This window comes from Barbus barbus (assembly GCF_936440315.1).
Source record: "Barbus barbus genome assembly, chromosome: 29".
NCBI lineage: Eukaryota > Metazoa > Chordata > Actinopteri > Cypriniformes > Cyprinidae > Barbus > Barbus barbus.
In genome coordinates, this window is record NC_136757.1 from 16,855,772 (window position 1) to 17,066,040 (window position 210,269).

Below are 210,269 nucleotides of genomic sequence, written 5' to 3' on the forward strand. Positions count from 1 at the left end.
TAGCTTGTGAATATTTTATAATATGATATTTTGGCCAAATAACGTAAAATGAAAACGTAAATGCGATGCACGTACTGCCTCTGATGTGGCGATATAATGACTGGAAAAACAAAACAAAACAAAAAAAATGCTGGTCAGAAACTTCGTATTTGAACTTGATTTTAATATAATGACACATGCACCGATGCAAATAAACGTAGCCTGTCTGTAGGCTTATACATTTATATGGTAACACATTGCAATAAGATTTCATTATATAACATGAGTGAACAATGGACAATTTATTACACTTATTTATTAATCTTTGTTAATGTTAGTTAAGGAAAACTCAATCCGAGCAGCTGAACCCGTCTTCAAGAAAACACATCTCTTCCATCTTTATTTGACCCTCTAACTCTAGCACTCTCTATTCTAATTCTATTTTATCTGTCTGTCTTCTTGAAAACCCCTCTATCAATTGTATATTTATTCTCTAACTGCTAGCTTTTCTTGTAAAACTAACACTAGCTTTCTTTTTTCTATATTCTATCTACTCGTTTTTCTTTAAAAAAAAAATTAAATCCTTTCTATGTGTACTGCGTTAGGCTAACCATGACTTGTTATAGCACTTGCATGTTGCTCTTTTTTTGGTTTTGATTCTTTTATTGTCCTCATTTGTAAGTCGCTTTGGATAAAAGTGTCTGCTAAATGACTAAAATGTAAATGTAAAATACAGTTGTTCATTGGTAGTTCACATTAGTTTACAGTGCATTAACTAATGTTAACAAACACAACTTTTGGTTTTAATAATGCATTAGTAAATGTTGAAATTAACATTAAGATAAATGCTGCAGAAGTATTGTTCATGTTAACTACACTAGTTAATTATTGAACCCTATAGTTAAGTGGTACCCTTTGTATAAATGTATCTATATAATGAAGCCACAATACCAAATACTAGGAGGTTTTTTGGCCTACAGCAAACATTTCTTTTGCTTATGTCACAATATAAGGTAAATCTGGCCCTGTACATGATACTGATTTTTGTTGACAAATTGGTTTGGAACAGTTGTTGAATAAACAATTAACCTGAAATATTATGCCTATATATCTGCTTGACTGACAGTTTTATTGATCACTGAGAGAGCATTGACTTGGTATGATGTTGGTTCAATGATTTTTTTTAAATAGCTTAGATGTAGTAAACTACTTTTGCCATGTTGCTGTAGCTTAGCTTGCTACATTTCCCAGGGCTGTAGCTTTAGTGTAGTGAAGCTTCATTTAATGAAGAGTAACTGGTAGCTTAGCTCACTACATTTTCCAAGTAGCCTGCCCAACACTATAATCACATCATATAATATCTATTATTAGGCTGATAATGAAAATATATATAGTTCTGACTACCCCAATAATTCAGCTTAATATGATAATTGTTTATTTTTGTAATTAGGATTTGCTTGAACTAATATTTGGGTAATAGTACCGGTAATTATTATTTATATTTAAACACGTAGGTGTGTATAAGGAAAGTCTCTTTAAGACTAATGCTGCGTCCCAATTCGCCTACTTATACCAAAGTCTCTTTATGACAAGTCCTCGAAACGCCTCTCGGGCATTCAAGTGCAGGTCCCATCTCTTTGAAAGGGGAAACATCAAATTCTCCAAAACTGTCCACTAAGCTTATGATTCAATTCCATAGTCTTTGCTTATACTACGCCCTACAAGTATGTACTCTTTTTGTGAAGAAAAAGTACATACTTTTGAGTATGTAGCAGAATAGTAGGCAAGCTTTGGGACATACTAAAGAGACTTTGATACTACTTTATCATAGCTGCTTCTTTAACGACGCTCTGTTGCTTAGTTACGTGCATCCTGTAACTGTTCAATCTGCCTTGTCATTCATCTTGTCATAGTTAACATCATCCACATTTCGTTTAATTTGATTTCCTACCGTATTGGAGAGAAATAAAGAAACACATCGCGGGTCTTTCATTCCGAGAACTCTGCTCATGTGTTTGCATAATGATGCATTTCAAAGTTAATTGACTAAACGCATGATTATTAAAGTTCACAGTGTTGCTGCAGATGAAACGTGGATAACATTAAATATTTTTCATCAGGTTAGACATTGATTATTTATCACTCAAATCCCTTTCTTTACCTATCCATCGGTCGCGCATATCCGCCATGTTTGTAGTTTTGTTTTACACTTTTTATGCGTGTTTGTAGTACTAATCGAATCCTCGTCCACAGCGCAATGTGTTGTGGGCAATATTAGCCATTAGAGCAGGAGTCACCAAACTTGTTCCTGGAAGGCCGGTGTCCTGCAGAGTTTAGCTCCAACCCTAATCAAACAGTTGTGTTGAGGCAAATTAGAGCTAAACTCTGCAGGACACCGGCCCTCCAGGACCGAGTGTGGTGACCCCTGCATTAGAGAGTGCATCGATCTGCATTGCAATTCTAACCGGAAGTAGTAGACCATCCGGGAATCTTTGGCATACTTTATTAAACATACAATGATTTGGGACATACTTATTCTATTTTCGAATACTATTTAGGACGGATAGTATGCGAATTGGGACACAGCATAAGGGTATTCTATAGTCTTTGGTGGATAATAATAACTGCCGTGCAAAACAACGCATGTACTGTGAAAAATAATAGGTGTTAATAGGCTATACCTTTATTTTATGTTAATTTTAATAAAAGGTTATTGCACTGCAGTAATAAAAATCTATTACTTTTGAGAATGGAAATTACAAGTAAAATCTGAAGTAAAACATCTGGACATATTACAGTAGATAGTTTATGGGAAAATGTGCCCTTTATGATATAATTTAAAAAATCTTAATGGTCCGTAAAATGTTTAATTTTCTTAAAATTTATTTTATTTTGATTTCAAACATAGGCTATTTTAAGTGTTAAATATTTTATTTATTTTCTTCTGAAAGCTTTTTTTTTCATTATATTAAACATTTCATATAGTGTTTTATTTTTTATTTTTTTATACAAACCAATTTTATGTTCTATGAATCAACAAATGAACACACATAGACACCTGTACAGTTATTATTTTATTATTTGAAGGTTTCCCATTAAGTTTGTTCAGATTTGAGCTATGATGAACACATGAGGGGACACAGATAATCAGTGTGGGCTGTTTCAAATATATACATGATCATATTAATGATGTGTGATACTTGTGATCTATAGCACAGACAAGAAGTGATCATATAAAACTGTTTCTTTATATTCAAAGCTGATTCAGTTTGTATTATATAGGACATTAACCTCATTCAGTCAAGTTCATTAACATTAGGGCCTGACTTTGTGTGTGTGTGTGTGTGAGTGCTGATGCAAATGAACAGCTGTTTTAGCGTCACTTGGCAGCAGATGTCCAGCCAGTGTGTGTGTGTGTGTGTGTGTGTGTGTGTGTGTGCGCCCGCGCGCGCGCGAGTGTGAGACTTCAGAGAACCGTCTGTGGACTTGATTGGCAGAGCAGAATCAGATATTCCAGACTCAATGGGCATCTGTGCCCAGACCGATGCCAGGACAGGTGTATGTGTGTCACATGATTGGCATATGAAGAGCTCTGTTGGCACCAAGTCTCCATGACGACACAGTCCCCCAGCCCTGCATGGCTTCCATCCCTATATGAGTCCTGAGCATGCTCAGATAGGAATAAAAAGCCATACGGGGCAAAGAGCAACAAGCGAGATCTCTTTCAAGCATTTACACACAATAACACAGCCTAATCTTTTTTGCCTGTTCACAGAAAACGCAATTCCTCAGTTTTATGATGTAGTGTGTCCTCTATTGGACGAGTACGGTATTACAAGTCTGCCGTGCTCTTCTATCGCACTGCAATAGCCGTCACCACTACCGTTGTGACCATTACAGGGCAATCTTTCCGATACAACATCGACAAAAATAACGTCACATCCCTAAACTTAAAAAAATAGCGCTAGATTTCCCTCGCGGGGCTAAAATGTCCCCGCCAAAGTGTGAGAAGTAACCGCAGTTTTTGTGAATGAAATATTTAACATTCCGCTATTATTGCCAAACCGATGCATTTTGAGGTTGAAGGAAACAGTCGATACATTGTTAATACGGATCTCCGGCACATGCACCTGTTGTCCAGCCATTGCGATGTCTGATGAGAGTAAAACGGGAAAACGGTGCGAGTCTTTTCTCTCCAACCTAAACGCGCAACAGGAGGAGTAACTACAAACCGACAAGCCACTCTACATAGAAAATAAATAAAAAAAACTTGTAAAATAGATCAAATACAAGGTACATGGTATAAAAGGGAAACTATAAATCGCGATGAAGGTCGAGCTGTGTTCTTCGGCTGCTGACGTGCAGCTCGGTGCGTAAAAACATACATGACATTAAAATGACCAACGCATGATGATGAAACGACTGGAAACGTCCGTGTGACATTCCTGCAACATTTCTGTTCACTACACACTGGCAGGATACTATGGCAAGCTGGATTAACATTTATATCATGATATCTGTCTAGTTACAATTGACTTTTACTATTACCTTTTTAATATTGCAAATATTAGACTACTAGGTTACTGAAATGACTTCATTCACTTTAAATGTAATACTAATCTTGCAATTAACATATTACTAGCAAGATTAAAAATGTACTAGTAGGCTACTGTCTCATAGGTGTTAGTATTTTAGCTTCTAGTCAAACTAGAATACATAGAGATAGCTACTATAACTAAAAAATACCTACTACATAATGAATACGTAAAACTAGTAAAAGTGGAATCGGTACAATCATCAATTGCAAGTTCATACTAGTTAAAAAAATCTGATATCTGAACCACAAATCTTCATAGGTTTCAATAACAAAAAGTGTGTAATTTGTTACCAATGACAATGGAATAGCCTACTACATGTTGCTCGGGACAGAGACTAATACTGAAAGAATTACTAGTGACTAATAGATTATAATCAGTTACAGCAGAACCTATGGAATGAATAGTATTATAGATCAAATATAGAATAAGGAATATTATAGAATAATAATTAAATGAATTCCAAGTAAATATGTATTAGCAATATAATAATACTAATTGCTACAAATTCTAATTTTGTTACATTTGTTTAATGTTAAAATTGCGTGCCATACTAGTACCTGCTTTTCTTTTTTAATAGTTTGACGTAGCCTCATTTTTCTTGAGTTTGCCCTGTAAGAGATAAGTGAGTCAGACAGAGATAGACAGAGGAGCCCTTGATCGATAATATCAGTGACCGGATGAGAGGAGCCATGGCGCAGCAGTCTGACAGGAGAGAGATGATGAACGGAGAGAGTGTCTGTCCGGCTGCTCCAGACCCGGAGGGGAGAAGTCTGCGATACAGAAGTGGCGGAGGAGAAAAGTTATCGGAACGGCATTCCTCATGCCAAAGCATGGCTCGGAACATGTTTCCAGCTCCAGTGCCTCAGTTCGGATGATCATGAATAGGTATCGGTAGTAGCGACTGTGAGCCAGCAGGTGGATGTCGCCTCACCCAATCAGAGTGCCGCTTTCACGGGGCACAGCAGCGTCAGTCAGTCAGCCAGCCGGTCGGAGTTCGAGCAGCGTTGTGCAGCTGTGCGCTCCTCCATTCACTCTCGCGCAGACAGAGGCGAGGGGGCCGCCGCGAGGAGGGGTGGGGAGCGGACAGGCCCCCTCCCCCGGAGCCGGGGCGACCAATGGCAGGCGAGCAGCGAGAACAGAAAGGACATCATACATGAGCACGAGATCAACCTCCGTGCGCGCGGGGGATCCCCCCCCCTCATCTGTTACAGAAGCGCGCGTGTTAATAAAGGGCTGCGGCCGCTGAATAGGGCCTTTTTTAACCCTCTTTTCAAATACCGCCAGAAAGCAGTTTCTTTCTGCTTCCAATAGTACAGGAGAGACATTGGGAGTGGGAGAGCCGTAAAATATGCGTGCGTGTTTGTGTGGCAACTCTTCCTTCATCATGCTCCTTCATTCTAATGAACACCTCACCAGGACATCCTGCACTTGCTCTGTCCCTCTCTCTCTCTTTCCTTTCTCCAATCTGTGTGTGTGTGTGGTTCCCCTTTTTGTACTTTGTCAGGCGTCCGTTCCTGTTGGTTGTCCTAACAACACACTGTAGACTCTGGCCCTTGAGACAAAAGACAGCTCCAAGTGTCTACTGAGAGAAGAAGAAGAAGGGGGGAAAAACCCTTCCACTGCCATTTGGAGGGTTCACTGCCCCCCTTCTCTTCTCCAGCACATTCCACAGCGTTTCCTCGCGCCCTCTCTCCCCTTGCCCCTCCACTGCTGTCTCCCCCGAGCCAAGCGGGGCACATCACTGTGGAGCGGAGAGGGAGGAAGAGATGGGGTCGAAGGCGTTTTTTTGGAGGCAGAGGGTTTCTTTTCTTCAGGCGATAGCTTAGCCATTTGAGGCAAATGTCAAATAATGTAACTCTTCTTCCATCCACTGTTGTTTTGCATTGTGCCTGCAGAAAAAAATAATTATGTTGGCACAGAGGCAGGAAGAGGCTGCCTTGTACTTCCACTGCCAATTGGGATAAACCTGATGCTTTTTTGAAGTGAGTGGTCCTGGGGTCTTAGAGGGCAAAGAAAGAAAGAAAAAGAAGAAGAAGAGAGAGAATTGTTGAGAAATGATTAAGTAAATCAAGGTAGCATGCATCTTCCTAACTTTAGGAATTTTATTAGCAATCCCAAAGAACTAATTTAGTTCAAATTCAAATTAATTTAAATAAATGATTGTTTAGCACCACATTTTTTAAGTATCAGCTTAATGTTTTATATATATGACATTTATAAGCCATTTGAGTAAACTCTGCAGTTTGTGCATCTGAAGAACACAAACGTGTACAAACATCTTTAGGGATAGATCACCAAAAAAATTCTGTTATTCTCACCTTTCATGTCATTCCAAACCTGTATGACTTACTTTCTTCTGCAGATCACAAAAAGAGAAATTTTGAAGAATCTTGGCAACCAGACAGTTTTTGTGACTATACTGACTTCTGCGGATGACAGTAGGACGAGTAAATTGTGATAATTTTCATTTTGGGGTGATCTATCTTTGAAAGTAAAACACAAGAAAACAAGACAATGCACACAAGAAAAACACTAAACAGTGGTTTCAAAAATAAAAACAGCATAAATAAAGCTTGCAAACAGAAAACAAAAAGTCCTATAACACTAACTGTATAATTTATTCATACTGCAATGCTTGCTGGGAGCTAGCAAACTAAACAAATCAGCAACATTCTCCAATAAGAAACTGTTTGTGCAGACAACTCTGTTAGGCCAGTTGGATCAACATTTGGGTGAATAATATTGGTCCAATGTGTGTTTTAACACAGATTCAAAGTCATTTATTATTATCTGCTAGAAGTCCTGTAATATGAAATTAATTACATTTTTTTGTAACAATCTGTTTGATATATGTAACAATATATAACAGTAATACAACAATACTGAAGTTACATCTTTTTTTACATAAGAAAATCTTAATACTTATGATTATTTTAATGACGTAGACGTCATGTATAATTTGTGCTAGTATTAGATATATAACTTTTAATAAACATTTAGGTAAACATTTGGTAAAGAAGCTAATTTCAGCCTAAAAAATTTAAACGGGTAATTACAAATATGACATTTGAAATAAGACACGTTGTGAGATATAAATTATAATTGTGTGATTTAAAAAAATTAATAAAATCACAATTAGGAGATACTATTACAATTATGAAGCATAAAATCACACTGAAATGTTTAGTCATACAGTGAGATTTTGGGTCCTTGCTACATGTACTTACTTTATAATAACAATTAATTATGCATAATTACATACAAGTAACCCTAATCTTAAACCTAACCATATAGTAAGTACATGTAGCCTAGTTAATTAATATTACACAGTTCTTAAATGTATAATTACATTATTTTAACAATGACACCTTAAAATAAAGTGTAACCATATATTGTTTAGGCATTTTAATATATATTTTTAAATAGTTTAAAAAGAAACACTTTATCTCTGTGACATATCTATGTAAAATATCACACACTGATCCACCCAAGGTACACTCTGCCATGAAGACTACAGGATAAAAGAGCCCAGACACAATTGTGCATCTCTTTGAGGATAATAGTGAGAATAGTTTAAGAGGCTTCATACTTGAATGCCTCCAAAATCATTCTACCCAAGAATGCAGGTGCTTGAAACATTTTTAAGTATTCAAACAAATCCGAAGAAATGCAAGTGGAAGCAATTGCTGGGAAGGACAAGCCTCTGTAATAGCCGTATTTACAGAGTGCTGATCAGTAATTTAGTATCTGTCGGTTTACCAGGCAGAGGAGCGTGGTTGTGGAAAACACTACCTGAGTTTCGCAGCTGAAAGTTGGGCACACCTGCATGTGCGATTAGACAGAGGGATTGTGCGAACAGCAGCGTCGGCCATTGGAACAAAAAGAGGGACAGGAAAATCATGAGAGTCATCTGGTCTGCAGCGAGGCTCCCCGTCAGAATTCCACGCTCAGCTCTCTGGACGCCACACCAGCACAACCACACAATGAACTGCATAATCAACTGGGATTTACCTAACAAAGAACAGCCGCTACACATGGGCACACATGCACGCACACACCAGGGAACAGACACGCATGCACCTGAAACACGCTCACTCAAACACAAGCACACAGGCACAGCTGAAATAAGCATCTACTCACAGTTTTAGAACCACCGAATCAGCAGCTAGACCAGTGCCAGTAGTAAATGAGATCACAACCGCACTCATCTATACAACACACTCACACGCTTTAATTAGTGACTGGGATGTAATTTATTTAGGTAATTGCAGGTGTAGAGCTCTGTGTATGTAATATGGATGGCTGGGTAAACTGAGCACAGTGTGTGTGTGTGTGTGTGTGTGTGTGTGTGTGAGTTGCGTGTATAAGTGAGCATGAGGTGTGAGTCTGATAGGGGGTCCGACAGCTCTTTGATCATGACAGCCTGCGGAAGAGAAGTTCTGACAGAGCTCTGCAACCCCTCCCACCCCCTGCACTTACATACATCTAAACACTATTTTCAGTACTTTCAATTTTATATCAGCCATTTTATGATTTAGTAATCACTCCCACCCCTACAGTACCATATGGATGAAAGTAACCATCAGTGTGCTTTTATTTAGAGCGAGAGGAGCATGATTGTTGGTAATGTCTGCTGTAGATTTCTGTCAGAGGTTTTCTGTCAGGGTTGAGTTCCTAATACCATCCCCTCATTCACTCAAGGGTGAAATCTCTGTTTCTCATCTTTTTATCCAGAAACATTGGGAAAGCTGTGTCTACTCGGACTCTGTAGAGGCAGCAGAGATTGCAATTCCTGTTCAAGGTGAGCTCAGTATGGTAGGATTTCGATCCAACTGCAAATGTACAAACCCCCCTACATAATGTTGAGAAAAAAACAAAACAAAACCAAGATCTCGAGGCCACTGTAACGGGGCGAAAGAGATGAGAGACGTGCAGATCCATTTGCAAGCTTTATTATATAGGGACGTGGTCAAAACACAGGCAGGGTCAAAACACCAGCAAACAGGTATGGGAAGAAACAAGAATAATCCAAACCAGGCGCGAGTCAGTCCACAGCGAATGTCATCCAGAGGGTTTGACAAGAGGGGCAATCCAGAAACACGAGCAATCCAGAAACACGAGCAATAGTCCAAGTGAAGCACAAACAGAGTCAAAATAGCGAGACAACGGTAGATCCAGGAAACACAGGCTAGAAAATCAGAAACAGGTTCCGTATCGCAGCTAAAACTATGAGAGTAATAAACGCAGAACAATACTGGAAATAAACAGAAACACAGAATGGCTCAGTAAGGCAGCTAACACTAGGAGAGTGCTATACGCAGAACAATACTCGGCAATCTGTGAAAGGAAGTCCATGGCTTATGTAGGGTGTGTTATTGTGTGATAGTTCTCAGGTGTAAGCGTGTGATTAGTAAAATGGCTGCTGGGAAATGTAGTCCGGTGTAAATGTGAAACAGTCTGTGCAATGTGAGAGTCAATGTGATGGAGGAGTGACCTCTGGTGGCGAGCGAATGGAAGTCCATGGACCTGATTCATGACAGCCATGAACTGGCCAACAACCCTGCACTATTACTGAAAACAAAAAATGTATGAAGAAGAAAAAAATAGATATTGTGGCCATCAATTAAGAATTCATACCGACGACTTAGCAGTTTATGACCACACTATATACTAATGTTCTGATTTTAGTTAAATCGTGACAGGCTGCATAATACTACTTTGTTCTTGTACAAATTCATTCTCTCATTTTAGTTAAACTGAAGCCTCATTATACTAGTTCATTCTCTGCTGTGGCTGAACTGTACCAGTTTGTTCTTTCATATTATTTCAGTCTTCACCAAACTGTACTAATTCGTTCTCTCGTTTTATTTAAATTGTGCGTAAATATGTAATCATGTATATGTGAAATTATACAACTTAATACAAAACCATATAAATAACCCACTGCATTTCAATCACTAAAACTGTCACGAATCCTGGCCATGAACTTCCATTCGCTCACCACCAGAGGTCACTCGCTCACTGCATGGACTCTTGCACTACACTACTGGCACTTCACCATTGGACTACAATTCCCATCATCCATTGCACTGACGACACACAGCTGATTGCACTGATCACACACCCTACATAAACCATGGACTTCCTCTTCTTCTCTGCCGAGTATTGTATTGGACTCTGTTTGTACCTCTCTTGGACTACTGCTCGTATACCTGGATTATCTCTCTGCCTTGCCCTGTTGGATATTGTTCGCCGGTCGTCGACTCTCGCTAGCCCTAGGATTGCTCTGTGTCTTGCCCGTACCATATCTGTTTGCCATTGTTTGACCCTGCCTGTTTAATGACTATGTTTATAAATAAAAGCTTGCACTTGGATCCGCACGTCTCACGTCTCGTTCGCCCGTTACAGAAACAGTGGCACATTCTAAAACATTTAATGTGGAAAACACTTAAAGTGCCTTAATTTGCTGAAACAGTGATATGAAATGATCAAATTCAGTCCACACCTGATGCATACATTATATATAAGATAGCAGATGAGCCTGGAATATGAACACAATGCACTAAATGGTTACGTCTTTTCTTTATAATGATTTTCTGAGAGGAAAATGTTTAATGTGAAACTTTGCACATTGAGTTTATGTTCTGGTTTCATCTTTTTGCCTGTACAACGTATGCATCACCAATAAAGTGTATACTAAATTTGGCCTTTTAATATGAGTGTCTCACTACAGGTCCTATGTATCTTTAAAGTTGGCGTGAAATTATAATTTCATTTAAAAATTCTTTTTTTAACTTCAAAATGTCATAACTCGATTTTCTAAGGAAAGGGCAGATTTCTCTCTGGTGATTTATGCTGGATTCGCATAAAACCCTGCACCTCCACAATCAACATTTTCAATAACCTGTTTCACTTGAACGTATACGACACAGTGTGCAGAAGCAGATCTGTTGCTACTTCTATTACCCTCCACATTTTGTTTTCTTCACAATGCATTGTGACTCCCCCCTCCCCCCCACTGAAAATGGCCAGGATGTGTCTCTGAGGAGACTCTTCGTTCTGGATTTACATTAGTAGTCTTTAACGATCCCCTCCAGTATAATTTTCTTATTTCTCTCACTCTCCTTCTGTCTCACTCCTCAATTAAAGGAAGCTTCATTGCCAATTCACCTACTGGATAAAGAGTTGCCAAATCTTTCCATAACAGCAGCAATCTGTTAAAATGTCCATAGAAACCGTTAATAACATTAATGGGTATAACGCAACAATCAGTATACTGTTAGTTATGATGACACCGTGATCATTATGCAGCTGTAAAAAGAACAGTTGGAACGGTGAGAGGTAATCAATACCATTTGAGGCCTTAGGCTACTGTCAACCATGTGCATCTCTCTTCAACTCTCTGTGTCCAGGTTATGGGGTAGCGGTGAGCATGTGAGTCAGTGCGTGCGTGTGTTTTTGCGTGAGACAGGCAGCTCTTCCCACTGAGCGGTTGTCATGGCTACGGCAGGGAGATGGAATGCGGTAAATATCTCAATTTCCCAATCAACCACACTCAAAAACACACACGAGCACACACACGTACTTGTTGGTCTTTTGGGAAAAAGGTCAGAACATGCCAGGAGACAGGAAAAGACAGAGAGGAGTAGGCAGTAAGTGTGGCAGTGGTCTACGTTAAACGTTTTAGTTTTTTTGTTTTCTTTTCGTTTATTCAAACACACTGAACCTACACAAGAACTTAAATGAAGCTTGAAATTTTAATATCAGAAAACTCGTTTTGGCTGAAAACATAATAAACCTCAGCACCTAACCTTCAACCAGCTCTGATGCTCTCTGGAGGAACTACCGGAACAAGTCTGCTTGTGCCTAAGGCACTTATTTAAAAAAACAAAAAAAAACAAATTATGAAGCCAAACTAAAAACAACACAAAATAGTGCACTGAGAAAAGCAAACATACTCAACAACATGAATTCCAACCATTTTTCTAATTCAAATTTTTTGAAATGAGCCATTAAATCTTACACGCTGCAGGTGAAGTATTCAAGTAGTCTAAGCTCGGGTGTCCAGGCACTAGACACTGATTGGTCGAAATGTATTGGTACTTCCTAACCATAGTGGGTGATGTTAGCAGGTCGTGTACAATTAAGCAGCTGTGTTTGCCAGTGTGTGCATGTTATTAGTCGCTAATGGCTGCTTGGGGGCTGAAATCTTCCACTAGTAGTATCATCAGAGAGCTTTATGATTAGGTTTATGAAATCCTGGAACGCAATTAAAGACACTCAATCAAACATTAGAGATTTTTATCTAATTCTATTCCAAGTAATGAACTGGAGACGATTCATATGCTGATCATTCAAGAATTGCTTATCGAATTTTCTATGCTTATAGTCATCCTACATCTGAATTTGTCGCCAGTAAAATCTGTCATGATACAACCATGATATGCACTACTGTTTAGAGTCTGTAAGACGACGACTTGCTTTTTTTGTTTTTTTGAAAGAATGTAATACTCCTGTTCAGCAAGGATTCATTAAAGGTGACATATCATGAAAATCTAATTTTAAGTGCTATAACCGGGTCCCCAACCCAGAAAATATGAAAAAGAACAACCCAGTCAATTTATTTGGTAAGTCTTTCGCTGCAAGTTTGTGAAAAAACGAGCGTGTCAAATTTCGCTCCCTCTGTGACATAGAAAGGGGATCTTATTATAATATTACCGCCCCTTAATCTGCAGGTTGTGTTTTCACAAGTGACAACGGTGTACCAGTTCGAACGCCATGCATGGCAAAAGTTTGAGCTAATCATACTAACTTTTCTTCTGAGCACAGAGCACTATTTAGAGTCCCAGCCTCAGAGGAGACAAGAGAGCAATGGATTTATTGATTTATTTACTGCCACTTAGATCTAATATAAATATGCAATTTCTTTCCCAGCTGTTTACCTTCATAGACATAACTGACTGTTTTCGTAGCTCCTGTGTTTTTAACATAAACTTGTGTGTAGACATGGATTTAGTGTAGAACTCACAAGCCGTGAGACAGCTGCTTTCTGTGCATGTGCTTCAGATGTGTGCGCTAAGAAAACTTGTATATCAGAAGTTTAAACTAATATGGTTTAAAATGCATGATTTCAATTTGAAAGACATGATAATCAAAACCAAACAGATGTTTTTTAGCTGAGTATCTGAGGCACACAGCCCTATTCTGGAAAAGGGGGTGGGGAGCAGCAGCACATTTGCATTTAAAGAGACACGAAAAAACAGCGTGTTTCTGCTTCCACTCAAAATAGGCATTTTCAAAATTATATCATATGAATGAATGAATGATGCATTTTTATATAGCGCTTTTATTGTGTATTACTGTACACCCAAAGCGCTTTACAATCATGTGGGGGTCTCTCCTCAACCACCACCAGTGTGCAGCATCCACCTGGATGATGCGACGGCAGCCACAGTACAACGGCGCCAGTGCGCTCACCACACACCAGCTACAGGTGGAGAGGAGAGAGTGTGATATCATATAATAATTGATCTGTGGGGTATTTTGAGCTGAAACGTCGGACACATCCTGGGGACACCTGAGACTTACATTACATATTGTAAATAAGTCATAATAGGTCTCCTTTAAATTGGTCAAAATGAACTATATAAAGACAGTTACAATGTTAGATTTTTGTTAGAATTTCAAATAAATGCTGTCCATTTCATCTTTCAAAATTTATCAAAAAATCCTGAAAAAATGTATCATGGTTTCCACAAAGAAATAAGCAGCTCAACTGTTAAACATTGATAATAATAATTCTTGATCAGCAAATCAGCCTATTAAAATGATTTCTGAAGAACCATGTGACACTGAAGACTGGAGTAATGATACTGAAAATTCAGCTTTCCCATATCACAGAAATCAATTACATTTTAAAATATATTAAAATATAAAAAAACATATGCTTTGAACAATATTACAGTTTTTACAGTATTATGATCAAATAAGCATAAGAGAATGTGTAATACAAATGCACCAGCTCTGAGAGTTTTAACACCGTTTGTTTATGGTTAATTTGCATATTTTGCTATTATTAATTCTTCTAATCGGAAAAACTGGCAAAAAGTAGTTATACCTGTAATCATGCCACCAAAATCTTGTAACTTTTAAATAAATTTGACAAGGCAAAAAGAGCAAGAGAGAAATATATGGAAGAAGGACAGAAAACGAACAAGTGGGAAGGATGAAGCAGATTTAAACAGGTGGGGGAAAAAACTGCGAAACAAAAAAAGTGAAGAAAAAATTAAAAGGAAAGCAAAAAAAGAAAGCGGGACTGGTCACCTGGAGATCCTTGGCCTGGGCTGAGCCATGGGAAGTGGTAGCAGTCATCATGGAGAGGGGCTCCGGTTGCCATGGTAACAGCTGGGCCGGGGGTCAGCGGCTAAGGGAATGTGTTTGCACACAGAAGTGCATGCTGGGAGGAGAATCCTGCTGGGTGTGTGTTTAAGTGAGTGAGTTTGAAAGAGAGAGAGAACATTCTTAGTGGTCCCTTCAGAGCTGAAAAACCCCCGTGTTGCCATAACAAAGAGGAGAAATTAGTTTGGGGCTGTGAGGTAATTGTTGAGGCATTTTGTGAAGTTCTTTTGAGGTGCTAGATGAAATAATTTGTTCGATGAAATGGGAGGCACAGTTGTATGGTTGTGTATGAGGCATCGGACTAAAGCAGCTCAAAATATCTGTTTAAATCCAAAACCTGTTACATATGACAGATATACACATGACCCCAGTAAACACAAGGACATCGTAAAATTGATCTTCCTGAATGAGACCAGAATCTCCAGACACTCCCACTCCACAGACGCAGATGCAGAGAACATATAGAGACCCTTAAATCGAAAGGCTATTTCTGTACCCAAACACACCTAAACTGAAGTTCAGGAGTCACAGAGAGATGTCAGCAAGCCAGCACACATGGATGAATTCACGGATGAAGGTTTCTTAAAATCTGTGGATGGAAGAATATGGTTCAGATGAACACATTTAGTACATTTAGAGTTCAATAGAGTGGAACAGAATGTGGTGTTCTAGTTCAGTCTCTTTGAACCTGGAACATCCCACAGCATTTATGTCATGATGTTGCTTACGACAAATATAAATTCAGACTCGTCCCTCTTTTTCTTTTAAAATAAAAAGCAAACATCAAGGTTTCTGTGAGGCACTTGAATGGGACCAATTTATAGAGGAAAAATTCACTACTGTTCAAAATTTTGGAGTCAACCATTCAAAAAAATAAATAAATAAATCAATACTTTAATTCAGAAAGGAATGCATTAAGTTGACCAAAAGTGACAGCAAAGATATTTTCAATGTTAATATATATATATATATATAGTAATGGCCAAAAATATCGGCACCCTTGCAATTCTGTCAGAAAATGCAACACTTCTCTCAGAAAATTGTTCCAATTGCAAATGTTTTGGTATTCACGTGCTTATTGTTTTTGTTTGCACTGCAACAACACAAAAAAACAGAGAAGAAAAGTCAAACTTGATAAAATTTCACACAGAACTCAAAAATGGACTGGACAAATTGATTGGCACCTTGTCAAAATTGTAAGAAATAATTGCTTTTCAAGCATGTGATGCTCCTCTAATTTGTATTTAGACACACCTGTGGCAAGTAACAGGTGTGGGCAATATAATAATTACACTTGCAAACAATTAAAAGGGAGAAACGTTGACTCAACCTTTGTGTTGTGTGTCACACTGAGAAGAAGTGTAAAGAGTTGTCTGTGAATTTGAGAGAAATCTTTTTATGGAAAAACATGGACAATCTCAAGGCTACAAGTCCATCTTAATGCTCCTGTATCCACTGTGCGCGCAATATCATCAAGAGGTTTACAGCCCATGGCACTGTAGCTAACCTCCCTGGATGTGGACGGAAGAGCAAAATTAATGAAAAATTACAACGAAAGATTGTTCGAATGGTGGATAAAGAACCCCGATTAACTTCCAAACAAATTCAAGCTGATCTGCAGACACAGGGTACAACAGTGTCAGCTCGCACTATCCGTTGCCATCTGAATGAAAAGGGATTCTATGGTAGAAGACCCAGGAGCAAACAAAAAAAAAAAGCAAGACTGGAGTTTGCCAAAACTTATGTGACAAAGCCACAATCTTTCTGGGAGAACGTACTGTGGACAGATGAGACAAAAGTAGAGCTTGGTAAAGGACATCATGGCACTGTTTACAGAAAAAGAAATGAGGCCTTCAAAGAAAAGAACACAGTCCCTACAGTCAAACATGGTGGAGGTTCAAAGATGTTTTGGGGTTGCATTGCAGCTTCTGGCACTGGAAGCCTTGACTGTGTGAACGGTATCATGAAATCTGTTGATTACCAAAGAATTTTGGGGTGCAACGTAGTGGCCAGTGTCAGAAAGCTGTGTATCCACCAGAGGTCATGGGTCTTCCAGCAGGATAATGACCCGAAACACACTTCAAAAAGCACTCAGAAATAGTTACAAACAAAGCGCTGGAGAGTTCTGAAATGGCCAGCAATGAGTCCAGATCTGAATCCCATAGAACACCTGTGGAGAGATCTCAAAACAGCAGTTGAGAGAAGGCATCCTTCAAACCTGAATGACCTGGAGCAGTTTGCAAAAGAAGAGTGGTCCAAAATTCCAGTAGAGAGGTATAAGAAGAGCCCCTAGCCATTGCAATACGGAATGATGTTGAAATTAAGGGTATACAGAGGGAAAATTACGAACATAAAGTCTCTCTTTATGCAGATGACACCCTTCTGCATATATTTGATCCATTAAAGAGTCTGCCTCAAATATTGACTTTACTAGATGCTTTTGGGAAAATATCAGGCTACAAAACAAATAAGCAGAAAAGTGAGCTTATGCCTATCAACTCTGCTGCTAGACAGATTATCTTTAGCTATTTACCATTTAAATTAACTAAAGATAAATTCAAATACCTAGGTATATGGATCACTATTAAGTACAAATATTTGTACAAAGCAAATTTCCCCCCACTGATGGATTCCATTAAAAAAGATTTTGAACGTTGGAGCCCATTTACCATTATCATTAGGAGGCAGAATAAATACTATAAAAATGAATATTCTACCCAGATTCCTATATATTTTCCAATGCATACCTATATTGTTGACAAAATCCTTTTTCTCACTTTTAGACAAATTAATATCATCATTCATCTGGAACAGGAAAAATGCACGCATCTGCAAAAGTATTTTTCAGTAACACCGAGAGTATGGAGTACTGTCTTTAACCAACATTCAGTATTCCTACTGGGCAGCTAATATCTGTGCAATGTTATATTGGGTTAATTCATCAAATAATAGTGGCTCCAATTGGTTGTCTTTAGAAAACATGTCATGTCGACCAGCCTCTCTTCACGCCCTACTCTGCTCAAAACTCCCACCACCCGAACCAATATTTAAGAAATCACGTTTACCCCTTCTATTATGGATGAAATCTTTAATATTTGGTCTGTGAAACGTCTTAGGACACTAAAAGATATGTTTATTTATGGAGACTTTGCATCATTCAGTCAAGTGAAAATGAAATTCCAAATTCCTGACTCCCACTTTTTTAGATATCTTCAGCTTCGTAGTTTTGTGTCTTCCTCAAAAATCTGATCGCTTTTACTATGCTTTTAGCTCGGAGGTTACTGCTCAAATGGAAAGAAAAATCCCCTCCAAACTTTAAGCAATGGCTTAAAAACCTGTTAACTGTCACCTGTCCCCTCAGCGGGACATCTAAATTTACTTCACTATTTTACAATTAAATCCTAATCTAATCAAACTATACAAACGATATATCATTGGAAAGGTCTAAGACTCCTAAATAGATATTTTTCCACCTTTTCTGTTAAAAAATTATGTAGGAAACTAATAGGTTAATTTATGACAAGAGTGCACCTGAAAAATCTACATCATAACAGGAGTTCTGACATTTTTCCTAGTTGCCTTTTTCCCTATAACGCTTTAGAAATCATAAGAAATTATATAAAATCTCAAAATTCATCCTTTGAAACCCATTTTAAAATCAGACATTGCATTACCATGGAAATGGTACATAAAAATCATGTTACAAAATGTTTTCGTTCATGAATTATAAACATTTAAGTTTGAATAGTGCTCTATAATCTCTATGTTCAAAACTGTGAGTGACAGTTAAGGGGTTTTAAGGACCTACTACATTATGGCCTTAGAAAAAATATGGCACACTATAAGAGGCTGTACCAACAGGTTTTATATTACTTGACCCCTCAGTTATCTCAGAGTAGTAGTAAAAAGTATTATTATTTTTTATTTTTATTTATTTATTTTTTGATATTAGAAAGCTTAAATGTATAATTGTGCAACAGGGGGAATTGTTGTGGGTAGGGATGTTATCTAAAAAAATGAAAAAGATGTCTAACTGTATTATGTGTCTATAATGTTTGACAAAATATTAAATAAAAATACATTGGGGGGGGGAGGTATAAGAAACTCATTCATGGTTACAGGAAGCGATTGATTTCAGTTATTTGTTGATTGATTATTTGTTGATTTCAGTTATTTCCAAAGGGGGTGCTACCAAATATTAAGTTAAGGGTGCCAATAATTTTGTCCAGTGCCTTTTTTGGGTTCTGTGTGGAATTGTATCAGATTTGACTTTTCTTCTCTGTCTTTTTGTGTTGTTCCAATGCAAACAAAAAAATATACATGTGAGTACCAAAACATTTGCAACAATTTTCTGAGAGAAAGGTTGCATTTTCTGACAGAATTGCAAGGGCGCCGATACTTTTGGCCATGACTGTATATATATCAAATAAATATTTTTGTCTTTCTATTCATTAAGGACTCCTGAAAAAAATGTACCATGGTTTTCAAAATTAATAAAATGTTTCAAAATTAGCATATTAGAATGATTTCTGAAGGATTATGAGTCACTATATTCAGCCAAAACAGGAATAAATTACATTCTAAAATATATTTAAAACAGAAAACGGTTATTTCAAATTGTAATATATGCACAGTTTAACTATTTGTAATGTATTTTGATCAAATAAATGCAGCCTTGAGCACACACTGTAAAAAATATATTTTTACTACATTTAAACCTTGCTACATAAAACAAAATGTTTAATTCAGTTACTTGACACTTTTTGCAATTATTTGTGAAATGGACTTGCAATTTCTGAGTAAAAATTCTTTCAAAGTAAATCCTGCACTATTTTTTTTTCAGTGTAAGAGACGTCTTTCAAAAACATAAAAAAAAATGTACCGAGCCCAAATTATTGAATTCTAGTGCATGTGATGCTTATTTTTTTTGTAAAAGCAGATTAATTCTTCTGTTATAATTATTTGAGCTATATAGTTGTTTAAATTTATACTCTCAGTTTGGGGGAATTTCACTGCGTTGACATGGTAATGAAGTTGCAAAATAACTTTACACAGAAAGGGTAAGTATTAATTTTTTCACAGTAACACATACTATTTACATATTGAAAAAATGAGTACTTAAATGAACGTTTGGCCCCATTCACTTCCATTGTAAGTGTCTCGGTGTGACCTAGAATAGGAAGGACAATAGGAGGGAAATTAAATGTGTGGTCATCAGCATGAAGCCACAACTTATGCTGATTAAGTTTAACTTATATTGAACTTAGAATATTGTAATGACAAAAAAGTGCTTTTAACTCACTGCTCAAATACTTTCCAAACTCCGCCCACACTTATCATATTCAAAGCCATCAGGTTCACTGAGTCAAACACATAGAAACACAAGAAGCACACACAAACGCTGTCTCACAGTCTTGAGGGATGTTGCTCCCAGAGTCAAACTGTCTGCAGGAGATGCAGTGAGATGGAAAACTTTAATCGCATTAAAAGAAAAACCTTCTCCTTTCATTTGGAAATTCCTCAGATTCCCCCTTTCTCTCCCACCCTCGTACTTCTCCCTCTATTTCCCAGTTCTCTCTCTTTCCAACCTTCCCCCTCCTCTTCCAGTACTTACAGCCACTTCTGTAGCTCCTGAATATACCCTTTCTCCCCCCCTATATGCTCCACCCGTGGAGGAATTACAATCTGCTCCCGTCTCTCTCCCTGTTTCGCTCCATCTCCCTCACTGTCTCTCTCTCTCGTTCTCTTTCTCTCTTTCTTTTCGTCCTGCTCCTGTGATTCTGTTCCTCCTCTTTCAGAAAGCAGACAGATCAAAGGCTCTGGGGGGGATTTTGGACCTTAGGGGTCCTGAGGAAAGTTCACCGTTAAGGCTCTTACACTCACAAAAACAACTTCAACAAAGTTTCATGAACTGAAATATGATTTTTTTAGTTTTAATCTGAAGTGATTCAGTAGTACTAGCGATAATCATATATCACATGACTAGTAAATAATAAGAATATAGCAAAACTCACAAAAATATATAACACACTGGATCGTTATCAAGCAATGCCATCAGAGACCCTGTCATTTCCTTACAACTCAAATAATCACAAGAGGGCAGTGCTGCACAATGTTAAAGTTTCATCAATTACTCACCCTAAAGTTGTATGAATTTTTCTTTCTGTGGAACACAAAAGAAGTAGTTATGAATCCATGCAATTATAAGAAACATGGAGAATCAATCTTAAAACTGACACATAAGCAATCGTAAAGCTGATATAAACTGATATTAATGATGAGTAGCTTTAAACTTTATTCTAGAACAATCCTTGCTCCTTAAACTTGCACTTTGTGGTTGAGGTTTAAATTAAGGCTGAGGTTTGTTTTGAGGCTGAGTTAAGTCATATTTGTCATTTGCACAGCTTACACCTGGTTCACTGGCCACTGAATGCTTGTGACAAGGCTCAGATGGCAGGACAATAACAATAAAGACAAACTAGACTGACACAAAACATTAAACGCGTGCTAATTCAAATAAAGTACACTGCCATTCCGATGTTTGGAGATAAGATTTTTTATGTTTTTGAAAGAAGCATCTTATGCTCACCAAGGCTGCATTTATTTGATCAAAACTACAGTAAAAACAGTAATATTCTGAAATATTGTTACAATGTAAAATAACTGTTTTTTTTTATTTAAATATGTTTTAAAATGTAATTTACTCCTGTGATGGCAAAGCTGAATTTTCAGGATTGTTACTCCAGTCTTCAGTGTCACATGATCCTTCAGAAATCATTCTAATATGCTGATTTGGTACTCAGAAAGTTATTATTAGGCTATTCTTATCATTTTCAATGCTGAAAACAGATCTTTTCAAACTAACAGCATTTATTTAAAAAAAAGAAATATTTTGTAACATTAGAAATGTCTTCACTATCAGTTTTGATTAATTTAATGCAACCTTGCAGAATAAAAGTATTATTTTTAAGTGTGTGCATATAGTGAATGTTGCAAGATTTCTACAGTGGTGAATTCCTCACCCACATACAATCACAAAAATTATTTTTTTCCACAGCCACTATTTTTCACTCAACTGCATTCACAGAAGCTCTATTGCTCACATCCTGGACACAAAATTCTAGTACCTAACCATATTTTAGCAAATACATCACACCGCTCACACATTTTCCTGGTATGACACAAACAACCACATGAAAAACATTTCATGGAAAGCAGAAGCAATATCAAAATACTGGTTAATACTGAGAAAGGTGATACAATGATCAGGCATTTTTCTATCTACACTCATTATAGATGCCCACTGACCACATAGCAAATTAATGCAAAATATAAGTAAAAATAGGTTTAAACTATCTTCAATGTAACTGCCCAGCAAGTAAACAGCAAAAACACATGAGCAGTGATTATGTGAAAAGCAGGACTAAGAGAATAAATTGGAGTTAGAAGTGTTTACAGTGGCTCAGTGGGGTGACCAAGGTCAATTCCAAGCCTACACACCTGTTTCCATCTGCATATACAGAAACAGAAAGAAATAAGTGAGCTACATGTTTGAAATATTATCTCACATTGTGACTTCTTGAGTACAATTTCATTGTCATAACATAAGATAAGTCTATGTTCTGATCATCTGTCTTCACTAAATAACTTTTCATATCATCAGTGTTCAGTCTAACCGCATATCAAGCATGATGACATAAAGGTCAATCTTACCAAAACCAACTCTACACACACACACACACACACACACACACACACACACACACAGATCAGTCAAACCTGCTTCAACAAACCTGGATGTCCATGTACAAACCATCAACACACACACACACACCCTTAACCCACATCCGCTGGCTGGGCCGGACTCTTCTGAGCCGTTGCCATGGTGACGGACCTGGAGCTCAGGCATCACCTTAGATACCTCAAACAGATAATCTCAACTAAACATATGAACACACAAACACACACAACCTTGACCAGGTAGGACATCCACACACACAGACATGACATGAACATACAAGTGATAACAAAATAGCATTCAGTACTGAATATAAGGACAAGTGAACCTGCAATTAGAGGTCAGTTTTAGATGTTTAAATAGAGAATAACGACCTTCAGGTGATAACGACATGAAAATTTTGAGAATAACGACTTTCAGGTGATAACGACCTGAAAATTTTGGTGAATCATTCCAGATCATATTTCAAAAGAATTTACATACAGAAAATTATGTTAATACATTTTGTTAATAAGGATAAATGAATAATGATGAATACAACTTTGTTGTATACAAATTATTGAAATGATAAAATATAACATGTAACATACATATATATATATATATACACACACACAGTCATGGGCAAAAATATCGGCACCCTTGGTAAATATGATCAAAGAAGGCTGTGAAAATTAATCTGCATTGTTTATCCTTTTGATCTTTTATTAAAAAAAACTTCACAAAAACCTTACCTTTCATTGGATATTAAGAATTTAAAAAGGGGGGAAATATCATTATGAAATAAATGTTTTTTCTCAAATATACGTTGGACACAATTATTGGCACCCCTAGAAATTCTTCTGAGTAAAATATCTCTGAAGTATATTCCCATTCATATTCACAATTTTGAGCACTCCAGGGTGATTATGAACATGAAATTATCCAGCCATGGCTTCCTGTTTCACAGAAATATAAATAGGAGGGAAAACAAAGCCCAAATTCCCTTAATCATCCATCACAATGAGAAAAAACAAAGAATATATTTCTGATGTGCAGCAAAAGATAATTGAGCTTCACAAATTAATGAAGTGGCTTTAAGAAAAGAGCTAGAGCAGTGAAAATTCCCATTTCCACCATCAGGGCAATAATTAAGAATTTCCAATCAACAGAAAATGTTATGAAACTGCCTGGAAGAGGAAGTGTGTCTATATCATCCTAATGCACGGTGAGAAGGAGAGTTTGAGTGGCTGGAGACTTGCAGAAAATAGTTGAGTCTCGGGGTCAGAAAACCTTTAAAAAAAATTGTCAAACAGCACCTACATCACCACATGTTGTTTGGGAGGGTTTCAAGAAAAAATTCTCCCAGCTCATCCAAAAACAATCTCCAGCATATCCAGTTATCAGACACGACTGGAACTTCAAATAGAACTGGCTTCTATGGTCAGATGAAACTACAAAATGAGCTTTTTAGCAGCAAACACTGAAGATGGTTTTGGTGAACACAGGGATAAAAAGTACCCCATGTGTACATGTGTTCAGCTGGAAGTCCTGGACACCTTTTTTAGACACATGGCATCATGGATTCTATCAAATACCAACAGATAAAAAAATCAATAAGTGACTGACTCTGTTAGAAATCTTATAATGGGCCATGTTTGGATCTTCCAACCGGACAATAATCCAAAAACAAACCTTAAAAACAACAAAAAAATGGGTCACTGAGCACAAAACCAAGCTTCTGCTATGGCCATTCCAGTCCTCTGACCTGAACCCTGTAGAAAATGAGTGAGGTGAACTGAAGAGAAGCAGCACCGTCATGGAGCTGGGAATCTAAAGGGTCTGGAGAGATTCTGGATGAAGGAATGGTCTCTGATCTCGTCAGGTGTTCTCTAACCTCATCAGGCATTATAGGAGACAATTTAGAGCTGTTAAACTGGCAAACGGAGGTTTCAAAAAGTATTGAATAAAAAGGTGCCGTTAATTGTGGCTAATGTGTATTAGAGAAAAGCATTTATTTCATAATGATATTTCCCCCCATTTTAAATTGTTATTATCCAATGAAAGGTTAGATTTTTGTAAATTTTTTTAATAAAAATCAAAAGGATTAACAATGCAGATTAATTTTCACAGCCTTCTTTGATCATATATACCAAGGGTGCCGATATTTTTGGCCATGACTGTATATACACTGCCGCTCAAAAGTTTGGGATCAGTAAGATTTTTAATTGTCTTTTTAAGGGAGTCTCATCAAGTCTGCTCATCAAAGCTGTATTTATTCAATCAAAAATACAGAAAAAACAATAATATTGTGAAATCTTATTGCAATTTCTTATAAAGGTTTCCTATTTTAATATACTTTAAAATATAATTTAATATAATATAAAAAAATTATGAAGCAGCACAACGGTTTCCAACATTGATTATAAATCAGCATATTAGAATGATTTCTGAAGAATCATGTGGCACTGAAGACTGGAGTAATGATGCTGAAAATTCAGCTTTGATCACAGGAATAAATTATATTTTAAAGTATATTAAAATAGAAAACTGTTATTTTAAATTGCAATAATATTTCACAAAATGACAGGGTTTTTTTCGGTATTTTTGATCAAATAGATCAAATAAAGAAGAAACTTCTTTAAAAAAACATTACAAATCTTACTGATCTCAAAATGCTTGTTATTATTATTATCCATGTTGAAAACAGTTGTGCTGCTTAATATTTTTGTGGAAACCGCACTCTTCTTTTATTTCGTAAAAAAAAAAACGCACAAAAAAATCCCTCTTTCAAGCCTGACAAGAAAAAGTTCCCTCTCATTAACTTTTTAAAAAAAGCTCATAAAAGATTCACATTTATGTCAATACATTTCAATATGGACATAAGAAAGAAAAACAACCAGGAATGACACCAGTCACAAAAACCAAATCCTTCTTTTATCTTATCTGTAATACCAACAGAGACTATAGAAAATAACAGGATTATACCAGATTATGTCTGGATGATATAATTGTGAATAATCTTGTGAATAATCCTTTTCAGGAAATGGGATTAGACTTCAGAAAATTGACAGAGAAAGAGAGGAATGGGAGAAAGGCAGAAACCAGAGAGCAAGGAAAAGAGAGATGTCAAGGAGAGATTTAAAAGTAAAAAAGGAATGAAAGGTATAGTTTGATATGAGGGTCATCCAATAAACCTAAATGTTCTGTTTCATGACAGGTATGGTTTTGAATAAAAAGAAAACGGGAAGAAAAAAAGTCAATTAATTTTATAGTAAGTATTTTCTTCTTTATTGCTTTTGGGTAAATTTGTGTCATGTGTGTGCTTGGATGGATGGATGGATATGTGCGCGTGTTTTTTAATTAGGTGTGTTTGCTAGGAAGGAGTGGTGGATTAAGGGATTATGGTGAGTCTGAGCATGTGATTGTCATGGTCCGTGGTGACCCTACTTACTAACAGATTACCTGGTGAAGGTGAGGTAGCCTCTTTTCTTTTCTATTTCCTCCTTCTGTCACTTCATCCATCCTTTTGTCAGGACAGCCTGTCATCTCATCCCTCATGGTTGGGCTGAAGTCTCTACCTTCTGTGGCTTCCTGTACCCGAACACACGAACCTGCACAGAAACGCTCATTTCTTATTATTCCCCATTCAGAGGAGTCCTCTTCATCTTGACCTTTCCTTCTGGATTCTTTGACCTGGAGATCCAGGCACACACACCTGACCTGCCAATGCAGAGGTGAGTAACAACATAATCCAGCACTCCGATCCCATCTCTTCAAGCACCTGAGGAGGGAAACCAAACTATCGGTTAAACAATTATGTTTTGCTCCAAACGTTAGATAAACGAGAAGGAAATTGGCATTATAAAAGCTAAATTGATTCCCAGCCGCTTCCTCGAAAGCAGGAACTGGCCTAAAACTATCACACCCAACAACAAAATCTTACTTTGACACAGCCAAGTTTAACCGGATGAGAAACAACACAACTTCTAAATGTGTGAGAATGATAACATAGCCTTTCAGGTCCTTCAGTTTCAATTTCAGATTATTCAGAGAAAGGCACTCATTTGACTCAGAAAGATGTCTTTACATTCAGGTCATTACACAGAGTACGGTATGTGTCACGGCTGTTATCCGGCATGGTTACACTTCAGCCTAAAAGTGCAGCTTATTGAAGTAGAAATAACTGTTCTAACTGTGGTATAAACTATAGTTAGCATAGTATCAATGTACGTTTTCCCTTTTCCATCCTGAAAAGGATGGTTTACATTTTAGACTAGTTTAGGATGGTTACAGCAGTGGACTGTATTTTCATGTAATATACGAACAGAACTTCTTTAACCATTAATAAACATCAATTACCGAACAACAAAGTGGAAATTAGTATGTTGATGCAGTACTTTTTCAAAGTAGGGTACATCGGAACAGACTAGCCTACATCGATAAATATGTTGCTTGGCCCTCAGGCGCCCTCTGTTGAAAAGCTTGTGAACTGCAGACTCGTATTAGTACACTTTAAAGAGTATTTAGCGCTGAATGTGGGCAGCACTAATTAATCCTGTTAGCGATTAATTATCCTAAAGCGTCTTCCTTTGTTTCCTCTGACGTAGCGTCGTAGCTTTTGAGTCGGTAAACAGGGACTTGTGATCACATTTTTCTTTCAGACTTCACTCTTTTTGTGTATCAGGCTATTATTATAATTACTACTGGCAATGTCTGTCACAAAAAGCTGTTGAAAATTGCGCCAGGAAAAACATAGAAATATATATAAATTATATTAAAAATAATATATAAAATATGTTTAGGAAATATATGTATACACATATGAACTGACCTTCTGTGACAACATGCTTGTCATGAGAATGCATTTCAGCGTCTTGGTTAAAATGTATACTGCTTTAACTATAATTAATGAACCTGGGCTCCCCTAACTTTAAGAGTGCGGAATGGAATATTTCTGTCTACAAGTTGTCCTAAATTTCAGTTGTTTAATCTGAAAGCTTTAAAATTAATAAAACAATGTGCAACTTAAGTCATTGTTATGGACATCCTCACAAAATAATAATTTCACTATAAAACAAGGAAATAAATACCTAACCAAAGATGTCTCTATTTCTTTTATCTCCAGACATTATCCCTCTCCAAGGAGGCTTTTGTGTGAGTTTTGGGGTGAGGGGCCCTGAAACCTCTTGCTCAGCTCCATGGCTGGAAGAAAACACACACTCGTCCTCCTCTCCCTTTCTCTTCTATTCCTCCTCTGTCTCTTCACTCGTCCATGTGTCTGCGGTCCTGCCCGGGCCCCTCTTCTTGCCGGCCAGCCTTTCCTGGTGTTATGGGGGGTTCCAGATAAAGACTGCTTGGGTCGGCCTGACCCAGCTGCATTTGGGATGGAGTGGGAAGGACGTGTGGCAATATTTTATGAGGACACACTAGGACTTTACCCATATTTCACTGCACAGGATCGTCCTGTCAACAGTGGCCTACCACAACACACCAGCCTTGACCTTCACCTTCAGAGGGTGGAGGGCGACCTGACGGCCTCATTACCCCAAGCAGGATCACCTGGTTTAGGGGTGCTGCGCTGGCAAGAGTGGGCGCCTCAGTGGAACAGGAACAGGGGAATTAAAACAAAGTATCTTGTGGAGTCGAGGGCACTTCTCCGGGGATTTTTCCCAGACTGGAGCACAGAGGAAGTGGAGAAATGGTCTCAGGTGATGACAATCAAAACATATGATATTTCAGAGACTATCATTCTGCATTATGTTGTATAAATCGATCATATGATTTCATTTCCTGTCAGGTTGACTTTGAAGTAGCAGCACAGTCCATTATGATGGAAACCCTGCGGGAGGTTAAGAGACTCCGCCCACAAAGATTATGGGGCATGGCCCCATTTCCTAACTGCTATAACTTTGACTCCACCCAGATAGCATTAGCCAACTACACGGGACTGTGTCCTGCGGCAGAAATGGCCCTTAATGATGAGCTGATGTGGTTGTGGAAGCGAAGCGGTGCCCTCTATCCAGCCCTCTCACTAGAGAAGCTGCCAGAGGGAACTAAAGGGACATGGCTTTACGCAACCAATCAGATCAGAGAGGCTTTACGAGTGGCGGCTCTTGCAGGGACTACCTTTTATCTTCCTGTGTTTCCACTAATCAAGATTGTGTACATCTCTTCTAACTCCTTTCTCTCAGAGGTAATGAATAGTAAGCTGTAATCTAGAGGTAATGAATAGTAAACTGTAATCTGTTGAGTGAGCCAATATAATAGAAGAAATTATATAATATAATAATACTTAGTGTACCTTATAAGGACTTTGTTGTCACTCAGTACAACCTCATAATTATGTCTGTATTGAATATGTATCAGATTGATCTGGTGAACACAATTGGAGAGAGTGCTGCTATGGGAGCATCTGGAGTCATAATATGGGAAAAATCCTTAGCAGTTAAAACACAGGTAATCATTCAATCCTTTGTCCACTAACGTTCAAACGTTTGAGGTCATTAATAATTTTAGAACACTTTTATTCAGCAAGGGTGCATTAAATTGGTCAAAGTTGACAATAAAGATATTTATAATGTTACAAAAGATTTCCATTTGAAATTTCTAAAAGTTCATCAGAGAATCATAAAAAAAAAAAATCAAGTTACCCACAAAAAATATTGAGCAGCACAACTGTTTTCAACAGTGATAATAATAATAAATGTTTCTTGAGCAATGTTTCAGCATATCATTTCTGAAATATCATGTGACTCTGAAGACTGGCGTAATGGCTGCTTAAAATTCAGCTTTTCCATCATAAGAATAAACTACATTTTAAAATACATTCAAATAGAAAACAAGCATTTTAAACAGTAACATTTCAAAACACTACTGTTTTTACTGTAGTTCTGATTTAAAAAATGCTCCCTTGCTGAGCGTAAGAGCCAGAAACAACTTGCTTATACGTGCATACCTCTCCACCTTCTAGTTTATTCATTGTAATAATTTCCATTAGTCATTTCAGATTCCTGTATGACTTATTATTTACACCTGCATGTGTGTCTGCTTCAGAAATCCTGCTCAGAGTTCGGCTCGTATGTTCGTCAGGTTCTTGGCCCATATGCAGTCAATGTGACGACTGCAGCACGTCTCTGTGGAGTCTCATTGTGTCAGGGCCGTGGACGCTGTGTGCGTAAGAAACCTGAGGACCCCACATACCTGCATCTTCCTTCAGCCCACTTTATGCTTCTCCCAAACGGGGCAGAAGGTGTCCGGGCCACGGGAGAGCTTCCCACTGCTTACATAGACCTCTGGAAGAAGGACTTCCGCTGCCAGTGGTTTGAAGCCTTGGAGGGTGCAGCAGCGGATCAAGAATCAGGCGTGGTGCTGGAAAACCGAGGGAAAATAAAATCACCAACAGTAAAAACAGTGGTTGGGATGAGCCAGAGTCAGAGTACAGCGGTTCCAGTAATTCCAGTCACAGTAGTGCCTACCAAGCAGCCAGTGGACGGCGGAAATGCTGCATTTAATACACCCATCATCCTTCTCTCCTCACTGGTTCTTCATTATGTTTGACGAGCAGACAGCTGGAATGTGTAGGAACTTTTGTGAACCTCTGTTGGCCTTGACATTGATTGCTAATTGCAAAAAGAATTTGAATATAAATACCCAAAGGGATAACTCTAAGAGAATAGCTTCTGTGACAATCTTAAAGATGGAATTAAATTCACAATCTGAACATGACTGAATAAACAGATGTTCTGAATCACACTTGAATATGAACTACAAAACTTGTTTTAGATAAAAGTTTTTTTTTTAAATGTATAGTGCCATCATTGACCCTCCACTTGTTCCAAACTTCTATGAGTTTGTTCTGTTGAACACAAAAAATATTTTGAAGAATGTTGGTGACTAAACAGTTGACGGTAGCCATTAACTTCCATAGTGTGAAAAAGAAAACTCTGGAAGTCAATGGCTACCATCAACATACAGGTTTGGAACAAGTGAAGGGTGCGTAAAAGTTGTGAACTATTCATTTAATCTACATACAAAATGACCCTGAACGGTTTTTAAACAAAATTAGCTACCTTCTATAATGTACTATACAATTACAATAAGTGTTATTTTGTTTCTGCAAGAATAATTGTGATTATATTATAACTTCTATTTCCATCATGAAAAAAAAGATTATTTTACAAATATGTCTGCATTAACCCTTCAGATCATACACTACCTTTCAAATACTTTGGAGTAAGATCTTTTTTATTTTTTAAAGAAATGTATACTTATATTCAGCAAAGATTATCAAACATTGATCATAATTTTACATTGTTACAATTTTTTGTTATTTCATATAAATGCTGTTCTTTTGAACCTTATATTCATTATGGTTTCCACAAAATTAAGCACCACAACTGCGTTCAAAATGGAAAATAATAGGAAATGTTTCTTGAACACCAAATCAGCATATAAGAATGATTTCTGTAGCATCATGTGACACTGAAGACAGAAGTAATGCCTGCTGAAAATTCAGCTTTAGGAATAAATTACATTTTAAAATATATTAAAATAGAAAACTATTTTAATTTGTTGTAATATTTCACAATACGACTGTTTTCACTTTTGAAATTAAATAAATGCAGCCTTGGTGAGCTTAAGAGACATCTTTCAAAAACATTGAAAATAAACATATGACTTTGTGTGTATGTGTATATGATACACAACGTCAAACCTGCGTAAGACTTGTGACAGGACAGCGATAGCACAATCATAAAATGTCCTGAAAGCAGCTGGGCTGGGGTGTAACTGGCCTCTATCGGTCTAAACTAAAATCTAATCAAATGTTTAGTCTCCAATTTATCTTTTACATTTAAGAAAAAAAAGAAAAGGAGTCAGCCAAGTTTACACTTTATCTGAACAGCCTGTCCCAAACAAAGCCATCCTCCATAATGAAAATGTAAAGCCCTTCCAAACATTCAGTGACAGATATAAATGACTACTAGGTAAATCTGCTGGTTTGTTAAATTAACAAATACAAACTAGGAGAAGGATAACAACTGCAATGCCCAAATTGAAAAAATAAATGTGTGCATCTATGCGTTTACATATCTGTGAATTCATCCGAGATTATAAGGGGTGACAGAGCAAAACCTTTTATCCGCCAGTATGAATGAATCCAGGGCCATATGAGGAGACACTCTCTCTCTCACTCACACAAACAATATGCTCTATCCCTGATCATTTCACCCTGATTAATAGTGCAGATCAGGATGCAACTGTAACTGAACTCAGCAAAATCAGAAGACTCTCAAAAGAAAACATGTCAAAAAGCAATGAACATTTTCACCTTAAAAATGTAGTGAGAAGACTCACAAGAATCAAGTCTCATTCTAGCAAATTTATTTTGATTTATATAATAATTTAAAATATACAATGATGACAGATTGTTGGACAAATCATATAGTTAGACAGTGATAAAGAGAGACGGTTCAAACAGGAACAGACAGAGAAAGGTAAAGATCATTTGCAAAAATAAACTTTCATCCATCCTGTATTTTTTTCATGCACCTCCAATCTCTCCTCACATTCCTCTGATTTGTGGGGGTTTTCTGTGATAAACACTTGCATACAACAAAACTGTTAAACAAATGACAGGACATTTGTCATTACTTTTAATACGGTAATCAAGAGTCCAATATTTGTAGGTGGGTGACTGGGAGTGTTAATAATAGTTCATTCAAAAAAAAATTAATTCTGCCATTATTTACTCACCCTCATGTTGTTCCAAACCTGTATGACTTTCTTTCCTCTAAAGAACACAAAAGAAGATATTTTGAAAAATGTCCTGGCCACTCTTTTCCATGCAATTAATGAATGGAGACTCTGCAGACTGAGGCCCCGTCCACACGAAGACGGGTTTCTCTGTATACGCATAATTTTTTTACCGTATAGGCGTTTCGTCCACACGAAAACGCCTTCGAAGAGTGAAACCGATCATTTTTGAAACCGGGTCCCAGGGTGGATAAATTTGAAAACGCCGTTTTCATGTTTTCGTGTGGATGGCGAATCCGTATATTTTCTGAAACGATGACGTCATCAGCCCACGTCTCGCCCCTAATCAGACACCGCTGCGTCACATAACAGCGACAACGACAACAACGTCAGACTACGTGCCTGTGTTCGTGCTGCAGAACCTACTGAGCTCAATAGTTTTATTAAAGCAAAATCTTCTGCTTTGTGTGTTTATATTCAGCGCGCAAGGTTTACGCACATGGTCCAAGTCTTCTTCTCTGTTTTTTTGTGTATCGCTGTGGCAGAATTACAGCGCCACATATTGGTCTGGCATGTGTACTACATCGTTTTCAGTCGGTTTCAGTGATTCCGTGTGGACGCAGATATTTCCTGAGACGACTCCGTGTTTACGGAATTTGAGGCAAAAAAAAAGATCGGATACGGAGAAACCCGTCTTCGTGTGGACGTAGCCTGAAGCTTTCAAGCCTCAAAAAGACGTAGGTGAATCATAAAAATAGCTCATATGATGTGTGCACAACTCTTCCGAAGTCGTACGATATCTTTGTGTGAGAAACAGATTGAAAAGTAACTTGTTACTCATGATTTATGGTGAGCAGTCTTCAAAAATTCTCCTTTGGCACTCCATGGAAGAAAAAGTTATACAGGTTTCAAACAACATGAAGGTGAGTAAATGACATCAGAATTTAGTTTCAGGTGAACTAACTGATCTGGGATGCATAGCATCCATCCTGCAGAAACACAGACGTCCGGGAGGAGCAAGTATACACAGAGCATGGCTTCCATACGGATGAATATTGGTGTTAAACTTCTACTCTATGTCTTAAATTTGAGACCATTACAGATGGTGCATTTAACACCAATGACGCAATCTGTCAATATACCCACCAATAGTTCCGTACACACACAATGCCTTCATAAACAGGGGCAACGGTAACACCAATCAGTTGCCCAGGAGCCAGAGAGTGCTTCCTGTGGATGTTGGACGGCATGAATCACAGGGAGGAGTCTATTTTACCGTGCGAACATTCAAGAGGGGAGGAGCCACGACAAAAGGAGGTGGATAAAGATGTGGTCTCCGAGGGGAAGGGTGAGAACCAAGCTGTCTCTAAGGGGACGAGCACTTGCAGAGCATTGCTATTAAACATTATAATTAGCAAAATGGTTCCATTGCACGGTGTGTAGCAGAATGACTGCAGAAGGCCGAGCCACTACTTTTCTCCAAGGGGTGGTGTCCCCACTCAGACAGGGGGTGTGGTTTGTTGCCATAGTTACTTGCAGATGGTTTCTAGGGCATCAAGGGTTCGTTTGATGTCTCTGATCTGAGCAGCTAGAGCATGTATAGGTTGCATGGAGCGATCTAGCTCTTCACAGCGCGCCATGAGCGTGTACATTCCCTGGAAACACATACACAAAACACACACAGATCAAAACACAAAATAAAAAAAAATTAAAACTCGCCTGACTTGATAAATATAAATATAAGTCACTCTCACCTTTATACTCATGTCCACTGACTCTCCCAAACTGTCCACAGAATCTCTATAGGTCTGGATATAACCCACACTTAAAGCAGTCATCTGGAGAGACACAAGATTTAAATTCATATTCAAAGCAATATGTGCATAAATGCATAGGTGAGTTAAAATGAGGCTTGCATAAAAAGTGAACCCAAAAATTATTTGGACACTGAAAAAGCTATCAAGTTTTAAAACCCTTAAAAATTATCTGTATTTTTCCACAAATTTAACCTACATTGTGATTTGATCTTCCTATAACAAAATAAAGATCACTTAATTTATATTAAATAATATCTACTACTGTTCAAAGGTTTTGGGTCAGACAGATTATTATTTTTATTTTTTGAAAGAATTTAATTCTTACAGCAAAGACACATGAAATGGGTGGAAAGTGACAGTAAAGACATTTATAATGGTTTAAAATATAATTTTTTTCAGATCAAAGCTGTTCAAACCTGAAAAAATATATCATGGTTTCCACAAACATTAAGTAGCATGACTGTTTTCAACATGGATACTAAAAAAAATTTCCAAATCAGCATATTACAACGATTTCCGAAGGATCCTCTGACACTGAAGACTGGAGTAATTACTGCTGAACATTCAGCTTTGCCGTCACAGGAACAATAAATGCCTCAGAACTGGCTTTTCTGTAGTAGAAGTCTGTGAAACTAACGGTATGCGAATTGGCCAGGAACCAGCACCAGAATAACATCAGTGGAAAAAGGTAAAGTGTGAAGTTGAGGGGAATTGACTTTATCTATTCAATAAAAATCACCATGTGGCTAAAAACTAGTTAAAAAATGGCTAAGAATTAGGACCAGCACAAAAAAAAGAAAAGACACTGGTTTTGGTATTTTGTCCAAATATTTTTTGAGTGGCTGTGTATGATCCAGGGTAATACTCACATTTTGTATAGTTCCATTGAGGCTTCGCAGCATCAGTTCTACACTCTGAGCCACATCCTGTGTGTGTTTGTGCAGGTCTACCAGCACTGATGGGTCAATGGGCGGAATATCAGCCGGCCGACGCAAAGAGCCACGACCACGTACCACAGGCCCAGAACAGTCCGCTGAAGTAGCCACACACAGATAAAATATTACTGGTACATTACATGACAAATTATAAACAATTTTTTGACACCCTTAGATACTCACAATCTGTGTCCAGACTCGGCCGCGAGCTCATTTTAATCTTCTGTTCAAGATTTTTGGTGATGAAGTGCGTGAGATCTCCATCTTGACTGACGGTTCCCTCCAATTCGAGGGCGCTGGATATGGTAGCTCTGCGTCCTTCCACCGGTCCACCTCTAGCCCCGCCTCCTCGTGCCCCACCCCCACACGCCCCACTGATCTCATCCAGGCTCTTACTGTCCTGCATGCCACGAATGACTCGATCTGGCACTGACCGCACACGCACCTCCGCCATCACGTGAGCCGGGCACGGAGAATCATTCAGGTCTGGCAGCAGAGGGGGTGTGGCCTGGTCGGGAGGAGGGGCTGGAACAAGAGGAGGGGCCTCATCAGGAGAAATGGAAGCATTTGGCTGGACTTCATCCGAAGAATCAGGATTGGCCCATTCATCAGGTTCAGAGCGAGTGGGAGGGTGTTCGGTTGAGAGCGTACCAACTGGCTGTAATTTGTACAGATCAGTTTATTTACTTAAAAAGTTCAAGACAGACAGCAACAGATATTTGAGTTACACAATTTGGACAAAGTTCACTATTATTATTTCACTATTAATTAATAAATGAACTGAATTAAAAGTATTAATTTATTGGAAAAATTGTTACAAATAAGATTTAGTATTTTATTACTTATTATTAACATGATGTTAATCTTTGTTATATTATATATAAATTAGTATTTAAAATGAGTACAAAAGCATACAGTTGATTGAACTCAAATGCCATTTATGGAAATTATTGTTCCAACTATTATTATGTAATTTGTAGAAATTATTTTATATTTTTTTATTATTATGTTAGTATTTATATTATTATATGTAATAATTTAATTGTTATATATACGTAATTAATTATTATAATTATTGAATGAGCACCAGCGCGCATCTTTGATCTAACCCCTTACCTGTACAGAAATAAGAGTCTCCATTTTTTGCTTGATCTCTCCCTTGTTGACATTGTTCACCTCTCCATCACTTGTCTTTCTCTCATCCTCCTCCTCCCTCCATTCTTCCAGTTCTTTTTTAGAGCGGCCCTGTATTAGCTCAGTCTCACAGGAGTGAGTGTTCTCATGTGAGCTGTCTTCAGTTGGAATATGTGCACACTGGTTGTGTTGAACCAGTGACTCTGAGGGATCTATGTGTGACTGGAGTGTGTGTTTGTCTCTACATGCGTCCATGTGATGAAGTGCGTGTTTGAGAGTCTCTGACAGGGCAGGCGACCCCTCGTGAGGCTCAAAATCACCCCCATCCCTGAACTTTAACCCCTGGGTGGCGAATTCATGAGGTCCTGACAAATCTGAGGCCTTGGGAGAGTCAGAGGTGTCCACGCCATTGCTTGCTTCTTGCGCATCCTGACCGGTCACAGAAGAGCAGCTCATCCCTCCACCCGCTGCAACAAATAATCATCACCATTAGTGATGTAAAGCTAAAGTTAAATGTGGTGCAAGACATAAATTCATATTAAAATCTGCCCAAATGGCAGTTTATTGACTCAATTTATATTTTATGCCTGAGTTTGCATAGTATTGTATGGTAAATGCACCAACATTGCATATTACAAAAAAATCAATTTATTCCCCCAGAGGGAAGAAAAAATAAAATAAGGCATTGCAAATTATTTGTAACCGAATCATGAAATGTTTCTTCTCAAACTACATAATGGGGAAAATAATATTAGACAACACTGCATATCAAGTATATACCAATTCATTTGAGACAACTTTTAGTATCATTAAGATAATATTACAGTTTTTAATAATATTTTAAATTAGTTTTTTGTTGTTTGTATTATTTTTTGTTGTTTGTAATTTCCCCCCCCCTATTTCTATATACTTGATTAATTATTAATAAGTATATATTTCTATATACTTTATTATTAATATAAATTTTTATTTAGTTTTAGTTATTTTAATACAACAAGTTAAACTAAATGAAAATGAGAAATATTTACCTTGCCAGCTGAAATAAGTGCGTGTTTTTATATATATATATATATATATATATATATATATATATATATATATATATGTTTTTCAATTAACAATTAAAGCATCAAAAATGTTTTATGGTTTCAGTTTTAGTATCAGTTAACTATAACAACCATGATTTCAAATCAGTTATTCTTTATTTATTAAGGCTGTGCTTGTGCTAATAAACGCATAATCTTGCAGGTTTCACGTCACATAATGTAAACACTGAGGCATTATGAACTGCCTCGATCAGTTTCCTGAGTTTACTCGTTGCTTATCAACTTATTGGGATATTTACTTACTGACATAAGCAATGAAACCTAAAAAGATTTGATCTAGTGATGAAGTGTATTTAATGACAGAGAAACTGAAATCACCAGCAACAATGATTTGCGTGTCTTAAAAATAATGGCGCACAAACATCGATATTCTCACAAACATTCAGCATCACAACCTGACAAACCAGACGCAGATCAACCAAACAATACATATGTTAACAAACGCTTCAAGGAAGAGAGAGTCACCTGACGTTAGCTTTAAGATAAGCTTTAGCTGTAATGCAGGCCTTTGAATTCGCAGTTATTCTGCGAGATATCAGCGAAAACCCGCAGCCTTGAGACTATTACTGCTTGAGTTTGGGTTGTTTTGTCATGTTTCAGATGCACGTAAGGCAATAGTGGATTTGTTAAGTTAAATATTTACCTGCAGCTCTACGCCCAGGAGGAAGGTTGCCAACTGAGTCCGCACTAAATATATGTCGTACTGAAACACAACGTTGACGTTATAGTTCCGCATAACATGCAGAGATCAATCTCATGACAAAAAACACTTGCGTAAAATTGCATGCAAACGCATTTTGTGTTTTATATACTCATACCTTAATGTATTTTAACAGTGGGCTGAGTTATATAATTAATAAATAATAAACATATGGTTAATTATTCATTTATCTGCACAAAGAGAGATGTCTAGACAGCTTGTCCAGACAGACGTGTAGTACACAGATTTCACCGCAAGGGGCGGTAGACGCCGCGGATTGATTCCGCTACTGAAGCTGCTCTCTCCCACGTCCTGTTCAGTGGACTGTGTGTATTTTTACCCTGCTCTCATTTTATAGGCTGGAATTAAAGGAATTGTCAACCACACCACCAAAACTTAGATCAGCTCTGCCCCTGTCACTAAACCCTGACTAAGACCAAAACCTCTAAAGTCCTGTTATTATCCAGAAAAACCTCCCCCTGTAATAAAGCCCTCTGAAGTAGAGCCAGTAATACAGTGAGTGAGCCTTACTTGACCTCTTTAGGGGACTGTAGTCTACATGAAACAGCATTCACAAGTCAGTTTACATTAGTAATTGGATCTATTTCTAAGTGAAACAATGTATTTCAACGTGAAAACTGTAGGGCAGGACTTGATTATTATTCATCAGGAATTAATTGGATTGTAAAAAGTGGTTGTTCCATACTGGAATAAAGCAATTGTGAAAGACTACTTTCTAGCAGATGGCAGTATTTGCTTTTGAGGAGGCTTTTTTTTTTTTTTACCAGGATGTGGAGTCTGGAGGTCAAGTTCACCTTACTATTATCCTGATGTAGTATCTCCATGTTAAATATGCTGTTATTTGCAATGACCTTTGATGTTTACATTAATTTACAGCATTAGCTATTGGCCTTTAGAAAGACTAAAACAGTAGACCAAAACATACCTAAATGATCATTTGAGGTGACATAAGCTGAAAAGGAAAGTCGTTTCAGAGGTGTTACTTCTGAATCAAATTATTATACTTTGATAACCTTTTTTTCTTTCTTTCTTCTTTATTTTACTGTGGTTTAATATATGCTGAATAATTGTGCTAAATAAGATCAAGAAAGTGTATTAAGACGGTAAATATCTTGATTTCTTGTAAATATTGAACAACATCAAGGCAGTATTCTTCCTTAACATAAAATAGTGCAATTTTTTTCACTTTCTTTGTGTTTCTCCTCCAGTCTCTCCCCCTCAGTTATTTGCATCACCGATCTCATTTACTCACATATATGCTCTCCAAGTCTATTTGGTATTCAGTTCTGTGAGTGTTTTAAGGGCAGCTGTATCCAAGGCAACCCGCCTAGTCAATTTCCCAGTGTCCTGTCATTTATAAGTAGGATGCAATATACACTGATGTGCTCATGGAATTCAAATGCTTGTCACACAGCAAGCAGTGGCCAGAGAAAATTCCCGCACATCTTTGTGCAAGTGAGAGTGTTTCTGTTTATATTATACAGACCAAAAACAAAACCAAAAAACGTTTGACTGTGATGATATCAGTGTTGGTTTTCTGTTTAGAGCAGGACTGTTTCTTGGAAATAACAGACTCGGATACAACACGTCAAATGTTGGGTTGTTGTGTAATACTAATGCAGTAATTTTCTCTGGTACTATATAAAGCAATGCATGTGGATGTTATTATTATTACAAAGTGGACAGTGTTGGGAAGGTTACTTTGGAAATGTAATAGGTTACAGATTACAAGTTACCCTACTTAAAATGTAATAAATTCAATTCATTAAAGTAATGTAACTGATTACATATTTCTAAACTTCTAATGTTTTCAACTGTTAATCATTTTCAAATGAATTAAGATGATAATATTTTAATTTTAAAGGAGACATTGGATGCAAAATATCTTTATTTGCATTTAAATGTGTCTAAGCACTGTGTGGACACAACCACCCTACAATGATAAAAATTCACTCCTTTTTTTAATCCCCCAAAAGCCTAAACTGTCTCAGTTATCAAGCCATTTTGATTTTGTGGTGAATAATCACTGCTCTCTTCCACCCTCGAGCAAGGCACCAAACCCCCAACTGTTCCCCAGGTGCCGCAGCAATATGGCTGCCCACTGCTCCGGGTGTGTGTTCACGGTGTGAGTGTTTGTTCACTACTCACGGCTGTGTGTGTACACTTGGATGGGTTAAATGGAGAGCACAAATTCCGAGTATGGGTCACCATATCTGGCCACACGTCACTTTCACTAAATTCGTTATGTCTGGCTGTGCAAATCATTTTACTCCAGACTGCTTTCTGAATGGGGACAATTCAAGGCAGGTTTTGTTAAAAAGTTAAAACTCAAGGATGGATCAATACCCATTGTTCATGAACCAGCTGCACCTCCAGAAGAAGCAAGTCTCACTCTTATGATTATTTGCAAATAGTGGGGTAAGCAGAGCTCATTAGCATGTAAATAGATATGCACAGAAACAAGTCGCTGTGTTGTTTTACACGACCAACCACTGAGACCATTTTTTTTTAAACTACAGAATCATACCAACTTGTGGAAAATGGTCATCCGATGTCCCCTTTGAAGCACAGCCACCACAAAATCAGACTTACTTTAAAATCATTCTGAGGTTACATACAGATTTAAAATAATAACAAGAAATAGTTAAATAGCCACGATACTGTTTTGAAAACAAATCTTTGCATAGCTATGATGGGAAACACTGGCGTCTAACAATGCCTTAGAAAAAACAAACATATAGGAAATAAGACTTATCGGATAAGCATGTTATAAACTTCTGAAACATTGGTGTTTCATATTTTAGAGCAGTCACTGTGATTTATGAAAGAAATCAGTTAAATCTGTATGTGGGAGTGTGTGTGAACAAATCAAATGATCAAGTGATCCTTAGCATTTTCAAAAGTAACTGTAATTTAATTACACATTTTTTCTTAGTAACTGTAACTAATTACAATTACTTTTATTTTGTAATTAAATTCCGTAATTCCATTACATGTAACTAGTTACTCCCCAACACTGAAAGTGGAATACTTTAAGTAGTGCAATGCTGAATTCTGTTCTTTTCCTCTCAATTTCAAGAGTCTTCCAAAACACTTTATTCAAGGTTCAAAGTCCATTAATGAAAACCAGATTTACAGTTAAAGGTAAGACAAAGTCACGTTTCACAAGGTTTAAACAACCGAGGGCAGGATTTACCTCTTCATATGTAAAACATGAACATGAAACATCTATTCTACATTTTCTTTGTTAGTTTTATGACTGTTAACAACATTTGAGTTTTGTTTAAGTCTCCTGGCGAACCGAGCTGCTCCAACATATACACTGCTTCTGTCTCTGTCATGTGGTTTGGGTCTGACCGCATTTGAATTTGCTCCTCTTCTCTCTCTGTTTGTACTGTACTTTAAAGCCTTTAAATCCTTTTTTCTTAATTTACTCTTCGGTTTTCCGTCCTTCTGAATGGAGGCCTTTCAGGGCGGGTGCCAAACTTCTTGGCAGTCCTGCATCTGTCCATGTGCACAAGAAAGTAGCTGCCGTTTCAGTCCTCCATTGATCCCCAGAGAAACACATCGTTCATCATCCTACAGGATCTGCTGCATTTTGGGACTTTTGCTTTTGTTAATTCGTTTAAATAAATGTCTCAAAACCTTGAGTCACGTCAGAGACGGAATTACACCCTATTTAATTACTAAAAAGAAAATAATACCATGTACAATTTTTACACTTAAAATGCAAGACAATATAAACACAAAGCACAGAAACACAAGGAAAATAAATACCATGAAAGATAAATAAGGCAATACATTTCAGTACAGATGAAAAAGTGCCATCAACACTGAAGTCTTTTTAAACAAAGAACATTTTAAGATGCTTCCTAACTTTGGAAGATTTGTCTTTTATTCAACAGAGGATGATTTGGGGACACTCCCTTGCCTTAAAAGATTGCCAAATATGTTTAACACAGTCCTCAAATAATCAATAGATTTTTAATATTAAAGTAAACACTTCCTGACCACACCTATACCAGATCATTCTTACTTTGCTTGGTAACAATCCTTCATATGATTCAGATACTAGCTTTGTTGCAAAACCTAGTGAGCTGCCTCATTGCCTACTGGCAGCATTCTATAGTCACTGAACTCATTAAGAGATCTGACACTACAGTTTTGGACAACACACAGATATTCTTGACATGCAATGACATTTTCAGGTAGCTTGTCATAGCACGCATGCAATATTTGGTAAAATAATATGTTTTTAATTACAATGCTGTTAATAAGTTTGGGGTTAAAGTCTAATGCTCACCAAGGCTGCATTTATTTGATAAAAAATACAGTAAAATAACTTTTCTTATTTTAATTTATAAATGTAATTTACTGCTGTGATGGCAAAGCTGAATTTTCAGCAATCTTCAGTGTCACATGATTCTTCAGAAATCACTCTAATTTGCTGATTTGGTGCTCAAGGAACATTTAATATTACTATCAATTATGAAAACAGCTGTGCTGATTAATTCTTTTGTGGAAACAGTGCTACAATTTTTCGATGAATAGAGTTCAAAAGAACAACATTAGTTTGAAATCTAAATCTTTTGTAATGTCTTTACTATCACTTTTGATCAATTTAATGCAAAAAATCTTGCTGCACCCAAACTTTTGATCATTCTATATTGATACACTTATTTGAATTAATTTAATAAGATACAAGTTTATCAACATTTTTCTTTCTTCATCCCCCATCTTGCATGTATTTTTTTAAACTTGCATGCAGGCAGCTCATTAGGTTTTGAAACAAAGCAAATGTCTGTTAATATGATGCTGTGTACAGTATATGTACTGTGTATATACTGTATATTGCATGTTTTGTTGTATTCTTTTGTTTTGAGCAGCTTTTTAAACACTTGTGATTCGGTCTATGCACTCCTCGGCACCCTCTGTGCTGAACTCTGCATTCGGCTCCGGTTCTTCCGCCCCCTTCCTTTCTCCTTCTCTCCCCCTCCTCTGTGCCTGTGCCGGTCTGCTCTCTTTCTGTCCTGTTTGTTATGCTTGTGGTTCCCTGATTCCTTGTTGTTGTGACGCTGACTGAGTTCTTTGCAGTGTCGCTCCAGTTTGCCGTGGTTGATCAATGCCATCACATCCTGGTACCATGGCTGGGCGGAGACAAGGGTGGAGTGCAGGGTGGGGCTCCACACAATTAAACGAACAGTGACGGCTGTCCAGCGGAATCCATGCTCTTCAAGCTGACAATGATAAATGCCACCATGATTGAGCTCAGCCCGGGGAATGAGGATGCCCCTGTCAATGACAACCAGCTGCTCCCCAGATGTGACCTGGAAGACAGTAGGTTCAAATGTAGAGACATCTTAATATTTGATGATGTTTTTAGTGTGCATGCATGAGTGTGCATGTACCTTATGTTGCTCCAAGCTGTTCTCGCCGATGTCTTTAAACCAGGTGACCGTGGCATGGTGAGATTTGGGTAGACACTCCAGATAGGTGCTATTACCCAAGGCAACAATTTGTGTCTTCTCCTCTGCGTCCACCTGAAGACCAGCTGAATAACAATTAATAGAATAAGTCAAATGAAATGAATACATAAATTGAATGAAAGAATTAGGGCTTTCAATTACATTTAAATTTTAAATGAACAATTTAATAATAATGACAACAACAACAATTATTATAATTATTATTGTTATAGTTTTAAATAATTGTTGGCCTATGTGCATATGTACATGGCATTTTTCACATATTATTATTTTATGATTATTATTATTATTTTTAAATAATTGTTGGCCTATGTGCATACAGTGGTGTGAAAAAAAGTGTTGGCCCCCTTCCTGATTTTTTATTTTTTTGCATGTTTGTCACACTTTAATGTTTCAGATCATCAAACAAATTTAAATATTAATCAAAGATAACACAAGTAAACACAACATGAAGTTTTTAAATTAAGGGTTTTTTTTATGAAGGGAAAACTAAATCCAAACCCACATGGCCCTGTGTGAAAAAAATGTTTGCCCCCCCTCCCCCTGTTAAAAAATAACTGTGGTTTATCACACCTGAGTTCAGTTTCTCTAGCCACACCCAGGCCTGATTACTGCCACACCTGTTCGCAATCAAGAAATCACTTAAATAGGACCTGCCTGACAAAGTGAAGTAGACCAAAAGATCCTCAAAAGCTACACATCATGTTGAGATCCAAAGAAATTCAGGAACAAATGAGAAAGAAAGTAATTGAGATCTATCAGTCTGGAAAAGGTTATAAAGCCGTTTCTAAAGCTTTGGGACTCCAGCGAACCACAGTGAGAGCCATTATCCACAAATGGCGAAAACATGGAACAGTGGTGAACCTTCCCAGGAGTGGCCAGCTGACCAAAATTACCCCAAGAGCGCAGCGACGACTCATCCAAGAGGTCACAAAAAACCCCACAACAACATCTAAAGAACTGCAGGCCTCACTTGCCTCAGTTAAGGTCAGTGTTCATGACTCCACCATAAGAAAGCGACTGGGCAAAAATGGCCTGCATGGCAGAGTTCCAAGATGAAAACCGCTGCTGAGCAAAAAAGAACATAAAGGCTTGTCTCAGTTTTGCCAGAAAACATCTTGTTGATCCCCAAGACTTTTGGGAAAATACTCTGTGGACTGACGAGACAAAAGTTTAACTTTTTGGACGGTGTGTGTCCCATTACATCTGGCGTAAAAAAAACACAGCATTTCAGAAAAAGAACATCATACCAACAGTCAAATATGGTGGTGGTAGTGTGATGGTCTGGGGCTGTTTTGCTGCTTCAGGACCTGGAAGACTTGCTGTGATAAATGGAACCATGAATGAAGCTGTCTACCAAAAAATCCTGAAGGACAATGTCCGGCCATCTGTTCGTGACCTCAAGCTGAAGAGAACTTGGGTTCTGCAGCAGGACAATGATCCAAAACACACCAGCAAATCCACCTCTGAATGGATGAAGAAAAACAAAATGAAGACTTTGGAGTGGCCTAGTCAAAGTCCTGACCTGAATCCTATTGCGATGCTGTGGCATGACCTTAAAAAGGCGGTTCATGCTCAAACCCTCCAATGTGGCTGAATTGCAACAATTCTGCCAAGATGAGAGGGCCAAAATTCCTCCACAGCACTGTAACAGACTCATTGCAAGTTATCGCAAACGCTTGATTGCAGTTGTTGCTGCTAAGGATGGCCCAACCAGTTATTAGGTTTAGGGGTTTGGATTTAGTTTACCCTTCATAAAAAAAACCCTTAATTTAAAAACTGCATGTTGTGTTTACTTGTGTTATCTTTGATTAATATTTAAATTTGTTTGATGATCTGAAACATTAAAGTGTGACATGAAAAAAAAAAAATCAGGAAGGGGGCCAACACTTTTTCACCACTGCATGTACATGGCATTTCTCACATAAAATTATTTTATCATTATTATTATTGTCATGTATTTTTTTATTTTTTTTATGAATTATGAATTGTTATTAATTATTATATGCCATACACGGCATTTCACATTATTTTTTATTATTAATTACAATTAAAATTACAAATAAAATTAATGATTTATATATATATATATATATATATATATATATATATATATATATATATATATATATATATATATATATATATACACACATTTATTATCATCATTATTTTGATTTTTAATTGCACTGCATTTTTAAGATTTAAGTACTTTACATTAATTGTAAGTGTTTTTCTAAAGGCCCAAATGGTGAACGTTTATTCAACCTTTCAGTTTCCACCCAGATTTAATGAGCAATGAATGAGATCATAAAAACATAAATAAAAACAAAATTGACAGTGCTGATTCAAAGCAGGATGTTTAGCAATAGTAATTGTCTGGTTGCCTGTGTCTCTTACCTCCCTGTCTGACACACTGGTTCAGCGGGTTGCCGTCATCGTTAACCTGACGAATGTTCCTTCTGCAGACAGGGAGGAATGTTTCAGATCAGATTTATTTCAGATATCCCAAATAGCAATGCTTTCCAGTTTCAGTGTACAGGAAACGTCTCAGGTTACGTATGTAACCATGGTTCCCTGAGAGTAGGGAACGAGACACTGCATCCTCTAGGGGTCACTATGGGGAACGCCTCGGCGTGACCGGTGTCTTGAAGCATATATCTAATCACGTCAATAACTTTGGCCGGCGACAGCCTATGACGTTACTACCTGCACTTCTATAAAGTATAAAGGGGTGCCGGGAAAATACGTCATTCATTTCTTCGTCTGAAGCTTGCGTCCGAAGCATGGCACCGAACATAGAGGACACAGTGTCTCGTTCCCTACTCTCAGGGAACCATGGTTACATACGTAACCCGAGACATTTCCTTTCGAGGGAACTTCGAACTGTGTCCTCTAGGGGTCGCCATGGGGAACGGAATACCCACGCCACCATGCTGAGGGGAGTGCAAGCCAAGCACAAAAGCCAAGCACTAAGTACCAACTCTACCCGGCTAAGGGAGTTGCCCCTGGGACGGTACGACGGCTGTCAGTGACATTATCCCCTTCGACCAAAGGCCTGAGCTGCATACCCCAGAACTTACCTGTTAGGGGCCAGACCTCCTGGACCTGGACCCAGGGTAGAGCTCAAAGGCTTGGAATCAGAAGAAGAGATTCCTTTAAGTGGATACGACCAAGCGCTTAGGATAGTAAATAAGTTTTGGCCTGTCATCCAGGGGCTACTGCTTGCTCTGCAAGAGCTCGCTGAAGGAACCGTCTCAACAGATCCTTGGTAGCAACACCCTGTTCAAGTAGTATCACTGGGGATACATAGGTAGAGTGGGGCCCAAGGTGAAACCAGGGCCTGACCGACTCAAAGAATGGGCACGAAGCCGCAGCGCGTAACCCATACCGTACAGGATTTTAGAAAGACCGCAAAACACTTGGTGTGTGATCTTACCACAACGTGGCTTTCAGAAAGTGCACTTACCATAACATGGATTTGTAAACACCATCTTTTCAAATGCTCTGGAGGGAGCAGCATGCTCATAGGTGACCCTCTATAGTGAGGGGAGCAATGCTAGCTCTACCAAGACAGAGCTCTGGAGAGCGGAGAACTTAACTATCAGCATGAGAGGGAACTCAGATGCTCAGAAGGGAGCGGCGTGCTCATAGGTGACCCTCTAAGTTGAGGGGAGCAATGCCAGCTCGACCAACAAGGAGAGCTCGGGAGGGAGCAGCATGCTCATAGGGGACCCTCTATAGTGAGGGGAGCAATGCTAGCTCTACCAAGGCAGAGCTCTGGAGAGCGGCGAACTTAACTATCAGCATGAGAGGGAACTCAGACGCTCAGAAGGGAGCGGCATGCTCATAGGTGACCCTCTATAGTGAGGAGAGCACTGCTAGCTCGTCCAACAGTGAATTACAGAGCTCTGTGGAGCGGAGAACCAGACTCTCAGAATGAGATGGAACTCAGACGCTTCAGAAGGGAGCGGCATGCTCATAGGTGACCCTCTATAGTGAGGGGAGCAATGCTAGCTCGACCAACAAGGAGAGCAACCTAACAGGGAGGCAAAGAGGGGCCTAACAACCTGAGGCCGCTGAATCACAGAGCTCCGGGGAGCGGAGAACCTAACTCTCAGTATGAGAGGGAACTCAGATGCTCAGAAGGGAGCGGCATGCTCATAGGTAACCCTCTATGGTGAGGGGAGCAATGCTAGCTCGACCAAAAAACAGCCTACCAGGGAGGCAGAAGGTGACCCAACAACCTGGTATGATTGCTAACCGGAGCTCTAGAGAGCGGAGGCCTAACTCTCAAAATAGGAGAGGGACTCAGACGCTCGGTTCTGGGAGCGGCGGGCTCATAGGTGGCCCACTAGGGTGAGGGGGGCACTGCTGAGCTCAACCAACAAGGACAGCAACCTGACAGGGAGGCAGAGAGGAGCCTAACAACCTGAAGTTGCTGCTCAATGGAGCTCCAGGGGGAACAGGACCCAGTGAGAGGAGTCCTCAGGCCCTCGACCGGGAGTGGCAAGCTCAAAAGTAACCTCTAGTTGAGGAGAGCATTGCCAGGTCTGACCAACAGGGTAACTGAACAGGGAGGCAGCAAGCGACCAACTTCCTGGTGTCACTGCCACAGATCTCATAAAGAACCTCCCGCAGTGAGGTTTTGGAGCACTGCCATGTTCAGAGCGGCGCTCTCAGCCTTCGGGCTGAGGCGGTCCTTACAACACAAACTGGGAACAGGAGGTGCATAGCTAGCTCTCGCAATGAGGGGAGCGCACCCTAGCTCGACCAGAAGGCAGTGCCAGAATAAAAGGACAGTCCAGCAGCACCCAAAGGGAGACTGTCATCTGTTAGTAGGTGAACGTAGTCCTACGCTCTCCATCTTGATAGAGAGCATAGACCAAAAACCATACATGTCTGAAGAGCTATCGCTCCTCAGAGCAAAAGCACTCAGGAAGGGTTTCCGCAGAAACACCTCTCACTCGTACCTCTGGGAAAGCAGTACTCAAGCCCACTCCACGAAGGGGCGATTCACTGGTTTGACCGTAAGGACAGTGTGACTCAAATCTCAGGAATCATCTCGATGCAAGTAGCGCATCCTCGAAGCAAACACCCAGCCAGGAGCTCAGGGAGCATATCACGAAGCAATAATCTCTGAAAAAGGCTCAGCCTGAATGGAGGACCCGCAAGTCCTGGGTTGCAGCGCTATACTGGGACCTAAAGGCCAAGGAGGTTCCCGCAGAAGCCTAGCGACTTGGCTGCATGATCCAGCAAGCATGAGGCCGAAGATGTAGGCCATCATCCAGGCTGGATCTAGTACTGACAGGTGAGACCATATCCACACGATCGAGAGGGCTCCCGGAATGCAGTATAATGTGGTTATAACATGTTATAAATCATCTGTCTAATAACTGCAGACAGATACCCACATCATAATTCCTTACTGATAGGGAAATTACTGATGGGGAAGATTTCCCATTAGGTCCTTTCCCTGTTCTGCCCATGAACCGCGAATCGCAGCCAATGGGCAGATAATTCTCACCGCACTCGCAACGCGCAGCATGTATTCAGTTCCCACGACCCCTAGAGGACGCAGTTCGAAGTTCCCTCGAAAGGGAACTGCTGATGTCATGGATTCGATCAAACAAGCTGCCCATACAAGTGTGAGATGTGTGTCACCTGCGTGCAATTTGCATGTAAGGGCTGCAAGAGTGGCCGTCCCAGGTGCAGTATGGGTCTCTAGCGAGACAGCATTCGGCGCAGACTTGGCCGTACAAATCGCAGTGGAACAGACCCAATTGAACCACACCCTCTGCTGATCCAGCAAACAGCCACTGCTGGAAGAAAAACACACACGCACACACACACATACACACACAGACACATTGATATGGGCTGTGCGATACTGTTTATCGCTTTTTTTCAGTAAGTAGGAAAACTGGGCCAGAAACGCAAACATCTAAACCACATTCTCATATACAGCTCCAGAATTACAGAGCTCTTTTCATCCCACATCTTCAGGTTTCAGCGAGTGTTTCATGGAACAAATGTGTGAAAACTCACAGTTTCATTTTAAATATCTTCCACCCTCTCACGTTGCCATGACGACAAGATGGGAAGGTTTATAAAAGTGTGTTGGTGTATCTTACATGCATATGTTTGTGTATGTGTGCTTCCAGTGATGAATATGGTACCTTTTTCTTGGACAGCGTCATGGCAGTGATTGGTGACTTGTTCTGTTGAGTGAAAGGAGATGAGCAGTTTAATGCTTCAAGCTCAAAAGTTCATCCATATGAATCTGGAATGTTAAAGCTGGAGAGATTTTACCTTAAAAACCTGCAGCTGTTCCAGGGTGATCTCCTGGTTCTGTCCATTGGCTTTAGGCAGGTGAATCGCTTTCAGAACCAGGCCAGAATCTGAATACACACATACAATACACACAATATTTACAAACTAAATGGACAGGTCTGTCAAAAATTCAGTAAACCTATAGTTTACTGTAGAATTCACCACAAACACACACCTGTACCAATGAACAGCACGTCATATTGTCCATCCACCGCCTCAACTCTGTCCACAAGGAGACGGGTCAGTTTATAAGGCACGCCCACCCTGATGAGCAAGGGATGACCTCCAAGAGGATGTACTACTTCCTGCATTAAAGGATGTTTGCGGCTAAAGAAGATGACCTCATCAGGATATTCCCTTGTTGATTTGAACCCTCCATATGTGCTGCTGGGACACTGAAGATTGACAGAAAACTCAGTATTATGGTCCAGAAATTGATTTTCACCTGATTGATTTTAGTTTTTTGTCCTTTCTTTTTTATTATAATCAAAGAAAATGATTAGTATTTTAATATAGTCCATAATCATAAAAATAAAAAAATCTTCTTATCGTATGGGAACACTCACTGTGCCAGGTCTAGGATAGGGAACTCTGCCTGTATATTCTGTCCACTTGTACTGCTGACCCTCCCTATGAAGGAAATTTCCTTTAAAAGCTCTAATAATGTCCTGCATGCGGTAAACACACACAGCAGATCCATTCAAGACATTGCTGTTGGGAGAGGAAACAAACACAGAAAAATAGAAACATGAATTATTAATTGATTGAGAGATTTACTGTAAGTAGACAGGATCAACTAGCAATCACAATGTATTAAAACAACAGAATTCATCTTATTCAGTTCACCTACATGCTTTTGACCAGACATAAATCCAATTAAAACCAAGCTCTGGTGGCACAAATGAAAGTGGCACTTCAGTTCAAGCGTGAAGCCAGTCGGCAGTAAGGCACCGACTCCTCGGTGAGGGTAAAATGTCACCTGATCTGAACTGAATTGAATCTGGGTCTGCCGTGAAAGCTACAGTCTTTACGAGTCTCTGAGAGATTTAACACACTCAGTGGAACATCTCAGCAGAGAGCAATAACACTGTCACTCTTTCTATACAGCTTTTTCTATATCCATACTTCATTGTGCACTCCACCCTGTGCAACCCTCTCCAAAACCTTAGGCAGACAAACACATTTTCACAAAGATAGATGAAGGCATATGCTATTTGAGATGGCTGATATAAAATTGGTTCAACTTCTAATGTGTTTTAAACATCATGGGTGCATCATTAATGTCATCTTAGGCCAACTGGAAAGTATGACTCAGTAATACTGCAATTTTATCCACACCCTTAACCACATACACACACAGGGCTGTCATGATGTGCACGTCGCTATTTTCCATACAAGTAAAGTGAAGAGTGACCAGGGGCTGTCAAGCTCCAAAAACGACAAAATAGCATCATAAAAGTACCACTACAGTAGTAACTTGACTTTTGAAGCCATACAATTACTCTGTGAGCAGAACAGACTGAAATGTAAGTTGTTCTGTTATTCACTGAAAATCAAAATCATAATTTTCACATTTAGTGACTCATGATTGGTAACAAGTCACATGTGTAAAACAGCCGTGTGTGTGTGTATATGTGTCTTCAATGTCACATAATCCTTTAGAAATCATTCTAATATGCTGATTAGTCATATGGACTAATTTGATGGTGATTTTTGTCATTTGGAGCTTGACAGTCCCTTGAGAGTCCCTAGCCACCATTATTTTTTAATGGAAAAAAGCAGCACCAACATTCTGCTAAACATCTCTTTCATCTCAAAGGATTCAAGGACAATCTCAAGGACAAACGCAAATGATTGTTTTTTAAAGAAAGTAAAATGATTAAATGATGACAGAAATTTACTCTTTAAATGTGATTTATTTTAATGTGATTCATTACAGTGAAATGTTTAAAATCTGAATCCAGGTCAGTTTGTAAGACTCACCTGGTAGTGGTGAAGAGCCCATAGACGAGGGGGTTCTTTTTGTCCTTTCCACGCTGAATGAAAATATCCTCTACAGAAAACAGGTTTAGAATATTAAACATGCTTTGCGCTTCAGTCAATGCAAATGAGAAAGAGTGTGTGTGGTCTCTAGTTTCCTCTCAAGGCTGTATAAATGTATGAAAAGAATATTTACCTGGTCACACTCTCAAACAAATCTGTGTAACGCAGCATTTTTGTGGTTTCATTTCTGTTCACAAACACACACACATACACACACACCTATATCTTCACAATAAACTTGTGCTGTTGGAGGTATTCTAGGTGGTTTCTGCATTCTCGCATTCCAGCCATGTCAGATACGATCAAACGCCTTATCAAATCAATCACACATACACACACTCAAGATGGTGGTACTCAACTGGTTTTGCTTCAGGACCCAAATTGGTAACACTTTAGAATACTGTTCCATCATTAATGAATAACTACACAAGAACACATGAGTAATGCAATATTAGCACTCTAGTAACTATTAGTAACTAACAAGAAACTCAGATTAGTAAGTAATAGTGCTTAGTCGAATGTGGTAGTTCACCATTAGCTAATCAGTAACTATGATTTTTTCATACCTCCCTAAGAACTATTAAGAACTACTGTATACAGGTTCATACTTAATATGAATAATACGTAATGTATAATTAATTCTAAAGTAAAGGTTATGGTTACCCACTAGTAATGACTCAAGTATTACTAAATTCTTCAGAAGGAATTACTAATTATTTGGATCAGTATTCTAAAGTGAAGATCATGATAACTCTCTAGTAATGACTGAAGTCATTGTAAACTTTTAAAGTTTTTGTACGGTTTTGGTTAGTAATTCATTTTGCTAGATTTGGTAACACTTAAATCATTACTAGTGGGTTACCGTGATCTTCACTTTAGAATACTGATCCAAATAATTAGTAGTTTCTTCAGAAGGATGTAGTAACACTTGAGTCATTACTATCCAAAACCTTACATATATCTCAAAAGCTCACAATGACGTCAGTCAATATTAGGGAGTTATGATGCTTTTCACTTTAGAATACTGATCCAAGTAGTTAGTAGTTCCTGAAAAAGAATTTGATAATTCTTGAGTCATTACTAGTGGGTTACCATGATCTTCATTTTAAAATTAATTATACATTATGCATAATTCACATTAATTATGAACCTGTATACAGTAGTTCTTAGTAGTTCTCCAGGAGGATATATAAAAAAATAGTAGTTATTGATTAGCTAATAGTGAACTGCCAGTTTCAACTGAGCGCTATTACTTACTAAATCAATAATCATAGTTTCTTGTTAGGTAATAGCAGTTACTACAATGTTAATAGTGCATTAGTGACTTGTTCCTGTGCAGTTATTCATTAACAAAGGATCAGTATTCTAAAGTGTTACCCCCAAATTTTACATTGGACAATAAGTGATGGTCCAAAACAATAAAAAATAGTTTTTTAAACTATAAAAGTAAACAAAACTGTAACATGTAAATGACCATGAACTTCATATAGGCCAAACTATATGCAAGAGTGGGGTCAGTATGACTGCTTTTTTTAAAGAAATTAATGTATGTATTTAGTAAGGACACATTAAATCGATCAAAAGAATTTTACATTGTTACAAAAAAATCCTATTTCAAATAAACACTGTTCTTTTTAACTTTCAATTTACAAAAGAATCCTAAATTTTTTTTACCGTTTTGACAAAAATATTAAACAGCACAACTAGTTTCAATATTGATAATAAGGAATGTTACTTTAGTACCACAACAGCATATTAGATTGATTTCTTAAAGATCTTGTACTCTAATTTTGTTCAAATAAATGCAGCTTTGGTGAGCATAGGATAATTTTTTAAAAAGCATTAAAATATCTTAGCGGGTTTGATGAAACACACAGCCCTTGACAACAATAAAAGATATGGGGCACAACCCACCAGTTGGAAACCACAGTGTTAAACATTCACGCTACCGCGGACACGCTTTTGAAACCTGAAATAGATTTACTGACTCTTGTAAACTGTTAAAAACTGAGAACATAAACTAGATCAGTAGCCTACTATAAAATGGTTGAAACCTTTATTACACACCACTCTGGGCTAAAACCGCATACATAAACACAACGCTCCGTTTTCCCCTCATATTTAACACACAAACCAAAAGAATCCCTTTAATTAAGCATTCACACTCTCTCTTTCCCTCTCAATCCCATTTCTATCCCTCATTTCTGTTCAACCTCTCCTCCCTCTCTTTCAGATTGTTTTCACTACCCCCCTTGTTCCCTGGCTCTTCTTCTCTTTCACTTTTGCAGGGACGCTATAGTTGTGTCAATTTCATCCAACAAAAGCTTTTGTTCTCCTTGAGGGTAGATAGTTTTGTCTGCCCTGCACTTGTTGACACTTCTCTATCCTGCCCCTATCCGTCCTTATCCCTCCTAACCTCCGACTCTCCTGCTCTCTGCTCTCCTCCCTCATCCTCATCCCGAGGTAGCCAGTAGATTATGTGGAAACAGGATGGGGGTGCCAACATAGACGTTAAAATGCACACACACAGATACTGGCGGCCTTCAAAACATTCAGCAGACCACCAAGAAAAATAGCAGATGCTCTTGTGCACTCATTTTAAGATACATTTATCATCATGTGGTTCAAAAATGTAAAATAATCAGGGTGAACTCAAGAAGATTAGGTCACTTTGTGACAAAACTTCTGTATATAACCATAAGGAATACATTCCTAAAGTACTCACTAGGTTTTAATTAGTGTTTTCTATTAATCTGTGTTGAAATATATAACATTAAACTGTTAAGAGCCAATATGTATGTAAATACCAATTGTCCCTCTCTCCATCAAAAGCATATTATAAAGATTTCTGATGGATCATGTGAGACTTGAAGACTGGCTGTTGAAAATTTGGCTTTCCCTTCACAGGAATAATTACATTTGAAACATATATACAAATAGAAAACAGTTACTTTAAATTGTGATAAAATTTCGGGATATTGCAGTTTTTACAGTTTTTCTTTTTTTAAATCAAAAATCTTACCGACCCCAAACTTTTGAATGGCACTGTACACACACACACACACACACACACACACATAAACACAAGGCTTTCAAAAATAATCCATCTGAATTTCAGCTAATAAACACACCAACTCAGTGAATCAACTGAACATTATTTAAAATCCAAAACATATCATACACTAATTCATTTCAGCTTAAAAATCACAGCCACAGAAACTGACAGCATCACCTCCACACACACAAACACAGACATTATCTAAACTTATTTACACCAGACCGTGACGCATTCTGGAGCACCTTCAATCTTGCATACCAAAACACACGCCAGTCAATTTTTTTTAAAGACCTAATCTTCATCTGTTCCATATTTCTCAAAAAGTACAATTCTAACTCTACTCGCAAGTACGATGTCAGACACTGTAATATGCTCGGGTCCACTCCCTGCTTGTGAGGAGATTCATAGCAGACTGTCGTAACTCAATGGCTGGATGTCTAAGTGGTGCCCGCAGAATAACATAGGTTTCATAGACAATTGGAAGAATTTTTGGGGCAGACCTGACCTTTTGAAAAGAGATGGTCTTCATCCCTCTTGGGGTGGTGCCGCTCTTCTCTCTAGAAATATGGCACATAGTCTTAGAGTTCGTACTTGACTAACTGGGGCCCAGGTCAGGAAGCAGACAGATTGGCTAAACCGACTGTCTGCTAGCCGCCTCACGTCACAGAAGTCAGTTAATTCTAAGCACATAGAGACTCTTTCACCTAGATATCACACTATAGAGACTGTGTCTGTTCCCCGAACTAGAAAATACAGAAAACGTGGCCGCATCAGATAGTGCACTATAGATCCCCTGACGAACAATTCCATTAATTTGCTTCTATTGGAAATGGAGAATTGTATAAACTTGTTAAATCATCTAAACCAACAACCTGTATTTTAGACCCTGTTCCATCTAAGCTCCTAAAAGAGGTGCTTCCAGAAGTAATAGATCTTCTTCTGAATATTATTAACTCATCATTGTCATTAGGATATGTCCCAAAAACCTTCAAACTGGCTGTTATTAAGCCTCTCATTTAAAAAATTCAACTTGACCCCAAATAATTAATTAATTACAGACCAATCTCAAATCTCCCTTTTCTGTCAAAGATATTAGAAAAGGTAGTATCATCACAACTATGTTCTTAGAGAAAAATTATATATGTGAGGATTTCCAATCAGGTTTTAGACCATATCATAGTACTGAGACTGCTCTCATTAGAGTTACAAACGACCTGCTTTTATCATCTGATCGTGGTTGTATCTCTCTATTAGTGCTATTGGATCTTAGCGCTGCGTTTGACACTATAGACCACAACATTCTTTTAAATAGACTAGAAAATTATGTTGGCATTAGAGGAAGTGCACTGGCATGGTTCAAATCATACTTATCTCACCGCCATCAATTTGTGGCAGTAAATGAAGAGGTATCATACCAATCACAAGTGCAGTATGGAGTACCTCAAGGCTCAGTGTTTGGCCCCTTACTTTTCATGCTTTACATGTTACCCTTGGGAGATATCATTAGGAAATATGGTGTTAGCTTTCACAGTTATGCTGATGATACCCAGCTCTATATTTCTTTGCGACCTGATGAAAGTTACCAATTTGCAAAACTAACGGAATATATACTTGATAACAAAAACTGGATGACTAGCAATTTCTTACTGCAAAATTCAGAAAAGATAGAGGTGTTAATTATTGGACCAAAAACTTTTGTATGTAATAAACTACATCACTGTCTAATACTTGATGGCTGCTCTGTAAATTCTTCATCATCAGTTAGGAACATAGGCGTACTTTTTGATAGCAATCTTTCCTTCCAAAAAACATGTTTCTAGCATTTGTAAAACTTCATTTTTCCATCTTAAAAATATATCTAAATTACGACCTATGCTCTCAATGTCAAATGCAGAAACATTAATTCATGCATTCATGACCTCGAGGTTAGATTATTGTTATTTTTTATTGGGTGGTTGCTCTGCACGTTTAATAAACTCCAGCTGGTTCAAAATGCAGCAGCTAGAGTTCTTACTAGAACCAGGAAGTATGACCACATTAGCCCGGTTCTATCATCATTGCACTGGCTCCCTATTAAACATTGTATACATTTTAAGATCTTGCTAATTACCTATAAAGCCCTGAATGGTTTGGCACGTCAGTATTTGAGTGAGCTCTTATCGCATTATAGTCCTTCACGTCTGCTGCGATCTCAAAACTCTGGCCATTTGATAATACCTAGAATATCAAAATCAATATTTAGTTTGGGCACTAAATCCTATTTAGTGCCCAAACTCTGGAACAAACTACCTAACACTGTTCGGGAAGCAGACACATTCTGTCAGTTTAAATCTAGATTAAAGACCCATCTCTTTAACCTGGCTTACATATAATACACTATCGCATTTCTATAATTCAAATCCGTTAAAGGATTGTTAGGCTGCATTAATTAGGTCAACCGGAACCGGGAACACTTCCCAAAACACCTGATGTACTAGTTACATTGTTAGAAGAATGGCATCTACGCTAATATTAGTCTGTTTCTTTCTTATTCCGAGGTCACCGTAGCTACCCAGATCCAGACTGTATCCAGATCAGATGGTGGATCAGCACCTAGAGATGACCTCTACAGCCAGGACACCTAGATGAGCCCCAGAGACTGATCCCCAGTGAAGACCCTGTCTCCAAGACGGCCATCGGGACAAGACCACAGGAACCACACGAGTCCTTTGCACAATCTGATTCTGCTTTAGCCTAGATTTAAACTGCTGATTTTGTCTGGCCAGAGGAGAATGACACTATTTCGACAAACTATTTCCCCGTCTAAATACTGTAAAGCTGATATAAAGCCACCCAGCTTTATATCAAGCCAATGTAAAGCTGCTTTGACACAATTTGCATTGTTAAAAGCGCTATACAAATAATATTGACTTGACTTGACTACTCTTCTAGCAGCCTGGTAGTTCTAAACTTGTATCTGACTCATCGTATCGTCAGTTTATGCACAATTCTTTATACAATCTACAAACTCGCTATTCCTGATTAACATTCACTGACTGCAGTGTGGTCTGGCCCATCATAACTATGGCAAGATGAGGGTCCCTGATACAGGGGGAGATTATGGGAGATGTAGTGCTTTAGAGGCCATGGAGCACAATGTAAACAAGACAGAGAAGAGAATTCTTATAGATTACCACCATAGGGCAGCTAAGATGAGAAGCATATTCACATTACAGCATGCTTACATTAATCATCAGAAAAAAAAAAATCAGTCACAAGTAAACATTAAAGTGTTCTAAATACTTTGGCAGGCCAAGAAATAAACACATTTCACAAGTCCCTAACACTTGAACATAACTGTGGACATGCACTGGGTTAAACAAATTACATAAACTCAGCTGTTTCAAGATTGCCATGGCGCTGGACAATGAATAGTTCCTTTCAGAGCCGCTTGCAGATTTGATAAAGTAGCAACCAGATATGGAACCCATTCTTGATTTCTGATTATTGCTTGTTTTATATCATATTTGGGTGGAATAGTTTAGGGGACGTGCTATCTTCAATGTAGTCGTCACTGATAACTAAGATGAACATTTCAATGTACTGTATGTGCATATCTTATATATGAGTGTGAGACTACAGTAAAACCTCAGTCAGAATGAGGATTCAAGAATTGTTTATTCTATGTGAGGTCTTTGTTTACACAGACTGATTGATAAGAAACTGGTTTCTGTCTGAGTCTGTGTGTCGTGTGTGTGTGTGTGTGTGTATGTGAGTCTACTGATAAACTTTGTTCCATAAATCAGGGAAGTTTGGGCATATGACACACACATACAGCATCAACAGCATAAATTATATCAGCATAAGGTTATCTCAAAGCCTTATTTAATTTGAGAGATTTGCTTAAACTTTGATTAGGTAATCAAGTGGGAGTGAAATGTTTTTTTGTGTGTGTGTGACATTTATCTGAAGGTGTGTGTATTATTACTCACGGAGTTTGTCAAAGTGTGTCTGTATGCCGTCGGGTCCTGGTACGGAGCAAACAATACGAGTTTTCTGAAAGGTGCTCCATTTATGAACCAAACTACGCTGACCACCAATATCATTCTGAAAAAGAGAGAAAGAGACATAAACACACCGATGTAGTACATACTACAGTAATATCATGTTTTTGAGATGTGCCATGCTTTTTAGGACTTGTCCCTGCTAATCCAGTTTTTTGGACATGTGCCCTGCTAATACCATGTTTTTGGATACGTACTAGGTTAATACTGTGTTTTTGGGCATGTTCTTTGATGTCGATGTAAATACCCTATTAAATGAATATTTGGTATTCATTATATTCAATGACATACACAAAAGGTATCATCATCTGATACCATCCCTTTACCATGGTACCACTACAGTATTTTTTGTAAATTTATTAATAATTTTTGACACAAAATCCACCAGACAGAAATTTCAATGAAATAATATTTAATTTTATTTCTTCTTTGGATCTTCTGTTTGTAACACCTTTTATTTCACAAAAAATTAAGTGTATTTTAATTACTTCAAGTAACTACTATATTGTTTTATTTCTGTTTAGATTTTTATGTAACATTTTTTATTGTAATAAAAATACTTTTATTGTAATAATAACTAATAACTATATAACTAATACATTTTACTAATATTTCATTTATTTTTAATTCTTTATGTAACGCTTTTTCATTTTAATAAAAACGTAAGTATATATATTATATAATTCTGTTACTATTTCATATGAAAATGACAGAAATCCACCAGAGGAACAGTCAGAGACATATCACGCAGCACATCCTATCAGATTCACAGAGGTGGTCATACAGGCACAGGAGCCACACAAGTGCGGTTAGGCACGTAGGAACACACTATTAAGATACCTTGCAGACGCGAGCCACTCTAGAATACAGGACCTTCCCAGCAGCCCCCTCTACTTCCAGGGCGCGCTCAGTAAAGAACACGTACACCTTATCATCTTCCTCATTATCACTTTCTGACATCGCTGCAACATGTACAAATTCAGCACCTGGAGAGAGCGAGAGAGACAAAAATACAGTTAACTAACACATACATCTCTTATTGTGTAAACAATATGATAGCATTTTCTTGTGTTTAACTGCTTAACACAGTGCATCCTTAATTGCTGTCAACAACCTGGTGGGTGTGTTTTTGTAAGTGTTAGTGCTAGCTCAGGTGTATGTGTGGTTGTACATGCACATATCACCTTGCAGCCACGTAGAGTCGTATTGTTCAGTGCGTATCGCATGTCGCTCCCCCAGACTCCGAATAAAAGCAGTATCATGACTTAGAAAGTCAGATGAGATGCCAGCGTACAGCTCTCCGTCTGAACAAACATGCATGAAGATTTCGATCAGAGTTATACTGGCATGCTCTCACACAAACAGATAAACTACACACAAACTATAAACATGCTGTCTTACCTATGATGGCGGTAGCTGTTCTCTGGTGAGGGTCGTAAGGACATTTTCCCTTCCCCGATTCAGTGTCTTCATACTGCAGCATTTGTTCCTCGGCCTGAAATTCCCATTCCATTATTTACAGTTCAAATTGTTTATTTTTGCTTATACAAATTAATCCTTTAAGGATGTCTCGGTCTGTATAAAACGTTTTTATGTTAATAATAACAAATATTTAATTATTATTTTTATTCATTATTTTAATTATCTCATTAAAATATTTTTTTTTTCTTTATGAAACTTTTTTATTTGAATTAAAAATCTAAGTATACTTTAATTATTTTAATAAATACAATTATGTTTTTCTGTTTGGATATGCAACACCTTTTAGTTTAATTTAAATAATTAAGAATATTTTAATTATTTTGATTTTGTTTTACTTTTATTTGTTTAGATATGTATGAAAAACACTTTTTATTTTATTAAAAATTGTTTCGTTTTTTTGTTTTTATTATTTTAATAAATAATATTTAATTACTTTTTATTTAAAAACTACAAGATGAATGCACAGCATACTACATTATGCAAAAGGAAGAGTTTATGTGAAAGAGATGCATGCATGGGAGATGTAGTCCTTTACCCCGAGGAAGAGGTTGGTGGGGATGAAGGCACAGCGTGGGTTGAATGCTCCAGTTCCACAGGCGTAAAGATGTGTTTGGTTATACGGCTCTAACACACGCAGGAAGTTAGCACAGTCAGTCTGTGACATAAAAAGAAAACTACCACAGTGAGGATTGAATTGATTTTGTTTGTAATTAAACAGTTCAAGAACAGCTGTCTAAATAAGTTGCATTTCATAAAATTATGTTTTACCTGCAGGTTTTTTCCAGCCATGATACAGTTCTGGATCCGATCTGGGCTTGCAGGCCAGTAAATCTGAAATACAGCACACATAGATACACACAGATGTGAAACTGATCTGGTGCACAAGTGTGCATAAAAGCTCCTCTTAGTCATATTAAATGTTGATGCATATGCTGACTTCATCATGTAGCATGTGAGGAATTACAGTTGAATGCCACCCTGGCATTACTCAGATGAAATCATTATGAATACACACTAAGTTATGCAGACAATCAGGGATGGGCTCACACACACACACACACACTTACTCACACAAACTTTCACAAATACACTCACAGCAAGCAACAAAAGTTTGTTTGAAAACCAATCATCACAAAACACAAATTGTGTTTTTCAATTTCAATGCGAATGGAAAATGTTTTTTAGCCTGGAACAAATTTCTGCAGAAAATAATCTGCTAGTAAAAGCTTTCTTGTTTGATACTACAGCATGTTTGGGTGAACTAAACTATCTCTCTAAAATTCTTGTTATTTACTACTCTCAATTTGCTTTTTTCCATATAATGAAAATGAATGTTGACCAGGGACTGTCTAGCTCCAAAAATACCATAAATATACCATAACATCAGTTCATTTGATTTATATATGATATATTCCAAGTCTTCTAATGCCATATCATAGTTTTGTGTAAAATAAAAGCTGTTTATGGTGGTTTTATTGTGATTTTTGATGTTCTGAGCTTGACAGCCCACACTTTCATTGTATGGAAAAGAGCAGCATTAACATTTTGTTAAACTTCTCCTTTTGTGTTACACATAAAAAAGAGAGAGCATAATGACAGAATTTCCCTTATTTAAGAATATGAGGAATGCATGCGAACCAGTGTGTTTGGGTGTGTACATACCTTGCGGGGGGTTTGAGTAATATCATCCAGGCTGGTGGACAGCAGATGGTCTTTCATGCCGATGTAAAGATGACGACCATCTTCATCTGGCAGCAGAGAGTTCAGATCCCCAGCAGGCACAGAGAGAGACATGAGCCTGCCGCTCCGCACCAGCTCTAAGACAGAGAGACAGAGAGAAAGTGAACAGATTATTTCATACATTTCTGTTATGAGTAGACCCTCGCGGCTGAATTCGGCAAATATGCTCCATTGCTGTTTTCCATCACAAATCCTTTGTTTCTGACAGGCCAATAAAGAAAATGCAATTCGGCTTTATTGTTTTTTATGGGAAAGGAAAAAACAGAGAAAGAGGGTTTCTTTCTGCCATGCAACTGAGGGTGAATTTCTGAAGAATATCCTGGTCAGTTTTTACAATGTAATTACAATGAATGAGGCTGTCAAGATCTAAAATTACCATATCATAAAATCTAAAATCTACAACCCATGTGCTATATCCCAAGTTTTTTGAAGTTGTATGACAGCTATATTTGAGGAATAGACTGAATTAAATTAGCCTTCAGTGGAAATAACTGAAAACTCAATGGCTCAATGACTCCGTTCTATTAATTAAGAAGTCCGCTGGAGGAGAAGAAAATCAGTGAATAATGACTTAAATTTTACCTCTTTTTCTTACACAAAGCTACCATACGACTTGGAATACAGAGCATCATTCAGATGTACTCTTTCACTTTTGCATCCTTTTTAAAACCTTAAAGCTCCAGACGCAACCAAAACATCTCCTTTGTGCTCCATGGAAGACATAAAGCCAAGCCACAGGTTTGAAACAACATGAGGATGAGTAAATGATGATTGTTTTTTTTTGTGGGTAAACTATTCCTTTAAATACATTTACAGCTGTCCACCAGAGTAAAATTGTATTCTATACTTTTCCTAAACACAGTGAACTCATATAAACTCATACGTTGACCAGACAGTCTCACCTTTGGGCAGAATAACCTGTTCAAAAATATGAACAGCCGATGAGACAGACAGAGATAAAATAACACATGAGATGAATAGAATAGACAGAAAGATTGAAAACATGCCTTGAGAAAACATGCCTGAAACAAAATTTCAACTGTCACGAGGGACATGCACACAATCTGTCACAGTGGCTCCATTGCCCCCTTTCTTGGGGCAGTTGCTGTGGTAACAAGGGTGTGTATGTTTGTGTGTGTGTGTGTGTGTGTGTGTGTGTGTGTGTGTGTGTGTGCTAAAATCAATCTGACGGATTATGGGCTGGTATTCCACCTGTCTCGAGTGTGTTTAACAGGAAGTGAGGGAGATTTCATGACTAGGTGGTCTAGAACCTGGTAGCCCCATACTGTAATCAGTTTGACTCATGACCTTTTCAGCCATAAACTAAATTAGACAAACAGTGAGAAATTCTGATGGTCTTACACAATTAGTACAGCTACAATAGTCATTTTTCAGTCTTACACAGACACACACACACAAACCCTTGAGTCACAAACCCTTCTGTCCATCATTCTATGACCAGCTGAGGGTATATTTAGCCACATACAGACCTAATGCTGTATATTTAACCACACTCAAGCTGTGAGCGTGTTTCTGAACATTAGATTACCTCAGTCATGAGAGAGACAGATATAAGAAACATTAGTTAACTTATACATAAACATGCACAAGAGAGCAAGAGCGCACTAGCAACAACATATGGGTTAACAATGGTACAAATTGTGTTTTACGATTAATCGCCAACTTAATTTTATGGATACCGATATCGATTAAAACCCCAAGATCGATCTTGTACTTTATGTCTATTTCAGTGTCTGTGTGATCCTGTCCTGTAGGTGTCAGCAAATGTTTTCTGAAAATAAATCAAATTTACTGTGAATGTAAGTTCTGTATTCAATGTGATTAAAAAAAAAAACTGACAACGAAATGGCAGACTGCACGCAGAAACAGACAAGACCCAACTGCTGCAGTCCGATTCGTGAACAAATTACTCTTTCGACTCGGTTCTTTTCAAGAATAATTACGACGTACTGTTTGAATCGGTCTGAAACACTATCTTGCACTGAAACACTTGTTGTTAGCTAAAACTAAAACTGTTACAAATTGTTTTCGTTATTTGAACTAAAGATAAATAAAAATAAAATGTAAATATTAGATGAAAAGCATTCAATTTTACATGTTGCTTTTATAACTAAAATACGTTTAAGTATTAAAATGAATCAAATTAAAAATGAAATCAATATGTTAAAGAAAATAGAAATATAAAAAAGACAACAAAATTGCTAAAAAACAAAACAAAATGAAAATATAAATATTAAAACTAATTCAAAATATTAATAAATACTATAGTATATAGATAATGCTATCATAACAAAGCATTCGCTGAAAGAGATTCTTTAAGTAACCAAATTGAACATTAAATTGAATTGAATCAAGAGCTTGTGAATTAATTGGAATTTAATCAAACTGAATTAAAATGGGCATCAAATGTAATTCTTCTTCTAATCTTCTAATTCTTCTTCAAATAATTCTCTTCTACCAAAAGTGTGGATTGAGTTATGTTAAGGTATATTTTATTGGGCATAACTTTTCCCATGGTGCTAGCCTACAGGCAGACAAGAACAAACAGTCCACACTTCCTGTGCAAATTGAGTTATCAGCTATTACTTCTCAATCCACCAGCTGGCTTGTTCATATGTGTGTGGTAGAAATGTTAACAGGTGCGACTATAAGTCTGTGATGGAAGAACACAAGGCTCATGCATAAACACACAGACAGCTAAAATAAACTGGGTGAACACACAATGCTCTGTTCTGGAATTTCTCAACTCTCCATCAGTCAGACCTAACCATGACCTATGACCTGGGCTGAATATGAGTATACATCATAATTATAGCACTCAAATGCACACAGACACACACACTTGGTAGAGGTTAGAGTGCATAATTGATTGATGCTCGTGTTAGTTATAATCACACCTACTGAAGGCCAATCAACTGCAAAGACACCAATCAAAACCGACCAGCTGGAAAATACATTTTATAGATCTGCTGGACATGTCACTAGATATCTAATTTCACTTGCATCCAGTGGCACTAAATGATCAGTATGTGTGTATGTGTGTGCTACACAAGAGCTGTCATTTATCATCTCATCAGGGAAATCAAGCCAAAATGAGCTGGATAATAATCAACCACCAGCCGTTCCCTTACACAAACACTTATGCTCTACCCTTTGGGAGTCTGCGTGAATGAAAGGCTAATTGGGTAATTAAGAGATCCAAGTAAACACAACACACACATTCATACAGATGTACACAGATTAATTAAGATATGCACCCCTAAAACTTTCTAAACACAAACATTTCACACACATATGCAGAATGGTGTGACGGACCAAACGAATGTATCTGTGCAGGGTTTTCTAGGTCATGGAGAAACACACAACCAGTTTCAGTCTACACAATGTCACACATGATATACCCCTGTTGAATCACGGCTGATTACAACTGGGTTAAAAAGAGAGAAAAGAGTTTGTGCATGGAGCAAAGAAAGACTGAATGTTTGTGTGATTGTGGTCCACAAGGATAGTAAAACCTGAAATCATCCACAATGTGGGAAGAAAATTGTTTAATAAACATACTAAATAATTGATTCTGGGTGGAAAGAATAAATGCAGAAAGGTTTAATAGAAAGAGCTCAATAGAAAAGCAATAGAAGTCAATGGAAAGTCAGTAGTTTCACCTGAGTGTTGTCCTATAAACTATGCAGACCAACAGAACATGAATTTAATTAATTATGGTAACATAATTGAATCAAGTCAGAATGACTCAAGTCTTATTAATTATTTAACATTATATTATTTTAAAATAATATTAATAATAATAACAATACAACCTGAAATCATTTACACTGTAGGAGGAAAATGTCTAATAAACATACCAAATAATGTCTGAATTGAACTGTTAAATGCAGAAAGGTTTGTGTGAGGGTTAGGTGATTGAAAACACCTATATATCAACAGAAAAGTCAATGGAAAGTCAGTTGCCTCACCTGAGTGTTGGAAGTGCAGTCGTGGTTGTGATGATCTCCATGCGTCCGTTAGAGGTGCCGCCAGTGAAATTAAGCAGAAGAGAGCCAGCATCCTCCTCATGGCTGTCTGACACACACACTATGCGACTCTAGCACGGAGTAAACACGCACACACTCACTCACTCTCTCTCTCTCTCTCTGCGTGCTCTGCTCAGAAATATCACACACACAAATGGTGTCTACCTGATGTCAGCATCACACACTTCTGCGTAAGTGTGTGTTTGTGTGTGCAGTGCAGTGTAATATAATCCTGCTCAGGTCAGTGTTGCAGCAGAATCCTCTCTTGGTCTGTCTTCTGTGTTTATAATATTGCCGTCTGAATTTGTCTTCGTTTTGTTCACTCTGTTATTGTCTTGCCCTCTGCATCTTTTAACTCTTTCTGATCTCTCTTTCTCTCCTTCAGTCGTCTCTAATCATTCACTCCTTTCTTTCAAACACTCCCCTGCTGGGAAGGAGGGAACTGTCCCAACTGTGCCCACCCCTCTCTCACTCTCTCTTTCTTTCTATCCATCTCTCCCTCCTTCCCTCTCTGTGTATATCTTTTTTTAAGAATAAGACAGCTTCTGAATGTGTCTCTCTCTTAGAATTCATTTGCTTAATGGCTGTTGAAATGCCATGTTGGTTTTTTTCTCTTTTCATCTCTCACCCTCACTGTCTTGTTTATGCACACTCACTCAACACACTCCAATTAAATCTAACAGCATCAGAATTAATGGTAGCTGAATCAGGTCACAAACAATTTGAAAAAAGATAAAAAGTAAATGAGAATGACCTCACCCCCCCCCCCCCCCCCCCCCACACACACACACACAGACACAGACACACACACACACACACACACACACACTGAAGGATCATAGTTCTTCACTATATGAAAATATCACTGAGCTCATCAGAGATGCAACTGTGTGGATTTGTCTCCCTCTAGCGACTAAACGAGGATTATTGTTTAATTATTTTTTTTTTAAAGTAAAATTAAGAAAATTCTCAAATAAGACGCCACAATTCACTTAAACCCTGTACAAATTACACCGAGGGGGCTTTTATTATCCTAAAGGGAGTTATATTGTGATAATGACTGGTCAACTGTACTTTATTCTGCTTATTTCATGGCTAACGTTACTTAATAAATACATGGACATGAAATTATTGATTTGAGTTGAAATGGTTATCCTACTTGTATATTAACGTGCACACAAATAGAGCAAAATAACACAAAAAGAAGCAACAGCATTACAATATTAACTGTTTTATATAATTTTATATTGGCCAATTCATCTGCATACAGGTTGATTTTTCTATGGATAGCTAGCTAAAATACATTAGCTTCCAATTCAACCGTCAAATATAAATTCTCTTTAATCATTTAGCCTACCTGTTTCTTGTTCTTTTGAGAGATGTTTTCTTTTTTCTTCTCGAGCTTCTGTCATTAGTGCTGAATGATTAACGTTACCATTCATATATGGAAGTATCGCCAAGTCCAAAAGATTATGGAATAGTTTTGTCTTTTCTTAATGTAAGAATTCAAGAAAAGGGCGAGCGTCACTATACAGCTGGATTGAGCAGTAAGTATGCAGCACAAACTAATATACTTAATTTAACATCAAAAGTTAAGAGCATTATACAGTTTAATACTACAGTCCTATATCAATTATAGAGTGGAAATTAGAAGTAAAATGATGTCTGGCCTCCTGTCTGTTGTGCTGCTGAGAGGTTTGCGTTTGTAGCTCCGCTTTTTTATTGAATCTTTACCTTACTTTCACTCTCTGTGTTTAAAGTGATAATATATAACTAAATTCCCACAATATTTCTGGTATTATCCATCAAACTAATCGAACTAATTTGATCGTTCGCTTTTTAAAACCGCGAGTGCAGCGCATTAGCTGGTTAGCTTGTTACTCGCGTTTCTAGTTGTACACAAGATATTTAACATACATAATATGATCACACAAACAAACAATAGCCTACATGCTTAATTAAAAGGATCTTTTCGTGTCTCAGTGGGACATCGGTCCATGAAATCTAAAGGTGAATGTGCTTTTACTATATTACATGTGATTTATCGTACTGTATTGGATATGAGGGTTTATTCATGATGTTTAAGAGTTTGAACAGCATCCTCTTGGTCGCTCAGTTTAGTCCCCAGAGCCTGCCTTCCTCAGCATTTTCTCTACCTTGCTATTGGCATCTTCCCCTTTAATGCTGTTTCGCCAGCACACCACTGCATAGAAACAGCGCTTTCTACCACATACCGATAGAACATAATTTGTTGTTACTGTAGAAGTGCATAATGCATATGTTGAAGGACCTAAGCCTTCTAAATATTCAAATGATTTATTGCTATTTTATTTCTGTCATTGCATTGTGTTTTTGAAATGATAATTATTAGTATTTAAATTATACTAATTGTATAATATAATAATGTATTATTTAATTTTATCTTATTTTTAATTTCAAATTGGCATTGCGCGCTCCCGTGCTGCCACGCCGGTTTCCATCAGCTGTCCGTTTATCCATCTCTCTCTCTCTCTCTCTCTCTCTCTCTCTCTCTCTCTCTATCTCTGTGTGCTTCCCGCCCACACACGTGCTCACCTCTGTGCTCTGATTGGATGAGCAGGAAGGCGATGAGCTCATATTGGTTAAAAATAGCTTCAGGCGCTGGGGCTAAAAATAGGCGCATATATAAAGGCCGGCGTTTGAGCGAGGCTCGCCGCACTTACGCAGCAGTACCGGGAAAGCATGAAAGTCTGCGAGAGACAGAGACAGAGAGAGAGATTGCGAAAGGGCGGCGGCCCCGTTTCTGTCGGTCCCGCGTCACGGCGTAGTCTTTCACAAGAAAGGCAGAATGGCAAATTGTTGAGTTTTTCAGCCAACCCGGGTCTGGGTGTTACCCGCTGGGGGTGGGGGTGCATGACTGTTTCCTTCCTTCCTCAACAAGTCATGTTTTTCCCCCTCTTCAGTTAAATAAAAACTGGCTGTGTTGTATTGCATAATATCCGAGAATTATCCACTACACTGTCATTAAACATAATGGTAAAGATGGTTTGGAGAATTTCATAGTGCTGTTCTGAATACCGGATTATCCAGTGGGTGGCAACTCGAAATAATTCCAGCTCCTCTTCACTAAATTTTGATTCAGAAAGCTCTCTCAACATTAGCTGGAGTGCAGAGGCTTAGTCATCAGCGTAAAAACAGAACATACTGTTCACTGACAAAATGAAAGCAGGATTTCCACTTCTGCTAAAACTGTTTCATTCCAGTCCTGTGAAGGAATTGTCTTGTCACCTATAGTCTTCATGACCCCCTAAAGCTCATTTCTCAGATATATTCTGTCACCAATATACTTTTGTTGATGTGTAAATAGTGGTAAAATTCTGAAATATAAAATTGTTCCTAATTTTACACTAGGAACTGACTTGAGTTCTGTATTGTGTGCATGTGTACGATGTTTGGTGATCTCAACATTAATGAAACAGCATAAATATCTGGTCCACCTGCTGAAAGGGAATAGTTTGGGCAAAATTTAAAACTGTATTTTACTCATCTTTATGTCATTTAAAATATGACTTTCTTCTGTAAAACAGAAATGTTGAACAATGTTCCCTGTACTCGGTTACATACAATAAAAGCATACAGTGACCATAAACATGCACCATAAAAGAAGTCCAACCAACTTCTGTTAAATTCAAGTCATACATTAGTTTTGTGTGAGGAATGGACCAAAATGTCATCATTCACTAATAATCTATTAATATGATTAATTCTATGGTACTTTTTGTCCATCTGGAATTTGACAGATGACCTATGAACTCTATGCATAATTGCTTCTGCAATTAGTCTAGGTGATCATCACAACTTCCAGTCGAACTCAATGTTTGGAAATTATGAATAAAATTAAACAGAGAAATTACATCTCGAGGATGTCACAACAATATTGATGCAATTCACAATTGCTCTTAAGACATTTAAAGCTTCTAGATTTCATAACTAAAAGGTATGTTGTAATATAATGTACTAAAATAATACATTTACTATAGTTTTATAGGTATATGCTATAATTATTTGTGATTGACAGTTAACAGATATATAACAAATAGTTTGCTACTAGCAGTAGCAGTTTGTTAGGGAGAATACTATGCTTTAGCAGAAATGCATAGGGAGTAAATGTGCAGTCTATCGATGTCTCTGATTAACATTTGTTTTTATTTCATGAAAAAAGAAGTGTGAATATTCTCGAAAATGTCTACAACTTATGAATAGCAAGTCTGTAATGAGTAAACAACAGAAGTGTATTGTTTTGGTGAACTACTTACAAAAAGGAAGGGGAAACAAAATGGTATTTTTCTGTTCGCATCATTGACATTCTGCTAGTTTGTGAAGGTTTACACATGAACCTGATCATTCTCTCTCTCTCACACACACACACACACGCAGAGTTGCTCCTTATAACACATCTATAACATCTTTTTATTACATAAGATTACCAAGTCTAGTTTACAAATACGGTTTCCAGTCCTGAATGTGTGTACATATAAATACACACGTTCATATGTACAGGTATGTATACATATCAACCCCCCACCCACCCCATGCCCCTTTTTTGCTTTAAAATAGCTATTTTATACTTTTGTTCTAAAATCCCAATCTTGCCCTGATCTAAAAGAAAACCTTAAAATTATTCATACATACAGAAACAATCAAGTTCAGCCCTGTTTCATGTTGCAGGAAAAAAGCCCCAGCATATGAGGGATGGGCTAAGGTATTGATTGGCGGCTCACAGGATCACACCTTTCCAATCAGCCCACAGGGTCACATGACAGCATTTGGCAGATGGGCAAGCTTGAGTGATTCCACAAATTCAGGTAAAGCATCAAAAAAGTCCCATTTGTCCAAGTTCTCTTAAATACTGATAAACATCTCCATGAATAAAAATAAGACCAAAAGGGGAAAAAAAAGAGACAAAACAAAGCTTTTTTTCTGGGATCTCTTTCCAAAAAGCATTTGGTGAACGTGGGGGGGGGGGGGGGGGGGGGGGGGGGGGTTGTGTAAATAGGAGTGTGCCCCTCACACACACTCTTTTTGAGTCCCAGTACAGGCACAGAGTCCAATGGCAAGTGTTCACAGCAGACAACATTTGTTTCTCTTCTTTCCCCTGCGTGCCTGCAGCGCCGCTCTAGTGGCCATTTCAAACACCTCCCGAACGCCATCTTTTGTTTTGGCTGAGCACTCCATGTAACCAAATGCTCCAATCCGATTGGCCATGTCTCTTCCTTCCTCTGCCTTAACAGGCTCCTATTGGACAGGCAACACAAAATATGCCATCAGTACACATTATTTGTGCCTTGATTTTGTCAAATACTATACATGCTTATTGAAACAAGAAAAACTAACAACTAATTATCTTAAAAACATCCATTTGAAGAGTACAGTAAACATGCATTTTCTGTGCAAATACAATACGGTATACGGGTTTACCTGCTTCATCTTAGTCAGCTCCCTGCGTGTGTGTTCATCATTCCGCAAGTCTTTTTTATTGCCGACGAGGATGATGGGAACGTTTGGACAAAAGTGCTTCACCTCAGGTGTCCACTTCTCTGGAATATTCTCTACACAGAGGTCAAAGATCAAAGGTCAATACTGGAGTTTTAACACCCACCAGAGATCAGTTTCATTAGAAAAAGGAAAAGATAATGTAATTACAACATGCGCATGCGAGAAAGGTACACAAAAGAATAGACCAAAGAGAGTATGCTTACCTAAACTGTCAGGACTGTCAATAGAGAAGCACATAAGAATGACATCAGTGTCTGGGTACGAAAGAGGACGGAGCCTATCGTAGTCCTCCTGTCCTGCGGTATCCCACAGAGCAAGTTCCACCTATTGGATAAAGTAAAAGTAAAAAAGTAAAAGTCGTGACGTATTGTCAAGTATGGTGACCCATACTCGAAATTGGTGCTCTGCGTTTAACCCATCCAAGTGCACACACACAGCAGTGAGTAGTGAACAAATCCACACACACACACACACACACACCGTGAACACACACCCGGAGCAGTGGGCAGCCATGCTGCAGCGCCCGGGGAGCAATTGGGGGTTCGGTGCCTTGCTCAAGGGCACCTCAGTCGTGGTATTGAGGGTGGAGAGAGCGCTGGACATTCCCTCCCCCCACCTACAATTCCTGCCGGCCGGGGGCTCGAACTCGCAACCTTTCGATTACTAGTCCGACTCTCTAACCATTAGGCCACGACTTCCCCCTAAAAAAAATTTCAGGGGAGAGCGCGAACGCAGTCCCCCACTACCATAAATTATGCAGTCGAGATTCCCACATTTGGGGAATTCGCAGGGGTCAGCTCAACCGGAGTGCAATGGCCAAGCCTCGCCCTGGGTGAACCACCTTCTTGATCATGGTGTCTCCCCTGCCAGGTAAGTATAAAGTATAAAGATAAAGAGACACACTAAGCTCAAGGCACATTCAGAACATACCAAACCATTCAAATGGACGTGCACAGCAAAAAGGACAGATGGAGGTACCATCAGAATGTTAAGCTAAATAAGGAAAGTGAATCAGGTCAATATTTTCACATTAAAGACAATTCCAAGAGCTCCAACTGACAGGCAAAGTCTTATTTAGCCTATTAAACTGGGTTTTGAGGTTTACATGTGAACACATCGTCCTCCAATAGCCAATAACTTGACCTTAAATGAGCCAAACTTTGAGCATCTGAATTTAAGAACTCATTGTTTTTTTTAATCAGCAAAAACTCAGCTCAGTGAGTGACACATAATTACAAACACCAGGAACAATGATATTTATGCACATTGTATTTCTCAAGTGTGTTTTGCTCACCTGTTTGCTGTCAACCTCAATGTCGGCGACATAGTTCTCAAACACCGTGGGGACATAGACTTCAGGAAACTGGTCTTTACTGAACACGATCAGCAAACAGGTTTTACCGCACGCTCCATCTCCTACAATCACCAGCTTCTTGCGAATCGCTGCCATACCTACAAAAGACATACACATACACAGTTAAAACACTGCAGCACTGCGCTACCAGTAACCTTTGCAGCAGCAACTGGAATAATTGCCATGGCTAGAAGGTTGGGATACTTCATTTTTCAATGTCACTTCCTACAAAATACAAACTCGGTATGAACGGTGCCATTTGTGACCTCTACCATTATAAAGTACTGTAAATGCACACCAAACCATCCCTCAAGGCCAGTAATCAAAGCCATACAGGGTTCCGAGACTTCAGAGTCCTCAGTTGACTCATCACAGCCAACGGTGACATCCGACAAGCCTTCAACAGAGTAATTTAAACATGACCACAGCAGAACCAACCTATCCGATCACATCAACATGACACGGCACTTCATTTTCTGATCCGGAACAGCCGTTTAAATAGATGCAGATCTGGAAGTGACTGTTAACTGGGCCAGATGTCTCTGAAGTGCAAGCTGCACCCCAGTGGCCAAGATAAAGCTGGCAGCCACAGAACAGAGCTCACATTATTGATGAACAGGCCCGTGGTGATGAGAGCGGCTCAGATGGACAGTAGATTAAACACTGACACACAAACAGAGCAGCAAAGCTAAAGATCAAAGTCTGAAAACCAGCAGAAGAGACAAAGCCTCGGCACTAAAGATCAACTAGTGGTTCTATATCTTCCATATGTCCCACTATATTAAAACGTACATCCATGTGGGAGATTTTCAACCCAGCTTCAACATGTCTACCTAAAACGAAACAGTATGCATTATAATGAAATGCTGTGCAGGCTGAGGGCCTGGGGAACACCTGAAGACGAATCTGATGTTTATCAGCAGCTCCTAAACTAATATTCTCATATCCACATGGATGTCAAACTTCATTAGGTTGCGTGTGGGCACATGACTTCTGGGACCTCCTTATAACTGCGTTGCAACAGTAAGGTTAGTGAACTATTCAAAGTGATACAGATTAATCTGGATGGCACCTGTAGGCTCAACGAACCTTCATTAATGAAACAAGAACTTTCTGTATAAAATGTCTGTAAAACCACTTGACAATGTACATTCATATACTGATTTATTAAAGATTTGCTCTGAAAATGTCTTCCACTCATGCTGTCATGGAAATTGTAAATAAGACCCAATGGCAGTTTCAAACCAGTGTATGGGATTATAGACCTATATTAATAGGAACATTACTTACAATGGCTTCTAACGGTGACTTGGAAAATTTCATCGCATCAAAATACAAGACTTTTGTTACAATATCATAGCTAACTGAAAAAAATATTAAATTTGTCAGTGTTCAACTGCCTGTACTGTTGTTCCCAATTAGAAAAAAAAAGTTTGTATGACATTTTACATAAACATCTCTCACTTGAACAACTAAATACTGTTAAAAGTTACACTACAATAATAACACTACACTTTTTAAGACTGAACTAAAGCAAATTATGGGAAATGACCAGAATAAAGATGTAAAGTTCTTTGTGCAACCAAACAAAACAATGCCAAATATTATCTCAGAAAAATGTATACATTTCAAATGTTCAAGAATGATAAATCACAAATCTTAAAAAAACACACACATTAGATTATAGTATCAAAGATGAATCCTGCGCATGTTTAAGATTACAATTTTTTTTTATTTAAACAAATGTTGAAAATCACTCAAGAACAATTGTCAGTTACAGATAAATAAAATCAATAATCCTCCAGTTACGTCTAAATCTGAGATTATGCGCGTGTCTGGGTCGAGCTTTAGCTCTCCGCTTTAAATCAACAAAGACAAACAGCTTCCACCACATATAACTGTTACCGGTAATATCGAATATATTCACGACCAAACACTTGTGTGTGAACTTTACCGCTTTCACCACATATTTTAAAGATGGTTTCTAAGTCTAAATACCTGGATAAATCTTTAAACGGTTTTAAAAATCTGGGCGCCGAGGGTGAGCTGCCTCTCCCGGCCTGCGGTTGCTCGCGGAAGCGGCGAATGGTCAGTCGCTGAGCGCTTACCTTTCCACTATATCACAAAAGTAGTTTTAAAACAACTATTCCGTGGCTAATTGAGTTTATAAAGTTTATAATAGCTGTATAAACACAAATACGATAAGAAAAAGTAACCTTACTTGGAGTTTAGATGGCTTGCCGTTTTTTTTTTATACCAACGGTGGAGCTCCGTCGCCTTTTCTGTCCGATACAATAAACCGTTGACGAGCACGCGCAGAGCGCGGGCATTCAGAAGGGGGAAGGGATTGCGTGCACGAGCTCGAGCCACGCCTGCGCGAGCACGTTGAGGAGAGTTTATTTGGCGATGGATGAATGAGTCATTATGAGAGACGGACCACCCTAACAACGCAGTTTTGTGTTATATGAAGTTACAAAACTAAAATGTGTATCGTTCATGGAACAAAAGGGGACTATTATCTAACCAACGTACAACCCTTTCCAGCCTAAAACAACCCCTAAACTTTATAAGCATACCGTTGAGTAAAGTTTCTTTGGAAAATAAATATAAAAAATCTAAATATATCGCCTGAAATGTAATTAGCATCAAATGTTATGCTCAGTAGACATGTTTTAGGAAGAAACAATTAAGAGGTAGCGTGAAGAAACTGAGCAAAGGACTTCCCTCAAGCTTCTTCTTCTTCTTTCTTTGGTGTTTATTGGCGTCTGGCAACCTAGCTTATTGGTGCATTACCGCCACCAAACTTCCCTCAAACTGAATGAGCTTGAATGAGAAAAGACGATGATAATGCGTGTTTGTTGCGCCATCTATCTGTAACTGTGCCTCGTTACAATGCCTTTAGTCTACAAACAAACCCACCGGATATAAGAATATTTAACTCAAAAATTACAATTTTCATTATTTACTTACCATCATGTTGTTCCAAACCTGTGCGACTTTCTGTGAAACACAAAAAGAGATGCTAATCAGAACGACATCTCATTTGTGTGCTGCAGTAACTCATATGGCTTGAGTGGTTCAGGTTGAATAAATGACAGATTTGCCATTTTGGGGAAGGTGGGGGATATATTGTGGCTAGTTCCACTTCTTATCAAAGCCTTGGCATCAAAGCTCAACTAGAGGTTTTTATCTTACATACATATGTACATCCATGTAGGAGATCTTCACCCCAACTTCAACATGTCTACCTAAATCAAAAACACAATATACATTATGAGATTCGTGCAGGCTGAGGGCCTGGGTAACACCTGAAGATGAATCTGATGTTTATCTGCACCTCCTAAACTAATATTCTCATATCCTCATGGAAGTTCTGAGCTCAACAAACCTTGAGTAATAACTTCTGAAAATTCAGCTTTCCCATCAGAGGAAATAATTACGTTGTAAGTATATGAAAATATAAAACAGTTCTTTTTAACAATATTACTGTTTTTACTATATTTTGGATTAATTAAATGCAGCCCTGCTGAGCATGAGACTTCTTTCAAAAACAAAATTCCTACAGACTCCAATGAATGGTGTATACACACACACACAGATATAAACACTAACTAATAACGTGAACAGAGCACTGATCAATTGTTTCGAATCAATAAGGTCCTCTGGGACAGGTGTGCTCTTCATTCAGACTTTATTATAGATGGAGGGATGTCAGAAAATTAGGCTGAATCCTGAATCAGAGAATAAGTCTGCAAGAGAAGCATCAAGGCTGACACCTAGGAACCATGAGAAAACAGATCAACAATTACTAATAAAAACTCCAAATAAAAAAAGGTTAAAAATATTAGTTTTAAATTCAGGAACCCTAATCAAAAATCATAACATTAAATGAAACTCAAGCCACGTTGTGTAGACAATCTGTGTTTTATAAAAACAGGTCCAATATGCAAGCTCCTTATTTAGAGTGCAACACTCTTATCAAAGCCAACACATATAGACAGATCATTAAAGTACAGATGAGGAAAAGGGTGCAACGGGACAGAATCAGATTCTGTATTGCTATTATCATTTCAAACTATTCTGAACAAAAATATCTTTGAAATGACTGTATCCAACTCTCTCCTCACTGTGCCTCCACCTATGAAATCCTCATGACTGAAAACAGGAAATCAAAGGGCCTCATCCTTATCAGTGAGAGTAGAACCTTAGAGATCACGCATTCTTCGAAAAGTCCCAAATTTTGCATAAACATTCTTCATCTTGAGCAATCCTGCCCTTGAAGTTCCAGACTTTCTTTTAATGCAGTTACATCAGTAAGCAGCAAAAATGTCCCATCTTCTGCCCAATAAATATGAGGAATCTTGCCTTTTTTCTGATACTAGGCCAAAACACAAACAAACAAACAAACAAAAAGAGGCAGCCCATAAACATTTGTAGAGTCTGCCATACATTTAAAAACAGAATCCCATAAACCATTAGAGCATTTATTCAAAAGACCCAAAGACCTTACACAAGAGGCAAGAGGGAGAGAAGATATTCTTGTTTTTACAAAGCAGAAGTACTGGAGAACTGCAGATGCTATGAATCAGGCTAGTCCAAGGGTTTTTTTGTACAGCTGAAAAACTGAGTATGGATGTCTTTGTCATTTAGGTAAAATGTCAGTTTAGGTAATGTGTTCATTTAGTGGCAACTTCTCGTTTGTGTATGTAAAACATTACCAAGATAATGTGTGTGTGTTTGTGTGAGATGTCTCCAGTAACGTTTGTGATTGTAAGCATAAACTGAACTCTGAAGGACAAAAACAAGGATTGTGTGTCTTTTTGTGTTAGGAATGGGTCGAAGCATCTTCAAAACTTATGATGCTGGACTCCTGTTGTCCCGTAGGATTTTGTGTGGTGCTGGGTGCTGGTGGCAAAGTCTCTCGGCTTGAAAGGAGAGGAGTGTCTGTTCGCACCTCCTCATCTTCATCATCCTCCTCGTCTTCCATGCTGGGCCAAGCCGACTGGTCTTCCACACGCTTCAGACGCTCATTCAGAGCTTTCAAAGCCAGTTGCCTGTGAGGAAACACAAGAAAATTAACTGATGCTGTTTTCAGCCAATAAATAGACATAGATGCATCAAAACTGATAACAATCAGACTGGTCTGTGTCAAATTCACTTACTTTATTAGTTCTAGAAATGCACAATATGTCGGTATCATATTGGTCTTTGGTCAATATTAGAGATTTGTTTTAATGTATTAAACAATTTATTAAATAAAGATGAAATTAAAATATAAATATTAGATAAAAAAAAAAAAAACTTTAAAGGGATACTCCACACCAAAATGCAAATTTTGTCATCACTTACTCATCCCCGTGTCATTCCAAACCTGTAAAAGCTTTGTTCGTCCTTGGAACCCAATTTAAAATATTTTGGGTGAAAACCGGGAGGCTTGTGACTGTCCCATTCACTGCCGAGTAAATAACACTGTCAAGGCACAGAAAAGTATGAAAAACATCGTCAAAATGGTCTGCCATCAGTGGTTAAATCTGAATTTTATGAAGCGACGAGAATACTTTTTGTACGGAAAGAAAATAAAAATAACATTTATTCAACAATTCGTCTTCTCTCTGTCTCAGTGTAGCGCCACTTTGGAGAGCATCCGATGAAGTGCGTACACTATTCTCTGTCATCAGTAATGCATGTATACACTGTTTCCGTTCGAATCAAAGCATAAATAAACGTACAATACGTATCCATGCGTTACTGATGACAGAGAAGAGCGTACGCACTTCGCGTCCATCAGATGCTCTCCAAAATGGCGCCACGCTGACACAGAGAGGAGACGAATTGTTGAATAAATGTTGTTATTTTTATTTTCTTTGCATACAAAAAGTATTCTCATCGCTTCATAAAATTCAGGTTGAACCACTGATGGCAGATGAACTATTTTGACAATGTTTTTTTTATACTTTTCTGTGCCTTGACAGTGTTATTTACTTGGCAGTCACAGGCCTCCCAGTTTTCATGCAAAATATCTTAAATTGTGTTCCGAGGACGAACAAAGCTTTTACGGGTTTGGAACGACATGGGGGTAAGTGATTAATGACAAAATTTGCATTTTAGGGTGGAGTATCCCTTTAAAAGTACTAAAATGACTAAAACTGAAATAAAAATAAAAGACAAGAGATACAGTAAAAATAATAGTAATGACAAATACTTAAAATGACTAAAACACAAAATAAAATATTTATTTTATAGTTTAGGTTTTAGTACATTGTTGCATGCTTTTATTTTTATATTTTCAGTTTTCACATAATTTTGGAAACAGAAAATATAAAAATAAAAGCTAATTCTAAATATGAATAAACACTAATTGTATATAAATAATATTAAAATAACAAGCTAAACTCAGTACAATAAAATAAAAATCATATTTTTCACTGTACATTAAAAAGTTGTACTAATTCGTAGCATTTAAACAATTAATTTTAGCTCCTAATTAGAAGAAATAGTATATAAATGTTTATATAAACCATACCATGAAAATAAAAATCAGCCGCTCTGAATTACATCCACATACCTCCGCCTTTCTGCGTCTTGTGGGTCTGTGCCTGGTAGGCTGATGGTGATGGAGGATGGAGCCCCAACATCATATCGCTTCACCATCTTACGACAAACTTTTATCTTCACAAGGGCAGCATGCACAAGCCCAGCTGCAAAGCCAACAGCTGGCTGGAGTGCCTCTGGGAAGAATGAGGCAAAGGCAAAGTGGTCTGACATGTCTCCACGCCCCCTAGAGTGCCTCTGGTAGAATCGTAGGTAAACCCACCCGGACAGAGCGCCGTACCCGCATGCTGCAAGTGGAGCTGAAGTGTCCAGCAGCCCTGCTAGCCGCAGAACAGCTATCACTAGCAAAGCTAGCGCCGGGGCAGCTTTCAAGCGTACTTGAGGAACTCGAAGCACTGTGGTGTCTCCTGCAGTCTGCTTCAGTGCTACAAGAACGCCCCCCAGAAAAGCGGGTGCACCATACATCCGCACAGCAAACAGGTAGTCCAGGTCAAAGGTGGCAGCGTAGGTGAGGAGATAAGAGAGTCCAGATAGGAGACCAGCTGCTATGTTTACCACGGCGAAGAAGATCAGCAGCTCCAGCGCTCCCCATAATGGCTCCAAAAGCCGTCCAGCAACCATCACAGTAGCAATGTTCACCGCCACGCCGAGAATGTGTTGCTCCACCACTGCATGGGTCAGAAGCGTCCAAATCCAGAAGTTTGGTGGGAAAAGGAAGCCAGGTGTGACGCCAAGCAGGTAAGGGGTGTTAGCAGGCCAGGAGAGCAGGTACAACAGGATCACTGTGGCACATATGGACTTGACCACCACACTTGTGCTCGCGAGTGCACTTAAAAAGTGCTGCCGTGCCACTGGCAGGTAGCGGTTCATCCTGACAGATTCGAGTCCTCAGTCGTAAATGCTCCGGAAATGGCAAGCCTAAGAAATCAGCAGCTTATGTCAAATATGAGGGACACAACCAGGAGACGAAACCCAGACATCAACATGCAAGCAGTGTGACCTCGTCAACAGAGGTTCTGCAACATAAGCAACTTTGGGATGGTGTCTAAGACGAATATTGTGGAGAGAAAATGACAGTAATACCTCACACTGGTCTTACAGGTGACTGCAACACTTGTGGTGAGATAAGTAGATCTTATCCTCTCTCAAAGAACGAAGAACTGTTGCTTTAAGTAGTATTGTTACCTAGTAAATAATACAAATAATATGATCTTCCAGTTTGCGTATAAAATACTTTCAAATACTGAAGCTTTAGTCAAGGTAACAAACTTTCTTGCTGAATAAGTAGTTGACCGTACTGACAAAATATTATTTTGACTATCTACCTGCTCAGGTCTTACTGTTTCTGAGTTGTTAATATATAATTCATCACTTATGCGTTTCTATCAGGGTCACCTGAGCTACTCTACCTCTTTATCGGCACCGTCTGCTAACACTCCTAAACCTCACCTCCTCGATTTGTGCTAACACATTTTCATGTCAGTCTGACAGTTTCATGTCTTATATAAGTCTTTTGGTCTAAGTTCAGGCACTTGCCGTTTGTTTTAAGGGTAAAACACGCGAAGAAAGGCGAGCTATGAACAGCTTTCTCTCCGGTGGCATGTCCTCTCAGCCCGGCCTGGAGTCGCAGTTCAGTCCGGGGATTTCCTCTCACAACAGGCCCCCAGGTAGCAGGTTTGAAGCCAGTAACCGTGAATCCAAAACAAGCGTCCCTGCTTTTCTTTTTAATATCCAAACGTCGACATTTCTTCTGAATAAACCTTGTGTTTTGTTGTTTGAGCGTGTGGCGTTTCTAGCAAACAGCCACAAAGCACAAACATCAGATTTGCAAACGTCACCGTTCAGATTTGCGACTGGGCGTGTCGTTTACGGCACTGTTGGGCTAAGACTGCTGGGAAATGCAGTTTTTCCATAAACGCTACGGCAAGTCGTTTCTAGCATGGCTTTTTAATAATAGAAATACAATATGTAGATACAAGTGGCCTAATTATTCTTTGACTGCTAGTCACTATCACATTACTGACAAAAAATCCGTTGTTGCTTATGTGAGGTGACATTTACCAGTGTTGAGTGAATTTTCGTGGGCGAAATTCAGTCATTAACCCAGTGCGATCAGGAATTTCGTAAGAGACCTGAAGATTTCCCAAGCAGATTTCGCAACAGGTTCAAGTTGGTCACGCGGATTGAAGCAGCTTCCGTTGAAAGTGATTTCTGTGTCGCACTATACTGGTGACAAATTATTATTATTTAATTTTAATTTGTAACTACAATAGCACTATGTATTCTTACCAGCAACTATTCAGCTATTCCTAATTGTCACTTGCTTCTAAAAACAGAAACGTAGGCTATTCCAGTAATTGAAATAGCAATGCAATTGTTTAAAGCTAGTAGCAAAGGAAGAAGCACCAATATCAAACAAGTAGCCTACTAGTAGCTATTAATACTAGAGTAGGCCTAGCCTAAATATTAGTCTCTAGAGTAGTCTAAATAATTAGTTACTGAAATTGAAAAAGCTTGGCTTACTAATCATTATTGGATAACGTAACTAAAAAAAATCTAAATAAATATTGGTTTTAAGCAATAAATGCGAAAAACCACAAGACAAGACAAATGCATTGTCCTATCAGTCCATTAGATGGCAGACAAAATCTCACACTCTTTGAGCCAGTCTACTTGTGATGTACCTCACTGATCACAGATATCTTGCATTCCATCACAGTCTGAAAGGGTTATGCAGTTATACAGAGGGTGTGACCTCAGTTGTGCAGAACACCATGAACAAAAAGGTCTCTGCTGCTCCTTTACTTGTTCTCACCTGTAGATCTGGGGTCTGGCATACCCGCTGGGATGCTGACAGGTGTTGTTGCGCATGTTGTGTCCTCACAGAGCAGACAGTAATATTTAAGCCAGCAAGGACAACATGTTATCACCCTCTCACGCACAAAACAATTCCTGACGTCTACAAAGGTTTAGCTCTTCCACAAATCCATTATAGGCCCATGGTTTTAATTTCAATGGTTTATGTCCAGTCATCCGTTCTGGCAGCACACACACACATTTATCTATCATGGCAAAGACTTTCCATTGACTTTCCAACTTATGTACTGAGCTAATGGGTTTTTTTCTATCCCCCAATCCTAAATCATTCATTTTTACATTTTTTTAAGTTTACTGTGTTTGTGGGGAACATCTGGTATCCAAAATGTTTTACAGTCCAAGGATCATTTGGACCCCACATGTATGTAAAACCTAAATGCACAGTTAGTGATTTTGATGAAAGTTAGAAATGTTGAAAATTAAAATTAATTGTTTAAGCTGAAGTACTAAAATGTATAAAACTGAAATAAAAAGTTAAATAGACATAATTTGCTAAAATATTTAATTACTAAAACTTAAACTAAATTTAAATTAAAACAGAAAATATAAAAGTTAATTCAAAATATAAATAAATATTATAATAGTATTATTATAGTGTATAAGTAAATATAAGTAAATATTAACACAGAGCTGATCTGAAAATCAATCTATTTTTCATACTGTACATTATAAGGCTGCGATTAAATAACTCATAGCATTTTTTTTTTTTTACTTTTACATTTATTTTGAAGAAATATCTCATTTTCGAGATCATTCGAGATGAGATCATTTGGACCCCACAATGTAAAACCCAAACACACATTAAGTCAGTGATACATCTATTTCCTAAACCTAACCATAGCAGAGACCTTAATTTAGATTTTCATTACATCTTTATCGAGACCACTGGCTGCTGCCCAAACCCCCCACCCCGTATATACACACACTGAATACTAACGAGGACCTTTCTGCAAATTCAATGTCACAATTCTAGGAAAATGAAGGTTGTGACCCTCTAAAGGCACTCTTTAATTTGTATTGCATTATGAAGGAGCTCTGCCTCCTGTCTCCCTTGCCTCCGGTGCACATTTATCCAGCACACCTAAGCGCGACGAATCAACACCTGGTCAAAACACTTGGTTAGGAGACACAAATGCATGTTGTGCATTTCAATGTGAGAGAAGGACTCAGGGAGAAAAGAAAAAGAAAGATAATGGAGAGGGCAGAGATCAATGTCACTGAAAATTGCTGTCTGTCCGAGACTTTGAATATACACTCACATGCAAACGCAAACACATGCGGAAACACACTCACACCGTCATGAATCCGGTCTATGAACTTCCGTTCACTCACCACCAGAGATCACCCGCTCACCACATGGACTCTTGCACTACACTAACTGTTGCACTTCACCCCACACTACAGTTCCCATCATCCATTGCACTGGTGACACACACACAGCTGATTCCAATCAGACATGCTAAATAAGACATGGACTTCCTCTTTCTCACTGCCGAGTATTGTTAGTACTGTGGCTGTCTTAGCGTAGCTACTCTACGGAGCCTTCTCCTTAGTTAATGTTCAGTTACCTAGTCCTAGCCTTAGTCTAGTCTAGTCTTGCCTTGCCTTGTCACTGGTCCTTCGGTTGTCGCATGTGTATTTTGGATTTGCCGTATGCCTGACCCTGTCTTGGATACTGTTTGCCTCAGTTTGGACTATTGCTCGTGTACCTGGATTATCTCTCTTTGTTTTGCCCTCTGGATTTTGTTCACTGATTGATGACCCACGTCTGCCCTACTCTTTGTCTTACATGGAATGTGCCTGTTTGCCACTGTTTGACCTATACCTGTTATGACCACGTTTTGTAATAAAGTTCTGCAGATGGATCCAAAACGCTTCCTCTGTTCCTCCCGTATCACACACTATCTGTCCTTTCCAATTCTGTCAGTCCCAGATTACATGGCATCTTTTCATCTTTCATTCAGCATTCATCACACTACTCATCTGTTGTCCTTATCACTCTTGTTAACTGCTGTCAATCTGCTGCGCTTTGCTCCATCTTCTTTAACCATTTCTGTCAAAAACTCTGTGGTTCTCCACAGAATTTTTTTTATTATTACAATTTGAGTGAACTATGTCTTCTTACTGTATATCCAGCATGAAATGGAATCTTCATCACTGATAACCTGTGATGTGCACTAGATCAGAACGGTGCTGTGGGCTTGTGTCATTTGTTGTTTTTTCCAGGCCTTTTGATGCCATTAAACCAGACAAGACCAGACATTCCCAATTAAAGCCTCTGGTCTGCTGCCATGCTTATTCATAGTCACTCTTCATGGAATGTGATCATCAGTTACAGAGACTACGAGAAAGAGAGAGTGGACATAATCTCGGAATTGAAACTGTTGAACAGCAAAAAGCACGGTTGCGGTGTGATCAAAGCAAAATCAAGATACCTGGGGGAGATTTATCACTAAATTCAGTTTATACACAACATGTTTGGTAAATTAACAAACAATGAATGCAACCACTGCAGCTTTAGCAGCACAGTATATGTCTGTCTGCTACAAGATCACTGAAATGAAGTAAACTTTGTCTCTGACTGTCATGTCTCCCATCTTGAGATATGTTTTGTCCTGCCTAGGCTGTTATGTTGGTGTGTTTACTTGTTTTATTTATTAGTTCCTGGAGTTCCCTATAGTGTCTGTTCATTTGTTTATCAGTTCTTTAATGTCTTTAATAAACCTTTTTAGTATTTGGATCCAGCTGTCTGCTGTCTTTGAGTTCGACCAGCGCTACACTGATATTCATGTATATAATTGTTGCATTTTGGAACTTTTAAATTAGTCATTAAACAGCCAGTACCTTCTGCTTATTCAACATGGCAAAAAGAATGAATAATGAAATTATGAGTATTTCCACACAAAACAAATTATCATCAATATGTTTGAAAGGAAAACAGAGTAGGTTTTCTAGGGCTCATCAATGTGTATGATTATGTTCTAATTATAAAATAATTATTACGCACATAATTATTCACAACCGCCCATGCATTTTTCAGAAATTGTGTTTAAAGAATACAGTTTAGTGCAGAAAATATGGGTAATTCTCAATTTAAATATTTCAGCATATCCAAATCTTAAATGGGATTCAAAAAATTGCACATGGTTGAAACTATTTATGTGCATCATATTACTATTTTGGCATTTTTGTTATTCTTTATCTCTAGTCTGTCATTGTATGTTCCTGTTTAGTTCCTGTTTGCCCTTATTTGGTTTGTTTCCTGTTCTCATTATTAGTTTATCACCTTCAGTCTGTTCACCTGAGTTAATTAATCATCTCATTTGCTCCTTTGATTTTCCTGTTCTTTGTAAGCTTTCAGCTTCTTTGTCTCGGATTAATGTTATTTTGTATGGTCTACGTATATTGAAGCTCATTAAAGAATCCTTAAGTTAACTCTGTCTAGAGCAACATTTCTACAGCCACCACCCGTGACCATTGTTAATTGTTCAGTTTTATATTACTTCTATATTATTTTATTTATATTTTATTGTTGTTAAATTTGTCACTTGCCATTTCTACTCTGCACTACACATTTTATCTTACTTCAATTGAAATTTTTAATTTTGCACTAATATATTGTATCTCTATTTTACATTACATCTGTATATTTATAATATAATTACATCTGCGTACAGTAAATGTACAGTCAGTGCAAGAAATCACACTAAAACTGAACAGAAATTAGAGTGAAAGCAGAACAGAGAGATAAATGTATAGGGAAACAGGGAAAGAGAGAAACAAAAAGAAAATGAAAGAAGACAGACATAGAAGTTCTTCTTTTGTTAAAAGTCAAACAAAAGATGCAGAGATGAGAGTGAGCTTTAATGAGGAGCTCACACACACATCTTGTTCTTGTGTTTTCATGGTTCATTTATTATTCTCTGTCTGTTTATTGCATCAATGAGGCTTTAGAAAAACCTAAAACGCACAACAATGTTTTTGGTCTCAGGTTCATTAGAGGGTTTTCTGAACGCGTCTTTCGTCATCTTTTAGATGACGCAACTAGCTGCAGATGACAAATCATATTTCACCTGTTTGGGGGCTTGTGGTTCACATATATAATATCTTCAATAATAATACTAGCTCAATTAATTTTATGGATGTAAGCAGGAATTATTACAAAAAAATGATGAAAAACTTTCATTGCATGGCCAATGAAGTAAAGAAATGAGAGAGAGATCAGGAGAAACAAACCCCCGATTTCATTTTTTAATTCACTGATTTCTTTCAAAACTGTCAAAGCATTACTCAACAAAACCATGTCATCAGAAAAACCTAACAGTCAAAAGCACTTCCAACATCCTGCGTTTATTCTTTTGAGACAGTCGTGGTGATAACAGCAGACAATCAAGACCAGCTCTCTGTAAAAACCACATCAGAGGCAACGGTTTCTACTTCCATTCAGCAGAGAAACTCTTGTCAATAAAAACCATCTTGACACTTTTAGAGAACAAATTATTCAGGGACACAAAGAAAAATAATTTCAAGATATAAAATGCAACTGAAGTTCTGTCAGAGTACCTGGTCAAAACATTATCAAAGAGTTTTTAGAACAAATGTTCCTAAATGTGCCTGAAGTGTAGCACTTGAATTATGGGAAACAATTAAATAAATGTATGAAATATAAATTTTAACATGAAAAGAATGGCACTAATGCACTATAATTCAATATATTTTAATATATAAATATATATACAGTGCCCTCCAAAAGTATTGGAACAGTAAGGCCAATTCCTTTATTTGTGCTGTAGACTGTAATCATTTGGGTTTGACATCAAAAGATGAATATGAGTTGAGAGATTAACATTTCAGGTTTTATTTACAGGTATTTTCATCTGGATCTGATACACAACTTAGAAGATAGCACCTTTTGTTTGAACCCACCCATTTTTCATGTTACCAAAAGTATTGGAACATGTGACTCACAGGTGTGTTTTGTTGCCCTGGTGTGTCCTATTAATTGATTATTCAAACAATAAATAGCACTGAATGTCTGCGCTCAGTTTCAGATCCATGCAGACTGCATTTATAGTTAGTTAGACGTATAACCAACTTGAAAACCAGAGAGGTGTCTATGCATGAAAAACAAGCAATTGTGAAGCTGAGAGAAGATGAAAAATCAATCAAACCATTGCACAAACACTGGCAATAGCAAGAGCAATCATTTGGAATCTCCTGAGGAAGAAAGAAACCACTGGTGTACTAAGTAACACACCTCAAACGGGTAGATCGAGGAAAACATCTGCAGTTGATGACAGAAACATTGTGACAGCTGTAAAGAAAGACCCTAAAACAACTGTTAGTGACATCAGCAACAACCTCCAGAGGGCAGGAGTGAAGGTATCACAATCTACTGTTCGCAGAAGACTTCATGAACAATGGTACAGAGGCTACACCAGAAGATGCAAACCACTCATTAGCAAGAAGAAATGGGAGACGAGCCTCAAAAATTCTGGGACAAGGTTTTATGGACTGATTTTATGGTCCAAAGTGATGGAAAGTCTAAAGTTTGGAGAAAGAAAGGATCTGCTCATGATCCCAAACATACAAGCTCATCTGAAACACAGTGTACACAGGTAAGTAATGTAAGTAATGTAATGTAATGGCTTGGGCTTGCATCGCTTCTTCTGGGACAGGCTCATTAATCTTCATTAATGATGTAACATGATGGCAGCAGCAAAATTAACTCACAAGTCTACAGAAATATTTTGTCTGACAATTTACAGAAAGATGCAACCAAACTGATTGGGAGATCCTTCATCATGCAACAAGATAATGACCCAAAACAGTGCCAAAACAACAAAGGAGTTCATCAGGGGCAAGAAGTGGAAGGTTTTAGACTGGCCAAGTCAATCTCCACACTTAAACCCTGTAGAGTATGCATTTTACCTGCTAAAGAAGAGACTGAATGTAACCCCCCCCCCCCCCCCCCCCCCCCCCCAAAAAAAAAACTGAAAGAGGCTGCGGTGAAAGCCTGGAAAAGCATCACAAAAGAAGAATGCAAAAGTTTGGTGATGTCAATCACAGGCTTGATGCAGTTCTTGAAAGCAAAGGATCTGCAACTAAATATTAAGTCTTTTTCACTTTAATCTATGTTAATTCTATCTGTTCCAATACTTTTGGTAACATGAAAAATGGATGGGCTCAAACAAAAGGTATATATATATATATATATATATCAGAATTCCATTATGTCAATTTTTTAACCTGGATTAAGTTCAAGTTTAAGATCCGTACTGGAGTATTGAATGTCTCCTATTTTGAAGCATGTGGATCTGCTGATCTCTTGGATGTGTCCATGCAGCACAGATGTGGTAGATGGCATCAGAGTACTTGAGAAATGTGGGCAACATTTTGTTTTTTTCTGTGTAAACAACATCCATCTTGTCTCTGTGGCATAATGGCTGTGCTGACCAGCTGGCCTAACAAGTTGCCATTTTTCATTTATTTATTTGGAATACTTATTTCTGGTTTTCAGTTGAGGAGATTTCTGTTCTGTTCGTTTGGAGCAAATGATGGACCACCATACTGTAACTGAAACCCTACATTAATTTTCCTCTAAATGTTCCTCCAACAGCTGCAGTGGAACGTGACAAAAAATTGTACGTCAGGAAGATATGCATGTATGTCAAAACCTAACAATTAATTGTCTCCCCCTGTGCGTGACATAAGTGAGAATATTGTTGTATTGTTAGCTTTTACATGAGGTGGTTGATAATTAGTGAAAACAAATCATGCTGTTCCCTTTCTTCTGAAAACAAAAGACCATTTTCAGGATGACTTAACCAATCTAGCCTCAGAATTGCATCTAATACAGGCCAAAGTACGGGACTATAATGCCAGTAAAATAAAAATATATAATTCAATATATTTTATTATAATAAACTATATATTAGACTTTTTATAATTACTTGTTACTTTTACAATTTTACTTTATAATTTTATATACTTTACTTTTATATACTGCTTTAGCAATTTTGCGTCAGACGTAACTGGTGCTGATGAACAAGAAAACATTGGCTTACATTCACAAAATGAAAGTTAAAAGAAGCCTCCCCCTCTCTCTATATATATAATTTTCAATATATCTGAGTCTATATGTCTGCATGGGATCATTTGTGTCTTTCAAAACTGTGTGCTGCTGTGTCAGATGCACAAACTTTGCTCTTTCACCCTGAAGCTTGCCATATCATCTCATCTTCCAGCCCTCCCTCCCTCAATCCATCTGCCCATCCTTGCTTCACCCTGTTATTCGCGGCTTCATGCAGTTATTCTGGTTACCCTGGAGTTACAGTAGGCTACCTTATTTTCACCTACTGACTTTGAGAAGAAATTTAAACGGTGCAATAGCAGGAAACCAGGAACGCGCACACACTTATATGCTACGGCCACAGTCTTAGTTTGCAAAAGAAATACATTGCTTTTACATGAACTGTGGCTAGAATATTACATCACTGGTTTGATATTGCTTTTACACAACAGTTCCATAAGCAAAAACATTTGGTAACTTACATTTTAGGCACAATATTGCCAGTTACTTCGTCTATTTATGTTCTGCCAAGAAACTGAGGAAGCTGTTTCTGAATGAATTGGTGGAGTGAATGATTCAATGACTCACTCATGGCAATGATTAGTTTTTTCCTGAATTAATTAGTGTATCTGAATGATTCAGTTGAGTATATGAGTTAATGTCCTACTCAAATAGACCTTGCCACCTGCTGGTCTATAAATGTAACCTACAGAATGAGTTGTTGAATCCTTTGGAAATTCCTCTCCTCTTGTCTGTCTGGAACTAGTAGACTGATGGCTGAAGGTCTGAAATCAATGGCAGCTTTTATTGGCCAAGGCCCACCGACATGTCAAACAACCAATCACAGTTTGTTTCGTTCAGCATCACATTTCAGGGTGTGGAAATGTTGCCACAATAACAGTCTCAAAAATAATATTATTAATAACAGTTTGAAAGTCAAATAAATCTCTCAGACATATTTTTAAAATTCTATGCCGCGAACTTCAAATAGGCCTATTTCGCATACAGTCGTGGTCAGAATTATTGGCAAAGAAGGCTGTGAAAATTAATCTGCATTGTTAATCCTTTTGATCTTTTATTTTAAAAATTCACAAAAATCTAAACTTTCATTGGAGAATAAGAATTTAAAATGGGAGGAAATATCCTTATGAAATAAATGTTTTTCTATAATACACATTGGCCACAATTAATGGCACCCTTTAATTCAATACTTTTTGAAACCTCCATTTGTCAGTTTAACAGCTCTAAATTTTCTCCTATAATGCCTGATGAGGTTAGAGAACACCTGACGAGATCAGAGACCATTCCTTCATCCAGAATCACTCCAGACCCTTTAGATTCCCAGCTCCATGACGGTGCTTCTTCTCTTCAGTTCACCTCACTCATTTTCTACAGGGTTCAGGTCAGAGGACTGGAATGGGCATAGAAGAAGCTTGGTTTTGTGCCCAGTGACCCATTTTTGTGTTGTTTTTGAGGTTTGTGTTTGGATTATTGTCTGGTTGCAAGATCCAAACATGGCCCATTATAAGATTTCTAACAGATTCAGTCACTTATTGATTTTTTATCTGTTGGTATTTGATAAAATCCATGATGCCATGTGTCTAAACAAGATGTCCAGGACCCCCAGCAGAAATATAGGCCCACAACATCAAAAATACAGCAGTATATTTCATTGTATACATGGGGTACTTTTTATCCCTGTGTGCACCAAACCCATCATGAGTGTTCTCTTCTCGGCATCTTTGTTTCCAGGCGGAATGTTAAAGAATGCGACACACACGTCTCCCGGAAATCCTGTATAATTCAACCAATCCGCTGACGACTTCGAAACTCCTGAAGTGTTTCAACTTTTGTGTGCCGTATGCATCAGATGTTCAGCCAGCGGTCTGTGGGCGTGACGTCTGAGGCTGAGACTAGTCTGGAATATGCAAACATGCAAACAGTCACATGCTGTAAAAATAGCAGCACTCTTGGAACAGCCAATCAGATTAGAGAACCGGATGTACCTGTTGAATAATGTTAAATATCTTACTTGTCTTTGCTTGTTAGACCTGTGGATGTCATAGGAGATCATTCTGGTTGTTTAGACCTTCAGATGTTTACCTCACTGTAACATTTTAATAGTGTTTTGATTAAATTAATTAGTGGAATGATCTGAAACTAGTGACAGGGATTGGATTTTAAAATGAATGCAGATATGTTTTGATAATGTTCCTTGAAATATCCTTGGCTCATTCCAGGCCTAATCCTGAAAGTTTTGCTCATCTGTATGCATGTTTATGAAGAATTATGAAGTTATGATATAATATGCATCATTTCCCAGTACAAAATCTCCCTATCTAAAGCACCTCATCGTAGGTGGCTGTTTCTTGCTGTAATCCCCACCGCACTTCAGATTCTATTAAAAACGCATGGGATCCATTGAGACGGATTGCTTTGAAGCATGTCTTGGATGTCGGATCAAAAGAACCCCCGGAACACTTTTTGGATTGTCTTGATGAACAATGTTTTTTTCCGAAAGCTAATCGCATCACGGAAGATTTACTTGTGTCCCGAGTTCGAATCCCAGCTTGAGGACCTTTACAAATCCCGCCCCCTCTCTGTTCTACTTCACTTCCTGCTGTTCTATAACAATAATGGCAAACAAAAGAAGCCAAAATAAATCTTAAAAAAAGAAGAAAAAACAAGAGAAAGAACAGGCAATTAGTGAATGATTGGATCAAAAGACATAATCATACATACCAATCTTTAATAGCATGAGGAGGAGGAAAAATGTGAGGAAAAATGTGAGGAAAATGTGTCCGTTTCAGTGAAGTACCAAAAAAATCAGACAGATAGAGGCAAAGAGAGAAAGTGTCTACCCATAAAATGGGAATGGGGAGGAGGGTCAAAAACAAGGGGACGGGGAAAAAGAAGAGCAGAGCGAGAGAGAAAAGGAGAGGGATGGAGAGAAAAAGCGAGAGGACTAGTAGCAGAGAGTGTGTGCTTTCTAATCAACATCAGACGTCAGTACTGTGGCTTTCTGACTCTGAGTCTGTTCGGATTATGTGAGTCCTTCACATCAAGAATCAGTTGTAGAGTTGCTCACTGTCAAAGCGGACTGACCGCCATTCTCCAGCTCATTCTCCAGCAGCGAGCACCAGGGATCAAGCTCTCTGAATTTGATATTCCTCTTTTATGTCTTTCAGTGTCTCTGTCATGATCTGTCCTTCATTCTGTTTGTGTGTGTGAGTTTTACCATACTTTGGATTCTACCTGGACTCCATGTGGGTAGTCAAGCACACACTCTCCACTGGAAGGTAAGTTCTGTCTGAGGTTTATGATTGAGTGGAAATATAGGATTGCATAAACTAGGCATCACTGCGCTGGGCTCACTGTTATTCTGTGGCGAGTATTAAGGGGGGTTACTGTTATGTATGAGCTTTTTGAAAGGAATATTTGAATGGTTTTGTGATAAACGTGTTTTTGAATCCAAATATCTTATTGAATGTAAATACATTTTATTTGCTGATTTTTATGTTGCTTGCTCTTGACGGAAAAAATCATCAATTTATTTCACTTTTGCTCTACATTACTGTCGTAAGGCTTAGTTTAAGTTATTCTGTGAATTAAACTGGTTTCTGTTAATGCTGAGGTTTTGATATTGGAAACACCTTTTTTATTTAATTTTTAATTATTCTTACACATAGTCATAGCATAAATGGTCCCTAAGGAGGCTGTGAATCAGTCTACAAGATAAACTGGCATGTTGATACCTTGCTGAAGCATCATGTTACAAATACACTTAACGTGTTTGATTACATGTGGTCCTATCATTATAAAAATATTATATTTATCATATTTCATGTTCATAAACAAAAAATAACATTATTAATAATATTTTATAATAATTTTATAAACTAATTTTATAATACTATTATGAAAAAACAAAATGAGAAAATTGTATTCTATTCCGATCTATTATGGCTTGTATTGTTGGCTCCTTTATGAGAAATTCAAAAGCTGCTTGTATTTTTCTTCATTTGTACATCACATTGCTACATGAATGTATTGGATAAATGTAATGTAAATGTAGACCATCCAGAGGAAATGTGTCTTTCAAAGGTACATCATTTCAGAGAGAATATGGCTTATATAAACTCCCTCAGAAAAAAAAGTTCAAAAGCTGTCAAAGGGGCGGTACTTTTACAAAAGGTACATAAGTAACATTTATATGTGCATCCTTCAGGGGCAAATAAGGTACAAAAGTGTGCTTTTTTAAAAAGGTACCGCCCCAGTGACAGCTTTTGTACTTTTTTTTCTGAGAGTGTAGAAGTACGCTTTGTCTTTTTATGGACAAAACCACATCACCACATTTGTGTGGTAGTGGTCAGTGTTGCAAAGGGATGAATGAAGGGAAAAAGAAATTGATCAAAAACACAAGCTACGTATTTTATTATATTGTTGTTCTTATTAAGAGAAGTGACCCTGCTTATGGCTATACCATCATCTAAAAAAAATATGTTTCTCTTTTCAACTCAAAAAAGGATAGGAAATGTCAGGAGAGGTTAAGTGAGGAGAGGTGGGGAGCATTAGCAATTATCAAGAAAATGTTGGCAATTGTAGCAGTCTGGCTTTGAGTTAATAAATGACATGGCAGCAGGGGATGTGCATTCTTACAGAAATGGAATCTAGGAGTGTGTTTAGGGTTTAAAAGCAGTCGGCAGGGTCAATTCAAAAAGAGCTGTCTGCTTATACATCAAGGACCCTGGCCAGCGAGAAAAAAAATATATATATACGGTGAAAATGATGAGACAAAAATGGTTGAAAGCAAAATCCAGCTGGGCTTTTAGTCTATAGGCTTTCCTAGGTCAAATGAATCCAAACCAAAATGGCCTGTTGTCTGGGGCTTTACACGAGAGAAAAGAATGAAAACACATTAGGGAGAAAATGAGGTTTAGGCTTATTTAAAACATGTTCTTCTCACTCTTAAAAGGTTCTTCATTGGCATCTACGGTTCCATGAAGAACCTTTAACATCCATAAAACCATTCCATTGCACAAAATGTTCTTTACTGAAATACTGAACATTGAATTTTTTTAAACAATAAAAATAACGCAACAGCTACTATATTATGATTATATTAGCCACAAAGAATTAGTGGATTACAACCAAATAATAATTTAGTTTATAATGGTATAAAGTAGTTGTACAAAGTAGAACAATTATCATGTGTCACACATAGAGTGATGGTATAAAAGACACCCGCTAAAAGAAAATAAAAATCACATAAAAACACAATTGTTCATAGAGCCCAAATCAACAAGTTTACCAACCTTGTCAATTAGACTGTCTCACTGACCATGCACAGTATGAATGAACACACAGCTGACCTGTCAAACTGTTCAACCAGAGCCAAATAACTCACTGATTAATACTGGAAATTTGCCTGCTACAGTGAAAGGTCTAAATTTAGCCAAATGTTAATTGATTGAAGTGTTGAACACTTGACAGATATGTCATAATTAGAAGAGCCACAAGTACATCAAGAAGAGACTGAGAGAGAGGAGGAAATAGAATACTTGTCCAGGAAAAACATGAAGTAGAATGTGAAACATCTCAGAGGAACCTTTAGTTGCAAACTCTTTCAAAAGTTTGTAACTCAGACCTATTCAAAGCTCGAGTAGAACAATGATTGTTTTTTTTTTTTTGCTAAAGACATGGCCATTCTGGTATATAATATCTCCTTTTGTGTTAAAAAAAGTCATACAATCATACAAAGTTCACAATCTAAAGCCAATGCATCTGAGAACAGTCAGAGATGCATTTGAAGTTCTGTTTGAAACTGTATCTGACACATTCTATTTCTTCCCCACAGATGGGCAATGTGTCAAAAACCGTCCTGTTTGTATCCACAATCTCCAGACAACATGACATCCTCATGGGATCACTTTATTCAGTGTTCTGTGAGTCCACAACCTCAGTAAAGTTCTGCTGTCTTCTACATCTTCATATGTGATTTATTCAGAGCAGGACAACACTCAACACCCCAATGACTTTGCATACCTTTATTCTTTATGAATAATTCAGAGGTGAAATGGTTCACCTGCTATTAACCTCCTTCTGTTGCTTACCCTGCCTGTGGTCAAATTATCAAATTTATATTCTAAAATCTATTTTCCAGATATGGCCACAGATATAATTACTTTGGGAAAGAGAATGGGGTGGCCTTTTATGATTTTACATGCAAATACTCTAAAAATTACACATTACAAATTACACTAAATACTCTGATAAAGTACAGATTTTTTTGAAAAAATAAATTTTATGTCCACCATTTTTAGGTGTAATTTGGTCTTTTTTCCCTTGAAACCACTTGGTATGGATGTGTGCAATTGTTCTGGTCTGTTCATTTCTTTAGAAGTGAGAACTTTAATTATGCCTCCGATGCGGCAGACAAATTGCATGGATAATTGAAGCTCATGGGTTGATCCAACTTCAGTCTGTTAAAAGAAATAAGGATCATTGTTATTCTAGAATACTTGAGACACCGTACCTAGTTGGGTTTGCTTAGCATTTCCAATTTCTAGGATCAAATGGTGTCTTCATGTGACAGGTTTGTCAGCTATGGGATGGAGATGTCACACTGTCAGGGGCACATTTTCAATAGCTTTACAAATTCAGTAGCTACTTTGATGAAAAGATGAATAGATGGGAGTGAATAGATCTCGTTTTCTCACCCAGGCGTCTTGTCGCTCCTGGGAAATGGCATGCTGCTATTTGTAGCCTACCGTAAAAGGTCATCTCTGAAGCCAGCAGAGTTTTTCGTCGTGAACTTGTCTGTGAGTGATCTAGGGATGACCCTGTCTCTGTTTCCTCTGGCCATCCCATCTGCTCTAGCACACAGGTGAGATCCTGCTTCACACTGTTCGTCACTCTAATATACCAAAAAAATTTATGAAATAAAAATAGAGAGATACTTCACAATATTACAATTTATGTTTCTGTAAAATATCAGAAATTACATTTATAAAAGTGTTAATATACAAGTGTGCTCTGCCCCTATTCCACATTGTAGGGTTGAGAGGTCTGATTCATTTTAGTGAAACATTTCATTCAGAAATAAAGGTTCAAAAGTGTTGCACTGTTATTCAGCACTTATGTTTTTATGAAAGCATTTTATAATTTAGTGCTTTCTAGGTTTATTAGTTATTGTCTCAAAGTTCAATTTTTTATGTTTTTGATGCCAGATAAATGCTGAAATTACAGAATTAAAAAATATATTTATACAAAAGATATTGTTACCTTAATTAGTGTTAATGTAGTTAGCTAATCTTTGTTAGTGGCTTGTGGTATAGCTTAGCAAGTAAGCTTCAGCACTCTCTCATTCTCCCTGCACATCCCTGATACTGTTTGATGTATTTTTCAGTAAAGTATCATGGTTCTAAAGTAAAAATAAAGAAAAGGGGTGTTTCAGAGTTCAGCAAAAACAGTAAGATGATCTCTCTTTTTTCTCTGTAGGTGGTTGTTTGGGGAGGTAGTATGTCTGTGCTATGCTGTGTGCGGAGTTTTATTTGGCTTATGCAGCCTAACAAACCTGACTGCTTTGTCGTCAGTATGCTGTCTCAAAGTCTGCGTCCCAAATTACGGTATGATGCTCTTCTGTCACCCTTTAACCAAACTACTATTTTATAAACAATTACAAAGTGTTACTGTTTACTATTTCTTATTTTAAGTATGGTATAACAATAAGATGAGTCTCTCTCTTAGTAAAACACAACCTGCCAAATAACATTAATAAACATTGTGATTTTGTCACACTTTCTTTTGTTGTTGTTGATTTATGTGAGAAATATTTTACATATATAACATTATAAGTAAATCTGAAGACAAATAACTTAAGATATCATAGATAAAGTTTTCCACTGAGTTAAAAGTCAGTAAAAACAAATGTCTTTCTAATTTTATGTCTTAAATTTGACTTCACTATAAACAATGTTGCAACTCTGAATAAAATTACAGACTTACTTCTGAGTAACTCTATTTACTTGTCAAAGACAATTTTTAATTTGGTGACTGTTTATTTTGGTTCCTGCTTCTAATTTCAGGACCACTAGGCCTTGACATGGTAAATATGCATTTCTAGGATTCTTCTAGATAAATATTAACAATTAACATAGTGTAAAATGATACTGTTCTCTTGAATGTGAGATTTTTTGGGATCAATCTCATCTCATACGGCGGACTCAGGTCTGAGTGTTTTGGACTGCTAGCGCCGTGTTCTGTCTAAAGATTCTAAAAACTGTCACATTCAGTTCACTGTGAAATAAAAAGCCCCTCTGGCTTAAATACGCAAGAATCAGAGTTTAAAACAAATGGAAAGAGACAAAAAATAAATAAAGATGAAAAAGATAAGAGAGGAAACATGGAACAAAACAGAGCATGTAGAGAAAATTAGACAAAATAGGATAGATGGAGTGCTTAAAAATGAACCAAAGAAGGAAAGAAGAAGCGCAGATAATGAGCACACATTTAAGGGGTTGCTGGAGCTTGAAACACCAGGTCATTTCTTTCTTCTGTCTCTGTGGGAGATGAAATTAAAATAATTCCAACTGTTCAGACCTGTGTCAGGAGAATCAGGCAGACCAATTAGCCACCTTGACCAGTCAGATCATTTTTTCGTAAAAATATTTAGTCATGCGGTCCATGTTTCCACAGGTAACAAATTCTCATCCAGTCATGCTTGTGTGATGGTGGTTGGGGTTTGGTGTTACGCATCTGTCTTTGCTGTGGGACCTTTGGCCCGCTGGGGGAGTTTTGGACCAGAACCGTACGGAACCGCCTGCTGCATAAACTGGTACGACCACAAACATTTTAGCATTAATATGTGAAATATATACGTAAACAGATTCTGCAATCATGCTTTTTCCACATTCTGTGTTCCAAGGTACACTCCATACCAGGATGCCCTTGCCATGTCTTACATCATCAGTCTCTTTATCTTTTGTTACGTTGTTCCCTGTACCATCATCATCCTCTCGTACACCTTCATCCTGCTCACAGTGAGGGGGTCTCGCCAAGCTGTTCAACAGCACGTCTCACCACAAACCAAAGTGGCCAACGCACATGCTCTTATTGTCAAGGTAAGTAAGCTTTATGGGTTCATTGTTGTTTTTTTGTGTTTACAGTGACCTTTATATAGCAAAAAATCTGTTGATTTTAATACAGATCAACCCCTGGGACATAAAAGTATACAAAAACACATATGGCGTCCACACTATCACACTGTGCAAATATACCGTATTTTATTGCCCTGTGGCGCAGACAGCATGAACGTGATGCTATTGCTGAGTATGTACCTAATGTCCCTCAAAACGTTATGCTGATTACCCATCCTCTGTCTTCTGGACAAGGGCTGGCTGTACCTTTGGCTGTCCCAGCCTTATTTTTCAAAACTGTGTCATGAAGTCCTGATATACCGTACCCTTGTGTAACTGCACTGTTGAATATGATGGTGCTGAATGTTGATTACCGAGGCACAAATGTCCCCTCTAAACATATGTGTACATTGCATACATTTACAAACATTTGGCAATCTGGGTCTTCAACAGACACACCTAATATATGCAGTAATACTGATAATAAAGGAATAGAGCAGCTTGCATAGTACCCTACAGTTGAGAGCTTTGGTAGAATATTTTCAGGTTGTTTTTTTTTTTTCAGGATTATTCTTACATAAAAGATCATTCAAAGGATCAGCATTTTTTTTATTGAAATATTTTGTAACATAATAAATGTAACATAAATGCTCATGACATCAAATGTCTTCATTGCAAAAAAAATACTTTCTTACTTAGTATTTTTACCTTGTTTTCCATTACAAATATCTACAAATTCTTAAATCAAGATGCATTTACTTAAGGAGGAGAAGTCCAAGTCTTGTTTTTTGGAAAATTAAAGCAAGACAAAAAACTTCCAAGGGATAAGGAAAATAATCTTGTTTTCCCTCTTGAATTATTATTATTATTTATCTTGTTTTAAGTGTAAACTCAGTTAATCCTAGTAATTTTTCATTAAACAAGACTTAATATCTTAAGTCACTTTGCTTCTCAAGTAAATGAATCGTGTTTAAAGAATGTTAAACTATTTGTACTGGAAAATAAGACAAAAATACTAAGCAAGAAAATAAATTTTAGCACTATCACTTTTGATCAATTTAATGCATTCTTCCTGAAGTAGTGTGTATGTGTGTGAGAATATGGTTTACAGAGGTCAAAATATGATCTCAAAATATTTAAAAACAAATCTTTCTATTTTATTGCATGTCGACTAAGTGTATGTGGTGTGTTTTCTTTTTAGCTCTCAGTGGCTGTGTGTGTTGGCTTCCTCATGGCTTGGAGCCCGTATGCCATTGTTGCCATGTGGGCTGCGTTCAGCGCCAATGAGCAGGTCCCACCCACCGCCTTTGCGCTGGCAGCCATCCTGGCCAAATCTTCCACCATTTACAACCCTATGGTTTATCTTCTCTTCAAACCCAACTTTCGCAAGTCACTGAGTAAGGATACTCAAACCATCCGTCACAGGATTTGTTTGAGCCATAGTAAGGCCAGTCCCACACCAGGAATAAAGGACCGGCAGGTGCAGAACTTTCAGCAGTGCAACAATATGGATGTCAGCACCTCCACACCCTTTTCCAGTGGACAGGCAGAGAGTTATGGGGCATGTCATGTCTATGCAGAAGCAGAGCCACGTCTTCAGCAAATAAGTCCCCAGCACCGTTCAGAGTGAAATTCCAGTGAGACAACTGACAGAATGCAAAACGACCTCCTGTGAGAGATACTCAAGAAAGAAAGAATGCATGAAATGTTAGGAAGGCGAGGATGTCCCTAGATGCCCAAACACAAGGACAAAGTAAACTGAGGAGATGGAATAAGAAAATCTCTCTGTTGTCTCCGATTTCTTATTGATCCTCAGAACTTCCTGCAGATTTCACCAATGTTTACTGAACCATGAAAAATGTACAAAGCATATTTCTTTAACCCAAGGGTTGGCAGTTCACACAGAGCATCATGCTTTTTGATTGTCTTCTAACATGCATTAAATGCATAATGTATTCTGTGTCAACAACCTTCATTTTTTTGAACAAGACTCAAAAACAACAAAATATAATATGTGATTTATTTGATGAATAAAGTTAAATAAATGTTGTGGAATAAAGACCGGTGAGAAGTTCAAAGTTCAACCTCACCAACTGTGTTTCAGTTTCATTCATGGTTTGCAGTGAGATAAGCCAGGTCAGTTCAATTAATGAACAAAGATTTTCATCTGCTGGCTGAAAGCGAGTATTACAACTGAAAGATCTGGGTGGGTTTACATTGCCAAAGCACTAAATTGATAAAATTACACACAGCCAGTATGATCAATGTCAGTGTTATAGTAACAAAAACTAACAGTGTAATATCAATGCAAACTACAGATTTTGTATTATGTTTGTTCACAGCTAAACGGCGCCCACTCCCATTGCACATGGATTCATTAAAGGACAAAAGTACTTAATCTGAATAGAAATGGCAGTGGTTGGTGAGGTTGATTTGATGTACCCTGTAGCTTGCGAGTATGATGTAATGCGCAAGTTCTACCTATATGGGTCACTACACCCTCAAAAACAGACAGAGGCTGAAAAAGAGATCAGGAAATAGCTCAGTGAAATTGCCTTGAGGCACCCTGTGTTCAAAGAAAGAACACAGAAAGAGAGACTTTACTTTTAGATCAAACCCCTAACAGATCTGTTCATGAAAACTGACAGAAAAGCAATCCAAATTCTGACTTAAATTACAGTTAGCTGTAGGAGATGTGTTATGAAGAAAACAAGGCTAAAGTATTCCCTTCACTGGCATCTGTTAACTCTATTGTTCTATTAGCTCTCTCCTCAGGCCTTGACTGAGAGAGATGCAATTCAACAGATACACACTACACACAGATCACACTAGCGCTGTGTGTAGAGGTTAAAAAGATCAAAATAATTATATACACATGACGGAATCAATGTGATTCGACTGTAATAAAAAAAAGAGAAAAAGAGTTCAAATTAATATGATTTAAGTGGAATTTTTTTAGTGGGAGATCGAAGGTGGCAGGTTGTGGCTGACACAAGCTGTGCTGTGCATCACAGCCAATACAGACTGATGCAGAGACAACCGTACGAGTCGTTTCTTCATTTATTAATGTCTATTTTCCCCCTTTATCAGGGTGTAACATGTACAGCAGTGCACTGTGCTCAATCCAACACTCAGTGAACTGTAGGGTTCAATGGGGAGAATGAAAATGAGACCAGCTTTAATACACCACTAATAAGTCTCATGTGAATATACAGAACAAAAATACTAATCAATTATTTAGGTGTAATCAGTTTTAATGGGGGGAAAATACTGGGTGCATGAACAAAATAATGCTGCATTGTCTCGTTCTTCTGCTTAGGCGTTGCCCTGTTTAACTTGTTTACATTCTAGTTGTTGCTGTCTTTCTGTGTTCATTCATCTGAGTTTATGTCTTTCTGTAAATTAGCTTAGTAAGGACTGACTCAGAATGTTAAATACATAATCCATTTCAAAATCATTTACAACATGACAGAATAACTTGGATAAACTAAATGTTTATCAAGGCACATCATGAGACCTAATCAGTTCTGTCTAATTATCTGTCAGTGCATTTTGTCCAAGGTTAAGATTCTCTCATACCCTTTACCTTTCAGTGAATTCATTCGTGACTCCTGGGTGGGACAACATAAAGCTCTCTGTCTGAGCCAAATCCAAAGAAATTCATAATTACATTCAGAAATACAGTGATTTCACTATCCCTTGAATTTGGCAGAGCAGATGTTTCTTGACTACCCTCTCTTTCTATCTGCCTTACCTCACACTGAACAGATGCAGTCGTGGTCCACCCAGCATCTATCCTTGACGTGTCTCAAAGCCAGTGCAGTTTTAGTGAGGTATTGGTTCCAGATGTGGAAGAAGACGGTTGTGTCTTCTTGTAATTCAGGTCATTCAAGTATTCTTATACTTCAATGTATTGTTCTAACAAACAAATGAACTGAACTTGTCTCCTGTAGCTCAGCTGGTAAGGTCATGGGTTTGATCTGCAGGGAACAAACATGCAGAGTAAGGCATTCTCAAACCTTAACTAACCCTCTGGACATTCAATTTAAAGTACCTCCTGATATTTTAGGTTAACATTTCAATAATTCATGGTACATTTGCATGTTCATAGTTCTCATTTTTCAGATGTCAGTTAAAGGTCACACGACATGCAGGTAATCAAATAAAATTTCTAAGTGTGTTTTATTTAGATTTATGTTTTTATTTGTAAATAATTAATTAAAATTTTACATTTCTATGATTTCATCCATTATTAGCTGTTCATCAACTCACAAACCCCAATTTGGGAAACCCTGGAGTAAGAGCTAACATATAGTCCAGGAGGATTTATTAATAGTTTTAAGTTATTATTAGTATTATTAATATTTATATTTTACCTGTATATTAGGCCTACCTTAAAGCTTCCACTAAAAAAGTCCATGTCCAAACAGTGCAAAACAATCATCAACAAGATCAGCAACACTATTTACTACACTAATACTTAGGCTAAGACCTGCGCGACCACTTCCACTATTACAGTAGATAAATAATGCTCAAGCTGGTGCCACAGTTGCGTTTGTATGAAACAACAACAGAACGCAAATCCGCGGTGTAATACTTGAAAGTAGCGCCATCCGGTTTTATTTACCGGATGAGCGTACTGATATACAGTGGTCTAATGCTTGACGTGATTGACCAATCAGAAATTGGTTTTCCCTAGTGTCATAAATTGTTTGAATGCATTTAATTTTTAAATAAACTTTTGACAATTTAGGGTTAACTTTGAAACTCACACATACAGCTGTCAGCCCAGATCTGCAGTCCTGTTTCTGAATGAGTAAAGCGAGTTTCATCAGAAAGCTGCTCATTTTCTCACTTTACTGGCAGCTGCTTGAATCAATAGTCTCACTGGGCTTGTGTTCATTAATAATTCGTAAAACAGCTGATTCTCATTGTACTGTACTCACAGATCTGTCAGTGTATTTTCCTTTGGGACTAGTACTGCCATTATCCCCTTTGTGTGTATGTGCATGTATGCGTTTGACTCCAGGCCTGAACTAATGCCATTCACCACAGACTTGACTGCCAGACGTTTTATAGCCAAACATCACACTGTGTCATTAATAGATTTTACAACCCCAGCTGCACCAGCTAATTCGTTTTTTAGCCTTTTTTTTAAACTCATTAATCCACTGCTGTAAATGGTACCTAAACCTCTGTTCATGTTCCCTTGAAGTTGTTTTATAATAGACTCCAAATCTGAATTTCATATTGCCTTCTTGAGTGGGTGTGTCTGTGTGTGCTTATAATGGCCTCAGTGGGGCAAATAAAGACCTGGCAGGAGATGATGAAGGAGAGAGCATGAGCTGGAGGCTTTGAAGAATGAGTTTGAATAGGAAGAGCAACAGAACAGTAAACCTGGCTTGAATTGGACAGTCTGTCTCAAACGCTGGAGAACACCAGCTCACTGAAGCTCACGGACACAAACACGGCGTCACTCTGACCACATCACCATAAGCGCACACTGAAATCAGGCTTGGGTACTGCGATTGAGCCAAAGACATCGAGAGATTTCACATAATTTGCTGATGTAGTTTTAATGTTATAATATTTCATAAAAATGCTAATTTAGGTCACAATGCAAAATGTCACAATGAAAGACTGTGAAATCAAAATGGACAATTCTTCACCTTTTTTTTGTAATATTGCAGTATTTATTATAAATCATCCATGCACATTATTTGTATAAAAAAAAATCCATGCACCATTGTAATCTTTTAAAAATATTAACTTTTTTATTAATTGATTCATGTCGACCTAATAAAAACTGATGAGATAGCTATAGCACCCCTTGTGGCAATGCTGAATGCAATTTTTTTTAAAGGGATAGTTCACCCAAAAATGAAAATTCTGTCATAAATTACTCACCCTCATGTCATTCCAAACCCGTAAGACCTTCGTTCATCTTCGGAACACAAATTAAGAAGAAGACGAATCAGAATCAGAATGAGCTTTATTGGCCAAGTATGTTTACACATACAAGGAATTTGTTGTAGTGACAAGCTCCACAGTGCAACAGAAAGACAGTAACAGGACAGGACACAGGTAATAAAAACAAAATAACAAGAAATAGCCAATAACCAATGTACAAAGCAGCAAAAAAAAAAAAAAAAAAAACACAATATATAATAAGATATTTTTGATGAAATCTGAGAGCTCTCTGACCCTGCATGGACAGCAACACAACTGAAATGTTCCCAGACCCAGAAACATAGTAAGGACATTGGTAAAACAGTCCATGTGACATCAGTGGTTCAACTTCAGTTTTATGAAGCTACGAGAATACTTTTTGAGCGGAAAGAAAACAAAAATAACATAATTTATTCAACAATTCTTCTCCCAGATTTAACGTCTTCTGCCATTTTGGAGAGTACCACAACGTATGTGCCCTTTCCCCAGAACGTAATCAATGTAATCTGATTTGCGCATGCTCTCAGATTTAATCAAAAATATCTTGTGTTCCGAAGATGAACGAAGGTCTTACGGGTCATGAACAACATGAAGGTGAGTATTTAATGACAGAATTTTCATTTTTAGGTAAACTAACCCTTTAAATGTTGCCATGAATTGCAGTCTGACACAGTTTGTAATGCTAGAAAAGTTTTGTTTGTTGTATGATTCAGGCAATACATTTAAAATATAGATATTTTGACCAAGAGATTTGACATAATCTGCGCTACTTTAGTTAAACGTAATATTATGATATTTTATAGCCTAACAATGCATATTTGTGTTGGATAATTGCCTATACTATATTTTCTATATTCCTATATTCCTTTTTATTCAGAGTCACCCTTTCTTTCTCTGCATGGTTTTCTGTTTCTGAATCAGAATCAGAATGAGCTTTATTGGCCAAGTATGTTTACACATACAAGGAATTATAGTGACAGAAGCTCCACACAAAGAAAATGACCTGTTATGAGATTGGGCATCTATCCAAGGACCAGATTCAAACAGCTCGCACAGACTACCATGATGCTCATTTACTGCTAGCTCTACATAGCTGAGGGCTGCACAATCCGTCTAACACACATTAACACACACTCACACACACTCCTCAGTAGCTTATAGATATACTGTGAAATCTTGTTTTTCTAGGTCACTACCATGACCTTTTTGGATTTTAGGCACAAAAGGATTTGCGATTTGCATCACTGACAAGCGACTTCGTGCTTGTATTAATCTTTTTTTTTCATCTTCTTTTATTAAATTTTTATTTGTTTACACTTTGGTCTGAGAAGGAAAGAAAATGAGATACTTAAAAACACAACAGGGTGACGAAACGAGATGAATGATGGAAAGAGACATGGGGAGATTCCTTTGTGTGTGTTTGTGTTACTCTCTTCAGCTTGCTTATTTTTGTCTGACCCAGATACATCCCACAAAAGTACAGAAAGCAAGAATGATTGCAGTTCACATTTCCTCCAGGCAAAAGGCCAACACAGAGAGTAGTAAGAGGAGTCCCTAGTGAATTATGGCTCTCATAATTGTATCTGAATCTTCTCTGGAAAAAAAAAATGTTAAATTGTTTATAAAGCAGCCATCTGGTACCATGGGTAGCCTGCTGGCCCTTTTAATACAGAGTTTTTTTTCGCCATGCACACAACACAAAGGAAAGATTTTCAGCGTGTGCTGGTATCACGGCATGCCAGATATCATTAGCTCCTCAGAGAGGTGTGATGAACTAAACACTCCTTTCTCTCAGTGGTGAAATCCTACATTTCTTTCTATCTCCATATAAGGAGAGAATGCAGGTAGTGAGTGCAGCCCCTCCTCTAAGAGGGGATGTCTCAGATAGAGACAAAGTGTGTAAATCCATGTGTGTTGTGTGTGTGTGTGGCTTCCTGTTTCATGAATCAGCCTTTAGTCACTCATCTGATGGCTTCAGATCTTATGCTAATATTTCACATACTAACTGGCAGCCCACAGGCCTGTATACCACATGAACGAAATTTCACGCTTTTGTGAAGTTATGTTTATCTTTAATACCTGAATGTGTTTCTCACATCACGTAAACAGAATCTGCTAGGTGTTTTTCAGCACTATTTTTAAGGATAGATCTGATTAATTATGTGGAAATAATTTTATAGTAAAATGTGCTATACCGCTCAAGCTAAAACTGCAAACATAGATTAGCAAAAATATGAATCATTTAATATAAAAAAATTAAATAAATGAAACAATATGCATGCAAGAGGTGATGAATGACTACGACTTAATGAATGACAGGTGTTTTGTGGAAATTCAGTCGAAATCTCCTGAGTTTTATGCAGGTATAACTTCCGTGTGGGTCTACCGAGAACAAGAGAGGTAGATTTCAAGATAATTCCTATTAGATACTTAATTAGCTGTCAACAAGATATAATAACTGAGGTCAGTTATTTGTATTAAATAAATAAATACGCAAGCATGCCGAATTTCCTAAAAAAAATATGCCACTATTTGACGGTTCAATAATAATCTTTATAATGTCATCTTCGGTCATCATGAATAGATTAATGACAAATAAATGACGTAATTTCGAAAATAGCTATGAAATAACAAAAGGTATCCCAGCTAGGGTTTTGTATCATAAGTGGTCTTTTGTGTCCGGCGCGTCTCTTTAAAAGGCGTGGCGTCTTGACGCGGTTTTGTGTCCACCTCACTGCACGCGCACGAGCTTATTTGACCGTCAGCGATCACGGAGGCGTCGACACATGCACGAGCGCTGTCCGTTTGAATCACTGGGTTTACAGCCGCGTATACTTCACACCGCTAGAAGTCGGATGATTTGCATTTGAAAACGTATGTAACCAAATGCTAAACAGAATCTAGATTTAACGCCCTGAACCTTTATATGGACTGCGCTCTTTGCAGCATTCTGCGTGTTTCCCCACTGTATTTTCCCCGTAGATAGTAAGTTAGTCAGATTTAATAATAAGGCGAAATGGCAACGGACGAGCTGTCATCGAAGCTGAACCGTAGGCTGCAGATCGAGGAGGGCGAGCACGACCCGGTGGCCCAGGACGGGGATCACGAGAACGGAGCGTACGAGAAAGCGGCCACGACCAGCGCGGATTCAGAGCTGGGTGCCAAGCTGCAGCGGCGCGGCGAGCTGAACGAGGGCATCGGCGGACACCAGCAGCCCAGCATGAAGGTGTTCAATCCCTACACCGAGTTCAAGGAGTTCTCGAGGAAGCAGATCAAAGACATGGAGAAGATGTTCAAACAGTGAGTAGCTCATTCCAGCTGTCATCCTCTGTGAGACGTGCATATCATCTCAAGACCCAGGGGCAATCAGCTTTGCCCTCTAACACTATCTATCTATCTATCTATCTATCTATCTATCTATCTATCTATCTATCTATCTATCTATCTATCTATCTATCTATCTATCTATCTATCTATCTATCTATCTATCTATCTATCCCCTGAAAGTTCTGCTTTAGTTTAACACTACTACTATACAAGTTCGTTCTCTGAACTGGATGTTTAAACAGGAACAAGTTTATTTTAAGTCTAGTTTGTAATCTACACCAGTCACTCTCCATTTTCTTCATTGTTCCTCATGTTTTGGCTGAAACTCTTTCACACATCTAAGAAAGGGCCATAAGTTCAGCCCCACCCAAGTCTGTATCATTTATTCAACATGCATTCACACACAGATATATGTAGGACTTTGAACCATGGGTTGAGAAAGTCCCAGGTTTCATTGTGTCTCTAATCGAGAGGCATGCAGAGTAGTCTAGACTGCCCAGTATGACACAATTCTGTGGCCACCTTTGCCAGAATCTTAGTGAGACTGCCCTCTTCCTTTACAGTTGATGAATGAAAGGCAGTTTACACATTTTCCCCACGTTCGGCATCCAAAACCGCTCTCAGAGCTTTTGTAAATGCTGTCTGCTGTATACAGGGTTGGCAGGGCCTTTATGTTAGGCTGATTTCACTGAGAGAAACAAAAACTTCTCTGGGAATGGGAGGTATGGGGAGCCGAATCTTCATGAGAGCCGCTGCAGGAATGTGTCCCCTGTGCTCTCTGTGGTGGAGCGGTCGGTCCGTGGCAGTGACTGCAGGGTCGGTTTCACACAGGCCGGAACCATGTGTGAAAGGGGACTGGTTGAGAAACTAGCGCTCTGAGGAAGTGATGGGTTCCTCTCCCCATTTCTGCTATCAAACAAAGCTACCATTGTTGTGAATTAGCCAAAACAGGCTCCCCAAATCTGTCTGAGAAGCCCTTTGTATCTAAAGGAGTTGACCTGTGCATTTTTTGCAATGTCACAAATGAATTTCAATTATCAGAATGTATTTATTTAGGGTGAAAGCATTTTTTTGCCATTGAAATTTACTCAAAATTTTAAAAGAAAAAAATACTCAATTATCTGGAATTAACCCTATGTATACTACTATAGTAGTTATTAATATTTTGAATGAACTTTTAAGTTTTCATTTTAGTTTTAGTGTTTTGTTGTTGTTTGTTTTTTGTAATTTTTCTTATGCACGTGGTCGCTTTTGCCATTTTTATATAGCTTTAATGGCTTTCTTTCTTCTGTGGAACACAAAGGAAGATACTAAGGAATAAAATGTCTCAATATTTTTTGTGTCCATACAATGAAAGTCAACATAGTCCAAAACAAACAATAGACCCCACTGACTGTCAATATATGGACAAAAATAGTTATTTTTTTATGTTTCACAGACTAAAGAAAGTCATACTGGTATGAAACGATACCAGAGTGAGTAAATGGATGATCAAATCTTCATTTTTTGGGTGAACTACCCTTTTAAATAATTGATTGTTATTCATCAGCACTAGAATAATTAGTTCTGTGACTGTTCAACCTTTTAATCACATTTGGCTGCAAAATAGATGTGATACCAGTCTGTCACAACAGTTTCATTACCTCTAGATAACCACATGGGCATTGCAAAAGTAGATAATGGGTTGCTTGAATTTTTTTCTTCTTTTAAATTAACGTATGTAGACTATATTGTTTCAGAGTATCACCTTCTCTATTATGCCTGTAAATGAGTTCCTTGTGCAGTTCATTCGAGGTGTCTGGAGTCACAAGACCTCACCCAGGGTGAAATATAGCACTAGTTTCATTCAGTCTCTTTGATGGTGTTGCCCATGGGGTTATATGGGCTGAATGAGACAGGAGAGGTGGTTTCATTTTTAGGAGTGAGTGAAGTGTGCATAGCTCCCTTTGTCATGGAGAAAACAAAGCCTCTGTGGTTACTTCACAAGTTAAACATTAGCTAGAGGTTTTCATGGTCTATTCCCAGTTAAGAATTTATAAGATAAGGGGTTTGCAAGTCAACATAGCAACGTTTAGTTGCTTCTCCATGTCATTTACCTCCATACAGGTTTTCAGCAACAGAGAATTGTGCACTGCAATTGATTTATTACTTTTCAGCTCTATAATGGCTGTTTGTGCCTTTGCCTGAAGCCCTGAATATAGATAAGGAAACAACGATGAGACGAGGGCGGTGAGGAGGCAGGCTAGCAACGCTTTATGTTCCTGTATTAAGTTGTGCAATCATAAGAACTCATTGATTGATTGTCACATAACTATGACCTTCCAAAATAAAGCTGATACAGCAGGCACATTCAGTACCCAGTAAACACTAAAAAAGCTTCAGTTGCAGCAAATGTTGCAGTCTTAATGCTTTTGTGCAGAGGGAGGCAGAAAAACAAGGGGAGAGAAAGAAAACTGCGTAACGGCCACAGTCTGGCTAGAGTCCAGCTGATAAGAGGAATGCAGGCCACTGTTCACTGGGATTCAAAACTTTAGATTCAGGACCAACATTCAAACTCATCATTTCTGGGTGATTTTGTAGGGAAGATTAACACAAAACTGTTATAACATGGTATGGTTGTTAATAAGTAGTGATTTGAATATTTTCTATTTTTATCAGATTAGAAGGCCCTAGCCCAGATGTTTTACATATTTGTGGTAAATGATAATAATGCATATACAGTAAATGTATGTGTTGTTCACGAAGTACACTACGATGTTTGGAACAGTCCTGTGGGGGACCCCTGCTTTGTTTAAAGGTACAAGCAACTGAACATGAAACGTATGTATATATTTTGGTGGCCAACACCTAGAGTTCATAGAAGAACATCACCTTGTCTTAGCCTGCAGGTAAAGTAAGTGTGATTTTGAGCAGATAAATGCAGTTTTATCATTGAGGATTATTCATTAGAGGAATTCATTCATGTCAGAACAAGTCTTTTGAACTTGCTATGTATTTGCACCTCACCAAGAAACCTTTTTTGTTTACATCAGACAGAGAAATAAAAAAAAAAAAGAATAATTAAATTATTTAATAAATATTATTATATAACAATTTAACACTACACCATATTGATTATTTATCAGATATATCAGCTAATATTGAATGTTTAATTTCCCCTTTTAAAAATGGATTACCTTGGCTTTGCCATCATCTAATCTTAAATGCAATGTTTCAGGAGGTAGGAGTTTGCATGGGGTTTCAGAGGGGGGTGGGGTGATTTGAGTTCAGGGCTCTCACAGCCTGGGGGAAAAAGCTGTTGAGCAGTCTGGCGGAGCGGGCTCTGATGCTCTGGTACCGTCTTCCTAATGGTAGGAGCTGGAAGAGACTGTGGGAGGGATGGGTGGAGTCCTTCACGATGCTTTTGGTTTTGCTGGAGCATCGTGTAAGGAAAATGTCCAGGATGGAGGGGAGAGGGGCACCGATGATCTTTGCAGCTGTGTTCACTGTCCACTGGAGGGTCTTGCGGTCAGCAGCACTGCAGTTCCCGTACCAGACAGCACTGCAGTCCCGTACCATATCAGGTGGTTGTTGAGCATCGATCAGCTATAATTTTTGGGGGGTGTTCCACACCATTGTCTCTAGTCGGACGCGCTCTGTTTTTTGGCCGATTCTGCATGTCGAATCAGTGGTGGAGCTCGTCAGCGAAAAAGAGAACTCCAATTGGTTATTCAGCTTAGTGAATGAACGCACACAAAAAACTGAACTGATGAAAGCAAACCAATGGCAGAGTAAAGAGAGAACACAAAGACACTTGTTGTCATTCTATCTGTTTCTTTTTATTTATCCACAAGAAGATGACCAAGGGCTGACAATGCCAGTGCCATTTGCAACTTAGCAGACATGATAGAAAAAAGCTACTTGCTTTGTATTTCCACAGTTCTAGCTCTTTTGGGAGAGTTATGTTTTCTCAAGCAAGCACAGAGCGTACACACGAGTTGGCAGTCAGCTGGAGTCTGTCCGGTGTGTTAGTGCAACAGTTTTTGCGCCGATGCAGACGATGCGAGACGTTCTTTGGTGTCGGTTTGGTGTGTCCCTACACTTAAGATCCGTCCAGCAGATGGACTCCAACCCCTCTTATCCCCCTGCTCATCTCTAGTAATTTGAATGGCAGCGTGACCTAATTGGCTGAGTGATTATGTGTACAGGTCCCATGCTGTGCCTACATATGAGCGAGGGGCTTTAGTCCTGTGAGGAGCGTTCCTGCAGAGTCGCCTGTAGTACTGAGGGAAGCAGAAGAAACTCAGCTCTGTTCCTTGTGCATTTTTCTCAGGGACATATTTCTCAGAAAAGATAACATCGGACACATTAAGGAATGTTTGAACGTAAGCCTGCAGGCAACTGTGGTGCAGGAGTTGTCAGTAGGCAAAATATTGCTTGTTTCTCATTGGCGGCCATCATAAATTCATTGTGGCAATGTATAATGTATTATATCAGAATGTAATGAGCATTTCTCTCTCCAGCGTATATATTTGCCAAGTCCTTAAATGGTTATGCCTTTCTCCCTGCAGAAAGCAGAATGATGGCATTATTCTCTAAATCACCTATTTCCTTATTTCCGAATATCCTCCTGCATGTTTAAAGAGCACCTTATCACAGCTCAGTTTGGCTCACAGGATGTTGTGCTTCTAATATGATGTAGATGGAATGAAAGTAAATACAGCCAAGGATTTTATCCACAAAAGCTTCTGCATTCTGCCAAATCTAACTGACACAGTGACCTAAGAGGATAAGATGAAGTTAAGAGGAAAAAGAAAGCCAATCAATACACGCTGTCTCAGCAAATGAGATATTACACTTGCTCACTTTATATATTTAAGATGGATAGGAAGTGATCACTCAAATCATGCATGATTTTCATCAACTTTTAATTAGGTTCCCTAATTGTTTACTGATTTCATGTAGCTTTGCTTTCCTTTAAAAAAGAAGTTTAATAGTGATATGGAGTATAAAAGACTGATACCTAAAGCGCAAGGGGCATCTTTTCTTCAGAAGCTGCCAATGGTTGTGTAGGTGTGAGGTTTATTTAGATGCACACCCTTATTTGGAATCCTCACACAGTCATCACAAGCTCAATGACTCATATATGCAGTAGGAAGTTTATTAGATTGTTGCGTTTCCAGAAAGGCCATATGTAACCTCAGCACTCCTTCAGGAAGTTCTCCTCTTTTAGTTTTCGTCTCGCCAGGCCATTACTCCCTGTTCTTTTCTTTTTGTGACATTTTATGTTCATGCTTTGCTCTCTCCGCTCACTATAAATAACCTCTGGGATTGTGTGGCCGTTGGCTGATCCGTGAAGGATTCTGCTTAAGGACTAATGGTTAGTCACCTGGTCTATAATCCCAGCAGATCGAGGTTAGTGCTGCCTGTGATCATCAGCTAGTGGCGGAGAATGCAGTTTATTGCTGCATAATACGAACTGCATACAGTCGTGCATAAACTGCATCAGTGTTTACCTCAATAAATATTCATAAGCTTTGTACAGTCACAGAAATATTGTGCATTTAGTTTCAGGATCTGAGGGAAATTGTTAAAAATGTCAAACAGCAACAGTAAATGTGTTAACTGGAGGGATGAAGAGAAAAATATGCAAATAATAACACTATGATAACCCGGAATCAATTTTACCCAGGGTTAAGAATAATGACCCAGAAGTGTGAAAAGCCTGTGTGTGTTAATCTCTGAATCTCTCTTTAAAAAAAAAAAAAAAAATATTTCCAGAAATTCAAACTTGTGTGATGATTTATTAAATTAGTGCTGTTAATAAAATGTTTTAACATTTTTTTTTATTAATATTTTGTTTATATTAACATTTTATATATTAGCATTTTGTGATTCTATAAATTATAAAAAAATCAAAAACTGTAAATTCTTTAAAGAAAACAATAATTAGAGGAAATGAAAAGAAACAATGTAAGTAAACATTCATTTAAATCAAGTTTCCATCTTGATTTTCTGTTCTTTTTACCATTTTAATTTAGATTAGAATTAGATTTTAGTATATTAATAGTAATAAAATTACTGGATATTTCCTGAGGCCACCTGGTCTAATAGATTATTGTTCAGTGTTGGACTCAAAAAGGAGGACACAACACAACGTGGGAAGTCGTGGCTTAATGGTTAGAGAGTCGGACTCGTAATCCAAAGGTTGCGGGCCGGCAGGGATGGTAGGTGGGGGGGAGTGAATGTCCAGCACTCTCAATGTCTTGCTCAATACCACGACTGAGGTGCAAGGCACCGAACCCCCAACTGCTCCCTGGGCGCCGCAGCATAAATGGCTGACTTGAGTCATGAAAATCCCTACATCAATATCCTATCAAGTCATTATGTTCTGCTCAGGCAAGATCTTTGAAATGACCTCTAAAATAGCCATTGTTTTTTTAGATTACAATTATTTAGCATGCAGCTCTTTAACCCTATACTTTCTAGCATGGTCCTCTCATCTCATATTTGGTGATCATCACTTAGGCCTACCTGCCCTATGTGCCTCCTCACCTCTGATTTTTGAACTAATCAATCATGTTAACAACTTTACAGCACTTGTTGTGAATTTCACTGACACTGTAGTAGGGTCACTTTGTGAAAATCTATATCTAAATGGTTAATTATAGATCTAGTAAGACAGAAACTCACCTGTTCCCCACTCATATTGGTCTGAAAAGGTAAAGAGGTGTTTCAGGTCTCGGGAGACTAGCATAAATTGACCGACAGCGCCATCTGCTGTTTTGGAAAAGAAATTTGCTCAATTGCACATGTGAGAAAATCTGCCCGCACACGTGTGAGAAAATCAGCCTGTCGCATTTGTGAGAAAATCAAGCCAAGTTTCCTCATAAAAAGACAAATGAGTCTCACAGTTGTAACACACAATACATATATTTGTCCACACCTCTGCATTTTCTCTCAAATAGAGCTTTGTATTTGAAAATCACTTTGCGTTTGTTTGAAAGTTGAGTTTTTCTTTGCAAAGCAGATTGTGTTTATTTGCAAAACACTGGATTTGTTTGATAAATATCGGCACAAAAATCGCTCCATATGAGACGCCTCACCCGACAACCGCGACAATCTCGCGCCCGCTCATGCAGGCTCAGCTCAGGTGCCCGTCACGTGCAGCGCTGCAGCAGCCACGTAAACAGAGTTTGCCCTTCCCCTACTGACTTTCACTTTCGGTTCCCGAATAGAAGTGAATGAGGCTTTTCGATTTTTTTTAAATTATTATTATTAATCTAGGCCTACGTGAAAATCTGCATCCATTGTACGATGTTGTTGTTTTTTTCCTCGGAAGGGCAACGCGAGTCGAAAAGGGCATATGGGCAGTTGCCAGGGCAACCTGAGCAACCCCCCTGTGCACGTCCCTGAATGTTAGCCAGTAGTGCATTGCAGTGACTCATCTCTTTGAGAATGCTTCATCTTTTTGTTAATAGTCACCTATAGAGTGGGTGGATAATGTTGGATCCATCTTAAGTTATGTAAACCTTCATGCATTTAGCATGTCATCTTTATATGTGCTACGAGCTGGATTGAATATCTGGATTGAGGAGAAAGGATCATCTTAAAATTGCATTTTACACGCTCCAGTTCAAGTGAAGGAGCTGAAAATAATCATAAAAAAATTTGCTGTCAGTATTCTTTACTGTAGGAGTTTCAAACTGACCATTAGTTCTAGAATTACAAGTGTGTGAAGAGCCTTGAATTCTATTGATCTCAGGTAATTCATGAGGAAAACTGATTTACGTGGATGGGAAGGTCATGTTCTGAAGAAATATGAACAGGAGCTGCCAGATTCTGCCTTTGAAAGCCATTTATTCTCTGACAACGATCTGTGTTTTTTGAGTAACATTTACCTCAGATTTTGGGAAACACTTGGCATGGTTTCGACTACGTTTTGTAAATAGGCCAAGTCTCACACAAGAACATGAACTACCTGATCACTTTACAGAAAAGTGTTTGTCGCTTCCCTTTCATAGGTTACCTTCTTTTAGAAATGAATTATTGTTTTGTGTAGGCTATTATTATCCTGGCCTATCAAGATTTGTGACTGATAGTACGGGGAAATTCTCCAATGATCTGTAAATGTAATTGACCTTCATTCTTGTTCTTATGTTTACGCTTGCTTTTTTTCTCTCTCTCTCTGGACCATTCCCTCATCCGATCCATCTCATGAAATCAAATCCAGCGTAATTGATGTCATCTCACACATGCTGCACAGATGTCTAGTGAATGTGAAATGCTCAAACACACAGTTTTGGTGCGTTTGGTCCTGATTGATCACTCCTCTTATGCCTGGCCATTGTGAAGAATGTGCTTGGAACTGATCACTTGTTTATGAGGGTTTTCCCATGACTACTTCTGTCAGCTGTTGCTTGGCATCCTGGGATTAAGGAGATTGGCAGGAAGAGATAGGAAAGGGAGGGAGGAGGAAAAAGAGTTGGTTGGTCACTCCTCATGCGTCGGAGTAAAGTATGAAGTTGCTTGCTTATCAGCACGTAATGGACAAAAACAAAAAATCATGAGAAAATCAGGGCTCCAGACAAAAAAATCGAGTAAGGAGCCATTGGCTCCTATAAAAGAAAAACTTAGGCGCCAAATTATTTTTTTAGGTGCCACAGAATAAAAGTGGTTTATTTTATTATTATCATTTTATTTTTCCCCCCTATTTTAACATTTCAATCATTTTGTCATGCGTTTATGTCTTATCTTTTCTAGGCTTTATCAGCATTTTAATCCATCTTGTAGATGATCAGGTCAACCGGGGGACTAAGGTTCACTTAAAGTGTGAATTAAATGTCTTTTACAACTTGAAATATACAGTCACAAAGAATTGTTCGTTACACAGAATCTGTACCAATATCATGGACCATAAGCATCACTTGGCAACTGAGTGCAGTGCATCCTATAAATGTTGTCATGTCTTTGACACATTCAGTCTGTTTTTCTTCATTAGTAAAATGCAATTTTATAGGAGGAGTTGAATCATGTACAACACAATAAGTAAAAATATTAATATGCAACAGCGCATAAATATAGCAAAACGCTCCTCTTTATAGTTATTTTTCTAGCTGACTGATGAGTTTATGGACACTGAGTGGTTATTCTGAGGTAAATGTATTACAATGCAATGTTTACAAGCTTTATACATTTCCTCAGTTTGAAACACTGAATGAGATTTTCCATAAAACATTTCAGTAAGTTGTACTATTGGCTTTCTTATTGCCTACCTTTTGATCATGTTCATTTCATACTATAGTAGTAAATCGAAATATATAATGGGTTCACTTGCTGCTTTAACTGAGGTGCTAAAGAGATCGCGCCTGAGCATTAAGTGCGATACTCTCCGCTCGCGCGATCCGGGCGCATACACGGACCGTGTGGACGCGGGGTACTGGTGTTTATATTATCACTTTCAGGTCTCTCTCACTGCGTTCAGCAGACTGTGTGCGGCAGAGACGAGGACTGTTTGAAACTCTTTTCCAGTAAAACTTTGATGCGCATCGTCTTATGTAAGTTTAATACGTGAACATAACAAAAGATGTGAGCGCAAAACAATCGGGAAAAAAGTCCTTTCATGCAAATTATATATAGTCGCCAGTGGCGACCTCAGCAAAAACTTCACTCGCAAATTAATATTTTTGGTCGCAAATGCGACCATTTTAGTCGCAGTTTGGAGCCCTGGAAAATGCTATGCTGACATGTAACTACTGTCCTTCAGACCACCTTGAGCAATACTGCTGTCTCTCTTTAGCTCCAAGGCATCATTCCACTCAAATTTAATCAGGCATTTTCATAATTAAATCAGCAGCAGCTATAGGCATGCATTAAAGGGTTGACTATTCAGACAGGCATGTGTATTTAGGCTGGCATCAGGCAGCATTTCAGTAAATTCAGGCAATTGCTTAATCTCAAATCCTGTTACATGCCTCACATTCTGACAAACACTTGCTTTCAAAGTACACAATGCACAATCCATTTAGCTCCAATGATTGGTTTAGGTAACAGTCTGCATGAATTTAAGTGGTGGTATTTTTAGGCATCAGCATCGACAGTTTTGCCAAAATGTTTTTCACTTCTAAATTCAGCCCCGTTTAAACACAGCTGCATTCAGTTCTACCAGAAGCTTTTGGAGTTTTAGTGTCATTACACACACAAGTTTTTAAAGATGCCACGATATACATTTTACCATGTTATATTTTACCAAGCCGCTAAGAGACGCTCACATCCACACTGGGGGCGCAACACTGACGCCTTCACTTCCAGGTCAAGAAGCTGTCAATCAAAAACTCAGTAGCCAATGAGAACACACCGCTGCTGGCCCCGCCCCCACAAGAGATTTGTGCCAGAATGGCGAACGAAAACTTCAGAATCGTAAACAAAAACTTTAGAAACGTAAATGAAAACTCAGGAAGCTTATTTGTAAGTACAGATCAACGAATGGAAGAGGAGAAAACCGTCGCAAAACATGCAGTGTATTAAAAACGAAGTCAAAAATTTTGCATGTAATTATTTTTTCCATTTCAAAGACATTTTATTGCGTTTCAATTTATATTTTCATACGGTTCTTGAAAAATTACATAAATTTTAATTGGCAAAATTAATCCCATAGAAGTGCAGCTAGCACTTTCTTGAGGTCGGTGCCAAATTTAGCAGATTAAGGCTCTCACAAGACTATTTGAGTATTTCCGGTTCCCCATTCTCTCAGAGTCTTGTTTTCCTACAGTGTGTCATGTGTCCTATAAGTAAGTAGGATAGATTCAGCACATCTGTGTCTATCATCAGGAGTAGTCAGTACTACAGCTAAATCCTCATTAGCTGAAGTCCCCTGAGACTGCACAGAAAAAATGTTGCATGTCTAAACGCCTTTAAAGAGCAAGAAAAAGAAACATTCCTCAACTTTCATTCAAGTTCAGACTTGCATGGTAAAGTTTTTGAGAGTTCTTGAAGGTAGATAACTGGATAACAAGATAACTTTTTAAATACACAGAGCACAAATATAGCTACACATTAGCTTTCTTGTTACTTCTTTTGACTTTCTTTATAATTACTCAACCAACTTGATTTCAATCCAACAGCAGAAAGTGAATTCACTCAATTCAAATGCAGCTATCAGCAAAGCCAATCAGATGAGTCAAACCTTTTTGCTAAGGCAGAAGGAAGTCTGTATCAGCTCATGGCTATGACGGCTCTACCCCTCTTGGTTATTATAAGGAAGTGCTGATTGCATTTGCTTCCTCAATCATCTGTAGTGTGAAGTGTTCAGCTTCAAGACTTATTTGGGCAAAAATGTGATCTTCCTCAAGTGCACTTAGTGACAGAAAAGGGGAAAATGTCTTTATTTCAGATTTTTGGGCAGCAACTGCTTTGCGTTTCCATATAGATGGTAAAACATAATTTTGTAAGCTATGTTTGGTAAGAATACAGCTGAAGCTTAACAGATTGTTCTGTCTTGTTGGGTTTTTAGCACTTGTTAGAGTAAATGGAGTTGGTCAGAAACTGAAAATACTTGCACCTGATCTTGATTTTACTTGTCTTGTGTTTTGATTAATTAAATGCATCCTTGCTGAATAAAAGTATTAATTTCTCCTAAAAGTCCTAATGACCCCAAAACTTTTGAATGATGATCGTAGATCTTTGGAGCCATGGCCACTGGAAAATTGTTATTGGTTGATGAGGTTTTTCAGTGAGTTTTGTTAATTTTTCTGCAGATCCCCTGTACATTTTCTACGTAAAATAAATTTGTTGATAAACCAGGAAACCAGAAGTCATAATTCACCATGTTCAGGCTAAAAACGTCTGTTGGGCATGATTGAGAGGAAATGACTCCAAGTGATTCAGCTTGACTTATGACAATAAAATGCAAAGAACAGTTCAAGTCTAAGCATGGCGTAATCTTTCACAAATCTTGGTCAATCTAAAGCACGAGGACTCTTTCAGAAGTGAGCATATGTGATTTCAGGAGTTGACTGCATAATTAAACATGGTGGATTTAAATTACAGCTGACCTTTAATTGCACTGAGCATGCTTGACCTTTCTCTTGTTAAACAGACTAGCCGTATGCAGATGTAAATTATTGATTTGAAACCACTATGGACACTGGTTGCTCGGTTTCTCTTGCCTTGAAATCACATTAGGTTGATTAACCGCTGCTGTACTGTAATCTTCAACCAAACCCTGGATAGCAGCATCCACAGAGAAACATGACCCTCAGATGCTCCACAACTGCAATCCTTCATCAAACAGCATTTTTCAGAGCACTGTGATCAAGGTTAGCCTGATATGTCAGATGCCACAGCACAAAGAGTTCATTTGAGAGATTTTGTGCCCCTGAACATGAACACACTCTTTTGGCCTTTGAATTAGTGATGAGAAGATGTCAGTGATACAGGGTTAATGAGAAGAGATGCTGTTTTATGTGCGTGTGAGAGACCTGGCATCAGCAAGGGTGTCTTGTGTCCGTAGACAGGAATACAGTAGCCATGTCTCTGAGGCAGATGGACACAGACTCCATATTCATGAGCAGGGTGCATGATGGGATTGCCTAGGAGTAGTTAATGAGGGAGATAAAAACTCATCGTCAGAATATTTATATAGATTTAGTCTTAAACTTAATTGAAATGTATTTTAATCTTTTTTTACATTATTAATGTCTTATTTTACTTTAGTATAATTTAATTTACTTGTAATATCTCTTTTTTTATTTGATTTTAATTTACTATTTTATTGTAATGTCTCTTTTACCATTGCTTTAATTCAGTGTATTTTATTTTAATGTTATTATACTTTAAATATGTCTTATTTAATTAAATTTTATTTTATTATCTCCGGTTTAATTTAATTTTATTTTAGTGTATTCATATTGCCTAAGATGCCCAAAACACATTTGAAGCTTTCTTAGAGCACTATCAGGCAAACTGAACATATCATCTTTCTTCCTTGGATTCTTACTTCCTTGTCATTTTGTTCTGCCCGCAAAGACTAGTTGATAAGGGTCTCATTCAAAATACATTGGCCTCTGCATTTAATTAAAAGACCATGTTACCATGGCAACGCAAAACCTCTTCTTTGGGCAATATGTGTGTGTTTTATTTGCTTGTGTGAGGAAGTGGTCATATACATGATGATTGAGAGGGAAGTGACTATTCCTTTCTCATCGACCCATTGCTGCACAATAACTCACCCACACAGTTCTCTGGCCTTTGCACCAGAAAATATGCACCTCTTGGATCAATTTAACACCTCATTATCGATGCAAAAGAAGAGTGTCTCTTGTTCCAAAGCATTAGTGATTACGTCTGCTGAACCACAGGAAGTGTGTGTGTTTGTGAGAGAGATGGAAGATCAATGTCCTCCTTTCTTTCCTGTGTAAGAGAAATGACTGAAATGCTTTAACATTTATATAACATCAGGCTTCTGTTTAGTCTGTAGATTTTATGTTTAAAGTTCGCAAATTTGAATGCTCTCAGATGTGTACACACAAACGTCTTGGATTGCTATTAACTCTATAAATTGCCAGCAGCTCATAAGCTGTTTGTTAAAAATGCAGGAGAGATGAACGTTAAGATGATCTCAGCAGCGGGTATAATAAATGGGTGGCTTTTAATGAACACTTCAGCTCTGACTGATGATATCGATGCTTTAATTTATTCCTGTACAGTGCTGCTTGAAATTTTGCGAAATATATTTTCATACAAGTCCTGTTAGACAAAGAGAACCGAATCAAATAAGTGAGAGAAAAATATTTTCGTTGTCATTTATTTATTGAGAAAAATGATCCGGTGTTACATATCTGTGCATTGTAAAAGTATGTGAATCTCTTGGATTAGCAGTTAATTTAAAGGTGAAATTAGAGTCGGGGGGGATCACGTGATGCTTTCATGAGCCAAGGCACGTTAGCTGAGCTCCGTGTATATAACCGTCTTTTACTGTTGTTCGTCATCTTTTCTTACATTTTGGGGTAGTTTTTTCGTTTGTCGTTGGTCTGGAGATGTCACACAGTCGGAAACTCGCTTCTCTTTCACCATAGATATGGCAGTCACTATAAAGCGATTTGAGGACATTTTGAAGGCTTAATTAGCAGCGACGCACACCGAATTCACCTCTCGCATGACTACAATTCAGAATATATGCTCTAAAGTTGACTTTAAACGGGGAAGAGAGAGAGCAGAAAAAAGTGATCGGCGAACACACTGGCCGTCTGGATGCCCTCGAGCAGCAGGTGACTGATTTACAAGACCGCAGCAGACGCAGTAATCTCCAGCTACTAATGTTAGGACTACCTGAAGGTGCCGAGAAGAATGCCCCGATCGGCTTTCTGAAACAGTCACTGCCGATCTGGATCCCATCACTTGCAGGCAAAGATATCGAGATCGAACGCGCGTATTGAGTTTACTCCAGAGCTTCAACGGATCTCTCCAAACCGCGGGTGTTTCTCTTCAAACTGTTACCTACAACGACAGGAATTGGATTCTTAATGAAGCAAGACTTGAAGGTCCTGTGAAAGTGAATTACGGTGCGATTTTGAGCTTCTTCCCCGACTTCTCTCAGGCGATGGCAAAGAAGCGGAGTTCCTTCAGTACAGAAGGAATTGAAAGAGACAGGTCTGCAGACCTTTATTCTGTATCCAGCTACTCTGAAGATCGTAATGAAACACGGCTGGACCAAACTAATGCACTCACCGGACGAAGCGCGCCAATTCCTGAGCTCCATTCCCGCTCCTCATTCTCCTGGGATAATACAGAGTGACTCGAATTCTGATTTACTGATCTAGAACTTCATGTGACAATCACCTACTGGCAGTTTCTTCATGTAGGCTACGCTAGGAAACTTGGTATCACTAATGTACAGTTTTCAATGTACATGATACAATTATTTATGTTTGTTTCCTCTTTATGGAAAGTATACATACTTTTAAATTTTTTTTTACATTTTTTTGAAACCCCACTTTATTACTTGTGTGAATTCGAAGTTATTCTGTTCTCTTATAATAGGGCTAATGGCGGTGTTCTAAAGAATGGTACTGGCTGTCATGTTACGGTCACTGATTAAGACAGGGGAAGGCTGCAGACTGGGGTTTTCACCCCAGTCTATAAAAGTTTTATGGGGTGGGTTTTCTTTGTTAATGGGTTTTTAAAGGAAGACTTGAGTTAATTCATTTGCAGTGGTATAACTTTCTCTCATTTGTTCAGTTCATTTTTTGTTTGATAGTAATGACTGAAATTAATATAATAAGTTGTAATGTCAATGGTTTAAACTGCCCCCATAAACGTGCAAGTTTTTTAGAACCACTGCGACGAAAAAAGGTTGACATTTCTTTGATCCAGAAAGCTCATTTGTGGATGGAAGATGTTCATAGATGCAATAATAAATATTGTGAGGTGGTCTCTTTTGCAGTGACTGACAATAAAACTAAAGGTGTTTTGATAACTGTTTGAAGAAATTTAAATATTTCCATTTTATACAGAAATGGTGTTAATGCTGACAGAATTGCCTGTACATCCCTTGTGAAAAGTAATTCTCCCTGATCCTAACTGATAATTCAGTTGTTTCTGCTTCAGTTGTTTGCTCTTTTCTCCTCAAACAATCATGCAGACCATTGTCCATAACAACTATCTGGTCTAAGGATATCAGTGGTGACTTACGAACTTTGTTTTCTGATCTGATTTGGAAGACAATCACGTCATCCTTGAAGAGCCCAGATCATCGGATGATCCATTTGAAATTGCTGCATGGACTTTGTCTGTCCCCTTTGGGGCACTTCTGTGTGCATGTATCGCCTTTCCCAAATTGCAGTTTATGTATGTCCACGGGGTGCATGTTATTTATTTATTTTTTGAGACATTCTGTTTCTTCTTTTTGATGTGTAGTTTTTGTATCACTGTATGTTATTATTTTTTTTCTTTCATGTGTTTAAGTTTGCCTAAATAAAATGAAAAATAATTGTTCACAAAAAAAGGTGAAATTAGAGTCCATCTGTGCTGAGGTGCTGACCTGTTTTATTCAAAGAACGGGGATCTATCAAAGTCTGATCATGTTTCTGGAAGTGAATCATGTCACGAACAAAGGAGATTACTGAGGACCTCGGAAAAAGAGTTGATGTTGCTCATCAGGCTAGAAAAGGTTACGAAACCATCTCTAAAGAGTTTAGACTCCACAAATCCACAGACAGAGAGATTGTGTACAAATGGAGGATATTCAAGACCACTGTTACCTCCCCAAGAAGTGGTCGACCAACAAAGATCACTCCAAAGCAGAACGTATAATAGTCTGCAAGGTTGCCAAAGTTCCCAGGGTAATTTCTAAGCAACTAAAGGCCTTTCTCACATTGGCTAATGTTAATGTCCCTGAGCCCACCATCAGGAGAACACTGAGCAACCATGGTGTGCATGGCAGAGTTGCAAAGAAAATTGCTTGCTAAAGATCATGTGGACAAGCCAGATGACTATTGGAGAAAGGTTTAATGGATGGATGAAACCAAAATAGAACTTACTGGTTTCAATGAGAAGCTATTATTTTCAGAGAAAAGAACACACTGCATTCCAGCTTAAGAATCTTATCCCATCTGTGAAACATGGTGGTGGTAGAATCATGGCTTGGGCCTGTTTTGCTGCATCTTGGCTAGGACAGCCTGCCATCATTGGAACAATGAATTCTGAATTATACCAGCAAATTCTAAAGGAAAACGTCAGGACATCTGTTTAAGAACAGAGCCTCAAGAGAACGTGGGTCATGCAGCAAGACAACAACCCCAAGCACACAAGTCATTCTACCAAAGAATGGTTAAAGAAGAACAAAGTGAATGTTTTGGAATGGTCAAGTGACAGAAAAGGGGAAAGAGTCAAAGTCCAGACCTTAATCCAATTAAAATGTTGTGGAAGGACCTAAGCAAGCAGTTCATAGGAGGAAACCCACCAACATCACAGAGTTTGTGGTTCTGCACTAAGGAATGGGCTACAACTCCTACATGTTATTGTACAGGACTGATCAGCATTTACAAGAAACTTTACCTTCAGTTACTGCAGCAAAAGGGGGTCACAGCAGACACTGAGAGCAAAGATTCACATACTTTTGCAGCGCACGTGTGTAACACTGGATCATTTTTCTCAATAAATAAATGAAAAAGAGAATTGTTTTCTCACTTGTTTGATTTGGTTCTCATTGTCTACTTTCAGGACTTTTGAAAATCTGATGGTGTTTTGGGTCATATTTATGCAGAAATACAGAAAATTCTAAAGGGTTCACAAACTTTCAAGCAGCACTGTATGTTTCAGAGCATAATGTTCATTTTCACTTTTACAGGAGTGGCTTTTTTTAAACCCTTTATTTATTTAAATTATCTTTAATTGAAATAAGCTGAAAAATTACGAATAGTTGGTAAAATAAGTGAAAGATGTTACAATAGTCCTGCCAGTGAGACCCCAGTTATTTATCTGCACTGCCCTCTGTTTATCACAGGAGAAATTGCAGCAATATCACCAGTGATGAGATGGGTGTTCCTTGTGTTTTCATGAACATTTATTTCAAAAGAAGTCCTGTTTTCCATTATATTTCTGCTTTAATAACTTGGTTGCTTGTGTGTGTGTGTGTGCAGGTATGATTCAGAGAAAGATAACTTCATCGATCTGATGGAGCTGAAGCTGATGATGGAGAAACTCGGTGCACCTCAGACTCACCTGGGCCTGAAGAACATGATCAAAGAAGTAGATGAGGACTTGGATGGCAAACTCAGCTTTAGAGAGGTAAATGTTTCAGTATATCAAAACATGAAACAATTTGTTTGCAGATTTGGCTGTATTTCACAGCAATGAATTACATAATGAAGAGCTCCTGCATACTTTACAGGAAACTACTCCTATTCCCCCATTAATCACCTCAGTTTTTTCTTCTTTTTCTCTCTAGTTTCTTCTTATCTTCAGAAAAGCAGCAGCAGGAGAGCTGGCGGAAGACAGCGGCCTTCATGTCCTGGCACGTTTATCAGAGATTGACGTGTCAACTGAGGGAGTGAAGGGAGCCAAATCATTCTTTGAGGCAAAAGTAAAGAATCATGACATTTTAATACTTTTTTCCACACCTAAGTGAAATAAGTCCTCAGTTTTAACCTTCAGCAAATTCATTCATATTTTTAAACCCCTCTTAGTCAATGACAGCTGTAATTTCCTGCCTAGATAGGTTGCATTGAATGCAACTGATAAGTTAATTCAATTTAGGATTACCTAAAAATACATATTTGTCTCTGACAGGTGCAGGCCATTAACGAATCAAACCGGTTTGAGGCAGAAATCCGTCAGGAGCAGGAAGAGAAGAAGCGGCAGGCGGAGGAGAAGAAACAAAGACAAGCCGCTTTCAAAGAGCTGAAGTTAGCCTTCAAATAGCCTCATCCACCTCAACAGCCTTGATTTACTCATCACATTTGTCCGTCTGTCTGCCATCAGAGTCCCTCGCAATCAGAGATACTATGCAAGGCTGTGAAATGCTCAGAGATCCATGCAGATTCATCTTCCTGAGAGAGGCACACCTGTGTAGTTCTTGCTCATGAGCGGATGTCGGTGTTAAAATCATCTGTGTATTGTTGCCTGTTTCTCTCGCTCTCTCTCAGGCTGATTTTAAATGTGAAGCCAGACACTGATCTCAATACACTGGATTGGATTTGTTCTGTTTCAGTCGCACGTGTATATATATATGTACTGTAGTCCGTTCACCCCATCAGTTTCGTTTTAGTTTGAATGGCATTTTGTCTTGTTCTCGTCAACATGTCAGTAGATTCAAATGTAACATTTTAAAGTTTTTTTTTTTTTTAATCAACTAGTACTCTCAGTATGCTATATCCAGTCCGTTGTATTCATATCAGTGTCAGTTTAAGCAGGAAATGCTTATCACTGTACCGTGACTAATTCAACTTTCATCGCTGACCATTTGAGCACGAGAGGACAAACATTAGTGTACACCAGACCTCTGCACTCGTTCACAGATACATTAAATATTAAGAGCATAAAATAAATAATATTTTTATTGAGCAGAGAGAGAGATGGAGAAGTGGTTTTGGGTGTATGTGCATGTGTGGTGCTGGTTGTAAAGGTGTTTGTTGAGCGTTTATCGATATTTTCTTGCATGGTCACGGTGGTGTCGTTTTTACTACATAATTCTCTTTAGTCTATAAGGTGTCCAGTGTTAAATGTGGCACACGCAGGCTTACAATTAGTCTTTAAAATCAAGATGATGACATGAAATGGCTGTAAATTTGAAATGGCATACTTTTGCTTTACAAAAGTATGTGATTAGAAATTATTTTCTTCAGCTTGTGTGGTTGATGTCCCTTTAAGAGTAAACTCCCTAAATGTAAGTCTGGGTTGCTTAATATTAATCAGATTATGACCAAATGTACAAGCCTTGCACAGCAGACCATGCTCTGTGAGATAAGGTAAAATCAAAAGTGTTCCATGCATAGAATATAGACATTTGCTAATGAAATACTTATGGCTTTTCTGTAAAGCCAGTGCATGTAATTCAACATCTAAATGACCGAAATGCCATGTGTCTGAATGGGATCTAATATTAAAGTATTTAGTTTAAAAAATAGAATAGGTTTTAAAGTTTACTGTGACATTATCTGAAAAATGAGGGAACATTTCTAATGAAATCATCCAAAAGCGTAATGAATTGAACCTTTTATGGTCTTGTGACATGCAGTACACTGTGGCAAAGGTAACTGAGATGCTATGTATAAAGACAAATCTATATTTTCATGTGATGAAAATTAAAAAAATAATTTTAGTTTTGTATGGAAAAGGGTCTTGTGAAAAGAAACATTCTTATTTTCTCAAAATGAATTTTGTTGCCTACAATCTTGTCTCCCTTTGGTTCTCTGTGTATCTGATATTCCTTAGGTTTTTCCATTACAATCTAATCAGTAAAGGCAAAATACCTTTAGTCTTTTCTATAATGGAGACAATAATGTTGGCAGTTGCTATGCTTCCTGTTGTTCTTTGTTTTTGTGTTCCGAGTCACTGGTAAATGTTCTTGTTTGCTCACTAGTGGAAATTCAAATAATAGGTGTATAAATATTTGTCTCCCAATCTTTCCAGCCATCCTCATCATCTTTTTCTTCTGTTATCTACTGTTCATCTAAAAGGTATTTGAAATATTGTCTGTTTAGAGGATGAATGTAGTGGTGTATATGTTATTGACTGGTGAATGAGGAGTCGACTGAAGACCCCAATCAACCAGCTGTTGCATTCTGTTAGAAGCCATAAACCATTGTCATTTTTTGAGAGATTTTAGCTGTTCTATTGTTGCCGTGCCAAATGATAAGTTAATTTTAGTACAACATTCCCTGAAATCCATCAGGATACTTCTGATCAACAGCCCCAGCAGAGATTTGAATTAATATGAGCACAGCTAATTGAAATTTAGATTGAACATCACTAATCTACAGTGTTAAAACTTTTAAAAAGTAATAACTCATAATTAATTGGTAAAAACCCCTTTTTACAGTTTTGGCTTTGCACATCTGAATAATTACATTAGAGCTTTGGCAGTATTAACCTCTTTGGATTTCTGTGGAAAAAAACTGCTCCTTCTAAGGCAGATAACACACAAACAGCACAACATTTTTAAACCTTTTTCTTCTTTCATTTGATGATTTTTTCTGTGAAGTGTAATGCCAGGAAGTCTAAAAAATGACAGTGTAGTTAAATTTCACAATTTCATCATATGGCATGTTTTTGTTGTCTAATTCATCATTCCAGCGATTTGACAATGGTTGAGAGGGCCTTGAATCATCCTGACTAAATCTGTACCTTACTGTGGCTGTCTATGTCAGTTGAAACTGCTGTTTATGGCATCATACTCTTGTAGGATTATACATATTGATATGTGACTTCTATAATATGCACATTTATTTTTGATTTTCTTACTAAAAATGTACAATTATTCTTGTGACAATAAAAATACTTTTAATTTGGAAACATTTAGTTTGTTTTGGTGATTTATAGTTGTGTGTCATACTCGTATCTAAAATTAAAAAGATTTAGAAAATAAACAATTAAATATATCCTTTAGGATATATAAATATAAAACGATAGTATTAACACACACACACACACAATATATAATATTTATATATATATAAAAAAACTGGTTGTTCTGAAGTAATAAAAATATATATGCTGTTAGTCTTATGTTTGAAGATCTGGGGCTGTTATAAAAGAGAAGATGTGACCTTGAATTCGAAAGTGCACACGACTAAAACACCCCGTTTTAGAAATTATTATTATTTTAAATGACCTTAAACGTTATGATGTGAACTGACCAACTCAAAATAGTATCACTAGATGGAGCTGTTTACAAGCCCTCGTCCCTCATCTGATTCTGTCGCCGCATGAAATGTTTTTCTCAATTAATCTAAATTACAAAATTTTACTTGAACACAAAACCTATATTACAAGATTTGCGCTTAATATTTTGTAAAACAAAACACGCTTGGCTAAATGTTCACGGAAGCGCAATCGAGCCCGGAACGAATGTTCAGAATTCTGACGTGAGGCGCAGTTCCTCCGGACTGTCGTGGTTGCGCGCGGAAGTGTTAGTCACGTGACACTTCTCAAGCGTAAATATTTTTCTCTTCACAGCGAATGATCGCCGGCCTCGCTGTTGTTCATAAATGAGTATCGACTTAACTTTTCCCTAGTTTAAATTGCGTAGATTTTGTTTAGTATCCACAGTTTACTGGAATATTCAAAGTAAGCAACACAAAATGAACGTGGATCCTCCGCAAACCGGACAGACTGGAGCAGCAGCCGCATCCAGCAGCAACTGCGTCCCAAACAGCGCCTCCACAAACCCCAGCAGCATCCCTGCGGTCGGCAGCGGCAATGGTGGGTGTCTTTTTTGACAGTTTGAACAGCGTGTTGCCTTTTAGCCTTTAGCTTCTTAAGTGTTGGACTGTATAAAGATGGAGAGTAAAGTTAGTGTATTTGTAATCTTTGTTATTAGTGTAGTTCTGAAGGTCTGTCGTACTTTTCGCTCCTCACAGTTCCCACCTCGGCAGCCATGGCAACCCCATCATCCGACTCCACCGTGTCCAACGGGGTGTATGTGCCCACAGGCATCGCTAATGGAGACGTGAAGCCCCTTCTCTCAACCACACCGCTGGCTGATTTCCTGATGCAGCTGGAGGATTACACTCCTACAGTCAGTCCACATATGATTGCAGTACTACAGTATATTCTTGATTGTATCTTTAGGAGTAGCACTGTTAACAAACTGTCTCTGTTTTTCAGATCCCAGATGCAGTCACAGGATACTACCTCAACCGAGCTGGTTTTGAAGCATCAGATCCAAGAATGTGAGTTGGAACAATGTTCTTTCAGAAAGCTGTTATGTAGTGGTGCTGCTAAAAACATTTTAGGGTCTTTAAGCAAACATTTTTGTGATAAAAGTAACTTTTTAAATCTAGTTTAAAGGTCGGTTTACACCAAGAACATTAACATCCACATCAATGGATGATAACGTTTATTATCAGTGTTAACTAAACTATAACTAAAACTATTGAAAATCATTTTAATTGAAAAGGTTAAATATAAATATTAGATTAAACATTAAAGTTTAAGAAACTAAAACATGAGAAATTTTGCTTTGGCAACTAACTGAAATATAAAGTACTGAAATTACTAAATGTAAAACTGAAATAAAACTAAAGCTTAAAATAGTAAAGAAAATGACAAAAACACATAAGAAAATTATTCAAACTAAATAATTTAAAAAAAAAAAATATTACAATAATATATATTTAACAGTTATTACAGCGGTCAAGTGCTCCACACAGAGATATGATCTCATCATCATGCAGTCACAAACAAACTGAGACTAAATCCAGAAGAAGCTACAGTAGTTAAAGGTTTTAGGCACTTGCGTAAAAATGCTGTAAAATGAGGATGCTGTCAAAAATAATGGCATTTATAGATTTTCTTTATCAATTCATTTCTATTAACTAAATTAAATCAACATTTGGTGTGACCAAGTTTGTGTTTAAAGCAGCTTTTGCCCTGGGTGCACTTGCGAGTAGTTTTTCAGGTACCTTTGCTGGTAGGTCTCTTGAAGCATCTTGGAGACGTTGCCACAGTTCTTCTGGATTTAGTCTCTCTCAGTTTGTTCTGTTTCTTCATGTCATTCCAGACAGACTGGATGATGAGGAGATCAGATCTCTGTGTGGAGCACTGGCTTGTAAAAATCTCACTGGATTATTACAATTAATGGCAAAATGAAAGTTTGGAAATGTAAACTGATATTTCCTACTGACACACTACAGAAAAAATAGAAATAACTGACTTAAAACCATTTTGTAGATGGTGAAAATACTAGTGTTCTAATAAATTTAGCCACCACTCTATAAGGGTGTATTCACACCAGGAAAGTCCGCTAGTTCACTTGCTTTGGTCCGGACCAAATACAGTGTTGATTTTTATTTATTTTTTTGTGCGGTTCGCTTTCACACGGCCCTTTTTGCAAGTGAACCAGAAACTGTAAACAAAACCACACGTGTGTTTAAGATGATACATTCATTGGTTCATCCATTCAACTGTACCAGAGTTTCTTTGGAAGCGGACCGAAACCACAACTTCAGTTGGGTCTCGGTACAGTTGTTTGGTCCGCACCCGAGTGCGATTGCTGTATTCACACCTGCCCAAAAGGTGCCACCTGCACCAAAGGGGGAAACGAACTTGAGTTTGATTCAATCGAACCAAACAAGACAGGTGTCAATACACCCTAAGTGTGCCCTGCAGTTTTGTTGTCTGGCACTTTAAATGTTCGAGCTCCTTAAAGTCTGATTGGCTTTAAATGTTTCACCATTCATCAGTTGGAAAAAATGTATTATACAGAACTAGAATGATTTTTAAAACTTGATATGTATTGTCCTGTGAATGGGCGTAAATAACACATTCATGTGTCATGAAGTGTATTGCATTGTTGGTAATACATTAGGTCAGTGGTTCTTAATCCTGGTCCTTGTGACCAGTATTAAGAACCGCTGCATTTGACCAATATTAAAACACAAAATTTCTTAGTAAAAATATCTAGTGTTAAAACTTTATCATTCACTCATTAGAGTTTGAAAAATGCTCATCATGAATCTTCCTTGACGTCTTTATTCTGTGTTGTCAGAATCCGTCTCATATCATTGGCGTCTCAGAAGTTCATCTCAGATATTGCAAATGACGCACTACAGCACTGCAAAATGAAGGGCACAGCCTCCGGAAGCTCCCGAAACAAGACCAAGGTTTGTGTTTGCAAATTTTAATAAGTACAGCAACATATTCTACAATAATTCTACATAATGAATGTTTAATCTGCAGGCCATCATTTGTAGAAGTTAAAAATGTGTTGTAAAAATCTCTCATTCACACTGTTCTCATTACACCTCCCAGGACAAGAAGTACACGCTGACAATGGAAGATCTGACACCAGCCATGGCAGAATATGGCATAAATGTAAAGAAACCTCATTACTTCATTTGAGGGGAAGTGCTTCATTGAAATGGACTGCTGGAAATGCGCTGTTTATTCCATCAGAGCGTTGAAGACATTATCCTTCAGCGTGGGAACCATCAGCCCACTGACCCTCAGCTTTTTGTATTTTCTTTAAGCGTGCTTAAGTTGTTTGATTACATCACACCGTGTGACTTTAGTTGATGTCAGTAAAAATCCTGTATAAATAAATTCATTGTAATTACATTTTGTGTAATTGCACGTCTTCTGTTACTGAAGCCTAGTGGGATCAATTATTGTGAAAATGAGTCTTAATTTATCCACTGTAAAGCTTTTACACTTCTGACGTCAGTTCATACACTGTCTCACTCTGCTTTATGGATTTAGTTTCACGCCATAAGAGGCTTGAGCTGTAACGCGTTGCAGTATTAATAGTACCTAGAGCTGCTCTCAAGTTTCCCTCTCTACAGTGTAGTACAGCTGCACTGGCCGTAGACCGCTCATCACACCATCTGTCTACAGCAAACATGATATTAATAATAATATTTAAATACTAGCCTTTGCTTTGTGCTATTTGCAGTTGCACTTCATTTGTATGTGCTCACAGGCGAAGTTAATACAGATGTTAAGCTCAATAGTGACGGGGCAGTTATATTAAAGCTAGTATTCAGTAAAATTCAAATGCAATTATTACTGTGCTCTTATTTGAAAAACAGTGATTATTTTGTAAGTGTTAATATTAAATGATTTCATCAAATGATTTGCCTATTTTCCAGATTATTTCTATAACACAATATGAATCTAAATGGCTAGACAGCCTTTTCCCACATCCCAAGGAAGAATGTGAACATCTCATGTTTATTAAATTAGTTTTAACATATGTTCATTTGCAAAACACACAGGCTGAGGTGGAAAGTGAAAATGTGTGTATCTAAATGCAAATCCATCAAAATTTTGTCCTTTGCAATGAAATATAAAAACGTGCTGAACAGAAATGACAGACCAGACCTTATACAAGAGAAAATACAGCTTTAAGACGTCAATCTGTGGCATCGGTCAACACATTCTTTTAAATTCAGCTATACTTTAAAAAGGTGCAACGTTACAGTAGTCAGTGAGCAAAATGATTTAATTTGAGGACTTCAGCTGCTACATTGAGAAGATTTAAAAAACTGGAACATTGTTGCTCACTGAAAAACTTTTCTAATGCAACAGTTTTTTTCAGTGTTATTTTAATCAAGTATCTGCATTGTATTTTTGATGTGCATGCTTCACATTTAAATGTCTACATCAAATGTCCCTTGAAAACTTCTCTAGCCCACTAAAAATCCCTTTTCTAAGAAAAAAGGTGTCAGTGCCTGTGGGAGTGCACAAAAAAACAAAACAGGGACCCAGTTCAAATCCGGCCTGCGTTACATACTGATCCCATTCCCACTGTCCTATATCCATCTCAACTGTACTATTCGACAAATATACAAGCCGTTAAAGGAAATAATAATAATAAATAAAAAGAAAACAATCCTTAATCCTTTACATATTCCAGTTTTCTCCATATACTAGCCAACGACTGACATTTCATTTTCAATCCCATTATGAGCACTGAGGAAGATTCTTTTGAAGACTGTAAAGGCTCATGTGAAACATGAATACGTATTTCAATTTGCAGATAAAAACATTTCATTAAGCTTTCATCGGATATTATAAGCCCTTCTTGCCTCATTTGTAAGTCACTCTGGATAAAAGCATTTGCTAAGTGAGTAAATGCAAAATCACAAAGGATGTTCTTTGCATATTGTACTTGTTCTGTCAGTCACGAGCATGCAAACACTTTCCATTTAAATTAGATAAATGAAATGGAAAAAGATGAAAAATCTCATTTCTTTTTAGGACCAGGAAGTTTTATGTATATCGTATGTTTTTTCTAAAATTCACCTTTAAAAACTGCTAAAGATTTTCCTGTAACCAAAATGTCAGGATAATAATCCCTCCATTCAGTGTAACAATTAATTTATAACTCAATACAAAAAAAGTTTAAACCACAGGTACATGTGGTAGACAAACCAAAGAAAAGACTTGCCTTTGTGGCTCTGTGTCCGCAGATTACAAGGTTTTCAGGCATTTGTCCGTATTATGTAACTCACTCAACTGTAAATGTTCACAGAACAGAGTGTGAACAATTTTATTGAGGATGTCTGGTAAATTCAGTTACCAAAAAACAAGTCCTAAATCAGAACAGCCATCAGAAATAAAAATCACCAGACCTCAGTAAAATAGCAGTAACATGTTCAGGCAGGCGCCCTTTTTATACGTTATTTCTCTTAGAAAAAAGAACACTTCCAAACAACCAGACCACTACCTGTTCATAAACTGAAGTAAGTGATTTTGGACAATGGCAGAAGATTCAGGCTGATGACATCTCATGAATTTGCTGTATGTCTCTCAGTATGTTTCTACACTGCACTAGTGTTTTCCTTGGGTTTGGTTGACTTGGTGCCGGGTGGAACTGGGATGGGACGCCGTTTACGTTTTGTTATCTTGCCGCTCTGCCCATTTACAATACCCTGAGCCATGCCCTCCATATCCTCCACGCCAATATTAATGGCTTCTGCAAGCTCCTTCCTAGTCACAGATACAAACTGTGGATCCTCAGCCAAGGAGTCTAGACCACCGTCTCTCAGTGCCTGAGGATTCATGGACAATATGGTGTAATAGTCTTTCCTGAGAAGGTATGGAATGAATGTTAAGTACATGAGATGTGGCCTGGTGTATTTTACCTGCTGAATGAGTTTGTCGGTGGCTGGAGCTGGTGCTTCTGGTGCTGCTGTCTGGTTCTTTGATGGCCCGTATGAGGGGTTACAGGGGAACTGAGAGAGTCAGACACACATGGAGGAGTCAGAGAGGAATATTAAGTAGTCACCGTACTGTGTTTAGCTCAGGATATGTGACACCTGTCCACACCTGTGTGATATCGGTCCTCACGGTGAAATCTGACAGCCGTCTGTCATCAACACTTGAGGCCCCGCCCACATACGAACTGGAGTCTCCTATTGGTTGCACAGAAAATAATGTCATTATACAATAAAGTGTTTAGATTACTGTCATATGAACTGAATTTCTTCATGGTATAATTATTATAAATGGCTTGATAGATTATTACAGATTTTTTAAAGAAGTCTTTTTATGCTTACAGAGACTGCATTTATTTGATCAAAAATATTGTTAAAACTGTAATATTGTGAATATTGTATCGTTTCTATTTTAATATATTTTAAAATGTAATTTATTCTTGTGTTGACAAAGCTGAATTTTCAGCAGTCATTACTTCAGTCTTCACTTCAGTGTCTCATTCTGATATGCTGATTATGTGCTCAAGAAACATTTCTTATTATTATCAATGTGGAAAACAGTTGCGCGCTTATTAATATTTTTGCTAAAGTAAAAACATGCTTTTCAGGATTCTTTGATAAATACAAAGTTCAAAAGAACAGCATTTATCTGAAACAAAAATATTTTGTAACATTAAAATGTCTTTACTGTCACTTTTGATCAATTTATTGCATCCTTGCTGAATAAAAATATTAATTATAAAGTTTGGCACCAAACTTTTGAACAGTAATGTATATGGTGGCATTTGTTGTAGTGCTTTAAAAAAATTAATTTAAAATGAATAACATTTAATAAAAAAAATAAAAAAGTGTATGTAATAAAATCAATGTAATACTGTAAAACAAATGACTGTTTTACAGTAATGAGTTGAGTATAAAATTTTATAAAATGCTTAATTGATATGAAAACAATAATCACAAAAAAAAAAAATCTTATGGGTCCTAATAGTAGAATTTTTCTAATAAAAAAAAATTATTTAAATATATATTATATATGTTTTCACTTACTTATGTCCTCGAATGAATAGTTTCTAGTTGCAGCAGCTGACAATGACTCGCTTTCAACCGTAAACCTGGATGACAGACTAAAAACAGCATCAAATGAGCATTGTGACCTTTACAGATACATATTAAGTGCAGTTTTTATTATAGGTATCCACTCACTCTTCAACAAAGTTGGCATTGTTATTGGTGTTGGTTGTTGCTGGCATGTTATCAGGAAAGAACTCAGTGTTTGGGAGGAAGACAGAGTCTGGAGGTGACTCTATATCCTCCAGACGAGTCTCCACAAACTGCAGGGGCCTCTGGCTGGTCATCTGTGTGGAAAGGGGACTGCTGGGCTCAGAGGAGAAGGGGTCTGTGTGTAGTCCAAACAGACCTCCTGACCGCTGCATGGATAGAGACACAGAGACTATAAGTCTAAATGGATGACTTTATCTACTTGTGTCTATTTCCTTAAGAAGATGCTTCAGTGCAGACCCTGTAGATGCCCTCCTCTCCTGCCTCCAAGGCACGCTCCATCTCATCCTCAGCGATCAGGTCACCTGAGATGGCCCTGTGCAGCTCAGGTGCTGCTTCCTCCTCTATGCTGCGCAGACCTGCCTGCAAAGTCAGATGGAAGTCTTGTTAGGATTTTGCTTGAAAAGCATCCTTTTTATGATGTTTACTACAAGTATTTATCATAAAGTGCACCTTAATCTCATCAGAGTTCTTCTTGGTAGGCCTGTAACCGTAGTATTCCTCCTGCCGCTTCATGAACTTGCGGAAGTGTTCCTGAATCAGGAAGGTTGCGTAGAACTTTCCAACAGTGACTTCATCCTCTACAGCCAATAAAATGACATCACAGTCAGACATGGATTGTATTTAAAAACATGTAAATTAAACATAAATGATTATTATCACAGCTATCTCACCTCCAATGGGTGGAATGACCTGGTCCAGTAGCTTCATACTGGTCCTCTTCCAGATGGACTTAATGATGGCTCTCAGTTCTTCATTGGCCTGCTCAAAGTTTCCTAACAGAAAAATGTAAATTAAATACTAAGCCACGGAATAAACTGCTTATTAAATTTAATCTCAATTACACACCTTCTGTTTTGATTTTCAAAGCTGTTCTGACCAGTGCAAAGAGTGTGGCGTTGAAGGTCACTGTGCCGTCGCTGTTCAGCGGCATGTTCATGGAAATCAGCCGCTGAGGTGGAAGTTCACAAATACAGATTTGAAATACTCACTGAAATACACTACTGATCAAAAGTTTGGGGTCATTACATTTTTACAATTTTTTAAATTCTAAATTTTAATTGTATTGTTTACATTGCTATTGAGTAATGGCTGACACTGAAGACTGGAGTAATGGCTGCTGAAAATTCAGCTTTGCCATCAGGAATAAATTACATTTTAAAATATATTGAGTTGTTTGATGAGCCAAAAAATATATTTAAAAAAAATTCCCAACCCCAAACTTCTGAACATTAGATTACTTTAAACAGAACCAAAGAAAAAGTTGATATCTACATTGATAACATTTTCCCTAGCTTTTCTCAGTTAGCACAAAAATTCACCCTTTCTAGTGTTCATGTTTTTAGATACTTGAGAACTTTTTTTGAGTTTTTAGAACTTTGTTAATAACTCATTTCCTAACTTTCCGAATCTTCCACCAAAATCCCATCTAGATCAAATTCTTGAAGTACCCTTAGATAAAAAGGGTGTATTGTCTACTTTATACAGGCTGATCTCCTCTATTTCTACCCCCTCTCTCTCACTTACAGTATTAAGCACAGTGGGAGTCGGATCTTTACCTCACATTTGAAGATGAGATCTGGAGCCAGATCTTGTCCCGTGTCCATACCTCTTCTATTTGTGCACGACATAGTCTAATCCACTTAAAATTAGTACAAAAGTGAGGCCCAATAGGTCAATCTAATCATTAGGATGTCCTTATGTTTGTAGCTTGATTTTGATCCAAAGTGCGTTGAGTACAAGTATGCGCAATGTATGTACATACTGTAATCTATATTTGTAATGTTATTTTTGCTGATGTAAATGTGTACAATGTACATGGGCGATTATTTTTATTTATGTATTTATTTATTGCTTCTAAACTGATTCAAAGTTTATTTTGTGCATAATTTGACATACACTCAATAATTATGTATTGTTAATATAATTATGTACTTTTTTTGTTTGTATAACTCGGGTTGGGGTAGTGTGTGTGTGTGTGTGTGTGTGTGTGAGGGGGGGGGGGGGGTGTTTCGAATCTTTATCCTTTTATTATTATAAAAGTTCAAAAAACAGATTAAGCAAAAAAACTAAAAAAAATTGCCAATTGTCTTACCTTACACGCTGAGCGGTGGGGACAAAATTTACCAAAACCCAACGGTGGTTGAATCCTCCGCAGGAGAGTAACTACATCCAGATGTTTGATTCGTCCCCTTTGAGACAGTGTACTTTATTAAGTTTTTGGGAAATTCATAAAATTAACAAGCACAAAGCACAAATCTACAGGATAACATGACATTGGAATTGCAGTTTTGTGTGCTTTAACTCACGTTGCTTCAGGGTCATACTCTGCCCAGATCTTCTTGAACTCATCCAGGTGATGCGGGCCGAGGATTGACCAATCGCGAGTGAGGTAATCAAAATTGTCCATAATGACAGCCACAAATAAATTGATAATCTACAGGAAGAGAATGATTTTGTTTCTAAAACAAACGGCAATGTTGGATAGGCTACTGCATTCTGAGCTGATTTCCAAGTTTACCATGTATAAACTACAGGAGCCTCATATCTGCTTACCAAAAATGCACACAGCATGTAAAAGCTGATGAAGTAGAAGACAGCGATGCTGGAGCCACAGGTATACTCCTCTCCCGGGCCGTAGTCTGATTTGGCGTCACAGAGCTTCCCATACATAGAGGCCAGCATGACTTTAGGCCACTGCTCTCCAGTGGTAACACTGTGAACCCACACATTCATCAGTTACCTGAATAGTTCAGTGCACTGTTTAGGCTCTCAAGTTAGCAAAGAATGACTTTTATTAGAGAACAAACAAGCAAAAAATAATTTCTCTCAGTACATTGTTGACTCACCGGAATAATAACAGTACAGCTTGAGGGAAAGTTTGGAAGTTATTGTTGCGGTTAATCACTGTACCATCGACCAGAGCAATTTTACCGAACATCTATAAACAGAGGGAGAAAGAAATTGGAGAAAAACTATATAAGACGATTGAGAGAAACTACAAGAAATTTAAACAACTGAAGGAAAGCAGATAAGTGAAGCTCACCTGCATCCCTATGACAGCATAGATGAAGAAGAGCATGACAATGAGAAGAGCCACATGAGGCAGTGCCTGAAGCAGGAAACACAACATCATATACCATAAGATACATTCAGTTAAAGCTAACACTTTTCATTAAAACATAATAAAATAAAATAATAAATAAATACATTCTTATGATTATTATATTAACTAGCTAGCTATTATTGATTATTTAATTTTCTTTTGTCTTGTCTGACCTGGAAGGACTTAATAAAGGTCCACAGAAGGTTCCTGATCCCCTCTGAGCGATTGAGCAGTTTAATGAGACGCAGCACACGGAACAGCCGGAAGAACGTGATGGAAACTCTGACATTTTCTGCTTCCTATGGATGAGTAAAATTATGAGACAAATGTTTAGTTCCAAATATAAATATTAAACTTGACATTTTTTAAGAGTTTAAAAAGAAAACAAACCAGGATAATGTACTTACAGCTATTGCCTGCATTGGATTCACTTCCTGAAAAAAGAATAGACTCTTTTCAGTCGTTTCCATCAGTTATGCAATATAATACAATATAATATAAGTATACATTTAAGTAAAAAGCTGATAAAATTTAAAAACTGTAACTTGAATGCAATGTAAGTCGCTTTGGATAAAAGCGTCTGCTAAATGCATAAATGTAAATGTAAATGTAAATGTAAAATTTACAGCAACACCATAATGTGGTATAATGCGTATTTGTGGCTATTTAAGCTTCTAAAAAGATAAATAGTCAAAACAGAGACTTTACCAACATCAGTTATATAAAGAATAAGGACTGAATTCAAACGCTTTTAATCAAGCACAGTGTGACAAAGCAAAACATTTAGTCTTTTTTTTTAAGCTTTTTCATTTTTCGTCAATGAGAATCTGCTGACTGAGCCAATAAGTCAAGATTATTAATGGCAGATCTCCTTGTTCTTCGTTTAGTGTGAGGTAATGTGAGCAGTGTCTGTCCCATGCAGCGCAGAATGATATTTACAGTACAACCATGTAGACACCACAGTCCTCCACTGGTCTCCAGCGCAGCCTGAGAACAGAGAGATGAGAAGTCAGGATGATGGATAAGAGATGACATGAGAGAAACGGCAATGCATCTTGCGAATCAGAGACAAACATCAACAGAACATCAAAACTATGAATCACACTTCCAAAACAAGTGGTTATTTATATAGACAATAAAAAGTGCATCAAATCACTCTTGGAGATGTGGAGCAGTGTGTATTAAGCAGCTGTGAGAGATGGAAAGAGGGTGCTTCATTAACACATGTGAAATGAATCATGATAATGAGCCCATCAATGGCCACTGATGAGAGAAGTTGGTTGAATGAGAAGAATACTAAGCTGGAGCTGAAGAAATCGGTACCTCCTGTGCACTAATGCTGAAACTGACTGCTTGCTGTGGTCTGTGCTTCATGTATCGCTAAATACGGGTTTAAAATACAAGCCATTGTTGGTCGCCATTTGAAATGCTTTTGCTTTTGCAGAGACATTTACATAACACATAAATCACTCAGACAATATTTTTACGTAAGTGTGGAGTCTCAAATTATTGTCATACTCACATCAACCTCACTGAGGACCACGTCAACAATACTACCGATCACGATGACGAAATCAAACACATTCCAAGGGTCTCCAAAGTAACCCTGTGTCATGACACACACAAAATACCAACAATGTCATAAAACAGAGCGCATCTTCTTACGCAGTTTCACATCGAGGAAGCAGGAGTACCTTTGCTTTGAATGCAATGAGTTTGACGATCATCTCGCCAGTGAACAGGACAGTGAAGATGAGGTTGAGAGTGTCAGAGAGTTTGGTTATATGATCCGACTGGTTGCAGTGCTGTACCACAGAGAGAAGAGAGACAGCAGATTAATATAGCAGCCATTTTGAAATTGTTTTATAAACTATTATATAGACTGAATATTGTTCTGACTAACGTACTGACTGAATGGGATTCAGCTTTACTTTATTAGCTGGATAACAGTGGTAAATGTTACGTTTTTTTAAAGGCTGAATTAAAGGTAAAGAAGATAAATATTACATGCATCCGTAAAATTACATAATATTTACAAAAATAATGGAAAATAATAAATTTGACACCCTATAACACCCCTATAACCCAGTGCCAATAATTTAAAAAATGCCAAATATCGACTGAATTTGACTATCACTCAATTTTTTTATGTTTAGTTTTCTAATGATTATCAAAGCTGTATTTATTTGATCAAAAATTCAATAAATCTGCAATATTGTGAAATATTATTACAATTTAAAATAACTGATTGCTATTTTGATAATCAATAATAAATATCAATAAGTTTTGAATGTCATTATTAATGACTTAACTGCCTCTTTTGATCAATTTAATGCCTACTTGCTAACTAAAAGTATTCATCCCTTTAAATAAATCTCACTGACCCCAACAGTAGTACAGTAGTGTATGTCATTAGCTGTAAATAAATGTTAACTTCTGTTTAACTGCTTACCTGAATTCCAAGACACAGTGTGTTGAGCATGATGAGAAAGAACATGAGGTACTCAAAGTAGCAGGAGGTCACGAAGTACCACACACGGTACTGGTGCGGGTTCTTCGGGATGTAGCATTTGAGGGGCCGTGCTTTCAGTGCATACTGTACACATTGACGCTGGCGAGGGGTGAGACGGCAAGAGAAGATTATTATAAAATTACAGCACATTAAGCCCAGTTGCATTAACATCATAAACCTGATAAATACTGTATATACAATAAAAGCGGAGTTAAACCAGGTATATGAAATGCAGATGTACAGCATACTGTAAATAAGATATTTTGCTTAAAATTTGTCATTCACTATACACACACATCCCATGGGAAGAACATTAAAGATCACACTGGTTACCTGGTTCTTGTCTAGCTCACAGTTCTTATATTCCTGCTCTCCTTGTTTTTGGAAAGTTATGATGACAAAGCCCACAAAGATGTTCATCATGAAGAAGGCAATGATGATGATGTAGATGATAAAGAATATGGAGATGCCCACTCGGTTATTGAACAAAGGGCCTGTGTCGACTGCATTTGAGTCTATAGCCTTATATAAGATCCTGTTGAAAATGAGTGAAGGAAGGTTTTGTGTGAAACATGTTCTTGACTGATGAAACAACGTTATTTGAGTGCAGCTAAAAGATGAAGAAAATAGTAGTAGATTTTCACACACTCACTCTGGCCAGCCCTCAAATGTGGAGATGGTGAATAGAGCCAGCATGCCGTTCAGGATATTGTCAAAGTTGAAATCACTGTTGACCCACATGCGCTGATGGACCTCCATGTCATGAAGAGAGTTTTGCACATGCTTTAAAAATGTTCCCCTAAGAAAAACCAAATGCAAGAGCGATGTTTTAGATACATATCAGCTGCAACATGAGGAAGAAAAAGCACAACATTTAAAGAAATGTGACAAAAGGTACTCACTGACACTCCTCTGCTGTCTTTTGAAGGGGGTCCGTACAATAGAACAATTTGCCCTGATTAAAGGTAATATGTTTAGCATACAGTCACTTCCTTCATTTCAAAACGCAGGGTTTTTTAGCACAATATGGTAGCTGTCTTACCTTGAAGAGCTGCACTCCAATGCAGGCGAACATGAAGTCCAAGAGCATGGTGACCAGGACGATATTACCAATGGTCTTTATAGCCACAAACATACACTGGACCACATGCTGGAGATGAAAATTTGATTATATTTAGTGCCTAATATGCATCATACTTTGAAGATTGGCCCTAAACCTATATGGCAGCTATCCATATTTAAATACACAGACAAACTCAAACACAAGATGCTGAAAGCATACACACCTTTAACCCTTTGGCTCTGTTGATGGCCCTTAGAGGTCTAAGTACCCTCAACACCCTGAGAATCTTCACCACTGAGATGGTACTCGATCTGCAATACAATAATGCAATTCAATTAGTCGCCTTCCCTGTATTTTAATTAAAACTTACAAAAAAACATTCACTTGTATGATTAATTCATTTATTTTTAGAGAATACTACTAAAACTCACTATGTGTTTCTTTCACTACACATTATCATCTGAAGTCAGTTGTAATCTGCATGTGTTTGATTAATTTAAAAGACACTGGTCAGTCGTTTTGACTATGCTGGCCACATAGAATTAAATCACTAAGTCATTTGTCAGAGAATTGTTTAGGATTTCATTGGTCGCTCTATATGTTTTTGATTCACTTAACAAGCTCAAAACAATCATTCATTCTGAAATGGGAATACACATGTTGAGCATTATGTTTTTGATTCACTATAAAGAACTGACTAATAGCCATTCAATCAAGAATAGTTTGAACTGTATTGGTTGCACTGTGGGTTTTTGATTCACTGAAAAGAACTGGCTCACAAGAGTCATTTATTCAGGAATTGGCTGAACTACACTAACGAGCGGAATGGATTTGAGGCTCATTCATTGAAGAATGACTTGGACTACATTAGTCGGGCTAAATGTTTTGATTCACTGTAAAGAACTGGCTCAAAAGAGTCATTTATTCGAGAATTGTTTGAACTATATTGGTCGTGCTATGTATTTTTAATTCACTGGCTCTTACGAGTCATTTGTTTGCTAATTGGACGATGCTGTTCACACACTGTTCGTATATATTGAAAAATGTGCAAAAATGCTGTTGGTGTTCATCAGCGGAATAATGCACGTGTGAGAACAGTTAACTGATATTTTTTATTTATTTGTCTGTCTTTGTAATTTATATTGAAGTTAGAATATTCCTTAAGACAAAAATATCCTTGTCAAAGCAATAAAATGATTGGTAATGTAGACTAAAAACTGAAAAAAAATCAAATATTATTGAACTTACTCCATGCCCATTGACAACAGGGAAACACCCACAACAATGAGATCCAAAATGTTGAAGGAGTTCCGGCAGAAAGAGCCAGTATGCAGGAACGCTCCATAAACCGTCATCTAAAAATATACAGGTCAGTGCTGAATTAAATGTCAGCCAAACCACAAATCTGAAAGGAACATCAAGTTGACAAGCACATTACCTTCAGCACAATTTCAATGGTGAAGACAGTCGTAAAGACAATGTCGGCATAAGCCAAGACCTGTGAAATTAATTAATGAATGTACATTTTTATGAACAGATTTTTATGAACTAATAGTTCAGTTAACGCAATACAATAATCAAAGTTTTTGGTACCTTGTTTCGGAATGAATGGGGGTCGATGGGATCTTCAGCAGCCAAGGATATACTGCTGAGGAGGATGAAGAGGAGGATGATGTTGGTGAAGGTTGTGTGGTTGATGATCCTGTGGCAAAGCTTCCGGAATCTTTCGACAAATAGCATCAGTAAACTTTTTGGGACCATTTGTTAGGCACAATTAAAGGCTAGTTCTAAATTTAGTTTTAGTGGTCTACATGGTATAATAAATCAGGCCATAAAGCCTCACTTGTTCTGTGGGCCAAAGATGAAAAAGGAGCTGGCCTCGGGCATGGGCACCACTGTCTCCTTCAGCTGTAGGTCAGCCATGGGTCTGGGCCTGGGGCTGATTGGGATCTCTGGTTCCTCTTCCTCATCATCACCTGAGGAGAGAAGGATTACAGCATGGTCTACTCAAAAACATTATGCTTATTTGTGATCTACTTGTGTGAAATAAGATTTATTTGGATTAGCATTGATCGTGAAGCCGTTTATGCTGTGAAGCTAATTTTGCACAGCTCGAAACTCAAATGAAAATAGCTAGGCCTATGGTTTGAAATGTGCTCCATAAATGAGCTTGGAGGCTGGAGCTAATAATACATTTTACTTTTAATAGATCAGCTATCTTTGAGCTTCATCCATTACATGTTTAGAGATGTACTGTGAGGTCTGAGCCAGCATTTTGTGGCTCAGTGCAGAGCCCTCAAATGATATATAAAGTCTTGTGTTAGAGTCCTTCAGCCTTACCTGGAAAGTCTGCAGGAGGGAAGGGGTCTTTCACTTCATTAACATTTGATTCAAACTCATCTATCTTGAGCTGGAGACAAAAACATGAAATTTGTTTAGACATTTACAATTTGTTTATTTAGCAGACAATAAGAGCCTAGCATCAGATTTAATGTGGTTGATTAAAGACCTGATGTGGTGAATCATCCTAAAAGACTAGATAGAAAGCCAACTAATAAAGTATTGCAGTAGGTTTATATAAAATAAGCACAGTGAGCTCTTTCGTGTCAGACCTTTGCTGTGGTGGGCATTCCCTCAGCTTTTGACCTGGACTCCATTAGTCTCTTAGCCATCAGGGCCTTCTCCTCCTCACTTTTCTCTGGCAATGTTCTTATTTGAATAAATAGGACAAATTGTTGTTTAATAATATATAATTATGCAAATACATTCAAAAGTTTGGGGTTAGTAAAAAAAAAAAAACTTTTATGCTCACCAAGGCTGAATTTATTTGTTAAAAAATAATGTAAAAATAGTAATATTGTGAAATATGATTACAATTAAACAGCTGTTTCTATTTTAAAATTGTAAAATGTAATTTATGCTTATGATGCTTATGATGACAAAGCTGAATTGTCAGCAGCCATTATTCTAGACTTCAGTGTCAATGATCCTTCAGAAATCATTCTAATATGCTGATTTTGACACTCCAGAAACATTTCTTCTTATTATCAATGTCAAAAACAATTGTGTGACTTATTTTATTTTTTGTGGAAACTGCAACATTTTTTAGGACTCTATGAAGAATAGTTCAAAAGAACAGTATTTATTTGAAAAAGAAACATTTGCTACATAATAAATATGACGTTTGATCAGTTTAATGCATTGTTGATTAAATAAAAGCATTAATTAATTGTTCTTTTACCTCATGAGTTTCCTTCGGGCTTTCTCCTCTGCTTTCTCTTTCTGTGCTGCTGTCAGACTCTCAGCCTCGGCTAGATTGTCCACAGCAATGGCCAAGAACACATTCAAGAGAACGACTATTTAACAGCTTGCTAAGGAAAAGACCAAACAAACTTTTCACAACAATTCACCATTACTGGTTGTGAAATATGTTGCACTTAGCAGCAGAAACAATGGCAAATGTTAATTTTACATGAAGTGCTTCAGTGATATATTCTTTTAAACACAGTGAATTCCCATTTGTCATCTCCAATCAGTTCTGACAAATTCATAACAGGGACATGGAAATAATGTCATACAGTTAAAAAGGATACAGTTTCCACAGACATACAGAATTACGAAGTAAATGCTGACAAGAATTCCTGGGGATTGAGGTCCACCGTGAGCCATGATTCCATTGTACATAATCGAGTCCCACTCCTCTCCAGTTAGGACCTGAAAACGAAGCCCAACCTCACATAAACAGCTTCTGTAATCAGAGCACAGTTTCACTAAAACTGCAGTTGGAGTACCTGGAAAACACTGATGAGGGCCTGTGGGAAATTGTCAAAGTTACTGCGCTGAATCACTCTGTCAGGGAAGTTGAATTTCCCACCAAACACCTGCATACCCAGAAGGGCGAAGATGACAATGAAGAGGAAGAGGAGCAGGAGCAGGGAGGCGATGCATTTCACTGAGTTGAGTAAGGATGCCACTAAGTTATTAAGTGATGTCCAATACCTAAAGACCAATGAGAGGAAATAACAGTCTTTGTGAAAGAAACATGTATTTTATGTATGAGAGGTCATTTATTGTAAAATAAAATACATATTTTAAAATATTGATTTAATAAATAAGTCATATATTTTTAAATCACAGTGCCAGATTCTGTGCAAAAGCCGAAGAAAGTAAGAATAGTAGTTGTACTAAGAAGGTACTCTTCTCATTACTTCAAATTAACAGCTCTTGTGAATTGTTTCGGGAAAATAAATGAGTTAAGACAGGTAGTAAGATTCGGAAATTAGGTTATAAATAATTATTATTATTCTGACATTTTTAATAAATAAATGAATGTACCTAGTAAGCTTGAATAAGCGCAGGAGTCGTATGCATCTCATTACAGAGATCCCCAGTGAGGTCATGATGTTTGACACGACCAAGATGATCTCCAGTATTCCGATCGTGACCACAAAGCAGTCAAATCGGTTGAAGATGGACATGAAGTAGGCTCTCGGACCAAATGCATACATCTTCATAACCATCTCAATCGTGAAACAGGCGAGCAGAATTACATTGGCAGTGTCTGCAAACATGACCAAGACTCATCAAGATTACTTCATTCACCAAAATAAATATATAATAAAGAATTACTGAATGATTCTATTTTAAAGATACCTTACAACAACCCAAAAACTTTTAAATACTAAATAGGAGTTGGGAATCTTGTATTCCTTAATGTATTGTAATGTATTGCTTAATGGAACATACCTTGAAAATTTGTTAACCCCTCAGTCTGGTTATGATGCTCCGTTGCAATGACCAGAGTGTTGAGTAACACAACAAGGAGAACCCACCAGTTGAAGAATTTAGATTTCACCCAAACATGACACTTCCTCCGTAAAACAACGTTCCAGTGGCGTGCGAGACGGCTGCGGATAACACAGTAAATGAAGAATCAGTCTTTGGTTAAATCATGATGCATATTTTTACTCTTGATTGCACACTCACTAGAAATAGATCACCCTGTTGATCCCCGCCATCTGGTAGAAACTGTCTGTTTCTGAATCACTGTCCTTTCTAAGAAGAAGAAGTGCTGGAGAGTAAATCAAAGTAGTGAGAAACTTTAAAGATGCAGTTCCTGTGCTTTTTTTTAATGACGTCAGATAGATTGATTGATATAATAACATAACACATATGTAAAAAGGACTGTAATAGCACCATTACCCTCAGAATCTCCATCCATCACTTCTGCAAGAGTGATCCATTCCATGTAACCTTTCAGATCCTCATCCATTTGTTGACACTCTCGTAGCTTTTGGTACTCTCCTCGTGACCGTGACTTCTCCCTTTCCTTAGTAAACTCCCTGCATAGAGGAAAAACTCATCTCAGTTAGGCAATTTAACCATGTAGCTGAGATTGCTGAAATGGCTTCCTGGTCATGTGATTTTCTTTGTCTCTCAAGTAGTTAAGGTGAGCCATTTCAGTTGATTGAACAGATCTGTCTCCCATAAACCATTTCAGTAGACTCATTCAGTCAGAGTGTATTTGGATGGAATAATAATAAAGACTTCCAAACTTGTTAACCAAACTTTTAGCAGTTAGTATTAAAACCTTTTATTAAAAACATATCTAGAGCTAATACCCGCTCAGTGCTCCAAGGACAAGGTTGAGGATGAAGAAGGAGCCCACAAGTATCAGAGTCAGGAAGTAGATCCAGGGCCAGTCATTCCCCATGGCATCATTAATCTAAAAGATAAAATCATCACTATATTAAATTTGGACAAACATTAAATTTGGATTTGTTTCAAAAATCCTGTTCTAGACAAACGGTCAGTCTGTGCATTATTTGTGGGGATTTTTCTCTTTCTGCAGTTTACATCTTTGCACTAGTAGGTGGCGAAAAGTTCTTTATTTATGAAATACACTATTTCTGTGTATTTGTTTGGAGATGGAAATAAGGTCTAGAGATGCCGTTTAAAACAAAATTAACTTCTTATAACTTGAGTGCCTTGAACGCTATTTCTTTAAGTTTCTTGAATGCTATGTCATGCGCGAGATGCTGCAAAATATGCAAGGTCACACAAGGTTGTCCAGCATGTTTATAAAGAAAAAATATTAAAAAGCAGTGCAACGGAAGACACACTGCCGAAGATCAGAAAAAACAGGGTCTCGAGTTAATTCTACTTTGACTGCATTTGGAATTATTTTGTTGGTCGGATCAAAAAGAGACAAAACAACTGGAAATAAAATGTAAAATGTAAGTTACTCACTATTAATTAATTTAAAAAAAAAATGTGTCTATTGAACTGTTGTGTAAAACTAATATCAGCCTTGTTATCTTGCTATTGGTTTGAATGTCACCATAATTTAATTGTATTATACTGATTGTTAAATTTATAGTGTCCCATAAGTAATTTTTTTAACTCTAGCATAGAGAGGTTTTATTATTGCCTGTTAATATAAATTAATGTTTGTCTTCTGGCCTCTCCATAAGAGAGTAAACAGGAGGATTATCATGTCCATAAGTAATTACCCAGTAGAGCACATCTGTCCAGCTCTCTGTTGTGATGCACTGAAAGACTGTGAGCATGGCAAAGCCAAAGTTGTCAAAATGGGTGATGCCAAAGTTGGGACCAGGCCAACCTGCCCGACATTCAGTGCCATTGATGGTGCAGCGGCGGCCGTGTCCAGCCTGAGCACAGGGCGATGGCTTCTCATTCTCCCTGATGGCAATGATATCTGAAACAGAGGTTGAACAGTACTGGAATTGATTTGTCAATTCGCTATCATTAAAACAAGCTATTTTCTTTTATATATTCAAAACTTGTTTTCAATTATGAGATTCCCTTTATATGTTTGAAGATCTCAGAGTCCAAATAAAAACACTCACTAGTGCCCTGGTAGTAACATGTCTTGTGCATTTTACACTTGAACAGCTCCAAACCCATAATGGCATAAATGGTGACCATGAAGAAGACCAGCAATGCAATGTGGAAGAGGGGCAACATGGACTTTAGAATAGAGCTCATTACCACTTGGAGGCCTGGATGACAACAAATACACTTTTAACACACCATTCTTAAAAGACAGTAAACAAAGCATGTACATAAACACATTTAAACTTTTCTCTCAGCACTGCCTCATTCTGTGATATTGACTATATTGTAGGAGTATAGAAATTATGATATTATCTTAAGAGTATATTTAGGGTCTAGCTTTACAGGTCTATGTTGCCCTACTTGTGGTGCTTAAAAGTCTTACTGGGAACTCCTGATACGAGCCGCAGTGGTCGCAAGACTCGAAATGCTCTAAGAGCCTTCATATCAAACCCTCCTCCTTTCTCTGTGGGAACTCCTGCTATTGTGTTGATGGTGTCCACAACAAGTGTGAAGAGCCTGCAGAGGCAATTTAAAAGGACTATTATTTAAGAAATGTAAAACAATTCATTTAAAAATGCCAGCTTTTATTTTATTATTAATACCTAAATCTCAACAGAAAAAAAAAATCTATGTTTGAACTGAGTTCAGGCCAGTTTTGGGAATCATTTCAGGGGACAGTTGTGCTTTGTTTATGACTTCTGGACATTCTAAATGTCATCTTACCCCATGAACACAATGACAAAGTCTAATATGTTCCAACAATTTCGTAAATAGGCTCCTTCATGGAACAAAAGCCCATATGCTACTATCTTTAGGAAGCACTCCAGAGTAAAAATGACCAGGAAGATGTACTCCAGACTCTCCTGCAAGGAAACAAACAATAGGAGGGATTAAAGGGGTGCAAATTTGGACTTGTTTTCTTTTCCACAATTGTGAGAACTGCAAGATACAAGCTCGGTGTTAAAAAAATATTTATTTAAATTCAGTCACATTGATGCATATTAAGCAGGGTAGGGAAGAAGTATTTTAACATTAAGAAATTATAACCTACAAGACATTTTCTTCAACTTTCTTGTCCTTCAAGTTTTGGCAGCTTCAACACACTGTCAACTGCATTGCATGGTTGATATGTTCTAAAAAACATGTGCAAAGTGCCACTGAAACCTGAGCCTTAACATTTTGCCAAACCAAATAACTGTCCTCAATGTGCAGTGAGGATCTAATCAGTATGTTTACACAGCACACAGACTCTCATTCTACATGGACAGGTCATATCAACCTAATTCTGACCATGTCTACTGAGATCCATTCTCAGCTCCCGTTTTATGACTTAGTATCCAAGGAATGGATGGCCCACCGGCGTATGTCACTGTAACCCCAGGGGAGTAAATAAGTGAGTGGGTCTCAGATTTGTGCCATCTGAAATGTAATAACACTCTATGTTCTGAGAAAGGATAATATGAGTGCACATGCTAGTGGAAAGAGTGTGTGACCTACATACCATCAAAGCTTGAGTCATGAAATAAGCTTGTGTAAAGAGGATTTATCATTACTTATAAGTGTTTGTATACAGTAGCTGAAACAAAAAATGTTACACATAGGAAAAGAGGGGTAAATGATCCACATGGAGTAAATGATCTCATCCTTGTGCAATAAGTGGACCCTCAATGTGGGACAGAACAGTCATATCAATAGAATCTATGTTAATTTCTCATTAGATGCGTCATGAAAATCCCCTTCTGAGATTTGAGTGTATTTATAAACGCCACACTTATACCTTTTTGACATGCACATCTCAAATCAAAGGCTAAATAGAAAACTCGTCACACAAAACAGCACCTGCTAGCATGGTATATTTTTAGTTTGTAAAACATGTTCTAAAATGCATTCTAGGTATATAAACCCATAATTCTATCTAACTTGAACTCTTAAGAGCTTATGCAAATCACAAATTTGTCCTGTGCAACTGCCAACTGGGCGAGAATGTTAACGCACATGTATCAGTTTCAAAACATCTACATCCCCCTTATAACCCAAGGGCCAAAGACCTGAGTAGGCAAAAATCTGAACAACACTTTATCTTGGACATGTTTAAGTATCTCAGATTCTCTGGAAACACACCATGAGGTGTGTCTAAGACATACCTACCCCTTTACCCCAGTTCATCTGTGCCATAATGTTCTTTGCTTCAGTAGCAAATATTTTCAAAATTATCTGATGTATTTCAAATTACCTGTAATCAGAGATTATTCATTTAAAATGTATATTCTCCTATGGGAACTTCTCACCAATGTTAAGTTGGTGTTGTTGGTGTCCTCTTCAGGCATGGGCAGAAACACAGCCAGAGCTACACAGTTAGCGAAGATAGTTAGCAGGATAATGATTTCAAAGGGTCTGATGGAGTCTGCTCAGGAAAACAACAGAGTAGACATGGCAAAAACAACCACTGGAAAATTGAGGTATTCACTTTTCACATTCAAGTTGGTGATGGATATCTTGAATAAATCAGATTTAACCAAAAATTAACAGTCGCCCAGTGCCAAATACATGTAAAACTGGCTTTGGTGATTAAATAAAAGAGAGAGTTTTGGGTAGTTATTTGGTCAGCAGTTAAATTAAAATCACTGACACAAAAACCATCAAGCAAAGACAGCTTTACCTCAGAGAACATGACTACATGTCTCCAACTAACTGTAATTATTTGTGAATTTGTGCCACTAGGGGCTGGAATCAGAATTTCCCTGCCAGCTCAGCATCATGTCCACTAGTGATCCCACGCAACAGCTGTAGACAACCAGAATACCATTGAACTGTATAAATACACCCATGCAAAAAAAGAGCTTCAAAATTGCATCTCCAATTCACCTCAGTACAAAAGCTAAAACACTTCTACTTGAAAATCTTCAATTCACATTTATATGTATAAGCGTCTTGCCTAATGAACTAATCAGGAACTGAAAGTTTCACTTCGTAAAGCAAATGTTTACTGTATGTCAGTTTTGTCTCCAAGGGTGGTCTCAAAGAGGAAGTTAAGAAGCCGTTTCCAAATTTTTCTGAATTGCAACACAGTTGATTTTTGTTCTTGTTGTGAAATTTGGAAATTATATTTATAAAAGATTCTTACAGCATTCTTACAAATATCTTTACGTGTATTTACATTGAAAATGTTGTATATCTAAACCCTATGAAACCAAAACAAAAACTGTAAATAGGGTCAATTAACACAAGTTTAAAGTCTTATTAATAGTGTATTTGCTAACTGGCTGTAAATAGGCTGCGGTTCATCCTTATCATCTTCCATGTAAAGACCTGATCCAACTGATTCCAATTGACCGCGGTGAGGCTGACACATAACAAAAGCTTAACACCTTCAGTTCACAACTGAGACACAGATTTCAGCACCTTAAAACACACTAAACCTGGGGATTATGAAAAACAACTGTCTGTTTTTATTTTCTCCACCTTACAGAATAAGATATCTATCATGGAGCAAATATCTCAGTCTGGTTTTGTTGAACATAAGACGTCGAGTAAGAGAGGTCAGAGTTATGGTTGCATGCTTTTTCTGGCATGCATGCTAAACCAGCTCTCTGGGGGATGGATGCCTTTCTAAAACATGCTCATCTCAATTATGATTCAAAACTTAACAAACATCAAACTACAGTCCAAAAGAATGGAAACTAAAATGGATGTAAGTTTGAAGGATACTTCCATTCCACAATGTTGATGCAGGTCTTCCGGAAAGGGTTTTTGAGCGTGAAGAAGAACAGGGATCGTGGTGGTCGAGGGTTTCCTCCTGTGGCCTGTAGTTTCTTGAGTTTCTCTCTTTGCTTTCTCTTCAGTTCTTCTTCATTCATGATGAACGAGGCCAAAGCTGCAACCCCACTACCACCGCCCGACTCCATTTTGAATCTCCCAAAAGTAAAATTTTCTCAATTCCCCACAAAAAAAGAACCAAAACCTGAAATGAAATTCCTAGTTTAGCAAATCCTTGGTCTTCTTAAGTCCAGGTCAGATCTTTAGTATGGTCCTAAGCTTCATCCACCATCTTCCCCTCTCTGAGAAGGCACGGCCCTGGCCCCTGCTGCAAACCTACACCAGACAAGCAGACATTGGAGGGGTAGGGAGTATTTAGGCACAGCTGGCCTCTTCTGAGGATATATATAGACGGGCAGTCAGTGTCCATTCTTGGGGGTGCGGAGGCAGCTGGAGGAGGGGATGGGCGGCCTTGGGGTGTAGCAGACGAAGAAAGAGAATGACTAAGGTTCTGTAAGAGAAATTCAGCTGCTTATACAACACCACAGATGAGATAAGACATTAAAAAGGGGAAATATTAAGAATATGATACATAAAGAGGTATTGAAATATGCCAGGCTTATTTCCTAGTTGATTTACTGTACCAAAACAGCAGATGAGTGTTACCCATAGTGAATTTTCTCAATAAAAAAGCTGTACAAAGAAAGTTGGCAACATTCTTTTTATATTTAATATTTTAGTGCTTTTTCACATAATCAAGAATTTTTCAGTTGTAAAACAGCTGCAAGTTGTTTGGATACATACTGGAAAATTATTATAGCAGCAAATACGATAGTCAAGCAAAGTCCTTCAAATTCCTTTACATTTTGAGGTGCAAAATCAATATTTCTGGATGTCTGTAAATCAGAAAATCCAACAAAAGTTTCAAGCATATTAGAGGAAGCTTATAATGTACTATTTAACAGTGCTGATCACTTAAAGCCACTTATCCCTTCACTATTATGAATATATACATTTATTTATAATTATTCATTATAATCTAACATGTAAAACATATGCTTGTGGCTGAATGTTATTTTCAGCTTGCAAATAAATAAATAATAATAAATAAAAAAATAGGTGAATAAATAATTAAATAAATTCTTTGGTAATTCAAAGTGAAACTACAACAGTGCAATGGCATTTTACTCATTCATAAGCGCATCTATATTATATACATGTCCACATAAGTACTCCCAGATCACATTGCACATTTCCATGTAATCTCATTCTTTGCAATGCTATTTCAAAGCAAAGTAGTGACAGCACCGATATTTTGTTATTGTGTGAGAAGTGTAAAGGTGACAATGGGTGTGAGACCAACTGGAGCTGGCTGATTCTCTTAATTTATATCTATGTTAACAGCAAGCAACTATACCAGTTGCTTTATGTTTTCACAGTTTCAGTTTGAAAACTGGAATCAACCAAGTCAGTCTTGGTAAGATTATAATAATGCAGGCCCACTGATAAAACATATTGTCATAAAAGCTTAAACTATAAGACCACCATGCAAGTTGTCTCGGTCAGTGGTGCCCATTAGACTTTTTCCCAGCTAGAGTCCATCTGAGGGCTTAACTGAGCAGCTTGTGGCGGTCAAACACAGTCTTGCGCTGCTCCTGGACCTGTTTCTTCCAGCGCTGCTGAGCCCCCTCTACCCTCTCCAGCACAGTGTTCCCATGACCTTGTGAACCATCCACACGGGGCCTCACATCCTGTAGAGGGAGACAAAGGACAAAATTAATACCTAAACCCATCAAAAATAGAAAAATATTCCTTAACTTAAGCAAATTATCTACAAACGTGGTTTAAAAGAAATATATGATTCATTGCCCCAAGTTCGCTATCAGACACATTCACAAGTCAAAAAAAAAAAAAAAAAGGTAACGCTTCATTTTTAAGGTGTCCATAATACAGAGTAATTACCTAGTTAAGTACTTAACAGTAGCCGTTGTGCTTACATGAAACAAAATGTACTTACCATGTAACTAAGTTATGGAATAGCCTGTACTTACAGTTTGCAATTATGCAGATGTAATAGGCAGCTAAAGTATCAAAATTGTACAAGTAACTGTGTAACAGACTCAGCCTGTTACATACAGTGGTGTGAAAAAGTGTTGGCCCCCTTCCTGATTTTTTTATTTTATTGCATGTTTGTCACACTTTAATGTTTCAGATCATCAAACTAATTTAAATATTAATCAAAGATAACACAAGTAAACACAACATGCAGTTTTTGAATGAAGTTTTTTATTATGAAGGGAAAACAAAATACAAACTCACATGGCCCTGTGTGAAAAAGTGCTTGCCCCCTAAACCTAATAACTGGTTGGGCCACCCTTAGCAGCAACAACTGCAATCAAGCGTTTGCGATAACTTGCAATGAGTCTGTTACAGCGCTGTGGAGGAATTCTGGCCCACTCATCTCGGCAGAATTGTTGTAATTCAGCCACATTGGAGGGTTTTCGAGCATGAACCGCCTTTTTAAGGTCATGCCACAGCATCGCAATAGGATTCAGGTCAGGACTTTGACTAAACTCCAAAGTGGCCTAGCATAAACGTCCAGGCATAAACATTTTTTCACACAGGGCCATGTGGGTTTGGATTTTGTTTTCCCTTCATAAAAAAAACCCTTCATTTAAAAACTGCATGTTGTGTTTACTTGTGTTATCTTTGATTAATATTTAAATTTGTTTGATGATCTGAAACATTAAAGTGTGACAAACATACAATAAAATAAAAAAAATCAGGAAGGGGGCCAACACTTTTTCACACCACTGTATGTGTAACAGTAGCTGCCTATCACATCTACATAATTACAAACTGTAAGTACAGGCTGTTCCATAACTTAGAATCAAACAAGTGACTGACTCTGTTAGAAATCTGATAATGGGCCATGTTTGGATCTTCCAACCGGACAATAATCCAAACACAAACCTCAAAAACAACACAAAAATGGGTCACTGGGCACAAAACCAAGCTTCTGCTATGGCCATTCCAGTCCTCTGACCTGAACCCTGTAGAAAATGAGTGAGGTGAACTGAAGAGAAGAAGCACCGTCATGGAGCTGGGAATCTAAAGGATCTGGAGTGATTCTGGATGAAGGAATGGTCTCTGATCTCTTGTAAGGTGTTCTCTAACCTCATCAGGCATTATAGGAGAAAATTTAGAGCAAATTTAGAGCACAAAAAGTATTGAATAAAAGGGTGTCGTTAATTGTGGCCAATGTGTATTAGAGAAAAACATTTATTTCATGATATTTCCCCCCCCCATTTTAAATTCTTATTCTCCAATGAAAGGTTAGATTTTTGTGAATTTTGTAAATAAAAGATCAAAAGGATTAACAATGCAGATTAATTTTCACAGCCGCCTTTGATCATATTTACCAAGGGTGCCAATAATTCTGACCACCACTGTATAAATGCACTATTTCTTGATCATTAATCATAAACAGTAGTATAAACGTATGTTATGTTTTACTTGAATTAAAAGATTTTATACTTAATACACTTATACTTAATAATGAATAAAATAGCAATTTTACAAGTTGTCAAGTGATGGACCATTTAACTAAAAAAATTAATAACTTAGTATATATGCATTTTTGTGTGTTTTTTTTCATGATAGGACAGTGGAGATATGACAAGAAGCAAGTTGGAGAGAGAGAGTGGGATGGGATTGGGAAAGGGTCCATGAGACGGGATTCGAACTCAAGACACCTGAAGTGCAACTGCGCCATTATATCAGCGCGCTACCCTCAATGTACACATTTTATAGAAAATGTATATTCATTTTTGTGACAGAGGGTGTGAGAACGAAAAAATATTTTCTCTTATTAGACCCAAAGAATTATTTGCTCAGAAATCTCTAATTTAAGTCCAAGTCAAGTAAACTCTATTCTAATTCTATTCAAAGTCTATGCTGAGTTGAAGCCTCTTGTTTCCATCTCTGTAAAATACTTCTCAAACAATAAATTAGAAAAAAACTAAACAAACCACAATGTGCACAAACCTCAGAATCCTCCTCGTTCTGCAGTGGCATGGTATATGGATCATGTTTGCGGATTAGAGGATCAACTAGAAGTAGAAACAGCATGTACAGCAGAAGAGCTCCAACCACTGACAAGTAGATTATAATGGTCACCTGGGAAATACATCCAAATATTAATACTCCTCAATTTATCTTAAAGTGGAAAACTAGATTATGAAGGCATAAAGCAGATTATAATAAACATTTATCTCAAAGTAGGATTTATTGACTACTGGAAGTCGCACAATACCTTAATGGTGTTGCTGCTTCGTTCTTCATACTTGCACTCACAGAGCAGACAGTAGGCCTCCACATCATGGCCAGGCACTGGCATGGGCTCCACCACATGCAGACAGTTACTATAAACCAATACATTAACAATAAATTCTCAGACGGCTGAAAATAGTGTAAGAATGTATTGATCCATATATAATAAACTTTAAAGACAACACAGGTCTGTTTGGACAGTGTCAATACAGTATTCTGTCTCACCAGTCTTTCTGGGACACATTATTTTTGTAGATATGTCCACTGATGTTTCTGTAGGGTGGACAGATGCACTTGCAACGCACATCTTCATAACTCTGTGTAGGCAGCATTTTAAGAAAGTGACATTTATAGGAAATATTTTTACATAAGTGGGACACATTTGGTAAAAGAGCATAGATGTAATGGATGTGTCAGGGAGAAACTGTACCTTATCTGCATATGCGAGTGAAATCACATCTACAAGAACAATAACCACCAGAAGGACAGCTGCTATCCGGAGATTCTGAGCAATGCTGGGCGACATGATGCCTGCACATAAACATCGTTTAATTCAACATTTATTGTTTAAGGGAAGGTAATAATTGAACTGAAATGGGTCAGCCGGTACTTTTTGATTATAAAGATAAAATCAAATTAAAACAAACAAGACTAATCATCGGTTAAAATGCTTATTCGTGCAGGACCTAAACAAAACGCTCATATACAATGTTGTGTATTCAGTGGTTTATGCAGTAACGTTAGTTATATGAAGCTGACTGACAACGTTTTCCCCTCTCTGTTGTACATTTTGAGAGAGAGAGAAAAAATAAATCTGAAAAGTCAAATGTTTAAGCTAAATGTTACATGTAAATGTTAAATTAAATGCATATACGAACCTGTAATATTTATAAACGCCGGAAGTTTTCAAGCAGATTTCTCCGGAAGTTGTCAAGAAATGATGGATTGACTCTAAGCCCCGCCTCCACAAACGATGAGAGGCAAATTAAAAGCGTTATTTATTTTTTATAGAACAACACAATCTGTAATGACCCCCCGAATCATATTATAAAAAATAAAGCCTCAGGTATAAAAAATAATAACATATCGACTTTCTGTTCCGACTACATACAAATAAGTCTCCTCAGATTTTGTAAACTATCACAAATGAAATAAATGAGCAAAAGGGAAGTTAAAATAACTGGGAATGCATGTAACGTCCAGGCATAAAGAGTTTTTACAAAAAAGCATGAATCTGATTTTTCCTCCATCTTTCGTACGTTTTGTTCAAACTTCCCATAAACAGTTGTCGATTTAAATACTCTCTCTCTATTGGCTGACCAACCCGTCACTCAGACTGTGCCACGTCCAATCATCTAGCAGCCTTTCAATCCTATAATTTTGGCGGCGGTCGGAAGATGGCGGAAAATTTGAAAGGTAAGAATATATCGTGTTAATCGCTGAGAAACAACGGTTTACGCGCTATATGTCTGATGTATTTCACGAGTTGTTAGTTAAGTGGCGTCTTATCAAAGATCCCCCGGAATCAAACACTCCGTTTTGGAAGAATCTTTGCTGCAAGTTGTTGATACAGATTCACATTTGGTCGATGTTATGGCCACCGCGCGCTCATGCAATACATTCAAACAAGCTCGTTGTGAACTCATCTGTTTCTCTTGCATCAAGTTCTTTGTAAAGTTGTACAGCGTAACATGCGGTGCAAAGAGGTGCGCACTCTGTAGTTTGAGTAATCTTCAGTCTTTAGCTTTTAGCGTAACTTTCACGTTCTCTCGAGGAATACGATTTACTCAACATGTTTGATCACTGGACACTTTCATAAAGCAATTCTCCCGCAAACTGTTAATCTACTTCATTTAAGTTAACGTTAACTGAATCTATTGTCCATTTTGCTTATGACGATTAGTCTTTACACAATTTATTAAATGGCCCATAGGTTAGTGATGATGCTTGAGTGTTTTTATCTTAAACTGACAAAATGATCAAGCTATCTGTACAATATGTTCATTTTGTTAAATGTTTTTTAGTGTTACTCTGTGCTGTTGCATTTGGCTCAAGCTTTTTAATGCCAAAGAACCCCAACTATGATGATCCTCTTGTCAGGGAGCCCCTTCCTACAATATAAAAGCAGTTTTATATATATATATATATATATATATATATATGTGTTCTTTTTATATAGATTAGTTTGATATAATAATATCAGCTAATTGTTAATTTCCTAAATTAAACGATTTGCTTTTGTTTGTCATTGTAATTTTATGTCTTAATTTATGTTAAACTATTATCAAGCAAAATATTTGCAAGATAGCAATATATATTTTTAATGCCTATATTAGAATATATTTAATTGACAGTTATTTGAATAGCACTTACCATAATAAATATCATAAAACTGTACAGCTAGTTAGAAAAAGCAGACAATGGTGAATTTCTAGACAGAGGTAACGCAAATTAATAATAATCTTGAATGTTAGAAAGTTTGAGGCCTGTAATTTTTGTAGTTTTGGAAAAAAAAATTATGCTCACCAAGGCTGCATTTATTTGATCAAAAATACAGTAAAAATTGTAATATTGTGAAATATTAGTTTTGGTATATTTTAACATTTAATTTAAAAGTCTTGAGAGCAAACCTGAAATATTAGAGTTAAAAAGCTTAATAGAAATATAATAATAATAGCTCTAAAATTCTCTGCAAACCTCTGATTTACAGGCATGAGGACATCAAGTAGCCTATTTGCTGAAGAGCTGTGCGGTTCTTGATCTAAAGCTTGCACACATCTATCATCCCACATTTTACCTGTATTTTTCCAGCCATTAACATCTAATTGTATTTTGTAGCTGAAGTTTGTAGGGTAGCATGCATCGCTACTGTAGACCAGCTGGAGGTGATATGTCGAGAGCAAGGGGTGAAGTGCGAAGAGCTGGGCATCAAAAAGCACAACCTGTGCGATTATGAGGTGGAATATCTCTGCGACTACAAAAAGAAAGTCATCAATGATGGGAAGACACAAATAGTACAGGTGAGCTTAAAAGTCTGGCTCATAAATGTGCTCATGTCAAAGTAAATTCTTCTACATGATGGGTAAAATGAATTTGATCAAAGCAAAACTTAGGCTAAGTGGTGGCCAGTCACATAAACTGTTTAGACTAGTCTTACAAGTTAGCCTTCACCTAGTTTTTTTAAAGGAATCTTGCATCCAAAAATTTGCTGACAATTTAGTCTTCTTCAGATGTGGAGAAATTTAGCATCACTTGCTCACCAGTGGATCCTCTGCAGTGAATGGGTGCTGTCAGAATGAGAGTTCAAACAGCTGAAAAAACATCATCATAATCCAAACGATCTCTAGGCAATCGGTTAAATGTCATTAGAAAGGAAAAGTTGTGTGTTTGTAATAAACAGATTTATCAATAAGGCACTTTACTATAACTGTTGTGTCCTACTAAAATTCCCGTCGAAAAATGTTGGCTTTCGTCAGCGAAAAAGTGATCTTGTCTGAATCAGGAGATAAATAAATACAGATTAAGCACCAGATACGAGACAAAACATAAAATTCCGGATTATGGATTGATATTCTGGCCAGAACCCACAGATTAAAGTTGTTTCTTGCAAACACTCAGCTTTTCATTTCATAAGATGTAAAGTGGAGTCATGTGGATTAATGCGATGCTTTTATCGTCTGATTGAACTCTCATTCTGACGGCACCCATTCACTGCAGATGATCCGTTGGTGAGCAAGTGGTGTAATGCTAAAAATCTCTAAATCTGTTCTGATGGGAAAAAAAAAAAACTTTTCTACAGCTAGGATGACATGAGGGTGAGTAAATAGTCAACAAATGTTCATTTTTGGATTAACTCTTTCTTCAAGTCTAGTCATAACTATATACATCTCAATAATATATAGTTCATTAATCAAGGCAATATATTTGTTTTATATTATAATGCATATAGTGTACAGTATGATATTGTCTTAATGCATTCCTTTTTTTAATTAACCTAAATGTCTTTCATATTTTCATTTTTCTATAGTATGAATGTTTTTGTGTACCTTGTTCACTCTAAATTTTGTTGTATCATGTACAATGACAATAAAGTGCCTTACATTAACTTTTCTTGTAAAAGTTTGGTTTAATTTGAGCCCAAAATTAAACTTAGACTGATTGACCACTTGACGAACCACTACTTGGTCAGACTAGCTCATTCTTAATAGTGGCTATGTTTATGCAACTGGCCCCAGGTCTAAATGTGTTTAAGCTCACTACCATCCCTGTTACCCCCTTCATAGGAGTTATACTGGGTGAAATGGAAGGGCTACCCTGAATCCAGCAACACATGGGAACCACGGAAGAACCTGAAGTGCATAGATCTTCTCAACCAGTTCTGGGAGGACCTGAATGCAGAGATGCGGAGACAGAAGAAGCGTGCTGCCCCTCGTCGCCTAGACCCTGCCACTGTGTCACAGCTCATCCAGCGGGCCAAACTCCGACAGACCCTTAAACGGTGGGAAACACACCTCAACAGCCTGGGCACCCACAAGGGCCACATCTACGTCCGGAACCAGGTCGACCTGGAAGGCCCGCCTAAGAACTTCACCTACATAAACGACTATAAAGTGGGTGATGGGATCTTGCTGAATGAGGTATCCGTGGGCTGCGAATGCACAGACTGCCTGGATAACCCTGTGGAGGGATGCTGTGCCGGCGCATCGCAGCACAAGTTTGCTTACAATGAGTTAGGCCAAGTCCGCATTCGGCCCGGGTTGCCCATTTATGAATGCAACAAGCGCTGCCGTTGTGGGATCGACTGCTCCAACAGAGTGGTGCAGAGGGGAATTCAGTATTCCCTCTGCATTTTTAGGACAGACAATGGAAGGGGATGGGGGGTAAAGACCATGGAGCGCATTCGGAAGAACACTTTCGTTATGGAGTACGTCGGGGAGGTGAGAAACACAATATGTTTACTTCCTGTACGGATCAGGTTTTTATATATATATGCATTGCTGGCACCCAGTCACTGTGGCTTAGACAAGTTATTCATTTTTTTCACCTTCAGTGTTCCATTGTGTCAGTTTTTTTTTTTTGTTTAATTGAAATATGTTTTGCTTCACTGGTAGATAATGCATTATCAATCAACTTTTTAGTTTTCTTGTGATGGCTGATTGGCTGTTTATCTGTCTTTCCCAGAAGGGAGTCTGGCTTCATGATTGTTAAACCCTCTTTTTATCTCTTTTGTTTAGATCATTACAACAGAAGAAGCTGAGCGCAGAGGTCACATATATGATAAAGAAGGCGCCACCTATCTTTTTGATCTGGATTATGTTGATGACGAGTACACCGTGGATGCTGCTCACTTTGGAAACATCTCTCACTTTGTCAATCACAGTGTGAGTGGACATGAGATCCTTGCATCATCTTGTAAACAACCGATTTGATAGCAGTTAAACTGTAGCTTTTTATCTGAAATTGAATATCACAAATGTTTTCTTTTTTCTCCTCAGTGTGACCCCAACCTCCAGGTATATAATGTGTTCATTGACAACCTGGATGAGCGGCTGCCACGGATAGCATTTTTTGCCACACGTGGGATAAAGGCAGGAGAGGAACTCACATTTGACTACAAAATGAAAAGTAAGTGTGGGACTTTATAGAAAAAGAGTGTGTACATGTCAAGTCATTTTTGGTCATTTACCATTTAATTATTTAGATCAATTGATTCATACTCTACCGTTCAAAAGTCTGTTTTTTGAAAGAAATTGATACTTTTATTCAGCAAGGATGCATTAAATTTATTGACAATAGAGACATTTGTAATATAACAAAAGGTTTCTACTTTTAAATAAAAATAGAATCTGTTGCTTGAGCACCAAATTAGATTGATTCCTGAAGGACCATGTGACACTAAAGACTGGAGTGATGACTGCTGAAATTCAGCTTTGCCATCACATGAATAAATTACATTTACTTAAAATACATAAACTGTATTTTTTGTTTAATGTTCCATTGAACTGTAGTGTGTCATTCACTAAATTTACATGTACTTTTATATATTTTTCGATATACAGTATTTTAAATTTTTTAAAGTAGAAAATTTGTATTTTTTCTGTCTCATTTTTTCCCCATAGTTGATCCAGTAGATGCCGAGAGCACGAAGATGGATTCTAATTTCAGTCTGACGGGACTCCCAGGCTCTCCTAAAAAGCGCATGCGCGTAGAGTGCAAATGCGGGGTACCGACATGTCAAAAGTACCTCTTTTAGAGGAAGTCCATGCTAAATAGGGACTGAAAGAAGATCATGTATTCCAGTGAATGTTGAAAGTATCTGCAGTTTAGAAACTGCTTTGGGAGGTGTTTTGAAATACTTCACTGAATTTTAAATATATATTTAAGAATTTTTTTTCAACCTCAACTTTTTCCATAGTATTGTCTTCCGTGTTTAAATAGTGTATAAAATGTAGCATTACTTTTTCAATTTGTCTGTTAGAAAAGTTTAAATACAAAAAATTCAGTAATTGTTTTAAACCCGTATTTTAATTCATAAGCTTTGACACCATGGAATTCTTAAAGAAAAATATTTTACTTTTTTTTGAACATTGAAATGTTCATATGCTTTATCTCAATGAATAGAAGGGATTATCTTTTTACTTTTTCCACCAAATTTTGTAGTCTTATTTCTTGCACTGTTTTTAGGAAATATCTTTAGGCCAGTGCAAAATATTAATCTTTTAAATTTCAATCTTTTTTTTTTTTTCTTGACATCAAATTTCCACCAGGGGGCATAATTTCATTATTAATGCACAGAAGGGGGAGTTCGTTAGACTGAAGGAGGTGGACCTACATGAAATATTGCCTTTTATGCATACAAATTGTTATCATTCTGTGTTTTATGTGTGTATATAGTCTAACAAAATATATTCATACTGTCAAACTGGTCTTTCAGTGACTATTTGAGCGCTGGGCTTAAATGAATGCAAGTGCTTAAGTTTGGTTATTTCACTGGTCTAACTACTATTCAGGGCTGTTTCTCCCAACAGCATATTAAGCCTATTGTTAATAGCGGTTCATACATCATTCTACTTATACTTACTATGCTTTTCACAGCTCAGGTGGTTTTCAGAACTGGATAGTGAAACTGGAATATGTGCTGTAGATTAATGTGAGATGGTACATAAATTCTGGATTAACCAATGATCAGGACCATTTCGCTTAAATTAAATAAATTCACACAATTATATAACTATCGTTCAACCAGATCTGTGCATATGTAAATATTTAAAGACTACCACTTGTTATTTTTATAGGTTTTGCATTAAAATAAAAATCAAGATGCCTTATCAGGCCTCACACTCATGAATGTGCAACAAACTATGTTCTTGTTTATTAAATTGTATCATGAGTTCAACAGCTCTGTGAATATAACTGTTTAATGCCAAAGTTTAATTGACTTCAGTTTGGGTAGTTTCACATTTTTGTTGACATTAACAGCATCTTTATGTGAAGGGCTGTACACAAAAAAGCTGTGAAATAAACATCCGTTTTTATCAGTTACAAACTTTTATTTCTACTTTGACATTGACATAATAAAATACATGTGAATATTTCATTGTTGAGCACAAAATGTGTTCACAACATTGTTTGCACATTTATTCAGTGAGACGACAAAGTAATAAAATACGTGACTTGATATCTTTCGTGTCAAGTTTTGGAAGGAAATCAAGGGTCAAACATTTCTTTAAGGAACGGTTCTATCCTCTCTGCCTACAATGGTGTTTAGTCACCCGGTAACCTGATGCCTTGACTTCAGCGCAATGCGTGACCTTTTGGGGTATCAAGAGGCTTGGGGCACGCTTTAAAGACCACTGCAAAACACCATATACTTAAAGTCGCTGACCTTTTGTTGTCAGTTAGCAGTCGAGTGTTTTTTTTTTACTCCTAAGGAAGCATGTGTGTAAAATGCCATACTCTTCAAGATTAACATGTTTACTCATTAAGTTCATAGAATGTAATCAGTCACAAAATGACCACAAACAACATCAAACACCTTCACAGTGAAATTAAGTGAATAAACAAACAAGTGTCTTTAAACATTTCTTACCTAGATAAGTGCTCTGCTTAGTTCATAGATGTCTTTACAAACCAACTCTTCACTGAGAACAAGCAAAACCTCAGATTTAACTAAACTTACAACTCAAACCTTTCTAAATTTCTGCTCTGAATTCACCTGCACCGTTTGTCCAGTCTCACCACACACAAATCCACATCTGTGCACCATCAAGTCATTCCACTCCCATAAAAGAGCCTAATGTAATCTTCAGTAGCCACTGTTCGCATTATATATATATATATATATATATATATATATATATATATATATATATATATATATATATATATATATAGATAGAGAGAGAGAGAGAGAGAAACTCACATAATAGACATTTAGGTAAGTATGAATCAATGAGCTGAGCCACATTCCAATGGACAATCATGTATGAGGTACACAGTGATGTCATTCAGCTAAAACACACATTGCTTATTCAAACCATTATTTTTGGTTGCAAATAAATCACTGCAGTTTTTATACTGGCAATCTGAATGATAAACTACTGTATATATCAAGCAAAAGCTCAAATCCTAAATTTGAAAACACTAACTCTGACTATTTAATACCACATAAACACAAACACCAGATGTTTTTGGAATTCCTCAAGGCACTGGGGGAAGAGGAAGAAGGAAAAGTCTTAAGGCTCTGTAGAAGAAACTGATGGAGGGGGAAATTAAGCCGGCATAGAATTTAGAACCAAAGGGACAACAGGAATAATCCCACACACAGAAAAATACTGGGCTCTTGAATCCCAACAGCCAGGCAAATAACAGCACTGAAGAAGATTACGGAGACCACCAGACACGTGTCCAGAGAAACCTCAGTCTGATCCTTTGATATTTGAGATAGTTCAGTGCGGGGTCTTGGCAGTGTGTGCTGGGTTTCAGGGTCTCTGCATGTCTGATATGGAGCAGTAGACCTTTCATCACCCTCAAAAGTTAAATCATCTTCTGCTGAAGAGTTAACAGTTGAAGACTGAAGATTGAAGGCTGTTGGTGAGGTTTCAGAAATGCTGATCAGCTCTGGATTTTCTGGTTTGCTTGTTGGATGCTCTGGAATACACATTGTAATAGTTTGGTTGTCTAGTTTTGGATCCTCAGGGTGGACTGAGGCCAACATGCTCGGATCCAAGACAAGTTCTTCCTCTTGCTGATGTTGCATGGTTGCCGGCTTATCAAAGTCTAGATGGATGAGTAAACTTTGGGATTCTTGGTCCAGTCTTGTGGGACCTAAATGAGATGGGAACAAACAGGAAGCCTCCAAACCATCCGTTTCCTCATCATCCATCTTGGTACTTTCCACCTCAATCGTCTTGGTGGTATCGACTCGGACCAAAGAGACAAGTTCTATTTTCTGTTCTTGAATTCCTTCCTCCAGGGGGTGCTGTATTCCCTCTGATAAATTGAGCTTCTCCACATCTTTAGTTGCATTGTTTACCCCCTTTGATTGGGGCGGCTGCTTGGCTTCTTCCAACATGTGAAAGCAAGTCCCTGTTTTATTTTCTACATTCCTACTTGGTTCTTCTAAAACATCTGCCAATGTGGCATCCTTTTCTACAACATCTTCCTTCTCCTTAACATTCTTCATACCTTCTTCCTGGATTTGTGGCATGTCTGGTAAACCAGCCAGTGATGGTTGGCTTAACTTGAAAGGCACTTTTGCTAACATCTCAGTGTGGAAATCAACCTTCTGTGAATGAAGGGATTGGTCAGGTTTAGTGGAATCCTCAAATTCATCCTTGGTTGTCTCTGGGTGATCATAATGGTGTATGAGGACTGCAGGAAGGGGAAAGGACAAGGAAGGGCCAACATTATTAACTTGATCTTGTGGCTCAGAGAACTCCTGTGTTGAACTTGACTGGAGGATGGATAGAGTTAATGGCTGAAGTCCAGACTCTTCTGTTTGTGGTAAATTATTGGATGACATTGACTTTAGTGCAAGTGGTTCTCCAAGGGGAGTATCTGAAGTTGACTGAGTACATCCTGCTGTGGAGGAAGTCCTGGTGGACTCTGGAGAACTGGACAAATTCTTGGCAGTCTGCAACAGAGCAAAGTAGCAGAAAAAAAAAGCTTGGATTACAAAGAATCAAGAATGTATACTGTATGCAGTAAACACTTTGTTTTGCATTTATGAATCTGAATTACTACCAACTAACAAAAAGTGCAAGATGAATGGGACAAACTTGAAATTCAATATGCATTGCTGTAATCATTTCTTGATTGCAACTAGTTGGAGAATAAAGAGAAATTGGATTTGCTAATGCATATTATTATTATTATTGACACCAGCACTGATTAGGAGCACAAATTATCTACTGATATTAGTACAAATAGTTTTCTATTAATGTTTAATACATGCTGTTTTTTAGACAGTATCATTTAATCAATTTATCAACACTAATTATTGTAGATTCAACAAAAGATAATTTAATAAAGAAAAAATGAATAACAATTTCACAGAATTAAAAAAAAGTAAATACATAAGCAAATAAATAAATAGTTGAACTACCTATAATGCCAAGTGCTAACAGGAAAGTGATTTGTGTTAGCATTAAGTTTGTGCCAGTTCTTTCTGGATTTTCCCAGAAGCCTGTGCCAACGAGGGGAGATTAGGCTTATGGAAACAAAACCTTTAAAAATTCAGAATGTGATGTGACGAAATTACACAAGAATTAAAAGCAACGATGAGAAAAGTGATGTTGAAAATGTTAGGGGAATGCTGTTTAACTATGAATTTTGTCTGCTTAAAGTTGTGCAGGGTAAATATCAGGGTAAACATGCAATGATACTGACAATATTTACATAGACTAAACACAGAAATATAAATTTTCTACTGCTATTTTTTAACTGTTTTTACATATCTTTGACAGTTTAGTGTGCGTTTACTTCAGTTATACAGTTTTTTCCCCCCTCCCAATGACTCCTTGCCAAAATGCTCGATGGGAAAACAGCCCATGGATTCCAATAAAACAGCCCAACCTTTTGGTAAAAATTCACAGCAGTTTATCTCATCAGGAACTGTCAACATAAAATAAGATCACACTAACTGACTAAATGGTGTATATATTTTTTTTTGCTTATATAAACACTATATATAGCATACACTAAGCTTATTGTTTTGTTTTTTTAAACTCCAAGCATGAACACAAATAGCTTCTGCAGGGTTGATCTTGATATCATATATTATGGGTCATAATACAGGATGCATGTTACATGCAACACGATGAATGGGTGAAACTGACAAGTTAGCAAGTCGCATGCACATTACCTAAGTTGATGCTGAAGCTTCAATGAGCTGTTCAGGTAGACAGATGAAAAGAATAACAATATCAACAAATACACATCTTGTTTTTAATATGATATATACTGGAGCATAGGTTAAATATAGCCTAAAGTTTTGTTTGACATTGTTTAGCTAATTTACAGAAAGCTGTGACATACTGTCAGCATGATAACTAATAAAAAAAAAAATTAAAAATAAACTACATTGTTAAATATATTTTCAAATCATTTTTCAAATCAATTTTTTTATATATTTCAGTTCAAGGGACAGTTCACCCAAAAATGAAAATGCTGTCTTCCTTTACTCACATCATGTCGGCAAACCTGTATGACTGACTTTCTTCTATAGATCATTTTAAGATTTTTTTCTTCACCCATTGAATGGAATTCAATGGTATTGCTTGTTTACCAAACTGTTTGGTTACCAATATTCTTCAGAATATAGAAAGTCATACAGGTTTGGAACAAAAAATTATAACAGAATTTCTATTTCTGTGTGGTCTATCAGGCCTCTGGTAAATTAATAATCATGTCTTATCAATTTATTGTAAAGGGCTGACCACAGACCGAAAACCAAGATAGTGATACTATTGTTGTAAATACCAGGTTCAGTTACTTAAAACAGCTGCAAATTGACACACTGCAAATAGACACAAGCAAGTGGTTATCTGGACAGTGAAATGTTGGTGGGAATTTTAACAAGCAAATTTTATTATGAGAGTATGCAGGCATGATGAAATCCACATCAGAATTTTAGCTAGAATTAAATAGACAATAGGCAATCAATAAGTTAAGTTTAATTTTATAACTAGATTCTGGAGTTATCTTTAGCCTGGTCTGCTCTGAAAAACACTACAGCTCTGCATTTGCTGCAATAGTGACAGACAGGAATCCTGGGTATAAGAATAAACTGAAACAAATGGAATCACTGATTAAAGAGAACGACCAGAAGACATCACTGATAGATAAATAACTGTATACCAATACAGACAGTAACAACATACAAAAATACACTGTAAGAGTGTCTAGACAGCATAGAGGTCAAGTTTTCAGACAAAAAAAGAAAAAGTGTGAACCGCACACAAAAACGGTCATGGAAATCTGGTAAAGGTTAGAGTAAGGAGGGGAAAACAAACTTTTGTTTAAACTTTTTTTTTTTTTTTTTTGTGTGTATGTTCACGATATGCTGCATCTTTTTCCACCTGCTATTCCAGCCGCACTTAGAAATGGTGATAACAAAGCAAACCTCACTCACCTCGATGTCGATCTCTGGCTGAACTATAACTGGCTGTGCAAAAGACGCTTGATTTTCCACTACTTCACACTTAGTGCTGTCGAGATCTCCTGAAAATATAACAGAGAAACCTGAAACGTAAAACATACCTGGCAAATGTTTCTTATATTTAACCTGAGATAAATAAGCTATTGGATGGCATTATGAACACATACCATCTCCTCCGTCATCAGAGTCATCATAGCCAATGTCAGCTCTAAAAAGAAGACACACACACACACACACACCAAAACAATCATTCTTCAGCAGCACTAATTATTAATATAAGACTATTAGTTAGTTGCTCATGAGAGAATATTACATATTTTAATGGATAGTTGTGCCAAGAATGTTCACCCTCATGTCATTCCAAACCTGAAAGATTTTGAGAAATACAACTTCCATTCAATAGAAGTGATCAAAACTGGTTACCAACATTCTTCAATATAGCTTCTTTTAAGTTCAGGAAAAGACAAAGTCATACAGGTTTGGAACAATATGTAGGTGAGTAAATAACACAATTTTCATTTTTGGGTGAACTATTATAAAGTACAAGTATAATCCATCGGCCAGAGGTATACATGATTTTTTCACTAAATGGAAAATAACTGCGACCTCTGTGACATTTGTTACTATGGTAATATCTGACCGCCTCCAGAGCTTGAGATGCTTTTTTCAGAGCTGTGGGTGATACGGTCTAAACAACACTCAACCTTAAACTGCATGCTAGATCCTATGATGGGATAAGGAGTTGTCCATTTATAACACACACTTTCTTGCATACATCACTGAAAGGTTTTGATGAGCATGATAGTCAGATGCTCTGGTCATGTGAATCTTTGCACAAGCTTGTCCCTTTCATTAAGAAGAAGTCGCTACATATTCCAAGTATTTCGTGCACGAAGCAGTTCGATTGGCATCCTGTTCTATGACCTTCTATTTGTAGCATGTTTGAGAAATGTAGTAGAAACAAGACTTGACATTTGAGGAAAGGTTGCGAGCAAGACTTGCGAGTCTGTATGGAACTGTAGGTCGAAACTCGTCTTCTGATTTTTATCTCCTGACAAAACAGAGTTCCATGACAATGTACATTCGCTTTTTTCTCAAACTTTCATTGTCGTTGGTGGAAAAGTGGAAATAATGTCTCCAGATGTACAGACGGAACCGGCGTAGGTTTGTCTGCTTTTGTTGGTCTGTTGTGTCTCTTACTGTGTAACCCCTATAGAAAAGGTCAGAGTTAAGGTCTCGGTACACCAGAGCTGAAAGTGACACCTGCCTTGTCCTATTTTCATCCTCCTCACACACCCTCGAATGGCTGCAATTCTCAAAAGGGAGTGAGGGGGTGGGGAGACTGTGCAACTCAAACTCGTACAATACAGATGCTGTAGGAAAGGCCCCGTTTAATTCAAGATTCAAGACCTTTGTTATTCCCTGGTTCTCCTTCTTTAGCAGCACGAAATGTAAACATGTGACAATTGGTTTTTCATGATTTCATACACTGCAAAGACTGCATCCAAATATTCAAGAAAAGGTGCATTGTTACTGAAATTGTAAGTTGATTTAATGCAGCTTCTGTGCAATGTTACTAGTTTTTGTTTTAAACAAAACATTGAAGGTATAATGGCAATGTTTTAAAGGGATAGTTAACCCAAAAATTAAAATTCTGTCAAATTACTCACCCTCATGTTGTTCCAAACCCATAAGACCTTTGTTCATCGTTGGAACACAAATTACGATATTTTTGATGAAATCCAAGAGCTTTCTGAGCATGCATAGACAGCAACGCAACTGAAATATTTAATATACAAGCAGAGGAATGCACACGCATGCATCGTGGTACACTCGTGAATGGCGGTAGAGACTGACAAAGAAGAGAAGAAATCGTTGAATAAAGTCATTATTGTTATTACCGTTTTCTTTGCTCACAAAAAAGTATTCTTGTAGCTTCATAACATTACGGTTGAACCACTGATGTCACATGGACTATTTTAATGATGTCCTTACTACCTTTCTGGACCTTGAAAGTGTCAGTTGTGTTGCCGTCTATGCAGGATCAGAAACCTTGATTTTCATCAAAAATATCTTAATTTGTGTTCTGAAGATGAATGAAGGTCTTACGAATTTGAAACGACGTGAGGGCGAGTAATGACAGAATTTTCATTTTTGGGTGAACTATGCTGCATTTCATTTATACTGAATCAAAGCAGCATCAGAGCTTCCTTTGTTATTAGGACCTTCGGTGGCTGAGAGCATCATCTTTTAGTATCTCTGAGGGGCATTTTTAGTGGTTCAAGCACGTAGTGCTGAAACCCTATTGTAATAAGGATTTTTTAAATTATTATTCTGCAGTAAAACTGATCATCCAGACCAAACCGTAAGGCCTAGAGACTTGAAACTTGGCCAGATGGTAGAGCTCAATTTGGAGAGAACCTGACAAAGACTCACACCAATCAGCCAATAGGGGGCGCTACAGTGAACAAAAACATGAAATCGCTCATATCTCCTAGACCGTTTGTTGTAGACTCAAATTTTGTAAAAGTAAAAAGTAAATTCAAAGTCTACTTTTGTGAACTAGTCCTAGGTTTTTCGCCCAATCGGAACCAAACCACTGCAGAAATATTCTCTGTACAGTGAATATCAATAAGTATCAAAAAAAAATTAAATTTCGACTCACCTCAAACGTTCATAAGGGGCGGGGCCAATTTTACAAAAATAGCTATAACTCATGAACACAATGATATATATTCACCAAGCTCTGTACACGTGTAAGAGATCAAACTTTGGTCAAAAAAAATAAATAAATAAATAATTGCACAGCTCTGCCACAACACTATAAGATGGAAAAAAAACAAATGGCTATAACTACGCAAGCGTTAGTTCAATTGACCTGAAAATTGGTATGCAGTGTCTTTGTCCAGTATGCCATAAGTGTCTATGAGGACACTGGCAGATCTCAAAAAACATGGCTGCCATCGGCCAATGAAGTTTGAGCACCTATTAGACGAGGTTAACGGAGGCCGATTAGAACGAAACTCGGTGGGCATGTTCAACCCATGGCCCTAAAGGTCTGTAAGAATTTTGAAAGAAATCGGCCACTAGGGGGCGAAATTGCAATTTTAAAGTACATAAATGATTGTATATTGCATGATTTTTCACATACACTCAATCTCCATATCATTTGATAGGTCTTGTACTGAGAAACTTTGCCTCAAGAACCACTACTGTCAATCAAATCGTTCATTAATTATTCTCAATTGTGTTAAAAACCTACTTTTGCGAACTAGTCCTAGGTTTTTCGCTCAGTCTCGATCAAACTACTGCAGCACAATTCTCTGGACTCTATCAATAATTATCAAAAAAAAAAAAAAAAAAAAAAAGTGTTGAATTTTGTCCTTTGGTTAGCTATAACTGGGTCGTTTAGAAAAGGGTGTGGCCAAATATACTCAAAAGCCTATAAAACCTAAACAAAAACTTTATGAAACTTGGTGAAAACATTTGTCAGATAAATCTTAACAATCATGCAAAGTTTCATCAAGATCGGACCATAGTTGGCGCCATAACAGTAAAAAAGACTTCAAAAACTAAATTTATATTGAAAATGACTTTAAATTCTAGAAAAAAAAATAATAATTCATATATTCACACATACACTAGATATAGTGTATGGATATTCATAGCATATGATAGATCTCATGCTGAATAACTTTGCCTCCCGGACCAATGCTGTCAATCAAGCTGGTAATTAAATATTCAAGATTATTTAAAAGTTTAGCTAGTTTTGCCAAGGTTTTTTTTTTTTTTTGGCCTAGGCTGCAGCACAATTATTGGGACCCACTAGATCCATAATTATAAAATATATATATATATATATATATATATATATATATATATATATATATATATATATATATATTTAACTTTACACATCAATTTACGCATATCAATTCTAAAGAAAAACTCATAACTTATATGCATATGCGACAGATGATTCTAAACAAGCATGCAACATTTAATGTAAATTTGACCATAGGTGGTGCTTTAAGTGTCATAACTTAAAAATTATTTTTTTGGTAAATGACCTGCTATTTTAATAATTGATTTAGGTGGTTACAGTCATGTTAATGTATTTTACCTTATGCACTTAAATGCCTAAAGTGCTTGAACCCCGGTAATCGCCGTTAAATTACGGCTAAATTAGAGTGGTTAGAGTGTAACACTGATAGCTGGCTAAACACAGATTTAACAATAGGCTTTGACCCGTGTTATAAATTCACTGACGCCCACTTACCGGGTGTGTGTTCACGGTGTGTGTGTGTTCACTGCTGTGTGTGTGCACGTTGGATGGGTTAAATGCAGAGCACGAATTCCGAGTATGGGTCATCATACTTGGCTGAATGTCACTTCACTTCACTTCACTTCACTTACCGGTACCTGGGAGGTTTTAGGATTCCTCTCAGGTCAGTTGTGTTTGCTGTGGTGGTCTGGACTGTGTCTTCTTCATACGACTGTAACAGAGTTACCGAGTAATTCCTGCCAGAGTTGTTCGCCCAAAACTCTCCATCTGGCGTCTCGTAGCGCACAACAAAATCAATCCGCGCTCCATTGAACAGGTACGGTGAAGCGAAGGCCAGCTTCACGGAGAACTTGTCCGTCTCGCCGTCGTTGGAACCCTGGACGTACTCGGTTGGGTAATCAAAGTGATTGATCCAACCATCCATCGTGGACCGGACATAGACCGATTTGTGAAAAGAAATGTTGAGCACACAAATAAGCACCTCGAATGACAGGGGCTCATCTGGCACAGATGTCACGCTCTCCACTTCCAGCTTGTTGGTGTGGACAGCGAGTATGAGCTCGGTCCCGACGAGCGGCTGGAACTCCGGCCACACACGGTAAGAAGGCTCACGGTAGGCTTTTCGGTACCGCGCCTCTTCTTCCTCCCATTTTAAATCGTCCTCTTCGTCTGAATCAAACGGGACAAACATTCTGACATCAACCAGCTCGGCTCCCGTACTGTCTGCAAACGACACTCTTCTGTTCGTTAACACCAGGCGGATTCGCATGTACTCTGCGGTTTCATCCGCGATCGAAGAGCCACGCTTTCTGGGAACAGGAGAAGACCTCGGTATTAGCCTGACGTCTTCCTCCGTTTCTTCCTCATCTTCATCATTACTGTTGTCATCGAAACGCTCGACCCTCACCGTCTTGAAAAGACCCTCTTGTGAGGGGATAGTTAGTAAATTACTGTTATTCCCCTGCGCCATTACGCCTGTTTCTGAGCCGCGTAAAGATGAAAGATGCAGTTACCGCGACGATGCGCGTCCGTCAGACCGAGCTGCCGCTCATAGTGCCAACGGAGACCCGCGAGGGTCTGTCACCTCGTTTCGACTGAACTAGGCCTAAACTATTGACATCAAGGAGAACTGCAGTTTGGAGCTCATAGTGCACGGACACGAATAAGTGTCTAAATTTAGAAGGAAGCGGCACGTCCATCGTTTTTCAGAGGTCAGGAGGAAGATGGGCTCTATTGGTATACCCCTCCCCCTGGTCTCTTGTTGGCCGCTCCAAACCGCACACGACCCCCTCCCCTCCCCTCTCTTCTATTTTAAAGTTTAAAGACACGCTCGTTTGTGTGCTTGCCGTCTGTTTTGAGAAAAATCTTAAAATACTAATCGCAAAATAAATAAAAAAAGTCTATTGCTAAAAAAAGCATATGTTGCTACTCTTATAATAACAATGAAAAAAAAAATCGATCTATTGGTTATAATAAGGCTAATTATAATAATATATAATTATAATACATTTGTCAATTTTATAATAATGTTACTGTTAATAATCAAAACAATAATAATGATGATGATGAGATGATTATATAATCTGAACTCAACCATTCTTTTGTTTTCAATTCATTTAAAGACATTTTCGGCCAAGAACACAGTAAATACTTTGTGCTGCTGTCAAGAATGTAAACCATTGGTCTCAAACTCAATTCCTGGAGGGCCACAGCTCTGTACAGTTTAGCTCCAACCCTAATCAAAGACACCAGATTCAGCTAATCAAGGTCTTCAGGATCACTAGAAACTTGCAAGCAGGTGTGATTTGGAGCTAAACTCTGCAGAGCTCTGGCCCTCCAGGAATTAAGTTTGAGACCACTGATGTAACCTTCCAGTTTTTTTTTTTTTTTTTTACAAATATGATTAAACATTAGACATTTACAAATATGATTAAAAGATGATTATGAGACAAAACTACAGAATGTCACATTTTATAGTTGGGTGATTCAACACCGATGTTTTACCAGCTAAGAAGTTCAGCACTTTTAGAGTTTCATCCCTCTATCTGATGTGAGCATAAGTATTGGAACAGTTGCCTCACAGGTCTTTCTAAGTGATCAGCTGTGTCCTGTTGCATTAATTCTTCAGATATTAAAAGCAGGGAATGTGTCGTATCAGTTATATCAATTACTTCTGCATTCTGAATATTGCGTTCAATGATGACACACACAAACCAGGATGAAGACGAGGGACATGACTTTGAGAGAAAAGCAAGCAATTTGGATGCTAAAAGAAAAGAGGAAGTGAGTTAGAGCTCTTGCAAAAACAAAGGGCATGGAAAAATCAAGAGTTTGGAAACTTGTCTGTAAAATCACCAACAACTTCCAGAAAGTTGGGGTGATGCTCTGACAATTTACCGTCCTCAGGAGACTTTGACACAGAATTACAGATGCTACACAGCAAGATGCAAACCTCTGACCAGCACCAAAAAAAGAAAGGCAAGATTAGAGTTTGCAAAAAAGCACAAAGGTGAGCCAGAGGAGTTTTGGAACTGTGTTTATGGACAGATGAGACAAAGATGAACCTTTATCTAAGTGATGGGAAAGCAAAAATGTGGAGAAAAAAAGGGAACTGCAATGATCCCAAGCATACAGCCTCATCTGTAAAGCATGGTGGAGGTGGTGTCATGGTACGGGCATGCATGGCTGCCTCTAGAACAGGCCCTCTATATTTCACTGATGACTTAATGTATGATGACAGCAGCAGAATGTATTTGGAAGGGTACAAAACCATCTTACCATATACCAATATTCAAGAAAATGCCACCAGATTCATTGGGAAGTGCTTCATATTGCATCAGGACAATGACCCAAAACACCCTGCCAGTTCAGTCAAGGAATTTATAAGGACAAAGAAATGGAAAGTTTTAGATTGCCCAAGTCAATCTCCAGATTTAAATCCGATTGAACATGAATTTCACCATCTGGAGAGGAGAGTAAAGGCAGAAACAACAATTGGAATCGGCTGCATTAAAGGCTGAAGTATTTCAAAGGATGAGACCAAGAGTCTGGTGATGTCTATGGGTCACAGACTCACTGCTGTGATTGTGCGCAAGGGATCTGCAACTAAATAATAGCTTTTAGTCTTTTATATCTGACTGTCCCAATGCTTATGATCACATCAATGAGTGGGATGAACTCTAAAAGTGCTGTTCTTTTTATTTGGTAAAACATATGTGTTGAAACGAATAAGAATAAAATGTGACATTCTGTAGTTTTGTCTCATATTCATCTTTTAATCATATTTGCAAATGTCTTGACTCCACAGCAAACAGAGCAATTTTGTCTTTACTGTTCCAATACTTTTGGAGGGCACTGTATGTATGTGTAAAATAAATATATATATATATATATATATATATATATATATATATATATATATATATATATATATAATTCTATTAAAACATTTAAAAAACACTGGTCAGAGTTCACGCATATTTAAACAACCATTTATGGCTGTTCAGCATGTTATGCAGCTTTAAATAGTTTGAGAAGACTCAACCCCTCATGCATACTCTCCTCCGGGGTGAAATGGGGCAAAGGGCCTCCTGGGGTAACACCCTGTAACTCTCTAAAACAGATGTCTCAATCTAAACTCCTGGAGGCCCACAGCTCTGCAGAGTTTAGCTCCAAATCACACCTGCTTGCAAGTTTCTAGTATTCCTGAAAAGCTTGATTAGGGTTGGAGCTGTGGCCCTCCAAGAATTGAGTTTGAGACCACTGCTCTAAAACAAAACTTTAAAATGCTGGTTTGAATTTTAGTTCTGAGAGGCACACCATTTACCAACAGCAGAATTACAGTTGAGTCATGATATCTGAAGAATTGTAAAATACCAAAAGTGAGCAAAGAAAAGCAGTTAAAAACAGTGTTAGTGGTTAATTCTTTCACTCATAAATAATAAATAGATAAAACACAAAAATCCCTTTGCAAACAGCTTGCCTACCTGTCACTGATTGCAGAGTTTATGCAGAAAAAAATGTAAAGGTCTGTTAAATTAATTTCTGATAGCATAATCCAGTGCAGCTGCTTCAAACGAACATTATAGTAGAACAATCATGAAGCTAACGAGATCCAGTGGTGAGAAAGAAAAGCTGGCATATTCAATTACGGCCCATTACTGTTTAGAGCAGGGATGGGCAACTTTGGTCCTGGAGGGCCGGTGTCCTGCAGAGTTTAGCTCCAATCCTAATCAAACACACCTGCCTGTAGCTTTCTAATGATCTTGAAGACATTGATTAGCTTCTTCAGGTGTGTTTAATTAGGGCTGGAGCTAAACTCTGCAGGACACCGGCCCTCCAGGACCGAAGTTGCCCATCCCTGCTTTAGAGCTATTGATTGGTAAGATATTTTAAGATAATGGTAAGATATATCTTTTTTAATCCTAGATGGAGCAGTCAGTCTTGCTTAATATAGTGAAATCGATATGTGCAACAGGTGCGGTATCAGGGGACTGGCTTGCTGTGTATAGAGGGTAACCATGATTGTATCCATTTTTGTTTAAAAATGAATAACTCTAAGGGGCGGTTTCCCAGATAGGGTTTAAATTAAGCCAGGAGTAGGCTTAATCTAGTATAGTTAATCTTGGTTTAAAAAAAAGATTTTCTGAAACACAGATTAAGTGCAGATCACTACCTCCTGGACTATGGAGTCCTGAACTAAAATAAACTAGTTTAATTTAAAACCAACTGTGCTAATCTGAACTAGCATGACAGCTATTGCCTGTAAAACATGGAATGAACCAATAAAAGCTTAAAATTGAATGGAACTGAGAAGCAAATCCAAGGAAAACAATAGCAGTGCAAAAAAAAAAGACTACGATCGATCAACAACAACAAAAACAAACAAACAAAATTTTTATTGAACAAGATAACTTTTTTTAAAGCAAGCAAAGTAAATTGCACACATCAGGTGTCAAACAATAAAAAAAAAATGAATGCCTGAATCTTTTTGTAATGAATTCTTGCATTATTATTATTATTTAGACACTTTTATCCTAAGCGACTTACAAATGAGGACAACCGAAGCAATCAATTGTAGTATTAAAACAACTAAAAACAGATCCAAAGCTAAAACTTTATAAATACTACCTATACACATTTAAAAAAAAATAAAGAAATTAAATAAAAATGACAAATGCACACAACAAAATTAAAAAACTTAACATTTAAATGAAAAACTAAAATAAAACTAAAAACAATTCAAAATATTAAAGAACAAAAGGTATGAGTATAATAATGATTCTAACATAACACTAAGCCAAACACCAAAAAAACAACTATATATATGTATATGTACAACCACACATACATGCATGCATGCATACATACATACATATATATTATACATACACACGTTTATACATTTTATATATATATATATATATATATATATATATATATATATATATTAGTTTCCATTTAGTTTGTTGAAGTATTAAAATAACTCAAATTAAATAAAACTAAAATTTAATAAAAGACCTATACAGACATAAATTCAGACATTATTTAACTAAAATTAAAATAGATAACACTATAACAATAATACAAATCATGATAGTATAGTATAGTTTCAGTAATCCCAAGAAATAACACTACCAAACACACATGCTAAAAACAACAACTTACTTACACATAGTAAGAAATGGTTATAAAAACTGAAACCGAAGTGAAACAAGTATTAGAAAAGAGGAGAAATCAAAAGTGATACTTATATTCCAGCCCGGTGGAGTCGCACGGTAGAGTCAATGGTCTTTACACTCTTCGGCCATCACACAAGGAGGACTTCACATGACAACCGCTGCCGTAAACTAAGATGTAAACTAAGCTTTTTTTTATTTGTATTTTTTATACCCATCTAACAAAATACTAATTGAACTTAGCTGGACACACTTTCCTTATTTTTTCACAACAGACACTGACAAGATACGCCAGACAGAACGAGACCAAACACGATATCAGCACGTCTCCACACAGTAAACAAAACAAACATTTCCTAGCAACGACAACTGCGCTAAACACTAATAAGACAAGTACATACACTTAAGAACTGCTTTTAACTTCCGCTGATAAAGACTGCTTCTCTCAAAGAGTATTTCTTTACACTGTTTTCTGCTGGCGCTTGAACACACTTTCCTTATTTTTTCACAACAAATGGCCAAGCAAGCGCAGACACTGACAAGATACGCCAGACAGAACAGACCAAACTCGATTTCAGCAAGTCTCAACACAGTAATCAAAATATCTTTGGATCACAGTGTCATAGAGACATGGGGGTGGGCTTATTTGACTCGGGGCAGCAAACAACCAATCATGAACCACTGGCACTTCCTAGCCACACCCTAGCAACCATTATTGACGACCCTAGTAACCCAAAGAGGTGCATCTTCAAATCTGAATGTCATGGAGATATGGGGGTTTGTTTATATCATTCATACTTTGGAGTATAATCATTGGCAGCTGCCAAGCCCCTCCCAAGCAACCAAACAGTGTACCCTAGCAACCATCTAGCAAGACGTATATCTTTGCATCAGAATATCGTACAGACATGGGAGTTGGTTCTTTTGACTCATGCTAGGAAACCGGACTTCAAACATGCTAGTCATGCTAGCAGTGAATAGCTACATGCTAATAGTCATTAGCTAAGTGTTAATTCAGGCTAAGAACATGTTAAGAACTCTATAAAACTCCATAGTAACAATCTGTGACAACTAGCAACTGCCTTGCAACACCCTAGCAACCACCATATGTACCATAGCAACCACCACAAGTGCCCTAGAAACCACCCCAAATACCATAGCAACCACATAGCAACACCCTAGCAACCACCCTGGGTACCCTAGCAACCGCATAGCAACCACCCCAAGTACCGTAGCAACCGCATAGCAACACCCTAGCAAGTCAAGTCACCTTTATTTATATAGCGCTTTTAACAATACAGATTGTGTCAAAGCACTTAACAGTATCAAATTGGAGGATAGAGTGTCAGTAATGTATAATAATAAGATTAAACACTCAATTTTCAGTTAAAGGCATTTCATTATTGAATTCAGAAATGTCATTGTCTAGCTCAGTTTAGTTTAAATAGTATCTGTGAAATCAAATTGACAATAATCACTAGAACTTAAGTGTCCCCAACTGAGCAAGCCAGAGGCGACAGCAGCAAGGAACCAAAACTCCCTCTGTGACAGAATGGAGAATAAAAACCTTGGGAGAAACCAGGCTTAGTTGGGGGGGCCAGTTCTCATCTGGCCAGGATATTATTGTTTATTTATTGTTTACTTATTGTTTTAATTAAAATTTTAAATGTATAAATGTATTATTTTTATTTATTTATTTATATATATATTTATATGTGTATGTATGTATATATATGTATGTATGTGTATATATATATATATATTAGTTGCAATTTCTAAAAATAATAGTATTATGTAGTTCGGTATTTTATTATATTTTTAGTTATTTGTTTTATTTTAAGTTTTATTGTATTTTAAGTTGAGGTCTTCACTGGGGATATGTCCCAGGGGCTCATCCAGGTGTCCAGCCTCCGCGGACGATCAGGGCCACATACATCATCTCCTGGCGCCGATCCACCATCTGATCCGGACACGGACTGAGAAACAGAATAAGAAAGAAACAGACAAATATTAGCGTACATGCCATTCTTCTTACGATGTAATGAGTACATCATGTGTTATGGGGAGTGTCCCCGCTTCCGGTTGATCTAATTAATGCAGCCTAACAATCCTTTAACGGATTTGAATAATAGAAGTGTATTAGTGTGTTATGTGTAAGCCAGAGTGTGTCTGCCTCCCGAACAGTATTAGGTAGATTGTTCCAGAGTTTGGGTGCTAAATAGGAAAAGGATCTGCCGCCCGCAGTCGATTTTGATATTCTAGGTATTATCAAATGGCCAGAGTTTTGAGAATGCAGCAGACGTGGAGGACTATAATGTGATAAGAGCTCGCTCAAATACTGAGGAGCTAAGCCATTCAGGGCTTTATAAGTAATTAACAAGATTTTAAAATCTATACGATGTTTGATAGGTTGCCAATGCAGTGTTGACAGAACTGGGCTAATATGGTCATACTTCCTGGTTCTAGTAAGGACTCTAGCTGCTGCATTTTGGACCAACTGTAGTTTGTTGATCAAGCGTGCAGAACAACCACCCAATAAAGCATTACAATTGTCTAACCTTGAGGTCATAAACGCATGAATTAGTATTTCTGCATTTGACGTCGAGAGCATAAGTCGCAATTTAGATATGTTTTTGAGATGGAAAAATGCAGTTTTACAGATGCTAGAAACATGGCTTTCAAATGAAAGATTGCTATCAAAAAGCACACCTAGGTTCCTAACTGATGAAGAAGAATTGACAGGGCAGCCGTCAAGTGTTAGATAGTGTTCTAGGTTATTACATGTGGGGTTTTTAGGTCTGATAATTAACACCTCAGTTTTTTCAGAATTTAGCAGTAAGAAGTTACTCGTCATCCAGTTTTTTTTATATCGACTATGCATTCGTTAGTTTCTCAATTTGGTGTGTTTCACTGGGCCGTGAAGAAATATAGAGCTGAGTATCATCAGCATAACAGTGAAAGCTAACACCATGTCTCCTGATAATATCTCCCACGGGTAACATGTAAAGCGTGAACCGTAACGGCCCTAGTACTGAGCCTTGAGCAGGGACGGATTATGACGCAGAGGTGCCCTGGGCACGGACTGATTATAGGCCCCCTCAGTTGAAATTGCGGTCATTTTTCTTAAATTCAGATAGCAATGAATTCTATCTACACTAAGTGAAAATAGCAGTATTTTTAACGATATGTTATTTACACTAAGCGCAAATAGCTATAGATTATATTTACACTGTTAAAATAGCAGGATTTTCTGCTATTTATACTAGTTGTTGCAAAATAATGGCAATTGCACTTCAGTATTGTATTACATTATAAGACAGTATGCAATAATAACATATTGAGGAGTGTAAATTATCATTTTAATTCAGATTATTAAATGGATGCCACCTTATTGATACAATAAAGCCCTCCCTACACCTATCCTAACCCTACCTGATACTTTATTTTCAACTTTTTGGTTATTTCTTTAATTTTTATTAAAAATAAATGCCTTTACGATGTGATATGGAATTTGAAAAGGGAGAAAAAAAGTTAGTCAAAAGGCGGGTTTGAACCCTGGTCGATCACATCAAAAATACCACAGAATGCACTTCACCATCTGTGCCACTGAAGCTGTTAGTTTATTGCAGCTTTTTATTTAGTAATAGGTGCGAATAGAAACGCGAGTAACAAGCTAACCAGCTAATGCGTTGCACTCGCGGTTTTAAAAAGCGAACGATCAAATTAGTTCGATTAGTTTGATTAGATAATACCAGAAATATGGTGGGAATTAAGTTATATATTATCTCTTTAAACAACAGAGAGTGGAAGTAAGGCAAAGATTCAATAAAAAAAGTGGAGCTACAAATGCAAACCTCTCAGCAGCACAACAGACAGGAACAGACTGAAGCAATCGATTCCTCGATGGAACCACCTGGGGTGCCCTAGCAACAGCCCTAGCAACCATCCTGGGTACCCTAGCAACCACCTAGCAGTGCCGAGGGCCGAGTTCTGCCACAGCAAGCACCACTCACATTTTCTTCAGGAAATGTACATTCTAGTTATTATTCTTCTGAGACAAAAATGTCCAACTCTAACTCCTCCTAGAGCATTAACAAACTCCAAACTCAGCCCAGATCTTCAGACTGATCTCACTTAGTGTGCTATATCTTTTCTAACTGATCCGACTTACGGTTTCCGTAAAAATGAAGATTAAAAATCATTAAAATCCCATAGACTTACATTGACATAATGTTCAGATGAGCCAATACTTTTCAAACTCCAACTGTCAAAATTCAAATCTAAACACACTGAAGCCCATTAGACTCAATCAAGCTTCCCTTCTATGTACTATTTCTAATTCATTCTAACTCATTCAAACTCATCTATCTATCTATCTATCTATCTATCTATCTATCTATCTATCTATCTATCTATCTATCTATCTTAGGGTGACCAGATGAGATTGGTTGAAATTCGGGACGGGGGGGGGGGGTAAAGAATAATGAATAATAAAGATAATGAATTTCAAACGAAAGTGACTGAACCAATCATGTTTTTATTAATATAAGTAGCCTACATATAATTTTATATAATATAGAAGTAACGTTAGGCTATTTTTATACTTCAAACTGAAGTTAATGAATCAAAAAAAAAAAAAACAAGATGCTGCAGCCAATGAGCAGCCGGCGGGGGCTGGTTGCCAGGCTGCAGGATGACTCAACCTCGCTCCTCGGACAGTTTTTTTATGTTTTATCAGACAATAACTATTTAAGATTTTGCTTCAGTATAATTTTCGGGACAATTAGAGCGGGATTCGGGATTCGGGACAGCATCTTAGATTTCGGGACTGTCCCGAATTTTTCGGGACGTCTGGTCACCCTAATCTATCTTCATAGCAACACTCTAGTAACCATCCAAACTAACCTAGTAACTACCCTAAGTACCCTAGCAACCGCATAGCAACATCTTATCAACCACCCTGATTACCATAGCAACCACATAGCAACACCCTAGCAAACACTCCGGGTACCATAGCAACACCTTAGCAACACCCTAGCAACCACCCGGGTACCATAGCAACTGCATACCAACACCCTAGCAACCACCCCGAGTACCACTTTGCAACCGCATAGCAACACCCTAACAACCACCCCTGGTACCTTAGCAATCGCATAGCAACACCTTAGCAACCAACCCGAGTATCGTAGCAACCGCAAAGCAACACCCTAGCAACCACCCTAGGTACCTTAGCAACCACATAGCAACACCCTAGCAACCACCCCGGGTACCGCAGCAACACCCTACCAACCGACCCGGGTACCTTAGCAACCGCATAGCTACACCCTATGTACTGCCTCAGGTACCCTAGCAACCGCATAGCAACACCCTAGCAGCCACCCTGGTAAGCCTAGCAACCGTCATAGCAACCACTTCAAGTACCCTAGCAACCAAATAGCAACACCCTAGCAACCACCTAGAATACCCTAGCCACCACTCTGAGGTCCTTATCATCTATCTATCTATAATCGGACTCTATCTGGCTATCTGTATAGACCATTTCAAGGACGTAAACCAGTGCTTCTCAAAGTCCGGACTCCGGTCCGGATCCGGACCCGGAGGGAATTCAATCCGGACCCGCTTCTATTTCATATTTCAAGAACACTAATTATATTTCCTACTTCGATAAACGCACGTTAAACTTGTAAATCATTTGTTTATTTATTCTTATTTTTTATGTCTTTTTGGAGAAGGTCCGAAATTGCAGGCGAGATATTGAAACTTTTCCTTCATGATATTTGTTGTCATCACGACATCCAGTGAGCGTATGACGTTTGACGTAATCGGGCGACATTTCACCGCTAATATTTGTATTTTTTTGTTTTGTTTTGCTATCACTTATATTATGGCAATTTGTCTTATAGCAGTGCCCAGTGTATACATTTATTTGTGGCGGCTTGTCACAATTTCAAAACTGACCGCTACAAATAAATTTTACAAAAGGCTTATACTTCGTTGAATAAACTGAGCACTGCGCGTTTCAAAAATAAAATGCTGCTCGGGTGTTTTTATATGACTGTATCTTTTAAAAGAACCGTCCGTTTTCTTCAGAAAAGCTTTGATGTCAATTTTCATTTGGTCTTTCCTGTAATGGCTGATAAAGTAGCGCTTATTTGATTACAGTCGTTACCGGGGAAACAGCTATATATCACGCTCCAGCAGCGCCTCCTGCTGGCAGAGAATCAACTTGCATTTGCTAGTCTGCGGGAAACACTGGTGTCTGTCAGCAAACATAAACAAAAAAGCATGCTTCAGAACTGTTTTGAGAAGGTGCTTAAGTTTTGAGCCATGTATTATTACTATGAATTAGGCTACTACTACTACTCTTACTATCTTGTGCCCTGCAATAACCATTTACGCAAACTCTCTTTTGATATAAAAGGAAAAAAAGAGAAAATCGGCCCAAAAAATCAGCATCATATATCGGCCATAGGCTGCCCTGATTTCTAAATATCGGCATTGGCCAGAGAAAAAAACATTATAGGTCGACTTCTACTGCTGACACTTAAATTAATTGTTTTGCCACTTTTGCACTTGTTATTAAAGTATTTTGAATGCAAAGGGAACCTTTTTTTTTTTTAAAAAGAGTGTTTATTTGTTATATGTTATGTATGTTTATTAAAAACACGTTTTGTAATAACCAATTGTTCCGGACCTTTGACACTGATGAAAATTCAGATTTGGACCTTTGAATGTAGACTTTGAGAACCCCTGACGTAAACAATAACAAAGGCGTTGGAACGCTACTGCGCATGAAGCATTTCTGGCATCTCCATTTTTACATCTCAGATCTATCAAAACCTACAGCACATACTTTTTAAGTCTAGCGAAAACGCAAGTTAGGTATTTTAATAATTCATTTAAATATGACTGAGGTGCAAACTTACAAATAACATTAAAAGTAATCTTCCGGACGGCTCAAAGCAGCGCTGATTGACTCGAATTACTCGATCAGCTTCACTTTTACATCGGTTAAAAATACAAATTAATACATGCATTTTACTCACACTGACAAGCTAAACCAACTTATCTGATTATTACCGGGTCAGGGCTTATTAATAAATGACTGTCTGCCCAGAGAACCGTGTGAAAGTCGAGCGAACTCTCACCGCACCGACCACAACGAGTGCAGTCCGAACATGTTCCCAACAACAGCATTTATGCTCGTTTTAGAGCCTTTTAGATGTAAATATTCCAGCGATTGCATGCAATCTACTAATTAGAACAAAACAAGAGCAAAATGCAGATGTTTGTGATCTGTTTTAGTGTGAACCCGAAGTCAGTCTGTGTTGATCGCTCCTGGAGCACGGATATCGCGAGCTGACTGCAGCGTCCTCTTCATTAAACTTATTTATTTGCTCGTCTTTAAGCCTTCTGAATGAAAGCACTCCAGCGAATTTACAGAATGCAATTATAAGAACATAATTCTTTGTTTCACTGATGTCCGCCTCGAGTCGTGCCGGGCTCAGCAGTCGAATGGCTACCGAACACATCATATAAATGTCTCTTACAGCCGCCTTACATTAAACACCACTGAAAACTAGGCGAATCAGAATATAACAACGACTGTTATGTAACAGTCGGGATCACTAATAGTTACGCCCCCAACATTTGCATATACCCGCCCATGCTCTAGTCTAGACCATTAGAAGTTCTGCAGGTATTGTGAAGAAATACGAGCAAGGAGAACAGCGAAAATGGCAGATCATGGAAATAAATCTTATGTTCCAGGCTGTGTAGGGGATGCGAAGTGCAGGGATGGGTTGGTGTCTGTATTCAGAAAGGCACGGAAAGCAAAAAAATGCATTTTAATAAAATAACGGGAGCCGGTAAAGGGACATGGTTAGCTCCTTGCTAGCTGTAGCCTGTTACAGTACATAAGATTTCACTTACCACATAAACAGAGTAAGGAGAGATGCCTGAGGATGATGGCGAATGATTTACAGATCAGAGCACCACTGACAAGCATCTGATCTTGTAAAATGTGTGGTAAGTAGCCTACTGCCGCTCCATAGCATAAACAGAGATCATGCATTTCAATGCCCCACATATTAATAGCGCATTTTATTTACAGTATAATTACCCAACGATATAACTGCGCAAGAAAGTATTGAAATATATATTTTCCCTGTGTCTCCTTCCTGTGAGCTACTGAAACGAGTACAAACGAGGACAAATTCTCTTTATCAATCCCAATAAAAAAACAAAACACAGAATATAGTTCTGTTGTGCAGCAACAGATTGAGTTTTACAAAAAGTAAAAAAATAGCACCAAATAGTGTTAAATAATATTAAAAAAGAAAAGTGCTAAAGCATTAAATATTTTCGTTTCCACCATTAGGACAATATAATTAAGGAGTTCTAGTCAACAGGAAATGTTACAAACCTGCCTACAGTATTTTCTGTGTCTATTGTCTTAATACGACGTGAGGTGGATAGTCTGAATGGCCAAAGACTCTCCAAGGATCACAGCTGGATAATTGCAGACAATAGTTAAGTCTTGGGGTCAGAAAGCCTTATAATAGACCATGGTTGGATCTTCCAACAGAACAATGATCCAAAAAGCCCATCTAGTCTTCCTCCAGGAAATCAGCCTATTCAATTCTGAGTCTGAGACTATTGGCAGAGAAAGCAGATTTCTGTTAATGTGGTTTAAAGGGCCATTTTAGTCTAGGATTATAGGCTTAATCTCTGTCCGGGAAACCACCCCTGAGAGTTTTATTTTTTACTTCTCATATTTTAATACAAGATATCTGCTACAAATGTCAGTCGCAATTATAATGATTATAAAGCAGATTAAAGAACTGGTTTTGAATACAAAGAGTTACATTGTTGCAACTCAAAGTAAGCTGATAAACTAGTTAAGGTCAGTTGTAACAGTATGACAAAAAAGAATAACAGCAAAAAATGAACCATCATTATACATATAATTTGCATCGTAACAGCTGTAATATTTAACAAGGAGTTACCTTTACTTGCATGTTACATATATCTGCATTTTAAAATAAATCCAACTCTTACCTCTGAAACATCTGTCTGTTTTTCTGTCTGTCTAGGCATGCTCAAAAATCAAGAAAATAGAAAATGTCTTCAATGGGGATTGGTTTTGTTACAACTCTCCACACCCCTGTCAGGTATTGTTGTTCAATGCGGATATGAGATAATCATAATTTGAATGCATCCCCCTATTTCCCAGCAAATATTAGGTCTATGATTAAATAGAAAACTTATTGTGCAGACATGGTTAAAAAAAATTACATACAACATTGTGTCTCAAAATTTGTATGTATTCCAGTGACTAGTACTTTTATAACTAACCCTGTGTTATCAGTATCTGCTCAAAGATACCTGAAACAAATGACCCTTTCTTTAATCTTGATCTTTATTTATTTATTTTTTTTGTTAATCAGTTGGTTCTTTGCCTACCAAATGTTTTATTTTCCTTTGCTGTCACAAAACTTGCCCAAAGACTAGGAATATAATGTTGTACATAACACTACATGATGCTATAATCTGTGTACTAGAGACAAATAATAAAACAAAATGTTCAACCTGGAAGTGGTTCCATTTTGTTTTTCATATAAGAATTTTATAATCTTTTCATAAATGTTTTACATTTAACCCAATGAAAACTGGGCTTGTAAATTGAAAAATTGTCAAATTGAATTGCTGAACATAAAACATATATGCACGTACAAAAGTCTGGCAAGTTCCCAAATGTTTATTCATACGTTAACAGTTTACATATTCTATATGTATTTCATTTTATGTGAACTTTTCAGACTTTATACATTTGATCTCAAGCATCATTTGTTTTTTAAGATTGATCTGCCTATTGTTAAGATACATGTTCAAATCTACTGTTTTCATCTTCAAAAATGTTTTTAAGTTGTGCGTAGTTATGTACATGTATCAGAAAAGACGGAAGAAGTCTTGCAAGTCTACATGCGATACATGTGCTTGGGAGTGTCATTATTGAAGAACAATTTGTTCAAAAACACTCAAATAACCTTTTCAACCACAGGATGAGGATGTTTTTTCCTCCGTTAAACTAATCGACGCACATGCTATGTACCCTGTACATATGTTCAGTCTCCCCCCAGAACCCGAATACAACGTCACAAACCCTGCAAACGGACTTTCCGAACACGTAATAGGTTATTTTCTTTGCAATCTCATTTTCCAGTCTTCCGGAATGGACTTCACCTGATTTGATCATTTGAAAGTGGCACGCTGCATGGTCCTTCTTTATGTGGGTATATGGCAGAATTATTATTTTTTTCATTTAATCTCAGTCATGAAATCTGACATGAATTATCTGATCCATGAAAATGCATTTATCTTGTACAATAAGATGTTTTGAAATCAAAAAGAATGAATGTGGTGAATTAGAAATATGTCAAAGCAAATATTGTTGTCTCATGGTAAAACAGCACATAAGATGCTCAAGATGAATTTGGGCTTTGGCTCATCCACACCAGAGGAATAATTTATTTGTTTATTAACATCACAGTCAGCAATACACATACAGTATGAGACCCCAAGTAATAAACTATCTATAAAACATTTGTGTAGAAAACCCCAAGTAATAATCCAGGAAAAACTGTGTTTTTGCTGCAGTGAAGGTTTTCTAAAATATGTAACAGAAACCACAAATTGCCACATAATTTCTGAAGAAGATATTTAGACAGTCTGACTAGCAGTTAGTGCACACTCTAATGCACACATGATTATACAATATGAACACACACACACACGCACGCCAACACCCAGTGGGGAAACACTTTGCCTTGCTGAATTTCCACTAAATGTCATGCTAAACATTATAAAAGGGGTGACCCGAACATTTTCCAGAACATTCGACCTAATAATTGCTCTCTCACTTGCATCTGACACTCGCACAACAGGTGAGGTTTTTTTTTTCAACCTTTTTTTCCTTCCTCCTTTCAAACTGGTTGATTAAATTAGTTATTTGTTTGTTTTCAGAAGAAAGAAAAAAGAGAAACTTTTAATCAGTCCTTTTATAAGCCAAAACACAAAACTGAAGCTTATGCTTTAAATTAATATAAATAGTTTTTTTGTTTACTTTTTTTTTTTTTTTAAGTGACAGCAGTGTTTGAAAATAAGATGATTAAGTTGTGTTTTTAAATTATGAACAGTATTGCGTTATCAAATGTACATCATTTTTGATTAAATTTTAATACTCAAATATGCTTTTGTTTTGACAGACAACAGTTTGAATCATTTTAATCACTGGATATTTTAAAGCTAGATTGGTTCAAATGATCACGTTTTTCAAACTAACCACTGAATTGTGATGAATTTTACACTTAATATGGCATTGTATTTCCAGATGATGTGACAATGTACATAACATTTCATTACGCTGTAGTTTCTTTTAACCTGACAAACTAACACAGCTCAGCATAGGAAAAACAGACAACAACCAAACAGTGTGCTTTCCTAAAATGCAGACGCAAATGAGGTCTGTGCATCTTAGACAACTCAGTCTTTGGTTTTCTTTGCTGTTCAGAGGCACCACAAAGGCCTTTGCTGAGGAGAAGGATTACGCTAAAGACAAAGGTGTGGGAGGTAAAGTCTTCTTCAGAGATTCTGCAGTTATGATAGCAATTGCATCATGTATTAATTAAACTAATGTGTGTGAAATCAATGTTCCATCTTAAAGAAGGATCACCCAGACAACAGATGTAAAGGGTAAGTTATTGAACTCTAAAAATACACTTGAGAGTACTTGAGAGCTGTAAATGCCGAGAAAATGAGTAGGTGCAAAAATAACTTGGCTGACACAAAATAAGTTTTTGATGGCTGTTTTTGGCTTTTAAAAGGTCACCTCTTTATTCATTTTTTTTAAACCAAGTTGTAAAGTTCACATTTAAAAGTAGCGGTTCTTCAATAGTTCTTTGTGGCATCTTTTAGTAAACAATCCATGTTTTAGCAAGAACCATTTTATGGCTGTGGTGGATTCTTGAGTTGAGTTATACAATTCTTTGATGATTCAAATTAGAGATTAGTTCAGGTCTGTATGTTGGTTTTGTGTTCTTTAAAACATCAGTTAATCATGGTTTTCAACACGACTAGATAAACAGTTCTTAGAGGAAGTTGAAAAGTACTACTTTGACATCAGGCTGTGAAATCTTTCTTAGTTTGAACTGTTATTTTTAAGAATGATAGCATTAGCTAGTTAGGTATGATTTGGTATATGATAGTGACTAGAAAACCAAGTTATATATTGGAAAATTTGATCAAATACGTCATAGAAAAGCTAGATAAAATTCTACATATGCATCGATATTACTATTCTGAATGATACAATAGGCCAATAATTATTTTCATGGTTTGTTCGATAACCAATACATTTTTTATCTACATAAATGATAATAACAAAAAGATAAATCGCTATATATGCATTCACATGTCACATGGTAGTCATTTTCACATGCATGGAAATCTTTTAGGCACTTACCTTGTATTTACTGTATAATACTAGAGAATGCCCAAGAATAACACTGTTTAATGCAAAATTAGCTTAATCTTGCAAATCTTCAGCAATTATCACAGATAATGCAGTAGATGTCACGTTAATTAATTAATCAATTAATTCTGACCTCCAACAATAAGAAGCCACAATGGTGGAACTGGGTGGAGCGGGGTGTCTAACTATTAAACACTATCATTTGACTCTTGAATTTACAGTACAGTACAGTTCATAACTCAGATATCCTGGTCTTTGATTCATATAATATTGTGTGTTAACACAAATGAGTGGGTACAGTGGAAAAAAGTGAGTCAGAATGAAATTTTCTATGTTTGTGGGAGAGAATTGAGGCCAGAATTGTCTTTATGTTCCATATCTGTATTTTTTTTAATTATTATTATTAATTACAAGTTTCAGGTTTAATTCAGTGTGTGCGAATTGAAAATATTTGATGGGCGTTTGCCGCATTTAGTTGGCTCACAGTTTAGATCTAATGATTATCACTGTGACTATGAATTCCACAGAACACGGAAACTAAAACTGATTTGACTGAATACTGAAGTTTCTAAAGTGTCATCATTGTAAAATGAAACTTGCTGTCTGTCCAGACTATTCTCAATTTTGAGGGATTTGATCTCAGTGATTGGAACTGAGAGAAGACTGTATTCAGACTGAGAGATGAATAATGAGTTTCAATGCCTTGAATAATCCCAGTCTTATCAATATCATCTTCAGGTCAAACTCTGAGAGGCACAAATCAATGCACATTCACTTGGCACAAGATCACAACATTGAAAACTATTCCTGCAAATTACTGGAAAATGACACTCTTGCATATTGCTGATCTAAACCTCAGATAATAAGTCTCGATGACTAATGATACAGAGAAGTGCAGAAAAAGGCTCATAAAAATAAAATGTGCTGCAGTTGATCATTTTCAAGATAAAAATTATTTATAGCATATTTGTACATTTCAGCACTTGCAAAATAAGGCTCTTCTCCTCCTCATCATGTCAAGTTGCTTGTTTGAAAAACCACCCAGGTGAAAAAAATGTGACATTTATCATAGACTGGATGTGGTTAATGTCAAATGTCAATGAGAAATAAGCAACACATGACTTCTTAAACAAGTTCAGAAAAAACCGCAATAACAATGGCGCTCTAAAATCCAAAGATGGTTTTTTTCTTTCTCAGAAGTTGAATGTGCAAGGTATGATAAATCCACACTTTTACACTGGTAATGGTAATATTTTGATGGTTCCTTTTAATACAAAATCTAAATTTAAGGCTAGATGTGTCATGTGTATATTGTAAATGGTGAGTAAACATACATGTCGCTTTCATGTTTCCATGAGCTATGAAAAAAATGAATTGATAGGATGATGATTGAATGCAAAAAAGAAAATGAACTAATAAAAAACGAGTACTAATTTTATATCTACAATGATGAAATTACTCAAACTCTTATTAACTTGAGTTATGCAGCTTATTGTTTATTGTTTATGTAACACTCTAATCTCAGTCTCACAAGCACACATTTTTAATGTAAATATTTTGAGGCTAAGCCATATTGTAAAATATGTAATATCAAACACATTAATAAAGAGTAAAATAAAAGATTGCTTGTTTTAGCTGACAAAATTGTTTGCTTCACAGAAAACAGTTCTTCAGTTTATATATAAGGGGCCTATTCAAGGTGAAGTGTGGTTTGTGTTCAGAAAACACCTGCACAGTGAAACGAGAAGGAGAAACAACTTCCATACATTTACCAGGTTTATTCAAATATGTATAGTTATTCTATATTTGGAAACAAAGCAAAGGTGAATGCATTTACACAGGAAATAGTTTGCGCTAGGGCTGATTCATTTCACTTTTAGTACGCAGTAGTACGGTAAAGTTAATAAACTGTAACCTCTTTTATATCTTCATATTTCTAAATAGGAATGCTTCAAAATGGTACTGGAACACACAAAGGTGGAGATAACTGGAGTAGTCACCAAAATCAGTACCAAGAGGAAGACCGTTCTACCTTTCCCAGCATGCAGACCCAGGCCAGAGGAAGCAGTTCATCTCTGATCTCAGGCAAACCCATGGCTACCAAGGTAACCAGACCGGAAACTGACATATTTCTGTATTACTGCACAAAATAATAATTATTAAATAAATTAAATGTTGAATTAAATGATACTATATGAATGTTGATTTGAGTTATTCCGCTTAAAACACACTTTAGAACTTCACAGCTCAAGTAACACATTGTACTGAAAGAGTGAGCGCTGTAACAAACAAACCTTGAAATTGATCTTTTTCCAATTGTGATTTCAAAGGTATATGTTGCCTTGGACAGTGATTTCAGAGGTTCTGGCTCATCTCACATTCAAAATTCCACTCTACAACAGCAGGTACAGTTCAGTCAGAGAAGGTTTCACTTCCCTAGCGACACCTTACTTAAAAATAAAGGGTTCAAAAGAATAAACTTGCATGAGTTTGAGTCTGTTGTCTTTATCCAGACTGCCAGTGAATATACAAGCAAACATTTCAGACAGCACAGACCATCAGTACTACGCAAAGGCAACCAGCCGTTCCCTCAAGGTACTGGTACTGTAGACTTTATCAAAACAAATGAAATCATTTTATCTCTGACACTAAACTTTTGATAATGCTCCACAGCTTGTGGTGTTCATGACTGGGTTGTGGACACTGTGTGTAAGACAGAACCTGACACTGACCTGTCAGACCCTGTGCCACTTTACACCAGCCAATCTGAAAGTCCTCAGCCTGGCAGCACAGAGCATACTGGCAAGTGAGTATCTGGTTTGAGAACGTAAACACACAAGCAAATAAATAATGCCCGTATGGTCTCAGTTTTTGTGCTAAACAAAGCATTTATGGTTATCTCTAGGCATGCATACAGTCTTCCTGGTGGCTTTCTGTGTGTTAAAGGACTATGTGGATGGCCTGGGTGCTCAAAGAGCAGAGAAGTGTTCAAAGAATATGGACATTTCTTAAAGTGAGACAGTTATGGAGTTAACAATATCATTTACTAAATAATTCCAACAGTACCTGATATCTGTGCATCTTTATTTATATTCCATAATCTAGACACCTTTCTACTGACCATGCTCCTGGGGACAGAAGTATAGCTCAGTTGAGGATGCAGAAAGACAAAGTACAATACATGGAGAATCAGGTATGCAACCCCAGTGCACAAAAACAACGGTTTGTTCTATATTAAGACAGCTTATGTGGGAAATACAGAACCAATTTAATATGCATCACAGGAGCTAATGATATATAATGCAGGAGGTTATAATAAGAACTGGGTTATAAAAGGATGCCTGTTTATGGCCTTGCATTATATTTACTATGTGAATGTTACTGTTAGTTGACTGCAGAGAGACAGAAACTGCAGGCTATGCAGCTACACCTGTTTGATGTCAAATCTACCTCTGAGGTAAGCTCTCTTGTATTAAATTAGTTTTGAAATGTATAATACATCTAAATAAGTGGTCAAATCTATGCTGCTTAAAGCCCAAGACACACTACACGATTTCTGATTCGCCACGATTGTCTCACAATGGCAGTCTTTTATCTGGGACAGCTGAAAATCGTGCAGTGTGTCTTGGGCTTAAGAGGGTAATTGGCGGCCAGTTGCTGGCAATCACAGAGCTCATAAATATGATTGTAGTCGCCCATAAATCTGGGAAGAGTTACAAGGCAATTGCTATTTTAAGACGTGAAATAAGAACACACATTTACAAGTGGAAAACAAATCTTTCCAGCAAGCTCACTTATTAAGGTAAGAGTATGCAAAGCTACATTAATTGATCTACAATCCTCAGTTACAACACAAACAAGTAGAATGCTATTGAAAGGGAGACAGGGAAAAATGGTAGGTTTAGAAAGTATGCACCAAACGTTGTCTCCAGAAACATCTCCTGCTGGCCAACCATCAAGCATACTGATGAATGGACTATAATCATGATTTGTAAGTGGATTATGGCTTTGTCTTCACACCAATTTATTCTTGAGACAACAGCAAGGTCATCTGTCTGCCAGCTAAAGCTGACCTGAAATTAGGTCACACCAGACAACAATGATCTTTAGCCAGTCTACAACAGGAAAAAAGGGAGCATTAGAAAAGCTAAAACGAAACCCTGTGTGAATTAATCCAATTATTCCATAATGACAGTGGGATCTGTTTATGTTCTGTTTGTCACTTGAGGTTAGATTTTACCTGCTTCTAGGGCTTGATGAAAGCCAGATGATGTTTTATGTCCAGATTATGTATTGATGTAATTTTCTCCTTCTGATTTTAGGATGGTAACAGTGTGGAGAAGTCAGGACATCTGTCAGAACTCCTGCAACCTGCAGCATGTCAGAACACAAATGGTGTCTATGACAGTGACAGAGCGGCAGCTGAAGCGCTAACGCAAGGATACTGGCAGATCTCTACCTCACAAGTTATACCAGGTCATCCAGCACACAAACATTTGTTACTATTAAAATTAAACTATACAAAAATACTGGTTCTGATTACCAGTCATTCATATTTCATCTCCACACACAACACTACGGTATATTATGTAATTATTTTCTTCATGCGTTTTTTATTTTATTTTCTGGCGATAGGGATTATCCCCAGTTTTGAGTATTATAAGTTCACAAACATGAGGCCACCTTTCACCTACGCCTCCATGATACGATGGGTAAGTACTGCTGAATTGAACATCCTGTATATTACTTTTTCATTTCCCGTCAGTCACATAAAAGTTGTCTTTTATGCTAGGCGATACTGGAGTCCCCAGAAAAGCAGCTTACTCTGAATGAAATTTACCACTGGTTTACCCGCATGTTTTTCTACTTTCGTCACAACACTGCCACATGGAAGGTATGAGATGCGTTGTTTGTACTGTAAACCTATTATATTTGTCATTCCATGACTCACTACACACAAGCCAATCCTGAAAGCCACAGCCTCCGATTTGTAGACCAGAAAACTTTCACAACTTTTATATTAATGACAGAAAGTGATGACCTGGCTGTGCGATTACAGTGGTTTTATGTTAAGACTAAGTGAATGTTATTCCTCCTATTAGATGTAACATGATTTATGAGTAATTTATGTCTCTCTGTCTGTGTGTAGAATGCTGTTCGGCATAACCTCAGTCTTCATAATTGCTTTGTGCGCGTTGAAGGAAGGAAAGGTTCTGTTTGGACCGTGGATGAAGAGGAATTTCTGAGAAGAAAAGGACAAAAGTTTCACAGGTAAACCGTCTTTCCTTCATAGGGGTGTCAGTAACATACTGTACTTTCCTACTGCATGTCACACTCCTGGTGGATAGTTGGTTGTATGTATAAATGCAATAAGTTACATTTACGCATTTAGCAGACTTTTAAAAGTTAAAGATCATTTTAAAATGGCTGAGTAGTAAAGGTTAAAAAAACGTACTTGGGCTCCACTTAGATGGATCTAAGTGGATCTATTGTTGGAGGTGGGAGAATCATAAGAGATTGATTTATTGCAGTTGCACCACTTTTTCCTCCAGGGATCAGGATATGGGCTGGATGGCACCTTTTCACGTGTTTCCTGTGACTCCACAAGGTGAAACTTATCAGATGCGAGGCCCAAATGGACTCCCATGAAGAGATTAATATAGCATTTCAACCACTAACAATATTAACAAGTTTAGTAAGAATTATAAATATTATGATACAATGGTGGTTTTAAACATGTATAGCTGGCATTCTATTTCAGACCTAATTATGTTTTTGTTTTGTTTTTTTGTAAAAATGATTTGTGTAAGGACTTATGAAGTTTGCATAATCCAAAGTTAAAGTTGTGGGTGTTCAGCAAACTTTTCACTATCCTTCTTGCATTTGTACTGATTAAAAAGTACAAGTACGTTTTCTATAAAGCTTATAATTGTACATCAATAATGATACTAATGGCATCGCATGTAAATACGTTTAATATGGTACTTAATTTAATATTGCTAATTATACTGTTAAACAATAAATGTACATTTTCTCTTTATGAATTAATGTATTAAAATATGATATTCAAATAAAGATCCAAACTGAAACGCAATCCAGCATTGTTATACTGTTATTCTGGTACAGTATGCACTACATAACGTCAAGTTTTGCTTCTTATAAACTAAAAAAAAATAATACACAACCTCCCTGTCGGAAATATTCCACAGTGCGTAAATGCAACGCAATGGTGATGTACTGCATGCTCCTGCTCGTCACCAACTGCAGTACAACGTCTACGATTGGCCCAGAGATTTTTGCGCGGTGCATTTCAGCCAATCAGAGCTTTGTTTTCGCGCTCGTATGTAAAGCCTCAGATAAATGGAGAACGGAAGGGCAAACTGTAAACAAATACAACAGAACTGGACATTTTTAGACGGAGTGTGACTTTTAAGAGAAAAAGTACTCTATATTACGAATGCTGAGTGTAAATACAAACGGAAATATTCGATATGCGACAGTCAGCGAGAATTTAAACTAGCCTCATTCAGCGTTAGGAAGCTACCTAGGCCTGCTGACATTTGCGCAGACTTGGAATTTGGTAACGTTAGTGCTGTAATGCGAACGCGGGCTCTGGATAGAGACCTGCACAGTTAACTCAATTAGCATTTAAAATCAGCTTTAAAATCAGCAAAGTTACAACTAGTCAGCATCATGAGTACAAACTCGGACAGCGGTCAGCCGTCCGAAAATAACCAGAGGAAAAGAAGTGCAAGTCCAAGTGGAGAGTCTGACTCCACGCTGTCCAAGCACGTGAAAGTAAGTGATGAGGAACCAAGGAATGACTCCCATGAAGATGCAGAACCTGAGAAAGTTGGCAATGAAGAGCCAAAACATGGGTCTGAGCATCCTGAAGACGCTAAAGAGAAGGATATGGTGATTCAGGATGAAGCAGACGAACAGGAGAGCACAGGACAGGCTGGTGGAGGTGAGAGCGAGCGCCAGCCGTCAGATTCCGCTGCCATCGCCGCAGCAGAGGCGCTTGCCAGTCTGACCGGTGGAGACGCGGATGAAGACTGTAAAGAAATGCCCTGTTCGTCTAAAAAAGCGAGCCGAGAGAAATCAAGGGATAAGTCAAATCGTCCCGGTTGCTCTCAGAGCGAGAGAAGGACGGAGGCAGTCGCGGCTGACAGCTCCTCATCCCTGCTGCTCTGCGAGGACAGAGAAGATCCAGAGCAGGCTTCGTTCGTGGATGAGGAGGAAGAGGATGACGACTCTCTTCCTGGCTCTTCCTCCACGGCTAGCTCGTCTGTCGCCTCTGATAATGAGGATAACGAGGACGGGGAGTGTGCCATAGTGTCGGTGAAGATGGCCCCGGAGGTGCGGCAGTCCGTGGCGCTGCTCGCACAGGTGCAGATGCGGCTGGACGCGCTGGAGAAGAAAGGCGCCCGTCTGCATCAACGCCTGGAGATGAAACTGAGCCGCCAGCGACGCCCTCAACTGGACCAGCGCAGCGCCATCACTCAAGCCATCCCAGGCTTCTGGGTCACTGCTGTATCCTTTAACACAGTGTGCGTGACGGACAGGTGGACAACTTAATAAGTGTCAAGGCCTTTGAAGTTGAGGTTTGAGCTGAGATGTGTATATATAGTTCACCTAAAAATGAAAATTCTCTCATTAATCACTCACCCTCATGTCGTTCAAAACCCACAAGTCCTTCGTTCATCTCTGGAAAACAAATTAAGATATTTTTGATGATCCTTCATAGACAGCAACGGAACTACCATGTTCAAGGCCCAGAAAGGTAGTAAGGGCATTGTTAAAATAGTTCATGAGACATCAGTGGTACAATGCTATGAAGCTATGAGGACACTTTTTTTTTTTTTTTTTTTTTTTTGTGGGTGAGTAATTAATGACAGAATTTTAATTTTTTGGGTGAACTATCCCTTTAACTGTCACCAAAGATCATACTTGGCCTTTTGGATTTTGAGGGGGCTCTACAGCAAATTCTGCTGTAGAATCATACTCGAAACTCCTATGTTCATTTTGTGTCGAATGTGTTTCAACCAAATGATTGTGGATTCCAGATCTTTGTCTTCATTTACGTAATGTGCGCTTAACTTGAAGCCAATCAGCTTCTGAATCACCCACATCTATCAGCACAAATCGATGAGACTGATGAAGATGCTCTAAGCTACATGACAAATTTAGAGGTAATACATTTTTTCCGTTTTTCTTGTTACTGTTTTCAAAACTTGCAAATGATCTATGTTTTTAATATGCTTGTCATTCGACAGATTGAGACTTTCAAGAACAACAAACTTGGTTACCGCATCTGCTTCCATTTCCGGCGAAATCCCTTTTTTCAAAACAAAATGATAGTGAAGGAGCTTCATCTTGGTATGGGAGGTCAGCTGACCATTATCACAGTACCCCTCTTTTTATGAATGTGAAATGAATTACTCTGGGACACGTTTATTTATTCTGGATTTTATTTTTTTGAAAAAGGTAATTGTGCTGTATCTGTATGTGCTTTCCTTTTTGCTCAGGGTCTCCTGTGTCGTTCTCAAATCCAATTTTGTGGCACAGAGGGCAGAATCTGGTTGGTAGTGGAGAGCCACGTCGAACATCACAGGGAGTCTACCAGAGCTTCTTCCATTGGTTCAGTGACCACAGCAACCCAGGAAGGGATGACATCGCACAGGTACATCTCTCATGTGGTTAGGTGCAGGAAGAAGAGCTGTATGACCAGGCCAAAACAAAATCCTTAAACACAGTAAGTATGAAGTTTTAAAAACTGATGAACTCCATTTCCTTGGCTCTAGATCCTGAAGGATGACCTGTACAGAAACCCGCTGAGGTATTATCTGACTCCACTCTGGGAGCCACGAGAGAACGGCAGGTAATCTCTAGCCTGAAACATTCAGATTTTTCAAAGTGTATTTTTAGTTTTTTTTTATTTATTTTTTTAACCAATTTCTGTTGTCCAGCAGTGGTCCCAAACCTCAGGGCAGCAATAATGGAGACGATTGTGTGATCATCTCAGATTCAGATGAAGATGAGGAGAAGAGCCAAAACTTGGGGCAAGAGGATGAAGATGATGACCAAGTCGGAGGTGAGGTTTTCCTTTTCACAATCATGACATGTAGTTTAATATAAAGTCTTTCAAATCAATTAATAAAACTGGTCTTTTTTTTTTCTCCAAATCATCGTGGCCGATTATTTTTCTCTTAGGCTCAGAAGAGAATGACAGAGATGAGGGGGAATCCTCCTATGAGGAGAGAGATGAAGAGGAAGTGGATGTTGAGGAAGTAGAAGAGTCACGTGACTCCGGTGGCTGTGAGGTCAGAGAACAAGGACAAGAAGAGGAAGATATTGATGTAGATGAAGAGAAGAGTTAGGACACAGGGTTGTCGTTTTTTTTTATTTATTTTTTTTTTATGCAGAATAGCATCATTAGGATTTTCTATGATCTGTTTTACTGATATCGTTTCCTGCATAAATTAAGAGTCTGTTTCAAATAACAAGTGGTTAATGATGCTTAATGATCAGGGTTTAACTATGTCTTCATTGTAGATGGTACTTTCTATACATCAAAGATGATGAATTCAAATTCAATGTGTGCACTCCTCCGAAAACATGTTTTCCTTAAGATGTCATCACATTTTACACTTATGACTTTGCATTAACAGATTTCAGAGGGCTACTGATACCCGTAAGACATCTCACAATGGACTGTTTAAAGCTTGGGATTATAGACTGCACTTGGTTTAGTTTTGTTTTTGTATGACTGTATACAGTAGCATTGTCTGTCACTCACAATCATGACCATTTAGAAACGGACTATAATTTGCTGTTTGGATGTTTTACAGGCCTAATCATGTTTTCAGTCATTGCTGTAATATTTTTGGTTAATTGCTGTTTGTTACTTTTTTAGCCTCATCTACAGAATTCTAACATCATGAAGCAACAGGTTTCCTTGGCTTGTTATGGTTCATAAACTCCACCACCGCATTTTGCTTATAAGGAGAAAAGTCAAACATTCTGAAATGCACTTCATTCTGAACCAAAACTAGATAACTCAGGGATGTTTACTCTTTTATCCTCCTTATACTGTAGATGTGTTTCCTTTCATAAGCTTCATTTATTCAGTTTTGTGTCATTAATACGTAACATCTTTTGTTTATGTATGAGCCTTTAAATAATTGTAGTTTTTCACTTTGTTTACATAAACAGATTAAATCCTGATACTTGGTACCTCTTGCTATGGTGATCATCCTTAAAACTACTTTTGTCATGTCTAGAATTGACACACTGTCAACACATGCACGTTACCATTTATTCACTGCAATGAATAACAATTGTAATGTTATTTAAATGAGCAAAATAGTGGCAAGGTCATCTTGTGGTGCCCCCCCTTTGACAGCATGATGTGTGCACTCAATACTCCAACTTTTGTGTCCAGTTAAATGCTTAGATAATATTGTAAAAATAGTGAATATGTAAACATTTTTTCATGACGTCTTCATATTCATATCACTTTTTCATTTATTTCTAATAGTGTTTCTTTTGCTCCTTTGGAATAATTTCTTTAACTTTGGTCAGTCAGATATTAGAGTGAAACCATTCTAAATGTTCTCCTAGGTACCTGTAATAAGGCAATTGTGTTGAGTTTTGACCTGTAAAAGTCTGGTTTAAAAATGAAAAGCTGTTAACTCATTGTAAGTATACTGGATTGTACTTGTTTTACCTGCAAGGCCAGTGGTTTGTACATAATCCTTTCCCTTAAAAAGGGTTTATAATTTGTTATTGAATTATTAGGGTAGATTTGACCTACAGTATCAAAGAAAAGCTATATTTTGTGTGCTAAATTTTATAGAGAACTACAATTTTTAAATGTTTTTTTGTTTTTTGTTTTCCATGTCAAATAAAGTTTTTGTCTTTTCATTCAGAATGTTTTATGTGGCTTTTGTCTCTTCTGTTTCTCCAGGAAATGAATCAAATGGAACAGCTTTATTCTTTCCTGTTGACACACTTATTTAGTGTTCATCTCTCGACACTAATTCATCTGAGCTGGGGACTACGATAAGAAATTACATCAAATGAATATGCACCTAACTGTATTTACATGCCTATAATTTTTTTTTTCTCCAGTTTTCACAATTCTCCTTTCAAGCCTTCTTTGTTTCTCATGTCTACCCACAAGAGGGCAGCATAGAAAAGAAAATAATTGAATAAGAAATTCTAAGCTGCTTTTCTGATAAAAGAACAAAGTCGTTTGATGTTTTTTTCTTTTTTTAAATGAAGCAACAGCCCTGGTGCAGAATATCAGCATTCCAGTCTTTTTTCCATTGAGAGCTTGTTTCGACTTTTCTCCAGACAACACAATCTCTTGGTTAGTTATATGGGGGTCTGTGGGACTGCAAAGGCGATGAGATAAGCCTCCTAGTGCAGCATAGGGTGATGTCATTGTAAAAATCTCTTATCTCCATTCATATGCCTGTGCTTAGACAGCTGTGCCGTGCTTGATCACGTGAACTGATGCATTCCATGTTTTCATGATCAATTCAACAGTCCTTACAAGTTGGCAGCAGCATTATCTGAGATTTGACCTTCGGAGGTCAAGCACATCTCTTGCATGGTTAAAACCGAAGACATATTTCCTTTAAAATATGGAAATAAGTGAACCACAAGGTAAACTTTACTTTGCCCTCGTCACCTCTGGCCTTATTTTAACCAGTAGCTTGGATTTTGACATAAGAGAGGTCAATGTGTAATGAAGCTTGGATATGTATGGAAACAGCACAGCTCTGCAAACAGCCGAAGGGCAGGCATTTTTGGGCAGGCCTCAACAGAGGAGTGCCGATGTTGCAATGGTACACTTAAAACCTTTGATTTCATGCTTAATGCAATGCTATAAATATTCCACTAGCAAAGGCCTGCCCTGTTTGTAAATGCAAAGCAGGCAGCAGGAGTAGAGCTGTACTACAGTTATAGGAGATGTAGATACCACCACACGCTTTATCAAGATTGAAGGAAATATGTGATCTCATGAGATGCAGATGTAAATTAGCTATTAGCTAACTCTGGTGCAATTACTTTGAATTGTGCATTGTCCCTGTAAAAATAAACAATAAAGTAAGTAAGTAAGAGCACAAGCTACTGTCCCACACTCAAGTGGTTTGGATTGGAAGAAAATTGTATAATCAGTATTCAACTAAATAGATTGAGCTATCGTTTAAAAGGTTTAGGATTATGTTTTCATTTTTTATTTAATTTAATTTTCTTTCCTTAATTTTTTATAACATTTTAGTTAAATTAATATTATTTTTATACATTTTAAAATATTATACAACATTAAAAAACAATATTGTAATTAGTTTTTATGCACATTTTTAGCTGTGTTCTTATATTTTACTGAATATTGCCCACATTTTTACTCTAATGCAAAGTGAAGTAAATCTCAAAGCCTTTTACATTAAATTCATTATGTTTTTTATTGAATTTTTATTTCTTTATACATTTTATTTAATGAATTTTATTGTTAAATGTTTAAATTTCAAATATATTTTAAAATATATAAAATCTTAAAAAGTTAAATAAGCACATTTTGACTATTATTATATTTTACTGAATATCTGCCACATTTGTACTCTTCTTGTGTGTTTACTGTAGGCGCAGTGAATCTCAAAACCTTTTACATTAAATTCATGAATTAATTATATACATTATTTCCATGTTGTTGACCATGGGTTTGAGACTCTTGCTCATGCAAGTTACAACTCATTGTTTTTGTCAGGCAGAATAGGTGAAGGACAGAGATCTTGATTCAAACCATCTTTACCCTTTACAGTTTCAAAAAAAAGAAAGAATCCAATTCACTTCAGTAAAGCATTCATAGTACCAAACCATAACATTAGATCAAATTAAAGCCATATAAAATCATCTGTCCCATAAATTAATTTAAATATGCAATGCGGGTCAATAAAGTATACTAAAATAGCCAAAAGCAATTGGCGGAACAGAAGAAAGAAGGTCAGCGAGTGAAGGAGACAGAGACGGAGTGTGATGAAGAGGGTGGGAGCGAGGGAATGGAAAGAGTGTGAGATAGACAGAAGGAAGGAAAGAGAGAGATGAATGGTAAAGCTAATTAGCAGACCTCTGACAGCCCTGGCAAGCAGATAAATGGTTTTATCTGAAAGATCTCCAGTGGCAGCAGGAGTCGCAGCCTTCAGGCGTCTGCTGCACTCTTTCCACTCGTCTGCCCTCCAATATGTGTTTTGACACACTATGTGGCGACATATGTGTATACATGCATATCTGAATTCTGCTTATGCATTCTGTTATTTCATCAAAACACTTCCTTTTTGACTATTGTAAACAAAGTCTGTGTGTGTGTTTCTCAGCTTTTGTATATAAATTGCCCATTACCCATTCTTTGAAAGAACATCATGCCTCAGGCGATTGCATTTGCAATCAAGATGAAACTGGAGCATACTGGAAAAAAAGGAAAAGGCACCTCAGTGGGACTTTTATCATCCCAAAATCTCGTGGCACCGCATCCATCTTTGATGAGGCAGGCCGCTTATACGCTCATCCATCCTGGGCATCCCGTGGGCTGCAGCTAAGGTGCTGACAGATTTATCTCCTAAGACAGATGTACTTTACATTCCCACAACCCTTCAGCTTTTCAACTTTTCCATGGATTTACTTTGCTTTTCTCTGCATTTTGGAGGCTAGCACCAGGTTTACCCAGGATACTGACTTGTGCGGGAATCTATCCTGTTGTGAGGACATTATATGTTGTTTTAATGGAGTTAGAGGGTACTAGGGTCAATGACATGACATTAATGACATGAAAATATATGAAAATACAATAGAGTGCTGCAGGGATAACACATGTTTGTAGGCCAAAACTTGGAAACGAGTTAGCATTTTAACACTTCTGGCAATAATCCAAAAGCCAATGGAAAAATCAAGGGAACCAGTGTGATGCTAATTTATGGGTTGGCCAACAAAAATTCATCATCGTGCAGCACACCATATTTACTAATGATAGTAACATGCCTCTTATAGGATAAGCACAATCCCGATTTCTGAATTAAAATTAATTTTAATATGTTCTTGGATCATAAAGTAAAACATGTCAGGTGATACAATACTTTAACAAAACAACTTCACTGCTTATTCTCTGAAAACCTAATGTCCACCAAATTATGGGGTCCAATGAACAGGCAAAATATGTGGAAAAGGACCCCTGTGGACCCTCAAAACAGTGTGTTAAGGTTAATAAGCCTCTTAAATTAAATATCAGATAATCTGACCTTTTTATGACAAGGCAAGTTTAGTTCAGGTTGTAAAATGTAGTGTGACTACACAAATCTAATGATATTTGTGAATTATTCATTCAGGACATGTATTTGATAAATAAATAATAAATATGAAACAAACAAATAAAATACCCTGAAAAAATATATGTAATTTTTTTTTCAAAAATAATGAATAAACCCTGTAAAATCAACATGAATACAAACAGTGCATTTTAAGAACTTATCAAGCCCATATTTGAAACTACATTCATAAAAGATTTTTCTTCTCTTTATTATGGAAAATCTTATATGCCTTTGACCCACTAGTCTACTTTAAAAAAATGAATCCCTCCCCAACTCAAAACCTGTGCTGACACATAGCCTACAGCGTTTCACAGAAGCGCTGCTTGGATTGTTGAGCGCCACGTACTCATGATGATAAATTTGTTGTTGTGACGCTTGCTTTGAGCCTGCTAATCCCTGTTTATACACTGCATAGAGAGAAATACAATCATTTCCCAACAAAACCCCTGACTTCCTGACCATGTATGATGAAATGTGATGCTCTTTGTAGACCACATGCATTTGAGCTCTTTAAAATTCAAATACAGCCTTTTTCAATCTTTACAATGCACACTGTATCAAATCAATGAAAGTTTAAAGTAGAATAAATCATGTGCTCTATTACACAAAGGATAGAGTTCAAATTCTGTGCTTTCACAAACATGAGACGGTCACTCAAAAGGTCTGTCAAAGTTAGTAACAAAGGGAATTATATAGCTGTAGGTCCTCAACTTTTACGTTCACGTTTAACGTTCATGCAAGATACAAAGGCCACATGTGAATTAGAATATAAGAAAGTGTTTTCACTTAAAACAGGGTGCGTACCAATTCAAAACATGACCTATTTGACTTGTTCTTTTTCTGTTACATGCCACATTATGTTGTTTCACCAGTGTGGTGTTTTCTCACCAAGTTGAGGTTTTACTGCACTGTTTAAACCAAATAAGCTCATATATTAGGCAATTAAGCTTCTTAGGTGATTCAGTGGTTTGCGTAGATGTGGTCGTAAAACTGCGGACTGTGTAAAGTGTCTCTGACGTGGGAGAATGTGGGGCTGAATGGAAGATAGTGAGGCTGGTGGGGCGTAGTGTATTGTGGGTGAAAATCATACGGAAACCTGAACTTAAAGCCGACTTGAGTCACTTCCTCTCAGAGGAGAATAAAGGATGCCTCCCACAAAGAGAGAGAAAGACAAGAAACCACCTCCACATCCGTAGCAGTATAAGAAAAGGGCACATTGTGTGATGTCATGAAAAGCAGAGCGTCTTTTTAATCAGCTGAAAGGGAAATGGTAAAAGTTTTTACACACACTTCCACTGACTCTTGAATTATATATAAAGGCAATGTAAAGCATTTGTACATTTAGTCTAAGCGCTGGTATCGTAATGCGTGCCAGAGTGTTGGAGGCCCTAGAAAGAACACACACCAAGGGCCTTTTGTGTCCAAAATACCGAGTCGCAAGTTTTTCTTGTGCGAGAGAGCGTCCTTTCACCCAACCCCCCGGTGTGTTTCGCCACCGTCGTCTTGAGTCACGCAGCCGGACGCAAAAGAACTTTGGGAATTTCAGGACACTTTCTGATGGGACAAACAGATCCGCCACAAATGCACTGCAGTTGGTCTCCTACACAACGGTTTGACAACTGTCTGTCACTCTGTTTGCAGCAGTTAGTGATGTGCACATCTAATGAGGCGAGACAGGCGGGCAGGATAGACCACATCCATTTCATACCATGTCAACTGTGCTGAACTGCTGGCACTTTTGTACGTTTTGAAAAATGGTATGAATTAAATGTTATTTATACAGGATTAAGAAAAATTTTAAAATTAAGGTTCAATAAATTAGATCAATAAAGTTATTCTAGAAAAAATTAGGGAGTACACACACACAGTTTTGCATGTTGTTGTTTTTTTAAGCTTATGTAATATATAATATTTATAATATATAATTATTTAATTTTTTTCTACAGTTTAATTAATTAAAAAAGTATTGCACTGTAGTTTAACAAAAAATTAGAATCAATATCTATCTATCTATGCCCTTGTCCTGAGAAAATCAGTTTATAATGTTCTCAGGACAAAGGCATTTTTCATTAATGTCAAGTTATGGCAAGTCGTCACGTGGGAGGGCTCGAGCCCCTGCCCTTGCCGTCCGGTGCCCCCGGTCTGCGATTTCTGCAGAGGGTAGGGGTGTTCGATATGACGATTTTTGATCGTGGACGATAAAAATGTCTGCTTTTGAAGAAATATCGTAGTATCGTGCTGCAGCGCACATTCTATCAGCTGCAGTTCTGGCGCCGCGTATC

The 210,269-nt window shown here is 37.6% G+C and overlaps 14 protein-coding genes across 23 annotated transcripts; 7 read left to right on the forward strand and 7 right to left on the reverse strand.

The window, feature by feature from the left end:
* Positions 1-26,168: 26,168 nt before the first annotated feature.
* Positions 26,169-30,446, forward strand: LOC306849241 (hyaluronidase-1). Its single transcript, XM_079384135.1, has 5 exons — positions 26,169-26,429; positions 27,821-28,403; positions 28,493-28,888; positions 29,062-29,151; positions 29,749-30,446. Exons 2-5 carry the CDS (start codon positions 27,894-27,896, stop codon positions 30,250-30,252), a joined length of 1,500 nt encoding a protein of 499 aa, XP_079240261.1. The 5' UTR covers positions 26,169-26,429; positions 27,821-27,893; the 3' UTR covers positions 30,253-30,446.
* A 1,609-nt stretch (positions 30,447-32,055) lies between these two features.
* borcs6 (BLOC-1 related complex subunit 6) lies at positions 32,056-38,139 on the reverse strand. Of its 2 annotated transcripts, XR_013782310.1 has the most exons (7): positions 38,084-38,139; positions 36,317-36,801; positions 35,384-35,858; positions 35,135-35,298; positions 34,203-34,286; positions 33,186-34,103; positions 32,061-32,598 (listed from the first exon to the last, which is right to left on the reverse strand). XR_013782310.1 is itself a non-coding variant. In XM_079384347.1 (6 exons), the coding sequence occupies exons 2-6, from the start codon at positions 36,788-36,790 to the stop codon at positions 33,978-33,980; spliced, it is 1,323 nt and encodes a 440-aa protein (XP_079240473.1). In that variant the 5' UTR covers positions 36,791-36,801; positions 38,084-38,139; the 3' UTR covers positions 32,056-33,977. The 2 variants fall into 2 exon arrangements, 1 of the variants encoding a protein (XP_079240473.1); XM_079384347.1 differs by having other exon boundaries at positions 32,056-34,103.
* A 2,911-nt stretch (positions 38,140-41,050) lies between these two features.
* LOC306849251 (semaphorin-3ab-like) lies at positions 41,051-66,788 on the reverse strand. Of its 2 annotated transcripts, none has more exons than XM_079384145.1 (17): positions 66,339-66,788; positions 62,269-62,423; positions 61,375-61,437; positions 61,142-61,261; positions 60,526-60,619; positions 60,309-60,428; positions 59,965-60,110; positions 59,053-59,167; positions 51,964-52,033; positions 50,547-50,691; positions 50,156-50,375; positions 49,960-50,048; positions 49,827-49,868; positions 49,312-49,469; positions 46,048-46,109; positions 43,570-43,712; positions 41,051-43,488 (listed from the first exon to the last, which is right to left on the reverse strand). In XM_079384145.1, exons 1-17 carry the CDS (start codon positions 66,436-66,438, stop codon positions 43,072-43,074), a joined length of 2,259 nt encoding a protein of 752 aa, XP_079240271.1. In that variant the 5' UTR covers positions 66,439-66,788; the 3' UTR covers positions 41,051-43,071. The 2 variants fall into 2 exon arrangements, with proteins under 2 accessions (XP_079240271.1, XP_079240272.1); XM_079384146.1 differs by having other exon boundaries at positions 49,312-49,466; positions 66,339-66,764.
* Positions 66,789-70,562: 3,774 nt separating this feature from the next.
* Positions 70,563-76,051, reverse strand: LOC306849556 (rho-related GTP-binding protein RhoA-B). The gene is made up of 5 exons (XM_079384680.1): positions 75,506-76,051; positions 73,225-73,382; positions 72,134-72,254; positions 71,853-71,983; positions 70,563-71,669 (listed from the first exon to the last, which is right to left on the reverse strand). Exons 2-5 carry the CDS (start codon positions 73,378-73,380, stop codon positions 71,496-71,498), a joined length of 582 nt encoding a protein of 193 aa, XP_079240806.1. The 5' UTR covers positions 73,381-73,382; positions 75,506-76,051; the 3' UTR covers positions 70,563-71,495.
* Positions 76,052-76,959: 908 nt separating this feature from the next.
* LOC306849557 (transmembrane protein 115-like) lies at positions 76,960-81,700 on the reverse strand. 3 transcript variants are annotated; one of them, XM_079384682.1, is made up of 4 exons: positions 81,373-81,677; positions 80,920-81,021; positions 79,850-80,754; positions 76,960-78,338 (listed from the first exon to the last, which is right to left on the reverse strand). In XM_079384682.1, exons 3-4 carry the CDS (start codon positions 80,704-80,706, stop codon positions 78,110-78,112), a joined length of 1,086 nt encoding a protein of 361 aa, XP_079240808.1. In that variant the 5' UTR covers positions 80,707-80,754; positions 80,920-81,021; positions 81,373-81,677; the 3' UTR covers positions 76,960-78,109. The 3 variants fall into 3 exon arrangements, with proteins under 3 accessions (XP_079240808.1, XP_079240809.1, XP_079240807.1); XM_079384683.1 differs by lacking the exon at positions 80,920-81,021 and having other exon boundaries at positions 81,373-81,700; XM_079384681.1 differs by having other exon boundaries at positions 79,850-81,021; positions 81,373-81,687.
* Positions 81,701-92,704: 11,004 nt separating this feature from the next.
* Positions 92,705-101,010, forward strand: LOC306849559 (opsin-5-like). The gene is made up of 7 exons (XM_079384685.1): positions 92,705-93,084; positions 95,643-95,730; positions 96,509-96,671; positions 97,286-97,413; positions 98,483-98,621; positions 98,712-98,907; positions 100,124-101,010. Exons 2-7 carry the CDS (start codon positions 95,643-95,645, stop codon positions 100,550-100,552), a joined length of 1,143 nt encoding a protein of 380 aa, XP_079240811.1. The 5' UTR covers positions 92,705-93,084; the 3' UTR covers positions 100,553-101,010.
* Positions 101,011-107,559: 6,549 nt separating this feature from the next.
* On the forward strand, positions 107,560-129,186 carry LOC306849339 (EF-hand domain-containing protein D2-like). The gene is made up of 4 exons (XM_079384289.1): positions 107,560-108,171; positions 125,817-125,964; positions 126,125-126,259; positions 126,466-129,186. Exons 1-4 carry the CDS (start codon positions 107,888-107,890, stop codon positions 126,595-126,597), a joined length of 699 nt encoding a protein of 232 aa, XP_079240415.1. The 5' UTR covers positions 107,560-107,887; the 3' UTR covers positions 126,598-129,186.
* A 601-nt stretch (positions 129,187-129,787) lies between these two features.
* LOC306849183 (transcription initiation factor TFIID subunit 10-like) lies at positions 129,788-133,462 on the forward strand. Its single transcript, XM_079384040.1, has 5 exons — positions 129,788-130,098; positions 130,257-130,414; positions 130,504-130,568; positions 132,386-132,500; positions 132,649-133,462. Exons 1-5 carry the CDS (start codon positions 129,978-129,980, stop codon positions 132,736-132,738), a joined length of 549 nt encoding a protein of 182 aa, XP_079240166.1. The 5' UTR covers positions 129,788-129,977; the 3' UTR covers positions 132,739-133,462.
* On the reverse strand, positions 133,461-154,276 carry LOC306849181 (dihydropyridine-sensitive L-type skeletal muscle calcium channel subunit alpha-1-like; the record flags this gene model as incomplete). The annotated part of the gene is made up of 45 exons (XM_079384038.1): positions 133,461-135,389; positions 135,483-135,572; positions 135,667-135,752; positions 136,602-136,678; positions 136,758-136,981; positions 137,073-137,195; positions 137,286-137,413; positions 137,507-137,608; positions 137,682-137,784; positions 138,928-139,024; positions 139,142-139,269; positions 139,389-139,548; positions 139,682-139,773; positions 139,879-139,944; positions 140,112-140,237; positions 140,346-140,372; positions 140,878-140,925; positions 141,461-141,544; positions 141,633-141,743; positions 142,391-142,549; positions 142,784-142,985; positions 143,103-143,249; positions 143,353-143,405; positions 143,493-143,600; positions 143,737-143,824; positions 144,762-144,868; positions 144,952-145,011; positions 145,107-145,236; positions 145,357-145,489; positions 145,854-145,923; positions 146,126-146,222; positions 146,755-146,869; positions 147,107-147,227; positions 147,305-147,512; positions 147,849-148,074; positions 148,260-148,420; positions 148,500-148,584; positions 148,716-148,855; positions 149,135-149,238; positions 150,026-150,231; positions 150,383-150,535; positions 150,754-150,887; positions 151,095-151,234; positions 152,660-152,765; positions 154,080-154,276. 45 exons carry the CDS (start codon positions 154,274-154,276, stop codon positions 135,159-135,161), a joined length of 5,553 nt encoding a protein of 1,850 aa, XP_079240164.1. The 3' UTR covers positions 133,461-135,158.
* Positions 154,277-154,836: 560 nt separating this feature from the next.
* On the reverse strand, positions 154,837-159,419 carry LOC306849182 (putative protein 2). The gene is made up of 6 exons (XM_079384039.1): positions 159,338-159,419; positions 158,890-158,990; positions 158,685-158,776; positions 158,443-158,551; positions 158,175-158,306; positions 154,837-155,878 (listed from the first exon to the last, which is right to left on the reverse strand). Exons 2-6 carry the CDS (start codon positions 158,983-158,985, stop codon positions 155,738-155,740), a joined length of 570 nt encoding a protein of 189 aa, XP_079240165.1. The 5' UTR covers positions 158,986-158,990; positions 159,338-159,419; the 3' UTR covers positions 154,837-155,737.
* A 406-nt stretch (positions 159,420-159,825) lies between these two features.
* LOC306849228 (histone-lysine N-methyltransferase SUV39H1-like) lies at positions 159,826-166,163 on the forward strand. Its single transcript, XM_079384115.1, has 6 exons — positions 159,826-159,875; positions 161,298-161,479; positions 162,743-163,396; positions 163,694-163,840; positions 163,955-164,084; positions 164,579-166,163. The coding sequence occupies exons 1-6, from the start codon at positions 159,857-159,859 to the stop codon at positions 164,710-164,712; spliced, it is 1,266 nt and encodes a 421-aa protein (XP_079240241.1). The 5' UTR covers positions 159,826-159,856; the 3' UTR covers positions 164,713-166,163.
* Positions 166,164-167,158: 995 nt separating this feature from the next.
* LOC306848960 (uncharacterized protein) lies at positions 167,159-176,504 on the reverse strand. The gene is made up of 4 exons (XM_079383754.1): positions 175,537-176,504; positions 171,288-171,328; positions 171,094-171,182; positions 167,159-168,594 (listed from the first exon to the last, which is right to left on the reverse strand). Exons 1-4 carry the CDS (start codon positions 176,373-176,375, stop codon positions 167,248-167,250), a joined length of 2,316 nt encoding a protein of 771 aa, XP_079239880.1. The 5' UTR covers positions 176,376-176,504; the 3' UTR covers positions 167,159-167,247.
* Positions 176,505-191,832: 15,328 nt separating this feature from the next.
* On the forward strand, positions 191,833-199,707 carry LOC306848969 (forkhead box protein P3-like). Of its 2 annotated transcripts, XM_079383767.1 has the most exons (15): positions 191,978-192,029; positions 192,656-192,714; positions 192,809-192,837; positions 195,560-195,720; positions 195,946-196,020; positions 196,129-196,210; positions 196,289-196,421; positions 196,521-196,628; positions 196,721-196,808; positions 197,004-197,072; positions 197,938-198,091; positions 198,251-198,327; positions 198,408-198,509; positions 198,765-198,886; positions 199,168-199,707. In XM_079383767.1, the coding sequence occupies exons 4-15, from the start codon at positions 195,562-195,564 to the stop codon at positions 199,262-199,264; spliced, it is 1,266 nt and encodes a 421-aa protein (XP_079239893.1). In that variant the 5' UTR covers positions 191,978-192,029; positions 192,656-192,714; positions 192,809-192,837; positions 195,560-195,561; the 3' UTR covers positions 199,265-199,707. The 2 variants fall into 2 exon arrangements, with proteins under 2 accessions (XP_079239892.1, XP_079239893.1); XM_079383766.1 differs by lacking the exon at positions 192,809-192,837 and having other exon boundaries at positions 191,833-192,029.
* A 262-nt stretch (positions 199,708-199,969) lies between these two features.
* LOC306849481 (uncharacterized protein) lies at positions 199,970-204,544 on the forward strand. Of its 5 annotated transcripts, none has more exons than XM_079384532.1 (8): positions 199,970-201,148; positions 201,730-201,807; positions 201,892-202,003; positions 202,144-202,298; positions 202,420-202,496; positions 202,585-202,709; positions 202,829-202,938; positions 203,532-204,544. In XM_079384532.1, the coding sequence occupies exons 1-8, from the start codon at positions 200,309-200,311 to the stop codon at positions 203,592-203,594; spliced, it is 1,560 nt and encodes a 519-aa protein (XP_079240658.1). In that variant the 5' UTR covers positions 199,970-200,308; the 3' UTR covers positions 203,595-204,544. The 5 variants fall into 5 exon arrangements, with proteins under 5 accessions (XP_079240658.1, XP_079240659.1, XP_079240662.1 ...); XM_079384533.1 differs by having other exon boundaries at positions 202,588-202,709; XM_079384536.1 differs by having other exon boundaries at positions 201,892-201,994; positions 202,588-202,709.
* The last annotated feature ends 5,725 nt before the right edge of the window (positions 204,545-210,269 follow it).

Bases quoted from the DNA above. Each gene is read 5' to 3' on its own strand.
- LOC306849241 (XM_079384135.1), top strand. From the start codon at position 27,894: ATGGCTGGAAGAAAACACACACTCGTCCTCCTCTCCCTTTCTCTTCTA. The intron at 28,404-28,492 runs GTGATGACAATC...ATTTCCTGTCAG, and splicing joins AAGTGGAGAAATGGTCTCAG to GTTGACTTTGAAGTAGCAGC. The intron at 29,152-29,748 runs GTAATCATTCAA...TGTCTGCTTCAG, and splicing joins CCTTAGCAGTTAAAACACAG to AAATCCTGCTCAGAGTTCGG.
- borcs6 (XM_079384347.1), bottom strand. From the start codon at position 36,790: ATGAGCTGCTCTTCTGTGACCGGTCAGGATGCGCAAGAAGCAAGCAAT. The intron at 35,859-36,316 runs GTAAGGGGTTAG...TACAAATTACAG, and splicing joins AGACTCTTATTTCTGTACAG to CCAGTTGGTACGCTCTCAAC. The intron at 35,299-35,383 runs GTGAGTATCTAA...TGGCTACTTCAG, and splicing joins GCCGAGTCTGGACACAGATT to CGGACTGTTCTGGGCCTGTG.
- LOC306849251 (XM_079384145.1), bottom strand. From the start codon at position 66,438: ATGAGGAGGATGCTGGCTCTCTTCTGCTTAATTTCACTGGCGGCACCT. The intron at 60,620-61,141 runs GTAAAGGACTAC...TGGGAATTTCAG, and splicing joins CCACCAACCTCTTCCTCGGG to GCCGAGGAACAAATGCTGCA. The intron at 50,049-50,155 runs GTGTGTGTTTGT...GTGTGTATTCAG, and splicing joins CGTGCTGTTCATTGGTACAG to ATTCTGGCCTGGTTCTGAAA.
- LOC306849556 (XM_079384680.1), bottom strand. From the start codon at position 73,380: ATGGCAGCGATTCGCAAGAAGCTGGTGATTGTAGGAGATGGAGCGTGC. The intron at 71,984-72,133 runs GTAAGCATACTC...ACCTCTGTGTAG, and splicing joins TGACAGTCCTGACAGTTTAG to AGAATATTCCAGAGAAGTGG. The intron at 71,670-71,852 runs GTAAACCCGTAT...CCTGTCCAATAG, and splicing joins AGCTGACTAAGATGAAGCAG to GAGCCTGTTAAGGCAGAGGA.
- LOC306849557 (XM_079384683.1), bottom strand. From the start codon at position 80,706: ATGAACCGCTACCTGCCAGTGGCACGGCAGCACTTTTTAAGTGCACTC. The intron at 78,339-79,849 runs GTATGTGGATGT...GTTTCCTCACAG, and splicing joins CAAGACGCAGAAAGGCGGAG to GCAACTGGCTTTGAAAGCTC.
- LOC306849559 (XM_079384685.1), top strand. From the start codon at position 95,643: ATGGGCAATGTGTCAAAAACCGTCCTGTTTGTATCCACAATCTCCAGA. The intron at 95,731-96,508 runs GTGAGTCCACAA...TTTCTCACCCAG, and splicing joins ATCACTTTATTCAGTGTTCT to GCGTCTTGTCGCTCCTGGGA. The intron at 98,908-100,123 runs GTAAGTAAGCTT...TTTTCTTTTTAG, and splicing joins CACATGCTCTTATTGTCAAG to CTCTCAGTGGCTGTGTGTGT.
- LOC306849339 (XM_079384289.1), top strand. From the start codon at position 107,888: ATGGCAACGGACGAGCTGTCATCGAAGCTGAACCGTAGGCTGCAGATC. The intron at 108,172-125,816 runs GTGAGTAGCTCA...GTGTGTGTGCAG, and splicing joins ATGGAGAAGATGTTCAAACA to GTATGATTCAGAGAAAGATA. The intron at 125,965-126,124 runs GTAAATGTTTCA...TTTTCTCTCTAG, and splicing joins GCAAACTCAGCTTTAGAGAG to TTTCTTCTTATCTTCAGAAA.
- LOC306849183 (XM_079384040.1), top strand. From the start codon at position 129,978: ATGAACGTGGATCCTCCGCAAACCGGACAGACTGGAGCAGCAGCCGCA. The intron at 130,099-130,256 runs GTGGGTGTCTTT...CGCTCCTCACAG, and splicing joins TGCGGTCGGCAGCGGCAATG to TTCCCACCTCGGCAGCCATG. The intron at 132,501-132,648 runs GTTTGTGTTTGC...TACACCTCCCAG, and splicing joins GCTCCCGAAACAAGACCAAG to GACAAGAAGTACACGCTGAC.
- LOC306849182 (XM_079384039.1), bottom strand. From the start codon at position 158,985: ATGTCGCCCAGCATTGCTCAGAATCTCCGGATAGCAGCTGTCCTTCTG. The intron at 158,777-158,889 runs GTACAGTTTCTC...CTGCCTACACAG, and splicing joins CACTCGCATATGCAGATAAG to AGTTATGAAGATGTGCGTTG. The intron at 155,879-158,174 runs GTTTGTGCACAT...CTCCCTCTACAG, and splicing joins AGAACGAGGAGGATTCTGAG to GATGTGAGGCCCCGTGTGGA.
- LOC306849228 (XM_079384115.1), top strand. The intron at 163,841-163,954 runs GTGAGTGGACAT...TTTTCTCCTCAG, and splicing joins CTCACTTTGTCAATCACAGT to TGTGACCCCAACCTCCAGGT. The intron at 164,085-164,578 runs GTAAGTGTGGGA...TTTTCCCCATAG, and splicing joins ATTTGACTACAAAATGAAAA to TTGATCCAGTAGATGCCGAG.
- LOC306848960 (XM_079383754.1), bottom strand. From the start codon at position 176,375: ATGGCGCAGGGGAATAACAGTAATTTACTAACTATCCCCTCACAAGAG. The intron at 171,183-171,287 runs GTATGTGTTCAT...TTATATTTTCAG, and splicing joins CTCTGATGACGGAGGAGATG to GAGATCTCGACAGCACTAAG. The intron at 168,595-171,093 runs GTGAGTGAGGTT...GCTCTGTTGCAG, and splicing joins AGCCAGAGATCGACATCGAG to ACTGCCAAGAATTTGTCCAG.
- LOC306848969 (XM_079383766.1), top strand. From the start codon at position 195,562: ATGCTTCAAAATGGTACTGGAACACACAAAGGTGGAGATAACTGGAGT. The intron at 198,092-198,250 runs GTCATCCAGCAC...TTCTGGCGATAG, and splicing joins TACCTCACAAGTTATACCAG to GGATTATCCCCAGTTTTGAG. The intron at 198,887-199,167 runs GTAAACCGTCTT...TTTTTCCTCCAG, and splicing joins AAAGGACAAAAGTTTCACAG to GGATCAGGATATGGGCTGGA.
- LOC306849481 (XM_079384532.1), top strand. From the start codon at position 200,309: ATGAGTACAAACTCGGACAGCGGTCAGCCGTCCGAAAATAACCAGAGG. The intron at 202,497-202,584 runs GTAATCTCTAGC...TCTGTTGTCCAG, and splicing joins GAGCCACGAGAGAACGGCAG to CAGTGGTCCCAAACCTCAGG. The intron at 202,939-203,531 runs GTCAGAGAACAA...TTACTTTTTTAG, and splicing joins GTGACTCCGGTGGCTGTGAG to CCTCATCTACAGAATTCTAA.